This window comes from Megalops cyprinoides, chromosome 24 (genome assembly GCF_013368585.1).
Source record: "Megalops cyprinoides isolate fMegCyp1 chromosome 24, fMegCyp1.pri, whole genome shotgun sequence".
Lineage (NCBI taxonomy): Eukaryota > Metazoa > Chordata > Actinopteri > Elopiformes > Megalopidae > Megalops > Megalops cyprinoides.
In genome coordinates this window covers 14,636,368-14,914,528 of record NC_050606.1, presented here as the reverse complement: position 1 = coordinate 14,914,528, position 278,161 = coordinate 14,636,368, and the positions used below count along the sequence as shown (strand labels likewise).

At 43.6% G+C, this 278,161-nt stretch overlaps 7 protein-coding genes across 8 annotated transcripts; 6 read left to right on the top strand and 1 right to left on the bottom strand.

Moving 5' to 3' along the window:
* Positions 1–8,195: 8,195 nt before the first annotated feature.
* LOC118771559 (toll-like receptor 13) lies at positions 8,196–11,197 on the top strand. Its single transcript, XM_036519566.1, has 3 exons — positions 8,196–8,218; positions 8,725–8,872; positions 9,560–11,197. Exons 1-3 carry the CDS (start codon positions 8,196–8,198, stop codon positions 11,195–11,197), a joined length of 1,809 nt encoding a protein of 602 aa, XP_036375459.1.
* A 4,997-nt stretch (positions 11,198–16,194) lies between these two features.
* LOC118771557 (toll-like receptor 13) lies at positions 16,195–17,742 on the top strand. Its single transcript, XM_036519565.1, has one exon. The coding sequence runs from the start codon at positions 16,195–16,197 to the stop codon at positions 17,740–17,742; it is 1,548 nt and encodes a 515-aa protein (XP_036375458.1).
* Positions 17,743–23,648: 5,906 nt separating this feature from the next.
* On the top strand, positions 23,649–25,250 carry LOC118771322 (toll-like receptor 13). Its single transcript, XM_036519282.1, has one exon. The coding sequence runs from the start codon at positions 23,655–23,657 to the stop codon at positions 25,200–25,202; it is 1,548 nt and encodes a 515-aa protein (XP_036375175.1). The 5' UTR covers positions 23,649–23,654; the 3' UTR covers positions 25,203–25,250.
* Positions 25,251–27,065: 1,815 nt separating this feature from the next.
* On the top strand, positions 27,066–36,814 carry znf622 (zinc finger protein 622). 2 transcript variants are annotated; one of them, XM_036519128.1, is made up of 7 exons: positions 27,066–27,185; positions 28,638–29,199; positions 31,098–31,379; positions 33,778–33,940; positions 35,020–35,135; positions 35,374–35,517; positions 36,255–36,814. In XM_036519128.1, the coding sequence occupies exons 2-7, from the start codon at positions 28,647–28,649 to the stop codon at positions 36,386–36,388; spliced, it is 1,392 nt and encodes a 463-aa protein (XP_036375021.1). In that variant the 5' UTR covers positions 27,066–27,185; positions 28,638–28,646; the 3' UTR covers positions 36,389–36,814. The 2 variants fall into 2 exon arrangements, with proteins under 2 accessions (XP_036375021.1, XP_036375022.1); XM_036519129.1 differs by having other exon boundaries at positions 28,598–29,199.
* A 4,172-nt stretch (positions 36,815–40,986) lies between these two features.
* Positions 40,987–49,648, top strand: march11 (membrane-associated ring finger (C3HC4) 11). The gene is made up of 4 exons (XM_036519130.1): positions 40,987–41,354; positions 45,780–45,935; positions 48,217–48,409; positions 49,317–49,648. Exons 1-4 carry the CDS (start codon positions 40,995–40,997, stop codon positions 49,646–49,648), a joined length of 1,041 nt encoding a protein of 346 aa, XP_036375023.1. The 5' UTR covers positions 40,987–40,994.
* Positions 49,649–54,465: 4,817 nt separating this feature from the next.
* On the bottom strand, positions 54,466–170,758 carry myo10 (myosin X). The gene is given in 42 exon segments (XM_036518817.1): positions 54,466–55,626; positions 56,188–56,379; positions 56,873–57,331; positions 58,201–58,321; positions 58,943–59,079; positions 60,102–60,309; positions 61,959–62,256; positions 63,035–63,158; positions 64,037–64,194; positions 64,964–65,155; positions 65,877–66,019; positions 66,795–66,850; positions 67,090–67,183; positions 69,415–69,510; positions 70,370–70,613; positions 72,508–72,628; positions 73,136–73,427; positions 73,429–73,997; positions 74,456–74,495; positions 75,720–75,938; positions 77,263–77,369; positions 79,898–80,012; positions 80,444–80,568; positions 93,447–93,527; positions 94,343–94,451; positions 94,812–94,894; positions 95,043–95,111; positions 96,389–96,481; positions 96,572–96,638; positions 98,072–98,172; positions 99,111–99,257; positions 100,365–100,483; positions 101,219–101,348; positions 102,171–102,274; positions 102,751–102,835; positions 103,074–103,087; positions 103,676–103,800; positions 104,173–104,307; positions 114,400–114,587; positions 129,004–129,162; positions 144,724–144,822; positions 170,380–170,758. Coding segments are annotated over 42 exon segments (6,150 nt in total). The 5' UTR covers positions 170,401–170,758; the 3' UTR covers positions 54,466–55,515.
* Positions 170,759–186,321: 15,563 nt separating this feature from the next.
* Positions 186,322–233,355, top strand: basp1 (brain abundant, membrane attached signal protein 1). The gene is made up of 2 exons (XM_036519298.1): positions 186,322–186,511; positions 231,414–233,355. The coding sequence occupies exon 2, from the start codon at positions 231,425–231,427 to the stop codon at positions 232,124–232,126; it is 702 nt and encodes a 233-aa protein (XP_036375191.1). The 5' UTR covers positions 186,322–186,511; positions 231,414–231,424; the 3' UTR covers positions 232,127–233,355.
* Positions 233,356–278,161: the final 44,806 nt, after the last annotated feature.

Sequence of the window (278,161 nt, the reverse complement as noted above, 5' to 3'; positions counted from 1 at the left end):
TAAATATAGCAGTTCATTGTCTCTTTGCTACTATTTTATTGTTGATTTATTAAATATGTTTGAATAAAAAAATTATAAGTTACTCCTTAATATTATAAGCAGGCCCTTGAAATGAACTATAAAAGGGTAATGGTCTGTGCTGAAGGTCATAGGTCAAGGATTTAGCATATTATGACACCCAGGTGGTCTACAGAAGATGATTATTGATAAAGTAATGTTGATCAATAGCAGAATGCTTGCATGGATAATTCTGTTTTATATCTCAATGTGTTAAATGTGGTACTTGCACCTTAACAAACTGATACACATAACCTATGCACTTGATTGAAAAAAAAAAACATTAATTAGCTCTGACATCTTAGAGAGTATTCTACCTGTAGCATATAATCTTGATGACATCATCAAATGACACACCACACTCTGCAATATACACTACACCCTAATGGCTATTAGGATATTTTATTTGCTGTAAAAATGGATATTTGACAAAAAAAAGCATTAGTAATATGGTAAAAAAAACAACATACTTGTCAATGTTTCTGTCTTTGTCATGACGTTCATAGTGAGTGCTATTAGTGGAATATAAGTGGCAGGGTGTGTATGTTTGTGTGTGTGTGTGTGTGTGTTGGGAGGGGGGATTGCAGTACTGTGCTTCATCTTCCTTGTGTTTTAAAAACAAGTGAAAAATTAAAAAGTACTGTATCAGTAAATCTGGTGATTCTGCACATAAAATCCGTAGCATCAAACTCAAAAAACAAAACTTCAATGGATACAAAAATGCTTTATCACATTTGTTGACATTTACTTTGAGTCTTCACAGCTTGGGCTTTTTTTAATCAGTTACGACAATAGGTAGCACCTGGTTTCTCCGTGCGTTCAGCAGTGCTGGCAGACGGCTCAGAGAAATGCCAGGGCATACTTTAAAATCTAACTTCAGGCAGCCATAGTGAGAGAGGTTCACTTGACAAACTCCCTATTAGGGTTGTTCTCTGACAGAAGGAAAAAAAGGCAGGATAATTGTGTAGATGGACATACTCACCATTTATAAATCCAAAAGAGTTACCTGCTCTGTCTGTGCTCGGGCACTCTGTGTAATTCCACACTCAGAGTTTCAGTTTCTCATTCCTTATAAATGTTTCCGAGCTCATAGTCATAGATAAATGCTAAGCAGTAACAGTTACTTGGGAATAGCCTAGCCGAACAGTGTCATCACTGAGGCGCATATAAGGGGCAAATATGACCCTTGGTACTATTCCCTTTCTGCTGTATTCCATTTGTAAACTTTGCGTGTCCGTATTTGCAACACACTCATAGAGACAAGCGCCCAGTAAAGACAGTGCACAACATCAAGGTGGTGAAAACATGTTGGAATGTATCACATAAAAAAATCCAAAACATGTAGAAGGAATGTATGGTCACAGCCAGATGTGGTTTAAAAAGTGACACTTTGGCATTCTGGCTGCTTGTATGTTGTGGAACTTTGCTGTGGTAACTCACCTCAGCAGTTTTGGGAGGATGAGAAACTGCCACCTTTAAGGACCTCTCAGGACATCAGTTCAATCCAGCCATTGAGTGTGGTCAGTTAACTCACTTTCACACAGGAGTCATCACAACATTTTTCACGTCTACCACCACATATTAACCAGCAGAACAGGAAGTGAACAAGGGGAACTACACATAAGGAAGCAGCAGTCATAGATACAGAATATAGCTTTCTGGGAGCACATCCAGGGTGACTTGGATGTGGTGTTGCAACGGAGTATTTTGTTTGCTTAAGATCAGGTCAGCGTGTTAACTTTTTGAAAGAAAGCACCAGCACAGTGTATCAGAAGCCAGGAAAATGAATTCTTCCGGACTGAACACATATAGAGGCCCTCATGTTGCATCATGGGTATATTTGCAGAAGTCACAACTGGAAAAGCATAGAAACGGTGACTTTCAAGACCAAGACACAATGCAGAGAGTCAGAAAAAACAGTGATATGCGCTAGTGAAGTATGAATTGGTCAAATAATACGCTAAACAACTGTTAGGACTACATATTTGTGGATTCAAGAACAATTCTGATCCTAATTATAGTTCACGTTCTAATTAAGATCAAATAAACCTATAGCTTTTCATTACTTTATCAGCAAAGTGCTTGATAATATTTCTTTTAATCATTTGCATGTATTTTTTTACGTTCAAATTGCTTGAGCTATTCAGTAAGACTGTCATAAAATGAATGCATACTGTTTTCATAAATGTTTTTGCATGTGCATAATGTATTGTCCCATCAAAATCAGAATTCTAATTTTAAAGAGTTATCACACTTGGCTTTGTGATTCATGACATCTGAACATGGTGCATGTTATTGTTAAAACTATCTCCACATTTTTCACATTCTTTACATATGTTACCATTTTTCACTCCTCGTCAAGCTAGTTGCTCCTACTTTTAAACATGCCTTACTTTGCAAATGTTGGATATCTCTTACTGTGTAGAAGACCCCTCTTTTGAAAGCACTGTACATTGTTTGTTCTCACTGATATATTTTATTTTATACAGTGTTAAAGTTACCCTCATAATTGGGATTTTGTGTAAGGGTAGAATTTATTGAGCTGTGTCTTTTTTTTTTCAAATTATGGCACTATCTACAGTTAAGAAAATGCATCTTAACACGTCCTTGTGAGTCAGTGATGAAAGCCATAAATGAATATTGCTGTATGTTAATTTTGATTAAAGAATCAATATTTTAATATCTCTTTCTCTGTGTATTTTTCCCCACTGGGATTAGTGGATACATAAAAGCCAGACAAATTTGTGATTTAATATTATCTGCTGTGTGACCATTTTTAGCATTTTATGTTTTAAATGTGTTGGAACCCATCAATACAATTGCGGCAACTGAAGTAAAGTGCCTTTCAGAAGAATACACAAAGTCATCTGGAAATCAAACACTTCAGAGTCTATTACTTTGACTACTAAACCACTACTATATACTGCATATGACTATATGCTATGATAACTGTGCTAAGAAGCATGAGACAATGTGAGAGACAAACTCAAATCATATCGAACAGAAGACATGCACAAGTTTAACTAAACTCAAATTTGGACCATCTTTTACCTCGGCAGACCATAGGTAGGTGAACATTGCCACAAAAGGGGGTCACGTTGTCAGAGGGGGTGTGTCAACAGAAGCAACGAAACTCACAAGGGAGATGGCTGCAGCTGACGCTCCCTCCATGGGCGGGACCCTAGCGGTTGAGTCCCTGAACAGGCACGCTGCACTGCATTTCTGTATTCAGCATAGCAGCAATAAGAGAAGGGCAGATTCCAGAGGAGAGGCGGCGGGTCCCAAATCCAAGGCATGTGCCCTGCTTTCTGTAGAGCCCATCAATGGAGGAACCACCGGAGAGCCCTAACCCAGGAGAAGTCATTGCATAATTGTCATCTGGGTGCCAACCTCAAGGTTTGTTCTGTTTTCTTTTTTCCATTTCATCCTCATTCTTAAATAATGTTTTCTCCCATGTTTCTCTGGTTGGTTTTACCAGTCTTGTTTCCTCGTCTCTGTTTCAGTCATGGGAAAAATAAAGACAGACAATTAACTTTCATGACACTCTTTTCTGGTTTTTCTCATGGGTCCTGCTCATGAGGCCAACACACACAAGCATACACAATGCATCGGTAAATTTTCAGGAACCAGCAATGCACCCAAACCCAGGAGAAGTCACCGGACATTTGTCGCCTGGGTGGACTTCAGAGTATCTTCCTTTTGCTTTTTTCAATTTTTAAAATTTGCACATTGTTAAAATCCTATTTTTGGCATGTTTCGCTTGTTGAGGTTACCAATTTCGTCATCCTGGTTTAAGCTGTGGGTAAAGTAAATACAGCTGATGAGCATTCATGACACTTTCTCTTTTCTGCCCGTTCTTGTGGGCCCTTCTCATGTCAGCTGGAGGAGTAAAAATTGGAGCAGGAGGGGGAAGAGAAGTTGTAGTTAGCGAGTGAGGCAGGGCACAGAGGGATCATTGGGTGCACCTGTATGTCATTACTGATTAATGATTAGCATTTGTGGTGAAGGATAGAGAAGTGGCAGTGAACCAGCATATGGACATTCTTTTTTGTTGGGGTTTTCTTTTTTATTCTGTGGGGCAGATAGGCCCGTTAGTGTGGCACGGGCTGATGCTACACCGCCTCCCCTTATTTTACTTGTGGCTGTGTGTGGAGTCCCCTGGTTCTGTCCCTTGCCATGCCAGTAGTGTGGTAGGAAGCAGGGGGCATTGCACCGGTGTGGAGAAGCTTAGAGGCTTTAAACGCTGTGTGCTCTGGATTGCAGTGCAGAGTGGCTTTATGTGCTTAGCAGTTCCAGAGTATGTGCTGGTGGAACCCGCTTAGTGTTGGTGCATGCAGTATGTATCGTGAAGAGAGCGCACATTCTTTCAGAGGGCTGGACGGGATGGCAACGGGGCTTCTGGGGGGTTAGACAAATAGAGAGAAGGCGGAGTTAGCAACACAGAGTCCTGTCTCTCAGTGTTTTTTATTAATGGAATTGTCAATAAAGATGTTTATTGACAATTCCTGTTTTCTATTCACGTTGTCTGTGTTCTGTACCTGGTTAGAGTGTGGGGAGCTGAGTGGTGCTCTCCCCTGACACAGAATCATCCTGAATTTACAGAGCCTCAGATGTCCTATATGCAGAATCACAACCTTAAGGGTGGAGTCCCCCTGGTTGGGGTGGTACCCCTAGTTGGGCAAAGGTGACTTAATGATCCCCTGGTTTATGTGTATGCCGTGAATCCTCAACAGTTCTCTGGGGAAGAGGGTACAGTGGAGTATTGGAATGGCAAACTTGCATTGAGGCTATGCTTAGGGAGCAAGGACTGACTAAAGAGCAGTTAATCGACTTCATCCTCGGTGCACTAAAACAATGGTTGTCAAACTGGGGAGTGTGCCACTGTGGAGCTGTACGTGCCTTTGTAGTAGTAGCTAGCTACTACAACTAGCTAACCCTAACCCTAATAATTACTACAACTTTACATCAACCACCGGTGTGTTGGTTAGATAGCGGCACTAGCCTACCTGTGTCTAGCTAATTTGCTTGCTATGTACTGTAGTAGTTTCTACGTACTGCAGCCAGCCAAACCTGTACCAATGACAGCACAGCATAAGACGGTAGAGTGAAGGAGTGAAAGTAATCAGGACATGCCACACATGTTTTACTCTGAAAAAATGAACATGTTGGATTGGGATTGGCTTAATAATGACAATGTACTAGAGGGACAGGCCAGATGCAAGGCATTATTGTTCAAGGAACTACAGTGAAACACTGTCATCCTCTTGTGGCCAACATTGGAAGAAGTGTGTTGTCAGTCTGAGCTAACCTTTCAGGAGGTGCACTGGGAGGAGCTGGTGTGGCAGCTGTTGGTACTCCAAGGTTGTGATGACAAAGTTGGGGCCCAGTTCATGGGGCACCTTGCCGCAGAGAAGATAGAAGGTGCATTTCAACGGCAGTTTTACTGGTTGATGTTCAGCACATTAATGTGTACAGTGTGTTGTGCTGCAAGCACACAGAGACATAACCGCCAACTACCCCAATCCCCACGCCCACTCTGACGCACACATACGCACACATACTTCAGGCAATGCATAAGTAACTTTCCTATATACCTGAAACAAATATTGTAGAGGTTATTTTACTAATTGCACCTTTGCACGACATATCATGTACAGTATCTTTCAAAATCCTTTTCATAGATACTCTTGAGACAGAAGTGTGAAACAGCACTTCCTCCAGTAGTTTTTTTTTTTTTTGATTAAAAGGAAACCACATACTGGTCTGTGCAAGACCTTTCATAAACAACGGCAGAGCCAAAGAATACTCCCTTCAGAGGAGACTGAAAGACTTCTCTGTTGAAAATACAGACCAGTCCAACTTACAAGCCTGCACCTGAAGGTGATTTTTATATGTTAATCTTTATCAATGATGAGGGTCAATCAAAACAGCTGTTATGTTAAATATTTTACTTAATTCTGTAGAAGGGGCATTTCTAGCTATTGAAAAGATCAGGGGCTAAGTGAAGTTTGCCTATTGCTTGTCTTTGTTGTTGAAGAGAGATCGGCATCAGTAGGTCAGGGAGGTTATATCTGCCTTTATAATAAATAAATATTATCACACCTTTGTGTGACACTGCAATTAAAAATCTGCTCTGTTACACAGTGTGTCTGTTGCTTTGCTATAAACACGTCCTTTTTTAGGGCAAAAATATTTGGGAGTTGGCTTAAAATATTTGGGGGATAGCCCCGAATGATCGGACCTAAGAACACCAGCGTTCTGTAGAAACACTGGTAAGATAGTATCTGCATACCATTCAGTGCTGGCTTTTTTCATCAAGGAGGATTTCTAATGATGACTGATCATTTAATTTACATTCTGTTGAGTGACAGATCTCTTACTTATCTCTTACTGATGTCCATATTAGAAGGATTCTGTAGGAAGAAAGGTGTTTAAGAGCATTTGTATTCGGTGTAATTTTCTACATTTTGACTCATGTTACCTGTGGGTTGTATAGTTGTTTTATTTTCTATATTCTGAACTTATACCTGAGATAAACAAATACATTTTGGATTCATAATTGTGAAAACAACAATATTGGTAAGCACTAATGCAGAAAAAAGCAGAATGAAAAACCAGCGTTCTAAATATATATCACAAACAAAGAAGCTGCATTGAAGGTGGGTGACTTACTACATTGTCAACCAAACAGGAAAAGATAATAATTCTATTCAGGCAATGTTAACACAAGATTCATCAGCAATGTTTCATCAGTCTCGAACTGTAATAGGGATTCCTTTATTTCAGCTCTGTGTTTTGTACATTAATTGAAAGTTCATTTAACGTCCCTACAGCTGTGCACCATCACACTTACAGTTTAGAGCCCTCAATTTACTGTTTCATTTGGCTTTCTCTACATACACACAGGATTTAGCGTGGCACGTAAGGACTGCTCTTGGCTATCACAACCTTGTAACAAAAACACTTGTTAACACAACTAGCTTTGTTTGGCCTATTTTTTGGTATGGCAATCTGACTATACTGCTGATAGTGGCACTGTGTAATGTAGACCCTGCAGCACAATCACTACAGCCACAATGACACAGCAACTGGTCCAGCAACAAAATCCCTTTGAAAATCAAAGATTATCAACTGATATTCAAATAGAAATTACAGAAATGACAATAGACCCCAGCTAATTTAAGAGCAACAATAATGAAAACAGAAAATGGCATTGTTTTGAACTGATAAATGAAACTTCAGATAATCCAGAATTCTGCATGAATGTAAGTTTCTGTCTTGTCTTTTTAAGATATTTGATTCCTTTCGGGGTCATGCTCACCTGCTTGCAGCTGAAAACACGGGCCACACTTGAGACACACTGTGCCTGTAATGCTGGACAACAATAAAAATCAGTCACAACTGAGTCAAGTCGTACCTGAAATGGGGAAACGACATAGAAATGGGGAAACACAATCTGCATCACACATGGCTAAGATGTATTGCTCTGATGTGCTAAGAATGTGAAACTGAGAACAAAGAGTAGACAAGAACAATGATCATATACAGAAATGAATTGTGAGCTGCTTGAATGAGCACTTGAATTTCCAGACATGTAATATTCTGAGACTGGCAATCTGATTTGCTGCACAATAATGGGAACATGAGGGCATCTTACATATGAGGTGATCTTATATATGGTCTGAGAATACAAAGGGAAACAGAAGGAAATACCAGACAGAAGGAAAAAATGTAAACAAGTGCAGAGGAGCCAGAATGGCACCCAGGGGAAACTTAGATGATGCGGACAGCCAGAGTAAATGAGAAAATATGGTGTAAATCCAAAACATGGGTATGACATGAGAGTAACACAGATGGCCAGAGAACATTAAATATGCTCCACCCTCAAAGAAATTGTGAGCTCCTCAGGTCCTGGCTAATGTATGTATAAAATATGAGCATAAGGAACAATGGTCACGGTAATGTTATAATTGTCATTAATTTAGTGTATATTAAGTAGTTTGCATACAAGATTCATATGTGTGTGATGACTGCAATGAAAAGGACACATCTGTCGCACTACTTTAAATTTTCATTAGACTCCATTTGCCTTCTGCTGAAGTAGAAATAACCCCTGACTGTACTGAAATATCTAGGCCATGTCTTCAAAGAGAAAGACCCAGTAACATGAATGAAATCTGTTTTTGGGATATGTGCATAGTTGTGGAGGCAGAGGTACCAACGGATGAATAAAAGTCCTAAGACTGAAAAAGACGTACATGATAAATTTCTAAAAGATAAATAACTGCTTAGATAGCTGCTTTGTGAAAATGCATTTTTTAATTCTGATCCTTACAGGAGGGGACTGCAGACAAGCCCAGCTTCGCTCGGTCCGATGAAAAGGAAAAGAAGCAAAATGGCTCATCAACAGTGCTCTCTCACCTTCCTACTGCTCTACAGTGCAGCTGTCTGCTGGGGTTATGGAATGGAAGGCTGCACCCACAACTTATTTGACAAAGACTATATCTGGTGCTCCAGGAGAGACATCAAAAACCTATCATCTGTCGTGACAAGGATCCCTCGAAATGCTACACAAATTAACTTTTCAAGGAACCATATAAGCACCATTCCTGCTGATGTGTTCAGAAAATTCTGGAGGCTCAAAGAGCTAAGCCTCCAACGGAACAGAATCACTTCCCTGGGAAGGGGTCAATTCAACGGCCTTGGAGAGCTGAAGGAACTTAATATTTCCAGCAATATTCTGTCAGATATCAACCCAGAGGCATTCCAAGGACTGTCTAAACTGGAGGAACTCCATTTGTATGACAACCACCTTGTGGAGATTCCTGCTGACTTTTTCAAGTTCCTTCCTCAGATCAGAACTGTTGTTCTGTCACAAAATAAACTAACAGCTCTAAATGGTAGCCTCTACAGCAGCAAAACCCTGAGTCAACTGGACGTGGCATCCAACAGGATCTCCTACTTAAATCTTCATGGTTTTCCTGCCCTTGTTTCCCTCGACCTCTCCAACAACACTCTCCTGCACCTATCAACAAAGGGTCCTACCTTCATCCCATCACTTACAGAACTACTGGTCTCAGGAATTGGACCTGAGTTTCTTGCTGGGCTTCCAGAAGTTTCCCTGCGTGCCCTCCGCACAGTGTCATTCTCTGTCTCTGTCCAAACTTCACCTAACATTACTGTGTGCAGTCTGCTGGCGGGAATGCCTAACATTCAGGATGTGATGATTGATCTGGGTGGATCTGGGTTTCCAAGAAATGCTTCAGTCCTGATAGCGTGTCGCATACCAAAGTTCCTTTACCTCAGAAATGCATCCCTTGGAGATATGAGTAGATTAAGACTGGTGCAGGACCTGAGCCAAACTACCCGGCTTACTCTGGACAGATGCAGACTGCGCACCATTTCTGAAACAACGTTTCAAGGATTTCAGAACCTTGTATATTTGAGTATTCAGGACACTGGAGATTTGGATATTCATGCTTATGCTTTTTCCACCCTCAAGAAGCTAAAGACACTTAGTCTAAACAGTGTTGGAGTCAGGAAACCAAACCCAGACTGGTTCCAAAATCACCAGAATCTAGGCGTACTGCTCATGATGAAAAATCAGATGACTGAGCTTACCACCAATGCATTTGCTCCGCTGAGAAAACTGACAAAACTTTCACTGCGCTATAACTTCATCCAAGTTATCATCAATGAACCCTTCTGCAACCTCACCTTGCTTACAATATTAGATCTCAGCATGAACATAATCTCCCACATAGAGAAGGGATCTTTCGAATGCCTGGTAAACCTTAGAGAATTGAATTTAGGGGGAAATCATATCTCAAAAGTGAACCCAGACACATTTCTGGGCCTGGGACGTCTACGTACCCTAACATTGTACAATAATCACCTTCACTTCCAGAAAGGGGACTCTCCCTTCACTGGACTACGATCACTGAAAAAGGTAAATTTGAGTTACCAGGGTCCAGTAACAGTTGGAATGGGTTATTTAGGATCCACATTGTTTAATGGTTTGACAAACCTAGACAGCTTGAACCTGGGGTTTGTTAGTTTAACTACTTTTGACCCAGACGTATTTGCCCCTGTGGCTAAATTAAAGATGCTATACATTAGCAATATTGAAATGACGAACACCAACTTGACTGCTCTCTTCCGACATCTTGCATCACTTGAGGACCTGTATTTGATGCAGTGTGACCTTGATGTCCTGCCTGCCACCCTCTTGCCTCCACAAAACTCTTTGAAATACTTGAAGATTCAGAACAACCACATCCACACCTTGGAAAAGTCCTTGCATGACAACCTGCCTATGCTTGAGTATCTCGACGTTACAGGTAACCCTCTGTCCTGCAGCTGCGAGAATACCTGGTTCAAAAATTGGTCAGTTAACAGTTTAGTGGAAGTGCCATATCTCTATGATCTCCGCTGCAACAATGACCCAAAGGCACCTCATCTTTGGCAGTTTGATGACAAGGCTTGTGGATATGACGTAGTCTGCTTCAACTACTTTGTGTCCACTGCAGTGGTGGACGTTTTATTCCTTTTGCTGGGCCTCACCTGGCATAAACACGCGTCTTCAATTCGCTATCTAATCCTGCTTCTTCGATCTCGCGTCGGTGGGAGGAAGAAGGGTAGGAAGGAGGACTTCACCTACGATGCGTTCATCTCCTACAGCTCTCGTGATGACCCCTGGGTGATGGGGGAGCTGGTCCCCCGCATGGAAGGGCCCAATGGGCAGGGCTTCAGGCTGTGCCTGCACCACCGTGACTTCCGGCTGGGGGCGGCCATCTTAGAGAACATTGAGGCGGCCATCTACAGCTCACGCCGCACCCTGTGTGTGGTCAGCAGGGACTTCCTACGCAGTGAGTGGTGCGCCCTGGAGTTCCAGCTGGCCAGCCTGAGGCTCCTGTGTGACCGCAGCGACGTCCTGCTCCTGGTCTTCCTCGAGAAGATCCCCGACCACTGCCTGTCCCCTTACACCCGGCTCCGGAGGATGGTGCGCAAGAACACCTACCTGCTGTGGCCAGAGAACGCCTCAGACCAGGAAGCCTTCTGGGTCCGACTCCAGGACGCCCTGAGAGAGGGAATGGTAGAGGAGGAAGTAAATGACGAGTTTGCCAGGCTCCTTGGCTAGGACTGACTGACTAAATGCAAATTACACCGCTGCGAAACAGAAGCAATCACACTTCAATACTTCAATGCAAAAAGGGTGTGACCAAGGGTTATGCTGTCACTGAACTGTCTGTATCCAAAAATTGTCAGAAGTATGTATATAGATGTATACTGCTTAAGTTCAAATTCAGTTTAACTCAAATGCAGTTTGGTCTCTGAATTGGAACACATGAATGTGTACAGTGTGTTCCACAGAGTGTTGTGCTGCAAGCACACACAAACATAGTTGCCATCTACCACAATCCCCACACCCACTCTGACACACACACACACACACACACACCTCACGCAATGCATAATTAACTTTCCTATATACCTGAAACAAATATTGTAGAGGTTATTTTACTAATTGCACCTTTGCGCGACATATCATGTACAGTATCTTTCAAAATCCTTTTCATAGATACTCTTGAGACAGAAGTGTGAAACAGCACTTCCTCCAGTAGTTTTTTTTTTTTTTTTTTGATTAAAAGGAAACCACATACTGGTCTGTGCAAGATAGACTAGTGTCTCATGAACAATGGCAGATCCGAAGAATACTCCCTTCAGAGGACACTGAGTGACTCGAAAATACAGACCAGTCCAACTTACAAGCCTAGACCTGAAGGTGATTTTTATATGTTAATCTTTTTCAATGATGAGGGTCAATCAAAACAGCTGTTGTGTTAAACATTTTATTTAATTCTGTAGCACCATTGCTAAGATAGTATCTGCATACCATTCAGTGCTGGCTTTTTTCATCAGGGAGGATTTCTAATGATGACTGATAATTTAATTTAGATTAATTTACTTATCTCTTACTGATGTCCATATTAGAAGGATTCTGTAGGAAGAAAGGTGTTTAAGAGCATTTGTATTTAGTGTAATTTTCTACATTTTGACAGATACTACCTGTGGGTTATGCAGTAGATTTATTTTTTATATTCTGAACTCAAACCTGAGATAAACAAATACATAATTCATAATTGTGAAAATACAATATTAAAAAGCGCTAATGCAGAAAAAAGCAGAATGAAAAACCAGTGTTTTAAATATATATTGCAAAGGAAGAAGCTGCATCGCAGGGTGGGTGACTTGCTATGTTGTCAACCAAACAGGAAAAGAGAATACATCTATTCAGGCAGTGCTAACACATGATTCATCAGCAATGTTTCATCAGTCTCCAACTGTTATAGGGATTCCTTTCTTTCAAATATGCCTTTTGTACCTTAATTGAAAAACTGCCTCATTATGTAAAATCTCTGTGTAGTGTTCTCTATGAATAGGAAAGGAGCATTCATGTTACAGACGAGTGTAATGATCATGGGTCTACCTAAGGTCAAGCTTCACTCCAGTTGTAAAGCAATATTCTTGTGAAAGGCTACTATGGTGCTTAGAGCCCAACCACACCATCCCTGTTCCAATACAGAACTGAAATGATGGACAGCAGTGTGGGTGTTGTGGTACGGAGCAGAAGTCATAACTGAAAGGGTAGCTGGTTTGATTCCCTGCTTGGGTACTGCTGCTGTACATTTGGGCAAGGTACTTCACCCACAATCGCCTCAGTAAATGTCTAGTATAACGTCTAATGTATAAATGGATGAAATTGTAAGTCGCTCTGGATAAAAGCATCTGCTAGATGACAATAATGTAATGTAATGTCATGTAATTGAAAGTTCCCTTAAAGTCACTGTGACTGTGCACCATCACACAATTACAGTCGAGTCCCCTGTGTACCGTCTCATGTGCTTCTCTCCACATACACACCGGATTTAGTGTGGTATGTGAGGACTGGACCTGACCACCACCACTGTAATGATAGTAATAAAAAAATCTGTTCACACAGTTACCTTTGTTTGGTTACTGTTGATATGGCAAAATGACTATACTACTGTTAATGGCACTGTACAATGTAAATCCTGCAGCACAATCCCGACAGCCACAATGACACAGCAACAAGTCCAGCACTTGATGCCATGTCTTAGTTTTGCTCTGTTCCAGGAAGGACTTCACAGTGGCAAAGCTTGCTAATTTTGAAATCTACTCATTTGTCCTTCAGTAATAATCCTCCCAGCCACTGTCACTGTTAACAGGATACCCAGATTGTTAATTCTCATTAAAACCATTTAGAACTAAAATTCAAGCAGAAACGACAGGCCTTAGTAAAGACAAAAAACCTTACAGTTGATTAAAAAAAAGGAAAAATAATGTTGAATAATCTGAGATCATCCAGAATTGTGCATGAATGTCTCAGCTTCTCTCCTGACACTTTTTAAAAGAAATTTGTTTTCTTAATCATGCCCACCTGCTTGTAGACTTGCCAAGAAGCGTTGGCCCTGTTTACACTTGGTTTTAAAATGTGTCATGGGTGACTGCATCACAAGTGGACAGCAGAGACACATCACCGTTTACACCTGTGTCTCATGTGTCTCCAGGGTGTCCAGCTGACCACTTGTGTTCAGATGTCGTTATTACGTTATTACATCAGACAAGCGCCAGATTTGTTTAGCATGGGCTAGCTAAGAAAACAAAAATGTTTCAAGAACTAATATGCATGTATGGGCCATTCCAATTGTTGAGATTGGCAGGACAAAGTCATTTGCGACTTGCAAAAGAGTGCAGGACAAGAGGAAAAAGGAAGAATGTTAGAAAAACAGTGGCTTTTGCTGCTGCTGTGATAGCCACAGGACCCCGAAGAGTGAACTGCATTGATGACATATTTTCCTGTTACGTCCTTGTCGGGGACACATCAGGACACATTAGCGTTTACACTACAAAAGATACTGTATGTGGTCAAATGCGTCCCAGACCACCTCGGCAAGTGGTTTGAGTGATCGGATCACAACGTGTCTTGGTGGTCGTTTACACTTATATTTAGCGCTGTCCACTTGTGTTCTGATCCCCCAAACACATTTTAAAACCACGTGTAAACAGGGTCATTTAATCTGTTAAGTCGGGCAACCCTAAAAACTGGACACGACTGAGACAAGCTGTACCTGAAATGGCGATAAAACATATAAATGAGGAAGCACGATATGCATCACACTCTGTCTTAGATCTGTTGCCCTAAAGAGCTAAAAAAAATGGGAGAATGGGAGGATGCGATAAGCAAATGTGGAAATGAAATGTGAGCAGAATGGAAACCAGGAAGGAAAATAGAAAATAAACAGAAAATAGAAAATATGACATAGACCCAAAACATCGGGCATGACACAGATTTCCTGAAAACATTAAATGTGCTCTATAACTCAAAGAAATTGTGAGCTCCTCAGGCCCTGGCTGCTGTATGCATAAAACATGAGCATGAGGAACAATGGCAATGGTAATGTTATAATTGCGCATAACATGTTAAGAAGTCACATACTTTTTTATTCTACGTGTTAATGATGATGGCAATGAAAATGATACAATTCTCTTAATAGTTTAAAATATTGGTTGGATTTTATTCACCATTACATATTAGAAATAACCCCCCATTACACTGACATGTCCAGGTTTTCCTTGTAAAGAATTAGGCGCAACTAATTGCATGAATGAAATCTTCTGCTGGCATGTCTGCAAATTTGTGGAGGCACAGATCCCATTGAATGATTGCATTTCCTAAAACTGTGAAAAAGTCGTATGCTATACATTGGAAAAAGAAACATAGCTACTCAGAATGTGTTTCTGAAAACAAGCCTTGTGATTGTTGATTTCTCATCCTTACAGGAGGGGACTGCAGACAGGCTCAGATTAACCCCATCGTATGATCAACCCTGTTGTATGAAAATGAAGAGAAAAAAAATTGCATGTCCACTAAATACCCTCACCTTCCTACTGCTCTACAGTGCAGCTGTCTGCTGGGGTTATGGAATGGAAGGCTGCACCCGCAACTACTATGACAGAGATAAATTTTGGTGCTCCAGGAGAGACATCAAAAACTTATCACCTGTTGTTAGAAGGATCCCTCGAAATGCTACCCGAATTAACCTTTCCAGGAACCATATAAGCACCATTCCTGCTGATGTGTTCAGAAAATTCTGGAGGCTCAAAGTGCTGATCCTCCAACGGAACAGAATCACTTCCCTGGGAAGGGGTCAATTCAACGGCCTTGGAGAGCTGAATGAACTTAATATTTCCAGCAATATTCTGTCAGATATCAACCCAGAGGCATTCCAAGGACTGACTAAACTGCAGAAACTCCATTTGTATGACAACCACCTTGCTGAGATTCCTGCTGACTTTTTCAAGTTCCTTCCTCAGATCAGAACTGTTGTTCTGTCACAAAATAAACTAACAGCTCTAAATGGTAGCCTCTACAGCAGCAAAACCCTGAGTCAACTGGATGTGGCATCCAACAGGATCTCCTACTTAAATCTTCATGGTTTTCCTGCCCTTGTTTCCCTCAACCTCTCACACAACCCTCTCCTGCACATATCAACAAAGGGTCCTACCTTCATCCCATCACTTACAGAACTACTGGTCTCAGGAATTGGACCTGAGTTTCTTGCTGGGCTTCCAGAAGTTTCCCTGTCTGCCCTCCGCACAGTGTCATTCTCTGTCTCTGTCCAGACTTCACCTAACATTACTGTGTGCAGTCTGCTGGCGGGAATGCCCAACATTCAGAAAGTAACGATTGATCTGGGTGGATCTGGGTTTCCAGGAAATGCTTCAGTCCTGATAGGGTGTCGCGCACCGAAGTTCCTTTACCTCAGAAATGCATCCCTTGGAGATATGAGTAGATTAAGACTGGTGCAGGACCTGAGCCAAACTGCCCGGCTTACTCTGGACAGATGCAGACTGCGCACCATTTCTGAAACAACGTTTCAAGGACTTCAGAACCTTGTATATTTGAGTATTAAGGACATTGGAGATTTGGATATTGATGCTTATACTTTTTCCACCCTCAAGAAGCTAAAGATACTCAATCTAAAGAGTGTTGGAGTCAGGAAACCAAACCCAGACTGGTTCCGAAATCACCAGAATCTAGGCGTACTGCTCATGCTGAAAAATCAGATGACTGAGCTTACCACCAATGCATTTGCTGCGCTGAGAAAACTGACAAAACTTTCACTGCGCTATAACTTCATCCAAGTTATCGCCAATAAACCCTTTTGCAACCTCACCTTGCTTAAAATATTAGATCTCAGCATGAACATAATCTCCCACATAGAGAAGGGATCTTTTGAATGCCTGGTAAATATTAGAGAATTGAATTTAGGGGGAAATCATATCTCAAAAGTGAACCCAGACACATTTCTGGGCCTGGGACGTCTACGTACCCTAACATTGTACAATAATCACCTTCACTTCCAGAAAGGGGACTCTCCCTTCACTGGACTACGATCACTGAAAAAGCTAAATTTGTGTTACCAGGGTCCAGTAACAGTTGGAATGGGTTATTTAGGATCCACATTGTTTAATGGTTTGACAAACCTAGTCAGCTTGAACCTGGGGTTTGTTAGTTTAACTACTTTTGACCCAGACGTATTTGCCCCTGTGGCTAAATTAAAGATGCTATACATTAGCAATATTGAAATGACGAACAACAACTTGACTGCTCTCTTCCGACATCTTGCATCACTTGAGGACCTGTATTTGATGCAGTGTGACCTTGATGTCCTGCCTGCCACCCTCTTGCCTCCACAAAACTCTTTGAAATACTTGAAGATTCAGAGCAACCACATCCACACCTTGGAAAAGTCCTTGCATGACAACCTGCCTATGCTTGAGTATCTCGACGTTACAGGTAACCCTCTGTCTTGCAGCTGCGAGAATGCCTGGTTCAAAAATTGGTCAGTTAACAGTTTAGTGGAAGTGCCATATCTCTATGATCTCCGCTGCAACAATGACCCAAAGGCACCTCATCTTTGGCAGTTTGATGACAAGGCTTGTGGATATGACGTAGTCTGCTTCAACTACTTTGTGTCCACTGCAGTGGTGGACGTTTTATTCCTTTTGCTGGGCCTCACCTGGCATAAACACGCGTCTTCAATTCGCTATCTAATCCTGCTTCTTCGATCCCGCGTCGGTGGGAGGAAGAAGGGTAGGAAGGAGGACTTCACCTACGATGCGTTCATCTCCTACAGCTCTCGTGATGACCCCTGGGTGATGGGGGAGCTGGTCCCCCGCATGGAAGGGCCCAATGGGCAGGGCTTCAGGCTGTGCCTGCACCACCGTGACTTCCGGCTGGGGGCGGCCATCTTAGAGAACATTGAGGCGGCCATCTACAGCTCACGCCGCACCCTGTGTGTGGTCAGCAGGGACTTCCTACGCAGTGAGTGGTGTGCCCTGGAGTTCCAGCTGGCCAGCCTGAGGCTCCTGTGTGACCGCAGCGACGTCCTGCTACTGGTCTTCCTCGAGAAGATCCCCGACCACTGCCTGTCCCCTTACACCCGGCTCCGAAGGATGGTGCGCAAGAACACCTACCTGCTGTGGCCGGAGAACGCCTCAGACCAGGAAGCCTTCTGGGTCCGACTCCAGGACGCCCTGAGAGAGGGAATGGTAGAGGAGGAAGAAAATGATGAGTTTGCCAGGCTCCTTGGCTAGGACTGACTGACTAAATGCAAACTACACCGCTGCAAAACAGAAGCGATCACACTTCAATACTTCAATGCGAAAAGAGTGTGACCAAAGGTTATGCTGTCACTGAGCTGTCTGTATCCAAAAATTGTCAGAAGATGTATACTGCTTAAGTTCAAATTCAGTTTAACTCAAATGCAGTTTGGTCTCTGAATTGGAAAATTGTTAGTCTGCAGGTCTGAAAAATTATGTAACAAATATGTGCAAACAACAAAGCCATCTGCTCTCTCTGTGTGTTTAGTAATGTGTGTCCTTCCTCTCAGAGTTTCAGGTTCTCATTCCTCATGTATGTTTCCAAACTCATGTTCATACATAAAAGCTTAGCAATATTGTGGGAATACCCTAGGTGAAGTTATGAATGATGCTGTGATTATTGAGGTGCACATGAGGGATACAAGTAAGTCTTGGTACATTTCCCTTTGTGTTGTACTTCATTTGTAAATTGTGTTTGTCATAAAGACAAGTGCCCAGTAAAGACAAAATGCACAATCAATAAAATAAAATAAATAAAAAAAAAAAAACATAGAATATGTCACAGCCAGATGTGGTTTTAAAAATTACACTTTGAGATTGTCACTGCTTGCAACTGCATGTATTGCCTGTGGAAATTCACCTCCGTTTTATTGGAAGAACGATCAACTTCAACATTTATTGCTCTCAGGACATCAGTTCAAATCTAACTTTGCCTCATGTCTCCAGAACACCACAATACCGCAAACTGATCTCAAACTTTACTTTCTGTTACCAAGGAAAAAACAAAGGGAAACTAACCATGGGGAAGTAGAAGTCATAGAGAAAGAAGGTAGCTTTCTGATGGCCCATCCAAGTTGACTTAGAGAGGGAGTATCTTGCTTAAGGTCAGGTCGATATGATAACTTTTTGAAAAGAAAAAAAAAAAAAAAGCACCAGCACAGTGTACAGTCAGAACCCAGGATAATGAATTCATTCAGACTAAACACATATAGAGGTTCTCATGTTGCATCATGGGTATATTTGCAGAAGTTAAAACTTGAAAAGCATAGAAATTGTCACTTTCAAAGCCCAAGACACAATGCAGAGAGTCAGAAAAGAAAGTGATGTGTGCTATTGAAGTATGAACTGGTCAGATCTTATCAAAGCTAAACAACTGTCAGGACTACATATTTGGGGATTCATGAATAGCTGTGATCCCAATTATAGTTCCTGTTATAATTAAGATCAATTAAACATTTAACTTTTCATTCATCAGCAAAATGATTGATAGCGTTTATTTAAAACTTTTGCATGCATTTTCAAAATGCAAATCAGTTGAGGTATTCAGTAAACCTGTCATAATATCAACACTTACTGTTATTTCAATTATTTGTGCATGTGCATAATGAACAATCCCATCATAATCAGAACACAAATTTTTAAGTTATCACACTTGGGTTTAAGATTCATGACACTTGAACATGGTGTGTCATTATCAAAACAGTATCTGCATTTTTCACATTCTTTACATGTACTGTATTACCATTCTTTTTCACTCCTCATTAAGCTGGTTGCTCCTGCTTTTAAACATGCCTTGTGCTGCAAATATTGTATGTTGCTTACTGCACGGAATGCCCTTCTTTTGAAAGCACTGGACCCTGTTGGTTCTCACTCATGTGCTTTATTTTACACTGTGTTAAAAGTCCTCACAAGTGGGATTTACATACGGGTAGAATTTGTTGAGTTGTGTGTTTTTTTTACTCATGGTATCTACACATTGGAAAATGCATTTAATTCATCCTTTTGCATCTCTTGTATAAACCATACATGGATATTGTTGTATGTGAATTTTGATTAAAGTATCAGTGTTTTACTACTTCTTACTGTGTTAATTTCTCCCACGGTCAGTGGATGCACACAATAAAAGCCTAACAGATGTATATTTTGGACATCACTTGCTGTGTGGGCATTTTTACAGTTTTACATCTTAGATATGCTCTAATCGATTTACAATACTGGAGTGAATGAAATAAAGTGCCTGCCTGAAGATTTCAAGGACAATGTCATATCTAGAAGTTTAACCCTTCACAGTCCATTACTTAAACTGTTAAACACCATATGAGCTCGTATGACCGTATGTTTCAAACTATCTAAAGAAGCAGGAGACAAGGTGAGAGACGAACTCAAATGTTATCAAACCAGATGTCCTCAGAAGAGATGCACAAGTTTATCCTAACCTCGGATTAGGATAATCCTTTACCCCTGCAGACCACAGGTAGATGCATGTTTCCTAAAAAATGGATAATGTTTTTCCAGGCGGGACGTGTCAAAAGAACCCCCAAAACTGACGAGCTGTGTGATGCGGCACCGGGAGCAGGGCCACACCAACAGCAAAAATGAGGAAGACACGCACGACCGATGCTTCCTCTATGGGCGGGACAATAGCAGTTTGATCCCCAATCGGGTACTGTACACGGCATTTCTGCATTCAGCATAGCAGCAGTAAGAGGACAGCAGATTCCGGGGGAGAGGCAGCAGGTCCCAGGCTCAAAGCCAAGGCGTGTGCCCTGCTTCCTGTAGAGCGCATTGATGGAGGAACCAGTGGTGTGCCCAAACCCAGGAGAAGTCATTGCATAATTGTCATTTGGGTGTCAACCTCAAGGTTTGTTCTGTTTTCTGTTTTCCATTTCCTCCTCATTCTTAAAATACACACACACACACACACACACCCACAACAATGCATAGTTAACTTTTCAATATGCCTGAAACAAATGTTGTAAATGTTATTTTATTAATTAAAATGTACACCTTATACCTTGATAAGACATATCATATTCAGTATCATTCAAGGTCCTTTTTAATAGATAGTCTTAACACATAACTCTGAATCAGTTTCAAAAAAGGAAATGATCCCATTACAATTTAAATGAGCACAGAGCTACAGCCTCTCTCACGTGGTATGTTGCTTTTTGATTAAAGGGAAACCACAAAATGTGGTGCAAGATAAAGCAGTGTCTAGTGAACAGCAGCAGAACAGAGGAACTGTCCATTCGGAGGAGACTGAAGAACTTCTCTACTGAAAATACAGATCAGTCCAACCTGCAAGCCTGGAACTGAAGGTGATTTTTATGTATTCTATTTTGGAGATGAGGGTGAATCTCTTCTGGTGTTTAAAGTGTGGTAAACATTTTACCGAACCTTGCAGAAACATAGCTGAGATAGCATTTGCATACCATTCAGTGCTGACTTTTTTCTCATGTAGTGACGTAGGTTCTGTTGAACGGCAGAACTCTCACTTCATGTCTTAGCACATTTGAATGACTCTGTAGAAACAACAGTGTTTAAGAGTGCTTGTGTTCACTGTAATTTCCAACATTTTGACTAAAATTACCCAGGGGTCATGGAGATGTTTCATTGTTTATATACTGAGCTGAAATCTGAGGAAAAGCACATCTTGGATTCAGGATTTTTAAAATGACAATATTAGTAAACACTAATGCAGAAAAAAGCAGAATGAAAAACCAGCGTTCTAAATATATATCACAAACAAAGAAGCTGCATCGAAGGGTGGGTGACTTACTACATTGTCAACCAAACAGGAAAAGAAAATAATTTTATTCAGGCAATGCTAACACAAGATTCACCAGCAAAGCGTCATCAGTCTCCAAATGTAATAGAGATTCCTTTATTTCAGCTCTGTGTTTTGTACAATAATAGAAAGTTCATTTAACGTCCCTACAGCTGTGCACCATCACACTTACAGTTTAGAGCCCTCTGTGTACTGTTTCATTTGGCTTTCTCCGGGATTTAGCGTGGCACGTAAGGACTGCACTTGGCTATCACCGCCTTGTAACAAAAACACTTGTTAACACAACTAGCTTTGTTTGGCCTATTTTTTGGAATGGCAACCTGACTATACTACTGATAGTGGCACTGTGTAATGTAGACTGGCAATCTGATTTGCTGCACAATAATGGGAACATGAGGGCATCTTACATATGAGGTGATCTTATATATGGTCTGAGAATACAAAGGGAAACAGAAGGAAATACCAGACAGAAGGAAAAAATGTAAACAAGTGCAGAGGAGCCAGAATGGCACCCAGGGGACACTAAGATGATGCGGACAGCCAGAGTAAATGAGAAAATATGGTGTAAATCCAAAACATGGGTATGACATGAGAGTAACACAGATGGCCAGAGAACATTAAATATGCTCCACCCTCAAAGAAATTGTGAGCTCCTCAGGTCCTGGCTAATGTATGTAAAAAATATGAGCATAAGGAACAATGGTAACAGTAATGTTATCATTTTCATTTAGTGTATGTTAAGTAGTTTGCACACAAGATTTGTATGTGTGTGATGACTACAATGAAAAGGACACATTTATCAGACTACTTCAAAATTTCTTTGAATTTAATTTGTTTTCTGCTAAACTGGAAATAACTCCTGACTAAACTGAAATATCTAGGCCGTGTGTTCAAAGAGACAGACCCAGTAACATGAATGAAATCTGTTTCCGGGATGTGTGCATAGTTATGGAGGCAGAGGTACCAACAGATGAATGAAATTCCTAAAACGGAAAAAGACGTACATGATACATTTCTAAAAGATAAATAACTGCTTAGATAGCTGCTTTGTGAAAATGCATTTTTTAATTCTGATCCTTACAGGAGGGGACTGCAGACAAGCCCAGCTTCACTCGGTCCGATGAAAAGGAAAAGAAGCAAAATGGCTCATCAACAGTGCTCTCTCACCTTCCTACTGCTCTACAGTGCAGCTGTCTGCTGGGGTTATGGAATGGAAGGCTGCACCCGCAACTTATTTGACAAAGACTATATCTGGTGCTCCAGGAGAGACATCAGAAACCTATCATCTGTTGTGACAAGGATACCTCGAAATGCTACCCAAATTAACCTTTCCAGGAACCATATAAGCACCATTCCTGCTGATGTGTTCAGAAAATTCTGGAGGCTCAAAGAGCTAAGCCTCCAACGGAACAGAATCACTTCCCTGGGAAGGGGTCAATTCAACGGCCTTGGAGAGCTGAAGGATCTTAATATTTCCAGCAATATTCTGTCAGATATCAACCCAGAGGCATTCCAAGGACTGACTAAACTGCAGAAACTCCATTTGTATGACAACCACCTTGCTGAGATTCCTGCTGACTTTTTCAAGTTCCTTCCTCAGATCAGAACTGTTGTTCTGTCACGAAATAAACTCACAGCTCTAAATGGTAGCCTCTACAGCAGCAAAACCCTGCGTCAACTGGATGTGGCATCCAACAGGATCTCCTACTTAAATCTCCATGGTTTTCCCGCCCTTGTTTCCCTCGACCTCTCCAACAACCCTCTCCTGCACCTATCGACAAAGGGTCCTACCTTCATCCCATCACTTACAGAACTACTGGTCTCAGGAATTGGACCTGAGTTCCTTGCTGCGCTTCCAGAAGTTTCCCTGCGTGCCCTCCGCACAGTGTCATTCTCTGTCTCTGTCCAGACTTCACCTAACATTACTGTGTGCAGTCTGCTGGTGGGAATGCCCAACGTTCAGAAAGTAACGATTGATCTGGGTGGATCTGGGTTTCCAGGAAATGCTTCAGTCCTGATAGGGTGTCGCACACCAAAGTTCCTTTACCTCAGAAATGCATCCCTTGGAGATATGAGTAGATTAAGACTGGTGCAGGACCTGAGCCAAACTACCCGGCTTACTCTGGACAGATGCAGACTGCGCACCATTTCTGAAACAACGTTTCAAGGACTTCAGAACCTTGTATATTTGAGTATTCAGGACACTGGAGATTTGGATATTCATGCTTATGCTTTTTCCACCCTCAAGAAGCTAAAGACACTCACTGTAAACAGTGTTGGAGTTAGGAAACCAAACCCAGACTGGTTCCAAAATCACCAGAATCTAGGCGTACTGCTCATGCTGAAAAATCAGATGACTGAGCTTACCACCAATGCATTTGCTCCACTGAGAAAACTGACAAAACTTTCAGTGCGCTATAACTTCATCCAAGTTATCGCCAATAAACCCTTTTGTAACCTTACCTTGCTTAACATACTAGATCTCAGCATGAACATAATCTCCCACATAGAGAAGGGATCTTTCGAATGCCTGGTAAATCTTAAAGAATTGAATCTAGGGGGAAATCATATCTCAAAAGTGAACCCAGACACATTTCTAGGACTGGGACATCTGAAGACCCTGACATTATACAACAATTACCTTCACTTCCAGAAAGGGGACTCTCCCTTCACTGGACTACGATCACTGAAAATGCTTAATTTGTGTTACCAGGGTCCTGTCAGAGTTGGAATGGGTTACTTAGGGCCCACTTTGTTTAATGGTTTGACAAATTTACAAAACCTGAGCCTGGGATATGTTTCTGCAACTACTTTTGACCCAGATGTATTTGCCCCTGTGGCTAAATTAAAGTTGCTATATATTGCCAATATTGAAATGACGAACAACAACTTGACTGCTCTCTTCCGACATCTTGCATCACTTGAGGACCTGTATTTGATGCAGTGTGACCTTGATGTCCTGCCTGCCACCCTCTTGCCTCCACAAAACTCTTTGAAATACTTGAAGATTCAGAGCAACCACTTCCACACCTTGGAAAAGTCCTTGCATGACAACCTGCCTATGCTTGAGTATCTCGACGTTACAGGTAACCCTCTGTCTTGCAGCTGCGAGAATGCCTGGTTCAAAAATTGGTCAGTTAACAGTTTAGTGGAAGTGCCATATCTCTATGATCTCCGCTGCAACAATGACCCAAAGGCACCTCATCTTTGGCAGTTTGATGACAAGGCTTGTGGATATGACGTAGTCTGCTTCAACTACTTTGTGTCCACTGCAGTGGTGGACGTTTTATTCCTTTTGCTGGGCCTCACCTGGCATAAACATGCGTCTTCAATTTGCTATCTAATCCTGCTTCTTCGATCCCGCGTCGGTGGGAGGAAGAAGGGTAGGAAGGAGGACTTCACCTACGATGCGTTCATCTCCTACAGCTCTCGTGATGACCCCTGGGTGATGGGGGAGCTGGTCCCCCGCATGGAAGGGCCCAATGGGCAGGGCTTCAGGCTGTGCCTGCACCACCGTGACTTCCGGCTGGGGGCGGCCATCTTAGAGAACATTGAGGCAGCCATCTACAGCTCACGCCGCACTCTGTGTGTGGTCAGCAGGGACTTCCTACGCAGTGAGTGGTGCGCCCTGGAGTTCCAGCTGGCCAGCCTGAGGCTCCTGTGTGACCGCAGCGACGTCCTGCTCCTGGTCTTCCTCGAGAAGATCCCCGACCACTGCCTGTCCCCTTACACCCGGCTCCGGAGGATGGTGCGCAAGAACACCTACCTGCTGTGGCCGGAGAACGCCCCAGACCAGGAAGCCTTCTGGGTCCGACTCCAGGATGCCCTGAGAGAGGGAAGGGTAGAGGAGGAAGAAAATGATGAGTTCGCCAGGCTCCTTGGCTAGGACTGACTGACTAAATGCAAACTACACCGCTACAAAACAGAAGCAATCACTCTCAGTTGTAGAATGTTTCAATGCAAACAGAGTGTCACCAAAGGGCGTGCTGTACTGTCTCTCTGAGGAAAGTGAACAGATCCCTTCTACTCAAGCTCAGATTCAAATGAACTGAAATGCAATTTGTTGTCAGCACTAAATTGGAAAATTGTAAATCTGGAAGTCTGTAAAATTCTGCAAAAATATGTGAAGCAAGAAAATATAATCGCTTAATTTTGTTCTCCAAATTTAAGGACAAACTGCTTTGTGCTCAGTGTGAATGCAAGTCAAAATCAAAAGTAAAATTAAACATTAAATAAATTATTCTTTACTGATCCTTTGTCAATCCAGCGTGCGTTTGTTCACTTTGTCCCTCGTCTAAAGTTTTGAAGTATATATGATTAATATGTTGTATTCCCAAAAAACTATTTTCAGGAAATATTAATAATAATTGTCATGACCAAATAGGTCGGAAGGAGCAATAACAAAACAGCAGTTCAATGAAGCTAGAATTGTTTGAATGGCAGCAAGTGGACAAAAATACAGACAACTGGAGTACTGCACATTAGGATTATACTACACACATGATGAACAGTTGCAAGGAAACCAGTATGGTTCAAATTCAGAAAGTAATTAGTGACAGTTACTGATAGTCTACTGCTGAACCTAAACCCACTGAAAAGTTATAGCCTGTAAATTTTCTCATTTGTGAACCAAAATTCAGAACAGCATTAATCTTTGATCAGTTTTTCCTGACATAGTTTGTGTGCAATCAAAATACATTTTGATCGTTGAATTTGTAGAATTTGTATAGATTTGTAGAAATAGCCTAAATGTAAACAGATACTTTTCAAGTTGATCACAGATCGAGTTTTAAAAGGAAAAAAATCCTGCCATCCATCTTCTGTAATACATGGGGACATTTAGAAGGGTTTCGCCATTTTAAATGTCCAATCCTCTTCCGTTATCGTTATGTCCTCTGTAGTCAGTATATGAAGTACGACCTGTAAGTAATTATGCATTTTTATGCATTTTGACCAAAACTGCGCGTGGACATGGCCATCTACTGGTAAACAGGAAAATTACAAGTTTTTTTTTTAAACCAATTTTTTAACCAAGTTTAACATGCTTTGCCGCTCTTCTTTAACAAACATGGCCTACATTTTGTTACGTTTATTTTATCTGTGGATCCTCTCAGTCTTCGTCAAGTAAATTCTCACCACACAACCTGACTTACTCTCAGAAGAAGCATTCGGTTTAAATGAAATGTTCGGCGCATTTACAGTAAACCAAAAAGGTGCTGAAAGGTGTTTTGAACAGTCATTACATTATTAGTAGTAGTACTAGTAGTAATAATGAGTGTCTTAAAATTCGACATGTATGTCACCCATACAAAGAAATGGAAAAGGAATGACGTACACTTAGCATTGTTATTGTATCACCGTATCATTAAATTGCATACAACTGTAAATTATATATTCAACTATTCGAGAAACTGCTATAGAACTAATTGCATTTACTACGCCGACGAGGCCTGTAGTGATATTGCGCTCTTTTCCAACCAACACTTTTTAGCCAGTGGGAGCTTCAGCATTTAAGAGAAGACTGAAGAAATTAAGGACTACGGCGTCTGTAATTTAGCATATTTCATACACAGAATACACCGAAAATGCTTAGTTATATCTGCTACAATCAACGGTTTACAAAGGAGGAGATAAATATAATAAAATAATGTTTCGCTACCATGTACATCATCCAAATCGTTGGGTGGCAGTGTTGCAGAGTGTAGCGCATTTGGGTGCTAGCTCTCCGTTGTACAGGTCAAAGTTCGGCAGGAAGACGCGGTGGCTAGCGACTAACGCGTGTTAGAAAGCTAGCTAACTAGCTAAAGTAAAAGGTGGTGGTGTCAGTTTCATCATTACATTGCCTGATATTTCGGAGGATTTAACTTTGGTGAGAAACATCGTGATCTGAGTGTGAACAATTTCATACAAATGTTACGTCGCTGGTTAAATTATTCGCTGAGTGTATTGGCTAGCTAGCTGGACTTGATCTTGCTGGCTAGCACCTCTTCAGTATTTGGTGTGTGTAGCTGCGCAGTTAGTCAGTGAAACCTACTGCCTTTGGCCTAGCTAGCAAGCACTCACCTCAGTCACATTACGTAGTTAGACTGCCGTTAGCTCAGCCAGCTTGAAATTAATGTACGATAACTCAACTACAAGTTGTTTCTGTTTGCCAGCTACTTACTACTGAAATTGGTAGCTAGGAAATATGGAATCCTTTCGCAAACAAACCAAAAGTCACTTGGCTAACTACAGCTGTATTCTGCCAACGAATGGCACAGGGCAAAAATGAACATAGCTGTCAAATGAGAAACATCGACAGTTTAGCAGCTGAACAGCTGAAGGAAAACCAGGCTGTTTGAATGTAGCATTTGTTTACCAGTGTGTTTCGTCACAAACGTATGGCTAGCTAGCTAGCCAACGACTGAAAGGTAAATGGCGAACTACAATAGTGCATACATAGTTTCCCTGTCCCAGCATAGAAAGAAATCAGAAAGGAACAGACTTACCAATAAAATAATAATAATAATAATAATAATAAACTCCCGTCGACTCTACTCGTACTGTCCGTGGAATAATAGTGATGGAGGTCAGTCAACAGTGTATTTGGTAGCGTGTGCTGGTGTGGAGTAGTTTCTGCCTAAAGGATTTATTTTGTATACATGTTTCAATAAGTGGAATACATTATTTGGAAATATATTTATTGCCATTAATGAATTAGTAACGTGTACGTGTGCAAATGATAAAATGATAAAACGTTATAAATTTTATTTTTGATGCCATATTTTGGGCTTTGAATGGGTAGGCCCTGTCCACACAGACAAGCTGAAACAAATTGTAGTATGCCGGTGAAATCTGACACAGGCATGATTTTCTCAGGACCCGACTATTTCCAGACCACAGTGCATATTTTCATTGTGATTCAGACTTTCATTCATTTTATTACATTTGCTAGTGAGTAATGTAAGCCCAAAACCATATTTTATTCTATTGCTCATTCTCAGCAATAGGGGGGAGATGCAGCTTGCAAGCATAAAAAGTGGCTCTGTAGAGTGCTGGCTTGTGGGCCATATCATGGCTGGGCTCAGTTTTTGTCAACTATTTTAAACTGATGGGAATTTCAGAGCTTGTTAAGTTCTAAGTAAGCGGGGGTGTTAAGTAAGTTAGACCAGGTAAGACAACAAAGTAGGTGAGCTAGTCTTACTTTTGATATATTTTAAGTGATTGATTGTTTACAGGCTGTGAGGCATACATAATAAGCACTTTAGTAAATGCATAACTAGCGTCTGTCTGCATTTCCAACTGCATCGGACCTGACCTCATGACCCTCCTTCTGTCCTAGCTGGCAAACATGTCCTACACCTGCATCAGCTGCCGGGTGGCCTTCGCCGACAGCGAGGTGCAGCGCGCCCACTACAAGACGGACTGGCACCGCTACAACCTGAAGCGCAAGGTGGCCGACATGCCGCCCGTGACGGCGGAGAACTTCCAGGAGCGGGTGCTGGCGCAGCGGGCGGCGGCCGAGGAGCAGCCGCGGGGCGGGGCGGCGTGGTGCGCCACCTGTGCCAAGAGGTTCTCCAGCGGCAACGCCTACCAGAACCACCTGCAGTCCCACAGGCACCAGGAGGCGGAGAAGCGGTCCCTGCTGGCCGCCCAGCGCAAGGTGGAGCGGATGAACGAGAAGAACCTGGAGAAGGGCCTGGAGGCCGAGCGGATGGACAACAACGCCAGGAACGAGGCCCTCCAGCAGGCCCTGCGGGAGCAGCAGAGGGCAGCCCCGGCCCAGGCCCCGCCCCCGGAGGGACAGGGAAGGCCCCGCCCGGAGAAGCCCCCCAGGCTGCAGTGGTTTGAGGAACAGGCCAGGAAGATCAGAGAGTCTGAGGAGGATGCGGGCGCCGAGGAAGGTATGCTCATGTCCACCTTATGGTCTCAGAATTTCAATTCCGCTCTTTCCTGAAGCTTTCATTCGAGTGTCTCACAGTGTTTGAGGCTTAAGATGCTTTTGTCACATGCTTCTGTTTAAGAGGCCTATCGTGAAGTGCACCCAGGTCTGTCGAAGTCACCTGGACCCAGAATTCCCCCTTGAATATTTTTGCAGAGGATCACACGTCAGGGAATTTTTAACGATCTGCGCTTGTTCGACCATGGACTGCTCTCGCCAGCTGTAATGTCAGTGTTTTCAAAGGTTGTGTCTGTGCATGTATGACATCATGCCATTTATAATCAAAACTTCTAATTTGGTTGCATGCAACTCTCAGTACAATGCCAGAAACTTCTCTGCATTGAACTGGTGGAGACCTGAAATCTTTGAACGATGTGGCCATTTGTTCTTTCCATTTCCAAATGTAGCATTTCCTTGGGGCACATTCTTGAGGGCAGAGTTGAATCTGTGTAAATGCTCACATTGATTTGCGCATCACCTTCTTCTCACCAGCAGTCATATGTCATGCTTTGCATGCTCCACTCATTCACTCCATTAGCCATTTGGCTAATTATTATTACGCCTGGGTGGAGTGGGCATTCAGAAATGATGGAAAAGCTTGAGCCTCCATCTGTTGGCCAAACGGGTGCTCGAGTGCTCTGAGTGGATAGTTTCCTCTGGGAGATAACTGGGTTTTTGTGCTTTTCTCTACATCTGTGTCTGCTGCCATGGACTGTGCACCCAGGGTTGCCTGGCCGACGCTTGGAGCGAAAACTGAAAGACCCAATATGTATGCAGAGTGATGTCGGCTCTCTTGCCAAGTGTTATCAGAACAAATGAAAAGAATTGTTGCCTCCGCCCTCTCCGGACATTTGCTTACGTGATTGGTTTATTTTACATCCACAACACACGGCATTGGTTGAGGAAGTCATAAGGCAGAAGAAAGAAATATGTGGATGTATTAAGTGTTTTAACAGGAAAAAAAAATAAGGGAAGGTCAGGAATAGGTACGGGAAGGAAGTTATTTTACTTCAGGTTATAGAATTCTCTTAAATACGAATGTTGAAAGTTTTTCACAGTCTTAGCCTTTTTTAGAATGTGCCTGACAAAGTTTTTACCTTGATCAGTTTTGATTAAAGAATTACTTGACAGCCTCCGCCCAAGTTGATTCATTGGTCTGATTAATCAACTGATCACTTCAGCACTAATGTGTATAAATTCCTTTAAATCCTGTCATAAACTAATTTGAAAGGGAGAACAGTTCACGGGACTGGTTTATTTAGGCTACAGGGCACACGCTTAAAGGAGGAAATAAATAAATCTTCTTTGACTCCCTGTCATGAATTCACAGAATTAAAATGAGACAGTACAACCAACTAAAACAAAGAACAAAGACACCCAGTGGATAAAACAAATCTGAAGGCTTTTCATGTATTTCTTCTTCTTTGGTATGCGGATATGTTTTTTTCTGTCTAACACACACACAATATTGTACCCCAACTCAATATGTTTAAATTAGGTTTGCTGGTTAGATGAGTCAGACCACATTGTGGTTATTTCTGTAGGAACCCCCAAAATGGCCTAACTGTAAGTACTGCATAAGTATAGACTATGTTATATTATTCTTATCCTGTTCCCTCCTCTGTCTTGTATGTCTTCTTTTTAGGTAAAAGTTTTTTTTTTTTTCTTTTCTTAAACTCATAAGTTCCTGGTACTCAGAATGGTAGAGAGACATGTACCCTCCTGAGTGCTGCTCTGATCTGACTCCCCCAGGGGAACTAGACAGCTGAGTAGATGCTAGATAGACCAGAGCTGGTGCACTGCGGCATCCGCGTAGGTCTTAATGGCTGCCCGCTCTCTGCCTCTTTCTCCCTCCAACAGAGGAGTGGGAGGACATGGATGATGACGAAGAAGGTGAGGAAGAGGAAGAGGAGGAGGATGATGACACGGAGGAAGCAATGGAGGGGGAGAAGGAGGGGGCGTCAGCAAGTGGCTCGTCCACAGAATTGCCCCCGGGGGCTATCCTGGTCACAGACTGCCTCTTCTGCGCGCACCACTCGCGGTCCCTCCTCAAAAACCTGGCCCACATGACCAAGGCCCACAGCTTCTTCATCCCCGATGTGGAGTACCTGGTAGACCTGAAGGGGCTCATCAGGTACCTGGGTGAGTTGGCGTCTTCTGCATACGAGACCTTGGCTGGTTCCAGACCACAACCCTGCTCCCTACTCCAAAAGCAGGGTAACACCTCACATTTGCACATACACCTGTGTAATTACACGTTAGCTACTTCAAGAGGTAGTTGCTCTAACTGCATTGTAGCTGATATGGAGTTTAATATGGAATTTGTCATTAAGGAAATTAAACTGAGTTCCATAAAGCTACGATGTAGTTGCACAGCTGTTCACATAATATGAACTGGAATATAAAGTTGTACCCCAAACGGTTACTGATGTCTGATCAGTGCACAGTCCATCATGCGGGCTGCACACTATCTGATGACTGACACCAGATCAGTCACAGATTACGGAAAGGTTCGGGATGCAGCCATGTGTGTGATCTTCGCTGTTGGTCCTTATCATTGCCATAACCATGACAACGTCATCGTTGGCAATGCATTGAAATGACAAATGCAAGTGACAGTGAGGAAATTTTCCAAAGTGGAAGATGTGACTTTCGCAAGTAGTTTAACACTCAGAACAGATTTGTGGCAGTTTGGCTTATTGTGTGAAAATTTAATTGATATCATACACAATTGTAATCAGCTGTAACAAACAAACAAGCATTATTTTGGACACTCTCCAAATCACGTCACACTTTCCCATTGCAGAAAAATGTGTTGGGAGTTTCACTTTTCAGCTATCTCGGTTGGATATGCGGTAACTTATGCATTGTTGCCATAATGAAACTCAGATATGCCAGAAAGTGCGATACAATCATCCTTTCCTTTGGGTGGCATGAGGAGGAGCACTCTTTCTAAAGGGAGGATGCCGGTGGATTGAATATCAGAGTGTCAGAAATGCATCTCTCCTTTCTCATTCTCTGATCCATACCCAAAAGGCAAGCGTATAAATTGGTGCTGGGTAACTGCTGCTGTTTTTACAAGTAGCCACCTTTCCCCGCTTTATGCGGCAAACTGACCTCTGCTCCTGGTTTTATTTTTTGTATTCTGCCCCCGGTGTAAACACTTTACGAAGCACTTTATGAAAACGAGGTACTAGCTTGTAACTTCTCTGGCCAACCATTGAAACCTGGTCATGCAGCGTTTCTAATATTGTCGACTCCTTATGGTTTTCTTGCTTGGGTTGTACTCTACCTCACTTGTAATTTTAATTGTGGACTTCTTTGTATTTTTACCTTATTTGCTGTAATCATGAAAAGCTAAGATGCAAAGCATGTGCTACGTATGTTACCTTGGCAGTGGCATCGGTTGATATCATCCAGGAGTGTTATCTGAAAGCTTAGTCTAAGAATGTAGTATTGCAGAGGTGAACATTGCTGAAGCAAAAACATCATGTGCCGTGACACTCTTTACAGAAACTTAACATCCCCAACGTAAGTCCCATGAGCATTTTTAGAAGTACATGCTGACTTTATCTTGCATTTCATTTCTGACTTAGCTGCAGAACAAATCCGGGGACAGCAAAGGTTACATGCTTAACATTGAAACTGTTCCCAGGTCAGTTACCTTACATTATCTAAAGTTTGTGTACAGCAGTTTGTGTGCCTCACCTAAACTAAAATGAGTTTGAATTTTCTTCTTTTCTTCTTGTAAGTCTTGTAAGTTTCTTGTTGAAGTTGTCAGCAGTTTATGTAGTCATTTGTTTCTTTTCCTCTTTTCCTTCTCATATTGATGGGAAAGCTTTAAATATGTTCCAGTGTCTGATTGCATAAGTAGCCCCAATGGTCAAGTCAGAAAATTTTGAATGAGGTATTTGCATAACAGCACTGGGGACAAAAAGTGCAAATGAGCAAAAACACCTTGCTGTAGGTGTTATTTTACTCATTTGATATGAATCCCTACAGAAATAGCCTACCCGTTACTTTGTCAGTCCACAGAAAAATGAAAATGTGAAAATTGGATGTGAACTTAAGTGTTTGCAACATCTGGAAGGGAAAAATAATGCACGGCATTGCTTAGGCAGGTACTGTTATTTTTTTCCTTCCTGAATTTTTCACCCGGTCTTGTCAGCCAGCTTCTTTTACGAAACATCACGAGTTAATTCATAACCATTTTAATGCTTGTGTCTTGAAAGTTCAACAACCTGTTTTGTATTTGTGCTTTCACATTTCGTCTGTGTTTTGGGTTCTCTCTCATTGAACTGCGGGGTGTGCAGGGATACGCTGCCCATGATAGCTGGCTGGTTAGCAGTCCCATCTCCATTCCTTTTCCCCTCTACAGGATCAACACACATGTCAAAATGCTGTCCTACGCTTTCTTCTTTCTTCCCGCATTGTGTTTTTGGCAATATTCTGTGAGGTATGAGAACCAAAATCCATCCTCGTTAAGAGAGGCGGAGAGCCGGCGCTGAATCCATGCCCTTTGACCCCCCCCCCTCCCTAGGTGAGAAGGTGGGCGTGGGGAAGGTGTGTCTGTGGTGCAACGAGAAAGGCAGGTCCTTCTACTCCACCGAGGCGGTGCAGGCCCACATGAACGACAAGAGCCACTGCAAGCTCTTCACAGACGGAGACGCCGCGCTGGAGTTCGCCGACTTCTACGACTTCAGGTGAAGCGCCATGCCGTTATACAAAGAATCACAAAATAGAGCTCCAAATGAATGGGCACAATTGATTTATTGCCTCTTGCTTAAATGAAAACTGCCCTTAGCTAAATGCTGTGAAACATTGAACAGATGGTGATTCAGCATCCGGTGTTTTAATGCTGTCCAAAAAAAATGAAAATGACATGAAACAGTAAATAATATGATCTACAATAATTCTTTCACTGTCACTGCAAATTAATAATGCAGTATGATGTACCGTACCATGCTGCAGTCAGTGTCCTTAAGTAAAACCTGTAATTAAATAATAATTTCACTTGTTTTTTTATTGTCGAAAGCATCTTTCTTTTTCATGTCATGCTGACTGGCATATAGGTGCTTAGCAGCACAACTTTTATTTCTTGAGTAAGATCATGTGAGCGAAAGAGTAAAATGATTTAATTATTCTTACGAGTATTTAACAGCACTAGACCTGAAATGATACTGTTGGTGTTTTGTTCATTATATGCAGTTTATTCTGATATCAGTATTTCATATAAGTGCAGGACACCATATTATATTTAATGTTTATTGTGTTGCAGTTTATTATTTAGATGCCTTTATCCAGGGCCACTGACAATGCATGCAGATATTTTAATAAATAATAATGTCAAACAAAATCTAAAATTAGCAAAAGGTTTCAGGTACTTCAAGAAAGCATTAATACGATAAAATAGGCAATTTTATATGCAAGAAATTTTTGGTATGAACAAGTCAATGAATAGTAATAGCAAGCGAGAGAAATCATTTGGTCAGTGTAGGCTTCTTTTCGTCAAACACTGATGCCTTCTTGTTCCTTTCAAAGGAGACTGGCATTTAGTCTTGGCTTGATTACAGCTTAGATGTAGCTTTTCAATGGTGCCAAAGGACTAGTAATCATGCCTGTGCTTTTAGATAGATTTTGAGAAGATGGCAGCTGAAAGGGTTCCAGTAATAAGCAGTGATTGCTTCATGGATTGGGGTTAAATTTTACAGGGTAGTTATGTTCAGTTACAAGTCTCAGATGTGGTTTTCTCAAATGGCGTGGTTATTGGGGTGTTTCACAGGAGTAGCTACCCAGACCAGAAGGAGGGGGAGGATGCAGAGATGAAGGACGGCGACTTGCCGGATGAGAAGAATCTGGAGTACGATGACGAGACGATGGAACTCACCCTGCCCTCAGGTGACCTTTCAGCCACAGGCGGCGCCCCCTTCCGGCTCGATGCTCAAACCTGAGAAAAGAAAAATGGCGTTTAAGACTACAGCAGCCAATCGGTGTTTGCCATTTGCCATTTTCCGTTGCGTCGTGCCCTCACCGCTGTCCACACTTCATGCTTGTTACTGCTTCCTACAGCAGGCTGCAAGTGTCGGCCATGTCTGTCACGCCTGGTCATGTGTCTCAACCGCTGCTTGTGTCACAGGAGCGAAGATCGGCCATCGGTCCCTGATGCGGTACTATAAGCAACGATTCGGAGCCCCAAAAACCGTGGCTTTGGCCCACAACAGGAATGCCGTGGGGCGGGTCCTTAGGCAGTACAGAGCCCTGGGCTGGGGCGGAGACGCAGGTGCGACACGGCCCTTCCCACCACACAAAGTAGAGAGCATGGGGCCACCACATTTTCACCTTACTCCCTTAGAAAGTCTGTTTTTAGGAATATTCACTTGACTTCATAAGGAGCAAGCTCCTTGCTAAACTACTTGATTGGTGTACGCACATAAATTTCAGGTGAATATAAAGCAGGTATTTTCATTTCGGTACTAGATTGGCTTGAAGTCTGTAAAAGTCTTCTCAGCATTTTCAATTCAGTAGTTCGAAACAATCCTGCAGGAAAGGAACTAAAGTAATATCTGTACACGAGAGTACAGATGGCAGAACAAAACGTGACCCAGAACAATACCTTACATTCAGACCATATTAATTATTTAAATGAATAAATGACACTGAATGCAACCCAATAGCCTTTAAAATTGGATGTCTGTTGCAGTGACTGCCTGTCACTGTATTTTGAACTATTCATTAGATTTTCTTATTGAAAGATGCACTATATGAAGCAAATCATACTGAATGGTTGCATTTGAAGGCATCCACAAAGGTCCTTGCCCACAGCAATGCCTGTGGTATTAACTGATTGACAGCCAATTTCTTTGGACTCAAAGCTAGCTCTCCAGAATTCTCCTCAGGAGCACCCAGTGTTGTTAATTCTGTAGTCAGAAATGCCCAACCTTGTCACAGAGCTGAATTTCAATGATTCATGACAGTAACCTCTGCGCTCCCCCCTCCACCCCACCCTCCCTTCTCCAGGCAAAGACTCTGCGTTCCAGCGCCAGAAGGACATGCAGTACGTTCAGAGGATGAAGTCCAAATGGATGCTGAAGATGGGAGTCCACAACAACGCTACCAAACAGATGCACTTCAGGGCCCAAGTCATCTTCTGATCTGGCCGTGCACTTCTCTGGCGCCCCCATGTGGCAGCCCACTGCACAACCACCTGTCATTTCTGCAGTTGTTGGACAGAGGTGCCTTTCACATGGCTGACTTCACAGCCATAACCGGACAGCTTTTCTTAAATTATGCTCTCTGTGAATGTCTGGAATTTATCTACTTAACTTCTGCAGATTTCCTGCATTCCCTTAACTATTCTCTCAAGAACAGATAAGAAGCTGAATTACGCCGTGCTGCTAAATCCTTTTAAAGACCCTTAGGAATTCAGATTCTTAAGGACAGTTTTGTATTGTTCTATACACATTAAATTTATCAGAGAGAAAATTATTGCATTTTTAGAGGATTGCATAATTAATGGAAAGCTATTGCGGGGTGTTGTAATTAATTCAGCAGCATTGTAATAAATAACCATAATGTGAGAATGCAGATTGTTTCATATCTTCATACTGTATGTGAATGCAGTCAGCAAAGATCTGAACGGCTTCTGCATGTCTAATATTACTTCAGATAGGATAACTGCTTTCGGACGTTTGTAGAGTGTTGTCTCAGGTGGGTGAACAGCTGTCCTAACCTCTTCCCTTATCCCATATTCCCCTTCAGGCAGAACAGGAACTAAATCCAGCTTTTCCATAATGGGACAAGCAATCAATGTCTGGATGCATTTAGTCCACTCTCTTTTGACAGGGCGCCCCACCATGTCCTTGTGCGTATTGAGTGGAAAGCCCACCAACGAGGATAATTCAATGCTGCTCTAGTGACCAGAGACATTTTAGGTCTGCTGTAACAGTGATGAAGTGTTGAATACCACACAGATACTCCCTACCCACATCCTGTTTGAAATGAGACCTGTGCAGGTTTTTTCGCGATGGTAAAGCATGACGTGTCGGAATAACAATACATACGTGCAAAAATGCAGTTACTGTTTTCTATTATATTAATATTTTATCTAGGTTAATAGCAGAGTGATTAAACAAAGAAAGAAATTAAAGAAAGTTAAGACATATTTACATAAAAGCCCTCCCCCTGTAATCTGGGTATTGATGAATGAATCTGCCCTGAGGTCTGAGCGTGGTTGTCACCAGAATTAAAGGGCTTTTTTCATCAGGGTTCGCCCTGATAAATCCGAGGGCGTGATTGATCGGGAGTAATGGGGCGAGCAGCATCACCCGCATCCAGGCAAGGACTGGGACAGATGAGTCTTGCGCCTGGCCCCTGGCCGAAACAAATAAGTAATTAAAAAAAAAACGCAAACAATAAATAAATAACACTACGGCTCCCAGACTTGTGCATGGCCTTGCCCTCTCACTATGCGGGGATTAATTCATCGAGGGTGGGGGTTGTGCTGCCCGTTTCCCTGGCGGAGAGCTGTCACTGATGGACGTTCTGCCACCGAGACGTCCGGCAGCGGCAGGGTAATGAATGAGTCAGTCCGTTCGGTTATGGCCCCTCCGTCTTTGGCAGCGCATCCCGCCCCCCCGGCAGATCAATGTGCCCGCGAGCATGGGCTCGGCATCCAGCCCACGGGGCGCGCTGCACCAGGGAACGTGGGCAGGGGGAAGCGATGCAGACGGCCGGGGGAAATGGGACTGACCGATTCCTACTGAGGCCGGAGGTGGCGGCTGCACCCATAACTCTTTGATTTGTTATACACTCAAATTAGAGTGGGTGTAAATTTCTCTTGAGATTTTCCAGAGCATGCTCGGTTCGGTGTAGGTCATCCTAGTTGATCCTTGCTCCCCAAACCAAGGCATTCGGCTGTAAATGATAATAAAGCAGCTTGTCATTAAAGGATCACAGTTTGATTTGGCAGAACCGATTTTGGTGTGCCCCCTCTTTCTTTTGATTTAGATCAATGCAGCTGATTCTCCCTCTAGACAAGTGGCAAGAAGCTTTTGCGTAGGCAAGCACCACTTTCACTGATACCTGTTGTGTTGCCCCAGTGAACTTTGTCCCTAATGCCGAGTGCTTGAATCACTCGAATCTTTGTTTTTAAGAATGTAGTGAGGTCCGCAAGACAAAATTATGAAAGCTGTAAAATGAATTATTTAAAATATTAATATTCCTTCCTGGCAATGTTACGTTTGTGCTGTAAATGTACAGTATACATTATACAATAAGTGCATGTGATTGCATATTATAGTGGCAATAATATCTTCTTCAGCACACTTGGACAAATGCTTCATTCCTCATTACTTACACTAATGCACTCTAAAAATGGGCAAAAACGTAGCATCTTTAAACATTGCTATTACATGCTTCTTTTAATTTGGCCTTGTGAAGGTAAGATCAAGAGCTGGTAGTTGGTATGCACGTTGGGGGTCAGAGCAGTGCGCTGCAGCAGCACCGAAACCTGTTATTAGTGTGCCAGGCTTGTTTACATTAATTACAGCATGCCACCAGCCACCCAATTACACGCATCGCTTGCGATCGGCCAGAAAAACGGGACAAAGATTCCCCCTTTCCCCCGTTTTCACTATCCCGCTGTTTTCAAGCCTGGTATTGATCCCTCTTTGTAGGTAATGATTTGACATGAGTAGTAATTTACTTTGTTGCATTAGTGAGCATTATAGCTGTTCTGCTGGAAGTAGCACACACCATCGAGAGGACAAAGCCATTGTAGGCCTCCTATCTCCTACAGACAAACAGCACTTTGTGGCTTATCAACAGGAGACCCGGTTTGCCTAAATATATCAGGCAGACATGCTAAATACGTATTCCCCATTCAACTAATGCAATAAGCCGGACCGTTTACTAAGGCCCTGATTTATACATATGCCATAGAAAATAAATAGTAACTATGTTGTCGAGTACTTTCAATGTAAAGAGTTAAACATTGTTCCAATACATTTTAATTAACTAAAATCATAATAATCAGAATTGATGGCTGTTGTGAAAATGCAGACAGAGGAGGTTACACTTTGTTGCCGTCGGAATGATCTGTCTTTTAGACCACTTCCCAAAGCTGAAGAGGTTCTACCTCTGGTTAGGGCTCCAACACCAGCGCCGGTGAGAAGGAGCCGGCTCGGAGAGTGAAGGCACGGCATCAGTAGAGGTCTGGATCCTCAGGCCAGAAATAATATGATGTCATCCGGCTGTTCGTAAGTGTTCCATCCTGATTATGACAGGAAATGGCTGCTTTCCACAGCGGGCTTATGAGGCCCTTGTGGTGCCCTGCGCCTGTGGCTTTTTTCACTAGCAACTTCTCAAGAGGAGGGAAGCTGTGGAGTTCTGCTGAGAATTTAATCAGTGGAAGGGCCAATCCATCATCCATCTGAAGAACGATAATGATTTTTTTTTCCTCACTTGTCTGGGATCAGAAGTTAGTGGGCAACTGGTGTGGACTAAATAATGAGTTTATACCCAAACAAATAACTCAGGTAATGGTGGTGCATAGGTTTTGCGATAGATACTACAAGCGTGTCTTCCAAAATAGAAGCAGAAGTATTTAAATGACCGGTTAATTGCAGGAGCCTACATTACAGTGAGTATTTACACATAAGACTAGATGAAAAAAATGTGATTTAATGCTTGTTGCTTTGAGTGTCATCCCCTACGTGAGTCACCAGCAAAGGGGGCACACGATATATATCTAATTAGGAACACATACACGCGTCATCTCATCTAACTGTAACCTTACTAGTTAAATTGCGTCTCATCTCCAACTATGTTTATGAGAGGCTGCATTTAACATTTGTGTATAAATGACCAAGATTGCTCTCTTTTATATGCCATAAGGTATGCTATTCATTTATCTGCTACAAATGTTTCGATTTATGTTTATATTGAAATTATAATTATTAATATACAGTTACACATCGCTAGAATTAAATAGATAATTTTAATTATGTCTTTTTAAATGAGCATCACGGGTTGAGAACAAAAGGGTTAAAATACTTTACAGCGAGATGCTTTTAAAACGTTTGTGGACAACACGAGCGCGCAGTGTCATACTCACCGACCTGCTGTACGGTGTCACTGGGTCAGTCGTTGGACCACTGAAACCATCAGGAAGCGAAAAGCGAGGAGAAGGAGCGTCTCGGTAACCGCGCATTATCACATTCATTTTCTTCCACAGCACGCATGGATGGCTTCTGCAGAATTTACCTATGGCAAGCCCAGTATGAGATCAAACCGGCTCAATCTGCTGTCATTCCCTTATCGTTTAGCGGGCTCGCTTGTGGCAGCCGTGCAGACGGGGCTCGGCGCATTTTCATGTGTGACAGACTCGTGTGCTTGTGCCTGGAAAGTTTATCTTGCGTTTATTAAATTCTGTTTCCTTGGTAACGCGACCCAGGTGAGGAGACTCGCGTTCCAAACGGTGTCGGTTTTCCTGCAAGCCCTCCATTGCTCGCGGTCTGTTTGGATATGAACCTGCCAAGAGAGCAGCCGTTAAATCACAAGACCGGCGACACATGGGAGAGTCGGTTTTCGTCCAACTTTGCCAAACTGCTTTAACGTCATTTGTTGCACTTGGGCGCATCGCACGATTTGGGTTTCACCGTCGTCGACTGATATTTCATAATATGTCGAGGTTTTTCTCGTAGAGCGTTTATCCTGTGCATTTTTATTTATTTTATTTTTGTTCTTTTCGTTTATAAAATGAACGTAGAAGGAGAGGCGGGTCCGGTTTGCAGGGGTACAGAGGGCGAGCCACGGGGAGGCGCTACAGTAATTCACACCAACGCAGACCACAAACCAAACGATTTGGAAGGACATCATCATCACACCGGGGGCATCCAACGGGATGGGGGAGTTTCAGGTGGCGACTGTTTGAATGTAAATCCCATAGAGGGACACAGCGGATACAGTGCCGATTCAAATGGCGAAACGTACTGTTCGCCGAGTCCGGAGAAGGACGGAGACAGTCCCGGGAAGACAGAGACGTTACACTCGGACTGCAGCAGCGAGAACTGCAGCCCCACTCCAAGCTGTCGGATTTGCTTCCAAGGAGCCGAGCAGGTAGCGTGCTGTTTTCCAATCCTAAATTTGTGGCAACCTGCCTTGTCCTCTTCACGCATTTCACCTTGCACCGAAGAAGGGCACAGCTCACCCTGTGCTTGAGCTTCAGCACCGTAGACAGCGCACTGTAACTATCCATCTAGCAGACCAGTTAGACTGCAGCGAATGGGCTTTACCTGTGTGCTAGTTAGAAAACTTGTTAACCTTTCCAAGTTTGAGAACTTTCTTGTCGCTAATATTTGTTTACAAAGCATATTAATGACTGCATTGTTTTGTGTGAGTGGATCTGGAAGTGTTTGTATTTTTACACTGATATTTGCGTTGAGAATTAAAGCAAATTCCTACCTATGCAAAACTAGTTAGCTAGACTAGTTTACTAATTTGTACAATGTTAGCTAAAGCTACCTAGCAAATTAGCTACAGTTAACTCCTTTATCATAACTCCTACAGCATAAATTAGCTCGCAGCTTTGAGATTATGAGACGGAATCATGGCAAAATCCCCAATTTAGCTAGCAACCGTTAGCTATTCTCTAATTTTAGCATTAGATATAAGTCCCAAAACTTAAATCGCACTGTAACGTATTAGCTAACGTTAGCTAGCTTACAGTACACAGCAGAGCCAAAGTAAATTCGTTGCCAAACAGCAGACGCATTGAATCATGGAGGTTAATTAATTTGGCTAAATAAATCTAGCTAGATAATGTGAATACAGTTCAAAACACAACTAGCACATAATAGACTGATTGTAAACTAGTCTAGCTAAAGTTACTTTTTTTTCCAGCTGCACAGCTGCCAGTCCAAGTAGTCATTCATCAACAAATAGTAACCTCAGTTCAGGTAGTTCAACTTGACGAGCTGTCTCTTTCCCTGACATTACTGGGCACCTATATTATGCATAATAATTAGTTATCTTATTCCAGTCTTGTTTCTTGACTATTTACATAATTACAGCAGAATGCCAATATAAGATGATTAGCACAGAATAAATCGCTGTCAAATGAATAAACGTAAATGCAGTGTTAATGGACTGATGCACGCGCGCACACGCACACGTACAAACGCATCCAGCAATACTGTTAAGAGCACAGAATGCCAAAATTGCACAAAGCTGGTGATTAGTCCACCACCATTTGACCATTTTCATCACAACAAGATAACTTTGGAATTGGTGAAATGAAAAGCGTTAAATTGCTTCCAGTCATAGTTTCGGTCAAATATTAGTAAACAGCAACCCGCTTCCCCACACTCAGCACTTGTATGCATGCAATATTAAGATCTTGTTATGACCTGTGGTACATGAAGCTTTAAGTTGTGAAGGCCTTCTTAACCAAGGCCCATAATTGTCAATGTGTTGTGTGGTAGTAACTGGGGATGACGTCCACAGAATGGGCAAAATAGCAAGATATAGGTTATAGCTAACTCGTTGTCATACTGTATACAATGTGAAAGTTCCTCTAGGTCTTTTTTTCTTTGAATCAAGGCTCATAAAAATGTTAAACACCACGACTTAAACCCCCTAATCCCTTGCCCCATCCCTCTACACACACACACACACACACCAGATGTCTTGCAATGCTTAAAGATAATTCTATACCTTCGCCTCCTCCAGAGATATTCCATATTGTCACACTGTCTTCTGTCTCGGTTTCTAAAAACAGGCAATATATTCACACCATGTCAGCAAAGGCTGGCTTTGCTATGTGGAGCTGCAGCTTAGCATGCAGATGGAAGGGGGGCGGGGTGGGGGGGTGCAGATAGGATGCGCGCTCGTCCGAGAGGACGCAGATGTCAACAAAATGTTGGTAACTGCAGGGAAGAGGCTTGCGTCGGCAGTGGAAGAGCCGTCTAGAGGAGGGAGAGGGGATGCCACCGATGACAGAATGCACTCGCCGTCTCCGAGTGGTCTGGAGACCGTAATGGATGCTCGGTCATTAGTGAGCTCGCCGCTCCATCAATTCCAGCGGCGCTCTTCCGCTTCCTGCTACTAATGCATGTTTGCTAAAGCTGCACCTCTCTGCGCCTCTCTCCGTTCCAAGGCATTTGCTGATGCCTCAATGGAATCTGATACACTTCCTGTACTCTGTGACATTATGTCATGCGGGAGGCCTGCCAGCACAGGCTCAAAGCCAGAAAAGTTTCACTGCAACAAAAGGGCGAAGTGGTGCAGAACCCCAGAGGCACAGCGCAGTGTGGCACAGTGGCTGGGGACTTTTTTTAATCATGGCACTTAACCCGAGTTGCTTCAGTAAATGTCCAGCTGAGTAGGTGGGTAGTTAGTTGAATTCTAAGCTGCAGACATTGCTCAGGGTGGGTGTGCCTTCTGAGAAAATGAGCAGTTTCCAAGCTTTTTGTTCATTTTGACATTTTTACTTGGGTTGTGTTCCCTGAGTCACTAGTTTTCTCACAACTGATTTTTTTTTTTTTTGGTGGCCAGGTAGTAAAGTTGGAAGAAACACAATTATGAAAGCCCAACATGATCAGCAGGCCTTGCATAGTAAAACGGCCCAGGCTGTGCCTGGCCTTTGGATATAACAACTAACTGCAAGCTCTATTTACACATGCAATAAAAATTTAATACAAACACTCGCTGAGGAAGGGCTGGTCCCCTGTACACTATCTTGGCCGTTCAGGACTCCCCAATGATATGCATCCGTTGCACAAAGTGAAAACTCTGTCCTAACTGTACAATAATAGCGTTGTTTTGCCATTTGTCCCACAATTAGAAATTCAGACTGTGTCTGTAAAACTACAGCAGATTTTAAATACAGGCTACAAAAATACTACTATTGACACACTAACATGTTTGATGTAAGATTCATATTCAGTTCAGTCCAATATGGTGGCTCGGTTCAGGCTTGTCAATTTCTTATAATGGATGAGACCGATCTGGAAATTCTATATCTATGATGCACCTCACATTATCCACCCATGTTCATTAACAGAGAGATGGTGTGGAGTACTGAGAATCTCGAAACCCACGAGAGCAATATGACACGATGAAAAATGAGGCCATTGACCACTGTGTTTAATATGGTAATAACAAGCCGCTTATAGCGGATCTCATGAAAAGATAGATCATTAACTGTTGTCAATGACACTTCCCTCATAAATGAAAAAAACACAAACAGATATGGAATTAGGATGGATTGTTAGAGATTCTTTCATTTTTTATCGTTAACATACTAAATCATTTCTGCCTGAAGGGAGCAGTACCAGGAAGCACACATATATTTTCCGATAGAGCAGGAACACCAGTGTGTTAAGTGCAGGAGTAATGTATTTCTCGAGGTCAGTGTTAAACGCGCGTATCCTTCGGTTTGAGCTCTGGCTTTCTATCTCATTAGCATTGGCTCCGGTTGACAGGTCAGCCATACTAAACAAAAATTGGATCCTTGGCTTTCCCTGCAAGCTCCTCTTTATAGCCTCTAGCGGTCTGGATTAAAGGCCTACCGCCTTTGTTAGGGAGCTGTGTTCTCAGCCCAGAGTGGCTGTTACCCAATAGTATTGTTATAATATCATTCATTTCCTTTAGCTAACACCCTTACGCTTACACATTATATGTTTAGATGATAAACTGGATATTTTCTGAAGTGATTCAGGTTGGTAATCTACCTTTTCTTCAATAATAATAATAATAATAATACAATTAATAATAATTAATAATACACCTTTCTGGTTACAATTCAAGTTCTTTAATCCATGTCACACTATTGCCCATGTGTAATCCCCAAAAGATTTTTGGTTTGGTTTTTACACAGGTTCTTGCCTAATCTTACACAGATCATTTTTAATGCATTTCCCCAAGCCTGTGAATGTCAGTATGGTTATCTCACAGGTCCTTGCCCAGTCTGATGAAGTCTGTTTTTAGTCAGGTACTTGCAGCACATCCTTTTCTCATTCTTATGAAAGTCATGAATGTTGGAGCGTTGACTAATTGCCTCATATCCTACTTGTGTTATACAGTAGACTGGTGAGATCAATTTGCCAAACAAGAATCCAAACCAGAAACATTTTGCAAAAGAAGCAGAGAGTGGTCCAATGGTCAATGCTTGAAGAGAAGGAGCACTTCAAGACAGTCAATGCTATCGTTGTTCTCCTCCTCCATCGTTTTCTCATTGGCATTTCCATTCAAGCTAGAGAGACCTACACACAAACTCAGATATGTCTATCCGTTGCATCAGCCTCCTGGCTTTGAATGTAAGTGAAAACAGAACATGTGAAGCATATACTGTATGTTGTAGAACAGTAGTTAAGAATCACAGTGGAGTATTTCAACATCCCTCATGACACCTTGACGCAGCTGCAGCTTGATGAGTCTGGATGGAAGGAAACACCTTTCAGACCATCTTCCAGTTTGAGTCTTTGGCCAATCCCAGGTGAGCTGGATCACGAGAGTGCTCTGAATAGCTGTCTTGCCCCCCAGGGTGACCTGCTGAACCCCTGCCGCTGTGACGGCTCAGTGCGCTACACCCACCAGCAGTGCCTCCTGAAATGGATCAGCGAGAGGGGCTCCTGGACCTGCGAGCTCTGCTGCTACCGCTTCCATGTCATCGCCATCAAGATGAAGAGGCCGTGGCAGGTAACACCACACCCCCACTCACCCCCCCCCTACAGCCTCCTGCTGTGGTACATTACCACCACTTTCCAAATGAACTGGCAAATTGCTTTCCTCATCAGTGAAGGACTTGATGATCATCAGAAAACCACTGCTTGGCACTCAATAACGTGTGCCATATAATATGTCTGATATATCAGACTCACTGAAGAAAGAAGGCAGGTAAATTTATGTAGTGATGGTGACACAGAAGGTCAGTGATAGGCAGAAACCTATGGGCACAATGAGCCAACTAACTGGACAACATAATGAATCCAAGCACATTATCAGGGAGACTTTGGTGTGATTAGAACAACAAAAAGCCAGGCTTCTGCTTGCTTTTCACACAGTCATAAATTGCTATATGTGAGGAGCCTTCCAACAGAGCAAGCTCTCACGCCATAAAGAAGTCATTAACACACCATGGTAGACTGATCCCCCAGAGAACCTCCTCCCTGGTTATCTTCAAACAGTCATCCTGATGAGGGAAGGAGAGTAGAACATTATAGACATTTACTGTGCACACATTTCATAAAATGGAGCTTACAATACACAATTATCCTGAAACGATATTACCCCAAGAAATAATGCTGATGAGAAAACAAAAACATAACATGATTGAACCTATGATGATTGAAGTCTATGCCCCTTGTTTAAAAAAATCTTTTATTGGTAGATTGTAAAGAAACTGTAAACTTACTTCTGGAAATGTTTTTTATTTTGGGTCATAATTAACAACCACATAGCATCATGACTCAGTTGTTACTTTTGACTTGTTTGAGTTCTGTTCTGTATGAGCTCAATGCTTTTAGCACAAAGACCACAAAATTGCATAAAAATGTTAATAGGCAGGTGGGCAGTCCTTCAAGGCCTAATTCTGGCACCTCTGATGTAAAGGGTATGCACATAAAGGGTACCTCTTTCAGCTGGCACGTCAAAGCCTTGGTCTTGGCAGCTAAGCCTGCTGCTTCAGTTGCTTTCAGCTAATGCAAGGCTAATTAGTCAATGTGATCAAAATGTGCAGTTGTCACATATATCTGTGAAATTACACAGCCGTTATTTTGTCATTTAGCTTATTTACCTTTAATCTGATCTTGTCTTCAAAGAAGAATGCATTGTCTTCAGGGCTGGGATAATGAACCAACCCTAATCAGAGGGTAAATTTAATTGTAGCACACAGTTTGCTTCATCTAATTAGCCTTACAGTCACATAACAGCTTCAGTATGAGTCATACTGTATGAAATGGTTCACATCGTGAATGTTACAAGAGCACAACTTCAATAAAATGAAAGCATAGTTTGCACAGAGTGTACAGAAACAAGCACACTGTTTCTAGTGTCACGCTGTTATGTGAATGCTGCAGGAGTGTTAGATTGTTTACTGAAAAGCAAACCGCTTATTTCGTATGGTCCTGTCTGGTACAGAGCCAAACCCTGTCCAATTTGTGATATTTGTCTCCCACTGCTTATTTTCGTGTGGCAGAAAAAGGATAGAGGCCCAGTGGATATTCTTCTCTTCGCAGGTGTTTGTGGGTGTTCGGACGGGGAGGGGTGGGGAGAATGTGTTAGGCAAATGGAGAAGAGAGCTAAAAAGGTCGGAAGTCAGCTGCTAGCTGGAGCTCAGTGATTCTCGGTGAGGGTGTAAAGTGGTACGCAGGTGAATTAGACTGATCACAGTATTGTCATGGTGTAACTCTTATTAAATATTCTTATCTCAGTCTAACCTCTTACTGAGGACTGATGTGAATAATCTGATCTCATGCTTCCAGTGTAGTCGTGTGGGAATTAGCATGGTTTCTATGTTGTATCAGCGCTGGTCAGTGTTTGTGGGGCTGATACTTGTCAGTTCTTGTTCAGTCTTCATGTGGTTAGATATGTATGAATTGGTTCTAAATAGACTATTACTATATCAGAGTGTTGTCTCGTAATGACTCTTGAATGGGGCTGCTCAAAGCGTCATTTCGGTGTAGCTGAAGTACTTGTTGGCTTAGTGTAACTCCATGTCTAATCTCCACATTGTTTCAGTATGTTCTTATTTTTACCTTAGGGTATCTCAGTTTCATTCCAGTGTTACCTCAGTGCTACTTCTAAGTTAATTTTAAACAGAGATGCTACCACTGTCTCGGTGGAACTTATCTCAGTATCATTGCAGTGTACTCTAGGGTGGGTGGAACTTATCTTGGTGTTGTCTCAGTGCAGTCCACGGTGGTTGAGCTCATCTGAGTGCAGCCTATCTTACCAGGGCTGTCCCCTCTTTCTCTTCCAGTGGCAGGCCATCACCATCACACTGGTGGAGAAGGTGCAGATCATTGCTGTCTTCTTGGGCTCCCTCTTCTTGGTGGCCAGTGTGAGCTGGCTGCTATGGTCAGCCTTCAGCCCGGACGCAGTATGGCAGCGCAGGGACACCCTCTTTCAAATCTGCTATGGCATGTACGGCTTCATGGACCTGGTGTGCATCGGTGAGACACCAGATGTTAATTAGAGTGGTGGTTTGTGAGCATGAAATTTGGATATAAAAACTCACATCTTTAAATGACTAATTATCCTCAGCTTGCTCTCAAATATGTCAGTTTGAATAGGGATCACCCATTCTGTAGCTAAGTTGCTACTTTATTGCATCCAATACAATAACTTTACCCTTGCATACTTTTCTTAATATAATTTGGATTAGAACAAAGAAATTGTGTCACACTAAATCATTTAAATTACAAAAGATTAGAAACTGATCTCAAATTATTCCTTTTTATTATAAGCCAAATGTTCATGTGAAGGTTGCGGAGGTTATCCCACTGCACATAGAAGTAATTAAATGAAAAGGTTTCAGCTGCAGGTGGGTGATCCCTATTTAAATTGGCACACTTAGTAGTCACGTAAAACAATCCAAAACAGCTTCTGGGTAATTAGCAGGCCAGTTTTTACCCTCCTCTATTTCAAGCTGACTGCTACCAGTCTAGTGCCATTATCTTTTTGTGTAACATTTCAGGTACATGTCTTCTTTGATAATGTTTTTTGTTCTTACCCACATAGACAGTAATGGTTACTTCATCTGATAAGTGAAATATAGTTGTATTGTAACTGTAGACAAGTGCTTCTTTTTCATACGTCCTAAAAAAGTGATTTAAAGTTAAGTACAAGCTGCTTTGTGCTTTTATCAAAATGTCCCCTTAAATGTCAGGGGACCTCTTGGGTTCATGGTCATGTTAGCCACCTTGATTGCTTAGCTTATATAATGAATAGTTAAAATGATGGAAGATACAAGTTATACACAGCTGTCCAGGATCATGGTTGCCCATGATTTAGTCACTGTGAGTCACTGTCTTTATACTTTGAGAGGGTCTGGAACTGAAACCCCATGATGTACCGCAGGTCTGATCTGCCATGAGGGGGCGGCGGTGCACAAGGTGTTCAAGCGCTGGCGGGCGGTCAACCTACACTGGGACGTGCAGAACTACGACAAGGCCGCCGACGTGGAGGAGAGCGCCAGCAGCGGGGACACGTCGACCGGCCGGACTCTCTGGCTGCCTCTGGCCAGCCTTCGGCCCAGCGGGCCCCTGCACCCCACCCAGCTCAGCCCCCGGCCCTCGCGCTGCCACGAGGGCTGCTCCCTCCTGTGCCTCTGCGCCCAGCTGGCCACCCGCCGAGACCCCGGAGAGCACAGTGCCTCAGGGGAGGTGGTCATCCGGGTCACCTCCGTATAGCCCGCGTCTACTGTGATGGACTCCCATCAGCCCCTGCTGGGTGACAGAGGGCATGGAGGACAGGGTGGGAAAGGGCGGGGTGGGAAAGGGGGGGTGGGCCCAGATGCCAGGCCGAGGAGCGCTGGAATCTCTGGTGTCAGAGAGGCCTGGCGGTTATGTAGCATTTCGGGTGGTGTCTGGACATGATGATGGGTGAATGGGTTCAGAAGTGAATGTTTTTTTTTTTACTGAAGCACTTTTTATATTGCTGTTGAATGTAAGACTTTTTGTTGACCAACAAACACACACTGAATGTCATTAACATTGTGATAAATGAGGAGCAGTGGGTTTCCATTTCCTAAAAGGGTTGCTTTGACTGGTAGAGAAGGCAAGGAAGTGTTACTATCATCGATAGAGCAGAGCTCCATTCTGTCAATGATGTGTGATACCCTCCTCTGTAATTCCCTTGGTGCTTCAGAGAGCGTAAGGCACTGCAACACACAGACCGCAGGACGTCACTGTTTGAAAGAGCCTGGAAGTATTCCACCACATACAGCATCGGGTATCTCAAAGCCGGGAAGAGAGTGTGACAAACTGCATCATACGCCAATTCAGTCTACTACAAGTCTTTTTGCTGTGGAAGCACCCAGGAAATGTCAGAAATGAATTTGTTAAAAAAAAAATTAAATAAATAAAATGACAAGCTATGCCAGAAATTACTATTGCCTAAAATGTGAGTTTTTGAAGCTGTTGTTGGAATTGAACATGTTTTGGTAGACTGTTTTTTAATCTCATATTTTCGAGAGACTGGAGGTCACTGAAATTTACATTTACATACGTTTATATTTTGTGATAACAGAAAAAGGTAATGCATGGTTAAATTTGTTGATCGATGTCATTGACAAAGCACCAAAACAGCCCCTCAGCTCCTACCTGTGCATTACTCCATATGTCCCCGGCTATGCAAATTCCTGACTTTAGCACCCCTACAATTTAAAAATAACAATATCAAGTAGTTTTGACACATCATTTCTCTCTCCTGTGTCATACTTTATTTTAAGGGGCTTAGTTACTTGCTGTGAGCATGCATTTAACAAATATATTACTACAGTATTTATTAAGAAGTATGACTTTTTTAATGACCACATAGCAAGAGCAATGTAAACAGGTAACAAGATTTCCACTTTGGTTGATAATACACAGTACCACTATGGTCAGGAAATGACCACAATTTCTTTGACTGTCAATACTGATGGTTAAACCCCATCTCAATGCAAATGAACACCTCCACACATGTTAAAAATAATGTTGAATTATTTCTCATTCAATAATGTTGAATTATTTCTCATTCTTAAACTGGATGTTTCTTGCATGTTTACTGCTTGCAGTCAAGTACTAATATATTAATTATTAGGTATATAGTTCTCTTTCAATATCCTCTGAAAATAGTCTTTTATCTTACATTCATTTCTCCCTTCCCATTTTTTTCAGGTGTGGTGCTAAAGAATTCTCTCAAGCTCTTTGTAACATTATACTACCATGGAGATGATAATTCAATTCTCCCCCATCACCTTTCTCTAACAGAAGTGTATCCGACCAGACGCCCACACTGATATACGCTAATTACAAATTGTATTTCACTGATGAGAATTTAAAAGGTGTTAATCCATGTGCAAGTTGCGCAGTGTCATTGTAGTGTTAATTTAGATTAAATGTCTCATCTGGAACTACAAACACAAAATGGGTAAGGTTTCTGGGCTTCTGTTCCCAGATAAAGGTTTCTTAATTTCAGTAATTAAGTATGGATGAAATGGAATAGATCCATTCCCTCAGAAAGTAATGAGATAAAGCAATGAGAAATTGGGTTTTCTAAGTCAACATACTTCAAATGGACATCGTTTGATGGTATCTTCGACGGGGCTCTGAATCTATGTTGAAACATGAGGACTTCCGCACGTGTCTCTCTCAATGAGATTGATGAGTGTGGAATTGAAGCCGTTTTCCTTTTGTTTCTCTTTGACCCTGCCAGCAACTGAGCGAAAGCTTCACTGAAGAGTACATGACTTTTGGGCCACAGTCCATCTGGTTGTATAGTTGCCTCTCCAGAGCAAGGTGAGCAATTAAACTCAGACCAAACAGCTGTTGTCAATTTCTCTGTATAAGGCACTATTTCATATTAGTTGTATTGAAGAAAACATTGCAAGGATACAAGTTACTTCTCTGTATTTTATTGCCCCCCCGAGTATATCAAGAACATACATTTACACAATATTATTGTAAAAAAATCATTTTGTTAAAGAAATCTGAGGAATGAAAAGATATACACCTTTTGGCCCTTCAAGACCACCGTGACCCCTAAAACCCCCATCCTCTCATAAACACATTCAAAATATCAAGTCTCTCAGCACTACAACACTGACAGCCAAATGGCAAGCCCCCGTTGAGATGGGGGAAGCCTTTCCGACCCTCTCCCATCCCCCTGACCTTTAGAAAAATCAATAAGCAAGGCAGGTGTGAGATTTCGGGCTGGTTTTGAGTTTGGTTTCACTCCAAACCAGATCTACATTTGCTGTCTATAAACACGTGGCTGTCCATGAGGAATGGGGGAAGGACTCTGTTGTCTGTATATTCCCACTTGATAAAATAAAGAGCAAAACAACACGCTCCTTCTGTCTATCTTTTTATAACACTTAGAGGCAGGCAATCGCCAAGGAGTTGAATGTGCTTCAAGAATCTCATGGAAAAAAAGGAGCACAAATGATTTATTTCTCGAGAGGACCACTTCGAAGAAACACCTGTGCATAAAATACAGTTCGCCCGACTGGCCGATCTGAACCAGACTGACAGCACAATGAGCTTTCAAGCCCTTTCGCTGAAAATGGCGCCCACCCCATAAAAGTAAAATACGACTGTTTGCGGTATTTTTCACGTGGACATTAACTTGCGTCTCTTTTAGAGACCTTGCGTTTGATTGATTCATTCGGAGGTCCTATCAATAATGGACAGGACAGTTTGACCATATTGGCGTGAGTGAGGGAAAAGGCCCAGAGAGAGTATTTCGGGAAGCGCGGAGGGCTTAAAATGAGAGGGCTCGGCAGTCATGCAGAGTGAACTGGTGAGAAAGCTTCCCCTCAGTAATTTAACTGTCAGATATATTTCATCTGAGAAAAGAAATCTTGCCGGCTGCATCATGACTGCAATTTTGATTTGAAAAGAAAAAAGAAAAAGATCCAGAATGACTGCTACTGCTCCTCTATCTCACACAAATATGAACATGAATGGCAGATGAGACGTTCACAGTCAAAGCTTCACGTTGAATCATAGGCTCTGTTGGATTTTGCAAGTTTACTGCACATTTTTAAATGTTTTAAGATCCTTCAGTCACTGCATTTGACCTCGGTTCTGCTGTAGTGGATGCTGGGGCCATTTTTTTTTTTTTTTGCTCAGGTCAAATTGTGGTCAAGGAAATGCAATCACTGTTTATAACCTGCAGGAAGAAAAGCAGAAAGCAAGAGATTTTTTCCTTCCTGAGAGATGTTTTCCTTTCAAAACAAATGATATTAAAATGCAGATATATGGGGGAGGGGATGGTGACAATTATTTCTGTTTTAATCAAACTGAGATGGCTTGTTTAATTTTCTACAGTTTACTGCTAAATGGCACTGCTAATCCACCAAGATCACTGCAACATAGTCCTCTGTCACTGAATATGTTTAATTCAAAATTTAATTCCTCACAAGGTTTCTCATGAGTCTAGACTTTGCTGTCTCAATAAATGAACTTATGCATAGAAAATAACAGTACTAACATTTAAAATGTCAAAGCAAAACCATGGCAATTATGTGCCACAATTCCAAATGGCTTTTGCTGGCATGAATCAATCACCCAAATCTAGTGATCCCGCTTCATTACTAAAGTAAATAAGACATATCATAGGGTGGTGCTAGGTGCTAATTTGCCAATCAAAGAAGAAAGAGCTCACTCTATAGGACATAAAGTGGTGCATGAGGTTTCTATTCACAAACGATGAGCTTCCTCTGATTGGTCTAAACTCCCTAAGTGCCATATCAGGACCAATAATAGAAGAATGCATGTTGTGCAAAGCAGTAGAGAAGAGCTGGACTTGTTTTTTGCCTTTTACTTATTTTTAAGGATAAGTATTTTCACTTTTTAAAAAAAATTGAATTATAGGTATTTATAGGTATTTACCACAGGATGGTATTATCTAACTACAGTAATGTCGTTCTTGGGGGATTTTGTTTCTTAAAAATTTTCATCATTTGGCTGCTTTAACAGACTTCTGGATTTAACTTAAATTCCTCTGGAAACAATACCCTGGGAATTTATTTCAGGCTCTCAGTGCAGGAAATGTGTCAGAGTTTTGCTAAGTTAGTGTTTCTCTTATATTTCTATCCCAAGACAATTTCATCAGCACAGCCCACTTAATGTCCTGTTCTGGTAGGAGTGTGAAAACACATGTCTGATTAGACCTCTTCATTCCGGTCCTCTTGAGATCCTGTTGCGAGTGGAGGAGAAAAACACCCTTTACAACATTCTCAACAGCTTCCCGTCATCCACTTATGTATTTGCATTGTATTTCCAACAGGCAATAACACAAACACACCACTCAGATAAATACATCTTTAATGGCTTACTAGTGACATGTTTTAATGTCTAACACAGCTAATACAAATTATAAAAAGAACCACCATCATCATTTACAATATATTGCTGATGTTATTTCTTCAGTAAGTGTTTGAAATTGTGTAGAGAATAAAAACAGTATGTCGCCAAAGTCAAATATTGCCTTGCATCAACAGTCCTGAAAAAAAGGGAAGGCTAGAATTTCTGTCTAAAAAATGTACAGCCATTTGATAATATAAAACATTGCACATTACCATATTTGAAATCAAACAGGATGAGCGAGTACATGTGTACATTTTATACAAAAAAAGGCACAATTTCGGCAACCTCTGGGTGGAAGGCCGCCTGCGGACTTCCAGCGAAATGATGCAAACCGGGGCACAGCTAAGGAGCCGCTGCAAAGTAACAGCTACGTTGTGAGGACGTTACATCTTAGCTAGTGAGAGAAAACCGAGGAGCACTTTGCTGAGGGAATGAAACAGACAGCTCAGAATGTTGCTTGCTTTGAATTTTGGAAAAAAGTTTCTCTTTTCACGCTACTAAGACAGAAGTGCTTGCTGTCAACGTTTGGGCTTTATCAAAATAAGGCACGTTTGGAGCGGTTCTCTCACGAGCAGTGGTCTGTTCGTGTCCCTCACACGCTTAAGTAAAGCTTCTTGAATGTAACAAACATTGTTTTGTTATTCGGTCGTTTCTGTATCTGTTGCTTGTGTCATGACTTGAAATCGGATCGGCTGCTGTCGAAATGTGTAGTGCGCATCGTGGCCGAGATAATGGCCTCTTCGGAGTGTGGCACCCCTGAGCTTTCAGGAGAGGAGGAAACTGCTCTGATTAAAGGCTTCATCAATCTTAGGAACGCAACTTCCTTAACATAAGCACGAGTGAGCCACAAGAACACTTGGCAGTTACAATCCGCCCTCCCCCCCACTGTGCTTCTAATACGATCGTAAAGGCATGAAATACTAAAGGTTAACTGTCACCCTCGTCTTTCCCAACATGTTTCCCCACGTTGCTTTCGAGCAGCGCTCAAAAGCCGGGGAGAGCTCATTAAAAAGCATTCTTGTCTTTCTCTTTTGTTTTTTGCGAGTCGGCTGCGGACGTCAGAAGAAGTAGGTCTCTGATTGGCTGTCCGGAGAGGACCTGAGGCAGGCTGGCTGGGGGGGGAGGAGATCTCAGGCGAGGCTGCAGCGTGGGTGCGGTTCTGCTCCACGGAGGTCAGAGGTCAAAGGTCAAAGGCGGCCCTTTCAGCGGCTGCTGCACTGGCTGCCGTGGCTGCTGACGGAGTGGGAGGTGCTGTAGCGCTTCTTGACGATCATGCTGATGTAGGCTTTCATGAGCTTGGCAATGTCCACCACCTATGGACACAGCAGGAGAACATGTAGTCATTTCCTTTGACAAACAACAAATTCAAACATCTTCAGCTTCCCTGGTTATCATGCATTTGCCAAAGGTTGTCATTAGAAGGTGGAGCGTTATGGCAGCACTGATTAATCACTGAAGGTCGTGTTTGGATATATAGTCAAATTACCTGTGCTTCCAGGTCTAAGTCAATAGCTTATTCACAAATACCTACAGTTACAAAGAATTTCCTATTTCCTATCCTTCATAGCTTTTGCTAAAGAAAAATGCCTACAGTAAGTTCATCTTTGTATGATTCATTAACTGCTCATTGTGATGTATTAACAGTGAATTGCTTTCTGATTCATTTCACGTGACAAACCTACCAAATGACTGTAGGGTTACAAAAATTCATGCACACATGGTTTTCTCACATGAATATGGTGTACACCTGAAAACTCAAAAAATCTTGCATGTGAGTGTAAAATGTAAGGCTGACACCTTACATCCTCAGCTTAATGTTGCTGCAAAGCTTGAAGAGTGCTATGCGTCGTCTCAGGACTGGGAGGGGCACCTACCAAGCTGGTGTCGAAGAGCAGCTCCCGGCCCTCCACTGCGATCTTGTAAGCATTGGGCAGTGGTGCCCCGAAGGACAGAATGTGCTCGTAGGGGAAGACCTCGAGGGGGCGGGGCTCCCCGCGCTTATACAGAGAGATGGCCTCTGCACTAACCCCTAACCAGAGCTCCTGGGGGAAGGTGCCATCCTTACACTGCAAAGAAGAGGACCATACACATTAGTCGCCCAACAGGAAAGATACCTACAGCCAGCCTTCCTTTGCCAGGCTTTTGCTTATTTTTCACTCTGCAAAATACTACAGTGTTCCAGTATTGATTGAATGCTCTGTCTATGGTGTTGTACTTTGCTTTATTTCAAAATGAACAAAAGCCAAGACAAAAGCTGCCTGCTGAAATATTGTTGAACAGATTCAGGTGGAACCACAAAGGAGAAACAAGGCAAAGAGATGCTGTACATCAAGAGAGAAGAGTACATGGACAGAGAGAGTAAGAGAGGCATAAAGAGAGAACAAGGAGGTGGTGGTGAACAAGGAGATGGTGATGGTGCAGGAGGTGGTGAAAAGGAGAGAGACTCACCGAAAAAGAGGAGATGTGAGACACAGAGGCAGGAAGACAGATGCAGTGATGGGAAGGACAAGAGGTAGAGAAGGAGGGATGAGAACTGAGGACAGGCCTGGGGACACTCACCTCCACGTTGAAGAGGGTGGAGCCGTACCCGGGCCACTCCTTCACCAGGGCCATGTACTTGACCATGGCCTGCTCCTGGGTCATGGACTGCAGCCTCTTCCACTTATCCAGCAGGCTGGCGCGGACGGCGGCGATCTCCTCTCGCATCCAGGCCTCCAGCATGTTCTCCTCCTCCAGCCGCTGCCGGCTGACCGAGCCGCTGCGGAAGCTTCGGCGCAGGGTGCCCTCCAGGAAGCTGGAGCGCTTCCGGTCCCCCCGCTCGGGCCCCGTGGGCGAAAACGTCCGGGCCGACTGGCTGATGCGGGCCCGCAGCCGCCCCATGGGGAACACCTGGCCCATCTCGGGCACGGCTGCCTGGGGGCTGTAGTCTCCCAGCAGGTACTGGAGGCGCAGGGCGCTCAGGAATTGGAGAGTCTCTTCGGGGGCGGGGTACTGGCCACGGATCACTGCCTCGTGGGCCTGTGGTGGGATTGGGGGGGAATTGGAAGGGTCGTTCATTAGCAAGTGTTATTTTCAGGTTGTAGCTAAAAATATTTCACTGGACCTGGTTCCGATGATGACCACACAGCATTCCAAACTGACTAAACCTGAATCCCCTCAAATATTCACCACTCCTACATGACACTTTGTCCTTGTTTTACAGACAAATGGGAAAGTAGGTATCTGGTAGTAAACTGCCAATCAGTGCCAACTTTCACACAAACAGGGGAATAGAGCAGGATCCTCATACTCCTTAATTACAGAAATACACAGTACTATAATAAAAACGGGGGAAAAAAGTCTATGGAAACAAATTCCCCTAATCAACACCAGCAAAGTGTGAAACGGCACTTATTGAGAAGTGTTGCTGGATTCAGCAGAGTGCAAATGCAATTGCATCACAGCGTCAGCCCTGCAGATCCGTAAGGACTCTTGTTAGAACCTTTATTTTTAAAATGTGACACAAGCAGCGCTCAGCCACTACTGTTGCGTCTCACTGCGTGGATATCAAACAACTGAAGGAAGTGAGATGTTTTTCTGGTGCCGAAGTGGAAGCAGGCTGATGAGGGATCACTAATATTGCATGACTAGAATGATCCTGTCCATTAGGAGCAATGAGCAGATGTTAGAGCCGTGTGACCACATTAGGAAGGACTGGGTCAGAATCAAATCTGTAAGTCCATATCTGCAGAGCAGTCCAGGTGATTCTAGAACATCTGTTCCGAACCTACCATCTGTGGTTATGCCTGGACACCGTGGGTTCATATAGTGATGTTTTTAAGCCAATTCTTGACTTCTATATTTCTGGGCAGAAAACAGAGCATTCTGGGTTCACCTTTGGCTCTTACCTGCTCAAACATAAAGGCAAATTCCACGCTGTCCTTAGGCACATTGTCAGTGTCCAGGAAGCAGTAGAGTTTGAAATAGAATTTCCATCCTGTATTGTGCTCCTCTTGGCTAGCTGAGAGCCTACAAAATAAGTAAATAAGCAGGTGGTGAAGAGCACAAACACACTTACACTTACAAACACACAATGGCATGATGAAGTGGAGTGGCCTGTCTACTAAAGCTAAGAGAAAATCTGATTGTTGCCTCAGCTTTGCCATTGTAGAAAGATAAGGATGGGATTTTGGAATGCTTGTCTGAATGACACACACCGATATTCAACATGAATGAAAAAAACTGTGTCTATGTGAAAAGCTGAGAAAAATATCTCTCTGACGTGTAACCACCTGAGTCTTAGTCCTTATTCTATGCATTTTTATTATTTCTAAAGCGGTATTATAAGAATCCCATTGGCACATACCAATAGTTGTTATAAACAGCAGATTCATACAAATAGTCGCTCACATGAGCTTACTGTAGCTTAGCCTGGAGATGTGGATCTTTATAAGTAAACTAGACCACTGTCAGTGAGTATTTTAAGTGGAGCGCAGTGCATTTATTCCTACATTTCCCCAATTCATATTTTGCCATTCTGAAAAGGAGTTATAAAACATGGAATCATCCAGTTGTTGAGGGGCGGATCACCAATGGATGGGTGAATGGGGTCAGGTGAACAGGTTGCGGACAGGATTCAGCCACACTCACTTCTCAAACTTGGCCAGGACGTCGGCCACCACAGTCCGGCTCTCGATGGCTTTGTCGACGCTGTCGTTGTGCTCGAACAGGGCGAACATGTTACGGCTGTCCTCCATGGCTAACCCCCGGATCAGCTTCTCCACCACCTGCAAGGGCGGAGCCAGATGCTTACTGCTTCTCACAGGCAGCGAAAATATGAGACATCCAGACAGTTACAAGATCAGCGGGTCAGAATGTGTTATACCCAAGGTAAGAAGCACCACACAGATTATCCATTTCATAAAAATTCCACCCCTGGGCAGTACAGATTCAAACAACACAAAGAGATACAGAGTCACTTTATCTCTTCTATCTAGAATTTCTTTAAAATCCACACATGAATGTACAAAAAATGAATGTACATGCATAAAAAATGTCAAGCACCCTCTACATTCATCAAAGTAGAATATAGCCATGACCTCTCGCTCTACTGTTTTACAATGAGCGAGGGCTCTTATCATTCTTCAGAGTCTTCAGAAGAGGGGCACCGCGCCAGGCGGGAGAAACTTAAATGAGATCAACGCTTCCATTAATCTGGGGAACAACAGCAATGATGCAGCTTCCCCCTGCTAATGTGAAAAGGAACCTCGATTTCTCTGAGTGGAAGTGGACGGGCCAGACAATTACGGCATTATGCACACATCTGATTCAGTGATGTCTCCCCCCGTCCATCTGTCATACACGCTGCGATCTGCAGGGAATCCGATATTTCCATTAAGAGGACTGTGTGCTCCATTCGGGTTGGAAGAGGCTCCTGCGATCCTCCACCCCCCCCCCCCCCCCCCCCCAACAGGGGACGGGGTGGGTGGACAAGACACACCCTCAGCTGAGCAGCAGGAAATGAATGGAAGAAACAGCTCTAAGCCTAGAGTGTCACATTCTGTTTTATAAGACGCGTGGGTAGGGGGAAACAGGTTTGACATGTGACCTTTTGAATAACAAGTCACGCCGGAAAGGGGAATGACATCCCCTCTCTCTAAAGGCAAAGAGAGACAGAAGGCTGGGTCCCCGAGAAGCGTAAAAAAAAACAGAAAGCGCAATGACAAATGGCCTAATTGCCGAAGCGCGAGCTCGCGGCGGTGATTAATCGTGTCTTTACGGCGAGCCACATGTCATGCCTGGCGCTCACCTCTCCCGCGGTGGTGTGGGAGTTGATGGTGATCTTGCAGGAGCCGCCGCCGTGGCAGTGCACCGTGGTGGTCATCTCCTGCCGGCCGATGATGGCGCGGATCTCCTCCTGGGACGGAACGAACTCCCGTGTCTTGGTCTTCTTCAGGGACTCGTGGGCGAAGGCGGCGTACTTCTCCATCTCTGTGCTGGGGAAGAGCTCCCGGGTCCTGAGGAAGAAGGACCGGAAACATCAGTCACCCCACAAATACGCTGTGAGCTGGAGCTTTTTAGTTGTGCTATGACAAGTTAAGGTAGATAATAATGACTAAAAGGTCTACCATGGAGTAGAAGGGTGTTCTATGGTCAGAAGGAGCATATGGTTCAGTGATGACCATATTCTGTGATACAAATCATCCTTAAATCAACATTGACTCCTGTTGTCTGACTGTAGGTTGGGCCTCAAAGAAACAGCACAACAAAAAAGACACCTCCAAATCCATCAAATGCTATAAGGTTCACAGTAGCTGAAGACGATGAAGAACAATACAGCTTTCAGCACATTTAGCTGTCATATTTCACTAGGATATGAAAGCTTCTTTTTCCTTTCAAAGACTTTTGTTGGATTAAGGTCCATTGGGTGGCAACAGAAACATTGAGAGCAGGTGAATATACAGCAAGCTTTGAATCTACAAATGCCACAAGTGCAGTGTGGATCAGACCTATCTGAATAACTGAATGCTGACCTGAACTTGACAACAAACATTATAACATTAAATATACTGATAATAAATAATGAAAATATGAGAGTAAGGTGTTTCTCAAACTTAGTTTGTTCATTTGTGCTTTTGAAACTAATTAGTAATACAGATGGGTATTGGACCTCAGATTAATTACTTGTTCATTTAATTAAATTTTCTATGCCCTATAATGATAAATTGATTCAACAACTAATTAATCTTGATATAATTGAATATAAATCTGTAGAATTAATTGCTTTAAAAGGCAAAATGAGCTCAAATAAGTTTAAAAACTTTGTTTATCTTTGTTCATACAAACCTCCAACAGCACATATTTTGTTATAAGGGTTACATGTACATAACTGTCAAGCGATGTCAATACTAAACCAGTAATTAATTATCTGCTCAAACAAAACAAATCAATCAAGCGCTCAGTTGAATGAAAAACATTAGGTCTCCAGAAATAGGGTTGAGCTACACTTTGCTGGAGACACAGAAGACTTGATCAATTTTCCCACTGAAAATGCATAATATTATTCCATTGCAGCTCTAAAATTATGTCAACACACATATAGCCACATATACACCATCTTATATTACCATCACAATATTATTGTGATGGTAATTATTCTTCTTTATAGTGGGAATGTGTTTAAATGTTATTCTCATGTGTGCACATACAAAATTTATGATCAAGATGTTGATAAGGGCCATACTCCATTTGCAAGATAAGACAACTCTGTAAACAGTTGTGAGTCAAAGTCCTGACAGAAAATTTCTCTCTCTCTAAATAAACTTGTACATCTGCGGTGACCTAGAAGACCTAGCGGTTGCCTACACATCTAAAATGCAATTACAGAAGAGAGTTGATTCTCACATTCTGAAGTAATTATCACTCCCAGGAAGCAATACATTAATCACAGATATTCAAAAAAACCTACCCTGGTGTTACTCACTCTTGAAATGGTGTGGTATTGAGGATAACACAGTGGTAACTGCACCACAATCCAACAAACCAATTTCAAAATTTGGAATCAAATAAAGAGAAATGTTTTTTATGGATGCTTTTGTGCATATACTCCCTTTCGAACACTTGGGCGAAACCCTGCCCCCAACTTCTAAGCCACGCCCACCCTCACCTCTTAAGGTGGAACTTGAGGTACTTGAGGATGCTGCGGGACGGGGTAAAGGTGCAGCTCATGCAGGCCAGGATCTGCCAGGTGCGCAGGTTGCCCGGGCTGCCCAGCTGTGGCGCCCGCGTCGTCTGCTTGACCAGCTGGCAGTAGAGCTCGTCGCGCAGGGGCCGCAGGTCCTGCCCCGTCTGCAGGATGCCCTGGATTATGGGCACGGGGTCGGCCACGCCCTCCAGGTGCTGCAGCGAGTTGAAGACTTTGAGGGCCTCGTCCTGGAGAGTGGTGTAGCCCTTGTCCTTCAGCACTGGGAAGGGGCGGGGGGGTGACAGAGTTAGTGAGGTAAACAGGTTTAGCTTTTTTCTGGGTTTAAACATTGTGTGAAATATAGACCTGTTCTTTGTAATGGCATGATAAAAATATTTCAATGCCTTGGAATGTAGTCGATTTCACACCCCACTGGGAATGTTTGTGAAGCAACAGGTGCTACAATTAATATTAAAAGAACTATCCAAACTGATCATGCTGGTAGATGGAGACTAATTTTTGCAAATTAGAGTGCCACGTTCCTGAGCAATGGGACATCTGTAAGATTTTATCATGTGCTCAAATGCTCACAGTAAAAATGGTAAAATACAAATCCTTTAAAGCTAAATGTATAGTGAGAAATAAATCTGGCCACTTCATAAGGGAGGCTATCCTTTCTACCCATCTGTGACATTAAACTTAATCTAATAGAGCAAATAATTGTAGCTTAACAGCTATGTGTTGTGTATATAGATATACACAGGGCTGGTCCTCGCATTTCTGGTATCCTAGGCATTGGATCAGCGGCTAGGGGTAATTTAACTGAAGACCTGCAAAATGCTAGGCCCTGTGTGTCATTGGTTATTTTTTTTTCCTGTCAATCACTCAACTACCCACTGTGAAGCAGAACAACCACACCCACACACACACATGCACACAGGCACACACACACACACACACACACACGCACACACACACACACAGTACATTAACGATGGAAACACTTGCTTTTGATTTTACATACACCCTCCCCCAGCCCATAAAAAGGCGTCCCTTACAGCTGAGGTGGATGTCTCCATAGGGCAGGGGGAGCAGGGGTGAGTGCAAGGGATGGTGACTGTAGCGCAGGATGGGGTTCCTCTTGTAGATCTGCTCCACCACCTCGCCATTCAGGCAGTTCTCCTGCGGCACGGGACGCAACAGCACAGGCGTTACGCCAACGGCCGGAGAGAGCGACCAATCTCCCCCAAGCCCCCCAAGGAGCAGCAGCCTGACTCACGTTTTCCCGCCAAGCGAGAACCTGCGCCCTGCTTACGGGATGAAGAGCAGACGCCGCCCACCGGTCAAGGAGGCAACATGTCATTTTTGACAGGGCCTCTTGTTTTGTCTGGAATGCTTATTTATTTATTTCTTTAATTGGATTCATTTATTTCTTTACAGGGACTGAGTCATCACTGTTGGCTGTGAGCGGATGCGGGGGAGACGCAGATGACAGATGCCAGAAATGAGGCCTGTTAGCTTTTGACCCCCCCCCCCTCCAATAACACTCGGCTGTCACACAAGAGCTGCAGACACCATCATTTCCTGGACCTGATGTACGCTGGAGGCTGCTGGGAAATCTGCCTGCCACCGCATTTAACCTCATTTGCGTGAATGACAGGGAACTACATCAAAGGTCTCGCTGCCAAAAAAAAAAAAGATGCAACGCGTACAGAAATAAACTTAATTGCGAAGTCGAAAACATACTCACACCATTTGCTTCCTGATAGAAAGGTGGATAAGACATTGCACTCACACAAAGGACAACGATAACCAGCGCCCCAGAACATCAGGTTCCATTACAATCTTATGAAATAAGGTTAAAAAAGATAAGAAAATGAAAATGCCCTGCAGTGCACGGCTCTCCTGATCGGAGGGAACGTTTGCATCTCAAACAGCTTTGAGTCACAAAACAAATCAAGGTGAGCTTCAAACGCGGTTTTCAAAGCTTTTGAGTGAGAAGGCCTAGAGCTCTGACAGAAGCCCAGCCATGGCCTGTGGAGGGCGGTGAGCCAACACACCTTAATGTCCTGTATGAGCTGCTGGGTGGGCGTGTCAATAGGGGCCTTGGTGTCGATGACATTCTGAATGGCACTGGACCAGCGCGTGGCCTCATTGAGAAGCTTTGTGTAGAGGCGGTAACAGTGCTTCCGACCGTACACTATCACGTTCCAGTAGCCTGAGAGCGAGAGAGAGAGAGAGAAAGGGAAGGAGAATGACAGAGAGACACAGAGAGAGAGGGAGAGAGAAAAAGAGTGAGTTACTCTTTGGGTAATCTCAGCAGCCCGGATAACAAATGAATAATGTCATCTGCCACGACTGTTCCTTCCTCCCGCTGTGATGCAATGCAGCGTATAGCGGGAGAAACAATACCATAGAAATAAAAATCAATTTAATGAAAAAAAGGATGACAATTTGTCATGCCATTCGGTGAGACGGAGCTCCGGATGACCAGAGCGTGGCACGAACTTGCACTTGCGGTCTCAAAGTTGATAACACCGAACGATTTCCTTTCCGCAGCTGGATGACAAACGCAAGCACCCGCAGTCTCTTTTCGGACGCAAACTGCATTCGTGCTCTGAGCTGATTGGTTTTCACATCAGCAGGGAACTTATGTTACGTTCACACAAGGATCTAAGTCTCAGCATGTGATCTCTTTGGCTGTCCAAAAAGTTGATGCCTAATTTCTTTCAAAAAAAAATTAATTAAAAAAAATATTTTTGTCTTCTTTGAATAATCTAAAATATAAGATTTGATTTCTTTTTTGATCACTGCATAATTTTACTTGTTTTATTTAATAGTTTTGATGTCTTTACTATTATTCTAAAATGTGGAAAATGATGAAACTAAAGAAAAAGTAGGTGTGTCCAAACTTTTGACTGGTACTGTATGTGTGAGCAGTCAAGTGGATAGGGGTGAAAACGCATTGGAAGTGCAGGGATCCCGACCTGTCTCCTTGAAGACCTTCTCGTCGGGTGGCACCACGGAGCAGAGGCTGTTGAGCACCAGCGTGCCCAGCTTGAGGGCATTCCTCTCTGAGCTCTTGTAGTAGTCCAGGGAGTTGTGGGTGAGCAGGAACCAGCGTTTCTTCAGTTTCAAGGAGGCCCTGCTGCTGTTCTTCATCTCCTTGTGAAGCCATCCTAAGGGCAGGATGCGCACATGCCACGGGGTTTGGAGAAAACAAAAGGGGACTTGGCATAAACTCAAGCGGGAAGAGAAAACCCCTGTAAATACAGGCTTAAGGCCTTGAGCCAACAGCTCAGTGAGCGTTTAAGTCATTTCAAAAGCAATTTTGAAAACCTGACACAACACAGTAGTGTCTAAAACACCTCAACGAGAGGACATACTATCTATCAACAAACGGGTAATTATACAACAGGTGCCCAGAACATTCCGAGCCATTTGAAATTACTTGCGAGCCAAGAAAACTGCCTAACTGAGAGAATACTCTGAGGAATTCAAGTCCACCTTTGAGAAACGGGGCAACAAAGTTCAATACCAGACCATTCAGCTTTTGTGTCTCATTTCAAATTGTCAAAGCTGAAGTTACAACAGCTCAAAGCTTCACTACATTTGTTGTACTGAATGAAAACATCATATAACTAATAATGTGAATGTTTGATTAAAAAATCTTCAGTTTTCACCACTGTATACTGAATAAAATAATTATATAAGCTAGCTACAAGCTTCACCTTAGAGGTGAACAACTGGACTTGACCCCTGCTTTAACAAATGTGCCAGTACGTTATTTACCAGTAGTGTACAACTGAGAACTCTTGGTGCTTTTCATAATCTTTGGTCAGATCAGTGGTCAGAACTTTTGCCCTGACGCCCTGGTGTGTGCGTGGGGAGGGGCCTCACCTCGGACGATGAACTCCTGTCCCTCGACGCGCGTGTCGCCTTTGGAGCGCTGCAGCAGGGTGATCCAGTGGTGCATCTCCTCGGGCGTGTCCGCATTGCAGTGCAGCACGCGGTTGGCCGTGATGATCACGAACGAGTTGGGCCTGGCAGGTGGGAAAGCAGACACCAGACAGCTGAACGTTCAGGAAAGGAAGGAGGCGTCCCTGCAGCGAAAGCACTCCTGCGAGAATTGCGCCTGAATCGCCTTCTGTGCTCTAACGCTGGTCTGATCTGGTAGCGCGCTGTAAAGTTCACCTCAGTGGAAAGAATATACAGTACACACTAAGCAGCTGGTGGGTGTGTCCCGTTGTGTCTTGACCTGCTAGCACCCTTCACTCTTATGTACTGTAACCTGGAAGAGGAGGGGTCAGGAAACGAGGGTAGTGACTCGGAGTTTTGCAACAGGGCAGGCTGTTTACTTCAGTAACATACAGAGCAGAACTGAGACTGAGGCTGGAACAAGTTAATTGACTTTTTCCCTGAATCAAGAAGGCTTCCTGCCCCATAAAACACATTATATGTGAAATGTAAATGGAGCTCTAACAAAAATACATTTTTTTACTGTGGATTAGATTGTCAATAATGTGAGGAATGTTGAAATGGCACACTGGTGACATCCGAGTCATAAAAATGTTTTGTCCCATAAGAATGCTAATGTTTCGTAATGTTTGCTACTAACATTTCCACTCCACATTCTTTCAAATTCACTCTAAAGCTTCTGGATTTTCAGGTTCGGATAAAATATAACTTATGGAAATAGAAACCAAATAAGACTGGGAGTTCACCTGTTACTGCATGTAAGAGGAGCTGTATGTTTTCAGCTGAAAGGGTAACAACCCCTGGATCTGGGTGCACTGCAAGCCGCTCGGTGTTTCTTACCTCTCAGGGTTGTCGGAGGCGCACACAGAATCGATCATCCCGACGTCGAGGGTCCCCTGCGCAGGAAACAGACGGTGTCCTCATTAGCACACACGACCACCGACAGTGCGCACATTTCACCAATCAGCGAGGGGGCATCAGTTCAATTAACTACAGAATAGGTCACCAGATTTCACGTTGTGACCGTAAACCGCGGCAAGAAGATGGGCGTTGGCACAGAGGCCGGCAGGTTCACCGGGGAGGGGCCGGACCCCTTGCAGCTGCATGGAATTAGGCCCCGCCCCCCGTTACTCACCACTGCATTCTGGGGGTTGGCCTGCTCGTCGTGCATCTCGCGGATCTCCTGCTCGGTGGAGCTGTGGACCTGGCTCAGGACGCTGAACCACTGGCTATACGGAGAAGAGAAGGAGGGAGAGGGGGGGGGGGGGCGAGGGTGTCAGGCAACTCGGCTCTCTTTAATGAAAAAAAAGAGGAAAAATAGCGCGTGGCGAGCCGGTCTCTCGACTGCTGCCATATGGCGTGTGTTTGCTCCTCGCAAGCGCGTGCCTGTCCTGCCGGGGGGCCGAGAACAAGCGGGTCTGCTGCCGGTGACAGATGACAGGGCGGAAGGCGCGAGAGACCAGGCTCGCGGAGAGAGAGAGAGAGAGCGGAAAATGCAAAATGGTGCATATTTTTTTAACACATATACACCAGAAATGGCTGCCTCCCATCTTGAAGCCCATTCGTCACCAGCAAAAGCCCAGACAGAAACAGACAGAAGCAAGAGAGTGAGAGAGAGAAAAAATGGGTCTGTCATAAAATAACAAGCTGCTTTGATAGTACTATCTACACATAGATGCCTATTCCATCTCCCAATACTCCGAAGTGATGCAATTCCTCTGGCTTATTACTTTCAATTTACACTCTGCTCTACCTATGCGCTGCCTTCCAAATGCGATGGTGTCACTGCATGAGGCCTTTCTGTGTTATTGCCTCAGCTAACAGCATCACAGCAGTACGCCACTGTTATTACTGGGGATTGTTTAGCTTGGAGACTGTGATAATTTATCCAGTTGGAACAAACATGCTGGGGAAATTTAGGGAACAAAGTGAAATTTGGGACCAAAGTGACAACGACCCTGCTGTGGCCGCCATCACCACAGTTTGTCAGCCACAGTTTCCTCTCCTTTTGCTCATTATAGATACCTAGATAATGAACAACATACTTCACCATGGATGGATCAATATCCATTCAGACAAAACTGCCTGAGACTATCGTTCAGTTGTGTTTACACAACGTGTGTAAATTGGTTGTATCTTTTCAGCATAAATCTTTGCCATCTGTATGATAGCAAAAGCACGGGACATCTTAAATATCAGCTTCAGTCATAAATGATAAAGCTTATTCATTTATTTATTGATGGCAAACACAGACACACACGCAATGGCAATTCCTCTCTGTCAGGACGCTCCTCACTTCCTCGCGCAAGCGGGAGACTGAGGGGGGAGAGGAAAAATGAATAACCCTGGAAGCTGCCGCCTGCCCTGGCGAACCCAAACACCGGTTTGTGTTTCTGTTGTCAACACTGGCGACGCTGTTCTTGAGTCTGTTGTCACTGAATACACCCCGTCAACCTGAGTGGGACTGTCTATGCAGCGTTCTGATTTCCTGGAACCACTAACCCTCGAACAGTAAAGGGAACCTGAGAGGTCACGGCACAGAATCCAAATGGTAGTTTTCACACTTGCAACAACCAATAAACCATAATCGAGTTTGGTTGCATGCAACAACCAAAAACCAACATCAAGTTTGGTTGCACGCCACTGGGCTAAGGTTATACCCTTGAACTCAGGCTGATTAATGGATATCCAGTGCCGAGATGTACTGAATATGAAGTATGGAGCAATTCTGTAAAATGCTACTCGATCCGTCATCCCTATGACAGCACTTTTGCTCAGTAATGCAAATATTGTTTTTTTTTGTGGCACTGTTTTTCTCACGGCAACAAGAATGACAAATAACCGGGATCAGTGTCACGACTGGCGCCCGTTCCTTGCAAGGGTTTTGATTTCCTGCTACAAAATCGAAAGCTGCTTGATATTTTTCGCTCTGTTGTCTTGACAGGGTGTCACCCGAATCCCTGAGAATTGCATCGGAGATGGAGAGGGGACGTAACTGAATCAGGCTGTGTGTTAAGCACATTGAAAGGTGTTATTAGACAGAGGAGTGTGGGTTGGTACATCTTGCCGAGTTTATGGCAGGGTGTTGACATACAGGGACAGAGGATGACAGGACTGTTGGCGCTATGCACTAGTGACAAGCACTAAGACATACCCCAATGCACACGCACACACACACACACACACATACATGCACAGTAGCATATATTCACATTCACAACAGTAGCATAGTGTCTAGTTTCCCCAAGATAAGACTGCTAATTGGCTGACTGTAAATGTGATCCCTTTAGCTCTCATGCACATTTAAATAAACTGGCAAAAGGCAAACACTTTGGGGTTAAATGAGACATGACAAAAAATGTGGCCACCAAACACACTCTCCCACACATCAGCCACTGTCTTTCATTGAACAACTGCCCCTTCCCGTCCAGGATTCGGCGTGGAGACTCGAGGGACTTGCCTGGCATCTTCAGCAGACTCGGCAATCAGGTGGTAGGTGCGATCCGGCATAACAATGTCGATCCCGTTCTCCTTCCCCGTGTTGTCCACGATCTCTCTGGAAGGAGTGAGCACACAGGGCCGGGGTTAGCTCTACCGCCTCATGCAGGCCCTTGCTGAGGCAGTGGGGACCTGAGCACGTAGGCCCAGTGACTCCCGCGTGACTATACCTCTGGAGTCCCGCCACCCCCCATGAGTCCTGTTTGTTTGATGTTGGGAGCACCCCTGCCTTCTCTGTGGATGGCTGTGATTGCTATCTAAAACCTGTTGACTAAACACAAGATATACCAGGCCTGTGATACTGACTCCTTCCACAGGGGCTTCCAGGAACCCACACGGCCACTGTTGCAATTTCTACAAATAGTAGCCCAAACCCTAAATAGGGGTCAGCCAGTGGAAGGACCTCTTTTCAACCTGCTGAATTACGTGCCGAATGAAAGGTCTGCTGGGGCAGACGACCACCCTTTTTAGGGCTCTCTGACTGATACCGTGGCTGATAAAAAGAGGGCCCCTTTAAGAAAGATGCAATGGTGCATGTCAAAGCATGAATGGGAAATCAGCTGGACATCAAAGCCTGAAGGAGCAGAGGGACTTCCTGTTGCTCTGATATTGACTGGCTGGGTTTAAATTTTCCACTGTTTCCCATCTGTGCCAGCAACAGAGCTTGTTTCAGTCAATTCTGTGTCTGGAATTTAAAATATCATGGCTGGTGACCAACTTGGCAATGCAGTTTAAGGCCATTTTTTAGGGGCTTGGACAAAAAAGCAACAGCATTCAAAACTACATCTATTAAAAGCACGACGATGCTCTAAGCTCAGGACCTGATAGTGCAGCCACGTTTGACATTAAGTGCGCCTCGCAATCAGACCGTGAAGCGTTTAGCGCGAAGCACGCAGCACCCCCTCCTGGTGGCTTACTTGGCGGCATGCATGTCCAGCGTGCCCTTGAGCTTCTCCTCGCTGTCGTTCTCGAAGTACATGAGCTTGCTCTGCCGCAGCACGAACCAGCGGCGCTTCCAGTTGCGACGGGACAACGTGGAGGAGCCGCCCCCTTTCTTGTGCAGCCAGCCCTGCTTGAGGGCCTCCTGCTTGGCGCGGAACCACAGGAAGGTCTCGTCCTTCAGCACGCACCAGCGCTGCTTCCAGGTGTTCATCAGTCCCCCTGTGGGGGGGAATGGGGGGGGGGGGGGGCAAGAGACGTGATGGGGAAGGATATGGGGGAGGGAGGGGTAGAGGGTGGGGAGAAGAGATGGAGAGGAATGCAGGGGAGGAAGGGGTAGAGGGCAAAGAAAAGAGAGGGAGATGGGGAGGAATATGGGGAGGAAGGGGTAAAACGCATAGAAAATAGTGGGAGATGGAGAGGGATGTGGGGGAGGAAGGGGCAGAGTGTGGAGAACAGAGACGGAGAAGGGGAGGAATGTGGGGGAGACGGGGTAGAGGGTCAGGCAAAGAGGCGGAGTTGGGGAGGGATATGGAGCGGTGGAAGAGCAACAGAGGAATGGTAGTGGGAGGGGGGTGGAAAAAAAGGGGAGAGTAGGCGAGAAAGGCAGGACGATGGGAAACAAAAGGTGAGAAAGGAGAGGTAGGAGAGGCAGGGACCAAAGGAAGAAAGCAGAAGGGAGGTGGGTGGGAGGAAAAGAGTAAGAGCAGAGGGAGAGGACAGGATGGAGAAAGAGAGGGAGAGAGAGAGAGAGAGAGAGAGGGAGAGAGAGAGAGAGAGAGAGAGAGAGAGAGAGAGAGGAAGAGCACATAAGGCAGAGACAAGAGTAGGCGGAGAGATGGCATTTTGAAAAGAGACAGATAAGGGTGAAAAGAGTTAGAAAGCCAAACAGAAGGGGAGAGGGAGGAGAGAGAGAGAGAGAGAGAAGAACAGGGAGATTGAGAAGGAGAGTGGAGGAAGAGAAAAAGAGAGCCAGGGGAGATGGATGGTGAGGTGGGGAGATGTTAAAATGAAGTAACACGAAACATAGGGAGACAGAAACAAAGGGATAAGGAGGAGAGAGGAAGAGATGGGCAGGGCACACAGGGAGAGGGAGAGATAAAAAGATGAGAAAAAGGAAGAGCCATCTATGCCAAGCACAACCCTTCATGGGAGGAGGCGATGACAGGGAAAATCAATACAGACAATCCACAGGATTGATAGGGATTTTCTGGAAGTAGCTACTCATAACATAACAAGGGAGACACTTCATTTCATGTGCTCACTAGATACCCTTAACGCAAATCAAATTCATATCAAATACCTTGTTTGTACCCTTTCTCGGAGTGAGTTATTTACCAGAAAGGTTAAATGTAGTAATGTTAAATTTTTTTTCTGTTTTTTGGAATATTTTGCTTGATGTTCCCACAGGTCCAGGTTCCAGGCAATCTTGCTTCACTGCTAAGCCACATGGTTGTACTGACAGCGTAACTGATAACAGATGAGTGAACAGCAGGTTTACCCCCTCTGGCTTTCTTTAAATCCTCAACACCATGATAACGAATCTGACTGAGCTTATTTGGCGTATCACACTGTACAACCCCCCCGCCTCCATTCTCCCAAATGCAGTCAGCATTAGCTCTGCATCACTGTGCACTGTTTTTACAGTGGCTGTAGTGCCACCTAGTGGTTGAGTGCTTGGTCCCTGAGTTTGCTCGCTTTTCTAATGTACGAACAGGCAGCATTTCTCGCAGGAGCCTGGATCGCAGGCTGCTCCTGTGCTTTGCTTGCAATTCGGGCAAAAATAACCCGGCTTTGGGAGCAGCGTCTGGCAGCCGTGCTCTCGCCAAAGCCTGCTGCTAAAGAGAATTTCGTATGCACTCTCACGCCCCGCCGCCAGCTCTGAAACGCTTCGGCCTCCAAAAACGCTGCGGCCCTTTCTCTGTTAAAGCTTCAGCATGCAAAGAATTAATCATCTTTGCTGAATTAGTGACTAACTTTCAGATGACTGGAAACAAGATATAAAAAAAACAACACAATGAAGAGGTACTGACACATTCGCTGTGACTAATATATTAGGAATCCCCCCCTCAAAATAAGCCTTTGGCCTGGGTCAGTGTTGCCAAGGTGATGTTACCTTTGATGTGCAGGAAGCTGTGGAAGTAGGGCAGGGTGACGCAGCTGTAGACCGAGTCCCGCCGGTAGGACAGCTCGTCGTCAGTGTCAAACCTGTCAAAGTCGTCCTCGCTGTCCTCGAACTGTGGAGAGGCGGCGGAGAAGCGCAGATCAGAGTGGTTGCTGGATTACCAAATCCCTCCCATTTTGCTTTGGGCACAAGCCATACAGTAATTGAAGGCCCAAAAAGAAACCACTGCCCAGTAGTGAATTTGACAGAAATTCAGAAAAAGGCCACAGGCTATAAATGGGAGCCATATGTCTTGCTCTTTTTCCTCTGTAATTTCCCTTCTTAACCTTATTCTTGACCAAAAAAAAAGAGCTGAAGTAAAATGATTTAGTACACTGCAATTCCCTTGTATTGGCAGTGGTGCAAAACTAAGATGGCCAAATTCTCATGTGTATTGAAGTTTTGTGAAAATGCCAAAAGTTGCTCTTAAGAGAGTTAGGCTGCTACTGGAGTTTTCAGAAAACTTCTGAGAGTTTCTTCATCATAATTACTCTTTGGTAGAATTTGGTAGAACAGTAGACCTCAGATACCATGCTGATCCTGTATGATAAAATGAGCAATAAATCAGAGCAGCACTCACTGAGGACTGTGCTCCCTCTGAGCTGAAGCGGTAGGCTCCAGAGCTGTTGTAGGTGCCCACCGAGCAGCGGTAGTCAGGTGACCACTGTCCACTGCGGGGGTTGGAGAGGGCCAGGCTCCCTGCAGAGACAATGGCGCCTTCATCGTAGTCATCTTGGTCGTAGTCCGAGTCCTCGTCAGGCGGGATTAGGTCCACGGCGTCCCCGTCCTGGGCGTCGGGGCCCTGCAGTCGGCAGTAGGCGGAGTCGGCGCTGGAGGAGGCGCTGTGGTAGGCCTGAGGGACGGGCGGGGCCGGGGGGGGGAGGGGGCGGGGCCACGCCGTCGTTGACGTAAGGGTCCTCCTCGGACGAGTCGTCGCTGGTGCGGATGCCGCTGGTGCGCTGGCCGTCCGAGTGGCCGTGCTCGCTGGGGTTGGGTGAGTCCTTGAAGGCCTCGTCGTCGGCCCCGAAGCCCTCGTCCACCTCCTCCTCGTCTTCCCGCCCGCCGCCCGGGCCGCGGGTCGGGCTGAAGCCCGGCTTCTCGGCGGCCGTGCCCAGCGAGCTCTCGATGTGGCGGACGCACTCGTCGATCTCGTCGAAGTTGAGCGACTCCAGGAACTCCTGTGCGGCGCGGCAGGCCTCGTCTTCCAGCCGCCGGAGCTCCTCGTCCCGCAGGCGCTCCAGCCGGAGCAGAGAGGCCTCCGTCAGCGACAGCTCCTGCTGCTCCTTCTGCCGCTGCAGCTCCTGGATCTCCCGCTCCAGCCGCAGGATCTCTTCCACCTGCGTGGTGTCCGGTGGGCGCGGCTCCCGCTCCTCCGCCTCCGTCTCCACCTCTGCCTCCTGTGCGCGGGCGGCCAGCTCCTCCAACCGCCGGGCCTCTTCCTCCTGCACACAGGAACATACCAACTGTCAAGTGGCAATGCACCATGGGATACTTGGGGGTATACTATAGAGATTCAGCCCCTCAAGCACTGAACCTGGACCTGGATTCACCCTAAGACTGGTGGGTAGGCTGATCCTGGATCAGTTATGGAGGCATTGTTTAGTACAACATCTTACATATTTAAAAGAAACTGGTCAGCAAATATGATGTGGGGATAGGATAAGCATGTACATAAGCATACTGCTGCAAATCAGGACACATCATTAACAGCAAATACTCATTCAGTGTAACACCCTTTCCTTACATCTGAACACTCTGCATTGAACATTGCTCAAATACTGCACATATAGTGGCTAGCATTTAAAACCGTGTGGGGTTGTCCATTTAAAACATGGATTACACAAGTGTGCCAACTGCCGTTTGTCCACAGACTAGTAGATGTCTGAATGAAAGCGCTCACCTCGCGAGCGAGACGCTCCACCTCCATCTTCTGCCTCTCCCTGAAAAACAGAAAAGCACAGTCTGGTTAACCTCCCGACACTGGTCTGAAAGGCCTGAAAGACACCGCTGAAGTGGCGCGGTTAAAGGCTGTGATGAGGAGCCAAGCACATGTGACCGGCTGGGCACTGCAAACTCTGCGGTCGACCGTCAGGTCAGACGGCGGTTCCTGCCACACCGTCTCCACCTCCCCCAGCAGGGTAGGGGTAAATTTGAAAATCACAGTCGTGCTCATCGTGGTACCACATTAGTTTCACACTAATTTTCTTCTGAAAATTAAGAACCACATGAAATTGGTCTTCAATGCCTATAAACCTTTAAAACAGACACCATACAACTACATCAAGGGATTTAAGTTCATAGGTATGACAGTTATCAAAGACAAATGAAGGCTACAAAATGTTTTACAGGTTTAATGACTTAAATCTATTCATCTTAATCTATTTGTTTTATAATTTTATACTTATAATTTTTGCATTTCTGTATTTGCAGTAATGAGAAATCCATAATGAAGGTTTATTTAATCCAATTATGCCTATGAAATCTATTCTTGGATACAAACATTATTCAGTTTGATTCAGAAAGCTTGTCCTTTCATTCAAGAATGCCAGTTAATGCAGCTGGAAAACAGCTTACTGTGTACATAAAAATTTGTGTTTAGCAGACATGAATCATTTGTTGAACTTGCTTTGCTTCCAGGTCATGTACTAAACATTTCTTCAACCAGCACAACCTCTGAGGAAGCTCAGTAAAAGGGCAAGGCACATGTGCGCAATGAATCCTGAGACCACAATTCACACTTGCCAGTCTAAACCTAAGAGACCAACACCACTGCCTCCTGAAGGGGGCGCTGGAGAACACTTTCGATGCAGAGCTGATGGAGACCAGGAAACGATCCTTTTGTTTGTCACATGTTAATTAAGTCAGTTATGGCTGTTATGAACAGTTACTTAAAGGTTTTTGCAACTATTTTGTGAACATAGGTAGGTTCTGATTCCCTGGCACTCTTTTAAAGGATGTCACAGCGTGGTATTGGGATTTAGTCATATTCTAGTGACAACAAAAAATTCATCAACATTCAGTGTCTGGATTAGGTCATATACTATGACCGTAGCAGAGACAGCCCTTGCACTGCCACAATGTGAAAAGCTAATGTAAAAGTATGACCCTGGGTTTCATGTACAGGTTAATCATGCGCGATGACACAGTGAGGAATGACACCACACCTCTCTTCCTCCTCCGCCCTCATGCGCCGCTCTTCCTCCTCCCTCCTCCTCCTCTCCTCCAGCAGCTGGCAGTACGCCCGGCGGGCCAGCCGGCCCCTCAGAAGCTTCTGGAAGGTGAGTGCCGCCCAGCGCAGATGCAGGAACCTCCGCCTCCAGTAGAAAGCCCGATAGTTCTTCTGGATGACCACAATGCACTGCAGCAGCCTCCTGTACTGCTTCCTGTTGGGGGGAGCAAGGACAGGGCATTAAAAAATCATCTTAAGGGAGAAAAAAGAAACCACTCAACCAAATAGGGCTGAACAGCAGTGCAGTACCTTGTAGGATTGGTAGAACTGACAAACTCAAATTCAGGATAACCAGGACATGTAATACAGTCTGCTTCCATCCTTTTTATAGCTTTACTTAACAGACAGGTTGACATTCATCAAACCGTTAGTGGGAAGAGAAAGTATGAAATACAGTGAAGCAGTTTTAATATAGATTTCGGTTTTAACAAGTTTAACGTCAATTACGTTAACGTCAATTACGAAATAACGTTTTGATGTCAATCAATAAACGGCTCCATTGTTAATACACTTTTATTTCAGTAATTATCTTTACTGGTAATAGCTGAAATGATTGTTGTTCCGACCACTGACGAAGCTCACAAGGCAAGCCAGACAAGCCAGACATAACAAGCACTCCTGCATTCACTCCTCTTCACTCTGTCTCTCTCTCTCTCTCTCTCTCTCTCTCTCTCTCCTCTTTGTTTCCCCGACCTGTTCAACAGTCCACAATCACACAGCCCACTTTATTAAATCAGAATCACGTCACAGCCTATGCCCACATGAGAAAGCTCTCTCCCTCTCCGCGCTCAGAGAATAGAGGCAGCCAGTTTGGGCCGACAGCTCCAATTTGAAACAATGCGATGATTTCAAACAGGGCTCTGAATGGCCACCACTTCACAGGATTTGCTCCATCTATCGGTAATTCACAAATACTATTGTCTCTCGGGGTCATTACTTCAACGGCCCACAAAGCATTCCAGTAACATTTTCTCTCACAAGCCAAAAGCACTCTGTAACCCAAGGCTTTCTCTTTCAAATTGCCCCAGAACAAAAACACCCTTCAACAAAGCCTTACTATATAAGACAGCCCTTCCCTTTATGGCGCGAGTGCTATGATTTGGACTGGGTAAGGTCTTATTCTGGGTCTGACTGATGTGAACGCTGGTAATTTAAAAAAAGGGGTTTTCAGGGTCTCGTTGAACTGAGCTTACTGTCAAATGCTACAATGAGGTGTTCAGAGGAAGTCAGTGACACATGCCACAGTGGGTCAAATGCAAGCACTAAGTAGAGGAACTGCTCAACAGAAGCAAGGCTAAGTGGGATGCAACCAGCAGGGGGCGCCGCCTAATAAGCGCTACATTTTAAGCTATGGTGAAAGGGGAATCGGAAGGCCACGAGAGCCTCGCGGAGCAAGACATTGGCCACCCAAACCAAGGCTGGCTACAAAGCCTCTGGTGACACCTTGTCTGACTCACGGCATAGAAGGAGGAGCTTACCGTGCCACGTAGCCCATGACGTGCGCCTGAATGACCATGGCGGCGCGGAGGACCTCCACCTCCCTCTGCTTCTCCAGCTTGTGCTCCAGAGACTCCCGCAGGAACACCTGAGAGAGAGAGAGGGAGAGAGAGAGAGCGATCAGAGACCAGGTGGGCTGTGTGCACTACACCTACTCTACAAGCCACTACACCTACTCTACAAGCCTCATTACTGCCACATGGGACTTCTGACATCACGAAGACATGATTAAAAACCAGGCGCTTAAACATCACTATGAAGGCAGGTGCATAGGTCTGGAAAAAATGGGTAAGAACTTCCCTCGCTGTCCCTTAAACTCACAATTCCATTAAACCATACATATTAAAACAGACATTCTTAATGTTTCATAATCAGTCTAATTCACTAATAGTGCAAGATGCAGAGAAGTATACAAGTAAATTGGTTGAATAATAGGATTTCTAACCTTATGTTTTAATGGACAGTGTACAGGTTTCTTTCTCCAAATCCTAAGACCTTCAGCCATTGCAACATCCTGTACCAAGCTAACTGAGCAGACAGCACTTCTGCAAGCATTTAAATCATAAAATCAAAATGTACAAAAAAAAAAACAGGCTGTCAGAAGGTAACACCTCACAAACTAAGGCCACTGGGTGGATTTATAGACTTTGAAAGGGCCTTCCCTTTATTACAAAGAGACTTCTCTGTGACAAAACAACCACGGAGAAACTAATGAGCTTCTCTTTCTTTTCGCTACCAGGCATGCCACCGAAATACCCGGGGGATTTGCTGTAGCATGGCATTTAAAAGGCCGCTTTCTCAATTAACTCAGTCCAGGCATTGTGGGGGTCCTCCCCTCAGCTCATTTCGCTGGAACCCAGCTGTTTGTCATTGATAGCGACGCTGGATCTCGGCGTTGGCCGGGGTTAATCCGATTTGGAGCTGTGCGCGGCAAGACGGAAGACTATTTCTGATCAGGGAGTAAATGATAAATGTCACAGTGTCTCGGGGGGTGCTCAAAAGCCAATCTCACTTCCCCCTGTCTGAATCCAGTGGACGACAACCGATGGTTATTACAGGTAGGCAAAACATCAGTCTCCCTCTGGTCAAGGATAACACTGCTTGTGTAATCGTGCTATTCTGTTATAGTCAAAGTAGACCCATATATTTCACACAAAACCGAGAGCATAAAACCTATAAAACTATGAATATATTGTCTCTGTTTTTTCAAGCAGAAATGACATCCTTTGAACTGTAGATGCATACTCTATCAATATGACAACCCACACTTATGAAAAAACAATGAATGACAAAACAGCTGCAATGTTACATGTTATGAATGTCACAAAAATAAAATACTGTGGTAAAAATTCCAAACCACACTTTTTATATAAACAAAACTGCCTAAGAATGTGAAGACTATGAGGAAATCATTTTGGCAAACTTTTCTTTTTTTAGTTTCATTCGGTGTGGCTGGTGGTCGCTGAAATTAAGTAAAAATAATCAATGACAAAAAATGACTTTTGCTAAAATTTGTAACTCATGGCTACCAGCAAGGTCAAAGATTGTTGAAGTAAGTCAGGGCCTGAGTTGAACGCACTAAATAACCAGCTCATAGTTTACATTTAATGCCTTCCACAAAACACAAACATGTACCCATCTCTGTAAACCCAATGCCCTCTATAGTGCTGATCTCCCAGAGTGGGCTTCATTGTTCTCCACCTTCCAAGATGCCCCAAGAGCTTTTTAATGTCACCTCATAACTTCTTTCAAATTACGTTCACCCCATAAAACCACACAGACAACGGCCTGCAACACGCGCTCCATTGAAAATAATCTGAGCAAATGTCCAGATAAATCTTTCTCTAGGAGGGTGCGGGACGCGGGAGTCATGCGTTACCCTCCGGCGGTCTGAAAGGAGCGCGATTGATTTAATCCGCGGGTCTCCCTCCCGAGCTGCTGTCACCTCCAGCTGGGCCGCGCTGGGTTGCCAGGGCGACATCTGTCAATTCTCATTGGAAATTACTGAGACGTGACCCCTTTTCCGTAACCCCAGGTTTCTTTTTTTTTTACACTTGTTAAAATAAAGAAGACACACAAAGGTGTTGGGGGGAGGCAGGATCACACCCGATACAATCACAGTGACATCACACTGGCTGTTACAGCACAAACGCCATTGTGCTGGGGCTAATATTATTTGTGGCTGAAACAGATTGCAGACAGAGACCGCCTCAGGCAATGAGACCGTAACTAACACTGGTGTCCACAAATAATTGTGCCCCCCCTGAGAAATACAAAATCTTCCTAATTCACTCGCATTACAATGATTAGGCTGATATGCCAAATTAAGGCTGGCAGGCAACAAAGTGGTCATAAACGCAGTAATGACAGTGAGTAATGGAATCCCATTTGTGTAGCTGTCGCTGGGAGAAAGTTCACTGGGTGGATATTTGATTCTGTGCATTTGTGAGCAAAAAAAAAAAAAATTTAAAAGCACATGCAGGGAAGTCTTTGGTGCTGTGCACAGCTGTCCCCATGGCAACATCCCCACAGGTGATGTTCTCGTATAGTAGCTACGTTGCCACAACGTTGCAGTAATGTAACTGTGGCGTTATGGGTTAGTTTCTCCTCCCTCACCTTGGTCTTCCCCAGCTGCCACTCGGCGCTGCTGCTGTCGTAGAGGCTGAGCAGCCCGGTACACTTCCCCCTGGGGTCGTCCGGCAGGGACAGGTCCCGCATCAGAACCTTGTACCTGGGGGGAGAGGGTTTGGGGAGGACAGGATGAAGGCCGATGCTCCCAGCGGAAAGCACGCCGACTCTCACACCCCCGCGGTGGTGGCATAAGGCTCGACATATGTTGAAATGAGAGCATTAGCATTTGTGCACTGAGCTAAATCAGTAGCATAGATATAGTATCAGTAGATTTCGCATCCCCATTGAAAACATCACTCTGCAAATGGTCTTCTAAAGCTATACCAAAAGCCAATCTGGTTATGTTATAGAACATGTCGCAAAATATAGCACTTCCTCTCATTCTAGAGGGTCAGTGAACTACTGCTCTGTCTCTGTATGCTCATTAAGGACAATCTGTTGGATGGGCCAGTTAATGCAAATCAAATGTAATGCTGAAACAATGTAGGCATCCTATCTATGTGCCTTTTCACCCCTGGGTGCCGGACTCACCTGGCACAGAAATCCTGGAAGGGCCTCCTGACGGGGAAACCGGCCCGGCGGATCCGCACCGTCTCCAGCATGCCGGAATACCTGAGCTGGTTCAGAACCACCGTCTGGTCAAAGTGATCAGGCATCTGGAAGGGGGGAAAGGGGCAACAATCTCAAGCCATGAAGAGAGACGAATCACTCCCAGCACAGAGCAACAATCACTTCCACCATTACAGCATCTGCTTACTGGAGTTTTCAGGCAAAAGCATCATTACCATTCACTGATCTAGACACATACTGGTGCACACAGACAATATGTACTCATAGAGAGCATATTAAGATAGAATTTTTAGTTTACATCAGAAAGACATACTGTAAAATGGAAGCACTTTGTTTAAATATTACATAGTCATGGATCCACCTGCCTTAGTTCTAAACTAGGGGCCTCCTCTGTTCAATCAAACACTCATTGACCACATTAATTTTAAGTAACATATTAAATGCACTGATAATGCTGGGAAAGAAATGTGAAAAAGGAAATGAACAGCTGAATTAAAGTTGATTAAAGATTCTGCCTTTTAGGAGAGGATTTCCTCCGCAACAGGGTAATGAAAAACTGTTTTAAAACAGAAGGCATCTAACATTCACCTACAGAACAGAAAACGTCAAACACGGACTCAAGTTAACAATGTTTTGACGTCAATGTGCCCCTCCTTTGAAAGTGGCATCCAGACAGTTCGGGCCAAAAATTTTAAACACTCCAGAAATTTCTGCCATTGGAGATTTCATCCCATTCTCTAGGGGTATAAAGACATTCCTCTGTATCACGGCAGGGGAAATTAAAGCACGCAACAAAGACAAAGGCAAAATGAGACCAGCAGAACCACTCGAGAGCCGCTTTCAAAAGACCCCATTCTTTTCCCCTTTCACTGGGGGTGACCCCCACTCCTGAACTTGGTGGGCGTCCTTCAAGGGCCGAGCCCCGCTTTTCTCTCCCCCCCGGTTAATTTCTCCCCGTTTTAAAGGTCACTTCTCCCTGAGTCCCTTCCACATGTTGCCCTGCGGAGATAAAGTCAACATATGCACAGATGACGGGGACACTCCTCAAAGGGGGCCTTCAAAGCAGAGCAGAGCAGTGAGGAAATTTCCATAATTGTCATTTGCATTACGGCCGACACCGACCCGCACCACCCCCTACCCCCCCACCCTACCCCTTCCCCTCCACAAAGCAACATGTCACAGAGCAGCCTTTTTGAAAAGGTTGTAAGCCTCTCTGCTTCTTTTATTCATATTTTGACTCAGTTATCTGATCGTTCTGGAAAACGACAAAAGGAATTTGGGGGGGCATATGAAAGAAGGAGGAAAGGGGGACTTTTGTCTGGGGGGGGGGGGGGGGACTTCACCCCCCAACAGAAAGTCATCTCCTGCTGTCTTTCCCTGTCTCCTGCATCCTCACTTTCAAAGCCAGGGTGCACGTTCTGAACCAACCTACTAGGAGGAGAGTTTTCTTGTCCTCTCCTCTCTCCTCACCCACAAAGGGTTTTATTATCCCCAGAAAGTGAATTTGGATGATTGTCGTCATTTCCACACTATGAAAAACTCCTCCTTCTTGCCCGGTTGAATCAGAGCTCTCTTCAAGTGCAGACAATGTCCTTGTCTTTTTACCAAGCAGCTGCGACAATTACGGCACTCTGACATTTTAACTTGTTTGGCATGAATAGCTGTTATTCTCCCCCCAAATCTTTCAGAAATTAATGACTGAAATCTGCAGGTATAAATCCAGCAAACCCTCATTCATTGTGAACATGCATAATTCATAAACGTGTTAACGTGTTTTTTTTTTCACTGCAGTGAGAGCTAACCTTGATGCGCACTGCTTTTAAAAGTTTCTGCTGACTACACTCAGACAGGAAAGTGGAGTGCACTCTTCCCTCTGATGGTGTCTCACTCATTCCACTGCACAAAACACTAAGAGATAATAAAAAAAAAAAACTCTACAGGTAAATCGAACCATCAAATCAGATCTTGCAGTACTACCCCAAGAAGGTCCACTTCTTGGACCAACCAAACTGAACATTCACACAATAGCTTGTCCAGAGCCCTAATAAACTGAGACGGCACTTCTTAAAATACATCCATGCAAGCAAAACCGTACGTCAGTTGCAATCGCCACAACGCACAAAAAAAGTTTTGCACCTGCAAACCCACACCCCGTGTCTTGCAGTGCAACCAAGTTCCATAAAGCACTTAGCCTTGTTGTGAGCTCTTCCTGGGGGGACCGTAAAAACGCTACCCAGCAGCGCTGGCTCATCCTACCGTGAGGGGAGTGCCGTGTCGCGGTCCCTCCTTGCTGTTAGTGTCTGGGGGGGTCCATGTGCAGCCAGTGAGAGAGAGAGCAGCGCTGAGCGCCTGTGTCCAGCCAGAGCCACACTGACTGAACAATGCCCCCGGCCTGCCCGCTTTATGCGCGAGCCGTTGCCATGGCGCCGCGTCCCCATGCTGGGGCTAATTTGTGCAGGCCACTTGTAGGCCTGTCAGGGAGAAGGGGTGGGGGGGGCTGACTGGCCCCACATGCAGGCAGAGAGGTGAACTGCAGAATGGGAGAACCCGCAGCTGTTTTTATTTAAAACTCAGATTCCAAGGAGAGGAGCTCCAAGAGGAGTCAGAGGCTTGTGTTCCGTGTGACTCAGTTTTAAATGTACAAGAATGTAAGACACAAGACCTGATGACATAGACCTGTACACAGTGACTATGGAAAGCACAATCCATAAAAAGGAACTGTGTGTTCACTATTAATTATGTGTTAAATGAAAATAAATTTCTTTTGTACGTATTGGTCCAATAAAAAGTAATCAAGTGCTATGTAACACTATTATGGATGACTGCAGTAGCTGACTTATTTTTTTCATTGGCCACTGATGTCTGTAACAGCTACAGCACTATGTGGGGCTAAAGTGGATTCTGTGAACTAGTTAAATTTCAGTATAATGCATTTGTCAAAACAGAATGATTTTGATCATTCGTGCAGCACTGGTGGGGGCAGAGATTTAGAGAGTTCACCTGATTACACTGGAAAAAATGAATGAGAGTACCACTATTTCCTAGCACTGAAATGTTTGCTTCACAGACTCATGATACAAAAAATGAATGTACTGATTCAGCAGTGTGCTTGCATAAACAGAGCCTACCAAATATTCAACTTTAAACACCAATCGTTTTCTTTGTCGGTTCCTTGAACCAGCCTGCCAACAGCAATGTCGTGACAGCGGCAAAGGCATTCTTACAATCCTAGTTCTTATTCATATCGATTTGGTTACGCAAAAAGTCATAACACTGCCCGGAGGAATCAGGCGTTCAGTTGCACGGAAGCACTGAGGTCGTCATAGCTCGCCGTGTCCGTTAAAATTGAGAGGATCTGAACCCTCCTCTGCCCCCGGCGCATTGATTAGTGCGGGGTGAGAGGGTGTCACCGCGACCATGGGCTTGTGCCGCTGCAGGACGCCGTCGATAAGAATACCTAGGGGCGGGTCTGCACTTAAAAGAGGCGCTGTCTGGTCTGGCTGACGTCAAATATGATCACTTCATCCAGGATGAATCACATTATATAAACTCATATAACAGACTTATAACTGCTAACTCTAACACACGCAATAGGCAAGTCAGCTATGAATCAAACCCCTCTTTTTCCGTCTAAGAATACAAAATGTACTAAATTTCACATTTCAGTCCATCAGACAACAAGCCTTTGTATATAATTCAGTCTTGAAAACCAGACCTTTATTTTGAAGATTCTTTCATTCCTGTTACTGTATATTAGCAACTGTGACATAATGAGTATGTGAATGAGACAATGAACCAGAATGTACACTTTCAGCAAGTGTTTCCTGCAGAGCATCCGCTTTGTGATCAAATTTAAGTCAGCCCTTATTGATGAGAGAAACCAGAGCCAGAATCTTTAAGTATTGAGGACTTCCAAGTTCCAGCTGATTGTGTTGGAAAATGAGGCCAGAGTGGATTGTAAAACTTTGCTCATCTTTGCTCATCCACCATTGCACATGGTAAGATGCTCTCTCGATGCTAGACTCATTTCAGTCAAACGAGGGTAGGAACAGAAGTCAATGAGACAGCGCAAGGCAAATAAGGCTTATGGGGACATGGTGTGGGCGGTCAATTCAAACAGACCCACCGGCTGTCCCGTCAACAGAGGCTAGCCAACCAGGGCAGGAGCCAACACAGATGGAGACCACATAACGCTGGACCTGTCAATATATTGACAGGGAAAAGGGCAGACTCTTCCCCAAGGCAAACCCAAAAAAACTGGCAGGGAGGTGAGTGAGGCGGCAGCTGGCTGCCAGGGGTTCTGCCCTATGATGAACGCTATGTGTTGCACCACATGGATCTGAGGACCAGGGCAGGGCATATGACCAAAGGGTTGCTGGTTCAATTCCCCACTGGGGCACTGCTGTGGTACCCTTGGGCAAGATATTAACCCAGAATTGCCTCAATAAATATCCAGCTGTATAAATAGCATGTAAATTGCCCTGACTAAGAGAGTCTACGAGATAATGTAATCTAATGGTTAAACTCATGCTTAAATATTATTGACAGGCAACACAACAACCACTCGTACAAGTACCTGGTAAGTACTGCACATCTAGAAGAGTTAGAGTTCGCAAACACCACTTTTTTGTTGTTTGTTGGATTAAAAGGGTTCATTTACACACAGATTTCCATCCAGGTGGTAGTATTTTCATGTCATTTGGTAGACATAATGAGAGTGTATAAGACAGAAGTAGGGAAGTATAGCTATTTTTATGCTGACGAGATGTGTCTTTGACTCCTATTGCTTCTATTGGTGAATCTGTCTGTAGGATACAATCTGGGTCAATGGAGATGCCTTGTTCTTGGAAATGCCCCCCCCAACACACACACACACTCCCCATCACTCCCACACACTCCATCCTCAGGGTGACACACCTCCTCTCCAAAGTTCAAAAGAGCACATAACATGTCCCCCCCCACACAATTTACAGCCATTGAGCACAATCACCTCCCCCTAATTAGGAATCAATCAGCGTTCCCAGCTCGTACCGCCGCCCTCCATAAAAACTGCGTTCGACAGCCCTTACGGCCCAGCTGTCGTCCCCACGGAGACAGCCTGTTAGCCCCCATTCGGATCTGTTGGGGGGGGGGGGGGGCGTGTAAATCAGTGGCACGCGTCTCAAACACAGCCTGAACAAAGCAGGGCAGTTAAATAGCCACCACCTGCAGCACGGTCTGCCACAAGCCTCCTCACACTCGCACACTCGCGCACACACATGCACGCTCAGCACTGTCACTGGTTAGAGACAAAGGGACCCATCCTTGCCTTCGTATGGTCAGCTTCGCCCTGCCTTTATTTCCTTTGTCCTCTACCGTGTCTGACTTTGTGCGGATGGCAGATAGAGAAGCAAACAAAGCCAGTACGCGACTGGATGTCTTCGATATTCCCTTTGTCCCCCCAATGCAATCTGCCCCCATTTTCTTGCTCTTTTAGCGCGAAGTTGCACGGCCTTTGATTTCAGCAGCGGGTGCAGCTCGCTGTTTATTTCCTTCAGGAGACGGTCTCTTTTTAGCATGCCCGGCTCACTTCAAAGACACGTCGAATCCTTGAGAAAATAAGGAAACGAGAGCACTGCCGCCGGCCTCGGCTTTTCTTCGTTTCGCTGGGATTTTAATCAGATGGAAACCTGAAGCCTTGATAATACACACAAGATGACAAGAGTACATCATGGGGGAACAGAAATGCCTGAACCAAAGGCAGAGGGACCAATAATCACACGTTCACAGCTCCCACAGACAGCCTGAAGAACAACTCCTCATGCTGTAACAATCGGGCTGTCCCTGCAACGTGTTAAAGACCAAAAGTCCCGTCAACCATAATGAAAGTCTTATATAACAGCACTTGGATGCTCCACATCTACCGGCCTTCATAAAAAAATAAACATGCTCAAATATGCGTGCAAACATTAAAAGAATGTATGTATGAACATATGTCAAAATGTGTCTGATCTTTTAAATATGTATGTCAAATAATACTTATATGGAGCTATATGTAATTATACACAACAATTCTGCAATGTATATTAAAATCATACAATTACATATACTAATATGGCAATAATATATGTTGGTTAGTCTATGACAACACAATACATGACTTATGACTTTGTACTGATATTAATCTATTGATATTGATTTTCACAGTAGCACAGTATAACCTGCATAACCACCATTGTGTTGGTAGTGAAATCTACATTAATTTGAACAGTATTTATATATTTATCTGTTCTTGTGTTTCAGAATTCAAATACAGCGCATAGCTTTACAGACTTATTGGCAAATTATGACTCAAAAATACTCTCGCTTATACTAACTCATCTAAAGAGAATGAAACAAATTCTCTTTACTCAAACCATGTACATCCCCTACACATATCAATATTACAGTGAAAAATGTGCTTTTGTAATTTGGACACATGAGAACCTGATGTTGTAGAACCCCTTATTAAATCAAAGGAGTTTCTATCTTGATTCCCATCCACTATGGCCCCTAAGATTGCATATTTTTGACCTTTGCTTTCAACTGGATGGCCATTTCAAACATTTATCTGTATACCTTATACCTATACTTCAAAACTATGAATGCAGAAAAAAAAAAACATGAGCAGCAAGACTTATACTCATGTTTTCTGGATCCTGATTGGATCTCCTCAGCATGGTCATCCTGACACCCTGTTGAGATCAGAGCACAGAAAGTGACCGGCACAAGATGGCGCATCATTGTTTCCAATAATCTCCATGACAACTGACTGGACCTGCAAAAAGCATGCTGGGGTTCCTTTAGTGACTACGAAACCCCCCCCCCCTTATCCCCTCAACCCCCAAGACCATCCACACTTATACTGTAGGACTGGGCATGTATACACACACACACACACACACACACACACACACTTCATTTAAGTATAGTCCCTAACAGCATTTTTACACAAGTGCAATCAGAAAAAAAAGAAATATTCAAAAGACAGCCCAATATGAGAGGAAACCTGCTGAACCGTCAGGGGAAGATATTACAACAGAAAGCAGGAGGCATGGAAAGCTCGGCTGCCAGCACAATCTCTTGTGCACACAAATTACTACTTCCGCCGTTCATGTTTTTTTTCCTTTGCTGTGGTGGTAATTTTGCAGGGTGGGGGCTAGCTTTTGGACAACGCCATGGGAATCCAGCCATGCTTTCATCACAGCCAATATTTGATATGTGTAAATTAGCCCAGCCCAGAATGTTTCCCTCTTCAGTGGCTTGTTGCTAGGTAACCAGAGGTCAGACATCATCCAAAGGCCGGACTATTCCCATTCTTGGCTGAAATTGCCGGGAGCGCAAAGGGGAGGGGTAGTGTTTGGGTTTATTATTGGGTTAATTCGGCTGGTGGGGAGGCTGGGTTCCTTCCTCCACGGTGGAGTTGAGAATCCACGGGTCTGATAATTAAACTATTGCTATTGACATTGGGAGATGTCCGCTTGGGGGTTTGCTAAATCTACTGACCTCGCAGCAACAGCCCTGCACCTCTCACATGTCCAAAAATCCCAGCCCATACACAGTTGTAAAAGAAGTATAAATGACAAGGGATATTTTTTAGCTTTTAAATATGTGTAAAAGATATGTCCTATGTTAGATATGTATCAATGTTTGCTACTGATTTATGTAACTGCATGCATAGAAAGTGAAATACGCATAAAATCAAAAAAAGTCTGGAAACCAAGGAAGAATATGTAACAAGCTTCAGCAATTTTGTGCACCTAGAAAAAGACTGTAGACATCCAGAGTCACCAAAATGAAATCCCCCCAACAACTGCTTGTTTTGGAGCGCGCTCTCATTCTCTCTGATGATTTGCTGTTCCCAACCCCGGCAGAAAGGCATAACTAGGACAATGCTCAGGTCATCAGAATGCTGTTCTTTTTTTCACCCAATTTAAATTTATGTTTGATTTACTGTTGCAGTCAGATGTCAACAATAATTCAAGCATCATTGTAAATTGTCCAAAAAACTGACATTTTTAAAAAGTTAAACTGTTCACTGCTCATGGTGCAACAGTTGCTTAAATGACGTAATGGCATGCCTTTCAACTTCCCCAGATGTTCTTATCTGGTCTTAAGATGATAGCAACACTGAAGAGCTCTGGTTATGTAAAATATAGAGTCTGAGTCCAGGCCATGGCTCATAATATGATACCTCACCATGATGTTGCAAGGAGAGCCAACGGACACCACATAAGAGCTACTCTGCAGTTATGACTGGGGATTGAAACTGTCACCACTGTCTGTCCGTTCCTACAGGGGCCCCAGCTTATATTGAGAAAGCATGAGCTTAGTCTCCTTTGTATTTAACTCTCCAAACATTCCACAGCTATGAAAAATGAGGATGCAAAACAATCCACCTCCCATAGACTGAACTTGAATTACAACTGAAGAGCAACCCAACATTTCTTGCGCGTGTTACAGATAATTTGCAATGACGCAAAGCATTACTCTTCTTTCCCGCATGCTGTAGGCCATTGTCAACACTTAAGGAGGATAAATAACCAGGTGAAACTGGATAGTCCTGAATGCCTGCTCTGGCCTCTCCTGTCCCCTCTGTCACCGGGCTGCCAGGCGCAGGTCCGAACACGCAAACCCCCCCCTCGGAGAGGAAGAGGTGCGGTGCGCGCCGGGAAGGGCCGCGGTCTCCCACACTCTCCGGGCGTGGAGCGTTCCCTCAACCGCAGCCAACTTAAAGCAACTCCCCAGCTTTCTGTTTCCTCTGAAACAAAGCCCCGCCACCAAGCCCAGCTTTAAAGCGGGGCCAGTGCGCTCCAAACGGGCCGTGTTTTGAATACAGAGCCCGCCGGGTCCACACAGGTCACCGCCGCCGCTGAGCCAAACTTTAAAAGTCGCAGCTGAAATCTCTCTGTGAAACGCTGTTGCTTCTCTTTAAAGTAACTTGAGGAAAAGGGACTGGGCAAAACCCTAAAACAAATCTCTACAAAACAGATTTTTGATATTGACAAAAAATGTTCTGCATGATTTGTATTTCACAGTGCAGCTTTATAAACTACTGTACCAGCAAAAAAGTCACAAAGGCAGGCAGGCACTTGAAAGAGTACAGTCAAAGTAAGAAGAGCAACAGACCCCTGTGTGTAATACTGCAGAGAAGTGACTGATTCCCGTTAGGTTGAAAGATGAAGCCCACAGTTTCAAAAGTGAAAACAGAACCTGAACAAATACATCATGCAAACCTAAACGCGTAGTACGACACAAAGGTCCACTACTGATGTGCGCATATGAAAAACGGCCTTTACCCTCTTGTGATAGTTCAGGCTATAAAATAGAGAGGTCCTACCTGCTTCTTCCAGAGCTGGCCTGTGTTTCCAGTTTGAGCGCGTGCAGTGTGTCTAAGCTCTTCTCTCTTGTCTGCCTATCTCATGTTTCAAGTCATCAGTGTGATCTCACACTGGCTCCACCGGTCTAATTCATACCAGCTCCTGCTCAAGAGTAGTCATGCTTGGAGACGCCTGGCTCGTTCAGATCCAGGGGGAGTGGAAGCACATGTGTGTGTGTGTGCGCGTATGTGCATGTATGCATGTGTGTGTGACAGTGTGTGTGTATGTGTGTGCATGTGTGTGTCTGTACGTGTCCCTGCACATGCATGTGAATGTACGTGTGTGTGTGTGTGTGTGTGTATCCATGGGACATATCCTGCTTGTTTGTCCTGAGGGGTAATGATTGCAAGTGTAAGTGCAATATAATGGAATAACTGGAAAGACTCAGAAAAACACTCCAGTATGTAAATGCTTTAACCAAAAGTCGTTCCTGGCTGAAGTCTACATCAACCATTATTTCTCTGCATTAATATTTTGATTAGGGGATTCAGACTTTGTCAGACCTTGTTATAAAGAGGCAGAGCCCTGGGTCAAAAGGGTAGGTGGGAAAAAAGGCTTGCATTTCAAATGCAGCGCTGTGGGATTGTGGGTAAAGCCCCTCCTGTCAGAGGATGTTAGCTGATGTGAGGCCCTCACTCCGCGGAACCTTCTTGGAGAGAGTCCAGGCGCTTGAACTGCAGTGTTTTGGTCCATCTGGTTTTACATGTGTATCTGATTTGTGTCTCACAACTGCAGTAAATAAGAGTCCAACGTTCCACATGCTTACAAAGCAGTGCCATTGCCAGTCTGACTGAACAGTGAGCCGTCTGTTTCATTCGACTGGCCTGAACGGTGTAAAACAGACACACAGAATAACAGAGGAAATTCTCATGTCGCGGTAACACAGGTCTCCAAACTAATAGCCATTGGATCACGCTAGCAATAGATTATGACATTTCAATAAAGTTTTTGCCATGTTGCAGCTATTGTCTGTGTCTATAATACTTTGAAAATCCCATTTTAAATTCACTGTTTGGCCACACAAACTCCAAGCCCCTGCAATTTAGAAACCATTAGAGTGAAACGTTGCTTGAGGATGCCAGCTCAGCAAAGGTTATTACTGGGAGCGTGTGTGCAGGCAGAATCTGAGGAAAGAAGGGGAGGTGCCGTTTAGACAGCTAGCAATCCGGGCCCAGACTGTGTTGTCTGAGCGCCATGTCAGAATCATTTCAAACATGTAAATTACAGGGTCCCGTGCAGACTTCAGTGCGCCTCTGCTCTTGCTAAGTCTTCCAGATAATAGATTTCAGATCACACTGACAGCACCGTCACCTGCCACTGTACAAACAAGGTGGGATTCAATGCATGGAGGGGCATGACATGCGACCTTCTCCAGACTGAGACGTGAAGCGTAAGTCTGTTTTCTGTATATTTTTAAGGAGCACTTCTAGAAAAAAAGAAAACTTAAATGTGTCTGAGCTCTTCCTCTTCAGTGCAGGATGAAATAAACACACAAAACTGATTAAAGGACACAAATATGTTACAGTGTTCCATAACTGCATGTCATACAAGCTGCTCCATTTGGAGTGATAATACTTCACAGCGCCCTCTATTGATCTGAAGTGGAACTGTCCAAAACTACAGATTAATATTGACACACAATCGAGGCAAAATACACTATCAGACTATCACATTCAGCCTCCCTCAATGGAACAGACGCTAGTCCAAAGAGGTATGAGACCTACAAAATTACATCTCTCACCTACAATTCTCCCTCAAGCCTCACAGCATCCACATCCACCTCTAGGCAGAGTAATTCCAGACAGATTGATGTGCCCTGTACCGTATAAGTCCCTGCAGACTTGCTTGAAGAGCATTACTGTGTATTGCACGGATGTATGCTCCAGAGAGGTTTCCGACCTGCACTGTCACAGCCAATTAAACACCCTATTCTGTTACACCATAGGTCCCACTGTGTTTTCACATTTGGGGTAAACATTTACACAAGTCAGGCCAAAGAATACACTTCACTCATTAGAAAGGAAGAACAAGAGGAGATAAACTACTTCCAAACACATTATTTAGACATTAAGGTATTTCAGAAATTATCCAATTGCACTGCTGTAGTTCTCAGCAACATCTAAAGGGGAGACACCTCAGGTATAGCTGAGAGGCCACTGAGATTTCATATGGCCAATTTCAACATAGAGGGCTCTACACAAATGAAAATCTGACACATGGTATGTGTTGAGGAATGGAGAATGTTTGCAATGTACCAGCTATCCCTGCCTTAAGAAGCAACAATTTGGAACAGATTGGAAGGTGATGAGAGAACTGGGGTTGTGATGAGGGTTGCAAACGTGAAATAAATGCAGCACTGCTGCTATACCCCTGAGCAATGTAGTTAAATTGAATTGCTTAAGTAATACCCAGCTGTATAAACGGGTTACATATTGTGCAAGCGTTCCCTGTCTGCTAAACAGACAGCAAAAGTAATGTAGCATTTACAGTCTTGTTTATATGATGAAACAATGTAGTACTCTCGGTCATCTGATTTTGGCATTGACTATACAATGAATCTTGAGCAATAAAGGTAGTTCACAACAGCGATGACTCTAAATTTGACTCTCGCTCATTCAATCCTACCAACAAATTACTAGGTCATTTCAATAAATCTGTCCATGCCATGCTGTCAAGCTGAGCTGAGCCTAACATTTGAAATTCAAAGAAATTCAAACCCAATTTACATTCTTACAGCTTAATGCAATTTCTTACACATTCACAGCAAGAGCTCACATGAACCATCTAACTATACGATTGGCTTGCTAAGTGAGGCATGCTGAGTCTGGCATCTTCAAAATCTGATTTTGTACCTTTGAACCAACATGGCACCGATTTGAGCAAAACCTACTTATTTTCTGTGCTCTTGACCTCAGTTTTGGTCTTACATCTTCAAGGACTGAGCAACAAGACTGAATAGAAAAACAGTTAATCTGTGTTGGTTCAATATTGCATGAAAGGTCTTGCCTTTGTCATTGTTTCTGTCTGATTCACTACTACATCCTACCACTAGGGGTCATCGAAGGGGTAAGGGTCTGCAATCCCAGACAGCACGTAAAAATTGCTCGTAAAAACTTCTAATGTAAACTAGCGGAAAATTGACTTTGATCAAACCATTCTTGACAGGTCACACCTCTACTGCCATTCCACATTCTGCTCACAGATAAAGAATGTTTTCTGTAAATTTTTATCAGACAAAGAATATTTCTTGTAGAAAAATCAAACGTTAGTGGTAGAAGGAAAAAAAAAGATTGTATTTTCTGACTATATATCAAAGGCCCGGTGTTGTTTGGCAGAGAATGCAATAAAACAGACATAAAATTTCCCCACATTTCAGAATCCTGCCTCATGTCTTCATCACACCCTTCAACTTCAAGAGCCCTGAAGTGCCCCATGTACACTGCAGGAGATGGGAGAGAGGCACCAGATGGAGGAAGGATTTTTTTAGTAGAAGGGCTTCCTTTTGGTTTGAAAGATGGAACTGATAATTGAATTGGAGCGAAGCAGAGCTGAGGCCAAGGACTTACCTTGTCAGTGTTGGGCTTGATGCAGCGCACAAAATATGGATTGGCTGTGCTGAGGGTGGCCATCAGGGAGTGCAAAGAATTCTGGGAGGAAAGTATGAGTTGCTGGATGTAGATTAAAAAAGTTTTGACATAAAGGCAACAAGCTCAGAAACTTTCAACTTTTTTGCACTAAATGTTGTTTTGCATTCTGCTCCTGGTGGGAGCCAACCAGGATAAGATAAAAAAAACAGTAATGTGAAAGTGCTGTTATCATTCCCAGTATGCTAGTGCTGATATTTTCTACTGCTTTGATAAGTTAGATTAGAGTTTTAAAAAAGCATACACTATACTGAATCATATTTGAGCTCAGGGTTTTACATCCTTCCTAACTGGTTTATCAGCAATTTATCACTTGGTATGAGTGTTTACTTGGCTGACTGATTCAACTGATTTCAACATCTCCACATACAGTTATGCATGTACTGTCATGAAGCAGGCGGAAACAGTGCTCGGCTTTGGATATGAGAGTTGTAGGTACATATCCCTGAGAGACACCACCGTTTATCCTTTACCAGGACACATCACAATTTCACAGTTGATGCAATAAAATTCCATCTATAAAAATGTTTCTCATAAAGTGTTAGTGTTATTATAACATTTTTGTGTGCTATTCCAGTATATATAACATTGAGCACAACTTCTGTAAAAACAAGACACCTACTATCTTTTCAAACAAGAGCTCTAAAAATAAAATTTACATTGAACTAGTTTGCAGCTTTGTCTTTCTATACGCAAGCAGACTGATGGTGCCAGGATTTTTGATAAATATCTCCTGCTAGGGGCATAAGGAAATATGGGTGGGTTGCAGGAGAGCCCACTGCAGTGCATTGTGGGCCACGGCAGTTCTTATCTCTCACCTTAAACTGGGAGCTGACGGTGGGCTTTCTGTGCTTGGAGCCGCACTTGAGGGTGTCCTGGTTATTGCGGCTGGAGACGTGCTCGAACATGTCATAGACAAAGTCCAACCTGTCACGCACAGAAGAGAAACACTCAATACTGACAGCTCAATACACACACAAACGCCTGCAAGCACGTACACACACACTCACACTCATTTGCGTTTGAATACAAAGCAGCACCCGCAGGTGTGTGGCAACTCCAAGTTCAAGCTGCAGTGAAATGGTCCTGTCCCCCTTTCTGAATGCAACCCATTGTGTTCACCTGAGCAGAAAGTCTGGCACACAGACGCAACTTACCTCATATCAACTCTTTATCTCTATCCCCAATCGCACCGGCAGCAGCAGTGACAACAATGCCATGACAGGTTCCAAGAACGACTGTTCTGAAACGGTTTATATCATTCTGCAGTAAGGGGAGTGCACATACCTGCTCTCTCGCAGCAGGTTGAGTACGTCATCCCGAAAGGTGTCGCGGTTCTTTTCCAGGATGCCCCTCACGTCGTACACCACCTGCGGGGGCAGACCACAAGGGGGCGATGAAGAGAGCGTGGACGGTGAGGACACCCGCAATTTGGTACTATTCTCAGGATGGGATTGGATTACTAAAGAGAATGAGAGCGGCGCATGTAGCCCAATACCATCGTGGGAGGAAACATACCTCCCCGGCGTAGTGCTTCACCCCAAAGAAGTGGACGGCAACACGTGGTTTCACATAGAAGGAGTTTTTCTGCAGCCAAACACATGCGGGAAATACACGAAACAAACATCAAATCAGCGACAGTGTTCTACCCAAAAGCTCCAAAGCACTGCGCAGTATTTCATAGCTGCCTCTTTACCATTCTCACAAAACCACATTTATGTGAAATACCGTGCTGCATTGGCATGTTATTATTTTCCTTCATCTGCTAAAAGGTCATTCTACAGATTAAATTTTTAAGTGACTAATTTAGAAACCTTTTCATCACAATTAACATCAGCACTACCAATTATACTTCATTCCAAGCCAATTAATTTGTCTGATGGGCTGAAACACAGTAACGTATTGGTTGAGTGAGTGGGTGGTAGTGGGAGGGGGTAGAAGGGTTCACTGCTATGCAGTACATCAAAACCAATAGTATTTTGCATTTTAAAGTATTTTCCATTTCAAAGAGCAAATTTAATTCCAAAACACAATTTTTAGCAATAGCAGAAATGTCTGTGTCAGCACCATAACATTGTGTGTAATATAACATGATAGTCATAACATTGTTTGTGAAATGAAACATTCAACACCAAGAATGCAGACATCGTGCCAGGCTATCACTTATGCTTGTTTTGTCCAGTACCCAGTAATATAGGCCCTTTGGAAGATGCTTGCTATTTGAGAAGTGTGCTCCACGACTTTGAAACAGTATTCCCATTAAAACTGCAAAAAAAAAATTCTTGCCATTTCTGGTGACTGAAGTCATATCGCTTCTCCACGTGCCTCGAGCAATTTTGCATTCTCATATTTCATAATCCTCGACTGTGGAGTTCGGGCAGGCGATAAATTGAACAAGCTGAAAACAATTATGCTAGTAGTAATGCAATATTTATGAGCACTTCTGTGTATTTTACATTAAAATACTACTCAGCGATTCTTTAAATTCACCGATGACCTCAGAAAGTTAATAGGAACAAGCTGTGTAATAGGAACAGAGTCTCCTCAAGCCAAGAACTGGAACACAGGAAAGAGCCAGCATTCTAAACTGGGAAGCGGTCCTCTTAATAACATATGCTAGAATCATTAACGTAAGGTCAGGACACAATGCAGTTAGACCCTTTTAAAATTCCATGCAGTGAAAGGAATCACCCATATCGTTCCTGATGTTTAAAAAATGAAGTAACGCTCTGGTCGTGCCATCTCGCAACAATAACAGCAGCATACACTGTGCCAGTTTGACTATATTTTGAGCAATCATTTTTTAAGGCCAAACAGGTGTGAGACATGATGTAGGTAACCTATGGTGATGGTACATGACTTACCGAGTGCTGACCATGGAGCTTCTCCAACAAAGTGCTGTCAGTGGCTTTGGGAAAGTGGCTCTCCTCATTAATTAGTGCCAGGATTCCAAGTTTCTGCGGATAAGCAGGAACAGAGCATATCACAGACATCCTGGAGTCGCTTTGTGGCACGGGGATATCTTGCCCCCAGAAAAGAAAGGTTACCTTTTCGATTAGATCCAAGCATTCACCATTATCCATCCAGTTGATGTCCTCCCAGACCAGCCCTTCCCTATAAGCAAAAACCACATCAGTGTTCAGACAGCAGTGGCTAAAGATAGAATCACGATGTCATGTAAAATCCCCAGACCTTTTGCGTTGGGTCCACAATTACAGCTTGAATCCAATGCCCACAGACAGCCTTAGCATTAAATAATATTAAACTCCTCTTTACACTACAATGAGTCATTACTTGTCTGCTTAGCAGATACTCTTATATAGGAGATGTATGTATCTTACATATAATCCATTTATATACCTGGATATTTACTGAAAGAGATTAACAGCCTTGCTCAGGGCACCACGGCACTGTCTTGTGTAGGATTCAAACCCTATAGGCCTCTGATACTGTCAGTCTCGTATAGGAAGCTTTTGTACCACAACTTGTCCTGTTTGAATGCAGTCTACAGAAAATACAGATGCACCCTGCCCTTTTCACATTCACAATGGAGGTGACAGAACAGCTGAACATACAGCCTGGTGAGACAGTGACTTGATTCCACAGAATCTACAACACATGGCAAGTAGTTTTACTACTTGAACACATAAAAGTGGAAATATAGAGTTTACTGTAACGGGGGTGACACTATGCAGGGTCATCCACATGATCCTGTTCTCCATACAGTTTACATACTTGCACCAATAGCACCCAGTAAGACACTGACTCCAGGTGAGAGTTAAACTTATCCCAGGTACGATGCTGGGTAGAATTAAACCGCTACACCTACAGGGACAGCACACTCTGGAGCCAGTTATGCTGCTTTCTATGGCATGCATCCAAGGCTTAATTGCGATTCCTTCAGACCGCTCGCCAGAGGGAACGAGTCCCCGTTCCCACTTTATGTCATTAACATTCAGAAATGCCACCTCCACGCCAGTCCGATGTGTCCCCGGGAGCTTCATCCAGGCCGGCCCCCCTAACCGGCCGCACAAATCAGGCGCTGTGATGGCTCATTCCCTTCCGCCTTTTATCTCCCGTAATTAAAACGGACCTTTACGGGATCGCACCCCGTGCCCCCCCCCCCCCCCCCCCCACCCATCAGAAAGGCCCATGAGTGAGAGAGCGGGTGCGAGGGCGGCTCATTTGCATGCCAGGGAACGCTCGTTAATCACGCCGGCGGTAAACGGCGACGCGCCCGCTGGTCTCTGAGGTTTGATGGATTGCCCGCACAGCGAGGGCATCGCAACGGTTAATGAAGAGCGATCTGCTGTTATCACACCAGGTAAATTCGGAGACTTCATTATTCACGGCAAATGATACCCGGCACAAACTTCCCCGCCCCCCACCCCCACCCAACCCCCTTTTTTGTCTGTGGTTAATTGTGCCTCTTTGTAAGCAGCTCCCAGACTCCAATACACACGAGAATGGTAACGATAATTTTGACAGGTTGAGTGTTGGATTGAATACAGTGCCAGACAGCACTGTGTAGTGTAAGTGCTACGTACTTGTTGTACTCGAGCTGCTCCAGTGAGAATATGTGCTTGTTGAAGTACTCCTGAAGTTTCTCATTTGCATAGTTGATGTTGAACTGTTCAAATCGGTTGACCTGCGGGCAAATGGATTAAAGTGAGAGGAGCTTATGGCCACCCCATGAAAAAAGATCCATACATTAATGACTATCATTTACAAGGCCAGATCAAAAGGCCTGTGGCCTCACCAAGGTAGCTATGTTCTTGAGATAGACTGACATAGTTTGTCAGAAATCACAGCACATAACATTATACACTGACATTTTCATCTTTATCTAGGATAGCCGTTGAGAATTTTCCACATTTTAAGCCTAATGTGGAAATTAAAAATTGTGCAGAGATTAAATTCCTGCTAAGGAAAAAGGAACCCACACTCCTTATTCTTAGCCAATGTTATCTATTTATTCAACTAAAATCTCAGTTACATGGAAGGATTTTTCAAAGGAAACAGTGACTGTGTACTTGGCGGGGGCAGTAATAATTGCTCACACTGAGGGGATAGTCAAGCTTGAGCTTTGCTGAAATAAATATACTGAAGTCAAAGGAGATTATGTTGAAAAACAGTGTTTCTGGAATAACACATGGGTGAGGCTGGAAACTTTTGATCCCTGTGTAACATGTACTGTAACTAACTGAAAGCAGAGACGATTATATCTAGGAAAAGTACTTGGTTGGATTCATCAAGCATGATACCATTAGACCACCACATGTAGACCACCTACATGGCTGATTAATTCTTGATGTCCAACAAAACACCATCCCTGGTTTCATTAAAAAGGAAGGTATATTAACACATGCTTAGATTAGAGAAAAAGACTGAGTTGGTTATTAGTATATATAACAGATAAGATGTAGCTTATGTTGAGCTGAAGTCAACTTTTTAGTTCCATTTTATACTGAACTCAGGAGACGGCATTTCATATACCAGGGAAAAGTGATAATGTGATGTATGTATTTTCTTCCCAAAAGGACCTGACTGTTGGCATATTCACATCCCCGGCTTTATCCAACCTACCTCAAAGTTCTCAAACCCAAATATGTCCAGGATCCCGATGGACTTGAAGTCCTCCTTTCCTCGTATCCTGTTGTTGAGCTTCCGGATGATCCAGGTGAAGCACTGGGAGTAAAGTGCCATGGCCATAGAGTCTCTGGAGTCCACCGCCTGTGAGGGGGAAAAATCACTTTGCTAATACCCTTTAACCATTACCCAGAAAATGGTTAACACACATCATTGCAATGTATGTATTCTTTTGTTTTTCGGTGGGTTTAACCGAGCTTCTTGTTTCATCTGTTTACTAAGTTGTGCCTCCTTTTTTGGTGGCCGGATATCCCAACACTGTACCATCCAGGAACTGAACCCACGACCTCCTTGTCACTGGAGCCTCGCCCCCACCTCTCCAAACCCATTTAACATCATTTTCTGGACATTGTGTTTAGATGGGGCAGGCTTCAGGGTTTCATCTGTTTGATAAACAACAGGCTGGGGGAGCAGGCTTCCACTTCCATAGAGGATACATGCTGTTACCCTGACACGGCTGAGTGTGCTTTGGAGCGGAGCTCTGGGCCTCCTCCACTATAAACAAGGCCGACTGGATTACATTCAGCAATGCGCCAAGGACGTTTGAAGTGGAGGGACTTTGGGTAACCTGGCCATGCATATGAGATTATTCCAGCTCATTTTAATCCCTTCAAACTGACTCCGAGGAGTCAGTTCAGGGACTTCAAAGGCTACATAAACAGGAACCGTATTAAATTAAATAAGGGAAATGGTAAATGTTTATTTTTTTCTCAGCTGTATTTCAAAACGCCATTCAAGAAGGACCGGCACATGGGACAAAAGGTCATCTGACCACACGATCTGTCCTCACATCCTCCAAACAATTTAGTGGCCTAGCAGTGGCCGTTGTCTGAAGTGTGTTCATAGTGTGTAAAAATAAATTTGCAGTACAGCACCCTACCAGCAACCCTCAGCTCTGGAGTCCTGAGCCCTCTCCCATTGCCTTGTGTAGATTCTGTGGCCACCACTTCTTCCATTCAGTTCCACTACATTACATTATATTATTGGCATTTAGGAGAGCAACTTACACAGGTTACAGTTTTCACATTTTACCCAGTTATACAGCTGGAAATTTACTGAGGCTATTCTTGGGTGGGTACCTTGCCCAAGGGTACAGCAGCAGTGCCCCAGGGGGGAATCGAACCAGCAACCTTTTGGTTACCAGCCCTGCTCCTTGCCAGTATGCTACACTGCCCCCCCCTTCCCCCTTACCTGCTCTACAGTGAGTGGGGTGCTGATCTCCTCCCCCCTGAGAATCATGGATCTGTGGGTCAGCACCTCGGCCAGCTGTGCAGAGTCCAGCCCCAGCAACTCCGACGCCCTGCTTAGAGCTGCATCACACAGAGTGGTGACATCATCATCCCGAGACCACACATCCAAGAGCATGTCATCTGAAGGGCTGCTTTCTCAAGCAATAACTTTACAATGACACCAATGCTTCCTGCATTAGGTTCCTCAGTACACCAGTTCTGGGGAAATATTCATTTCTGTCACAGCTGTTTTCGACTTCATCTCTACCTTCTGCGTGACCTACCTCATAGACAGCCTCCCAACATTCATAATTCAAAATTCAAGTAAAATAAATACAAAATTCATATGCATTACTTTTTCTTGCTATTAGTTCTTTTACTGAACGGGAAAAAAACTGAACTGCATCTCAATAGCTCAATGCATTGTCAAAACACAGCACCTGTGAAAACTGCACTGCCTCTTTAAAAAACAAAACAGTGACAGCTTCCTAGAAAACTTAACATTAACATTTCTTAACAAACAGTGGGGGGAGGGGGTTGATCCAGTCAAGGCAAGGCCCATATACTACACTAAATCAGAGGCAGTGAAGATTCCTCTTGACCAGCATGGCGATAGCAACGACCTTAGGAAGGAAGAAGCTCTTCTGCATCAACGCCCCCTGTCATCGACCTCTCCCCTTCTCCACTTCCCCCCTCAGCAGCCTGGCCAGATTGCACCCCCCCCCTTCCCCCACTTCCTGTCTCCCTTTCCCAGCGTGGATGCCCTCTGGTGGTGGCGGTGTTGGGGAGGGGGCTGTGTAGGGGACCCGGACTGACCTGACTTGGACGAGACCTGCGCCCCGCCGGCGGTGATGAACTCGATGTTCCCGGCGTGCAGGATCCCCGCCAGCAGCCGCAGGATCTCCCGGATGCCCTCCTCGCTGAACTGCGTGATCCGCATGGCGGTCTGGGGAGGGGGCCAGATCACACAACCGCCCGTGAGAAACCCCGCTTAAGGAAGGGGGGGGGTATGTATGGTTCAAGTTGTAGCCCTCTCTACGACCTTCGCTTCTATCACTTAGGATATCAGCAACTCATATACATTACAATACGCTATTGGCATTTAGCAGACTTACATAGGTTACAATTTTTTTACGTTACCCATTTATACAGCTGGATATTTGTTGAGGCAGTTCTGGGTTATCTGCAGCCGTTTCTTTCAGTTTAGGCTTATGGGTTAAGTCTTGAGGTGATGTGCCTTATTCCACTTGTATAAAATCCTTGGCAAACCCTGGACAGTTCAACTAACTGTCATTGTATTACATTACTGGCATTTATGCTCTTATCCAGAGCAACCTACATAGATTATGGTTTTTACATGTTATCTGTTTATACAGCCGAATCTTTACTAAGGCAATTTTGGGTTAAGTGCCTCACCCAAGGGCACAAGAGCAGTGTCCCAGGGGTGAACTGAACCAGCAGCCTTTTGGTTACAGGTCCTCTATGCTACACTGCTGTCCTGAATGGCCAATCATGCATATCAATCCACCAATAACAACTGACTGGTGACGCATATGGAGTCCACATGTCTGGGAAGCCCAGAGGTTCTGCCAGCAGCGGTTTCTTTCAGACAAGAGCTTCCTCTCAGATTTTAAGCACTGATTCCAACAACCAGCCAGCAATGCCAAACATCCTCTCCTTATTAAGTGAACCAGCATCACATCCCAAAGTCTAATGCCATGAACTACAGGAGCACAAAGAAGCAAAGGCCGTGGACAGAAGGTCTCACCAGAACTTCCTGAAAAGTGTCTTTGTCATTGATTGTCTTGTCCGCCACGCATCCGGACTGCTTCAGGTAATAGTAGGTGTCCGGTTTGGACAAACCAAAGGCCTCTGCAAAATGGAAAAGGGAAATCGTGCTGCAGATGGTGCTTGAAGACTGGAAGGGCTGTGTGAATTTCTCTCAACGGAGATAATAAAATTCATAAGAAGTGCTTTTTTGGGTCTCTCCAAAGCAGTGCTGGAGTTCAGCTGCATCACAGCCTGTTCAGCTGCACAAACACACTAATACTGTTATCTCTTATTAGACCAATTTAAGTAAAAGAAATGCTTCAGGGTACAACAGCAGCATTCCAAATCTGTGACTAGAACTCAAAACCTGTTTGTATGGAGCACAATTCCCTCAGGTCATTGCCTCACTTTAACCCACGACTACATAAATGCTAGGTACTGTCAAAACCCAGTTTCACGTCCCTACACTTCAGGTCACACAGCACTGATCTTTACATTACCCCTCCCCGACCCGAAAGTGCTAATCCACTCAGAGGAGTAACGCTGCCCTCCTCCGCCGACCAACAACAGTCACTCACCCCTCTGCTCTGGGTCACACCCAGCCAGCAGAGCGTAGAATATGTGAAAGTTTCTCTCTCCAGGGTTCTGCCTCACGACCCGGTTCTGTCCAAAGAGAGGAGACACGTCTGAACACAAACCCTCACAGCATTCTAATAACAAAGCCCTATACAACCTCAGAGGAAGCATTCTCAGACAACCCACACACTCATGCTTCCTAAAGTGCCATAAAAATTGTAAAATGGTTATACATTCATCACTATAATGCACGATTTGTAAGTATAATTTACTCTTCTGCCCTTGTGTGGTAGTGATGGCCATAACAAAAGAAAAAAAAGCTCACCTTCTCTAGTAAATCTTTGCCGGAAAGTCACAGTTAAGGCAAATGACAGAAACAGGATTGCATATTTCAAAGGGAGACAGAAAAAGGAAGGAGGAGAGACCTCTCTTCCCATGGACTCACAACACCGGTGTAAGCCTGGTTATCAGGGCTTCATTTGGCAGCGTGAGAGAGAGCGATAGCAGACATCAGGATGTCATCCTGTCTCCAGATTTGGCATTCCCCAACAGGACCTTATAAATGTGTATGTCTAATCCCTCTGCTACACAAAGGATGCTGGAGTAATACAGCCGTGGCCTTCCAGGCACAGGCGGTATTACTGAGGAAAGCACTGGAGGAAAGACGCCTTTTCACACTCTGAGTGATAAAACAGAGTGAGGTGAATGCCAATATATGCCCGAGACTTGAAAGCTGCCCTCGTCATCACCCTGACGGGTCAAAAAATATATATTTTTGTGCTTGTGTGTATGTGTGTGTGTGTGTATGTCTGTCCGTGTGTATCTAACATTGAATGTTTCAAAAATGACATTCTGGTGATTTTCTTCTATATATGTATGATACTGTGTTACTTTGACATAAAGGGACGTGTCTTCAGAAAAGGATACAGTCCACAATTTTACCCCCCTGGATGTTCCCCTTTTGGCAGAAGTTGAGCTGCACGAACTTCCCGAAGCGGCTGGAGTTGTTGTTGTAGACGGTTTTGGCATTTCCGAAGGCCTCCATGATCGGACTGTCGGGAACGAGAGGGAGCGTTGAGTTTCAAGAGGAAACAAACAGGCTCCCGCATCGCGGGCCACTCCCCATCGCGGGTCAAACGAGGCGCTTGCCTTAAGAAAGCAGGGACAGAGAAACCAGCCCTCTTCCTGCCGACACTGAGGACATGCGTAACCTCGTTTGTGAGAACCAGACAGCCAGCCTCGCTGTGTGCAGACACTGATATTCACCTCAGACGATGGGATGGGTTGTTAGTGCAGCCACTGAGTTCAAGGGGAGGGGGGTTAAAGGAGGTCATAAAGGCAGCCAAATGTCAAAAGAAGCTCAGAGGCCTCTTGTGTCTCCCTTGGTTACTGTCACCGCGGCGGCCGCTGACGGACGGACCCACCTGCTCTCCAGCAGGGCCTGCTCCACGTGGGACGTCCCCTCTTTGGATGAGGTCTCCAGGGAGTGCTGGCTCATGGCCGACAGGAACTTGAGGATCAGCTTGGTGCTCTCCGTCTTTCCAGCCCCACTTTCACCACTAAGGAGGGAGAAGAGTTAATGAATAACACTCAATGCCTACAGGCAGGAATTCAGGTGTTCAATCCAAAGCAAGGCTGGAGTTACGACTCTTTACAACTACTCCAACATTACGTTTCACACGTGACAATATCGGAACAGTAGTCTTCAGATGTCTTGGGTTGCTGAGTGACTGGAATTGAGAAAAGAAGGGAAAAGTTCATACACGATCTGTTACAGAAGGCTGGGGGTTTAAAACCTGGCCGTGTTGTATTCGAGACTTTGAAAGTCATCGCGGGCTATTCTGCGGGAAAATAAAACTCATGGAAAGTGTTTATTTTAGTTGGATGCTCTGTGAATTCATAATTTTCTACAATGAAAATGAAATGAATTCAAGTCTCCAGTGAAATACATGAGTTAAACATAGCTGTAACACAAGCCACTGGTCATTCTTCAGAGAAAAGGCCAGATTCCGTCTGTAGGTCCTGGGGTTATGACCATGTGGTGGACTGCTGTTCCCTCAAAGGGGGGCTGATACTAAGCTGCCTGTAAGCTTGTTAGGGTTGGACAAAGCTTCCATTTTAACATATTGTGCATGTTAGCAAAAAGGAAAACTGCTTAAAATGAGATATCTTTATTTTTTAAAGGTGCAAAACAAACTCCAGCCATAATTCAGACTAAATCCATGAGCAAATACTGATTTAGCTTTAGCCTTCATCAGCAGACAGAATTGATTCCAGTGACCTAAAATGCCTGTAATAAAGTGTTCTGCATAACCGTCCTAGTCTATACCTCTCCTAGGTCACATACTGATATGATAATGATGCCAGAATTCATCTGGATATAATGTTCCTGACTTTGTCTAGTTATAACAAGTGCCTTTATAACAATTCTAAATAAGACATCTGTTTGGTTTGTGCTTTACCCAAAGTGACATGGAGTTCGAATAATAAAATTAACAGATTTAGGAACACAGTGGTGTATCAATAGAGGTGTACCAAAGAATCAGTATTACAGTAGTCATAACTAATGATGGCACTTAGAACCTAAATTTGTTTATGTGATGTGATGTTGATGTTGTGATGTTGAGAAATATTTCAAGTGAATGAGAACTGGATCTCAATTAACTTGAGGATGCAGTAAAAATTAGGTGTGAATATGACACGCTTACTGTAGGTGAGCTAACACTTCACAGGTACATGAATAAATAGCATATTACAGCATCCCGCAAGAAGCCAGAAGCATATCAGTGCAAGTTTAGTTCATACCGAGATGTCACTGACAGACAGATCAGTTGCAGTTATAAACGATAATAACAACTTATATTTCACACTTATCTGCTGAAATATTACGGTCATCCCTGCCCTTTACCTCTCAGGACAACCTTGAAGGTAATGAAAGTGCTGCCTGTGACTGGGCTCAAGAAATGCCAATGTCTGTGAATGCATTACCAAAACAAGACACTAGGGGGCAGATGCTCCTCTGAAAAACCCAGGCCACCGCAGGAGGAGCAATGTGACATTTGAGCTGAGAAAGACTACATTCCATCCAAATACACTCAGACAATTAAATTTACAAGCGCTGTGCATTGTTTCTCTTGTCCACATGTTTTCATCATTAACACCACACACCTCGCACATTCCTCTGTTACACATTCAGCCTGTGCTGATGACAACACCGTACAAGTCCATAAGGTCAGTTTAGCACATAAGAGGAATGTTTCACTTCTCACTCTAAAGCTGAGGGTCTACTGGTGTAATCAGCACCTTGGTTATTCAAGTGCAATGTGTTCAGAGCTTCCTCACTGGTATTTGAACCTGCAGCCTTCTGTTACCAGCCCAGTGCCCTAACCCTGACAGAGTCATGTGTTCATATCAGGGTAAAACGACACAGGGGGCATTGGACAACAATCTGCACAGGCCAACTTCCTCAGTGTGGAGTCTCAGGGGGTGTCAATGCGATCCCCCTACATTGTGGGCGCTGACCTCACCCCAGAGGAAAGGCTCCGATTTCGCACGCGGGGGGCGGGTGAGAAGTGAATCGCAAATAAACGGGGCCTGCTTTTGAACTCCTTCAGCTGAGCAAGAGGGCACCCACAACAGGCGGACGCCTGCAGGCGCCGACGATTAGATCAGCAGAGGCGAACGCGGCCTGGCTCCGCAGGAAAGTTCGCTCTCTCGAAAACCTCGCAGAAGGCACCGAAAATAAACATGGGGGCCTGGCCCGCTCCAAATAACCAAAAGTGGGTCATAGCTGTCCCATCCCTCACTCTCAACCCCCGTAAAAAAAAAAAAAAAATCTCCAGGCCAGATGGGCCCAGCTAGACCGCTGCCGCACAGGAATGCCGTCTATGAAAATATTTACATTGAGAGCTGGAGCGGAGGTGGCAGAGGAGGGGTTGGGTGTGCGTGGGGGAGGTGGTGGGGGCAAAAAAATCAAAATCCCCCCCCATTCACATACAAACATCTCAGTACCCATCTGTCACGGGCACTGAAGGGTCAGGCCTCCCAAACTGTGAGGTCATAAACCCAATTTTAGAATAGCCAATAGCTATGACAAAACGCAGACCCCTCTGAGATGGGATTACAGTCCCGGATCTGTACGCATCTCTCCCTCAAGATGAGCGAAGGGCGGGACGGACCTTTTACATTACGGGAGCCCACTGCGGGACAGCTTAACGCCGACTCCTGTTACACAGTTTATGCTGTTCCTTTTATGACTTGGCCGTAAACCTGCCAAGGTTTTAACAGGAAAATTTCGAGTGAAGACGTCCAAACGCTGCAGACCTTATTACGCCTCCTTTATTTAGTAATAAGCCCCTAAAAACACTTTTGGAAGCGTAATACGACAGACACGTATGAAGGAAGAATGCTGCCTTTGTGGCACACTTTGGAATAATTAAATCCCAACAATTGCGAGCTATTAATATGCCTGGAACCCCCTTGAACAAGTAAGCTTTTCTGTGGAAGAAGGCTGGCCCCGCTCCTAAAAAACGCCCTGCCAAGATGCGCCGTAAAGGCCAGGCAGCTTTGAAAAGCCGCCATTTCCCTCTCGGGTTTGCCAAACGCGAAAAATCACACAGGGCCACAACGACTTGGAAAAAGGGATTAGCCCGCTTCTGGAGAACATCAGGAATCAATGTGTATGAAATATGACAGATCAGTTTGCTGGACATTTGCAAATTCTGCCATTCACAAAACACGATGAGTGACGGTGTCCACAAACATGGTGAAATCTTCAAACATACACTACATGCAACGTTCTGTCATGACACACACCCTTATTCAGGGGGCCATAAAAAGCAAACACTGAAAAATTATTCATTTTAACAGAAAGATATCCACTGAGGTATGTGCCATCTTTCACGCATCTTTAAAACACACACTTTGTATTAGTTCTTCAGAGGTCCCGCTTTACACTTTAGGGTTGAGTACCTGAAAGCAACAGTGGAGCTGCACTTTAGATTCAAGCCTGCAGCCTCCACATTTGCTGACTGCTTTGCCATCCAGTTCAATATTTTGACAATACTTCACTTGTGCCCCACTGATGGTTGATGGTTCGCACTGACTGCACAGCAGGACCTCCTCACCCAAACGGCATCACTAAAAGACTCCAATTTGATCTTGTGCTCTAAAGCTGTCATAATCTTACTCCCAAATCTCCATGACTGATTCGAGAGTGAAGACTTCTGGGAGTACGATGGAAGCTTGTGCTGTGCACAACACTAAATACATTTACATTTATTTATTTAGCAGACGCTTTTATCCAAAGCGACTTACAAAAGTGCATACAGTAGGTACAGCGACAGTACGGGGACAGGATGTGTACAGTTCCACAATGAGACAGTTCTCAGCTGAGAGCAAGGTCTGTTTGAGGACGCAGTACTATCAGATTTTTACAATTACAGCCTAAAGGGCAACTAGTACGATATACTTTCGAACGGCAAACTTCAACAACTTCAAAACGGCACAATGAGCGTCAGGGTTAAGGCGGCAACAAGAGACAAAATTTAAAAGCACAATTTAAAAAGCACAGCAATTTTTGAAAAGCACAGCAATTTACAGCACTGATGGGCGGGGGGGGGGGGGGGGGGCAGCAATTGTGTGCTGGGTCAGTCCAGGTAGAGTCTGAAGAGGTGCGTCTTCAGGCCCCGTCTGAAGGACTGGGGTGAAGGAGCTGTCCGTAGCGAGACCGGGAGTTCGTTCCACCACTGGGGAGCGATGTAGGCGAAACGCCGATGTCTGGCAGAACGAGCACCTCCTGCCTTGACCATGCAGGGAGCAAGGCGTCCAGTTGCTGCTGAGCGTAGGGGTCGGGCTGGTGTGTAGGGCTGGATGAGTTCTTGGAGGTAGGCAGGGGCTGTCCTGTTGACTGCAGAGAAGGCGAGGGTCAGGGTCTTGAATCTGATCCTGGCAGCAACAGGAAGCCAGTGGAGGGATTTCAGCAGGGGAGTAACATGGGAGAATTTGGGGAGGTTGAAGATCAGTCGGGCAGCTGCATTCTGGATGAGCTGGAGAGGGTGGGTGGTGCATGCTGGGAGGCCTGCAAGGAGAGCGTTGCAGTAGTCCAGTCGTGATGTGCACACAGTGATGTGCCAAAGGGTGGGGTGGGGTGGGGGGTCATGCCTGGCACTTTCCCTGGCCGTATCATCAGCCAATTAAGTGCCCACACCAGCTGGGATTGGTTCTGATGAAGCCTGCGGGTGAGCTGGCATTGGGCCATCTCTTTTGTTTCCCCCTAGAAACACTACCGGTGACTTAAAGGTCTGGACAGTGACCAAGGGGGCTTTTTTATTGCAGGAAGGAGGAAGACGAACAGAGAAATGAGGCTGAGAACAATCAGGTTTAATCACGCCCGCCCCGCAGGGACGCAGTAGACGGGAGGGGTCTCTGCTGGTGAACCCAGCAGGGCTGGGCTGAAGCAGGTAGACATTACTGCCTGTCAGCACAGAAAGAGCCAGTGCTGCAAACTCCACCACCCCGCCATCCTCCAGTTTACAATACAACAAGCGGACCAGTTGGACCCCTGACTCAGCACAAAAAAAAAACCTGCAGGTTCTCTCTCGCTCCAGACTAGACAAGGTTATTGCGGCTGCCTGCATGTGTGCGAGCTCCGGCTGACCTCCTTGACCCGACATGCCGGTCGCAATAAAGGTTGTTAGGCAGGAGAGCGCTCGACCGCTGTCTGTGCTCTAGAGCAGGGTCTAGACCGCTGTGCTGCCTGAGCTCTCACTGAGAAAACCAACACTCACCTCCCCCCCTCAGCCCGGACACACAAACAAGCGCCTGTGACGAGCTGTCACGGGGGCGATGTTGTCTAGCACGTTGCTCGAACAGCATTCTTCACACATTCAGTTTCAAAGGCTTTGTTGTTTATGGTTACTATTTTTGGCTCTGAATCGGTTATTAACGCAGCCCTGAAACTGGGGAACACTGCAGCTCCAGTTGTGCACTTCTGTAGAAACCTATCCAGTTAGGAAATGTTTGCATTTGAGTCAAAGCACTACTGGTATTGTCCACCTATTATGAACCTGAATTTGGATTTACAATCCTCAATTTGCAATGTAAGGCCACCAACGAAAAAAAAAAAAACTTTTCCTTCTGCAGACAGACATGCTACTCAAACACTGGACTCACACTGCAAGCAATGAACAAGCATACATGCATTACACTTTCTTTAAATGTTAAGTTAAATTTAAGTAACTCCCACAGGAACGTATAACCATTCTAGGCACACCCTGTTCTAGCCTCACAGGAAATAAACCCAGCCGACGGAATTAACCATAATGTGTGACACAAAATGAAGCAAAGCCTTTGAACAGAAGATTGACGGCACCTTAGCTGAACTGGAAAATGCGATGTGGCATTTATGTCCACATGGTTCTGATTTGACCCAATAACTCCTGCTCTTTCCAGCTCCTGTGCCTGACCACCGGTCCAGGCTGGTTCTCATTAGCTAAAACCCCACAGCGGTTCCCCGTGTCCACTTGAAGAGCTGGTCCCCTTTTATTTCTCTTTACTTGGATGCAGGCGGTCAGGAGAGGCAACGCACTGTGCTCACACGGCCCAGGCAGGGCAGATATGGTAACAGATCGTGATCTGTGTCCAAGTTTGCTGGGGGCCCTGGAGCCAGCAGTGCAACTGGAACAACAAAACCAAACAATACCATCCCAATTAAATGAAAGCCAGAACGAGTAGTCAGTATCAGCTCATAGACTCAGTCTGAATTATGGCTAGAGGCTTTTGAGGAGTACCCAAAATGTGTGTGTGTGTGTACGCTTTTAAATGAGCGTAATTGGCTTAATTTACAGTTTTACTGTTACAAGGGGTCACAATCCAGGCTCTGGGCAGCAAACCCACCCTGTTGTTTTCACCAGTTAAATTGTAAAAACTCAATTAGTCATGGTGCAGGCCACTATGAAAGCAATATATCAGTCCTCATTAGCGGCAGAATAAAAGAACAAGATGTTACTTCTGATGGAAGGATAATAGCAAATAACATATCTGCAGTGCATGTCCAAACTTCTCTGCAACTTTTTCTCATATTTACAAAACTCTGGATGCCCCCCAAACTCTTAATCACAGGCAAAATTTGACAACTAAGTCCTGCAAACAAACAAAAAACCGAATTCAAGTCAGATAGATAAATGCAGGTAGACATCCAACAGTCATCTGCAAAATCACATTTCTTTGAAATACACAATTTTTTCATTAATTGCAGTGCACTAAGGCAATATGGGGAAAACACATATGAAGAAAATGAGTTAAAATGAGCAAATTGGCTTTGTGTACATATAAACACATCGTTATGCAATCATGGGAGATGTGAGGTTTATGTTCTTTCTGAGACCTGCATGTCATTTGGGAATTTGCAGCTGTTTTCCTTTGAAACAGACACAACAGAAGCAGAAAACACAAAAGCCATTGTCTCCTCCTCATAATGAGCCTACATGAGTCTGCTGCTTTAGGTCACAAATGGGTGGAGCAGACAGTTCATAGCACAGGGCACCTGGGGGGGAGGGGTGCTTCTTGGCTCTTGTCAATCAATGAACCACAGTGAACCTCAAACAACCAATCAATAGATGGTGGGGGTGGGCCATGGGTATCTGCATGAAAAGGAACCAGGAGATCAGATTTCAATTCAAATGTCATGCACATGTTCAAGGCCTTCATACTGTAAGGTTAGGAGAGGCCACAGGGAGACTTCCAGCCTAGAGGCCACAGGAATAAGTGATGACTATTCAAAGACTTCCCATAATCCCCCTGAGTGAGCCACTCCGCAATAATTACCTCTCTGCATTTCTGTTGGGCCTATCAATTATTAACACCTTTACACTTCACCCACGCAAGGAAAACTATTGGGAGAAGTACACCCACTGGCTATGAAATATGTATATGACAGATGGGCTTCAAAAAGGAGACTCTTAAGGCATTAATCAAGTGCTCATCATCTGGATATTCATTATTAACTGTCCAAGTGAAGGGTTTAATGTATGAAAAATAAAGCAATACAGTATAATCTGGAGCCTGTTAGATATCTGTGGGAAATTTCCTGCCTCTTCAGTAAAAATGCAGAAACTGATCCAACACACAGCCTCTGGCTCTTGGGCTCAGTCAAAGACATTGACAGGAGAATAGGAGGTAGGTCCCTTTCCACAGTACCTCCCAGCCAGAAATAATGAGGGTTTGTGTGTGCATGCATGTATTAGACTGTGTGAAAGAGTGTGTGTGAGTGTTTGTGTGTCTGTGTGTGTGACTACCTGTTTTGTACATTGCAAAATGACAAGCTTTGACATTCACATAAGAAGCTTTCTGGAAACACCGGATTGGAGGACATCCACGTAATCATTCTGTGCTGCGTCAACATTATTCACCATATGTATGTGTGGTAAGTGAAGTCTAAGAGCTGTTACTGCATGTTTACTGGGGAACTTTTGCACCCTAACCAATGTCTTGACACCCACAGCCAGTTTGTATCAACTTGTCTTGTCATTGGAGAATAATGATTCATTATTCCTCATACGTGTGTATTCTTTTCCCCCACAATGAAACACCTCAGGCTATCACTACATTAAGAAGTTAATATTTAAATCCACATTCAGTAAGGAGAGCGGGTCCCATTTTCTCAAGACCATGGAAAATCACGCACCTTGTGTGTATCGGCTGCTCTATAGTGAGTCCAGGCTGGATGGAGAGGTCCGGTCTTTGGGTTGGACCTGGGAAGCAGGTCACAAGACTTTGTACATGTGTAGCACAGATGCCACATCAGCGTCTGAGCTCCACGGAGAATGGGCCCATTGTTTTTTTTCCCTCTTTGTTGGCATCCATTTGTTTGTTTTCATTTCATGTTTGCCATATTCTGCACTTCAAGGAATCTGGTCCTCCGTTTCCTCCGTCTCGCCTCAGAAACAATTGTGCTATTTATCTTCTAAGAAGGAGGAGAGTTTGATGCAATGATGCGGGGACTCCCTGTTTTTAGTCAGCAATTGAAAAAGCGTGGAAAGAATGTTCACCACAGAATTGAAAATCCATGAAAATGACCACTGAAGAATGGTAGGAGTAGTGACTTTTAGTATCTTGCAGAAATGTTAAGGATAGTCAGTAAACTGACCATTACAATAACCTACTTATTATTTATTAAAACTTATGCGCAAACCCACGTTTCTATTCTACTTCATTCACCTGAGCAGCCCAAGAGTGCACATGTGTCTCTCATTACTTACAATCCACCACTGCCAGCCTCTGTGTGATGAAGATTGCTTCCTTAAGCGGCTGTCAAAAGGGGCAAGACACTAAGACTGCATAATTACCAATGTGCTGCAGCAATTATGTCTTAAACAGCATGCAGCTATTTGCCTTGAGGTCAGCCTTGGTCTATGGGAGGTTGCAGGTGACCTTTGCTGAGATGAAGGACCCGGAGAATGCCCTTGACCTGCTGTACAGACATCTTAAACCAATACTTTCTATCTGCCATGAATGTGAACTGTGTGGCCAAAAATTCCCTATCTGTAACCAGCAGGAAGGACACTAGCATCCGCTCTCCCTGCTGAATGGGGAGTTGAATATTATCACCGAATGTAAAAATAACCTGAGATGTTTGATTTGGAGGTTTGCACTAATACCACAGCACTTGGAGAGCACTGTGTTTCGCAAACCACAGTCTCAGAGGAAGGGCAAAGAGGGTTGAACTTAAGGACACAGAGATAAACAGAACGTGGAGGACCTCAAGATAGTGGGCAGCAGTGGTTTGAGAGTTTGCACTGACTCAAACTGAGAAACTGCTGGAGGTCCAATCAGATCAGCCAGTGTTGATGGCGAAGGAACAAAACACGTAAACTTTCTAAATTCCAGCTTAGTCAATGATGATGGCAATGGAGAGTATGACAAAGATGCACACATCAAACGAAAATGAGGATATTGTCCATGACAAAGGCTCTTTGAGGCTATCCGGATTCATTTAGTAACACACTTCCATTTTTTTCTCAGGCCGACTCAATCCTCTCTAAGTCTATAATTAGGGGCTGTACTTTGAAGGCATGGCAACCATTACAAGTCCACGTCAATGACTACAATTACTGTCAGTTGAACACAAGCACCCAGTTCAGTGCTGTTGGTGCTGAATAACAGCCAGGGTCTGTAAGGTCTGCAGAGTGTTTGATATTTTATTATAGGCTGTAAACTATGCAAAAGTATTGCTGAAAATTTAGTTTGCTCTTAGTCACTGTATTCTTAAAGCCCTTATGTGTAACAGTTACGTTAGATAGATGTTAGATACTATTGATCATGCAAGGGGGGATCACTTAAGTCCCTGGTGATCTAATCTTTAATCTTTTCTTTATTTACAGTCAGTTCCTTAAGTACAAAACAGATAAATCCATAACATGTTTACTTCCCTCTGCCCCACACAAAATGATCCATGATGCCATAATGTAATGACTGTCTGATCTGCTCCATTTCTACTGGTTCATTTACAATGGCAAGTCCTTTGCTACAAGCTCAAATACCACAGTCTTATCTGCACTGTAAATCTCCCACTTAGATATATTGATCTGGAGGTCAGCGCCCCACCCAGCACTGCCTTGGTGAACCAGCAGGGCGGCACCCTCTTCCCTCACCTGATCAGAACGCACTGGTTCTCCTGCCTTTTCCACAGGGATCGGTAGCACTCGTTGGCCACGGCAAAGATGTGCGGAGCGATCTCCCCCAGGAAGTGCCTGCTGTAGAGCTCCACGGTTGACCGGTCGTACAGGTGGGGGATTGGCTGGTAGGGGTTCACTGCTGCCAGGATGGAGCCGATATACGTCTGCGGGAGCCAAGCACAAGCAGAAACCCTTCAGTGTTATGATACTTTTTTTTTACCAGTGATATCTTTACTACATCACAGTATAAAGGACCAAAGGAGAGGAGGTCAATCAGAATCACATTCATCTTTTTGGCAGTTGCTAGGAACCAGTGGAGCACAGGCTTCGGTTAACAGGTGATATGAAACCTGACCACACTCCACCTTGATTAACTGAAGAAGACACTATTTTGAGAAAGCAATGTTAACGTACAAGGAAAGTGCTATCTTCCCGACAGATTTAGTGATGAACTACTGATAATTACTAGTGTGCATATCTTGATAATGTGCATATCTTACATTCTATATAAACATTAATGCACAATTAATCTGGTCAAACTGAATAACAGATTATTTTATGGTATAATAATCATTGTAAGCTGCTTTTACAAAGAAGGAACCAGTTCTTATGGTGGGTCACAGGAAGCACATTACTCAAGGTGTGTTGTGGACTTGGAAGCAACACAGACACTTGGCCTGCAATATTGCACATTTCCTTTTTTGAGAACGGGTTACATTGTCTTATGTGAGCCCAACTGTCTGGCCCTGACGTGCTCTATATTAGACTTGGAAATGTTCTAAACACTACCACTGGCAGAAGATGAAATGAGCCCTCTGGTGCTGTTTAAGTTTGGTGTTCTGCTCTTGTTTTTTCTTAACAGCTAACCAAAAATAGCTGCCCATATTCAGAGCATGAATCACTCGCACACTGGTGGTGTGTAAAAAAGTACCCTCCTGCCTGTCAAAACAGGCCACATCACAAGGGATGCCATTTGCCGTAATGAAAAGAGAGCCTTGTCGTTCTTCCCCCCAGCCCCATTAAAGACCAAGCATGAAGGTTAAAAGACACCAACGGTAACTACCCGCATTTCTGCCATAAAAAATACAAATGAGTGCCATGCACTGAGAAGATAGCCCCATGCGTCACACAACTTCGGTTTCAAATGTTTGCAGATGAGCCTGATGTTGTAAAACCAGAATGAATCACGAGTCGAGTCCGGCTACACCGTCTGCACATGAGAATGGAATGAACGATACTGCAGCTGATAAAGAATCAAAGCTCTTCTGATGGACGGACCAATGGAAAGATGCGAAGAATCGTTTCCCTTTAGAAGATTGATATAACACGCAGAAGCACATGAACATTCAAACAGGCATAACACAAGGACAACAACCATTGAAGCGTGGCTTTTCCTTAGGAGTCTTTGTCTGCCACAGAAAGTTATGCAGTTTGGGTTATGGAGTTACGGAGAGTTATCGAGGCCTCACCCCGAATGCTCCCTCTCTACTGATTGAGACCTGAGGCTCAGAGGAATGACTGTCTATGTCATGCCAGTAAGTAAATTGCTGCATTGTTTCCAAAAATGTCCTCAAGCCACTCCTCACCATATAGAGCAGCAATTAAGGGTTTGTCAGGGTCAGCATTCTAAAAGCAAGCCGTTATTCGATGACTACAAGAAAATCCTTCCATCTTCAGCATTTTTCTTCTTTCCAAGAAACAAGCAGCTCCATATCAGGCAAGCAGATCCAATGTCTGACTGTTTAAAACATCTACTGTGAACAATTAACAGTTTTTCAATGTTTGACAATTGTACATGCCAATTTGCTTCTGCCCTCTCTAAAATTCAAAACAAGGCCCTCTTTTATACTTCACAACCTTCTGCAATGCCGAGAAACTCTTCTGGCTGGAGAGCTCTTGGCATGTTCTGCGGTTATGGTGCAGTGACTAAGAGATAATGAATGGCCTTTGAAGCAGCTCTGATGCTTCTTAAAACAAACTACATCCATATTTCACTGAATTTGGCTGGCTTTCACAGGCAAACGGACCCTGCATTTCTGCCCTCCTAAGCCTTTCTGCTGCATAAGTCTCCTTTTGCTCTTGACTCATGTCACCTGACCACAAAGGCTTCAGTCCATTTTTTGCCCTTCCTCTGCTGAATTTAATATGCAGATATGTGTGTGTGTCATGCCAGGGCATATCTTGACCTTTCCATTTACTCGCTTGCAAAGAGGACGGGCTGCTTAGCTTTCCTGTAATCTTCAACAAACAGTCTTCCGTAAGGTCAAGGCAACTGATTGAGTTCAGCACTGTCATTAAACTCGGTGCAATTTGGTAGCTGAAAAGTACATGCTTTTTACAACACTCTCCATAAATCAAAAGCAAACTGGATACCAACATAAGCCTCTTTTGGCCCCATTCCCAATCGCTCTGTACAAAACCCTTGGATTCATTCAGCTGAAGTTCAAAATTCCAATAGCCCCTTCTTTGCTCTGTACACCTTTCAGAGTAACCTCATTACATTGGGCTGGCAGTGTTGCTCATGACCAGTGGGTTAACAGTTTGATTCTCACATGCAATGGTATCTTGTATAGTAGAAAAACACTTGAGTTGCTTAACCTGTTCTATATAGAATGAGGACAGGATAATGGCAATAGTGAAGGAGGGCATTACTGGCATTTAAATCTGGATGAGCATGAATTAGGTGTAGGGACTATTATCATATATTGAGTGCTTCAACCACAAATACAAGCCTCAAGGCAATGGAGAAAGAGGAGGAAGTCTCACCTGAGGTGACAGGGGTGATAGAACCACAATTACCCCTAACTCTGGCATGAAGCCTACCTGCTAATGAGTGCTTTCTTGATCCTGCTTTGCATTGCTGTGACCAACATGATTAACCCTGAATGACATTTCAGGTGGTCTCCATGATGAGAAGCAAACAAAGAACTTCTAATATTGCTTGTGACATAGAGTATACCTATAGTTTAAAATGGAAGAAAACACATCTTATTTATGATCTATGATTTTTGTAAAATGCAGATTTGTATGTGTTGATGGGACATTAATGCTTCGCCATTCAGATGAGATTAGAAGGAGTCATCTTGGAATAGTGTGCTATTCTGGGATTGCTACATAGATGCTGATAGAGGTCCACTTAATGCACTCTCGACTCAAGTTCACTGCTGCTGGCTGAGACAGCGGCGGAGAGGGGATTTGTGTCACACCTCCTGGTAGGGCTTTTGTTTTTCACAGAATGCCACAGCAGTAGCAAATAGCCACAGACAAAGAGGCCTGCAGTGTGTGACCTCGCCCTTGTGGTTGCTCTGCTCAACCCTCCTGGGGGACAAAAAGCGTCGATCCGTGTGGGCGCGCGACATACCAAAGACCAGGAAACAAACCAGGAAACAATCCATCATCGATTTTTGCCGGAGCTGTAGCTTGATGAAGTTGCTCTATCATATTTCCCATACTATTATATTTCAGGCGATCCAAGAGCAGCCATCCAAACTCAATGCACCTAGAGTTATTTTAAAGAGCTGCACTGCCATTGGTCACAAACTCCCTAGGGAACACTTTTGCCTGTATTTTCCTGCTTATGATGGGTGGTGCGAAAAAAGAGCTGTCCTTATTGGGTTGATTTGGCACTGGCCTTGTGATTTTGTACTGGAAATAGCACCACTGAACACTCTACTGAGCTGTACTTCTGAAGTACTCATGAGCAGAAGTGCTAGTCTCAAATGTTTGTTCTCCCATAGTGAACAATGACTTCCTGCTTTCTGCTCCACTTCTTAAGTTACTAATGTATCTGTCCCTTTCCAGAAACACCAGGAGACAGCTGTTTGTGGGTGTTGGGCACGTACAGTAATGGGTTAGTGTCATGTGATGGAGTGAGGGTGCTTTACTGCCATACTGTACTTGCTTTTTGGCTTTTTATTGAGCCCAAATGCATTCTGGGCCGTGAACATGATGGAATGCATTAGACAGGAGCTTGGAAAACATTCCAGGCCATCCCCTGGAGCTACTCGCTCGAGTGGAGACTCAGGTTTCTCGCAGCCACTTCATCTCCCTGTCGAACCCGTAGCCAAGGGGGTCAGACAGCAGGAAGACAAAGGGCCGTGCATAACATCCACGACTTTCAATAACCAACTGTTTCTCCCCTCGCTGAATGGAATAAAACTTTAAACTTGATATCAAAAGATACAATAAACGACCTCATGTTTCCAAACCACATGCAGGCATACATTAACCCAAAGCCCGTTTTCCTCTGTGATCACATCTAAAAGGTATTTCCTATTTGATTCAGATCTAGAGGAGACTCTTATGGATTGTATTCTTGACTAAACAAAGCACAAAATTCATTTCAGCTGATTCCAGATTTGGTGCCAAGAGGTTTTAACAGAGACAAACTCATCAAGCCTGTGTAAACATCAGACTGGTTATAGGATTGTTTGCACTTTTAACACACTAGACTTGATTGTTGAGGCTAATTTTTATTCAATCACATTCCTTTGAGGGCTAATTTCAATAGTAGCACCAGATTGCTGCAAGAAATAGTGTTGGTGGACTAGCAGGGGGCACTGTTCTCTCCAGAACAAATAGACACTCATTCCCATGTGTGGATGGGGACACTGTGAAGTAGGGGATGTGCTTTTGAAACACTTTTCATTATACACATATCGTAAAGAGTAGGAGTGATACATTGACCTTAATACTGGCTTAATTAGGATGTTAATAATGATCCATCTGACTCCATCCATCTGATCATCACCGAGTCTATTATTACATTAAACATACAGTTATTGTATAACACATGTAGAGAGATATCTGGCATAAAATGGTGTGCTATGTTAATGTGATGATAAGCATCACACAGGCAGGTACTACAATAAAGAATTTTGAGATTATTTGATGAAAGCTATGAATATAAGAAATGATCACTATCTTTATAATGACACTCATTTTTGGTTTTATGTTTCATTTTTAAGTAACTGAAGTGCTGCTGACAGATACCCAGCAATGTCTTCAGGGAAATGAAAAGAACACATTTCAGAAATGTGTGCAAAGAGGAATCCTTTGGGAAAGGGCTGCCTGCCATCAAGGTCACAAGTACCATAAAACAATGAAGTCTGGGGGCACAACATAAAAAAGACAAGGTCGTGTTGGAGGACTGTGTTGAGATCTTCAGGCTGCTGTATTGTCTGTCTCCTGGGGGTCTGAGAGGGAGAGGGGAGCTTCTTTTCTTAACAACAACTCCTCCTTCCCATAAATTACCCAGGGGTGCAGACATACACGCTCAGAGGTTGGCCCCGACCTGGGCCGGATGAACAGATAACCACCTGGACATGGACAAGAGCCATCACACGGGACCGGGGCAAAAAATAGCAGAGCACGCAAGCTAACCAAAAAAACAGATGTTCCCTTTGCCTGCGTCTGATCTCCAGCAATATCCTTCCCCTGGCCACATGGCAAAGGTGACCCAGTGAAATCCCATGAGCAGCAGGACCGTTCAAACTCACTCCCTGAGTTTTTGTCCTTTTCTCCTTGCAAACGGGGAACCTCATCTCATGAGTGGGTGCAGTGAACGCTACTGACGGGGGCCTCCTAAAAACTTGACCTAATTTTTCAGTTTGACCACCATTCTAGGGAGGGGGCGGTGGTGGGGGTGGGGGGTGGGGGGGCAGCTATGCAATTTCCCTCCCCACAAGACAGAAAGCATTTAGTTTTCACTCTTTTTCTGTGTGTAACTTTACTGTATTGTGCCCCACACACAGAGGATCACAGGCTTTGCTGTGATGGGGGCTTTTCCGCCGGCTGAAAATAACCCTCCTCGTCGAGCGCGCCGTCAGCTTTTGTTCGAAGGCGAGCAGGTGTGAGCCATTATGCTCACGCCGGGCCCAATTAGTGCCGTCGGGGGGGGGGCTGTGGAATGCAACCTGGTGATTGATCTGTGCTGGCCATTCAGAGGGGCCTCTGCATGCTCGGCGCCCTGAAACAGAGGGCCACGGGCATCCCCGGGACGTTTCTCACCTTCGCCTCCGGCAAATCCTGTGGACAGGAAAATCGATCTTCTGACAATGACAGCATCGGGCACACCAATCCACCATCCTTACAACCATTCTCATAGGAGGATTCTGCTGTCAGAGCTAATGGACAACAATTCGACAGCCAAAGGCTGGGGGGAGCTGGTTGAAATAAGAGCTGACGGCCCACGGTGTTTGTGCAAGCAGTCCCATACCCAGCATGCTTCTGTTCCAGCTGCTGTCGCCATCTCAGTGTCTCATCACTTAGCGGGCCCAGGATGGGCCTCCAGCAGCTTTGAAGCCACCAGCTAAACATTTGATCTCTATCGCTGCCTGCTTGCGTGGCGCTGAGTATTTGAATGGCAGTTGAAACGACGCAGCATTTACATACTGAGCGACGCCACAAGTCCGCCTGGCAAGGAAGAGCAGAGCTCACGGCACACTGGAAAAATGTCAGGACAAACTGCTGGGAGGGAAATTCATACGCAGAGAAAGGAACATAAAAAAATTAACTGTGGAGTGCACAGCACTGAACATAAATGTAACAGCCCTAACACTCTTTTGGCCATTTGTCACAAAAAGTACATGCCTCATCAGCAAGCTTGTAAGCTTGAAACAGGGGAGCTGAGAAACGTACCTCTAACCTACCTGTGGTGCTGGATGTGGTTTTTAATGATATGGAGATTAACAACATTAAATAAGGATCACTCCTCTGGAGCCAAGGTCCTTTAAAACCTGATTGCATCTAATGTAGTATAGTATTACCTTTGTGTACTTCTCATTAATTTTGTAGCTCCAGGAGAAACACAAGGTTAAACTGAACATTTTTGATTATGAGACAGTGACTGGAGGCTAGCCTTAACTTTATCCCTGTATTTTCATAATCTTAACAATTAAAACTGGGAGAATTTGAGGATTACAAAGATAATGCCACCTCATTAGGCACAATTAAACATAAGGGAAACAATTGAAGAGGAATTCAGTTTGGTTGTCTTGTGTTAGTCACACAAAAATCTAAAAAAAAAAATGTTCAGGACAATTAGCAAGGTAAGCGTTCAGCCTCTCCTGTTTCAGTCTCAGCTGTTAGTCTTCTGAGGATCTTCAAGTCACCACATCCTGTTTACAGTGGCTCCCGATGAACAAACACGCACAGCAGTGCACACAACTTTATCCCTGTAATTATCATAATTCTAGAATTAATTCAATGCCATTCGCCTCCTCACTTGTCAGCCAATTTTCCACCCCCACAAAGATAAAGCTGGTTTAAAATATCTAAACTGAGAGCTCCAGAAAACAAAAGAAATAATAAAACAGACCCTTTCCTATCTGCTTTCCAAGCCTCTCTCACCACCAAAATGTATTTACCACTGTTTAACTTTGACATGTCTGGTAGGAAGTGTTTTTAAAAACACTCTCCCTGAGTATAAATTAATTTCAAGACTGTACAAGAGTTATCTTTTGAACGGAGAATATTCTACACAGATGAAGTATATCACTTGTCAGTTTCATGAAATGCCTTTCCAGACATGGGTCAAGACCTTAGCATAAATAAATGTGTCCCTATTAGAGGCCCTAGGAGCTAATTACAAATTACAGCCCACTCTCTCTGCTGGATTGCTGATGCAGGTTTACAGGGATCCTCGCCATGTGACAGGATAATTAGCCACAGCTCTGGCGCAGTGCAATCTGGCCACGGGTGCAGTTAGCACCGCTCCACCTCACAGAGGATCCTGCCAGTCTCAAGGGCCAATGGGTAACAGCCAGGAAGGAGGGGGTGGGAGAATGCTGCTTTAAACACCCGCCTTGCCCCCCGTCCCTCTTTCCCACACGCCAAATGTAATAAATCAGCCTGGGTTGAAATGAAAGCCAGGTGCCAGAAGACCTCTACAGGTTATCCCGGGCTCATTTTGGACTCAGCGCTGCAACCTACCAGGGACTGCCAGAGCAAAACAGGGGGGAGGGACAAAGCAGATCTGCAAGCCGTGCATAAAGTTGCTGTCAGACACCTTGGGCCAGACAGACCTGCACCTGACAGATGTATATCCTCTTAAGAGGGCCATATCTCTAAAGGGGGGGGGGGGGGGGGTCTGATTTGTTGCCCCCCTCACCTGTTCGCCCAGTCTGACTTCAGAGAATCTGGACTCCATCCAGTGGTAAATCTCTACATCTCTGAAAGTGCCCGGCAGTTGTGATGCAGCATGATGAGTGAACACGTAGGCTTTCTTTATTTTCCCTAATGCTGTGTTAAAGAGGGGGTGGTGCTCTAACAGTCTGGCTCTACAAGCAAGTGAAAATGCCCTACTCACAGCACACAGCACTCTCTATAACAGACATGAATCTGGGACTTAAAAGCAGTGAAGGAACACTGTTTTGAGGTATCTTACTGCCTCTAAACTGCATGACATGAAACTGCCTGTAACCTCCTCTGCGTATTTGAGCAACATCTCACGTGACATCCTAGTGTACTTGCATGTTAACTCCATTGTGTTCGGACATGTTCGGATTTCTCTTCATGACAAATAACTTTTCCCCCCGAAGATTTTGGAGAGTCATAACGCATGACATAGAAGACTAAACATCCCTCTCGACCCCAGTTCTGTTAAATTCATTTCCATCTTAATGTTTGTAATCCTGAACATCTGGCACAAAGCAGATAAGACTGAAGTGCTTTCTCTGGCACTTGCCTCTGCAGCAGGTATTTAGTCAAACTCCAGGAGGTTTCTGCATTACTGCAAGGAGGCACAGTACCTTATCCAATGTTCATCGGCCTCAAACCTCACCTGGAGGGATGAGGCTTCCAATATTCTGTTCAATTCCTTAACACAGTACAACTCTTGCACAGAAATTCACAGAGGCTAAGGGGGTGTACAACATATCCTGAAACACAAATATATTTCTGTCTGGTTTATGAAGGGCCGTCAGCGTAGGCTGCGGTGGCAGAGTGGCGTGTTTGTGTGGATGGTGGGTATCTGTGGCTTCAGCTGCGGCAGGCCGAGCCTCTTAACTCGGCTGTGGGGCTTGAAAACAGAGGCCCTGGGGAGGTATGGGAAATGACTGATGCTCCTCGCTGAGGGGAGCGGTCAGGCTTGTTACAGTATCTCTACCCCCGGGATTTACGAGCCTCTGTTGAGGGGTCCGCAAGGGGGGATATGAAAGACAAACATTTGGACAGGAAACGCGAGGCCGAGTGACTCGCCACGTCACGTGCGAGCTGCCGACGGGCCCTCTCCTCCTCTGAGGGAAAATGCGCGCGGGACGCAGAGCAGAGGGAGTGCAATTCAATCAGGGGATGAAGGCAATTACACTCACCATCCCCTGTTCCCGCGCGCCCACAGAAAACATGGTTCTGTGGGGCACGAGATGCGGAGATGGTTGACATTCTGTAAACGCAAACAGCTGGAACGCGAAACGAGGCCCTGGACTCGCACACCCTCTCTGTTTCCTGCGAGCGTTCATCACGAGGGAAGAAGAAGAAGAAGGGGGAGGAAAAAATGCGACGATGAAAAACAAAAACAAATGCGCTAACAAAGCCGAAGGCACGAAAAAACCGAGGCGGGCAGAGAGGCGCATTCAGAAAGCACCCGTTTTCTCTGAGCCGCCAGAGAGAGTGTATTGATGTGGGGAGAGCAGCAATGGGAAGTGTCTGTTTGTGGGGTAAGGACCCGAAAGCACAGATGGCTCCAATCAAGGGCTAAGCGAGTGGCTACATTCTCAATTTAACTCCAGAAGGGAAAAAAAAAAAACACATGGGCTCATTTCCTTCGGTCTCCCAGGACTCTTGGCCCTGACGACCAGGAATGGCAGCAGAAAGGCTGGGCAGCTCTCTGCAGGAATGTGGCGTGATGCTGACAGACACAGGGCTCTGGGCCCCACTGAACTTAACACACAGGCTAGAGAGCTTATAGCGCCCAGTCCCAAACAGTAGAGAGATACACAGAAAGACAGGCTAAACTGCTCTTTGTGTGTGCCTCTCCAAGTCCATTTGCCACATTGTACAACCAGTTTAGCTGAAAACTGAGAGTAGCAGTTACCTAGGTTATTTGTAATACTGTGCTCAACAACTGTTCTGTTTTTTTTTTAAAAAAAAAGCAGACAGTGTGGTCTAGCGGTTAGGGAACAGGATTTCTAGCCAAAGCATTGCAGGTTTTTATGCTAGTTGGAGTATGCATGACTTTATGACTTTTATTCCCTTGTGAGGTCTTTAACCACCTGTATTTGCTTTACTGACCTACTGCAAAAAATATCCAGCTGCATAAAATGGTAGTAATTCATATGTAAGCTATGTAAGCTGCCATTGCTAAAATTGTCCATTCAGCAAATATCTAATTTCTCATTTAAAAATCATCACTGCATCAACCCTTGCCGGTAAGACTAATAGAGTGCCACCTCCATTCCACTTACAGCTTAGTGTTTTGTTTGTCCATTAAATCACATATTCCACATATGAAATACTGACTGGTCAACATAAGCTGCACTTACATCCGTCACAGCTCACTACAAAGATGGTGCCAGTATCCCGGTATAATTAAAGACTTTTGGAATTATTTTGAGCAAGCTCTTTTACCAGTGCAAAGGAAAAACTCTCTCCAGCAACTATCACAGCTTCCATTTTACTTTCTTGTTGAACAAACAAACATTTCATGCCCTGTATTTTTCCTGCAAAACAAACTGAACAAAGAGGATATTCTACCAGTGTCTATGATGGTATTAAGAGCAGTAACCTTTGACAAATGGCATCTTGTTTACGTAATCATGTTTGATAGCTCCCGTATGGCAGCAATTATCCAATCTATTTGTCAGGTTAGCCACTGTTGTCCTGTCTCTTTTTTTTTGGGAACACAGATGTGGTAAAGGGCAATATAAATATGAAAAAGAGAAGATACACTTATTATGATACAAAAGGAAAACTGACTAATTTCATTTTGTCTGCCCAGACACAAGGTCCATTAAAATTAGATTTTGCTGAGGGTTGACTGAGTGGTCAAAAGCATGTAATTCGATATGCTTAAAATGGAATGCTCTGTCAGGGGATCGTGGCAGCACGGTGTTTGGCAAATTTGCAATGTCACATTCAGAAATTTTTGCAGGGATGGGACAAAATGGATTCAAGTGGATGGGTCCACACCTTGGACAGCTGTGCAAAGCTGAAAGGAGAGCATATCTACTCACTCCTGGCTTCCTGCTTCCTATGACTTTAAATGCAGCATCAAAAGGTCATTCAGATGAAAAGCGTAACACAGTCCAAAGAAAATCCACAGAGATTTTGTTTATTATCTTCTTAGCTGCCAAACAAAAATGTAACCAAGTGAATTTTAATGCACGCACCACTTCAGAAGATGAGAGCAGGTTAGCAACTGTTATGTGAATAATATCCAGCAGAAACAAATGAGTCCCTTTTCCTCTATCAGTTGCCATGTCTGAGCTGTGACAATAAACAAGATGTTCACGCAATATTGAATAGATCAACAGAACAGTCATTTTCCAGCAGTTTGTGTACTTTTCATTACAGGTCAAACCAGGTGAGCAGAAGACCCATCCAAACAATGACAATCTAAGATGTAATCCAGTCTGGCGAGGAACTGAAAACTAGACAGCTAAGGCACTGCCCTTAGAACCAAAATGTTTGAATCTCAGTGCACACTGCTGTTGTGCCTTTGCTGTAAACAGCTTCAGTAAATATCCACCTGTACAGATGATAAGCTATGACAACCACCCTTTATTAACAATGCCTGCTGAGTAAATTGAAAAGATCGACATTCTCCTTGTGGATCAGGAGTGACACCACATGGACAAAGGCAGGTGCTTTTAAGCCCCTATGGCCAGTGCAGTTGCTTCCGAACTGGGAGACCTTAGATGCCCCTTTAGCTTTCCTCCAGACCCTGGTCACCCCACTGGCCAGGCCAGCGCCGTTAGGAAACCAGCTGCCTGGTCCCCAACATTCCGAAAAAGAGAACCCCACCAAGAAAGCAAGGCTCTGGTTCCGCTGCCTTATGCAGTGTATTGCTCTTGGCTTTTAAACAATGACCGCTTTGAGGAGCAGGCGCAAAACCACTGGCGGGATTAGGAGAAGAATTTGTGCGAAAATAAGAAGGTCTAAATCTGAGCTTGTCTGCTGTTCTGGGGTTGGGGAAGGGAAAAGGGAGAATGGGGGATGGGAGGGGGGAGGTGAAAACCGCTGTGCTTTTCCCCTTTCATCACCCAGCCAACTCCCCACTTGTGGGAACGGTAGCTCACATCCCCCCACTGAGCACCGGACGCTCTCCAGCGCCTTGTCTGTTTGTACATCTCGGCCTTGCTCAGGAAAGCGAGGGCGAACAGGGAGAAATGGTGGAGCCACCCTTGTGCACAGCATCCATAACCATGGCATGGTGCGTCTCTGCCATGGACCAGCTGGCCGCACCTCTGACTCACATGCACAAGCAAGCAGCCACGAGCACTTAAAAGCAAAGTCCTTCAACATCAAGGCGAGCCTCTCTTTCAGACTGTCCGCCCTGTCGTCTGACTGAAGCAACACAACAAACCACATGGCTTATCCTTATTCTCAATAACCCCTTTGTGCACAGAGAACAGCTTTCTGCTGGTATAGTTGAAAGTTCTGTTTGACAAAGATTAATGATAAAAGGATTGGGATTTTGCTTGCAGGGCAGCCCGTGTGATGTCTTTACTTGCAACCAAAGCGCTCTTAACGTAAGAAAAGCCAGAGAAATTAACTCCTGAGATCCAGTGTAATCGTCTTTGCAGGGACAAGCCAGCTCTCAGCAAAGAGGGAATTAGCACACTAGGGCATCGATTCACAAAGTTGTGTTGCATTTATCAAAGGAAACATTTGATTAAATTTGGAAAGAGCTTCAACAACAGCTTGGAACTGCATTTAACCAAAACAAGCCAAGGGATGAAGCCTTTCCATTGTAGCAGGTCCAGCTCTAAGTTCCAGCTTCTCTTCCATCCAAAACCAAGTTCCATTACACTTCAGTGAATGTATCAACCCTCATCAAGTCTGCTCACTACATGCGCAGTCAATAATTCTGGTTGGACTGAAGATTTATCTGAAGGCCTCCGATTCCCTAGGTCCTCAAATATTGGTTGATAATGCGCTTGTGTCTTGCTTACAAATTTAAATTTTGATTCATGGTGAAATTGAGAGAGGAGTTAGCAGTCCATTTCCTAACACCAGCTAAACCATTTTTTTCAATTAGTACAAACATTTCACACACCTTCAACCCACACCTCTCAGCTGGGTTTGCCATTCCTTCCCCTCACTATATCCATCCAGCACTACCCTCTTCTATAATGGCTATCCTAGCTTTGTCCGACCAGCCAACAATCACCTTCAATGCACTCCAAGCCAGACATCTATTACAGTTCCAGACATCTACCTCCTGTACATTTGCAATGAAAATTCTACTGAAACTGGAATTAGACCCCCGCCAGATGAAGTGAAGTACATTTCAGTGGTTCAGACATCAAAGTATGCTTATTAAGCCTTCAAAGAAGTACAGGGGAGATCGTGAGGTTCACTGACATACACATAAAGAAAGCATCATGCAGAGTGCACTTTGAGGACGTGAGGAATGGAGACTACTTGGAGGCAGAGACAAACAGCCTCTTTAAGCTCCAGACAGAGGGATTTACTCTCTCTAAACTTCCTCATTCCCGGTCCTGTCTCCAAGTGAACTCTGCCTGATACACAGAGTTCAGATCTTACCCTTATCTCACTGGCTTGACAGGCCTGAAGACTTGCATAATTTTTGAAGCACCACTTTGACCCTGTGGATGATCATTTACAAACAGTATGTGCCTTCAGGGGCATCCTTGGTATGCTTAGCAGCTCAGGTCATGATGGCCTGCACAATTGCTGACTACCATTTAATTCTCCCAATCTTTAATAACCCTGTTCTTCCTTTTGAGGGAAACTTAGGGATATTCTCTGACAAGAAGTTTGTTATTTTAGCATTAGGTACTGCATATGTGAGTCTAATTGGGACCTGAAGCTAGTATGTTCTTTTGAAAAAAGTTTCAGAGTATTTCAATATTAAAACCAGGGCAATTGTTTATTTGGCTTCACCAAGCACATGTACAAACCAAACGGCCCCTGCGATGAATTTGTGTATGTTCACTTCATCCACATAAGTACTATCCCTGAGTTTCATCCAACCTAGGAGCTATTTTGAGTAGGAGAACAGAATGTGAGGGGGGATATTAGGTAGGTACCACAGCATTTCCCTAAGATGTCACCAAAAGTATGGGGAGACATTACAGCTAAAATCTGTGTATGAACTACTTCCACAGATACTCCAGTCTGGAAAAGGAGAAAGTAAACAGACTGTTACAAGGCAGCTGCAAAAATTATTAGTTTCTATACTCAAACAGGTCTCTCAACATGTAGACGTTTGAAAGTCTATAAACTCAATAAAGCACATCCATTTGTCAGATGCAGTAAATCATTGCTTTTGATGTTTGTCTCCAGAACGCCCTGTAACAGCCTGAGGTGTGCGTGGTCTCTTTCTTCCATTTGGAGAGGTGTGTGGGAATGGCGGTCTGCCGCTGTTGATGCGTCACGCCGTAGGGGAAAACTCACGTAGATGTTCTTCTGCTGGTAGCGGAGGAACAGGTTGTGCATGATGGCTCCGTCGTGGAGGTCTCCCAGCCCAGCCATGTCCTCCACACCGACGCTGCTACTGGGGTGCATGGCCTGCACCTTCTGCCTCGTCAGGGCGTTCTGCTTGTAGGTGTACACCTGTCGAGCAAAAACAAGGACATTACTACAGAGAGCCTCACACCTAAGGAGCTGGTTTCAGCCATTCTTTTTCAGCAGCCATTGTTCTCTGTACCCTGCAGCCACAGTCACAAAAAACACACGCTCACAAGTGATTAGAGGCCAAGAAGGCAGTCAAGACCCATAATATGCCGTTATGCTGAAAACAGCACACAAAAGCAACCTTTTTGAAAAGGCGTCAGTACAAAATATGTTCAACTACAAACATAATGTTTCAACACAACATATGAGACTGGAAAAAGCTTGCACGGTAGGAAGAAGTATGTCTACATGCTTGCAAAACATTTAAGAACAGTTACATAAGGTAAGGCAGGAGGATAACAAGTTGGACATGGTTCAGGGCCTGGAAATTCCCGAAACAAGTTGACATTCTTACAAAACCTTGAGAATAACTCACTCTCCTTCAAAATTTAAGACGGGATTCATTATAATCAGCAGCAACAGTCTGACACAATTAGGCAATATTGAGTATCTTAGCTAGGCTAACTAATGGCATTATAAGGCATATCTAATGCTAAGTTCCATTGCACATTATTCTAGACAGATGATATGCTTTCACAAGTCTTTACAAATTCCACATGTGGTGTGTAATAAGGATCCAGTCGGCCTTAAAAGCAATTAAAACATATCTCTCACTAACACACACTCTGAACACTGGCTGATGGATAATGGTTTCTATGGATACGAACACACCCATCTGTGTGGGATCAGGGTAATGCTGCAAAGTACAAGTTGAAGCAGTGGAAGAGGGAGGATTTATGGAATGAAGATCTTCCTAAGTCAGCTCTTGCTCCTGTTTCCTCTGAAAACATATTACATGGTAAAACTCCAGCGCAAAAGTAAAATGAGGTGCTACATCCTTAATGCAGAGGCGTAGGTCACTATGACAGAGGTGCTGCTCTTTTCAGCACTGTTGGATGCCCTGTTTCGGGTTAGAGGCACAATGCATGGAACTCTGCCACCAAAATGAAACGGGACATTGCACATCGGTCAGCTCAGTTTAAACCAGCCAGAACTCATCCACCGTCCACACCCCCCGAATCATCTTTTTTTTTGGGACAGTTTTGCTTCCATGTGTTCTGAGCTGCATGTCTATATTTGCAAAGGGGCTGGGAAAGTGAGATGCGGAGCGGGACGCAATCGTGTGCCTCGCTGTGCTCCGACGGGGGATCCACCGCCGTCCAAACGGCAAAGCAACCCGGCAATTATGGTCAGAGCGCAAGCCCAACATGGAAAGTTACAGAGTCACTGGCAGATGCATCGGGTACAGAGACAGATAAACCCTGCACACTCCCACGGAGAGAGGCCTGGGAGAGAGAGAGCAAAGAGGGGGAGGGAGTGCGGAGGGGGGCGCTGTTAGACAAATACCGTCATTTTACGCTACCCATCAATTCACACTGCCCGACAAACTGCACACGTTCTGGTCAGGCAGGGCAACACACACTCAGTCCAAGTAAAGCACCACATTACCATATTACATTCGATATTTAGTAGCTCTGTTAGTGTTGCTATTTCTTATCCTTATTTCAGTCCACTGCAGTTTTGAGACCTGGACCTGTAGCCAAACTTTCAGTTGTGTAACCTAGTGTATTTTAAGCCTTTATGAATGCAAGCATTTGCTAACAAAACTGTAACGTTAAAAAAATGTTTGTGACAGCAGCAAAAGTTGAATAAAGCAGCAAAAAAATAAAGCAGGTTTTAGCATAATGCCTTGGAAAGAGCAACTCTACAAAAGGTGTGAGAGGAGGGACGTCCTACAACACAAAAGGACCAGAGGGATTGGTCTGCTCAGGAGATGCCCAAAGCTCAATTTACACCAGTCATCACTGTGCCACCACTCTGTGGGAGGTCTCTGAAGGCATTCAAAGACTTCCTAGGAGACCTCTGGGCTATCTGATCCAACTTCATTAGATCAAAGTGGAGCTGAAAGAGATCTGCTTTCTGCTCTCTGCTTGACGTCTGCATGACCGAGCGCATGGGTGCTTGTTTGTCAGATATGTCCAAACCAACCCCACACTTTTGCTTTTAGTCTTGAAAATGTTTGTGGTGCTGCAGATGGCTTGAAAATCACTTGTATTTGATTGTTAGTGGCTTTTGAATGAATCTGCACGACCCCCTTCTCTGGGACTAATTTAGCTCCTTCCAGCATTTTCGTCTCGTATTCCAGTGTAGCCCTGGAAGCATCAAATAGCCTAAATCCTAAAATAATGTGAAGTCGTTAAGCGGCCTCCTTTCGTCTCCTGCCAATACGTAAAACACATCCATCGTTAAAGTATAATCTTGGAACTGTCGTCTTTGTTCAATGGCGCAACGTTCCAGGAGATTCATATCGCAGACATTTCATCACCACGTACGACAGCCGAAGTGCAAAACTGGCAACCCAAAACGCTTGCGCTTTGCAGCAGCTCCATTACAAAAAAAAACATTTGAGATCCATACTGTAGTTTATATGTGACCTAAGATATGAGCCATTACATTGATTTATGCCCTAAGAGGGCTCTGACCGCAGACTGACAAAAAACGGAATGTCAGACGCGTTAAGCCAGCATTAGGCCATTGATGACCGCGCATACCAGGGTTTTACACATGAGCAGGGCTTTCCGAACCATCAAAAAAGACATTTTCTCTAGCTAATCTATTTCACACAGCCTTACTTGGTATATCGGGACTGCCTAAGCATCAGAAGAAAAGCCTTCGGACAAGCTTGAGTGAAACAATAAAGTTATGGTCTACGGTGAAATATAATGCAAGAAAACTGATGAAAATTCAAAAGTTCAATTCATACTCCACCATCTGCTTCAGCCACTGGCCAACACCATACATTTCCAAAAGCATTCCAAGACCAGAAAATGTCAAGTTAACGATCACACTCAAATTACATAAACATGACAGTGTTAAAACTGTAACTGTAAGGTGAGCTATTCTTTTCTGGTATGAGGGGGGGTTGAGTGTGACAGAACAGAATTAATTTAAAAAAAGGTACTTAACACCTCAGCCAGCGACCATCCCCCTAACACCACCCTTCCAGGGGAGAAGTGCTACATGACGGCTGAGGTGTGAGGTGTTAAGCCTGCTTTTAGACTGACCTGTGTTTAAACCTGTCAGAGGCGACTTATCTGGGTCATAAATTTTGGGCCCTCACTGCAGGGCCTCCTGTTGGTCACTCATTCACCACCCCCGTCACGCCGGAGGAAGAAGACGAGATAAAAACAAGTGGGGGTGCGGGGACACTGACACCAGCACCGTAAAGGCAGAGGTGGGGGCCCCTTCAAAGAAACATCACCCCCACCTTTCTGACATGCTTTCATTTGCCAATATTTTACTCTCTACCTTTCAGACGCTGAAAAACTGGGGAACAGACAGTTTGTCAGACGGTTAATCACATGCTATTTGACCTCAGATTTTGCTCAGGAATGACAAAGAAACCTCAAACACCCTGGAGGCAAACAGTATCAGTCTTGTGCACACACAAAAAAACATGCTATTTGACTTTATTATACTTATGTCATATCAATTGGATAAGAGCTGAAATGTCATATACCTCTCTGTATTTGAAACATACTGTTGTGCGCAGAATCAAAATGCCAGGGACAGAGAGACCTGAACTGTTAGATACAAAGCAAACACACTCCACCACATAACAGTAAGATGGCTAATGCCATTGCACTGTTCCTCCAGGCTAGAAGAGCTCTGTAATTCAGAAACACTGAAAATACTTTTTTCCAGTAAGAGACTGAAGACCTTGAAGAAGTTTGTGAACAGCTCACAGGAGTCTGTGGTATGTTGATTTCAAATTTCAACAAGGGCAAACAGCACGAAACTTCATCACACAGTTCTGATGTCCGACTGTTGTCAATTAAATGTGAAATAAACACCCCAGTGATGCTGGCTTTCTACGGCACCTCGTGTGGGCGGGGAACCCCAGCCAAGGGCAGAATTTAAGCTCACATCTGTGACTCTGTAGTGTCAAAACCTCCTCCGAGGAAGTCCTTTGTTGAAAAGATGCCTTCATGAGCCTGAACGGCGGGGGTCTGTGGGGTGCATGTTATATTCCGGGTCGGAGAGGGGAACGCAGCTTTGACCCCCGGCCGCGGTCAGGCCCGGGTGACATTTTCAGCTCGAGCCCAATGAAAGCATGTCACTGTTGAGAAAGTCAATCGCATGTGACCCTTCTTCACAGACTCTCTCTTTTCGGCCGAGTCCCATTCCTGGCATTCCAGGGCGTGCTTCTCATGCGTCCTCGGTGGACGCGGCATTGCCCGCTCTTCCACCGAGCAATGGCGTGAGGGTGAAGGATGGGAGTCGCAGAGTGTTCGGCCTCAACGTCCTTCTGTTTACTGACAACAAGCCCGCACGAGCCACTGTCGCTGGAAATAGTGGCAGTCACATTTTAGCAGCAATTACATTCTCAAGGCACGCACACACACACACACACACACACACCCACACACACACACACACAAACACACTCATTGTGCCACTTTCCTTTTGTGCCTACTGTCACAAAAAGCCTAAACACTGGGATCGAAATATACTTCTCTGCCCTTGACAGTATTGGTGTTTCCATCATGGCAGGATGCAAATAACACGATGCCGGAAAGCAGACGCCCAGACACAACAGGACCAACTCCAATCTGTGCCCTTTCCTTATTATGGAACATATACCGCATGTTTAGGTTAGATAACAGCACAGACATTGGTCTAGATAAATTGGTCTAGACTGAGGGTGCATTTCCCTCTCTGTCGGAAACAGGAGCTTTGGTTCTGTGATCGTTCACACACAAGGACACAGTCTGAGGGCACAGTCCAGACATGGGTCTGGCTGGGTGAGTGTCCAGTCCCTGTGAAATCCAGAAATATCAGTCACTGTGTCACTGTTTCACCCTGTCTCACCAGTCTGCTCTGTGATACCCCTTGCATTATAAGCACTGCATCCTAACTTACAGGACACCTAAGTCTGTTTTGTGAATGACACAGTATCTCACATTCCTGTTGTCCTTCAAAAGAATATATACCTGGACCCAAATACACTTGAAGTGTATGTTCAGTTTTCTGGGAACATGTGTGGGTGGACATACCAAGTTTCCACCAAGTCCTTACAAGGCTAGTCTATAAATGTTTGAAGCTTCTAACCTCAATCCCCGGGATTCTTACAGAGGAACCTTAGCTGCCCTTTCACTTGTTCTGTAAGTTAATGTATTGTTCCATCCACACTCTCACTATAACTCTCCCTTTTCATGGAATTACTTTCATACCACTTTCATATGTGCTTGTGCTTTTAACTGGAGCAGTTCAGATAAAGCAGGATACAGTGCTCAAGGAGTAACACACCAGGGCCTACACTGGAATTTAAACGTAGAGCAGTGCTGGCCATGAGTCTGCCATCACTGATCTTTACTGCTTCCACAAGCCGATGCAATTCATCTAGTTGACAATGGGCCAGGCAACCTAACTGGTGTCCAGAGGATTGCAGGCTCCAATCCATAAAAGGGTATTGCATTCGTACCTCAAGCAAGCACTGTACTTGGCCTGAAACACTCAGCCTGCATCCAGCTATACGGTAATGGATATTGTGGAAGAACGTTAACGATGGCTGTTGGTTTCATCTAAGCTGAATTATAATGGGGAAAATGTAATTGCAGTGAAAATTTTACAAATAATAATAATAATTATGCCCTTTCATATGTTATCATATGAGCCCCAGGGCCCCTCCAGCTGGCCTGCTGGCAATCCATTCGCTCAGAGTGTTTACAGTCAGGATAGCGTGCAAGATGTGCATCAGGACAGCGCCTCCTCTTATCTCTAATTGGCTGACGGAACATCTCCTGAATGTTCTGAATGTCCCGCATTGAGGGAGCGGTCCAAACCAAATTATGACTGTCCGCTCCCTTGCCGCGCACCGGGCCACTGTGCATTGCTTGCACACAGGAGGAATGAGAGCTAAGTGGTGCTTATTCATAGATAAATCAGACCTCTTGGGTCTCCCGGTGTCTTTATGTGGTGGGAGTCATGACTGAAGGACACAGAGGGATACTCATCGAGCATTTACCTTTCAGTCAATGTTTAGCACATGTATCTAACTGGGCATAAAAACTGATTCTGAGTTTCCTGGAGAAAGAGTCAATTAGCAAATTAAAATGAACCCCAGTGAAAGTATTTACTTGAAAATACCAAGCAAACTCTAAACTGATGGCCTTTACCAGGATTCATCCAATCAAACACTTTCTCTAGTTTTTATTTCTTTATATGCCTTATCCTTGGTGACATTCACACGAACAATAAAGGTTGCTCTTGCAGCTCATGGGAGCTTTTTTTTTTAGGAGTTGGGTAATCTGTAACTGCCACCAGCAATGGGGGAGGCTGCTGGTGCAGTGTTACATTGTCCTAACCCTAATGAAAATCCCATGATAAATTGGCCTAAACTCTATTTAATCAGACAATATATTAACCTGTCCACTAGTGTATTTGCCTGACCTTTCTTCTGGGTGTTTCACCTATTTCTCATATAACACATAAAACAGCATGACACTTCACAGCTTTTAGTGTTGTGTTGGTGCACAGTGCGACAGTAATGTGCACCTCTAAATTTGCATGACAAAAGCATGATCTTTCTTTCACTCTATAAAGAAAACGTGCATGCTGCATGGAGAATGAACAACTCAATTCAGTACAGTACAATTTAGTATTTAAAGGCCTACAAGGCAAACTTGTAAGAATATTCATTGCTTTCCCATTACTTTCTTTAGAACACTTTGAAGTACTGGCACTGAACTTCAAGGATGAAGATATATACCATTCATGCTACCCAGATAAAAGGGGATGACTTCATTAGAAGTGACTTCTGTGGCACTATAAAGGAAGCCAGGAAGGACACCACCTGAGCAGGAAACTACCTGAGGTCTGCACACACAGATGTCACTTTACAAATGGAACAGGGTAGAAATGAGAAGCACGTCGATCAGACCACGGTTGATGGTGCGGCCTACCACTGGCTCCTGATCGCGACCGCTGATATGCACGGCATTAGGCTTACAGGAGAAATTGCATCTCGCTGGTCTGCAGCGGTTAATCTGTGTATGTACTATGAACTTTCCATAGGAAAGAAGGATTTTGTTGGTCTCGATTTACACAACACCCACATGGAACTGCAATAGTGTGTGACATAAATACCAGCACGATATATAGGCAATACCTTTGGACCTGTGTCCGTAAATGTAATGAGCATTTAATTAAATCTTCTTCACCCTTAGAACACACATGCACAGGTAAATCTAGACAGTGCTCCAGCGAAGCTGTAAGTGAATTAGAAGCTTTATAAGCTGCTTCTCACTGCTTGGTTATTTCAAAGGTTCAATAAACCTGCCTGACAAAGACCATATGAATATCACAAAGATGTAGTCAGTTGGGTGCATTTTGAATGTTCAATCTGCTCCCCACTGAGTAATTAATCATTTATTACATATTTGCTGAGTAGCAACCTTGCTTAGCTCATGGTTTCTCAGCTGGACAGCAGACAAGTTCATTCATAATTTTTCTTGAGGATACAACCACAGCTGTGTCTAGGATGCCCCATCCAGGATTCAAACTTGTTGCCTCCCAGCTGAAAATAAATTTTTCACGTAGCTATCCAGCCTCTCTGCCAAAATCGCAGACAAATCAAAATTAGCCAGAAGACGAAGGGTTAAAGGGTTTGATGAACTTAAAGGTATCTAACACAAAGTGACTGCAGAAACACCGTGGCTGAGCGCTAAGGGTTACCTGATGAAAGAACCGCACGCTTGCCAAGAACCTTGAAAGGGCCTGGCGGAATCAGAGGCATTCCGCTCGTAACAGGCTCCTGCTAAACATCGGCAGCCTGAACTGCCAACTGCATCCCTCCCACTGAATGACATCTGCAGCACCGGGCATGAGAAACACACACACACACACACACACACACACACACACACACACATACACACACACAGCTAACTGCCGGATGCTGGAGCGTGCACTTCTCAAATCAGACACGTCGGAAAAACCAACATGCTGTGCCACTTTCAAAGTCCTCTGTCAGCCATTTACTGTGATTATCCTTGATGCCACTGACGTGACTGTATTATTTTGTAAAAAATTCTATCCAGTGACATAACTGTATTATTAGTAAAAATGTATTATATTGCTATTTTCTTGCACGTCCATTCATAATAATGAATAATCTTGTATACACTTTTTGAACTGTATTTTAACACATGGACAGCATTAAAGCTTGCTTCATATGAGAAAATAAACCCCAGGTGCTTGGTACTACATGCGACAGAACATTACATTGTTTAGCGTGGCACTTTATTTTACACTACATTATTTGCCTGGTTATTACCACATGCCACACACTTAATAATAATCTAAATATACAGGGGAATATTTTAAGAAACATGGAACGCATGACTAATTACTTGGTAACATCAGTGAAGTTACTCATGTATTTAGGCGGAAACTACTTGGCAAGAACTGGCATTTATCTCAATTCCTATGAATGTAGTGAGTAACTATGTGGTAAGATCATCAGCAAAATGCTATTAATTCTAGATCAGATCATTATGAACTACACAAATAACTTCCATGAAACTAATCGTAGCTTTAGTGATTGCATATTGGTTTTTCATGGTAATTACTAGGAATGTATCTTGGCAACTGCTATGTAATCTCAATGGACCTGGACTGTAAAATAGTGACAACTGGTTACTATGCATTAACTATCAATTTACTTTTTGTGACCACCTGTAAGCTTGTATGTGAGCTTTAACCCGATACCATGCTTACTGTTTTCAAACAATAGCCACGTAAATTACCTTTGCTACAATGTTCCGGTGTAAGTACATTAACATGCAGACAAACAGCTCTTATTATACACCAGAGCTCCCGTCCATGTTCATCTGAATGCTGGGCTAGCTCTGCAGGGGCCGAGCGCAGATCAATAGCTGTGTGTTGTGTTTGTACGCTGGACCTCATCCACGTCCGTGTCTTATGCCAGCACAATACAAAGCGCACCCTATCTGAATTCTGATGAAACGGGCCCTCCTCAGCTACCCACTCTGTGACCGTCCGTCACGTTTTCCCCTCCTGGCAGCCAACAGAGAGGTGCTGAAGACCACGAGGGGGGCGAGCTTCACGATCACACGCTGTTAGCCGTGACAGACATGTCCCGTTTGACTCCTGGCAGTGATGTGAGCTGTCAAAAGAGGGAAGGTGCTAGTTTTCTTCTCACTACATGAGATCAAAGGCTTCCAGATCAAAGGCTACCCGGGCCTTGCCCAAAAAAGAAAGAAGGCGCAGTATTTTACTCAAAAATGGTAATTCAACATGAATATCAAATTATACAAGCATTTCAGACTCACAGGAATGTTTTCTTCACTGGATGTATCAAAAACACAGAGCCAGCGGTCTTCAGTAAAAATGATCCATAAATGCTTGAGTCATGCATCCAAAAACTTTCCCTGGGTTTAAAGGAAAAAAACTTATGTGTCTTTTAATGTCTTTTTTTGAAGGCAGTCCTACCAGTGAAGAGCTCCTGTAGTGTATGTTCTTTTCCTTTTTTCTGCACTCTCCCATCAGACAGACATGACCAAGAGGAAAAAAAAAACTTTTAAAAGCTGCCTGTGACAAAAAGCAGCCATCTCACTGCTAAACTGTTTACTTGAGCATCTCATAATTTTGCGCTGTTTACAGATGTGGTCTTAGATGTCTCATCATTCAGATTCAAAATGAGGGGGGAAATGTGTGAGAGACGACAATGTGGTGTGTTAGCAATTTTTCATCACCTCAGAGTTAAAACAAACTGCTCTTTACTGGGAGAGGGCAGAGAGTAAGTGAGAGAGAAATGACACAGGTGTGGGGTGCTGTTGACCAGATGAGAGATCTGCCTGTCATATCGTGTTAACAACCTGTGTTTAATAGGGTGTCATGCACTGGCAAATACTCATATCTCAAGACTTGGGATACACAGAGTGAAAATCTCAGAAATGAGCAACCCCATGCTATGAAACTTCATCTACGCATAAGAAATTACTGAAAATATACATATGAATACACAAAAATGTTTTCATTTTCCTTTTTGTGGCTTGGGTTTATTTTATTTTATTTTTTTTCTAAAACATGTTTCTGTTACTCTACTTGAGAAAATAACAAAATCCTTCAGAGATTTGAGAGAGAAAAAAAACTGTACTGGTTTCTCTGTACTTGCTTCAAGTTACATTTTTAAGCCATAAATTGTTTAACTACAGACATTATTTTCAGTTCGATTTACACTCATGCCATTTCCCTTGTTTGAACAGGTTGCTTTTTTAGAACAAAACCCTGCATGACCCATTGCCTGCTCTGAACCACACTAAGATCCCCTACCCCCTCCTCAAAAACTCTCAGTTATCACCTCTGACTCCAGTGAAATATTAAGCAAAGAAAAAATAACTCATTTCTGTTTCCTTTCCTATGAACCCCTACAGGTGCTCCATATGCATATAAGTCTGTAAAACCTGGACAACAGAACTAGGGATTTTCAGTTTTAATACTCATTGAAAAGAGTAACACTATTACAGTTACCATTCATATTTCTCTGAGCCAGCATGGCACATTTTTCAGTCCCTGATTGGCTGAGCAATTTTACTTTTTGTTTTACGTGCCACTGAAGCGTGCCACAACTGTACCCTGACTCTCAACTCATTTTCTAGCACAGTTTACATTGTTTCCCCCTGAAGAGTCTAGCATCCTCCTCCGTGCTCCTGACATTACATTACATCACATTATTGGCATTATGCAGAGCGACATACACATGGTTTCAGTACCTTGGCCAAGGGTACAACAGCAGTGGCCCAGCGGGGAATCACACTGGCAACCTTTTGGTTATGAGTCCTGCTCCTTACCACTATGCTATACTGCCTCCCACTCTCTTCCCGGCTTGACCGGGCTGCCCAACAGCCTCCACATTTTTGCTTAGGTCAGGGCTTTGCCCTCCCATGTCAGACAGGGCAGGCCAGCACACTCGGCCTGGTTCAACAGCCTGCAAAATACGATTAGGCTCCGCTTGGCCCTAATTAGTTTTCTAATTAGCCAAACGATATCCGCTGGGATGCGGCAGATAAGGAGCACGCCGAACCGCTGAGACACAACAAAGACATCGGGCCGGGGATTTAAACGAGGGAACAGATGCCAGAAGACTTAACCTCTTTCTTTTTTCGAGGGAGCACTAAAAAGGCAACCCGAGCAAGCCTGAACTGACACAGGCCCTGACCATAATTACAAGGCCATGGAGAAGGGAGTTCCGCTTTCTTTCCTGCTATTATGGAGCCAGGAGTTACAGAATGAAAGTTAGCGTTTCTCTGAAGCTCACTGGAGCCATAGCCATGCCACATACCTGCAAAGCACATACTATTTAGCTACTGAAGTCTGCAGTGGATCCAAACCAGAACAGATTTACATACCCTCCTGTCTCCAAATGTGTGGATATGTAAATATTTTTTACAAAAGCCTCCAATTCATCCAGCTTTCTATTTGGAAATGTGTTAAGTACAGATATGAGTTATAATCAGTGTCCTAAAGATGCTAAATCACATAGATAACGCCACTTCTCAGTCCTCCTCCTTCTTTTCAGCTCTGAAACACCTGTGCGTCATTGAGTTACAGGTTTTCTTTCCTCGCATTGTCCAGAAATTCCTGCCTGTTCAATCTCCATTCATATGAAACAGTCGCCTCTGTCAGGGGGCCTGAAACCCAATCATGGGGGGGGGGGGGGTTTCAAAGAACCGACACCCTCCATTCTCTCTGATCCCCCTTGCCCCCTGACACACTCCGACTGTCCCCATGGTGACGATGAACCCCCCCCCGAGCCACCCTCGCCTCGAAAAACACCCACCACCTCTCTGCTCGAAGGGTGGCTCAGTACCGTGGGCTTATTGGGCACGCTGGGTGAATGGCAGCCACACAAAGGACAACATCTGGTACACGGTGAGGTTTTTTCGGCAGGGATCGGCACGCCGCTCGGTGAACAGGTGTCGCTGGCGTCATCTTACACGGACACCGCGGACAAGAGGCTTGCTGGGAGATTGAGGGTTGTGGGCAGGAAGGGGAGGGGGGGGTTTAGGTGTTCATATCTGCTGGAGTGCCCCTCCTCCAGTCTGGAAAGGAGGCCCTCCCACCAATAAGATTAATACCTGCCCTCTCACTTATCTGATTACAGGCTCTAAGCAGTCAATCAGCTCGGCCCCCCTTACACAGACATCGCTTGCTGATGGAACCACCACATACTGAAAATAGTGCTGGGTTTTGAGAGCAGGGGGTCGAAGAACCCATCTGTACAGTACTCAGGCCCAGAGGGAGTTGCCTGTCCTCTGTGTTCTCAGTTCAGGTGAGCCAGCTGAAAACCTCAGGAAATGCCTCATTTAAATTTCATGTAAACATCTCCTCCCGTGCCATTGACCACGGCAGAATTGAAAGCGGTTAAAGGGATTGGGTCTGAGGCAATGAAGCGCTGCCTTTAGCGCCTTCTCTGCGCAGATGAACCTAATCCTGCTATACAACATGTCCAGGTTGCATAACGCTGGCCTGGCAACATAAGGCAACAGGAGGTTGAGGTGGAGGGGCTGGCTGAGCATGTACAACCTTAATCTTCCAGGCCAGGCCGGGCCATAAGCAGATCACAGCGGTGAAGCACTACTCCCCAGAGTCCAATTTGCCCAGGACTGGAAGAGCAGCCATAGGGAAAAGGTTCACCAAATTGGGAGCACAAGCCGGGAAAAACACCCTTTGGCATAGATTCAAGTTTTATAGGAAATGCAACAGGTTTGGGTTTTTCTATATCCAAATGGAAATGAGTCAGCTGTTGGCCATGATGTCATCTTTACAGCAAAAATCACTGGTACCTACAGTGAGACACATGCTGTTATACAGAATATGTTGTTTTTAGTACCCCAGCCGGAATTGGTTTGTTTTTACAAAGGGTTTGAGCACAGCGTTTGAATCATCCGCTTGTTCAAAGGTGCAGAACTTAATCAGAAAGTACTTTTGATAGTTAACGCACTTACAAAATTGAAAGCCGATTTTGAATTGTTTCGGAGCTGTTCCAGAATCATCCTAACATTGCCTCTACAGACACAGAAAGTTGCTCAACAGCAGACAAAAGCGAATTTCAAACCAGCCACATGGCTTGATGTTGAGATTACATGGTAGACAACAACCACTTACAGTCTATAACCACCGGTACGCCGCCCTTGCACTTAAATGGCCATTTTGGTCAGCTAACAGAGGTGCAGCAGTGCGTCAGTACACATCCCTCTCTGTAAACTTTATGTAGAACAGGGATCAGCTGGGGAACAGCACGTCACTCAATTACATCAGCCATGTTCTCTCCCTCTTCCTCAGAGACAAGCAGGCGTAAAAAAGCCCTTGGTCTTTGCAAGTGCCTGGTCACATGGCTACATTGCTAAATTGTCCCTGGAAGTGATAATACTGACACATATTCGCTTCCTATTCCATAAGGCTTTTAAACTGCATTCAGGGAAATTCTTTAAAAGATTGACAGTTCACTTGACACTGTTCATTTTTAGTATGTTTAATCAGAGCTTGAGACCGGTTTTGACTTAATTAAAATTGTCAACGGGATTTCAAACAGGCAAGCTGTTAAAATAGATGGACAAATGGAAAACACTGTCACACCTTATAGAATGCCTCCACAACCACAGAAGCCCCTGCCATGTGACTGACTTTATCCCTTTTTCTCTGCTGTGAATACAAGGAGTGTTTATGCTAACATTTAATCACCTACAACACCATTTAATTTGAAAAAAAAAACTTGGCTATAAAAGCTACTCCATCCTTTTGCTGATTCAGTGAAAAACAAAATGCGGTGCAAAAACTGGCTTAGTCAGTGACCTGTGCTTTGGTCAAGAACATTAAGAAAAACAACAAAAAATTCCCTGTTAGTGCTTTGAACTTAATTCTTACTGAAAACCTTAAACTCTTGGCTGAGAAGGGGTTTGGATGGGTGAGTGTCCCTGATTTAACAGATTAAAGTATACATGTATACAGGAGCAACAACAGCAGTTGAAGACATTGAAATGTGTGTAAACCCACCCGAAGTGTGTGAAAGCAAACTCTAAGGTAATTGTTTAGTTGGATGTGTGAAACATTGTCCCTTTACTCAGTTTATAAATATTGGGAGTGTCCAACCAGCCACTTTCCCTGGGGTCTATTTTATTATGAAACTGCTCTATGTGCCTTTAAAGAGTCCGAGCCATTCTACAGCAACCAGAAATGGACACAAAGCCACCACGCAGATGACAACTAAACTCCAAACTAGGCTAATTCACTCAACGGTGTGAGTAATTAATCACATCCTTACAGACCACTCTAAAAATATTTGTTATTCACTGCACTGCAGATGCTTTTAATATCATAAAATCCGCTTTACCTTACACCATTAAAATGACTACAAAAAAGAATGTGGTTTCATTTGTGCAATCAAAGAATGTCTGTCATTCCATTCTGTTGTCCATTTAATACATTCCACCATAAGTAGACAATATTGTCACTAGAAATGAGTACATGAGTCATTGCTGTTGCTGTTTCTTTGCATCTGGAGTTCAATGCAAGTGAAGTCAGCTTGCACAAAAGCTAAACAACAGGCTATTTAGTGCTAACATTTCTAAAATTGTGGTTTTCTGGTTCGAATTTCTAATGTACCTCATCATTTCAGTGAAGTCATTCTAAAAACATAAACACAAATGTCAAGAAACAGCTTGGCCTCTCATTCAACATCATATTTTTAAAAGCAAAATATTTTTCCTGAGCTTGAAATTAGAGGAAAGAAATGTGGAACATATTATGACAAAATGTAACGCCTTCCACAATTTGCTGCTGAAAATGAAGGCCAAGCCTCTTTGGACTTTGATTGAGTTGCTCCTGTATTTTGCCAGCTTCTGACTCTTCTTGATGTATAGTATAGAGCCAGGGAGGGAATCACATCAGGAGATCTTTGTCACAAGCTCTGATGCGGATTGCCTGATCACACACATCCACTTAAGGGTTCCTGCTCTTCCTGCATAATGCATTATAACCATTGGTAATAAGGCGATATAGGAGGTCAAGCCTTCAGTGCTAAAACCACCGGGTAGAGACAACAATGAACTGGACTTCAACTCCATAACAGATTATGAAAAGATGGCCAAAAATGTTTCATGTCACCTGGACTTAGGATCAGTGCTTTTTGTGATTTGATGTACTTCACGAAAAAAGCAGTCTAGTCAATATTTAAATTTGTTTTTAAAATCTTTTTTCTTGTTAAATACAGTGCCATCCTGCAATCGTATGTTTTATGAGACAGATTCATGATGTGACAATGACAAAGAAGAGCAAAAACAGGTGTAACATGCATAAAATAAGTGTATTAAGATAGGCCTTGTCATTGGGTGGGTCTTACCACAAACACTTCAATACTTCTGCGTATTACCACATACACCCTACACAGCTTCAGGGAAAGGTGTGTGGCCTTACCTGTCCGTAGTCAGTAGTGAACACGACCACACCCCCTGAGCAGGATGACACGGTGCTGGGGAGATACTGGTCATCTTCTCGCAACCAAACACGGTCCCCCTGTCACAGAAGAGCACACAGTTAAATGGTACTGACACATGCTACAAACAACTGAGCTATCTCTGTAACCTCAGTTTTGGTTCATTATGACAGCCTGATTCATAACTTTGCAATGTGCTTTCTCCCTGGAACATGGAAAAAAAAAAATGATTGCACAATCCTTGCTACAGAGCAATAATGGCAAAATATATCTGTGATGGATTTCTTCCCTTATTTATTTATTTTGTTCATCAAAATGATGGCGTACAGAGATATCATAGACGTATGCTGAAACAGAGCATGGTCTGGTGTTTATTTTAAACAGTATGAGAACCGCTTCATTCCAGATGTGTTTCAACACTTCAGATCCATATTGACGGACGTGTGACCAGAAAGCATTTTCTGGATTTGCGCTTTGCTCCGCTGAGCTTTTGAACTCTCTCGCACGGTTCAGGAATTGCAAAAAGAAGGCCGCAGCACTGACCTACTGAGACATCTCAATGCAAAGCGGGCCTCTTTGGAGAAGTGGGTCAAATCTGACAGGAAAGGGGAAACGTATTGTGGGTTTTACTTTGCAGGAGTACACCAGTGGCCTTGCTTTTTATCACACTCTGGAGATGTGTAACTTTGACAGGGGGGCGATCATTTTCAAAACTGACACATAACTGGCGTGAGAAATCCCACAGGGTGCAGATAAGAGATTTAAGCCTCTGTGTCACGAGGGCGGTAGAGAGGGCCCCGACAGGGGGGGCAGTGGCATGTCCATCGGCGAGCGATACATCTCGGTATCTTTGTCCAAACATTCTGTTGCCTTTGGCTGAAGTGATGTGTGGCAGTAATCTGGCCGTCCCTGAAGAGAGCTCTTTCTGGAGTCCGGCGAAAAAAAAAGGCAGCCCTCCTCGACAAAAAAATAAATTCCAGGCAAACGTTACCCAAATAGCCCGGCCCCTCCGGTTGGAGGGCCCTTAAACACATAACCACATGGCGCCCCAGTACTCCGCCTCATTAGCGTGACAGATCCGGCTAATGGGAAAAGCGTACGGAGGGAGCCAGGTTGTTGTTGTTTGAAGGAGCGGATTGCCTGGGGGCTCGGGGACCTCTGAACTCGGTAAAGCGGCGACCTCTGACCCCAGGGGCCAGGTCTCTGCCGACTCAGCCGATTCCAACCGATGGAACACCTGACCGATTGAAAAGGGGAGCTTTGGAAGGGGACCCTCCCTAATTGAGGCCCACGATGTCAGCAAGCACATCAATGGAGAATGGCATGTTGTTCTACACAGGCTCTCCACAATAAAAGGACTGTTAAAATAATCAGGGTATGACTCAGGGAGAGATCAATACTAGCAAAACAGAAAGTATATAAAGGTGTTTATCTTTCAAAGTACAAGGTACACCCATCCTCAGAACTTGTAGCTCTACAGAATTCTAACGAGTTCACATGAGCACCTCAACCTTGATTCAGTCTAAACAAACAATTCACTTTGCTCTAAGTTTTCAGTATTTACTTTATGAAATATTTTCAAAGCTTAACGATTTTTATTTATCTTAAATTCTTCAAAGAGAAGAACAAAGTGTACCGATGGTTGATGTACCCTCATATCTACACACATAGGAAGATTAAAAGGCTGTTTGACTAAATTCATTATTCATAACAAAAACAACCAGGCAGAAAACCATTTAAAATCATAAATAACTTCCTCACACCTGCTTTATGAAACAGTTGAGCACTAAGATCTGATCATGGACTGTCTGTTTCTATACAGCCTGCAGATCCAAAAGAAGTCCTGAACTGACACGTTATTCCACAGGTTTCTCTCAGATCAGCTTTGGAGTGCACCTCTCTCTGTTTTGAATTTGCACTGTTGGAGTTTCAGTCTTAGAGAGGAGTCCCACATAAATCAGCATCTCTCTTCCCCGCCAAAAGCTCCAGAATAAAAACTCATCTTCCAAAGAAAAACATCCAGGTACAATGGCCAAAAACATGTGCAAGGAGAAAAAAATTAGCATGGTGGTAAGGGAGTTGGAAATGAACTGAAAAGCTGAGCAAGGCACTTAACTTGAATGCCTCACTGCATGATGGGATAGCATGCAAATTTCAGGCTAAAGGAGCCACTCTGGATCAGGTTGTCTTCGATTCAAAGAAATAAAATCACTGTCTCATACAAAAAAAGGCTAATCAAAAGCCAACCCCAAACCAGACATGAACACCATTAACTCTGAAAATAGAAGGAGCTGCTTTGCTGATTTTAATGACTTGCTTTTCCAAAAGTCAGCATGGCTCTGATTCACGGTTCACCGCAGCCATGCTCTTTGGAGTGCACGCTAGCGCAAAGCACGCAGGGCCAAGCACGTCTAAGGCAATCTCACAGGTGGGAGATGACATCTTCCGCCAGTCAGCTCCAGTTTCAGCCTCCCTAATCTGACTGACGTACTGCCAGGTATGGAGTAAAACAACCTTTTCCAGTCTCAAAAGGCTGATTTAATTAAACAGCCGTCATGGCGCATCCCTGACAGAACCTGACGTTAATATTCTGATTAGCTTCTCGTGCACTGTTGAAGGGTTTATGGAGTGGGTTGAGTAATCCATGTGTGCAAGTCACAGCTCTGTGGTGTAGGAGGGTATGATTAATGCAATCAATCAAACTGACTTAAATTTCTCTAACTGAAGAAACTGAATTGTAACATAGCAATACATCTTGCAGATAAACAAACTGTACTTTTAAGTACATTAAGATGAGACAACAGGTAGCTAAGAGTCGATGAAAATTCCCTGCATATGATAACGACAGTGCTCAGGAAATGGCTTTGAATGCTTGGTTTAATAAGACAAGTATTACATTTGGATGTCAATCCCTAAAACACAAGCCTTCAGACTGGCAGAGCATTGTGTCCTGCAGGTAAGCCTGGACTTTTAGCCTTGGCTGCACTCTAACAAGTGCCCCTAACTGGGCTGCTACACTGGAGGTGAGCTTGCCTTCTGGCCAAAAGAGCAGGCCCACAGAGACGCCTGCAGTCTTGTGCTGTGAAGCCGGGCAGCTTTCTGGCAGGTCCTGGGTCAGTCAGCACTGACGCCCCCTGCACCTCTGGCAGCTGAGCCCATGTCTGTTTGTTCGGAGGCGTGCAGCGTTAAACGGTAGCCTTTGTGCGCCCCAATCAAAGCGTATTAGCAGGCTTTTTTTCTGCGGAGCGGTCGTGTGTCGACGTGTCCCAACTCCCCCCCCAACCACCACCACCACGCGGCACCCCTTCAGACGTGCAAGGCCTTATTGTTCCTCTCTAATCCACCCCGGCCCCTGAGCCCGCCCCCCCAACTCTGCACCCAGGCGGCTTACTCAAACAGGGCCTGTCCCGGATAGAGGGGGGCAGGGGGGAGAGGGGCGATGGGGGCCGACGCTGGCACCCGCGGGGGGCCCGCCCGCTAGCCGCCAGCTGTCGTGGCCCCGCGGCGCGCCGAGTCAGATCGGATTGCGTCCCTGCTCGTCAGGGGTGATGCTTTTTATCTCCCCCTGCCCCGTTAGCCCCAGAGGATGGGGGTGGGGGGTGGGAGGGGGGGCGGCTTCCTTCTGAACTGATCTCCTCGTGCCTTTTCATGGCAAAGTGAAGGCCAGGTGCGGGAAGGCAGGTGTTCTCCAGCTAGTCAGGTGACCGACCCTCTCCCTCTCCCTCTAACCCTCCCTCTCTCTTTCCCTCCAGGCTGACTCTGTCCCTGATGGTCTGTTTCTGATTTACAGATGATGTACAGCGCGTCTCACGTGAGCCACAGTGTCTTTATATGGAGGTCATGAAAATGGCCGGCCGGTCCTTACAGAAATTCGCATTTCCTCTCGTGACAGCAGAGGACGTGCGTAGCGGCCCCTCAGCACAGCTGGCGCTCAATGGCCGTGAGGGCTCAGAGACTTGGAGATGAACCAGCTGAGGGTCGCTGAAGTAACAGGGCTGGCGCTGGTGGCAGCTACAGTCTGTGTGGCCTCTGCCAGCGCAGTGGGAGTGAGCGTTAAGGCTGGGAGCATGGAGGGAACTTTTACAGACATCATTAACTCTGAGACCAAGGGAACCTGGGGATAACTGGAAAAAAAGAGGCGGGGCCTATATGTGACAGCACCCTGCTCTATAGAGCAGCAGTATCGAAAACCCCTAATTTAAATGTGAATCGACCGCTTAAGCTTGTAAGACACACTTTGTTTTGTTTTATGAGAATTTAAAAGCGTTTGGGGTGGATTCACCTAGATTATGCCTTGTAAGGGCCACATACTCCGATATGTGCTCAGTGTGTCAAAGTGAACACTTCCCCTGGGGTTAATCTTGGATTTCTGCCTTGAATACACATTTCACTTCTAGGCATGAGAGTATTTGCAATACAAATTGCAAAATTCAGGCCACAGATACAGTTCAGGACCTAAATAACATTCAGACAATCAAACAATAATATGAATGCATGTTTCAAAAACATGCTTTACAAGTTTGTCGCTTCATGTTTTAGTTGTCAAGAGATCCCACCCTCCCTTTTCTTTGAACCTACAATCATGATGATTAAATATAGCTCTGGGTTATATCCTGACAGGCCTCTCATTGACCAATCATCTCCCACCTCCTCTTCTTGCCACATCATACGTTCCTTGTGGCCAGCCATGGAGAACAGATCCCCACCAACACGCCAGTACAAGACAGTCAGTCAAGTTGTCTCTTTCACCCAAAAGTAGTGTTGGAATAAAAAGATCCCTGCTCCCTTTTAACCCTTTGCTATAACTTTTAAATGAAGGGGAATGGAATTTTCCAGCAGAAAGGAATAATTAGGGTCAAAGTTCATCTGTTCCTCAGGGGGCCTCACATAAATGGTTGGGACCAATATTTTGTACTGCAATTTGAAGCAGGTGTGCTGTGGCCTGCCAAATTTGATTTGATGTAAGAACAGACAGCGGCCTACAGCTAATTGCTTGTTGTGGTGATAGTGTTTGGAGCCTTGTGGTTTGGACCTTTGTTAGAATGATTTAAGACCATATATAAGCGGGTCATATAAGTCTGGGTCATGTGACTACCCTTGCAATGGGGGATTCCTCTTCAATACTGACACCAGCAGAGAACCCTTCACACCCTAACTACAAGTGCACAAGGGCATCAGGTTATAGAAGCAGTTTACTACAGGCAAATTTGTACAGCTGAACTGAATTCAAACAGATGAACACGTGCTGACTTTGCTTACTTATTAAGCCATGGGTTTTACCTTTTGTCTGTCCAACGTGTGCATCCTATCCATATTTTTATGGATTTATTTTAATTGTCATTGAATTAAACTAAATTCTATGTAAAAGCACCTGTATCACAATCCAACAAGAAAAGTGCCCAAGCTGCACAAAGTTAATTGGTCATATGCTGTGCTGTGGCCAACAAAAGAGGTCTGCTGGTTTCAGGTGGGTTTAATCATTAACATGAGTGGGATAAGCGAGTAACGCCTGTTTTCACACAGCAACCAGATTAAACACAATTAGCTAGACGTGAAGGACACGACTGACAATGAGTTTTCCTATCGCATGCTAACATAAGAATATTCCTGATCTGTGCGAATATGACTTGATCCTTGTAGCTTACAGTATGTATTCATGCTGAAGTACAAGCTAAGTACAAAAAAACATCCGAGGACCACAGAAAGCATGCCTATTTTCACTTACGGGATCTGGGTAGCAATTACTGCCACCACTCCCATCTTTACTCATGGGCTCTCTCTCTCATATTGGTTGCAAAGCTAGTAATTTATCCTGGAGAAGTTCTGTCCTACGAAAGAGGCAGACGTCTCGCATTCAGAAGCAGGCTTTTCTTTTCTTTTTTTGGTAAATACCCATAAGCTTGCTCCAGAGGGGGAAACTACATGTGCACCTCCCCCCCAGCGGGCCGAGTTTGCACAAGTCCGGACCCCGACCTACAGCTGTTTCCAGCCATCTCATTCCAAGAATTCTTATGTTTTTAACAAGCAGCAAAAAATGTCACCTCTTGAGGCAAGCATCACTGAGGTCAAAGCGGCACTGAGGCCCTGCAGAATTGTGGATATTGCGATAATGTCCAGTGGAAAGAAAACACGGCAATAGTGCTGGGCAGTTGGTACAACAGGTGGTGGGGCAAGGTGCAGTATTTGAATTGCTGGAGGAAGTCCAGCAGCTGTTTATTGACCTTGAATCTCTGCCAGCTCGTGACAACACAGTCCCATCAACTGCCGTTCCCAGGGGAAGGGCATATGCATTTTAAAGCTCGCGCCATTGAGGATGGCGGCAATATGGGATACCGTGAACGAGGGGGGCGCTACCTCGTTCTTTGTCCAGCAGGGTCACAAAAGCTATGAGCACAGAAGTTCTGTTCTCTCTACAAACACAAATTACATGTTACTTTTCCCTGGGAGCACTAAGATGGACTGAAGTGTTGGGACATAAATGCAGCTTAAGATGAATTTCAATGTTTTTTTAAGCCTCTCCCAGACACCAGGGCTGCTCTCCAGTTTCTACACTGTCAATGGTCCCAGAGCAAGACGACTAAACCCCATGACTGGATGTAGCTCCAACAGTATCGGCAATCTTATACACGATACATGTGTACATTGTAAAAAAGCGTTCCCATGCGCCTTTAGCTTGATAACTGTAACAGGTGCAAGCAGCTGTGCTAATTTAGTGTTGCCATATCTGTACTTATCACTGACTCCATTAATCTACATCTGCCATCAGCAGACTATTCAAACACTCCTAAGAGGGGAGGCTCTGCTCCTTATAGCACCTGTCTTGCCGTTTTGCTTTTAGCTACTTGTGACTAGGGACTATTTTACGAAGGGCTTACAGTGTTTACAGAAATAATAGATTCTGTTTTTTTTCCTCTGTATTATGTTTGGTCAACTTGAAGCTGGTTCTCATGTTGACTCTCATTGTCAGTGTGTTTTATGCACACACACATGCCCGTGTGTGTAGACACACACACACACACACACACACACACACACACACACGTGCATGCCATACCAAAAATACCTTCTCATAAAACTCTGTACGCTGAGACACCTACCCATTACCTCAAAAACCCAGTCTGAAACATTAATCATAATCAGTAAATGATCTGTAGCGCACTGCATATCCATTCACATTTCATAGGTGGAAGATTAGGGGCATTGCACTCCTCCTGTGGGACTATTCCTGTGGGCCTAGCATCAATGTGGCGTAGCGGTAAGGCGCAAGGCTAGCAATCTGATGGTTACTGGTACAATTCCCAGGTGGGCCACTGTTTTCATACCCTTGGGCAAGGTACTTAACCTGAAATGGCTCAGTAAATACCTAGCTGTATAAATGGATAACATGTAGCAGTTGTAAGCCATGTAAGTCCCTCTGGATACGAGTGTCTGTTGAGTGAAGTGAATGACAACAGTTCTTTCCATGGTTCATTTTCCTAGTGCCCACAAAATACCTCTCTTCAAAACAGACTTTACCATGGAATTCTTACAGAATCACAGAGATTCTGTCATGGTAAAATTAACCTCCAGTTCTCTGGTTACACCAAGCTTCCTGTTCTCTGCCCCCATTTCAGATTTCAGATACTGTCCATACTTCTCAGGCAGAGAGCTTCTGGCTGGAACGCTATTCTAATCGGGAATAAAGGATCAGTTCTGAGTTAATCACGACACTCAGACACACACATCACTCAAAAGAAACAGCTTTGTGCCATGGACATGAATGTGCACGGTCTAATTCTCACTTAATTTGGCATGAAACATTCCAGCAAACAACGTCCAGCTTTGTCCAACTTCAGTCATGAGGCACTGAGAACCTGGACTCCCTTTATGTTTTAAGATGCCTGGTTTCATGGCCGGACTTCCGATCCGTCACGGGAGATCGCTGTACTCCACTGGCTTATTTTTGGCCCTTTGAACTGAGCAGAGGATGCGCAACTGTATTTGATCCGACAGCTTTTCCTGTGATCTTTTCGAGATGCTCATTTTCACAAGCTATGTCAAAGAGCAGCAACTTGAGATGAGAGACCTGCTGTTACCTACGAAAAGGAAAGCACCCCTTTACTAATAACACCAACAACAAAATTTTTTCAACCAACTTTCTCTTTTTTTATCGTGCGAGACAAACTTTTACAAATATAATGCTACACTAGTTTACACTATAAGTCATCTGGAGAAACTTTCCAAGTGCCAACATGTCACTTCAATAGGTTAATTATGATTTTGGAAATGCAAACTGCAAATGTTCTGTGATTTAGACTGTAATATAAGCTAACAGGCTAGGAGGTTCACACAAAGACCATGTTAACATAGCATGTTCACACATTTCAAACAAAAATTTGAACTTTTCAGTATTAAATGAAAGCGTGTGTGTGTAATTTCATCTGGATAATTCCCAGAGCGAGGGGGTTCGCCGAGCCATACACCAGAGAAAGGCCCACGATGCCCTCAACACAGGCCAGCCCCGTGGCGACGATGACGCACAGACATCGCGGCTTTATAAATCTGTCGCTTCCATCGCGGTTCGGACAGGCTGTCCCTGTTAATGCCGTCGACAACGACGCTCCCGAGACAGGAAGCCACTGATGCATGTCGGCGGCGTGATACTGCCCTGCAAACAGACCTTGGGCTGTCTGAGGCCCTGACAGCGGCTCTAAGTAGACAAAGGGACGGACGTTACACAGGGCCGCAGTAAAGCTGGGGCACAGAGGAAGTCTGTGGAAATGTATACACTTGGTGCACTGGGGAAGGGGCAAAGGTCACGACAGAGCTCAGTATCAGCGAAAAGCGAGGCCACCACTGCTTCTCATATGGAGCGGTCAAAAAAGCAGACTGACTCACCCAGACCTGCATGTTTATTCACAGCAGAAAAAAACTGAGTTTTCAGTTTGAGGAAAAGATGCAAAAAAAAAAACATCTCCTGTCAAGACACATTTATTTTGAAAAGGTCTACAGCATTTCCAAGAAAACACAGTCAATCAAGTAATCCTAATCTGTTTGAGTTCTCTCCTCACGCTACCTAAGTGATGACGGATTGTTATTTCCATTGCTTACTTATGGTTTTACTTTCCTGCAGTATCCACATAACATTGGCACAAACTAATACTTTTAAGCTTCTCGAATCAAACCAAAGTGCTTCATCATATTTCACAAGAAGCGAAAATGGGGCACTCACTATCAGTTGTGAATCTAAATTGCCCGGCTACTGTGGCAGTTTAGAAGGGTAACACTTTCCGCCTCGTAACATGCAGTCTGTCTTTGCGCCAATGCCCTTCCACACTGCTGTGAACACAGCGCTGAACACGCCCATTGTATGAGAGCCTCCACACCTGCATGCGCAGGTAAACAAGAGGTGACCACTTCAATGTGGAACGGTTGCCTTAACGCCACTACCATCTCCCAGAGCACAAAGGTATCATAGCAGTTCCCTTTCAACAGCTATCTCACACCGCCACGACACCATACTGCCACCAGTTAATCATAATGATTGACTCAAACTGAATTTGCTATGAGTGTACAGATAATGGAGGACAGAACTGATTTACAGCTTTCTAAATGGCCCTGGACATGGGAACATGGGGAAGATGAAACACTAAATGCTGATATGCAACAGAATGTGTTACAATAGTCTTACTGTTAAAATTTGCTTTCCCAAAACCATTCTGCTATACTTAGCGAATAGACTTAGTTATGTCTACGCAGGCATTTTAAGACATCCAGCTCCATTTTAAATCTTCAGGAGCTGATGGGTGCATAAAGATAAATCCCTCGCAGATGACACTGGAGGATTGCGTCCCCTTGTTAGAAAATCAGCACCGCGTTCTGAGCCGGTCCCATCGGCCCTGAGGTTTCGTGGTCGGGATATATTTAGAGATTAAGCAGCACTGAAGAGAGGCCAACGCTAGCGAGACCACCTGTTTATTTTGGAACCCGGCAGCACAGAAACACACAACGAGTGAAGCCGGTGCTTTGAGGAACCCGCCCATGGGGTTCACGCGAGGCGAAAGCGCTTGCGGCCAAGAGCAGCGGGGGCATTAAGGAGCACAGTACACTCGCTTTCGTCCGGGAGTGCTCGGCACACTTCCTGTCTGTTTAGAGGTTGCAAAAACGCCCTCACCTCTGGGGTCGCTTCATACTAATTGCCACTCTCTGGAGGGAGGGATCGTCCTGACGCGTATCCAAGCATCAGCTGTCCGGTTGACCAAAGTGGCCTCTGCAAACCGCAGAAATGCACACAGAGATCGGCGATCACTGAGCTCTGAATGTGTGTACAAAACAAACAAGAACCAAACAGGCGCTGCTTAGAGGCTGAAACTATTTAGTTGGCCTCTCCACGCTCTAGTGGCAAAAAGTCATTACCGTAGGAGCTGATTAGTTTGTCAGTAGGTCAGTGAGTGATGGACACTTCCTTTGGTTGCTGCCAAAAGGCTTATTATTTCTGAACTTGTGATTTGCCATTTATTTTACTTCATGAATTCCATGGGTAAACCACCAAACTCATCCAGCAGAGTAGAGACAAACCTGAGGACGTCGTAAACAGATGTCATAGACATCAGTAAAATGACATCTTCAGAGTTTGGGTCCAACGGCTTTACACTAAACACCTGTCAACAGCATTGTCGGGGAGGGGCGGGCGAGCAAGAGAGGGCTCTTCCTCTTTGCACAGGGCCCTGCTGACAGCCTCATTGTGAAAGGAGCACGGGCAGCTCCTAAACTAAACAACGCTGGATGCAGCTGTTGATGAGCGCATCCTTGCCTTTTCATCACGCGGTCATTTAGCTTTAGCGGCCTCCGCATCCTGTCCGTGGTGCTTAACTGTTTGGCACTGGCAATATCTGTAAGGACTGCCTAAGTTCCCTGTAATACGAGTCCCAGCAGAAGCCCTAATTAATACAGTATCGACTGAGTCTCGTGACACCTGCAACACTCCAGGCATCAGAGGGTACATTCCTTCATTCTCATGGTAGTATTACATTGCTGGGAAAAAAAAAACAGGGTTAAATGGGTGATGTTGCGTTACTTGTTTCACTGGAGTGCAGCTGCAGAGTGTATCAGGGGAAGCTGGGGGAGAGGAGCTGGAACGTTCCGTTGTGGGAACGGATGGTGGAAGAAGGGAAACATAGGGAAATCAACGACTGGGGAATCACAGCAGCCGTTCCCGTCAAACCCGCTGTGCAAAACAAGGAGACAAGAATTTATCAAATCGCTCGCTCTCAAATGACATAACAAATCAAACCACCCGCATTTGTCGCTTGGGTTCCAGTGCGACTTGGTGTGAAGAACAGCGGTGATGGACCTGGGCTCAAAACCAGAAGGTTACAAGTCTGAACCCCACGCAGCTGTAGTTTGAGTTAGAAATCTAACATGAATTGTATCAGTAAATACCCCAGCTGTACAAACAGACAATGTCAAATGAAGGCTATGTGCACCTTGGGTAAAGGAAACTGTCCAGAAAACAATGAAAGCTGTAATGACCACCTAAAAGTTCAAGTCCAGACAGCGAGGACAGTAGTCTTACAAAAGAAGCTTCACAGTTTGCTGATTGCTGATGACATAACATGACAACTTTCTGTGATCACTGTAGTCTTTGATCATTGCACTTTGTGAATGTCATCTGATTAATTCTATCTGTCCCATGACGCAATGTTTTAATGCTGATAACCAGACAGAGAGAGCTGTCAGACCATGTCCGTGTCTGGACAGGCGTTACTGGCAAGCAGGGATGGGTAGCTGGTGGTCATTATCGCCTTGGCTAAGTGTTTGCTTTCACAGGCCCTGCCAGGAGTGTGCTCTCCGCACCTCTTTGCCATCAACGTCATGGCCCCTCAATCCCTCTCCCTCTGCGCTGTACGTGGGCATGTTTAATGTTTAATGAAAGCGGCCCGCCTTCCCGACAGTGTCTCACATTTCTCACCTCGGTCTCGCCTCGCCTCTGTGCCAACTCTCTGCTCACTTTCACCTGCGTGACAGAAAAGCCAGCAAGCATGCACCTCCGACTTGCACTGACAGGTGAACCACTCCCGTCGCCTAGAGTGAGCTCCGTCAGGACCGACCGGTCCCGGGGACGTCACGGCGCGCCCTTCCCGAAAATAACGTTATGACTAAAAGTCAGTTTAGCGTGGTGAGGTGCGGACCCCTCACCTCCTGGCAAGATGACTCATCCCCCCCCCCCCCCCAATTCCCTTCTGGTGACTTGATGCTGGCGGAGGGTTGACAGCAGGTAATCTGAGCTTCTCGTTCACCCCCTGCCAAATTCAGACCGCTTGAGAAACAAGCCTGCCTGTGCAGGTAGGAAGAAAGCACGCTTACTGAGGACTCGGCCTTCGCAATATAGAGTGTTTACAGTCAGCTCTAGCTCCCACCTCTCATTCTGTCACTTCTGCATGTGATTACTTTTCTGTGCCATTATGTCACTGTGTCAATCCCCTGCGTACTTGGTCCCATGAGAGCAAAGTATTCATAGAACCATTCATCCCCGTGTGTGTCTTTCTCTGTTTGCAATGCCCAACAATGCACCAGCATCATGGGATTGCATGTGCAAACTAGGTCAACATTTGCTTTTTATTGCCAGAGTGTTTGAGATGCAAAGGGGCAGGCGCACACCCTTAGAGGGCTCAGATGTGGTCTTTTATTGTCGGCAACAGAGAAGCTCATTTCGATTCAGTAGGTAGACCAATCGCTCAGACTGGATGCAGTAACAGTGTTTTGGCTCAACAAACGTAGTTTGCCCTCTGTTGAACAATGTCAAATAAATGTGCAGTTAGACAAACACGTTTCCTAATAAAGCAGGAAGGAAACAACCTCCATGATGGCCTTGCCAAATAGAAACACCCTCCCTGGGCTTGGTTTTCACAGAGACCAGCCCTAGATGCTTTTTAACAGTTTATCTCTCTCTCCCAGTGGTGTAGCCAGCCCCTGGACACGAAAGACAGACTGTGAGATTAAGGTGATAAAGTCAATGTGATGTGCTGCATTGGAAAATCTTACCAGAATCATGTATTTAAAGAGATTCTGCTGTCTGCTGCACACTTCAAAATGTCCAAAGTCCAATATCAGTGTAATGTCATGAGGCTGGTTTCCCCTTTTCTTCTCACCAGAAAAGTCTATTCTTTCTACAAAGAGACATGTCCTGGACAGATGGCTGACAGAAAAAAAGAGACCCACTGTTCTGTTTTTCAGATGGAAATATGATCAAACCTGGAATCAACATTAGTATCATTACCACACCACAAACCCCTCCAATGTCCACTAAAGTATAAAGTAACACTTTCAGAGCAACGATAATGAACCTCTCTGCTGAATGTAATTTCAGCAGGGGCAAGTGCAAATAAAATAAGGAGCAAACAACTTATCAACTTCCATGTTCTGCTGAATAAAACATCAGGATTCCCTTCCTGTGCTCCCAAAGAGGTTGAAAGAGCTCTTTCAAATATCTCTTTGAAACAAATATGGCTTTGAAGTAGGAAAACAACTACCAAAAAAAAACTCCAGGTTTACTTTTTGGTTTAGCCCTTTTGTATAATTACCACTGACTTGCCCATCCCTAGTTAGGTTACTATTATGGTTTTCAGTTGTACCAACTAGTCACATTGAAAAGGGGGTGCTTTCCAAGATTTTTTTTTGATTTGTTAACTAATAACTCTATTTGCCACAACTGTAGGCGGTAATTTCAGACCATACTTTTTCAGCATATTCCCTCGAGTCACACAAATTTGGTGGTGAAAAGGGATTGGGTTTCGTTCAAATGCAAAGGGCTTTTATTCATGGTCACATGCCAGCACCATGTTTCTGAGAGGCTTAGAGGGAATCAACAAAGGCGGCTTGTTGCACCTATTGAGTTCAGCTGAAGCCCCATCCCTAGTCTATGGTGATTCCAACACTATATTTTGGCAGCAAGTGAAGGGGGTAGTATCCTTCCCTCCTTCGCCGATTAATTTCTGGGGCTCCTGCAATATAAAGGCTTTACCACTAGATATTGAAAATTCCAGAAAGGTAGTCACACCCAGTTGAACATAGCCTGCTCAGGTTTTGCTGCATGAAAAACACGTGAAAACAATGAAACTGATGTTGATTCAGGGATAACTGCAATATTTTTAACATTTAAATGATATGGATCTTACTCCCTGAACAATGGAACATTAATACAGAAACATCCAACCAGTTCACGAGAAAAAAATAATTATTTACAGTTAATATAAAAGCAGTGGCAATCTTCCATGTTATAACTCAGTTTGACTGGAAGGAGGAAGACTAGGAGCGTAGCATTCGCATCTATCACCACATCAACCCAAAACATATATCCACTTGCTCTATAATTTCACTTTATTCAGCCACACCTTTTCATAATCTATTATTAAGTGTGTCTGGACGAGGAACTGTAACTATTACTGTATAGCAAATGTCACTTCCTTTAGCTCTTGGCTCTTGATCCTTGAATCAGTGGCTTCTAATCAAAGAAGTCAGTCAAATGTATAGGAAACAGGACGGGTTCATGCGTGCTGCAGCCCGATCTTTTTCTGCACATGCAAGAGGGAGGCCTCTAATGAATGGCCCTCTGTGCTTCCCACTGTTTGAGGCTACTGTCACACAGCTAAGCAGTAACAGATAGGACGGGCCATCTCAAGGGAGCATTCATGGCTTGTGCCAAGGAACCACAGACCACCCCCAACCCACCAACACCACTCCACACACACCGCGCGCGCACACACACACACACACACACACTCCTACAAGCACATGCGCCAAACCCGAAGGACAGTCAGTTTAGCCATGGTGCGATGCCACCCTCCGCCTGATGGGGCTTCTGCCAAGGGCATATGTGACCCACATCATGCCACCCCCCGAAAATGGGAACCGCCTCAAGTCAGGGCTTGGCTGCTGAGAAACGCCTCCCTCAGTTCCCTTATCGGTCTCATCTCCCTTCTTTAATGCATCTCTCCTTCCCCTTCCCCTTCCTCTTCCTCTACAGATCAGCGCCTGTCTATGTTTACACTTTTCCAAAAATGGCCAGTTACCAGGGGATTGAAGCCACATCCCAGTGCACTGCGACAAAGCTTTGCTTTTAGCACATCCTACATTAGGTTCTGTATATTTATTATAGATTTATATCTATCTCTGTGTACGCCTGCAGCTGTTTCTCTGTCTGTCAGCCTGCTGGCTGACAAGGAAGGCCCACAAATACATGCCTTCTTGAGGACAGCTCTCTTTGCTGAACATGGCGAGGATATCACAGGGTTAGACCACGCAGTTCCTGGAGACCACTCTCAACATATGCCAGCCCCAGTGATCTCAGTGTTTCCAGGCATTTCCACCTATTTCTTTTTCTCCTTTTCTTACAAGCAACACATAACAGCAACATGTGGTAAATTTGACAAAGTATAAAATAAACCTCAAGGGGTAAGAATTTATAACAATGCTGCTGGTGAAATAAACATCCGCTTAAAGTTTTCATATTTGACCTAAAAAGGTTTCTCTAAAACTGGCGAAAAAAAAACTCTAGGGAAACCCATTCTTGAGAAAAGACACAATAGATTAGGTCAAAGCTGGACAGAGCTTCAAAAAAAATCACAGGATGTGTTTATGTCAAGAGTATTCCACTTTTTAACCCAACCCTGTCCCCACCTGCATATCTGAAGACCCAACAGCTTTGCTGCTGCTGCCATTCTCTTTAAATTATCACCACACCTCAGAACAGGGTGGTGACTCCTTTCGATGTTTGAATAGGAAACTGGCCTTGCTGCCTATTACAGAACATTAGTCCCATCAGGATAGTGACGTCTGCAATTGTTCCCCATAAAATATCCTTCTACCAGCCCTTCGCTGAATACTCTGTGATATTATCTGAAATGAGTATGCATTCTGATACTATCCTTAGTGACACAGCTGTACAGCTAAGACCTCCACAAACTTGTACTAGGATGTCATTCCAGTGTTGTCGGTTGTTCCTTTACTGCTATAGTCTATTTTTAATTTTGTAGGGGAACATTAAAACATTTTCATATTCTTCATACAAATGATGCTTACACTGAAATCACAAATGTAGCTGGGACAAAGGATTGCCTGTCTCAAACACCTCAGCATTTGTTTGTTCAGTCAATATAACTGAAGCCAAGGGAGTTGGGTCCAATGTTATTTTTTAATTTAATTTAGTTACATTACAAATGTAAGGTTCACATTAATTATAAAAGTAGACATGTTCTTGGGAAACTCTCCTTAATTGTCAGTAAATGTCATTACACGGCCACATGGTGTAAGGAATGTTCTTGGCGGGAGCTGCTCAAATCAGCAGTTTTATAAACGTTTGAGAAGTGGAGGGGTTTCAAGTGTTCATAGGGATTTACAGTCTATGGCATATGTTTTTAAATAAAATAGCTGGGGAATAAAACGATGAAAAAAAAACTTTCACAAGGATCTGCTGACACTGTTACAGTCCCATGGAAATTACAGAGCAATGGAAAATGCCGTCAGATCAATGGAATGGTCTGCAGCCAAAGACAAGTATTCACCATCACTTGCCCCTGGGTTGAGTTTATATAAAGACACAACATGAATGCATTCATTCGCAACAATTTATTCCCACAACTGGAGAAGTAGAAAAAGTTCCCTTGTTTTTAATTTATTTTTTGTGGAAAGAAAACTCCTGAAGCTTCCGAAAGTCACAGAAGTTATAAATCAAGAATATGTCATTTTTGTTAGCCTCTCATAGATTTTGGGTTATTTTATAGATTTAGAGAATGACTACTCAGATGGGTTGAAAATTACTTTCTGTCACAGTTGAGACCTTTTTAACTGATATGTGGAGAGAAATAAAATATCTATTGCAGCAAAATCAGGATTACTCACAATATATATGAATTCATCAAATATCGATTAATTATCATTTTCCTAGTGCCCTAGCTATGAACCCTAACATGCAGCAAACATTGCTGAGAAAAAGCTGATTTCTAGCAACAGGTACTATTGTGACTGGCTGAAGCTAAAAAAGAATAGTTACCACCGTAAACACTTTGGCAGGAGTAAGAAATTCAATTCCATTACAAGCCCCCAGGGCTTTTTTTTCAAGCACTATGCTTAATGCTTTGAATTAAGATGCAACCATAATTATAGGATTGTACAGCACTGAGGCACTGGAACTTCTCAGGCAGTAAGACCGGACGGCCCCTTCATGACACAGAGCAATGACCTCTGAAAGGCAGCTGCCCCTGTGCACAGGCTGTTTGGATCAGAACGTGTGGCCTCTCCTTTGTTCTTGCTGCCGTCTGCTTGGGCCCGTTGAGAAGTCAATTCCTGCTTGCAAAGGGATGACGAAACTCCCCTCTCTCACCCCCCACCCCACCCCCCTCCTTTCCCCTGCTGCCCATTTTCGGTGGCTACCTGACCTACTTTTCGAATTGTGTTTGTTCTCCATGCCGGCTGCCCCGGACATGGAAGCCATGTTCTGCCCAGCTGTGGCAACACAGTGGGCAGGGTGGAGTGGGAGGTTGGGGGGGAGGGGGAGGGTGGTGTAGGACTGGAAGGGGGTGGGGGGGGGCAGGGGGACGGAGGTGGGCTAGTAGGCTGAAACATAAACACCAGCTTCCCTCTCTGTTTCTCCTCCAGGGCGAACAACAGACGCCGTTGTTGTGCAGGAGTCACTGTAAACAGAGCATCGAATTGTGACGGTCTCTCTGCGAGGCATTGTGATATGCTCCCAGGTCCGGTTTCCTCCCGCACACACTTCTGTTTGTCAGCTTTCTGTCAGCTCATAGCCTGTGGTCAAAGCTGCGGTTCACTCACCCAGGAAAATGTCCAACAACGTTAGCACGCAGACTGGTGCCATTTTCTGTTGATTGGCTTTCTGTCACTAGCGGCCTTATAATGAATATCCGTGACCCGAGTGGAAATAACTCATTCAATGACCCCAGGATAACACTAAACATTATATGAATATTATTTTTAACTTATTATTATTATTATTATTATTATTATTATTAGGATTATAAAAAAGCTTGTTAACACATGATCTTGGCAGCAGCTATAGTTTGTAAAATGCGCTATATTAAATACACTTTGTTGTTGTTGATGAAACTCCTGTCAGTATTTTAAAAGTCAAATTTTTGAAAAATTATGGAAAACAGCCCTCCAAACTGGAAAGACCAATGTCCAACATCAGCCCCTGGGTCACAAACATTAACCCTTAACTAGTACTTGGCCACTGGCCCTATTTAAATCAATCTGGACGGAGAGGTAGTCACATGCTGTCTGTCATATCATCTGATGTCACAATGTGCTTCTTTTAGAACTGAAACATCTCTGATTACATTGTTCCATGCTTTGCATAATTTCATTTATTTTAGTACGTTAAAACGATTCTATCTTTATTTGCCTGGCCAGTCACTCATATCATGTGTCATTACAATTCAATTTTCTTGATTCTGAAATACAAATAATGCAATTTTCTCCACACTGTACCCCCTAAAAGATATTTTGTTGTGGAAAAGCTGATGCAAAGATAATAATATCAACCTCCCTATCTTCCACAGACGGGTCCAATAGAAACACAAAGAGTTTGTGAAAACAGAAGAGTGCTCCATGCTGAGGAAGTACTCGGATGAATCGACACAGATAGTCCCGGTATTTACTTTCAGTAAACAGCATCTTCAGTCTCTTCACCCTTTAAACCTGTTTACCACTTGGACACTGTCTCTCATTGGCTTATTTGTATTTAATTTCCTTCTTTGGCAGAAACCCCTTATGTAGGCTTGGTGTCTGTCATGCCTTACATGCTACACACTGTCCATTTATACAGCTGGACACTTAGTGAAGTAATTCTGGTTAATCTCCTCATGGGTACAACAAAATGCACCACCTAGGACTCAATGAGCCACCTCCTGAGAGCAAGCCAAATTCCCCCACAGTAGGCTATCCAACCTCCAGAACAGGGGTAGACCATCCCCTGTGCCACGTTAAAGCAGCACAAAGCAACCAGGTGGAACATCTGTGAAACAAGGACTTTGGGAAAATGGCCCCTGTGGTCCCTCCAATGATGTCCCCATCATCATTCAGCTGGAGGCAGGATGTGCGGGCTTTTTGGGCCAGGCACAATCCCTCTACTCTCCAGGGCTGATCTTTCCTTGATTGCACACTGCAACTCTGCAAACTGCAACCGCTGTGCGGCTTAAATACGTCACACTTAAGTGCTACCTTCGCTTGGGGACTTTGTCATTTGATTCCAGACTTCTGTGCTCCACAAAGAATAAAATTCTTTTATCGCTACGCAGCTCCCAAACTCATTTCTTAGAAGTGGTCTTCTCTGAAGAGCCAGACCAACCAGGCTGCTGTTCCATCTGGGCTGCTAATACTTTTCATTGTACAACACATAATGCGCAATGGTATTGCATTTCTGTTTTCCTGGTTAAGTGGATCACATGCAAATACCAAACATACCAATCCGGTAGAACTGTTGTTTTCAGACAGAGAATTAATAACTACACGATTGTTAAGTTATTAACTGCTTGTTAACTGATCACTTACGGAACAAATAAAAGCAAACCACTTCTCTTAGTTTCGTCTGTTTTGCATTTCAAATGTCTCTCGGGAGTCAGTTCCCAGTTCAATATCCTGCATAATGTTCCACATTATGTGATTCATACACACAGCATCACTGCTTTACCACTGCAAAGTGACAATGCAAATCCAGCCCATAATGTGACTGTGATCGCAGGTAGCAACACTAGAGTGCTGCATTTGCTAGCACTCCCATTTACAGCCTGTATTTCACTCAGTTTCATTTACTCTGTTGCATTATTGATCAGCTTATTCATGGTAACTTTCAGCCTTAACAAAACTAGGATTAAACTATAGCCCGTCGGGCATTCCACTTATGGTTGCGTAGTGTGGCTGAGGGAAACGGCTTGAAAGCTTCACGCATGGGGGGTGCATAGTCTGTCGCTTCAATGTTTTGTTGAAGAGACATGTTCAATTGCCATTAATTATCTTAGTGAGGTCTCTGCCTGGACACACTGTTTTCAGTAACTTTAGTGTTCGCAAAGTACAACAGTAGCCATCGCTACTGAAAACCTCAGAGCAGACACCAGCATACTAACTACCCTGGTTTCACAGAGAAGACAATTCAAGGCCTTCACTGGCACAATCCTAGCAGACATGTGTATTGTCCAAATTGCTCTGGGTTTTTTTTAATGAATGTTCAACATCAAAAAGATTTTTAATGGGCACCTTTTAAATGACCCTCTAATGACAGCTGTTGAATCATTAAGCAGCTAAAAGGCTTTTAGTGGACGATGTCCAATGCCTCTTAGAGTAATGGGACAGTAAGAAAGGGAGGGGGACATTAGTGCAAATGGATATTCATTTTTGCCCCATCCAGCAGCAGGCCTTGGAGCTGTGTCTGTGTTTGTATGTGAGCACGTGTGTGTGTATGTGTGTGTATGTGTCTGTATGTGAGAGAGTGATAGAAAGAGGGAGCAAAGGTGTGTGAATATGCTTTTGTGCATGTGTGTGAGAGAGACAGCAAGTGCGTGAGTATATATGTGTATTTGTGTGGGAGAGACAGAGAGTGAGTGTATGTGTAGTGTGTGTGCTTCTGCGTGTGTAAGTGTGTGTGTGTGTGTGTGTCTTTGTGAGTGGCAGAGAGAGAGACAAAACGCATAGGTGTTAGAGAGAAAAAGACTGAAAGACGGTGAGCGTGTGTGAGTGTAGGTGCGCACACTTGCATCTGCATGTCCAGCAGAGCAAGCTTGCCCATGAGGATGCCATCCGTCACTGACACTGACAGTCACCCCCTTGTGAGCACTGACAGGATTCGCCCTCCAGAGCGTCCCTGCTGTCTGCAGCAGCTCACTATTGTCTGTAATGAGCGGACGTCACTTACACCTCCCTGAGGGCTGGGGGTTAGAGGTGATTAAGGAGACTACGCTGTCATTATGCCTCTTGGTGAATTTCATTTATTCTGCCCTCCAGGCATTTGTTTTGTGTTACAAGGAAACGGCCCCACCCACTCAGTTAAATACAACACTTAACTGCAACAGGCAGATCCACCACAAAACCCTTCAATTTCTGGTGCGCATACTAATCTCAAGCTGAACTTGTGTCCGTCTTGTGTGAGTCTAACACTGAACAGTGCGACACAGGCAGGCAACAGCAAACCCTTGTTTAAATACTAGGTCAACATCAAGCATGTTAACATGAATTACGCACATTGCGCTACATTCACATAGATAAATGCCGTTTTTTCCCAGTTCACATGACCATATGCTTTGACCCATTTAGGTCAGTGGTGAATTCAGTCTCGCACATGTGGAAATAAGTATCAGCATGCCGACAGTTGAAAATCTTGCAGAAAAGGTAAGGAATTTTGAGAGCAAAAGGACAGGAAGTGAGCGATTTAAATGCTGGAGGAAAAGACGGCGTTCCGAGCGGGCTTATTTCGAGGTTCCCTAGCAGGCGCCTGTAGTTCATTTACACCAGCGGTCACGTTCCTGAGGTTACGGGCCATGTTCACGTTAAAACCTGGATGAAGCATTTTTTGCTCTGCTCCAATTTACACCTTGCTGTGGCTATCAGTAACATGCCACAGCAAGGTGTAATTTTGTTTCCTCTACCATCCCACTCACTGTTCAGTAAGTACACCCTTCAGTTGTTACACAGCAGATGACACAGTCATGCTAACAGCCGAAACCAAATTTACCAAAATATGCACTGAGATTTTTCCTTTTTCCATATTTAGCACTTTTATCTCAAACTTAGTGTTGCAAGACATCGTTATATCACTGCTCCAAACTACCAGTTTTATTTTCGTCTTGGGAACAACGTGAGAAGCGTCATCAAAGAAAATGATGTTTGTCAGAGTAGGATTAACCTAAAAACATGAAGATAAGGCTCAAACAAGTTCAAACGCAGCATACAAGTTTTCAGGATTTTCAGTCTTAATTTAAAAGTACTGGCTGGTCTTAGAAGAGTGGGTGGGTAAATTACAGTATGTAAATGATAACAGGTTTATCAGCGCACTGAAGAAATGCAGAATGGAGTACCTTTATTCTGTCAGAGACTATGTCTATAGACTTTTCACTGAGGGGCACCCAACCCAAAATGCATTTCCTATTGCTCTGAGGTGTGAGCCTCTGCTTCTCTGAACTGGCTTTGCAAGGAATGAAATGAAACAAGGAATGAATAAAGGAGGAATATAGCAATACAAGAAATGAATAAAACTCACAGAGGATACTGTCCAATTCTTACAGGAAGAAAATAATTTGGCTTTGTTTTACCTTAAAAGGAATTATAGACTGTTAATTTGAAAAAAAAAAAAAATGAGAGCCTTACTTAATGAGCATTTGAACTGCCCTTAAAGTCTGCACAAATATGACATACAGCCCCGGAAATATAATTTTTTTAAGGAGTGCAATTCTCACATTTCACATCTCACACAGTAACACACATAACAATATCAGGAACTGATTAACCGCACAATGTAGTTTGCGTGCCTGTTTGAAGTACTATTTTTTCCAAAGCTCTGGAGTATTTTCTGCAGTGAAAGGCGTCTTCTGAATTTGTTCAGCATGCTTCTTCTCATTTCACAGAAACTGCATTTCACTGACGCTAGCATAGCCAAACAGTGCAATAAACAGGCCTCTGTTACTTTACGACAACCCAGCTCCTTTAACCTCGTTAAAAGCTTTAATCCAAACTGAATTTGAACCCCCGTCTTTTGTGGGGACTCAATGAATAAGATTATTAGGGTATTACGTTTTATGCCCCTAATGAGAAATGCAGCCATCACGCATTTCACACGGTTGTCAGACTGGCAGTGGCAGTGGTCTATGAGCGTAGCCGTCACTCGGGGGTTGCCAGATACACAAAAAGGCTGGCTCCATCAGTGAGCCAAAAATCCCCCGTTTTGGCATCTTTCCCTACATTCTGTAAAAAAGTTGCATGTATGTGTGTGACTGTGCGTGTATGTGTGTGTGTGTGTGTGTATATGCGTGCATACGTGTGTGTGTGTGTGTGTGTGGTGGGGTGGAGGGGGGTCAGTGTGAGTAACTAAGAATAGTGTTCTCATAAATCAGTTTTAGAATTGTGTTGGTTAAAGATATTTATTAAATTGACCAAAACAACTGAGGCTTTAAAATGCTAAATCACACTTTCCAAATGTTTTGGATGTTTTTGCATCATCCCCCAGTCTAAGTCCCTTCTCAATTCTATGATCCACCTCAATCAAACATTCTCCACAGCCTCCCATAATGGACTCCCATAATTTTCCCCACAAACAGGGGGTTTTCCCTCTGAATGGTAACACTGTGTGCACTTCGGTGCACACATTCAGACAGGGGAAACCACTCCACAACACTACAAAGTATCCCAAACAAAATGCAAACACTGCACTTTGGTAGCTGCAAGGATTCCTTCCACAAGTGTTTATTTCCTGCCATGAGCTTCGGCTATGAAGTAAATATTTGCAGCATGAGAGGACAATCCCCTAAAAACATGTTTGTTTTTTTCTTGAAAAAGTAGGTGGGGGAGTTACACAATAACAGACGCTACTGAAGACAATCCTGCAGACAGCCACAAAGGTAAGTGGAGGGCTTTTTCATGCAACAGTCTTGTTATGTATATTTTCTGTATTTGTATTATATAAATGCTACACAGATGCTGGCCACATGCACTGATCTGTAGCTCATCTGGAAGGCTAATCCTTTTCACTGAGCCAACTACATCAGGGTATCCAGGTACTAAAAATATCAGTGAATCTGTAGAGATCATTGAATGAGAAAAAAAAAAAAAAACTAGCAGAGTCTTGCCAAGTAGTGCAGTCAAGGTACAAGCTCTCCTGTGGGCGGGGATAAAAAGATGCCGTGCTATTTTGAAGAACCAATGAAAATCCACAGTGCTGCAATTTGAATAAATACAGCCCGTTCCGCAACAACCTGTGTAACCCTGCAGTATAAACACAAGGTAGGGAACTATCCATGCAGCAGCAAGAGGAATACGTCATATATGCCAATAATAAATGGCAATTATGTAATGCAATATAAGCAATGGATTCCAGGTAAATGATCCATTGCTTTCTGCAGTAATGGACTACCTTACCTAAGACTTACCACAGTCTTCTCTTGCAAACTCAATGTTTAAGTTCAAGACTGGATGCGACAGGGGTTTAAGACCATTGGTCTTTTAACTTCAAAACAACGTCTTAACATTTGTGAAGGAGAGTTCACTTCCTCATCAAGTGGCCTTTTCCTTAAAGACCAACTCATTGTTTTGAAAGAGAGATTAGCAGCAGAACCGAGGGAGGGGGGAGATATCTGAGACTATTGTTCGAGCCCTTGCAGTTTTGGCAGAGGGACTTGTCAGCTGTTCAGTTTTATAGCTTCTGGGTATTGTGAGAGGCATTTCAAGTTCCACTAGACTCCTACAGTTATTTGCAGCCAGTTATGAGAACTCTTTTCGCGTTTTCACTTCTGTGTAATAGTTATTTCACTAAACTGCCAGGGGGTATATGCATGTTTTTTTAATGATGGTTTTTCATCCACTCCCACGACAGACAGGTAAAATATAATGATTCTTTCGCAACGGCCTTTCTCATGGTATTTGTTGAGGCGGAGAGCTTCAACTGAGGTGCAGTTCAGGTGTGACGCATAAGTCTGCACTTTCTCGCCTGTCTGTTAGTAATATTGGTAGAATGACGACTGACGCATAGCCACCGCAGTTTCGAAAGTCAATGCCAGTCATAGTATCGGAAAAGGTGCGTTCGAGCCTTATGCACCAGATTCAAGTTCCTTAATGCATTGATGAGACGAGTCGCTACAAATGCTCTTCCAGGACCAGAAATATATCTTCTTTGCTCGAACCTACGAACGGTTTCACTGTACATCACTGCACACATTGCAGCAATTTCAGAAAACTAAAACAGGCAAATCGCAGATCTTACTGACGCTCCAGAAAGTCAAAACATTGTTAACTTTAGAGCTCCTTCCTCCAGCAGGATTTCGTCAAAGAGGAGACATGGTTACAAGATTTTGTTCAATGATGAAATAACTCGTATTATTCATTTTATTATTATTGTTGTTGTTTTGCTCTGATGTTATTTGTAAACAAGTGAAAAAAATCACACCTCGCGATGCACGTAAATGCAAATTGTTTCAAAAGTAGCCTATACATCTATGCCTCTATTAATAGCTCTTGAAGGAAACGTGGAAAAAAAACCTTTAACTCTAAGGAAATACCAAAACCCCAGAGTTCCACTGGGCAGTCTTCCAGAAGAGCCCGCACCGGTGTGTTTCACCGGCTCAACTCACTACAGATTCTGCTCTGATTCCAACTGCTTTACTTCCGTCTCATTCATCGATCATAATAAAGCACTAAATAAACAGAGGAACGATTCATAACAAACGCATAAAACAATACTGAACTAAAAGCATTGTTAAGACTGCGGACAAAGCACGTGTAAAACTGCACACTTAGAGCTAAATAAGTCTGTGCTGTTAACATTTATTTATTAGACAAATTAATTCGGACTAAAACGAAATTGCATTTCACTTTCATGTTAAGCAAAACAAGTTTAAAACACTTCTAAACACTGATAAATGGCGCACGTTTCGCTAACTCACCTCTGTAAAGAAATTATCCATGTTCCTTCCTTAATTAATCCAAAGGGATTACAGTATGTACGATTTCCAGCCGAACCATGTGTTAATGATATGCACAACTAAGGCATCGGTGAAGGGTTTTGATCAATTCTCAGTCCGTTTCAGATATTCCCGTTCCAGAATTCTTCGGGGATAGCAGGGAGAAAAAAAATCACACTTATCCACAGAACTGCCTTTGTTTCGTAGATTACTGAACTAAAAAAATACCATGTGACATTTCATTCATTCAGAGATAGGTATCCTTTTACGCAAATAGAAAAATACAACGTATGGCGCCGGAACACTTTAAACGGCGACCAGACGTGGTGCGCTAGGGCACTTTGTCTCTCTGTTCAATACACAGATGTAAATACTCGGATATTGTCAAGTAAGCAAACTGTGTAGGCTGAAGTTTCGTGTGACTTCAGTGTGTCCCGTAGCTCCACCCAGCACGCTTTGACTGTTAAAGTAATCCACTGGATAGCCTCGCTGACTCCGCCTGCTGTTTCAAACAAATGTTGAACATAGCCAGCGGTTGTAACAGTCTAGCGACGCAAGGCTTTTATTATACCTTATCTTAAAAGAATGATCGCAATAATTACTAAACAATACGCGTGTTAAATGCAAGACAGAAGTTGGTGCTCTAACTCATTGTCTTTGGTCATGCCGTAAGTTACAAAGGTACTGGTCCAGTGTGCTATAGGAAATAGAAAAAAAAATATTGAGTTTGAAAGTGGAGATGGACCCAGTGTCCCTCATCCTGGGCCTCCCAAGCAGATATGTAACATCAATAAGAGATTGTACTGTATTCTTACTTATGCTGCGAGGAAGAACATTTTATTGCAGTGGATTAATGAAAAAGCACCAACTGTTAAAGGCTGGCAGAGAGTGCTGTTTGATTTAGTGCCATTAGAGTACCTTATATGTATAATACATTCAAAAACAGACCAATTAAAAAAAAAAAAAATTTGGAACCCTATATGAACTATGTAGAGCCTGGTGTCTCTGCCATCATGCTGCAGGGATTTCCTTGAACGTTCTTATTGCACATTATCATTGTAACCTCTTGTGTTGTGTGTATGAATCTGAGCTGGTGTTGTGTGTTTTTTGGTTTGTTTGGTTGTTTTTATTGTTTAGTCTTTTGTACTTTTTTTCTGTGAATTTCATAATGTATCCATCTTCTACTTGTTGTAAAAGTGAAAACTAATTAATATATTGTAAAAAAAAAAATAATAAATAAAATAAAACAAAACCCCTCATCCTAGTCTAGCAACATATTACAATGAATTCCTGGATTCAATCACCATTGTCAAGCCATTTTAGGGGAAAAAGTTGTAAATTGTAATATGCCACATTATTCTGGGAAGTTTTTTATTCAGTGAACAACATTTAATCTTTGTATGACTTGATTATGTCATTCTATTGAATTAAAACAAGGACAGGCAATGTATGATGTATAATCACATCATTTCACATAAATAAAACATTTCACCCAAAAAAAAACAATACACATGTGGAGCACACATTCAACAGTATAGAAACTAACACTACAATTAACCATGCATGATTGTATATTGTTTATTCAGCTTTTAATAATAATAATAATAATAACTGTTAAACTCAATTTAACATAAGCCTGCACTTTGTGTATACTGAGGTAGTCTAAATCTGCTAGACTGTACACTAATGTTGTTAAAATAACAATACATTTAAATATAAATGGGGATTTCTTTCATCAAGACTATTTAGACAGCTAGTACAATTACATGCAGTGAACCAAACTCCAACTCTACCTTGCAAACAAGTCAAAATGAAAGTGCGTCCCAACTGCGTAACTCTAAACCATTCACTCTTTGATATGATTTTACAAGCAATAAATGCAAGGCAAGAGGAAAGGCCGAACTGTTTAGTTTCCTCCTGAATGCAAAACAAAAGAAAATACAAACGATGCTAAGCGCTTAAGGCTTAAGGCTCAATGTTGTTTTAATGCTGATAACCTGTGGGCAGTGAATGTTTGGAATCCGTGCAAGGTCAGCTTTAGCACAAGAAAAAACAAGCCCGCCATGTGGGTCAGAAGGACAATCGTGCAGTTGTGGCCTGTTTAGTCCAAAGACAGGGTCATGAAATCAGCGCCGCCCTTGCAACTTCAAGTTGTCGTCTATCAAATAAGGTTGGTTCGTCGGCCGTATCGAATGAACAATTTTCTATCCCGCTATAGAATTCTAAACGTGAACTTTACTATGTGTGTTCTCCACATAAAACACTGTTAATATGTAAAATGCATTGTTTTTTTTCTTTCGCATATAGCAATTACCATTGATTATTATTGTGTATTCATTCTCTGGTGTGGAACGTCTTGAAATGGGGAAAAAAATGTGTGTTTTATTGTGTATATGGATTTGGTAATATGAGAAAACAAGACAATTTGTTTCCTGTATTTTAAGACACAGGATAGAAATACTTATTTTATGAACTTTTTTGGTTAATTAAATCATTTCTGCAGTGCAGTTCTCCAGCATATGATTGCAGTTCTCACCATTGTTTATTGACCTACTGTATCAGTTGTAATCTGATGTAATGTACTGTTCTGAAGGGCTCTGTCACGGATGCTCTCAGGGGGATCATGAGCAAACAGGCAGAAAAATGGACCGTGGTGACCCCACTCATAGTCCATTCGTGAGCCTCAAGGCTACTGTAAGGTTGCAAACAAGCATTGTGCTACCCACGCCTGGGATCAGCTTCAGTATGTGGCAACCCCTTGTCACCATCACAGCTTTGTTATCCACATAAGAAGGTAAGACAGATTAACAATGAGAATGGGCCATCTAGGGTCATCATTTCACTTTGGGTCTGGAGTGCATCGAGCAATGTGCCGAGCCTGGTCTTGAACAAGCCCAGTCTTGACCCTCCTCTGTTAGCGGTCACTGTTGCTCTGACCTGACCATGGGCAGACGTGGCACTGTGGTGCCAGCTCAGTCACCCTGAATCGTTCAGGAAGTCAATCTGGCGTTTAGCCAGTGTATGATCAGCTTGCAAGTGGTGACAGATGCCATATGTCTCTTCCTGCTTACATGCATTTATGCTCAGTGCTATTTGTGAGAGAGGAGTGAATTGGGGATCAGGGTAGAATGCACTGGATCAGGCATGATTCTCTTTCCTGATGCTTTCAGTCTATTGAGAATAGATTAGAGTAGAATATGAAGAACACTTGCTCTGCCGTTTCCTTCTGCAGTAATGATACATCCTGAATACAGGCATGTTGTTTATTATTAACTATCAGTGAAGATACTTTATTCTGTTTTTGGACAAGACTTATTCCTTTCTTATATTGCACATGAAGCACTACAGGGTACATCTGCAAAGTTTGAAGAGGATTGCATTCAGTAGCTACTGAAGCATTGATTGTTATTACTGCATGAATACTACTTATATATTGTACAGGAAAATTTACATGCAGTAGCTTATACATTACATATGTGTATGTAGTAGGATATCTAACTAAAGTCATTCAGATTGAGTATTTCACACAAAGGCCCACAGCCCACTTGGATATCAAACCCGCAATCCTCTGGCCAGAGCCACAGCTTCCTAACCACAATGCCACACCACTATTCATTCACAAGAGCGAGGAGGGTGTCTCCTAAATAATGCAAGCAGCGCAAGCCAAGACAAAACCATAGGCAACAAAGGGAAGGTTTCAGTAACAAAGGCTAGATTTTTTTTTACAGGGGGAAATCAATTTAAATTTCTTTGACATGAGATCACATTTTACCGTGTTACCTCTGTCATATTTTAGCAGGTTTAGCTGTCCAAGAGAACCTATATACAGCTGTTTACATTGTATTACATTTGTTATAGCAGACACCACTATCCAGGGAAATATGAGTTGTTAGCATTCTCCACATTCCCATGTATGTGGTTAAATATTTACCGGGGCACTCTGGGATACCTGTCTTGTCCCAGGGTGCTGCAGCATGCCGTGTGTTCTTCCCCCCTTTCCGTGAGAGGTGCTACCTGGTCAGCGTTGTGCTCGCAACCTTTGACCCCTCCCTCATGCTGTCCCGGAGGCCAAACCCCGTGCATTCCTGTAACAATGGTCTTGGGGCTGCCTCCCAGTAGACCAAAGCATTTCAGAGTGGGAATGAGGACAAACTCCCTTTCACTTCCCTTTAAACGGCTCACTTCCATGTGGGAAAGGCACTCGGCGTCGCCCCTTTGGTCGTGAACGCACATCCTGCTTTTAGCTCTTGAATAAATAAATAAACAATAATCTGTTGCTTTGGATGTCCCCCTCCCCTCCCCTCCCGGGCCTCGCCCCATCGGCTTCCTTTTATCACAATGCATCCAATCTGCCGCATCAAGCAATCAATCGACCGCATTGGTTTTCCAAGTGAATTGGAAGGGAATCGGACTCCATAAAGCAGCGAAGAGCATCTGCGCACAGGGGTTTTTTGGCACCTGGCTGCAGAGAATAAATGAGGCTGATTTAGGAGTTTGTTCTGGATGAGGCTTACACCATAACTCCTGCATTTTTTCACATACTTTGTGGGTTTAATTCAAACAAAATCTGAATCAAGAACAGCTGTACAGGACTGGACTGCCCTGTTACTGAAATAAGTAATTAAGTGAGGAAGTTGCCCTTTCTCTCATCAGCAGGGTCACATTCTTATACATTAAGATCTCTACATTACTGCAGTCAGGGACAGCTGCCAGCCTGGACTACAGTTTTATACTTAGAATATCAGGCCACTGAGAAGGACCCCTTAAACCGCCTTCTCATTAAATTTCTAATATCAATGCACACTGATATTCCCTCAACTTAATTAGATATGCCATACCCTCTTTGGTTCAAATGAACTCCTCGAGCTGTAATTACATGCATTCCAGAATGGAAATTTAATATGGTCAACATCCGTGGTTAAGTCAATATCCGTGGCTGGGCTTGATTCCCACATCAGGCACTGCTGTTATTCTCTTGAGAACAGCACTTCACCTGAATTGCTTCAGTAAATACCCAGGTGTATAAAATAGCATACAAGAAAAAATAACAATCCTCAGTACGTATTCTTATTGGAAACCTACTGAAATGGAGTATGAAAGGTAATGTAATTGGTCGGTGCTGCGGACCAATGCGATAACTATTTTGTCCACCTCTCTCACGTGTCTTGTGGAGAGTGTATAGCGTGAGGGGGTATAGCTGTGCTTGTAAATGTTTGAAAATATGAAATAAAAACAGCAACCTGTCAGAACGGAGCCCTCGGGAGGTGGAGCCTCAGAGTCGGAGAAAGGATTCCAGACGGGGGCCCCCCCTAAATGTCAGTTGTCAGACTTCAACAGTAGAAAAGGAGCTCCCCTGGACGGGGCTGCACTAGCAGTCTGTAATACAATAATCCCCAGTCGGCCACCTCCTGTAGATTACCTCCAAAATCTGACAGGGCATATGGTGCAGTAGCCAACCATTTCTGTAGGGAGGCAGGGATAAAGATTCTAATAAAGAGCCAATGCATAGAAACTTCGGCACGATAGAGGCACGTGGAGTGCAAGGAATGAGTTCAAGTGCTTGACTTGAGCAGAAAATAAACAACATCTGGTCAACCTGGGACGAAGAGGGAGACGTGCTTAGCTACTTTAATACTACTGAAATATTTGGGTCAGTAAATATTACAGGATGTTCTTTTTAACTGTATACTGTGTATACCTTTGCCATGCCATTATGCATGCTAACAAATTTGAATTGAAACTAATGTGGTTATTTCAATTTAATTATGTTTGCAGCAAATGAAAAGCAATGCCCCACTTACTCCTATTGGCCAGGTGTATTAAAGAAAAGAAACAATACACCAAAACCATTTCGAAACAAGCAGTGGTTAAGTGCGTTTTACTGTTATATCGTACCAAGCTCCCGAGGAAGTGATTTAATATCTGTTTTCCTATATGTTCATAACAATGTGTAGTGGCCTTGGCTCCAGCACAATGCTGGAGCTTCAGTTTGGGAGATCAGTTCAGAGCTATTGTATTGAATATATGTATGATATATGATATGATACATGTGCTGTATTCTAGTAAAGATGAAAGAAAACACTTATTAATTGATACTTAATTCTCAAGGGCAGGAATTCCAGCAATGTTTATATACCTGGCATCTAAAACCTGGGCTTAATTGATCACGAACCAAATTTGCTTTGACGTTCTTGCTCTCCAATTAAAAGACTTGAAGTTGCAGCCCACTGTGATCCAATCTTCCCCCGTTCTGGAGAGCGTCCAAAATCTGTGGCAACAAACTTTCATTTGGCTGTGAATGCCTGTTTTTGTCCTTCACTGCCAGAAAATTGAGTCAGTCCAGCAGCTGCCAGTCTGTCAGAGCTGACGGGTATGAACACAGCCAGCTCCTGGTTTGGGTAAGGCCTGTTTGCTTTGGACCATCTCTCAGTAAGTGACTGATAAGCAGTAGAGAGCGCAACTGAACTTCCCGATAGAGCAGGGCAACTCAACACCAGTCCCTCATAGACACAGCCAACTCTCCTTACACCAGAAACACTCTCAGAACAAGGAGCAGAAACTGATTCAGCAAGAGCAACAATATGACATGGGTAAGGAGTACTGGGGACACTGCTGCTTGGACACTGCTGCTGTACCCTTGGGCAAGGTACTTAATCCACAATTGCCTCAGTAGACATCCAACTGTATAAACAGATAACATTGTAAAAAACTAACTGATGTATGTTGTTCTGGATAAGAGCGTCTGCTAAATGCCAGTAATGAAACGTATTGTAATGGCTTGATAAAACAGGTGCTTGAGCTGATTGCAGATGTGTAGCTCTGTGGTCCAGGTTCAACAGCCCTGTCATGGACTAGTAAAGGTGTAGTGTGATTTATATTTCCTCAGCATGGCTGACCCCTTCCTGAGGTGCCGGCGGGGGTGTGTGTGTGTGGGGGGTGGGGGGGGGGGGGGGGGGGGGGTCGCGGGGGCACGACAGTCTATTTTGTACAGAAGTCGGCAAACTGGGCCAAGTCTGCAGTCTCTTCGCAAACAGGAAGAGGAAAGCAAACATTTCCCTTGGTCCTTTGGGCTTCACCGAAGATTGAGGATAAGGACTGGCCTTTCCGCTCCCCGCATTTCTGAAGTCTGTATCCGTGATTGTTGTAAAGCCTCCTGAAAAAACTTCCTCCTCTCTGAGTCTCAGACAGTAAGAAGAAAGTTAGTCGGTCTATAATAAGAACAAATCGTGAAGACCCTCCCTACAGTTCCTGATTTGCTTTGTTGCCTTTTTTAGCGCGTTTACAGGAATTAGAAAGGATGTAATTAGCCGATGAAAAAAGATCCCTGCCTTATTAGCAATGAGAATATATAGGCCTGAAGTGAGCCGAAAGCATCTGGCCATCAACATGTTAGTGCTGACAGAATGCAGAATTTACAAACGTTATGAAACGCCTCATAAATGCTCAAACGGGATGGATCCAAGGCATTTTGTGTAATAACAAATTCTTAAATGTTACACAACAACGTAAAGAACGGGTAAAGAATAGCCACGGGGGGAGGACGATGTGGCAGATTTGACACAGGCAGTTGTGCGAAATACGATCTCCTTCCTGCCTGGCTGAGCTGAAATCGCCGCGGCAACATGACTGACAAGTCGGCTCCCCCGATGTGCTCTTTCTGCCCGACAGCCCGGTCTGTGATTAAGGCCGGTGCGGTCGTGGCGTGCAGGGGAGGGCAGGGGGAGGGGCGGGGCGCTGACATCATTGAGGCTGCAGCTCTGCGTGTGGGAGGGATCTGCGAAACGGACCACTAGGGTCCGTGTTTGTGGAAAGCCACCCACGGTCTCCCACGACCGCTGCAGATGCCAGGCTCCACAGCAGCCTGCTCAGGGTCATCCTCACCACCACCCGCCTGTGCTACAGAGCCGTGAGAGACCCGACGCACTGCAGCAGACAGCTACGTGCTAGAATAACCTGTACCCATACGCAGAGGAGCTGCCCAACACTTCTCTCATTAACAAGCCAAAAAGGAACCAAAGGGTAAAAGAAACCAACCATTCATTTTAAAAATTCAAACCAAAGACAAAGAAACCAGCCTACACCGACAGCAGGGACAAAAACAAGCCTTCCCTCCTGCTCTGCAGCCACACCTGTATTTAATCAGACTTCAATTAGTCAGGTGTGGCTTGTTACCCAATAGGCTGGCTCCTCAAACAAATCAAAACTGGTGCGCACAATCAACAAATTATTGACACCAATTGACAATGATTGACAATTAACATTTAATATCTAGATTCAAGTGAGAGGTGGTGAAGGCTCTCCTTCACACCATACACTTCAAATGCATACAAAAACTTGTATTTGTAGCACTACAAAACCCAGACGTTTGATGGTTTTGTTATGGTTGCTTTTTTTTCTCACCATTATACATAATGAGCTATACAGGTTATAGAGGAAGAGCTCTGGCCAGATCCTCATCAAAATGGGTCCTACATAACGAGTGATTGACGGTCTGATGCCTTCCTGTGAGGGTCTGATTTCTTATCCTCTGCAGGTAAAGGTGCTGCACAGGTCCAGTAATAGAGGAAGGAGACAAAGAAGAAGACAAACAAGAAAATGATTAAGATGAGGAGGAGAATGACATAAGTAAGAAGGGGAGGGGAAAGGAAAGGAGGAAGTTGAAAGAAGGTGTTCAAAAAGAGTCAAAAGCCTGAAACCCCAATGGTTTACATGGCTTTCTCCTTCTACCTCTAAACACAGCCATGTTACGTTTATACTCCATTGGAGGGATAAAAGAGATTGGCCCTCAGAGCTAAAAGCTATTTAATTATTTAGCTGAAATGCAGCTTCATAAACACCACTCTTTTACCCATTAGGTCGATCAAGAAAAGATTAGAGGGCACATTTCCTGGTATGCATGGTCCCAGATGGTGTGCTGTATGTCCATAAATCTAAACAGATGTTTCTTCTTTCCCAAGGCAAGTGCAGACCTTGACATGCAAAAGGTGTCAACAGCAATGTGTAAATCTGATATATTAATATTCTGTACAACTGAGGACAAATTGTTTTAAAGGGGAGTGAGCATCAATAGTGCAATTTCTTCCCGAGTAAAATGAGTATATGAGTAATATGACATGTTAAAATATGCCATCAAACTTCTAATATATAGTTTAATGCATGTTAACATATACTACAAATAATAATGATGAAAATAATATACAAGCGTAAAACCTACAACCAGTTTCACCTGTCATTTTTGCACATATTCTACAATAAAAATGGCTGTAAAATGGCATGTTGCAAACTATATTTTACAGAACCTATAAACAACTGAAGTACACATAAGTGATAGATTTTGTAGTATCTGCAATATATTTTCATGTACTAAATTCCTAAAGTGTGGTTTGATGTCATGTTTTACTGTATATTGATTGATATTACTGTTTTGGTAAGGAACAGCCCTCTTCACAGTCTGTATAAATCTCTAATAACATACACAAACACACACACATACACACAGTCAACTGCTACAAAGTCATCTGTTCTCTGTGTAACATATGCACGTGTACAAAATTACTGGCGCAGATTCTCCAGTCACATGCTATGCAAAGGGTAAAGGTGACTCATCAGTATAACAGACATTGACTCACGTATACGTGCATCCAGAGAGCAGCTTCCTTTCCGCTGGAGTGGTAGCTTGTGGCTTGCCATGAGATGCATAATGCATTACACACTGACAGACATTATCAGGGAAAGGAAAGACGTGGAAAAAAAGGGAAGCGGCAGGCCTGAGTGGCGTGCTGTGAGCAGAACTAGGCTGGGAAAGGTCACCGTGGCGATATATTCAGAATCAGCCAATCCATTCCAAGGAAATGCACCCAAAGATAAATTATATTCAACGCTTTGTGTGCGTGACTTGGTGCGTGTTAAAGCTGCGGTCTCGCACGTCTTGTTTATTGTTCTGTTTCCTCCTGACTGGCTCTGAAGGCTTCAAGATCTCTCAACTTCCAAGTTGTGTCTTTAAATGGGCATACTCAGTGCCCATACCCTCAGCAATAAGTCTCTGGAATTACTCCTTGCTGTGACTTCTGACCTTCCGTCGCATGCAAAGGGGATACCAGCTCGTCCTGTAGACTTGCTGCTGTCATACAGCAGTCAGATGTACTATCCCTGATGGGGAACAGTCTAAAAAAGTTCCATCAGGAGGCATTCAGGGCGATAACTTTGTCAGAGGGAGGCAGAAATGCCAGTACCATACTTTAAGACACACCTCTGTGGTTGAGCAAGGAGGCGATGACTTAGATGAAAATCTCTGGCCAAAGCATTCCTCCAGAAATCCAGAATATTAGTGACAGTGCTTATGGTGGGGGTGGGGGTGGGGATGGGGGTTGGGGGGTGGGGGGGGGGGGGTGGAATGGCAGTGGTCTGATTTACATCATCATGTGAGTTCATTAAACAAGGGGGTCTGTGGGTGCTTTAAGCCGTGGCCACTTCCTGTTAAGGAGGTCCGGAATGTGAGGCATTCATACAAGTGTTGCAATTCATTACGCCAATGAAGAGCTCCCCGGATTCCCAAAAGGCTCCATCATAGATCCCTGTGACTGAGTTCCAGGACAGAAGAGGATTACAACCTGAAAAGGACAGAACAATGATTACCAAATAGTGGAAAAAGTGTCTTTGGTTATTAGCTGCACCTCTCCAGTAAAAATGTTTCCCTTGCGTGGCAATGGCTTGTGCAACATTGGAAGATATTCATTTTGCCAAACCACTCAAAAGGGGAATGACTGTGCATACGACCACTTCAACAAATATGTGAAAATGCAGCCGATGAGGGAATTATAAGCTTTGTTTGTGTTGCAATACACTCTGAACAAAGTCTGATTCTGAGTACTCCACCCCATCCCTGCACCCTTGTGCACGGTTTATGGAACTTTCATTGGAATGATGATAGAAACTGTTGCCTTTGCAATTCATCGTGGGTTCCTTAGAATTGCTTCCGTGCTGGCTACTCTTTTCAGAACCACAGATCTCTGATCAGGGAGCAATGACCTATGGGAGAAACCGATAGTCTGCTCACATGTTGAGCACTGATCAGAGATCAGTGTGGCTGCGGAATACAGGGTGCATAGAGGCAGTCTGCAGCGCAATCCTGGATTTCATACACGTGCGTATCGGCCAAGAGATTCACTCCTCTCGTTCACTGCAGGTCTCTTAGGACACAAGCCGCACTTCCTCCAATGCAACCTTCGAAATGAGGGTTCTGGAATCTGGAGTGATAACATATGGGTATCCCAGCAACAAGCAACATTAAAACTAAATACTCATAACAAAGACATAAAAAAGAAAACTTCAGCACATTGTGTTTCCAGTGTTTTTGAGCTGAAATCCACTGCAACACAATATTGCCAAACCAATAACAAGGACAAAATCATAGCTCCTGGTCCATTTCTAGTTTGATATCCTTCCACTGAATATGACAAATGAGTGAGGTTGACCCTTCCAAAAGTATTGAATGTTTGCATATTAAATACTAAATGTAAAGAATGCATTTAAGGAAATTTAAGGAAAAACATAAGCATTTTTTTCTAATGCATATAATTGTGGGTATATTTTACAATACATTTTAAAATGATATACATGGCAAAAACATTCAACAATAAATTGATAAAGTTATCCATGTGAAGGTGCCAATAATTTGAGATATTTGAAAAAACCATGCCAGGCGTTCTGCATATGAAATACACTGGTAATAAATTCACATTTTGCGTTTTTGTTATTCTCTCATGAGGGGGCTGTGCACTCCCTTTTCTGAGAACAGGGAACCATTCTTTATAAGAAATCAAACACAGGCATTGGCAAGACACACAGTCATAAAAAGTGTGTCCAATTGTGAATAGAGGCTGAAAGTATACATGCCTTACACACAGACACACACCCCACAGACACTTGCCAAAGTGACCATCTCAGAGGTGTGACCTCTGACAGATTCCATTCTCTGGAATCCACAGGGCCATAAGCATTTCTCTGTCGACTGAATTTGGGTCACATCTGCCAATGACCTGCATGAATTATGCTACTGTCCTGTATAAGACCCTTGAATCCTAAATGAAAGGCCTCTGGTCTGAGCAGACAGCATTTTATTAAGTTATCCAGCTCTCTTTATGTCTGAAAACCAAAAACAGTATTTAACCTGTACATACTCCAGCTAACTTCTAGCTCAGTTCTTTGTTACTGAAAGAGTGTTTAGACCCTGAACTGCTCTAAAAGAGGTGATTCTATGAAACAGCAAAGCTGCTCAAGCCAAACACAGATGGCCAAATGAAGTCAAGCCTCATGGGTAAATAGCATTCCCGTAACAAGCAGATCTAATTGTGAACAGACTCTAAAAGTCTACTTTCCCCTTGACTGGACAGCTGGTGATAGGAGAGCTTAGAAAGACAGCAACTGGTCAGGATTTCATGCCAGGTCTGAGGAAAACTCTTTGAAGCATTTTCATTGCATTTAAATAATTTTTAATTTATGAGTAAAATGCACAACTAAGACATGAAACAGGGGTGCACGCTCTAGAAGTGGCCTTACAATATTAATGGTAACAGTAATGAATCCACACAACCAGAGATGCTCTATCAACATGGGATGAGTCATTCAGGAAGGTGTTCAAGATACAGAAAATAACAGCTTTGAACTCTAGGAAGAGCAAAATGCTTTGAACAGATTTTCATATCAATGTTAAATCTTACTTTCATTTTTTCAACAAAGACCGTTTTTTACTACTGTGAATTATTTCAATGTCATGATATATGTCAATATGATAATAAGGGTCAATGTTAACCATGGCAGTTGAAAAGCTCCAATGTTAGGATTATGCGCCATCTAGGGGACATATGGAAAACAGCCAGATGACTATTTATCTGTGTATGAGGCTGCTATTGTGACTTTTTAATGAACTGTCAATCTTGATTCCAATATGCTTTACTGAATATAGGCTATTGCCACTCACTTGCACTTGAGACTAAAAAATAATTAAATGTTGTTGATCATCATCATCAACATTGTAAACATCATTTGCACGATTACTACTACCTGTGTAGTTTTTCCATTAAAATTCCTTTGTGAAGGTGAATTCATAATTCTTCAATGCTGTTGTCTATATTCTCAGTAACACATATTTCTATGCATATTGATCATCACAATATCTGTTTTCTACTACAGTGTCTACTCTCTAGGAAGCGTGCACACTGGAATTGGGTTTTCCAATCAGTCAGTCAATCAACTGACCAATTATCTGTATGTAATATATAAGACAACAAATTGTTATGCAGCCAAAACACATGAAAGGATAACAGTGGGATTAATGAAGAAAGTTATAAAAGCGACTGTATTGTACTGTAAATTACTGTACATACATCAACATCTCCCCCATGTCCCACTGTTTATAAGCATACACACACACACACAACCACATGCACAGTAACCAACTCATGCCCACGAATATGATGTCAATAAATAACATAAGCTTAATAACATGACAATACAGGCCAGTTCAACTGGATGACTAGTTCAATTCAATTATCGTGGATCTGGACCGATAATAGCAGCCACTGCAGCTGCTCAAAGGACCGGGCTGTAGCACTCCTGTCACCTGAAATATCACTCTTACCAACAGAGGCTGCTGTAGAGGCATCTCAGTCTGACTCGTCTCACATTCGCACAGATTTTCATGATTTCATGGAGACATTACTGCCTTTTTCTTTGGACGCTCTGAACAATACAGTCTCACTTGAGGGACATATCCAGTGCTTTCTTCAAACATGTTTTTGTTAAAAAGAATAGTCTCACTGCTTCATTTTTTTTTTCTATTGTGTCATCTGAATTTGATGATGATAAGACCTGATTTATTCCTGGTGAGATCAACAAAGACCAAACCTCAGAATGCAGATCACGGCTACGGCAGAAAGGAGTCGATGCGACAAACCCGTCAGTTCATGACCATCTGCCATCTCTATTCCACAGAACCTTAAGGCTGACGGAATATCACTGACAACAATCTTTAATATCCCCGTGTAAGCATCTGCTGGGCTTTCACACCAAGCAGGGCAATTAGCACTGACAAAACAGCAAATATACACAATGGCCTTGGTGAATGTTTGTTTGACATCTGTCTTTGCAAAAGGAATGTTTGATCACATTTCACATTGAGCATACCTTCATAAGGTCTTCATTATGCAGACAAAATACATTTGTGAGTACTGCATGGGTAAATTATGAGGGATCTATGAGCAAACGTACTGCTTTATGATGGCAAACGTGTTATCTACATATTATATACAAAATGAAACATTGCAGCTGAATGCAGGTGGTATATCACTTGATATCATTTGTTATAAAGCACACCATCTTAGTAGTACTGCTTTATAAAGCGGTTATGGCATGATTCAATGTGTGCTTTATGGAGGTTTTATGACGTAGTGCTTAATATAACATGGAACTGAATGCCGTTGATTCTTGCAAGGTCTTCTGTCGAGCTACAGTGGCAAGTCATGCACGACGCCCGCTAATCAGATCGGTGGTGCCATGCAAATTCTCCGTTTCCTGCTTCCTGCATGCATGCCCAGCCATCTGTCCTTCTGCGTTTGTAACAATGTGACTCGACAGCCCCCCCCCGGTTACTTTTAGAGCCTGCCATCAGCTGCTCTGCACATGGGGACAAACTTGGCCTGGGAATATATGCACTTGACAGATGCCTTCTTGAGAGCCTGAGGCTAGAGTGCACGAATGTGGCTCTTTCTCCAAGACGAAAACGTACACGTCAGCATCAATAAGGCAGAATTAATCTGCGGTGAGCCAATGCTTCACCAGCCACAATTCAATTAACGGTATCAATCACAAATCCGCCTCTGCCTTTTTTTGGATTGATTACTTTTGCCTAGAGTGGACATGTTTAATATACGTTCACTTTTATATCCAAACCCCCCGTCCAACTTTTAACACATTCTTACACAGCAATAACCTCAACTTCTTGGAAATATTTTCTTCTAAAAACAAGTTTTGATATCGTTACAAACTGGAGCTATTCAGTGGGATCACAGGTCCCCATGGATCACAGACCCAGACTCAGAATCCAGAGTGTCAGTCAGGGTTTCAGTGACCAGACAATCCCGTTGCTGTTACACTGTCCAGCACAGCACCATAAATTGTCTGCCTAAGAACTCCACAGGGAAATGACACAGGGCTAATAACCCCCATGAGCCTAAAATACTGAAACACACACACACACACACACGCACACGCACACACACACACACACACACGCAGCCTCCTTCATTTTTCTCTGGCAAAGACAGGTTTGTGAGCGCCCAATCAGAATTCAGAGCACGTGGGCGAAATATAACAACTACAGTAGTGCAAGTCTGTGGGCAGGGGGCGCGCGGAGCCAATGTTTTAAAGACGGTTATAGAATGACAACATCTTGGACGAATACTTGTTATAAATTGAGTCATTTGCAAATATCAAGCAGCCATTAATGGTAGATTTATGCCACGTTTACATCATAAACATTTAAACATTTATACTAACATAAATAACTGCATGCGGTTTTCAGAAACCCATTCTGTTCAGACACCCAGACTTACAGCATGTACGGTGTATATGGACTGTGCTATACGGTTACATATGTTACCGGTAATAACTGTAAGTATCGCTGACCTAAATGATAATTGGGTTATGAAATTATGATTAATTGACATAAATTTGTTCGACACTGCGACTTAATATATTACTTCCTGACCATTGGCCTCATTCGAAAAAAAATGTTGAACAGAGATTTTGGCGGTTGGAGTTCAAATCAACCATTTTTGACAAATTCCATTGATTTGGAAGAAAAAAAAAACATGGCGCTGGCTTCACACCAGCATTTCGGTAAGATCCGCGGTGCTAGAGCGCCCTCCTGGTCTCAACCGCGCTCTACACCCTTGAGTAGGGTACGAACTGCCCCCCAGCTCGACAGTGTGCGCGCGTGTGAAATGCAGGGAGAACCGCGCAGAACACTACCCAAATAGGCACAGCCACCGAGCGCACAGACAGAGCCGCTGAAAAAAAAAGCACTTGAGCAGGGAGAACTTCACTGCGAAGACCGGTAAGAGTCACTTATATGTTTGTTACATTTTGTTCATTCTTTTCCATTTTTCAAAAAAGCAGATTTTTAAATAGTTGGGTTCTCTGTCTGCTGCTTTCCTTTAATCACCTATGCATTTGGAGAGCCGAGGCGCAATTTGGATATATTGGGTGTCCTCGGTAGTGAAGGGGCATAATTCATATATAATTTGCATACAAAGACATTTTTGTTAAATGTGGCAATAAATACAATAAATGTTGTATTTATTTCATTTACATCAGAAAAATATGTTGCAATCCTACATCCTTTAAATGAAATCTATTGATTAAATGTTTGAAGAAATTTGGTATGTGCTCTTTTCCTCACGTTGTCTTTCGCTATAACTTAATATTGTTTTTATTCGACACACAGATACATTGATATGATCATTATCATGGGTTCACATACACGAAAAAACGCTTATTCTGAAAGCAGTCAATTAGACTGTTCGCTTTGATATCAAAAGTTGGCTGTTTTATCGGAAATAAAGGAGAATGTCTACATTTTACGAAGAATACGAGAGTAATTTATGCTTAAAACCATACCTGTTAATTAGAAATCGTAATGCTTTAAAAATAAGATTTTTACACCACACCCCTTTGTGTCTGGGGGTGTGACATCTGGCTGCGCTTCGCATCGCTGACAGACCATAGTATCTTACAGCATTTCGCCTTTTATAAGAAAACGTAGCCAATTCCGTTTTGTATGGGCCAACCTCAATACAAATACGAAGGAATTGTGTCATGGCATGAAATTAATTATGCATACATTTTCCGGAGGCTTGCCTGGAAAATGGTACGTTTTTGGTTGTGTGACATACAGAGAAGGAGGCTGTACTGTACCGCTGCGATTCGCATCATTAAAAATGTGAACGTGATCTATGCCATGTCATAAATGTCAATTGCTGTAAATAGCGTGAGTCGGTGCACACAGATAGATTCGAAAAAGTTGTGTGCACCGGCGTTGACTGCTGAACTATCCCACCATTCTGTCTGGAGAATGAATGAATACCCCCTAGTAAATTGTCGGGGTTCTTTGTTTCTCCGAAGCACATGCGCATTGGATGTAGGGTGTGGATGGGCGATTGATTTTCTTTCTCACCTATCAATTGATTGTCGCTTCATTTACGAGGCAGCGAGACGACGGTCCTTAAGCATCAGCGTTGCAATTCGCCGTTAAACATTTTTCCCATCCTTGCCTTAGCTACACTCAGGCTGTAAATATTTTATGGGTTTTAATTAAAGATGCTGCAGGATGTGTCTCCTGTATTTATTTTTTCCATCATGGAGTAATGTGAAAAAGGCAATTTTCCCCCCTCACGTATCTCCATTTGTAGCACGTTCGTTTGTCAGTAGAACAGGAAGCGGGTCACGCAGTTCTCACATTATAGCAATGCAAATTGCTTGCTCGCTACTGTCATCACCCGCTTTACCGACTGAACATCTACACACACACACACACTCGAAATGAAGTGGTATTGCTCACCATTTGCAGAATTTTACTCACTGAACGCGAGGCACTCCTAACAAACGAGACAGTGCGAGAGAGAAGCAGCAAAAGACGCAAAGACGTCACAGTTTTACTTAATACTAATTCATTGTTTTATTCAATGGATTCATACTGAATTCTGTATCTCCGCTTACATCAGATGTGTCCGCGGTCTTCACCTGCAGACGACAAAAAATGTGTGCATGCATGGATGACACACAGATACCAACATGGATATAAAGGAATAGCAACAGAATAGTAGATTTCGTAATTATTACTAGCCGAGCCGTTGACTCAGCCTGTTATTTTTTTCCAAAGGTTGCTGAAGCATGAAGGCGACTGCCTGGCTTCGATCATGCCCGTATTACAATTAATCTCAGTTTAGAAAAAAATGCCAGATCAGTGAGTCACTGTGGCTGCGGGCTCCTTCGTCCGTTTGTGTGACTGCCCGTTAGATTTTCCTGTTTAGGTGGTACCCATTTCAAAAAGGAAAATGAATTAAAATGTTTGATATTCCTTTTAATTACCTTTTATTTTGCATGTGACGAAAATGGCTGCCAATCAGTACTGAGCACGGGTGGTAGAATATGTAATCGTTGGTATTGTGCCACAGGATTGAGGAACATGCTACATGTCTGAGTCACACATTTCTTATGGGGTGCTTCAGCTGATTTTGAGTATTCTGTGCTTGAGGTGTGGGATTCAAATATTAGATTTGAATGTGTATTCATGCTGGCAAACCTGTTATAAGACTGTAATTTACTATGGGATCTTTGCATGATTTGGGAGCAACTCTTTGTCTGAAATTTAATGTGCACAGAAGCAAGTATTGGTGGAACCATGAGTGCATGTCATCATATTTACCTGCTGCCGTTGGGATGGAGATGTGCCATTACTTTCGAGCACGACTCTGACGTAGGCGTACGTATGTTAGACGGTCCATGACATCATGTCCTGGAGTCTTCATCAGGGCTTCTCTTTCTTCCTTTCTGGGGATGGCCTTTTGGCATGCTGCGATGAAAATCTGCTGCCAGACATTATGAGTTTTGTGGCTGGGAATTTCTGCGTGTGCACGCCATGTCAGACCTTTCCCATCGCACAGGTCAAAACAGCATTAAAATGTAACAAATTCATGATCTTAATCTCTGGTCCTGAGGGGGCTGAGTTTGAAATTACCCAGACGAGATGAGCATAATTATTGTGCCTAATAATAACCAAAGAATGATAATCAGCTTGACAGTGTTATGTTGCTGAGGCATCCATGTTATGCTTCTATCCTCAAACACATAACGACTGTTTGTATTGTAGGCTGTAGCTCCTTTGTTGCTGTGTACTGTGTGTAGGTTAAAAGTTGGCACGTCTCTTGTGAATTTAGTCTAGCACTGCCAAGAAGTGTCAGTGGTGGAAATTGCAATATCAACACAGAACAGTGTTTCATTATGCGTACGAAGGATGAGCAGAGGAAGAACAAAATGGACATCATCTGTCGGAAGTATATGCAGTACACTTCGGGAATATCCAATAATGGGTGTCTACTGGGTCTTAAAAGTAGAGGTTGTTTGGGCATGGGGAAGGACACGCATACCACAGGTCTGCATGCGGGGCGGAGAGAAAGGCCTGATCTGCATACGGAATCCGTGCTTAGGGGGGTACGGACAGGAGGCAGCAGGCGTGAGCGCACGCTCACCATGAACCCTGTGGAGAACTCAGCCTCCGAGACATTTGCGCTTCTCTCGCAAAACCACCACGCAAACTGCGCAGGAATCTTGGGTGTTCTGTGTTGCTGTCCCTGAAGAATAACAACCAGCTTCCCACTCAGTGCGATGCGAATCTCTTTGCAGTGACTCATTATTTATACAGAAAAAAAAGAAAGAGGTTGATATAGCACTTGGGGGTGAGTGGCAGGGTTCGATTATTTGAATGTTTGATGTTATGTGCCATAAGGCTGTTTATCTGAATATCAAAATATTCAAAATACATGTCCCTGTTACCTATGGCATGATATACATTAGTGAGTGTGAGAGAAAGGTCTTTCATGTGGGTGTGTCAACTCTATTATGTATGTTCATGTGTGGAGGACAGTGGGACCAAGAACTCATTGAGCTTACAGCTAGAGAACGTTGTGTCCTGGGACAAGCGTGGTTTTTATGAGGGCCTTATGTTCCTTTCCCTCTATCTACCATTATTGCCTCCTCAATGGGAGCACATACTGAAAGCCTTCTGTAAGCAAACACAGCTATGCTTGAAAGATAACACAAAATGACCGCCACAGTTTAGTGCAGTAATGAGTCTTCTGAGGAAGTGTTCAATCAAGTCAACCAGTCGTGTTAGATAAATGCATACTTAAAGCCATAATAATTTTTGATCATAGCAAGTGGTGCAAAGGACCAGTTTCATAATCATCCAGAAACACTAGCAAGGATATTAGTCCCCCCAGGTAAGGTCTGTGCCTGAGATACTGTGTAGAAAGGAGGCTCAGTCCGGATTGCGAAGCGCCTTACTGAAGATCCTCCCCTTTTCTGTTCTGAGAGTGGCGCTCCTGCTTCTCAACATGGAGTGTGCTGGGAGGAAGGAGGGAGCGGGGACGGGGGTGTCACCCTCAAATCTCGACTCTGGCATCATTACCCAACAAAAGCAGCGAGCGTCGTGGGCACAGGAGCCGCCTCTGTAGTTTCGGATGAGTCCCAGTTCTGTCACTTCCCATCCAGCGGATGGGCGCCGGGTCTGGGGGAGGCTCCAGCAGGAGTTTTGCCCGCACTCCGCTGTATATGCTCAGGGTGGGTGTTGAGTCACAGGAGGCCCTGTTATCCGGAAGGGTGTTGGCGGCAGTTGTGGTGGCTGTGGTGTTTTTATCAGTGTGCGCACTGGCTCGCCGGCTGGTTCGGCGGAGGATTTCGGGGAGGGGCGGGGTGGGTGGGGAGGAGGGATCAGGCCGACCCAGCTCCGACGCTGAAACAGCCTTGACCGCGGGGCACCGGCTTTCTTTTTTTTTTTTCAGCTCGGCCCACGCCAGCCCGGATTGGCGCGTCCGCGTCTGACGGGACAGCCCTCCTCCCTCGCCACTGCCCGCTCACCCAGACAGAAAAGGGGACACGAGTCTGGGCACTGATGTGTCGGACCGAGTCAGTCTGACTGAGGTGGCTGCGTCTGGCTGACGCTGGGGGAGTCTGGGAGGGAGACGGCTGGCAGCTGAAGGTGGGAGACTGGAAGATAGGATTCTGCCGGGGCGGGGACGGGGCGGGGGTGGGGGGCGGTTAAGGGGGGCCGGCCGGTCTGCAGAGATATCGATTGATACCGGAGATATGGCCCCTGTCGCTCGCCTGTCAACCCAAACAAAGCCTGCCATTTCATTCCGGATTGATCCCTGGCTGATGTGTGAATCCTTCGCAGTCTCCAGAATAATTCTGTAGGCGGAAAAGGGGTAGGACTACGTGCTGGGAGGAAGACACACACTGCAGAAACAGAATATATTAGCCTCGACTCTATACAGCACACCTGGGATGGATCGTAGGTTTTCTATAAAGCAGAGCTTTGTCTCCTCTCTGTCCTGTACACAGCATATGTGAAATGAAACAGCAGAGCAGCTTGACTCATTATCCAAGCTATTTTAGCTGTACCAATGCCAGGCTTTGTTTGACCTATTTGCATTAGTGTGTCTTTTGAGAGCCATACGCTGCCCAGACACCCAGCCTACTTTACACCGTCTGTGTTTGCAGGACTCTTCTGTTGCAGTCTCACATTATATTTCCCCGGACAGGGAAAGATAATGTTCTCTCCAAGGCCACGGCTGGATGATTGATTAGGTTGCTATCTCAGTAGTATCATGGTATTCCAACATGACCTCCTTTTCCTTGCAGGGATTTAATCGGAATTGCATCTGTAAGCAGTAAAGCCCCTTTTCTTGCTTTTCTTGTTTTCCCTGTCAAACATGCTGATTACATTTATTGCTACATATTATATAATATTATATAATCTTTTAATGCACGCTAAGATTTGTGTTTGTAACAACAGAGGTATTCACATCTGGCATCGGTTTATTTACAGAGTTCAAGAAGCTAGATTAAATTATGTCATAAAATACTCTAAATTCAAGCCCTGAGCCATCAATGGAAACAGCAACCTTAAAAGAATCTTTGCTTTTCACTCTGAAAGAAAAATAACTTGATATTTTTTATAGTTAGGGAGAGAGAGGATACCATATAATTTTAAAATGATTTTTAAAAAATAAATTAAAATAAAAAAGATTTAAATAATTTTAAAATAAAAATCTCAAAATGGGTACAATTCATAGACCAATACGTTAGCACTGTTATGACTTCTCTTATTAAGACAAAACTTTCAAAGTCAGTTCTGCCATTTTTTTTCCTTTTTCATAAGCAGACAACTCCTCCATTTTCTTGCTCATGGCTTCACATCTAATAAAAGTTGTTGAAAAATCCCATATATAGCAGTGGTTTTTTGGTTCCTCCCTGAAGCATTACAATTTTTCAGTTGTGAAGTATTGTCACAACAGTCAAGTTTTGTATAAAGACAGGTCCTTTGTCTGTCCCCTGTAATGTGACTTGATGTGACAGGCCCCTGCTTTGCTGAGTAATGAAGGCACAGGCCTTTGTTTCTCCTTTTCTCTGCTCCTGCTCCCCAAAATGCGAACATGAATGGAGACTGATACTTCAGAAAGTGGCAAAGAGCCCAAGCTCGCAATTCACTTCTCTTTATAATTACAGTCAGGAGGAGAAAAAAAAACAGAGAAGAAGAAAGAGGAAAGATAATTATAGGGCGTCAAAGCCATAAAGGGCACAGGGAGAGGATTTGCCTTGCCTTTTAAAGCTAACAGCCTTCTCAGGAACATTATGTATTCTGGAGCAACGGAGTGACGAACAGGATTTATAAGTGGCAATGGCTGATGGGTAACATTTGTGGAAGAGATGTGAGCCATGAGAAACCCTCTGATTGCGGATATCTGTCACAGATTAAGGACCCGAGTGGCGTGAACGTGGAGTGATTCACTGATTACGGCATTTCTGAATCAGTGGAGACTTTTATTTTGAAGTCAAGGTAAGGCAGGTTGGCCTAACTGAGTAAGACATTTAAGTAGTTTACTGTACCGCCCTTTTTCAATTTATCACATTCAGCTGTAGCTCTGTGGCATCAGCAAACACAGGTCAGTGTCAAACATATACTGCGTCTCTGTTACATTATCTTGAGATGCAGTTAGCTTGGAAGGGTGTCAGACAATAGAAATGAAACCAAGCCCTGTCCACATCAAGCACTGTGGCAAGAACTGCTTGCATTCACCACAATCTCGCCTACCATTGGTCGTAAATGGACGTCGTTAATGGTTGTAAAAGTCCACCTTGATATGGGCAAGAAGAAATGAGCCTGACCTGCATGTGTGGTTTGTTAAGAACTATAACCTGACCAGGTCATCACTGTTTACAAGACTTTATTTGCTGAACATGGCTTGATAGAGGGCAACTTCTAATGCGCTGAATTTTTAAACATTCTATCTTTAATTTATACGGATGTGCATTTACCGGGGAAATTGAGGTGAAAGTGCACTGCTCAGGGGTGCAATAGCAGTGTCTCACTTAGAATTAAAAATCACATCCCTGAAGTCCAGAGTCCAGCACCTTCAGCATTATGCTAACAGATCATAATGTTGCCCGGTCCAATTCACAATTAAACCATACATTTTCAGTAAGGCCCTTTTGATACATATCTAGTCTTGCTCTGAAGTCTGAAGGAACCAGGCACATTTAACTTTTGTGTAATACTGGCAGCAGTCATTGTCCTGCACCCTGCCCGAAATATCCAGATCCATGCTGTGTCTCCTTTGGTTCGAGTGCGTCATCGAGGGAGTTTTCTCTGGCCTTTGGTAATTGATTGGTGGGACTGCAAAGTGGAGGCTTCTGATGGTCTCCAAGTGTTAGAGGAAATTGGGCATTGCCAGCCCACTGAGCCCAACTGGCCCTGTATCAGCAGTTTCATAAATCGCTGATTGTAGCGTAAAGAGCACAGTTTTTTGCGTTATTGCATTATTGGTGCCCACATGAATGCATGTGATTGGTTTTCGCTGTCAGGGGGTGAAATGCACACAGTACTAAAGAATTAGTTTACTATTACATTTTAGCTGCATATTATGTTGCAAGTAACGTAATGCTTATCTTTATACATGTACATATTTTAATATATATATCAAAATATACTAAACACAAAAGTTAAGCATATTATCTAATGCCACTTCTTATATACATTTGTACAGAGGACTGAGCCTTTGCCTTCTCAGTGCTACAGGTCATGAGGTCATGATATATTTGCACAAAGCATGCAATTGTACAAAAACCTCAAATACCACACACTAATGCATATTCTATATGTGAGAGTAACTTATCGTAAAATCAAGACACAGTGTGCTTGCAATATACTTCTGCAGAGGCTGGCTCTGCGTAGCCCATTATAATGTGGCGAGTAAGATTAGCATTTTCCTTTCAGCGGATGGGCGATCCTGGCCTCGTAGTCATGCCGCTGGATTGATTGGAGTGGACAAACATTCATTTTGGGGCATTCACTCTTCACCGAAAAGCGGCCTCGCTGTAGACAGAACAAGCTCCTGGGCGCGCTCAGCGCCCTGGCGTGCAGGCCAGTAGTTTTGCTCACTTCCTCTGTCTGCAGACGCATTTTTGATCTGCGTACATGAAACCAGAGGTTCGTGTCCTCTCTGGCTTGAAGGAATCAGTCTGCCACCCCCTCTACGGAAAAGAGTCCCATACCACGCGCATCGTAACCGTTTGATAGCCCTCCGGCGCTTTAGCTGTGCTCAGCAAGTTGAATCTGCTTCAACACAAGTAGTCCGGTATGTTTCTGGAGCACATTTCTATGTAGGTCATTGGCAAACCGGGTTTATTCTGCGCTCGACCTCTGAATATCCTGGAAGCAACATTTTCCTTTGACTTAGCATTTGAGTGGTTTGTGGATTATTCATACATTTTATTCATTTCCCCACAATTTTCCTAAGTCAGTGCTGAGATTCCACTATGATGATGTATCTGAGTGCAACCAAGGTGTGAGCTCACAGGTGATGATCATGTGCCTGCTCTTGAAAACACTCGTTGCAGCTTGCTGGGTTTCTGCTGTACTGGGAGAGTCAGATGAGACATTTTAATACATGTGAAAAAAAGGTTGTGGGTTCTATGACAGCCTGTGAAATATCCCCTTGTGAAACAGGTTTACTTCTACCTCTTGTGCTGTCATGGCATTACTAGCATTAGCTTGTGAGCCTTCAGCTTCAGTGCTGCTGCGGTAGGTGACTTACTTGGACCACGGCGAAAATACTGCTCTCTGGCATCGTTGCGCTGTTGTCTAAGTTAGCAGCATGCTTGACATTGCTATTCTAATGTATCATTATGAGATCAGTATGGTTACATTAGCAGTCTGACACATCTCAAGACTGCTGCAACGTCTATGACTGACTTAGCATTAGGTTCAGAAGCATTAGATAAGCTGTAAGTGTAAGACAAACAAACTATTGGCTTAACAAAACCCATTGGTCAGACTCAACTTCTTACAAAATTGGTGAAGGAACACAGTTAGCTGTGGGTGTATGCCTGTGGAACTGAAGTGCAGGGCAAAAGGATATTGTTGGTAATGGTTTTATTTGGATGAACTCTGACTGAATGGAGTTTCAGGAACTGGATCTACTGGATCTACTACAAAAGAGTCCAGAACCACTCACTTACAGCTGAAAGCGGCCATGACGCAATAGGAGCTCCATCCAAATGCAGCTGAAAGGTCAAAATGTCCATGGCTGGCTGCACCCTGAGCAACCTCACTTGCAAAAAGTCAGCCAAAACTCATTGGTAGCTTTGTGGATTCAAATGTAAATGCACCGTGTTTCTCATTTAAAACTAGGCTATATCAGGTTGCTCTAAACTTTGATGTTCTCATTAGAGAAAGTATTCAGAAAATAACGAACAAAATAAACCTGAACAGTACGGTGTTGTTTGATTTAGATCCAGCGTAGTTACTCAGAGATAGAGAGTAAAGTTTTTGACTCCAGATTCCAAGACCTCAGTGTTTCATCTAATATATTCCCCTGTCTGCATCTACAGACTAGGTCTCAGATTAATTTTTCATTTATAAATATAGGTGTTCTTGCAACAACTATAAAGCATTCCGACATTTGTAAAATTGCGCCGATGTACACAGCCCAGTTTCCACTTAAAATGTGCACTGAAACTGCTCTCACTGCAAAATGTCATTTACTTTTGAGAGGCTGTTGGGATTAATGATCTCTTAAAACCCAATATTGCTCTTACAGAGCCGGAGATATGAAGCTCCATTCGATCATTTACAAGCCAGTGTAAAAAATGCAACCCATTCAGCAGCCAGGCTGTCATCTTTAAAAGGGTGTCCTATGATTATTATAAGACAGAGTGCCTATCTCGGCTTCACAATACTTAATTTATCACATACAAATGACCTTTTAGTAATGATTTACCTTAAACACCCCTCAAAAGAAAGAAATACTTGAGAAAATGGAATAATATACTATAAATACATTAAATATACAAGTACATCATTAGGTAGGTATTAGATGTTTTATTATGCACGTTACGGAATGTATTCTACAAATATTTACAAAATGGCAAATATGAACTCAGCAATGAGTGGTATATTATGCAGCATATATTTACATATGATACATTTACATTTAAAGGATTTTTCCCTGCAATTTAGCTTTAATGTTGCAGCTTATATTGAGGCATATTACATTTTCACTCGGATGCTCGCAGCAGCAAGTGACAAACAGCTTACAACTGCTGGTTTACTGTCGTCTCTCTCCATGAGGCACAGCTGAGAGAGACGTTAAGATGGAGCTCGTGACGAGCGTGGCGGCACAAGCCGAAGGCCTTCCTCCCTCCGCTGCGAGCTCCATCTTGTTTTCCGCGGCTGGCATCGCCGACGCTCGGAGGGGCTGGCTGGCATCCACGTCGGAGGAGTGATGCCGAGAAATCTGCGGTAGCCTAGCAACGCGAGCGAGCGAGGGAGGGAGGGAGGGAGGGCAGCCAGCGACGAGGACGCTGTCGAGGTCGATCGCCGTTTCTCCGGCCCGGACGGACGCGTCTCCTATTGCGGTCACTGTGCCGATGTTGAGGGGGGAAGGTGGATTCGACCGGTTTGTTCACATTGCCCAGCGTGCTCCACATTAAGTGTGACTGAACCTGCCACACTGGAAGTGAAGGGTAATACAGTTGAAATTGATGGAACACAGAAGTCTTTTCCAAATGCTGTGAGGACATTTAACAGACCCAGCCTCACTCTAATTCAGGACTGAATATGTGAGATCGACCAAAGGCAATCAAATATCAAGTGTAAATTTAGGTTCTAAGGCTGTTTCAGTCCACTCTGACAGTTTGGCCTGCATGTACAAAAACCTTCAGTGTTGCCTTTGATGATTCAGAGTTGAATGAAATGAACAATGGTAGGCTGGTAATGCTGGTAAAGAATTGCCCTTTGTTAGATATGCAACAGAAACGACCACAGTAAGACCAAATCACTTTGCTGGAGGGTTGAATCTTCCTCTTAAATAATGACAACACATGGCCTGTAATAAACCCCCTATACAGTGTCCTAGCTGTTTCAATGTCAGAGCATGTGCAGTGAGCAGTAATGACACTGAATAAAAATTAAAGATGATTGACTCATTGGTGAAAATGTCAGCTCTATTCCACAAATCATAATAGGGGTTCAAAATACACACCTGTTTCTACCCAAACTCTAACTCTCACACTTGTGGTTATGTTTAAGGAAGATATCTGTTAGCTGCTGATATTGCTCTCATTGCCAACTCTGATCCATTATGCCCCTCTCCAGTGTTTTCGACTGTGTCAATCCCTTCACCTTTCATTAGCTATAGCAAAGGAGAGGCATTCATTATCACTCCATATGAAGTGACACGCTGCACGATCTATATGCACTGAGAGTCATTAAGCCACGCACTGGGGACAGCAGGGGAAAAGATACATTTGTCTGGAGGATTACAGCAGGGAGGGTTTTTGACAGCTTATGACTTCATAACCTCGCGGTCCGCACCGCCGCCTTTCACACCCCCCCCTCTGCCCCACCCCACCCCGCGCATTTGAAGCGCGTCAGTGTTTCCGTGGAGACGGCTGCACGCGGCCGATATCTGCTTGCCCGTGTTTGTTTTGAGCAGCTCTGGAAGGAGCCCCAAACTGAAGCCGCCGCCTTTTGTTTTCGGTTGTGCTTAGCCGTGGAGATTGCCCCTAGCCCGAGTGGTGCAATGCATTTCGTTTAATTATGCTGACGGCAGAATGGGGGGGTGGGGAGGGGTGCCTTGGGGATACATACTCTGCCGCCCGCGTTATGCAGAAGAGCAAACACTGGCGAACAGTGTTTCTGCCGCAGCCACGGATGATTGAAAGGTTTTTATTATGCTTTGAGCGGTGGCCAAAGATTGCCTAATGCGCAAAGATATCAAACTCTATGACTTTACATTGAAAGCACTGTCCCTAAACATTTTGTCACCGGAACTCATTGCCACCAGCCGGGCAATGCCTTGAGTTGTGTTCATGACCTCTGAGACATAAGGTTATTAAAACATGAGGATTCCGTTGTGACAGAGAGTCAAAATGTCAGCATCCTGCTTATAGTTAAGTGTACTTTTTCCATTCACTTTAGTCCATTCAGACTGTGTTTATCTGGGAGCCTATGATGGAATGCAGCACGCTGCTGGGAGCTTGAGGTTTGGGACGAATGCTGGGCATCATTTTAGACATGCTTTGCAGCGCTTCTAACGGATGGAAATGATATTCCTTTGTCGGGGTTTGAAGGCGGCGTCCACGCACCGCATGCAAACGTCCCGTTCGGTATTCCGAGGCCCATGCAAAAGAGAGCCTTCCGCGAGCCTCATAAATAAACCCTCGCGGCGTGTCCTCATAGGGGCCGCGCTATTTTTACACGCTGGCGAGTGGCATGGGAATTCGGCTCCTCGGTGTTGCGGCCTGGATGCTCTCTCGTGCTCGGCTCTCGGCCGGACGAGAAAACGCGCGGCTCGTTTCCTGCCCCAGCGGGGGGGGTGGGGGCGGAGGAGAGGTAAACAGACGGCAGGGTGCACGCGTGCAGTGCGGGGTGTTGCTCCAGTAAACGGCTGCGGGTCCAGAAAGCGGTCCGGTGTGTGGCTATTTTTTTAGTTCCCTCCACCTGAAAACATATCATGACCTCATGACCTCAAGTGCTGTGAAGGCAAAGCCCCAGTTCCCCTTCTTGTCCAAATCAGAAAAAGAAGACATTTAGCTGCATGGAACCTTCTAGACATCGCTGCACTTTCTCAGCTAGAGAATCAGAGACCCAAAGGAGACATTGTCTGAAGAAGAACAAGACGGGCTAACATACACTGTAGGTCGATACTCATCCTTGTAGAACTGTGATATAATGTGTGTGTGTGTATGTGTGTGTGTGCGATGACCGGGAGGCATATGACTCTGCAGGGCCCAGTCACTTGATTTTTTTTCTTGCCTCCATCTTGCGCAACTGAAGCTCTTTGCACAACTGTTGACCTGACAGTGGTGTGAAACATTGTCACTTTACACGTAGCACGCTGGGCAAAACCCAACATGAGGCGTCAGCAGCACAGCCGGGTCTTGATTGGGACTTGACCTGGGCTGAATTACGGTCAGAAGAAGAGGCCTCTCAAAGGAAAGCACTGGCTCAGATCCCAGTGGAGAGGGACATTCTGTTAAATTCAAAAATAGGAAGATAGCTCCCTGATAAACAATGACAAAGAAAAGAAAAATGACTAATAATTCCTGTTTTATTTTCACTGAATCATTTCCACCTAGAGAAAAACTGGAGCTGTGCCAGGCAGCTAAGAATTGACTGCGTTCGGGTTCTTGGACAAAGACACCTCCTGAGGACACAGGTTTATGGAAATGAATGGGAATAATTTAGACATCCTCACAAAAAACTGTTCTTTTAGCTGTTTCATGCGTTTGTCATGTTGTGTAAGGAGCGGGCTAGATTTTATTTAACTACTGACCTTACTGCTAAACATTATTTTATGAAGCAATTTTCATGAATCTTCATCAAGATCACTAAAGCTCAATGGACCACTGCTTGAATTACAAAATATATGGTAATGTGTTGTTCCTTGAGAAAGTAATCTAGTATAATAATATGAAAATATTAGGCAAAAAGAGGGCATACACAATACAATACCCTTCCAAGTACACTGCCTGTCTAAAATCTTAGTTCTTGCCACTTTACACATACATACATACATACATACATTTATTAGAAATAATTTCAATTACAAAGATTTTATATGTTTTTGCACATGACGATTTTTTAATGGATGTCCATGATTACTCGAGCTTTTTAATGAGGTCATCACTGACATGGTTTGCATGGAGAGTGTCATCAGTAGCCCCTCTGAGGCACACTGGAGGATGCCCCGGCTCATTAAAGGCGGTTAGAAATTCAGTAATCTCATCTTCCTGTCCTGTGGTGAGTTTGCTCTACAGCTCCAACTGATGCTGTTGTTCGGGTTTTACACCGTCTGGAGGTTTACCAAGCTCGTCCTAACGCTTGTGTCATCTCCCAGCTGCACAGAGGGACATGTCAAGAAGCCGTTAAAAAAAAAAAAAGATTTGGCCTTTGTTGTAACAGAAGGGGAAGGGAGTGGGTAAATAAATATTTGACTTAAGCAGCATGCTGTCTATTCAGCCACGACTGAGCAAACGCCTGCAGCCTCGGGAGACGGCTGCTCCGATCGCTCCGCCCAAAGTGATAGGCATCCATTTTGTGAGGTTTTATGGCTGCCGAGATCTGGGTCTTTTTTTTCCAAGGTTTTTTTTTCACCGTGGGCATACTGCCTGTAAGCTTTCTCTCCCCCAACTCCAGCGACCTGCCTCCATCGCGCATCGATTAATTAATAATAACCCCCAGATGTAATCGGCGAGAGAGACAGAAAACCGGTGCTTGATATGCGTGGGAGCGTTGTCAATAATTCACCATCTGTTTAAGTTGTCTGGATGGGCGCATTTAGGACGCGCAAGCATGCTTGCAAGGAGACGGAGTTCGTTTCTACCTTTAGATGTCAGCTGTTCTCCTGAGAGAATCTGAGCCACTCTCTGTAAAGGCACTGGACCTGCTGTCTTGGTATAAAGGGTCCTGGGTCTTCTCTGGTGTCGTAGTTTTCTCTTGAAAATTGCTACCCGTTGCAGAGTTGCGGCCTCTGATGGATGTCTTCTCTCTTGTGGGCGGTGATTGCTGGAAGATTATCATGGCAAAGAGAGCCCGCACGACATAAGCACTCCACCCCCCCCACCTCCCCCCCACAAACTGAACCTTACAGCACACCATTAATCAGGACCGATTGGCCTGAGATGTCAGATGATTAAATGCTGCCTTGACTGAAGATGTAAAAAGGACACAGCGTTCGGCTCTTGGTGGTAGAGCCTCCCTCTCAAAGAGGATAAAATGCCAGATAGGTGGGCAGAAGGCCTTGCACTGGTGACCTGGGCCATCATGACGGACAGCGCCATGAATGGCTATCTCTGATTCAGGTAAATGCGTGGTGTTCTTCTAATGTCACTGCAACATTACACCAACAGCAGTTACTTTACGCCACAGTGTCACACCATAAATTACATTTTACATTATTGTCATTTAGCAGAAGCTCTTATCCAGAATGGCTTACGTAGAGTACATTTTTTTAATCATTTATACAGCTGGATATTTACCGAGGCAATTCTGGATTAAGTACCTTGACCAAGGGCACCACAGCAATACCCTAGCTGGGAGTCAAACCAGCAACCTTTTGGTTACAAGCCCTGCTCCTTACCACTGTGCTAGGCAATGGCGATTGATGCCACAACAAAAATGTTGTGAGAGTATCTTGTGTTGCCTAATTAGGTATGGTCAGTGTTTTCTCTTAGGTGTATAGCCTCTTAAAATATCAGTACGAAGGAGTCTCTATCACAACCTCATCTCCTATCAGTCAGCTCTGAAAATGAACTAAATTAGACTCCATTCAGCCACGAGTGCACCGGGGGTAATATGCACAGTAAACTCTTTACCACAGTTCTGACATTGCCTATTACCAGCAGGCAAGATAAAGGGATTAGCGATCAATACAGAGTGGATGGATTACGTGATCGCAGCCTCCTAGCTAGTCATATAGGCATGCACTGAATGTGCATCTGCTATCCACTGTTGTCTCAAGTGGACACTTTGACATGCTCTTCAGTTTTTTCCCCAAAGAATACAAAAATCATCCTAATGAATTTAAAATGTATGATCCAAAATTTTAAGAATATTCAGATAATGACTAAAATGTAAAGCGCATACTTTCAAACATATGCCAATTATTGACATTTTTAACTGAATTTTTTGTATTGCATAGGCAAAGGTTCAAAAACATATATAACATATATAACATATGCATATGCTGTGGAATCTATTGTAAGGTACATGTAGTATCAGATATGATAAGATATATATCTGTATTCTACAATATATGCAAACAATTGCATATAGGGACATTAAAGTAAAACAGATTAATGTATTACATGTGCAATATCTTTGGGCACATATTTAAACACATTCCTTATATTTTGGACAACTGTATATCAATATCTATTGCTTATTCATACAGATGCTCATCTGCAGTCCCTTGCCACCCCAACCTCCTACTAAATAAAGGCTTACAAATATTTCTTTTGTTCTAGATCTTTTTTTCAATCAGTGGCCTAATGAGGTGCTATTCCCTCACTTTCTATCCTGTGTGTCTGTTGGCGTGAAGAAGACATCACTAAAGTGTCCATTTTAGGACAGTTATCTTCCCTTCTCCCTACTTCAAAGCTACATCTTACATGACTCCCTCCCTCCCTGAAGCTCTGCCTACGTCAAAGCTCCTCTTGCAAAACTACAGTTGTCAAAACTGCCACTTGTGAAACTACATCCTTAAAAGCACGTCTTGCAAAACTGCATTCTTTAAAACTCATCCTATTTTGCTTATTTAGTGTATCTGTTTTTTTACACTGTTTTATTGGTTGGAATTGATATCATTTAACTTAGTTTGCTAAGACAGACTCGCTATTAGAATCAGATTAGGTTAATTACATCATAGATACTCTATTTACTGACCAGACTAGACTGCCCATGTGCTTAATGTGAAAAACTCCTATCTCTGCCATTTCTGAAGTAAGAGGTGTTCAGTGTTATTACTGCCACATTATGTTTATTCATGAGGGGGGTGTGACCACAGAATGAACTGGTATGACAGTACTCATAAAACAGGAAGCTAATGTCACCAACTGGATTCTGCTAGACACCGAAGTACACCAGAGCTGACGAATGGTAAGCACAGCTGGCAATCTCTCAGTTTAATGGTCACTAATTTCTTCTTTCTTAACAATAATTGTCTCTATGAATAAAATGTTGTATGTATAGGATCGGTCAGACCTGGATTTGTATGCTTAAACTCTCCAGAACATATTTCTAGCCCTGAAACGTACCTGAATGGTTTTCAGTAAGCACTCTCCGGAGACTCTTTGTATTGTGTGCATGAGAACGCCTTGCACTCGCTGCTTTTGCTGTTTCCTCTATATCACAATGACATTTCATTTACTGTCTACACTAGGGTTTTAAGGACCTGGGCTTTCTGATAAAAAAAGCCCATTAAATGAGTTAATAACACAGGACAGAAACAATAGATCTGGACACATTCTAGAAGTGTAGATGAAAATGAAATACTCACATAGAGCTTCAGGGGATTTTGAAGTTGCTAGGCCCTGTATAGGCCTTTCCACGTTTAGCAGTGTGACATGAGTGAAGCCACTGGGGCTGCCTGACATCATTAGATTTATCGCCCCATCTCACTGCTGAATGGAAACCTGAAAAAATGAAAAAAAACTAACAGTTTTATATGCTCTTAGAGGAGCTCTTTGAGATTGATTTTGTTGTCTGTAGCATTTGTGTTTCTTTACTCTGGGATCCTTTCTGTGGATGCCGTTGTGAATGAGAAGAAAATACGCTTACCATCCCTGATGGTCCTTCAGATCGTGCTCCCAGTCCTCTCTCAACATGCACTGTGCATGGTTTTACACGGCAGAGCCATGGATTTAAAGCGCTCATGCAAGGGAGAAGTCATTTATGCCCCCAGCAAGAAAGAAGAAACATATCTGTTCTTCAAGGTCCTGGAGGAGCATGAATTCTGACCCTGGGCACTCCACCATTCACCCTTGGAGCAAAAGGACAGAGATGCATTTCCAGGTGTGAATATGCCCTGAGACCAACGCTCGCAGGAACCCGATAGATCAGGTTTGATGCATTATTCTGGCATTTATGTCTCCCAGTACAGCAGGGCTATGTCTGGAGTGTGCAGCAGAAGCAGATCTAAGCAAAATCAGAATCTACATGCATTGCCTTTGCTCATGATGGTGTGGTGGCCTTGGTCTGGTATGATTCCCTATTAGCACCTACAGAAAAAGCAATTGGGAAATGACTGTGCTAATGTCCTATTGTTCTTTTCGTGGTGCCTCATTAAAAATGATCTAATGCGTTTTCACATGACAAGTCATATTCCAAAGGGAGATGGCACAGTTCTGCATTGTTCTGCAACATCTACATGCATCATAGATAGCTGCCAGCTTTTGCATTCAGTTAATGTAGAATTTGATATCCTAACATTTGATGTGTGGTGTCATTTCTACACATACACATACACACACACACACACACACATATATATATATATGTATATATACTTATATATATATAGAGAGAGAGAGAGAGAGAAAGCGGGGGACAGTGGAGAGGTGATATTAGTACATTTATTAATACATCATGAGTATTTAATAGTAGTATTTATAGTGTTACATAGCATTAGTGTTATACAGTCTGTGCTTTATATTTTAAGTATATTCATATGATTTTGATGACATTGTCATACAGTATATGACATTTTCATAACAGGCAGAATGAAGACAATGTCTATGTGGAATGTTTTCATACGGGTGAAAGACTCTCGCTTTGTTTTTCTTACATCTCCTTCTCAGTGACTTCCAATAATAACACAAAGCTCTCTCGCTCTCTGGATTTACTGGCATATTTGGGGTTTACAGGATTTTGTTTTGTTCGGTCCCTTTGCTGTGAGTCCAGGAAAATGTTGTTCAGTTATGGTTTTGGCATCCCATTCTATGCCAGTATCAAGGGCCCCCATTTTATTGTCCATGATGGCAGCTTCTTTGTGCGTCCGGGGGCATGCTGGAGTGTGCAAATCGGATTGCTTCTCTCTCCCGATGCTCACGGAGCAGGTCAAAGTCTAGAAGTTTTAGTTCCCACCTCCCTGAGACGACTGCTGCCTGTGATTTTGGCTGCTGCCTAGCGAAGGAGCCATTTGGGATGCGTTCCTGGAAACAGCTGATGCTCATGTGGTGTTTTTAAACAGAGCACTGAGGCTTGTGGGAAACGAGGAAAAAAGCTACATCGGAAACACAAGCAAGAAAAAAAAAAACGGAACAAGACCTGATGCGCAGCGGAACAGATGGAGACTCATATTCACGACTGAGACGTTATGTTGAATAAAAATGTTGAACGCATGACAGTCGGTGACGTTGTTGTGATACAGTAGTGAAGCGATGGTGGAGGGGGAGCCGAGGGCCTGGGTTTTGGCAAGTGCGGAGGGCCAGGCTTGGTGGAGCGTGCGACTCGGCAGACTCCTCAGAGGACTGCAGGGTGGGCCATGCGCTTGTCTAATGAAATCAGCTGTGCTTCAGAGATAATTCAATGAAATTACTCAAACAGAGAGACAGAGAGAGAGAGAAAGAGAAAGAGAGGGAGAGAGTGAGAGAGAGAGATAGAGAGAGAGAGAACGAGGGGCACATTGTGGGACCTCAGGTGCTGGCTAGTTTGTGCTGATTAAGTTTCTGGGTATCAGCACAGTGTTTCCCCTCAGACCTCTCCATGCTGCTGCCATTCCCTTCAACCTGAGAGGAAGTGCAGAGATGCCAGAGAGGGATGCCAGCCAAGCTCTGTCTGATCTCTGTCGTGTTTGATGAAGGTTTGAATTGGGTAAACCCCCTTATGCCCAACACTGGCCCAGCACCTTAAGGCTTTGGCTAGCTTCTACCCTTATGTTTTGGGTCATTTTTGAATGCAGGTATCAGATTCAGCTGCTTGTTATTCATTTCCAAAGAACCGAGTTGGACAAATTAGGGTATTCAAATTCAGGCAAATGTCTGTGGCACACTGACCAGCGTGGTCCCAGCAGCAGGTCACAGGAAGTGCCCACGCACAGCGGCCCCGGTGCCGGCAGCTTCCAAGAACGACGGTGTGGAGGTCCCGCCCCACCCGAGCTGGAGTGACTCACCATGCAAATGATTGCACCGCCATTGATTTGAATGTTCTCGCTTGCCGTGGGTTGATCATTAATTCCCTTATGTAAACATCGCGCAAGGTTTCCGTATGAAGTTTGGGGGTGATGCTTCGCAGAATGGAACATTTATCAGATGCCACCCGGACACAGCAAGGCATTGAGCCTGGCTCAGTGGGAAAATAGCCCCAGGGGAAGCGTTTGGTTAGATGTGCCGAGCATTTGTAAATAAACCTTGCAAGGGCCGTTGACCCATGTCCAAACAAAGACTTTCTCTATGCCTCATTTTCACATATTTATCGATTTCTCCATGTAATGTGCACGCTAAGTGATAGGGGTATCCACTGATCATGTTTCAGACAAAGGTCTTTGGGTCCCTCGAGATATGCATCTTTATTTATACGCCTAGTAATGTCTAGTAAAAGCATAAGCTTGCACCTTCGTCAGTGCAGCGTCAGTGCAGCACCTTTTTTGCTTAGTCTCATTTACATTCTCTCTGTCTGATTCTTGGGAGGAAAGATGACTTACAGCATGTAAAATGCAGGCATGACCAGGGACTGCAGGGAATTCATTGCGCAACAGAAGAGTCCGATGGGAACGCAATTTGTGACTGTTGGGGGAACTGCTGGTCTTCCAGAAAGCTTGGACTGCGTGATAGAGCTCACGATAGTCTTTTTTATTTTTATTTTATTTATTTTTTTTTTGGATGTGTATGCATTTTAAGATGGGAAAAGCAGAGCAAACATACCCGGACCTCTAAATCTGAGATGTCTGTTTGCTTCAGCACTGGATTGTCGCTGGGTTCTGGGGGGCCCTCTTGTGCTGCCTGCCGGCCTCTGATGTTCCCGTCATTCATCACTTTTAAGCCGGTTCGTGTGTCGGCGCTTTACCGGCCAACGGAAACATTTTTCCCAAACGCAGTCTTGGCGCCGCTTGTGGTGGGTGAAAAATGCCATTTTAAGACAACCATTTTGGAGCTGGATTTTCACAAAGCGTTAATCAAAGGGATGCAGATAAGCCTTTGTCTTCCTTCTGTACTGTACATGTAGGATGTGTGCTGCACAGGCTAGAAGAGAAAAAGGTAGAAGTAGCTATTATACATATATATACAGTGGATGTTTGTATATACAGTATAGAGACATTATACACTACATATGATTCACAAACATCATAGCAATGTTGTGCAATTGTTGCAAGTCTTTCACTGCTTAGGCTTGGACTTCTTGTTCTAGCAGTCTGGTTGGTCAGATGGTCAGAGGGAGTTTTTGCCAGCTCAACGCCCCCTAGAGGCTCCTGCGGGCGCCTGCCTTCATGTCAGTAAACCTCCTGCCATTGGGTAGCTGCAGTCCCATGATAGCCGGGCCATCTGTTGCAGCCGTAGCATGTAATGCATGTGCGCTGTGTCTTAGTGCAGCTTGGGGTCTGCAGGCACCGCGACTGTCACCTAACCAGACCCCCTCGGATTTAAGAAAAGCATTCGAGCCGCGGAGCAGGCCTAATAAGGAGCAGGCATGGTTAATATTCCGACTTCAAACAATCTCCATCTCTGCATTGCAGAGCCTTCATCCCGTGCCAAGCCATCAATAGCCCAGCTACAGAGAAGAACATTACAGCTTAAGCAGTAGCAGCTTCACAGCCTGTCCCACTGCCACTAATTGGCTGCCTGCAGTGGCCTTGCTGTCTCTGGGGACGAGTGTGTGTTCCTCTACATTTATTGGGGGGGATGACTGAGGGGGGAGAGTTTCGGGTCGGGGGGCAGGAGATAGGAGACTGTGTCACATGGCTGTAGGAAGCCTGCCGGTTTAAGCAGCGGCTGCAGTCTCCCACAGGGTGTATGGCTTTAAGTGAAAACTCTCCCTGCTTTCTGCAATGTTTGGATTATGCTTCGAAGGGCCCCTTTTGTTTTCTTTATGGTAACCTCCCGGCCAAATGATTATACGTTCGCAAAATAGAAAGCCTAGGCATGTCGGGGCAGGGGGTGGGGGGGTGTTCTTTCTCAGAAAGAACGTCCCGGGCAATTCATTAACAAACTGTTGGAAAAATATTTGACCTGACGTGGCAGCGGCCGGCCATGGGAAGCCAGACACTGGGAGATTTCACTGAGGCTGGCCCAGGACGATGCGATCCGCGGGGCGGAAGACGGCGCTAAGCAACTGAGGCCCGCGGGGGCTGTGATTTGGAGAGACTGGAGGAGGCGCGCGGGGCCGGCAGAGCCGTGTCCTCTCTTGCCCTCATCCCTGCCCGTCGCTGCCCCCCGTCCCTCCAATGAAAAGCTTTCGCAAACAAAATGAAAAGGACCCGCTGCAGCAGGTCCATCCTATAGATGCTGACGCATGGCAGGCAGCTACGTTGCCACAGACTGATTAAGTGAGCGTGGAGCTTGAGCATCGGGAGTGGACCTAGCGGAGTCTAACATGTCTCAAACTCAAACTTGCCGTTCCGCCCTTGCACGATTCTCGCATTATCGCTGTGCCACGTCGCCCGCCCGTTTTGCTGTTCCCACACCCCCTTCTGTCTTTACCTTGGGGACGGCATGCCAACGGTGGCATTTTTTTCCCAGATGCATTCTGCGCATTCCAAGCCTGGATTTTGCGTACTTGCCAGTCTGTTTTTCCATCCCCCGATGTACCATGCATTGCACAAAGACGACGGGGAGGGGCTTTCTCCCACCCCCCGTCCCATCATTTCACAGAGAGAGGGCCTTTCGTGCTCTAGCATGTAGAAGATGGAGGGGATTATGAACAGGGTCCAGCAGCACTGCTATCTGTGACAGTCAATTCCAGCTTCTTTGAAAGGACATATCTCGGAGCGGGATGTCATTAGCTGCCTATCTGTGCCCTTTGCTTTTAACTTCAATCCGAGAATGGACCCATTGCGCGGCAGTCTTTTCTCCCCCATGACATAATCCGCAGTGAATGGAGGGAAAAGGAAACTGCAGAAATATTCAGTGTGACATTTGCACAGATGAACCCGCTGCATGCTGGGAAATACTGACCACGAAAAAACCCTGCTCATGGTCAGGTCCTGTAGTCTTCCCTACTCTGATCAGTGAGCGTGCTCTCTTGGTAATGGCTGATTAGGCCTGAACTGCAGCCGTGTGGAACCTTCCAGCTTGCCTGGCATCAGGAACCAGTTTGCTGCTTGAACTCAGAATCTGAGAATAAAATAAAACCTGTCTCAGCCGTACCTCGGGATGGATCCAGAAGCTTATATTATTCTCATCTCCAAATGAAAAGAGGAAAAAAGGGTTCATTATAATTCACAGACTGTTTTCAGTTTTCATTGAGAGCCTCTCAGAAGGGTCTCACAATCTCTTGATGAAGTACGACATGAAATCATCTCTCAGGTATCTCACATCGCACTCATCACACTGCGTTAACAACTCAGTGACAAAAGGCAAACAAGAAAGTCATTTTGATTGGTTCCATGAGAAATGTTGGAACTCGACAAGCAAATACAAGACAACCATTTTAAGGGCTTTTTTAAATGGACACTGTAGATTCTATATGTGCTTAGTACATCTAATATATAACAGGTTCACTTTCATGTGAGTTTAAACTAAACTTTCAAGATAAGCTTGACCAATTCAAGAAGCAAAATCTTATCAGTCAAACCCAGTGTAGGTGGTCAGTTCGACACACTGTACGTACAAAGGCTGCTTGGCATACACTTGGTATGTCCAAACAAACACTCTCCCTTGGGTTGAAGACTTTTTCCAGAAATCCTGTGACAAATGTCAAACTCATTATGGTTAGAGAAACACTTTGTCAGCAGAAGAACAGCTTTCCCTTCCCCTCCGTGTCCTTTAATACCCCGATTGTCATGCTTTTAAAATATTATGACCATATCTGAGCAAACGAGTTTTTATTTATAAACTTTCCCCTATTCCGTCTTCATCTTGGCACACTCCGCTTCCTCCCTCTTATACAGATATTCATACACAAAGAACAAAAGACAGTGAGAGAAAAAAAAAACTGTTTAAAGGGGAACGCCACTGAAAAATCAATCATCTGATATGTTTTTTCAGCTGCTAAAACAGTTGAGTCATATTCAGACCATGCTTCATTTCTACAAATGAAACTGGTATTCCAGAACTAGAGCACATCCTCACTGTGTGTATGTTACACATAGACAGCTGTGTACATTCAGTGACTTTCAACTGAATTGGATGGCTCGTGCCAGGTGCCTTGATGTAAAGGCAACAAGCCCATCCACATAATGTGAAAGACCAGTGGATCTGATTCGGGTTACCTGGTTTAATGTCTCATAGTAAAGGAGGGAAGTAGAGAAGTAAGCCATTTTGAATGCAAAACACAAATTAACACGTTTTGGATTTTGAATGATGCAGTTGCCCTTTAAAATACTACGTCCTGTTCTTTGGGCGGTTATCATTTGAGGCTCTTTTGTTTGGATTGATGTCGTATGGCTGCGGCGCAGAAGGGGCCAGAGTGGACGAATGTGTGTGGTGACATGTGTCACGGGAGGCGGTAATGTCCGTGTTGACCGCGGGGCTCCGTGACAGGACGCGGGCGAGTGATGGCTGCATCCGGCCGTCGTGGCTCGGCAGTGGGCCCCTCGACGATCGCGGTTACTTCTCAGCCGCTCTGTCTCCCGGCGACCCACATTTCCCCCTCCCTACACAAACGCGCCACAGCAGTGCCAGTGTATTCTGCACAGCTCACATGCTTTGCGCATGAGTTGTGCCGTTTAGCTGCCATGGCTGACTCAGTCACATTGTACGAACGGAGCTGCTGGAGATGGCTGAAGTTGGTTAGCACTGGGCCTGTAATGAAAGCGCCACTGATCTGGGATCTGCTATTTCGTAGCTCCTTGTAATACCCTGGCAGCCCTGATAATAATTTCCATCCGTTTTCTTAGCCACACAAAGCAGAGTTCAAAAATTAATTACCAGCCTCTGGAACTGAGCAGGAACTATGATGGCAGGCGTCCACAGTAAATTTGTGTGCCTTTGTATTATTAATAACAGGAAGATGCACACTCACGGGAGAGAGATGAAACTGTTGAATACAGCTTGCATTGAACCATAACAGTTCAGCTAAACCAGGTTTGAGCTGTGAATGAGAGAAATTTTCCTCCTTATCAACATGTTAGAGATGTCTCACACATGCACACAGAGGCTCATATATGTGCATGACATAGTGGTTGTTAGTGCACAGTGCTCACACGGTAAAATCAAGTACAGCACTGCAAAGATGGTGCCACTGATGTACAAACGAACACCAGGCTTTAAATTTTTTTTTTTTGACGGCTCAAAAACTTTCCACTGGACTTTCACACGAGTGCTTTTCTCTGAATCTGTATTCCAGTGTAAATGAATCTGACAGCTCAGAGCTTTCCCCGCAGCACGGCCTTATTTGCATAGTGCTTACACTTCCTCTCTATGATTTGTAGTTCCGTATAAATCACCTTAATATATCTGAGAATTATTAAGCACAGAGTCTGCAAATGGCGTATTTTCATACTTGTGTAACACCTGAAGCATGAAGCTGTAAAAGGAAGTCTGTTCAGCATCTCGGATCTTTTTTTAATTTCAACAGGTAGCAATTAACATGAGGTATTAGGTACGGAGAAAACATTTCACTTCTGGTACATGGAGCATCTCTGTATGCTCTGTCTCCTCCTATGCAGTGCACACTTCTAGCTTTTCAATAGTGTAGTCCAAACAAGGTAAATCCAGCAACCAATCAAAATACTTATCTGCATTTCCAGATGTGATTGGAGGGCTGTAATTTAACACAGCCTGCATTTGTCAACACTAATAAAAGAAATCATTTAGGATTAACCAACTTCATTAGCTGCAGATGCTGAACGGGACCTGAAATCAATATCCCCTCGAGTGTTTTCAATGTTGTGGGTTATTCCAAGTGCTTTTTGAACCTCTCTGGTAAAATCGATACAGTAAGCGCAGGACTATTGAAAACTGTTCTCGTCCTTACGTGATAATGACTGCATTCCTCTTACAGGTGATCATACTGTGCTTTCATTGTTTTTCTCCCAGAGCTTCTCATTGGATACCATGTTTACACAGATCATAAGAGATTAGAAGTTACACATTACCTCGAGAGGTGTAGAAGTGTTTGCATAAAATTTATGATTGAAGTCTGTAATCTAATCACGTGATCCTCAAAGTGGGTCTGGTCAATGATACAGCCATGGTTGGACTTGCAAAATCTACTGTAATCTGCTATAAAGTTATGTTTACCTAGAGTCAGCTAGTAACAGCACGAACAGTACACTAGTCCTTCAATAACTTACTGTCAAAGGTACAGATATGTGCTAAGCAAAGAGAAAGACTGAATCTAGGTGAATTTCAAAAACAAGGTGTCGAAAAATGTTCAGTATCTGTGTATCTGTAAACGGTTCCAGAATCTAATTACGTTCAGTGAACTGCTGAAGGAACACGCCTGTTCTTCTCTAATCTAATGGCTCGATATCGCACGTGCAGCCTCGACACTGTCGACACACGGGCTGGATATTGAATTAAAAGGGCCCCGGAGCTTTGCCGCACCGGGAGAGTGAAACGCGAGCGAGAACCCGGACCCAGAGCCTTCTCCTGGAATCTGGAGGGAAACAGAAGGACTCCACAGGTGGGGAGGGATGGAAACAAACAGGTTGTCCTGGGGAATACACTTGGCACGTCGATTTAGAGGCGGGGAGGAGCACCTGGAGGCTCGCGCGGAGTCTAATTAGTACCCAAGGTGCACTGGGGCGTGCGAGGACCTGGCCCCTCTCTGCTGTTGCTGTGGCAGGCAGGCAGAGGAAGATTTTAGGCGCTGTGAATAGAGGACTGTTTTCTAATGCGCAGCACCTGGGGCGGTTCTCTCGGCAGGTTACCACACAATTACCATTTAACGCGAATGCATACCCAGGACTTTTCTCTTCAGGAAAAAAATGTCGGTGTGTATTTGTAAATGAACCCCAGGGAAGGCCTTCATTTGGACGATTGAAGCACGCACTACATCAGTGGCCCCTTAATGAGGCTGATTTATAAATGCCCTGTGCAGCCAACCAAGCACTTTCCCTGGGTTTTATTTTATTTGGAATATGCTCCCCCCAGGTGCTATGTAAAATGGATCTTTTTCCCGCTCTGTAAACAGAGCAGATTGAAAGTGCAGGTGCTTTCCAGGAGCCCTTCAGATGAGCTGCCATTTGCAACACACAACAGCTGTCTCACATCCCCTGCTTCTGGACCCCAAACCCGCGCACACTGTGTAAGCCTCCTCTCATGGGAGGATCACCTTGAAAACCTGGGAACCTGATTTTCCTGGTGATGAAGCAGAGGACAGGTTAGCAGAAAGCCTGCCTCTGTGATGTCATCCGAATGACCATCATGCTAGACCAGGGCCGTGGCCTTGTGAGTTACGCCATGTTCCCCTCTCTGCCTCGGAGCTGTGCGGCTCCACCCCAGGTGCGCCCCAGGTGCAGTAGCTTGAGTACGAATGCAGCGGCAGCCTCATCTGCACTTCGCACGGGCGTCCTGCATTGTCATTCGCAGGGAAGCTCTGTGCAGTGACAGAGGGTGATTTTCTCACTGCTGGAAACTACAAACATCAGTCAGTCTGCAGACACGGGAGGTTGTCAGCCATGGAGCACATTCAAATAATTGACCGCCAGAGGCACTTGTGCACCAGTGAAGGTGTTCCCAGATATCTGTAGAGATCTGTATAAACACAAAAGGCAAAAAAACTGCCATTCTTCTGAATGGAATTGTACTGTAGCCACATTTTTGATGCTGCTAACTGCATAACACAATGAATTGTCAATTGGCTAGCTGGTTGCTGCACCAATTAAAATGGGCATGTGCAAAAAATCATGTCTATGAGAATCCTGGCCAAAAGTCTTGGCTTGGTTGAAATTAGACTAACTGTTAGGTACTCTTGTTCGTCTAATTCTCAGCCTGCGACTATTTATGGCCCCTGTTTAATGTAAGCATATGTTCAATACACATTGGACTTTCCTACTTTCTTGGTTTCTTCATAATCTTGGAGAACGGTGCAAAAAAATGGAAAATTTAAGTTACAAATGGTAACACATTTCAATACATAAATCAAAGCTAACTGAATGGTGCACAGCTTTGCTTGCATTGAGAATAAACTTCAAGGTCATTGCCCCCGGAGCCCCCCAGAAACTGCCATCAAGTCTTGGTGGGTCAGGGACCTTTGCTCCTTTCCCCGGTTTATTGTTTATGTTGTTTCTCATGGGACTGGGGCTGGAGAAAAGCCATGCACATGTCTGTTTTGGAGGGAGACGTTGGACAGCGGTGTCCTTGCTCTAACTCGCCACAGCACCCTTCCTCTTACACTCTCACTGGGTTTGTTGTCAAATGCCTTAAAGGGGTGATTAAATTTGGTGGTTTTACACGTGTTGTTATTCAATTAAGATGAGCTTAATCCACATTATGATGAATGTACTGACCCAAGGCCCGTATCTCGTGCTATTACCTGTACAAATTGTACCCCTGAATAGGGTGGTTTGATATCTGGAATGAGCCAGGCACCACCGTAGAGCAAATGCGATGCCAAGAATCCCGATCTTGTGATAGTACCTTTCGCAGATGTCTATCACCTGGTCCCAGAACAACGATGCCTGTTATTTTCAGACTTAATTTCAATCTTTACCATTGCCAAGGGAACAATAAAGCCATTCTGGGTTGATCAGCAGCACACTCCCCTAATAATAAAGGGCTGGGTCTGGTTATTCACCTCTTATCTTGCTTTATCGGATTGGCCACAGCTCTGTACCGCAGGTCTCTCGCATTGAATGCCATCGCTGTGACATCGACCGAGCAGACTATTGATATTCTTCGCACAGTGCGCAAAGCAGCAATCTGCAGGCACTGCCTTGCTTGGAGTCTTGCTTTGTTAGGTGCCTGGTGTGGCCGTGACCTAACGCTGTTCCTGAATTGGGCCTCTGTATTTTATTGACTTTTTCCCAGGGACTTGAAATGAGTCTCCGACTGCGTAAAAATATCATGAACAGTTAAAGAATTTGCTTTCTTTTTTTTTTGTTCAGAAAAGGGACTCTTTTTGGAGCCCCTTTGTTCTCAGGTTACATATCAAACTAGTGCAAACAAAATGGCAGCATGTTCTGGGAATACATGGCCACCTGGGTGCGGTCCCTCATGTTGGTGAGAAGGGTTCAGCATAACCTTGGAACCAATTCCGTGCCGCTGCTGAGCTGGGGTGTTCCGATCGCAGCGGACCACAGGAGCCAGATTTTTGGTTAATTAGAAACGAGCCGGGATGGTGGGGGGGGAGCCAAAGCCAGAGATGCTGTCTGAAGCATCTCCTCCGCCAGGGGCCGTCATTGTCACCTTGTTAACGCGGCTAAATGCTACGCCGGAATAATGAAGTGTCGATAGCACGCACACATCTAGAAGTGGTGGCTCTCAGCGAGCAGTAGAGTGTCACAACATTTCACAACGTGCCGCTGTTCATGTCACGTTCCTTTTGTGCTGGATGCGGATCACCCTTGCTGTTTCCCTGGCCTGTTTCAGTGTGGCTGCCAGCCGACTAGCCGTTTTTCTCGGCGAGTGCCATTTTGCCTGCCTTTTCCGCGTCAATTAAAGCTGGGCTCTTGGATGCGCCATTTCTCTACTATTCCTCCCCTCCAGAGAGATCCTCACTACCCGCCAGTCGGTCTCAGGCATCCTGGGTAACGTGTCAGGCTCTCTGCAAAATAACCACATTGTTATGAGAACATTGAACATTGGGTGGGTTCCAGCCTCAACTTAGTGGAAATCTACCATCAGCCATGGGGATTGGGTTTTCAGTTTTCTCTGATTAGCATGTTGGAAGACATATCTGGTATTTATCAAACAGTTAGGCATAGCTGAAATAAACATGGTCAAGTAGTGATTTAGGTGCACCCACTGCAGCCTGTGTAATTTCAGAGCTAGCAAGGCTGAGCACGGGTCCATCTGTTTTTAAAATGCAGCTCAGTGATAATAAAGAATAGCTGTGGGAACTGGGAATGTGAGTGTGTTTTAATAACCAGCCCACAATCCTCTGATCAATAGATTTGAGAAGTGAGATGACATTCCCCAGACCCCTTAGCAAAGTGCTACTTTTAATTCTCCAGGAGTTTGCAGTGTTTTTATTTGTGAATAATGAGCATTGCCCATATTGATTGCAATCTTAGACCAAGAAGCTGCCACAACCGTTGGATCCAGGACCAGGCTGCTTTAAAGAGAACAGCCAGGATCTGTTACAGTGTTAAAAATACAAATACAATATGTAAAATATTCCACATATAGTATGAAAGAATCCATCTATAACCATGTTCATACATATGACAGGATGCATGCAAAGTCAAACACGCAATGTAAAATCTACTACTACATGCATATAAGTGCATACAGTACACTGAAGGGGAAAATAACATAGATGTACATTGTGTACATAAAATTATGCATTCCTCATATTTATGAATTCATAATTTATCATACATTACAAAGGATGAAAGGATGACGCATTAGTTTCAATGATAAGGGGACATGTTTCAGGGTATAGGCTGATAATATTCAGTACTGGCTCAGATGCCTGAAAGAGGCCTGTTTCTGTGGCCACCATGTATAAAATGAAATATCTTTTCTTGGCTTTCCAGTTACTGTGATGAGCTGAATTCTTTGTGTAAACAGGGAAAAGGTCTGTGTGTCTTTGTGGGAGGCTGAAATGGCATTATATGTGACGCGATCATCAACTCATGATCATCACTCATCATCCACCACATGTCATGCACAGAGATCAGCTGAACTACTCTCAGGGAACCTCTCATGTTACACCCCCTCTCTGAACTGGTATTAGGAAGTGACACTCTGAAGGTGGAATCTGGATTGGTCTACCCTCTGGCCATAAAGGTCACCTGTAGTTGTTCTGTGAAAAATATCAGTAGCTCACCCGTCAATTATTACTTAATGTCTACATCTGTTGGGAACACGAAACTAACTTTATGTGATACAGGAAAAAACCCTAAGTGTTGGAATATGCACCTTGGGGAAAGTGATCATTTTGGATATGAATCATACACTTGTCCACTCGGCCTTTCAAAGTGAATAATCATATGCTTGGTGTGTCCAACTAAACACTTTCCTTATGGTTTATTTTTTTAAGCCTTGAAACATTGTGTGTAATTGAATTAATTTCATTTGTCTTTATAGGACTGAAAACGATGACCTCAAGAAGGAGTAGAAAAGTCTTTTTTTGAAAAACTTTGCATGTAAAGTTTCATTTTAAAAAGAAAAAAAAGAAAATCACAGTCCTTGATTAAGCCAGTCTTGATTGGATTGAAGAGGGTCATGTGACACAGCTGGGGCTAAAACTGCCAAGCCGCACGCGGCTCTGATGTAAAGGCGGTATTAGAGCAGCCATCGGGATATCCTGTCAGGCATGCTGTGCCCCTGCTGGCAGTCGAGAGCCCGTATTTCCATAAATCACCCTGTTAACGAGGAATATATAAGGCAGCTGTTTCGCTGGCCCCAGCCTGCGATCGGTTGCCTGAGCTCAACAGCTGTTTTCCTGCGGGAAATGACTGTGACTGAGGTAGAGACGGAAACAAGCGCCGGTCCACAGATGCCACACTCATCAGTCAGGTTTCTGACAACTTCCTGCTCACTTGTGATACAGGTGGACAGGTTCATTATTTTTCTTCTTTCAAGATGGAATATTTGCAATGGAGCACAGCTTTTTGAAACCCGAGGGGCATTTCTGATGTTGAATGCAGAGCTGATAAACAGGAGAGCAAGCTCAGTCTTGAAATAGCAATCTTTTGAGTGAATTTTCGTTGTATGAAGCTTTTATTGGCTTCTCAGGCAGTCAGACATCAGACACAGAGTATGAACATAGAACTGTTTTTAGCAGCACTGGAGCTGAGTATGTAATGCACTTTGACCTATGATCTTCCTTGGCCAGCCTGTAGGTTGACTTCCACTATATTTAGAAAGCCAGAAGTAACAGGGCCTGCAAAGAACAAAAATGTATTTTCAGATGGCTACAAAATATTACATATTAAAATAATGCATGTATTCCATATAATACATTTCATATTTAAGTTATTACAACTTTCATGTGTTTTGGTGTATAGTGGAAAACATATTACACAATTTTAAGCTATATGGTATATCATACAATTTACACAGACCATTCTATATATGCAAATCATGATTTATTTTATACAAAAATGCAGATTTATTTTACATATAAATATACATTACAGTATACAGTACACATTGGTGTGTATTCAATTTTGTATTCCTCACATTTCTATTTCTTTACCATTAATAAAAAATATGAACATTGGTAGTGTATGGTAGATTTGAAAACAAAATAAGGAAAAAAAATGATAATCCATTCAAAATATAATTGATGAATCGTGACTTCACAAATACCATTCCTCACGCTTATCTCTGTATTCCTCTACCACTGTGGCAGCTCACGCAGGTATCCCCCGCCTGACTTTCGGCGTGCCAACGCCAACGTGGAAAGGTAGCCCAATTAAACGGACGTGTCCGCATATTGCCGCGCTCTCTCCGCAATGAAGCTGCCGGCATCTCTGCGGCTCCAAATTGATCCAGATACGTCTCCATTAAGCGCGGCTCCGCTCCTCTCTCGCAGGGCTGCCTTGACACTTTGGCACTACTTTGATTTCGCTTCTGGCAGACTCCCTCGTCAGATAAGACAGCGCGAGCGGTGATCAGACAGCCGCGGTGGCAGGCTGCCAGTTGCTGTAGGGGCCATTCGATATTCAAAGATGCTGCGCTGTCACGTAGTAATCCACATCCCCGAAGTTTCACTTCTCCTGAATTGTTTCAGCATGGTAATGCAACCCAGGGTATCTGCTTATTTGCAGACATATGCTCTTTCAAATTGGCAGATATTTTAGTAGGTGATGTATATCAGTAAATAGTAGTAGGAGTAGAAATTGCAACAGTAGCAGCAGTAACATGTTGTTATTATTATTATTATTATTATCATTATATAATACTAAAAATGTATTTACATGCTAACTAACCTAACTAACCTAACGTAACACAGGCTTGCATTTTAAGCCATAGTTAACCTTGATATGTTCAGCCAGCATTATAATTAGAGTATTTACTGTTGACATGTGTAGTATATATTGTGGTGCGTAAATATCATACATGTTTGATAGTTTGCGGTCCTTGGAATTACCTAAGATCCAAATTCTATATGATGTCCCACTGAATGTTGAAACATATTTGCAGTATAGTATATAAGTGAGTGAGGTGGGTGTAAATTCTTTCAGCACATTGAGAATGATAAAGGATCATAATTAATATCCTTTGAGGATTCCATTAGCTGGCGTGACTAATATGCCAATTACCATTGACGTGTGCATCTGTGTTGTTCTAATTTGCCTGCGCTGGTTGTGAACATTAAGTTTGCATGGGTGCCAAGGAGGCTGACGGCTGGCTTAAACCAAATAAATATGGCTTAGCGGCTGATGGTCGGGTCTCGGAAACAACTTGATGAAAGGCGCTGGGCTGTTTCTCTGGAGGCAGATTGGCCGTAATAAGATTTGAAATGATGTTTCTCGACGCGGCCCTGATCCAGTCAAAGGGACGTAATGGAAGGCGAAACGTCGGGCTGACAGAGAGACGGAGACGGAGAGCGGAGCCAGAACGTTGTACGTGGGTTTTGTTTGATATTCGTTTTCATGTCCAGGCTTTTTGCAGAGGTGATCTCTCTCTCAATTGATATCGATTGAAACCCAAGAAGAGCTGACAGACCTGTAAGTTAAATACTTAGCAGAGGTGGAAGACCATCGAAATAGTTTTTTTTTTTCTCCAAACAGAAAATCGAACTGGTTCAGTGGCCTACTGAACTCGAGGTGTCTCTCTTCTCTCCAGAGGGTAGTGGGGTCAGCTGCAGTTGGCTGTCTCTGTGGTATACAGCATTACAGCAATGGCCAGGGTAACGTGCTGCTGTCCTACTGGAGCTTAGGTCCAGGCTCAGACATCTTCTCCTCTTTAAAAGGCACCTAGGGTTGTATGAGAAAGCAACCCAGGGAAAGTGTTCTGTTGGACATGGTATCCATTTAGAAGTCATTGAGGGTCATTGTTTTATTGTGTGCTCAGTGCATCCAAAAGGACACATACCCTGGGGTTGAAACATTACTGAAACAACTGAATTTATAAATCCAATTGCACATACATGCACAAGGGTTGTATGGTCACATTTTGATCATTATACAGAGAATACATCCTGTAAATGGTGCTCCGAAAAAAGTCATATAAAATACTGTTTCGTCAACTAAAAAGTGTCCTGTGTTTGGAAATAAAATGCAAATCTTTATCCTGTTAAACAGTTGCTGATGCGTCTTCAGCAGACTTTAATTACACCTGGTACTTAACTAATCTGCTCTGAAAGTCTGGCCTGGTTGTGTCAGACAGCGCAGAGAGGCGTGAGAAGCCTTTCCCTGTCTCAGAAAGAACTGTGTCTCCATTTGCCTGCAACCATCTTCTGTCTGGCTCTTCGTTTTGTGACATTCTCCCTTTGGTATTGTCTGCAGTATTGTCACATCCTGGAGTGTGGAGTGAAGAAAGATATCAAGTGGCATCAGCAATTAACGTAGTGCCCACCTGACTGCCAAAGTGTGAGGTCATCTTAAATAAATGCCGGGGCAGGGAAATAACTTTGTATTGAATATGTGCTTTCTGAGGCATTTTGCCCCTTATCGTTCAGAGCCAGACACGTTTATAATGAAGGACATTGCTGCTAAACTGTTGTCTTTCTAAACACGCACACAACCACAGCCGACTTGAATCTCACTGCGTGCACCTCTCTACAGTTGTAAAGCTTGGAAAGAGACTCATTTTCAATGCCGTCCAAATGGACGGGCTTTCAGCACAAAATGTCAGTGGTTCCCGACGGACTCGGTGCAGCCTCCCCCTCCCCCGTGCGTTTTCCCTGGCTTACTTCAGTTATTGCTTGCTGCTCGTAACCGCTGCTCTGTTCTGAACAATGCTGCGTTCTGCACAGAAACCCACTGATGGAGGGGGGAAAAATCGAAAGCTCAAGCTCAGTAGGGACTTGTTTCTTGGTCGCTTTTCTGTCGAATGCTCCCTTTCGCTTCTCAAACCGTCAGCTCTCTGCTGGCTAAGGTAAACGTGGCTGCTTTGCTCTGTCTCTCTCTCTCTCTCTCTCTGTTTCCCCCTCTCCCTCTTCTCTCCCTCTCACTCTATCTCTCCCCCCTCCCTCTCCATCTCTCTCTCCCCCCACTCTCTCTCTGCCTCTCCCTCTCTCTGGCTCCAGTTTGATCAATAGCCATTTCCAGTTGAGGATTTTCGCGGTGCCCGCTCGGGTTGGGCATTGATCCGCGAAACCACTGATGAATCGCGAACACACAGCTTGCCCTGACCAGACAAGCAGTTTGCGCGGCCTGGGCGCGCGGTAAGCGTAATTGCCTGGCCTTTTGTCTTTGCCGGCTGAATGCTCGAAGGTCAATTTGGACATCTGCGGAAGCAATAGGGTCACTGAAACACACGGTCATCTGACTCTCTTGGCGGGTGTGGAAGCACTGGGGCACTAGGGACTCAGTGGCATTAGATATTGCTATCGAGCACTGATTCCAGATCAGTTCGAGTTTCTACACACAGATTAGCTGTTTTGGTGAATTGGGATTGGTAGAGCTTCTCCTGAGTGCAGTGAAACAGTGGGCAGCTTTACGCTCGTGCAAAATAAATGTGAATTCACATTCTCATTTCTTTTTAATGGCACTTCAGCTGTTTAATATTAGGCATTCATAAAGTACCAGTTGTGCGGTGAGTGTTTTATTCAACTTTCTGAATTAATAAAATAAATGGAACAGCAAGTTGAAGCTAATAACCCTCACATTACTTTTGAATGTGAAAGGTTTACATACGACAGAATGGCAAAGGAATTATATGAATACAGAAACATATTTGAGATGGCAAGCTTTTTATGTTATGTATGCTAGTTGAAACATATATTTTGAATATCACATCAGAACAATGAACAACCCTTTCTGTGCTTGACCAGGCAAGCATTATAGGCTGAATTCTAAGTCAATGTCTCAACCATTGCTACTGGCGACAAGTTCCCATAATCCTTTTCCTCCTCCACTGCCACTGCCACTGTTGCAGCAGAAAAGTTGAAAGCTTTTTGCAAGCGTGCCAAATTTTCTGCTCCATTTTTTCAGTCTCCAAGCTAGCTTTAGCTCACATCCCTGTGTCTATGTGGAAAAAAAAAACAGAACTCCACCATCCTCACATTGGCTTTTGCCACTTTTTGTCTGGTTTTGATATTCGTTTCGTTTCTTGTTGTTTGGCGTGCATGTAAGAAAGAAGCTTGAACTTCTCGAAATATGAGCATTAAGCTGCTATTATTTGCTGATTAGACACATTATTACTGGCATCCTGGCTGCAGTGTTGAAACTTCACACATTTTAAAAAAACATGATATTGTTTACTACGAGCTCCGTATCGCTTCGGGTGCTGAGCTTGCATTTCTAATAGATATGCATCAGATGGAACTTTCATTTTGCCTTACACAGGGCTGCATGGGCCAATCGACTCTGGTGTTTGTGCAAGCTGCAGACAGTCTGCAGTAAAACCACCTGCATCATCAGGAAGCGCCTGTTGGGCTGCCAATGCGTTGCCGTGGCGACGGCAGCCCATCGGAACCGGGGGGAAAAATCCAGTGCGTTTTCCCCATCGGCCATCCTTTTATTTAGTTTGGGTTTTTCATTTCAGTCCAAGACATGGACTTGTACATCCCTTGGTCAGCATTTTTAGGACACCAAAGAGTGCTTTATCAGGTACCCCTATCATGTTCGCATGCGACAAGCAATAAAAAATCACCAAATATCTGCCGAAGTACGCGTATGATTCCTTCCCCAGATGTAGCGTTTTCAAGCCTGTCCAACACATTTCTGAGAAACGGGCCCCTGAGTCCAGACGTTTATGGAATTTTTTCACTGACACAAAATTTCTTCTCCCACTGTGCCTTTCTGAACTATCCATCTTACTTTCACCCCTTTCACTTCAAATTTGTTAACTCTCCATTTGGGATGTAGGAGTCACTGGGCCATTCCCAGATTTTCTCTGTAAGTGGTCAGCATTACTTTGTTTCCAGAGCCTCATTATGGCCTGAAAGTCAATGGGGACATGAAGTCACATTACACTGTGCTCTTGGCCTCAACCTCTGTTTGATTTTACATAAAGCCACTGTAAGTGCAATGCTTGAATTCCTCTGTAAGATGAAAATGATGATAAAACAGTCTTCAGAATATTTTGGTGGGTTCTAATTTCAGAAGTGGAATGGCTTGGCAATGTGTTTGGTTGGGTGGGCCAAGCTTTTACATAGTTTCACAATGACAGATGACTAGGTGTGTGCTTGGTATGTTCAACCAATCACTGTTACTCAGGTTAATTTTTTTACATTTACATTGAACAATATCAAATATAGTTCAATAACATACAGTTATATATAACTCATAAGTTTAAAATGCAACATAATAGTTCTGCATGCAGAACTACAATATTACAGAAAAACCTGTGTGCTCTTGAAGCTTCTAGAACTGTCTGTAGATATTATTTTATTGTTCTGGTTTCTTAAAGGTTGTTTTACTGTTACATGTTATTAAAATTACCCAAGCTTCACCTGAATGCTTATGTCTCTAAAATGCCATCTTCATTATTCAGCTTTTCCCATTCCATTGGAAAAAATGCTTGTATGACTTGGATAGTTCCCTCATCGTTATTCATTTTTTCTTGTTTTGAGATATGCATATCAATTCCTCTTTTTTATGGCTGGGGCTTTATGAGTCTATAAAACTGGCTCCACGATAGCTTTGAGATATGAATGAGCCAGTGTTGGCCTGGCAGATTTTCATTACTAATCCGTTATTTGCCTTGGCTTGATAATGAGGGAAATGGGTCCTCTATTCCCTACCACATTACATCCGCCTCTGTTGTATTCCACAAGTGTTCCGTAGGTAATGGAAATGCCAGGGCCGCTCTTTTGTGCCACTGTCACAATATATAAAACTGGACTGCATTGTTGTTGTGATGTGCCATCAGAAGGTCGCATTTGGCAGGAGAAAGCATACTTATAAATGCAACCTCAAGAGGTTCCTTACATACAGGAAGCACATTCAGAAGTGACAGACACTCTACCATTTTGTTTACATTCTAGTTTACAAGTGTGCAGGTTTAGTGTACACGGTTTATTATTGCTGAACACAAATATGCTTGCCTACTCTTGCTTATTGGCCAGACAAGTGAAAACCATGCTCTAAACTGAAATAATGCATGTACTATGGGTGACGAATCAAAAGCAGTGGGTGATTGACCAGCTCATTTATTAGGCATTCCACTTTACAGAAGGTACAGGTGAACAACAATCGCCTGTTACTTGGTATACTTTGGTGACAATTTTCAGACTGGTAGAACAAGGTAGGCCTGATACAGCAAGGTAAGCTAGGCTACAAGTGACCCTGCTGATTTCCTTATGAAAATTTCACTCAAAGGTTAACATGCAAAGTAGCAAAAAACACCGAGGGGGGTGAGTGAATGAACATTTTTACATGGCTGACTCCACTCTGATCTCATTAGCCATCCCATTGGCTTGATGGGATTTTAGCTGTCATCGGCTCCCTAATGAGATTATACTTGTGCCCCACAGTTTTGGTACAGTAGCTCAGGAAGAGGAGACATGCGACCGATGGCAAAGTTGGAGATGGAGGGAGGTCTGTGTATTAGGTCCCGCATGCCACGCTGACAGGCACTTCTGAAAAAAAAACAGGAGGGATGGAGGCCAGAGAACAACTTTGCCGGGCTGGCCCTCAGGCAGGGAATTCATTAGGCGGAGAAATGCAGGCTGGACTGTTTGGACCGTCATAGGGAGCTGACTAATATGAGCCAGAAGTTTCTTTTGGGTTCTGTAATAACACGGGTTACCTGAATATTAATGTAATCACTGTGTACTTACAGTGTAATTAGAGGCAGATTAGCTGAGCAGACCTACCGCAGTGGGCCATGTGCTCACTGTGCCACGTCTCCACGTCGCGGCTTGGATTTCTCTGTCTAAGAGAGGCAGAGCTGCGTGGAACTAAAGCCCTGGGAGGAAACAAGGGTGCTGCTTGCCCCGAGGTCATGTTGTTCTCCTCCTTGGGAGTCTCTGTGGACAGTGGGATCTTCGCTTGGCCTCCCTCCACTGGGGCAGATGGACAAAGCAACAGGATGCATTTTATCAAGAGTCACGGTAATCCAGCTCTGGAGCGTGGTGGCTTTTTCCACTGCTGGCTTAGCATGACATCTCCATGGTCAGCTTTGGGCCTCTGTGTCTTATTTTAGAGCAATTTTTTAAACCTTTTTTAACATTTAACCCTATGACTGGGTGGCAGTGCTCGGTGGTAGTAAGGACCTGGGCTTGCAACCCAAATGTTGCCAGTTAGATTCCCCGGTAAGCATGCTTGTCATTTAATGACCAAATTGCCTCAGTAAATATCCACTTTTATTAATTAATAATGGATAAAAATTGTAAACTATATATATTGCTCAGGATCAGAGCACCAGCAGAGCAGGGTAACATAAAGTAATGTTGTATAACTCTGAGGATTATCAGAACTGTAGTCCTTTCCTCCAACCAGTGATGATATAGAAGCAAGAGTGAGAAAGCTATGAGTACCATCTCAATAAACCACGGATATACACGTACTTCAGAACTGAACTCTATTCAGCAAGGTCACTACAGTGCACTACTTCAACAAAAGGCTTGTATCATTCCACTGTAGCACAAGTGCTGATGATAAATTTATTTCATGAAGGACTTGTCTTCCATTGTAAATCCATACCTACAATGTCTGTTCAGGCACCTAAATACTTCACATGGGTCATGATTTTGAATTCTACCCAGCAACCCCAGTACCGTCTCTCTCTATTTCTCAACAACACTTAATGAGCTAGAGCTAAAACTGGAAAAGACCATGCTCACTTCTTTGCAAGTAGCGTCATTCCTTTGCTATTCCTGTATGCTTCATGGAAGCAAACAGACTAAGTACTAAGTGGGAAAATCTTGGAGTGAAAGCATTCAGGGATTGCAATGTCCGTTACATGTGGTGAACCTCTCATAGTTGTCCTGTTCCTTCTCTGTCTTTACCCATGATGCATCACTTCCACCAGTCGTCTGGATTTAAAATGACATTAATTGATTTGCCTTAGCTGGCCTGGAACCAAGGTCCACTTTTATAAAGTGAGTTAGGACGTAAGGCTTCACGGATTTGTTGAGTAGGTCAAATAAATTGCTCCATATATTCCTTGAGAAAATCAATATGAAGAAGACCAGACATATGTTTGTATTGTGGGCTTACACAGTAGTCATTTATAGTAATTTATATAGGAAATGTGACTATAGCTTTTTATTTAATTTACTGAAGAACCAGCTGAATTGATGCATAAGATGTAAAAATGAAATCTATGCAAATCACTGGATAAGCACATCTGTCATGCAAACACTAATTATAATTAAAATGAGCAATAATGGTGAAACTCCCCACCCTCCTCTTATCTATTTTTTATTTTTTACAGTACTGAGTTGGAAAATATAAGAAAAAAAGGTTTAAATTATGTTCATTGCATATATAAAAATACAGATGTGTTCTCAGAAATGTATACCTTTATATTATACTTTATAGTTAAGGTAATAATCAACAACCTATGAAAAATGTTTTACTCGACTTTACAATTAAAGAAGGCTGAACCAAGAAGAAAACTTTTTTTTTTTTTAATGTGAAGTCCTAACCGCACAATACAACATTTTCAGCTCTTGTCTTGTAATGAAAAATGGGAAAAAAATGACACTGATGAAAAATGGCTCAAATCGCTCAAAAAATAGATTCCTTTTTTGTCAACAGGAAACAGATTTGGAAAGTCAATAGCATGAATTACAGGGCTTATACTTAGAAAGGGCCCTATTTGTTGCACTGGGTAGATGCCCGGGGCCTACGTTTGAACACACTTTGTGGCTGAACAATGTCGAAGACCAAGCCAATATTTTACAGTGATTTCATTATAAAGGAATCTGGATCATTTGCTGCGTTCGAGATGGCTGCTATTGTAAGGGTAAAATGAGACTTTTCCATTGGCGTCGTACCATTCCTGCAGATCCGTCGGATATGGTCATGACCCAGACGTACAATGCAAAGCCATTAAACAGGCAGGCACTGTGGGCTTGGAGTGCAAACAAACACATTGAAAGCCTTGTGCTTCGGGGCAAAATTGTTATGCCCAATGATCCCCACATAACCTTTGGAATCTGTGCAAAAAAATGCAAATCCTCCTTTAAACATGAGTTTCTTGAGTGTTTCTATTATGCAGCATAAACATGCAGCATAAACATGCTTTACATCATAAGTAATGCACACTTTTTTGTAGGTGTGTGGTATTATGATGGGGATGCTCTATGACCTGTGTTTAGACCCTGTGTTTCATGCCACCATAAATGAGGAGGCATTGTGCCCATAGGTTGTCTGACACTTCCAGGCCAGTTGAGCATTACTGACAATAGCAGTGAAAGTGTCTCCCACTGCAGGAGGCTGTGAAGCTGTTTTGAAGGTTGACATATCAGACAAACTCACTCCTATACCCATCACATATTTTAATTATCAGTAATAGTATTGGAGTAAAACTCCAGGGATATGACAGCCAGTTTCAAGAAATGGATAATTGACAAAAAAAAAATAAGCACTACAATGTGATTTCCAAGGACTTTCCCTTAAAATGAAATAATTACATGTCTTGCAGCAGACCATAGTTAGTTTTGAGTAATTTGTGAGTGATGAACAGGTTATGAAGTGCAACAAAGATAAATACAATCCTGTTTGACTGGAAATCACTATTACTGTTAGGTGGCAACTGCTCTAAAGTAAAATCTCAAGGATCATTCTTCTTCTGGAGATCATTTCATTTCAAGTGACCTTTTGATGTATTCATCATGTATAAAACATGATCTCTTAGCAAATAATTTTACACTACACTGTTTCAGCTTAGGTCCAGGCTTTGTTCTGATTATGATGACAGGTTAACAACCATCTCCACGGTGCATTGCTGTGGAATGCCGCCAAGGATAAAAACAACCTGCGCTGTGGGTCCAAGTGACAGATGCGTTGACAGCAAGGGTCAGCTCATAAGAAGTGTCCGACAGCCGTGGGTCCATTGGGGAGTGTTTGTTATACCTCCAAGACACGTAGAGCTTGTTCATTCCACCAAACCTGCTCGCTACGTTTAATTTTAACATCCTGGACCTGCGGTGAGAAATTGACTTTAATTCAAGGCTCCTGTGTCCATTTACTGACAACAGGAAGATGAAGTATTGACCATTGTTTTTCCCCAGAAAGCCACTCTGGATGCCACTTTGAGAGCGATGTAAAATAAGGAACTTCCTGTGGCCGTTGAGAGAGACAGATGGCCGGGTGACCCATGGAGCCCGACTCAATAAAGCCGTCATGGTCCGAGAGCCAAGCGCCCGCGGGTCTGTTTCCAGCAGACAGATTGGCCAAAGCGGCACCTGTGCCGCTCCCATCTCTGCCGCACCGCGCCTCATGATCCAAACCCGCGTCCTCGGCGGTTATTCAGACTGTCCGATGGATAACTGTTTCAAACCACAAGCGGCCCGCGCGGCCCTTCTGAATACGCGTGGCCCTCGTCGCCTCGTTGCACGGGGGTTTTGGGAGCGGGAGAGGGACGCTGTCTTCGCGCACAGATCGTTGCTTACGAACAATCCGATTAGCTCTCCGCAATCATTTGCGGTGTGAATCGCCCACTTGACATCTGCGTTGCCACAGTAACAGACGTGCTGATGTCAGGCCTCTTGGCAGCTCGTTCCTGGGAGCACTCCGGTTTTTGCATACTTGATGAGGGCAGGCATCTGCATGTTTGAACTTAGCTCCTTTTCCAGTATGTCAGTTTTTTCTTTTAATTGTTTATGATAAATAATTGTTTATAATTGAAATGCGTGATGGAATACACATAGCGTAAGGGCATGTCTCCTTTCAAGTAAGTTGGTAGAGCAATTTATGATGTGCTTTGGAGTAAAGGCACTCGCACACTCATTTTCAGTTTTACAGGAAGGGATACTAACCTCAAAAGCCTAAAGAGGGAGGCTTTCTGGATACACCTATTCAATATGCTGGCACCTATGGGTATGACTTAGGGACTTGCTCTCCAGCCCTTTTTGCCTAGAAGAGGAAACATGAAACGACTAAATTTAGGTTTCATTTAACTGTGCTGAGGGCCTTTTGTTCTTTTGACAATGACTTATTCACCAGCAGGGTTCAATAGTTGAACTGCTGGAGTGAAGCAGTTTCACAATTCAGCTGAATAAACCGAGATTTGTGCGAGATGTTTATTGTTGTTGTAAATTCTACTTAGACATGTTTGGAAAGTGAATCAGACTTATTTAAACTGTAAATGGAATATGGAATATGTGGAATGGGTACCAAAATTCTGCAATAATCTACAATGCTTATACTTCCAATATCATATCAGTCAACCTCTTTAATGCACCTAAAATAAGTGAAATTATCATTTTTGAAAAACCTACTACTTTGGATGCTGTAACATGAAATTTATAAATTCAGCTTTCCCCTGTTACAGTACATTATTTTTGTTGAGGCATTGTGCCTTGGGAATGGATGCATATTTGGGTCTGAGTTTGATATTTGGGTTTGAATAAAAAAAAAAAAACTATTCTAAATCATTGTAATAAATTGAAATCAGCTTTACAATTCCTCCCTTGTGTTCTGACAGAATATTTACTACGTCTTACAAAAAAAAAAAAAAAAAGATTGTATGATTGTTTTGGGATGGCGTACTTTCATTGCTATCATCGTGACTATGGCCCACCTGTGAGAGTGGGCTGGTTATATGTATTGGCATCAGAAATATTTTTGGGTTACACCAGAATGCAGAATCACCATTTAGTTAAACCAGAGTAGTTAAACCAAAGCACAAAGTCCTCATTTTTGCTGCAAGGTGGGGGCTGCAATCTTTGAGGGCTGTTCTCTTCAGTATATGAGCAGCCAGTGCTACAGTATTGCAAATGTCTTTCCCGGTGTTGCCATAATACACCTGCTTTGGTGTCACTATTGGCAAATATTGTAGTGTGTCATAGTCAGGCATGTCACAACATATGGCTTATTTACTTCACCTGTGATGTTTGGTCGATGTGAGTTGAAATGGTTGTCATGCATTACGACCTGTGAGAATGCTTTAGTGTTAGCCTAACACTGGCTTTGTAACCCTAAGGGTGACTGCTGCCAAAACATGCAACAAAAAAGGAAAGTAAAATTAAAATTTCAGGGAATGTTGGTTTATTTGAGATCTGCAAGGAAATGTGGGCCAGTTTATGTGTTTTTATGTACATTTTTTAGCTCTGCAATGTTGGCCATTCGAAACAAGGAGTGATCATTATGTGTGCAAGGAACTAGCCTCAAATTTTTACCAAACAAATGTTAACAGATGCCACGAATAAGCACTCTGCCTAATTACTGCCCATTCATCTCTGTAATGAAAGTATTGAAACAGTCGATCCTGCCAACACATGAAAGTGTGTTATGAAGATAGCGCTTGTGGCTGACTCCAGCTATTGTAATGAATCAGAAACCACCAATTAACACCTTTCTATTTGCTTGTTTATCGAGCCTGTGGCTCAGGAGATTCGGGTTTGACTCCTGGGTCTGTCCACTCGGACCACTCAGACTTTGCCCTCCAATCTGATGTGACAGACTGATTATGCCACCCTTTTTTGGTGGTACTTCACATCAGACCTCCATTGTTACAGGGGAAAGCAGAGTATTGCTTCTAATTCTAAAGAGCAGTATCAACAATACCATCCTGAATTCAGTTCTTTTTCATTTTTGCGAACGACTGTGCCAACGCCTATCTTGTCTCCACTGCTTACTGTGTGAAGCTTATGGCCATTCTTGTTTTTCTCCTTACAGAGACCAGAAAAATGGGTGGCAAGCTGAGCAAAAAGAAGAAGGGCTACAATGTGAACGACGAGAAGGCCAAGGACAAGGACGCCAAAGCGGAAGGGGCGTCGGCGGAGGAAGGCGAGGCTCAGAAGGAGAGCAAGGAGGAGGCCCCCGCCGCAGCCGAGAACAGTGAGGCCGCCAACGAAAAGCCTGAGAAGGACGCCCAGCCCATCACCGACCAGACAGCGGCCAAGGAGGAGGGGAAGGACACCGTGGCCAAGGAGGAGCCGGAGAAGCCCGCCGCCAACGCCGAGCCAAAGGCGGAGGCACCCAAGAGCGCGGAGGCCGCCGCCCCCAAGCAAGAGGATAAGCAGCCGGCCGCCGCCCCGGCTCCCGCCCCTGCCGCTAAAGAGCCCGCCCCTGAGGCCAAAGCGCAGGCCCCTGCGCCGCCGGTGGCCGAGAGCAAATCGGAGAGCAAGGACGAGGCCGACGCCAAAAAGACTGAGGCCCCTGCCGCGGCACCAGCGGCGAAGGCCGAGGCGGCGCCGGCCGCCCCGGAACCCAAGCCCACGGAAGCGCCGGCCCCCGCCGCCGCGCCCCCAAAGGAGGCCGCCCCCGCGAAAGAGCCAGCCCCTAGTTCTACAACGGCCGCCGCCGAGAACGCGGCGCCACCCAAGGAGGCCAACGCCACAGATGCCCCAGTCCCCAGCAAGGATCAAACCGTAGCAGTTCAAGATTAATGGACAGCTTCTTTTAAAACGGAAATTAACAACAACAACAACAACAACAACAACAAAAAGAAATGAATACAAATTAAATTAAATAGCCCACCCGCATTATTATTATTATAATTATTATTATTATTTTTCTGCTGCAGTGTGTGAACTTTGATACGATTCTGTTTTACCCCTCCTTCTCCCCTCCCCCACCCGCCCGATCCCTACTCCTCCACCCATTGCCCAGATTTCCATCCATGCCCGCTGGGATTTGCCATCTCCATCTCAACTCTGTTTGAATCCTCCACCTGGAGGGCCTGGGACCGCACACCATCGTTTTTTTCCTGGACTATCTAGGCTGCAGATGTCTGAAAATGAAATGGAAAGGGTAGAATCTACTTACCAGCTGGACTTGCACTCTATCGGTTCCACCTGAACCCCGCCCCCCCCCCCAAGCTTCCCTCCCCCCTCCCCTTGCCTCCAGGGTGCTCTGTTCTCTATTCTGCCTGTTGGGTCAGCGCTGGAGTAATCCAGTTGCGATTCTTCCTCTGCGTTGCCTTCGGCTCCGGCTCTCTCAGTTTGGGTTTCTCCTCATTTCGTTCTGGCTGTCGACACCCCCCCCTCCCCAGCCCACCCCCGTTTCATTTTGCCACCCGTTTTTTTCCACAGTTCGGAGCCACCGCTTTCGGAAGTGACCGGAGCGGAGTGGCCCCACCCTTCTCCTCTTCTCCTCATCCTCTCTCTCATTTTTGATTTTTTTTGGCAATCTGACTGACATATCTTCCTACGATCGGTCTGCAAAGCTCGGCGGGTCTCAAGCTCTGGTCCCACCTGAAGTGGGGGAGTGCACTGTTTTCATAACACAAGTAAACCACCTTGCGTGAAACAGCCCCCTGCGCCCCCGCCAACTTTTCACGCTATATCACAATGTCCGTCAAAAAAAAAGCTTTCACTGTAGAGCGGCACTGGCGGTAGGCCCGCCTGCCCAGCACAATCCATGAGGGAGGTGCGGCCCACGTCAACAAACGAGCTGAGAACCACCGAACTCGCCGATCTCTCTCTCTCTCTCTCTCTCTCTCTCTCTCTCGCTCTCTCTTCATCTATCTCTCATTCTCTGTACTTCTCTAGGTATATGAATATATATCAATATATATTTCTCTCCCTTTAGGTTCCTGTTTCTTCCTTTCTTGACAACGTAAATGCATGTCCGTGGTTGGGTGCACCTGTAGTCCTGTCTTTCGGTCAAGTGGAAACGGAAAAAAAAAAAGAAAAAAATTCTGCATTCATTGCAATTAAAGTCGCTGTTCCTATCCGTGTCGCTGACACAACCACACCGCTCATTGAGATAAAAGAAAAGAAAATGTAACATGGATGCATTCAAATTATATGTACTTGTATAAATGGTGCAACAGTAATAAAATGTAAGAAATGGATTAAAAAAAGCAACACTTCTCACAGGTAACCTTCTTTGTGTTCGTGCCTCGTGGACATTTTGGAAGCAAATTATCCAGCTACGATCTTTTCCCACAATTCCCTGCAAAATTAGTTGTAGCTGTAGAGCTCTAGAGACGTCAACATGATAGAGTAGCAATTAAGGCGTTTGTGAATAAAAGAAGCTAGTGCAAGCGTATGGAGATATAACAGGGTAAGGTGTTAATAGACCTGCTGAAATACGTTTAAATCTGTGGTTTACATCCAGACCTAGGTGCGAACTAGCTTTCTCCTACTGGTGAGGCCAGATGAATGGACAGGGTTAAGATGCGAGCTGGCCTCATGTTTACGGACGCATCGCACACGCGTATAGCGAGCGGTCGAGGCTCTGTCGCCGGAGTCGCCCGGGGGAGGCTGCGGGCCTGGACGTGGGTGAGTCTTTCACAATGCATTTATTCCAGTTGCGTAAAGGCCTAGCGCATTTTCAATAGTACTCACATCAACTTTAGGGCTGGGTTTTTTTTGTGTTTTCATCTCAGCAACGCACTGACTTTAAAGCACAGCTGAGGCCTCTGTTCAAATTGTCCCTCATGTAGTATTGATGGTGAAATATGACTTTAACACACGCACACACAGATGAACATACATATGATTATATTTTCAATACACTAATTTCTATGCAATCACTTTTCAAATGTTCTTCTTATATAACTCAAGTAATCCCCTTATATGAATATCTTTGAGCTTTCTTGAAACATGTAATTGAGTAACACTGAATAGAGTGAATCTCACATCTTACCTTAATTACTGTAGCACCTATCACATAAGATATTCAGAGAATATCTTCCAGGTGCCTGCAACTGAGGTGGCACTTGTCTTGCAACAGACAAGTTTGAGATCAGTGGTTACACATTGTAGATAAACTGCAGCACCTGAGACATTGACTGTACGATGGCATTGTTGCTTCCACTACATCAGCAAGTCACACTTAATTACCACATGACACATGACACATGATTGTTAATGCAAGTTTTAGAATGCTTATTTAATTTAGTAATGGATAAAATGTATCAAAATAGTGTACACAGCAGTGCGATTCATTCCGTGCTTGGAGAATGCAGAATGTAGGTCATTTCTCTATTAAATAAGAGAAAAACATTTAAACAAAGTGCCCCTTTTACCCATTTATTTGTAATTCCGCTTTTAAGAACGAGCCACTTATAAAAATCGAAACATCCTGGATGAGCGGACAGTACTGCATGATGTCTGATTAAATGAAGCTGAGTGTAGCATTAATCAGGTTGTCGATGTTATCTACTCTATGGCTGTTCCAACTCAAGGCAGTATTATCTGCCTTATTATGTCATAGTGATTTTATCTAGTGTCGTTTATTTATGTGTGTGTAGCCCCAGTTGCACACTTGTGTTAGTATTTCACTGCACAGTACTTTAAAGGAGTGTTCCTTGTGATAAATACCTTGCATGTCTGAATGTAATGTGTGTGTGTGTGTGTCTGTGGGAGAGAGATAGAGGTGAATAGATGTGGCTATTTAAACACCAACTCCCAATTATAAATCAATGACACTGAGTCAAAATGGAGCTTGGTGCATGAGTTATTGAAATGTCGTTACTACGCCTGCAGACCATAAGGAAACCATCGATCACAACAGATTGAAGAACAACTACGAATTCACATGCTACGTAAACTCACATTTAGCATCGTGTCCGCGTGTGACAACGGGGTGAGTCATCTGATAGGACTTCGCAGTTGTTGCAGCGAAGCCTGCTTTGCTCCTGCACAACGCCACCATCCAGGAACGGATTTTTGGCGGATCACCTCGCCGCAGCGCATAAATCACACGCCATCTGGGCTCGCGCTGAAGGGATCTGACAGCTCTGCTCCCAGCGCCATGCTTGCTTTTCTCTAGGCTTCCGTGTGCCGAATCTCCCGACGGGCCCAGGGACCTCGAGTCAACCGGGCAGATCACGCGGAATTTGCAAAGCGTCTACAGCGATTCGAGGGGTTGTCGCTATCGGGACGCTGTGACACGGGATGCACGTCACACTTTACATGCTCATCAGGTTTGGCTAACCGCATTCATGGGAACCTTTATCAGTTGGGGATAGGGCCATGATCACTTACTAACCACAATTCACATGCGACTTACTACCGCACAAACGGCCACCGGGACATTGAATTTGTAGACAGTGAGAAGTCGATTGCACTCAAACGCTGATAAAGACCACGCTTGTACACCCCTCCAAATGAAAAACAACCAGTGCAAGTGCACCCAAGAGCAAAATTAAAAGCTACTTGCTATATTATTATATGGGCCATATTGCATATCTTTTTAGTTACAAAGACTGGTGGAGGTGGGGTGGAGTGGAGTTGCACTTGGCACTTGATCTGCAATGGGGCTGTTTCATGTATGTTACAGGAAGAGGATTACCCTATTGCCTCGATTGTAAGCCGTCAGAAGAGTAACAGAGAGGGAAGTAATCTAGAATTTAGGTGCTGATCCTCTGATTAGGTGCTCTGGAGCACAGGGGAATGTTCTGTAAAGGCTTGTTTGCAGGCTTTATGTTGGGTTCACATTAATCGGTTCTCAGTGCAGATCAAGACTGTGTGTGCTGGAATTAGCATTTAGTTCACCCCTGGAAAAAAAAAAGTTTTTGAAACACTGTGACACATTTCAAATAAATATTTTCATCTCATGCCTTTTGAAGGGAGCATTTAAGCCGGAGCTAAATGCCGTTCCTCTTGAGCCGGCCTCAGACTGCCAAAAGTAATGTCAAAACAGTCTTCCATAAAATGCAGTCTTTTCAAGGGCTTTAATTCTGCATTCAGAGTGAAGAGCCATCACTGACTGAAACCAGCAGACGTGCTCAAATGTTCACAGAAGAGCTTGTGATGACTGACATGCTCACACACTAACTGAGCACTCAAAACTGAACGCCATCACTCCCTGCAAGACCAAAATTTAGCCTTATACTTGTTGGATGCTAATTTCCCACGCAGAAAGCTGCCTTTTTACTGGCACATACTCTGCATAACACGTATTCTGTTATAATTGTATGATTCGTACTGACTTACTCATTTCAACATGGTTGGACATGTTAGCTTTTGCCACAGTCTCAGCAAAGGAATCATGACATCTTATGGTTTAAAATTCTGATTTTGGTTTTTGATTGACGCTTGCATTCTGTGGCGCAGAAGTTGTTTTATTACATTTACATTTCATTACTTTCGTTATTTATTAAATTCCCCAATCCTCAATAGCTATGTAACATTTTAAGTATAGTATTCACACTAGCTGAACTCCTTGCCTGGTATCCTTGGCTCTGTATTCAGCTACAAACCCCAATAGGATCCACATTAATCCAACTCACTATGGGAAGGCAGCGTGTCCTAGATTCCCAACATGCTGTGAATACAAGTGGTCTCTGTGCTGCGCCCTCAGAAAGCCATCATTAGGTCTGATGATCAAGCAGGTGAAGATCAAGAGGGCAGCCCATTTCCACAAAAAAGGCAACAGCTGTCCATCGGCATTGAGACGGGGTCAGAGGTCGGGTCCTGAATGCACAGGAGCTTCCATTGTCGTTCACAGCTATAATCTTCACAAACACTTATTTATATTTATTATGGTGGCAACTTTCACTGGTTCGGAAGGTTCTCACCTTCCAAAAAAAAAAACATAAGGTATCCTTCAATGACATGTGTGCCAAGAGGCTTGGGGTTTAGGGGTCGCCAACCCCTCTCTTTCCATGTCCCACATCACAGTCACCCAGAGTAAGCCCTGGTATCTTCTTGCCATTTCGGGCTTTGCTCCTTGCTCTTGAATAGCTGATTCCCTAAGGATTCTCAGGCTCCCTTGTTGTGGAATATGATTAAAGCCTATTCATCCCTAGGTAGATTAAAGGTGAAAGAGGGAGTGTATTTGATCTGCTCTGCATTCATTCACGCTATTGTGGGATTCTCTCCTTTCGTTTTGATGTTTTCTTGTGACTCTTTAAACTTAGAATGCCCAGAGAGGTAGAATAAGAACCATCCCCATCTGCCTCCGTTGACTCGTCAGCTTAGGGCAGCTTGAGCATGTTCTTCTGTTACTTCTGAATAAGCATTCTGTAGAATCTTTAGAGCCAGGAGACTTGGCTTCAGCACATTCCATCATTAAACAGAGCAGTGCAGGGGGAGATGAGATACACACAGGCAAAACAAGTCGATCACAGAAAACCACACAGCACCCCCCCACTAGAGCCTCATTAAGGCTTAAGGCTTGCTAAGCGGATTAGTGTTGACGAAGTGCCACTCATAAGGTTAGCGAGTGCCAGCACAGGAGGTCTTGCTCATATTGTAAACCTCAGGGAGTGAGGGTGATCAGTTGTTGGAGATGGGATATGCATGCTACTTTATGACAAAGCATTGAAGGTGATTGGCATGGTATTTCTCTAGTCCCCTGCATAGCCAAAACAGAGGTGAGTCAGGCTCTACTCACTTGTGCAGAATGGGGGTTTGCAGACATAAGATCGCCTTTTAAAGGCATCAGCCTTTTTTCAGATACTGTCTGATTGTCTACAGAGTAATGCAGAGCTTAGCTCCAACATTCCAAAATGGGGAGAGATGAAGTTGCTTTGAAACAGCCTTTTCTACTATACCATATGAAAATAAACATGGTCACAAGCAATCAATGTCTTTAGTGTAAAAAGGTGAGGGGATATTCAGGTCCACAAAAACCAGGGCTGTGGGTTCAAATTCTCACTGAGACATTAGATATCCCAGCTTACAGAAGGAATCTTATAATTATCAACTAATTATAATGACACACTAGCAGATTTATTGTGTAATTCTGCTGCGTATCTTTCAGTAAAATTATTTCTCCATCATCTGAATACGATGGTGACATTTTATTTGAGCAACAGGTATGAAAACCAGGACCATGGTGAGTTGCCCCACCCCCTTGCATGCAGGCTGTGTCCAAAATGGCTTTTTCACACATTTGCCCTCAGCACTTCCTCTCTGAATGGTGCCAGAATCGCTGTGTCACCCATCTGAGGGTGTCGCAATCCAGAATAAGGAACTTAAACTTACTCTCCACTACCCCATTTGACCGACATGCATGCATATCACATTCCTCTGATGATTTCTTTTGTCTGATATCCCATGGTCACCCTTATGTATTTTCCCTCCTAGAGAAGTAACAGCACATTGAATGCCTAGCTTGCTATAACTGGCAAAATGAAATGCATTAAATTACTCTGATCCCTGGATTACAATCACAATACTGTGAGTAAGGAAGGATTGGCTACCTACTGGCTACCTATCAATAGGGAAGGTGAAGAAATGAGAGAACGTCATTAATGATGTTCCATTCAGCTGAAGCAGTGCTGAAAAAATACCAGCCCTTCCTTTTAAAAACCAAGTCTACCACAGCAGGCAAAGAATTTCACCATATAAGCAAATGTCTTTCACCATCACAGAAAGTGTGGTTTCATCAGGCTGACAGACTTTAGTGCATTCCTAATTTAGTAGTGACCAGAAATTGTGAAAATTAAAGTAATCTGATTCACCACCATATCTACGCTTGAGGTTTGCAAGAGGCGACTTTCAAGTTTTAAAACACATTTATACCCATCACTTTGGTCTTAAGCCCTGGTTTGAAGAGCACAGTCATTGCTTCTCAACCCCTTCCCCTCAGTTACAGACTCTCACTATCACCTCTCTTATTCATTTGGATTGGAACACAGCTGTTGAGAGCATTTTCCTGCTTGGTGACTGAAATGATCTGTATGGATCATGTCATTACAATGTACAGGGACAGATCTTTTGCCTGTTGAGCACAAAGAGGATGGGTTATTGGGATTAAAACATTGAGCACATACAGTATCAATCACAAAACAAGCCTGGGACTTTAAGAAAGGCGGCTGTGGTTTGCATGCAGCGCATGCCAAAGGGACTAACTTCATGTCAGGGATGCATGATGAGGCAAAATGAAATACAAGTCTGCAAGAACAGGTAAGGTGATGGATAAGACTCATTCTGGCCTCACTCTAACTAGAATCTCAGGGACACCCTCGGGCTGTTAGGGCACCTTCCACACATGATATCACCATAACAGTAGATGGATGGTTTGGACACTAGCTAGCCGTGTAACTGCAGATACTACAGGTTTCTCTAGACTGACATACTGGATTCGGTTTTCTGAATCCAGTATGTCAGTCCACCCAAGCTCATCGGATAGCAGAGAAAATGTCCACATTCTTTTTGAACATTCCTTTTGGATTTGGCTTCGCTGATTTTCTTCACTCACATGCATGCGTCAACTGCTTCCAAAATGAGCACCATTTAAGATGGCCATATTTTCCATGGGATGAAAGGGAGGCTGGATGATGGTTGTCCTGATGGAAGGTTATAGGACCTATTCTCCCATGAACTACCCGTGCTGACATAATCCATTCTTTCACAGTTTCACACATTGTGTCACACGCAGTACTGTAGGCTGGATTGGCTGACTGGGTTACTAAGGAGGTCGGGTTCAATTCCCCGCAGCTCTTAGCAACAGTCTCCATGGTTCCTTGCCCCTAGCAACCCTTTGGTGTCTGGAAGCATTGCAACAATAATTCTTTTATAAAATAAAAAAAGAACTGGATGCTCCATACTCTGTACCAGCAGGGGGGAAATTGAGGGAGAATTGCTTTAAATGAAGGCAGCACAGGCAATCAATACAGACCAAACTATCTTTCCCTCTCCCAGAGAGAAAACAATAATCATAAATCTCACTTTTCATCACTTACCACTGATTTACATCTGTTATTCACTATGTTTCACTGCCTTATCTGTTGTAGGTTTAAACTTGCAGCAAAATAGAATTAGGGTCAGATGAACTGTTATGCCTGATTAAGGGAAATTATGTGAGGAGAAAAAAATCCATATTTTTATATCTGTTTTAGAAATACACAGCTGGTTGAAATAACCTTTAGTCAATGTTGGCTGTGCGTTACAAACCGATATAGCACTGTTATGCACCCATGTCATCCCTGTTTGCACATTTTATCATCATGTAATTTGCCAAAGATCCTTTGGTAAGAATCCACAAGTTTATGTTACAGTGTATTCATTGAGAAACATGACCCTCAAGTCTGAGAGTTTTGTTGTGCTTCATTATAGCATGACTGTGATCTCATTCTTGGGCAACAATAAAAGGGAACCAGAAAATGCTGAATCTCAATTGAGGCTGTAGCACAAGTTTCACAGTAAGTGAAACGCCCAAGTGGTGTGCTGTCCTAACCCGTAATATACCACAAAGGCATTCTGATCAAAACAGAATGTGTATATAATGTCCAAGTCTGGATGCGGACGTGGCAAATATCAGTGAACCACGGAGTTTCACCTCCTCCTGTAGTTCTGCTCATTGAGCAAGGACAATCATCAGCAATCAAAGCTGTGGTAGGAACGATGTGATAGTGATTTGAGGAAGATACATAATTTAAGTAATTTTTGTATCAATATTTGTATATGCAGTAAAACAGGAAACTGAAAACATGATCAATGATTACTATAATGCATGTCAGAATATATGACCATGGCTATGAATTCCAATGCTTCTCAATATTTCCTCAATGCCTTTGTGCAACCTGGTGCTGTGTTTTGGCCTTTACACTTCTAAACAGAATGTTATCTTTCACACCACAGGTCACATCTGAGTCTCAAATTTAGAGCTGAAATCAGACAGACCAGTGAGGGATCACACAGAATGGCTGTTTCACTCAGTACAGTATTGACTAAAACAGCTTTCATTTTCCCCACTAGGATACTAATTCTTTGTAGCTTTTATTGTCTCTTGTCAGCGTGTTTTCATCATGTAAGTGCCCTCTCTGGTGTATGAAGCCTTAGTGAATTGGGGAGGCGGGGGTAAATGTTGATACATCTGCTCCATTTTGGCCCGGTGCGCACGCAACACGGCTTTTACAGGAGACGCAGGAAGCTGTGACCTTCGCTCGGTTGGCGGGCTTCAAAACAATGTGCCCCCCCCCCAACCCCCCACCTTGTGTCTGTTGAAACAATCAGCAAGAGGAAGACAGAGAGAGAGAGAGACAGGAATGAAGATATATTATGATTTTTAAAAAGCAGCGGGAGGAACAGCTTACGGTCCTCCTCCCTCCTTCATTTCTTTCCGAGAGCCACACCGCCCGTAAGGTAACGACTGCCTCGGTGACCTGCTTTGAAGCGCGTGCTCAGAGCCGTGAGTGCGGGGGTTCTTTGAAGGTGCCCCGCCACCTGGCTCGCCACGTTCGTGTCGCAGCGCCGAGCTGCACTGCTGCCGCCCGGCGTTGCGAGAGACTGGTGATGAGGCCATAGAGGTGAACGGCACCTCAAATCCGCCTTTCGTCTGTGGTTGGTGGGAGATGCGGCCCTTGTTAGCAAATGTGTGAGCATCGCAGCGCTTTCTGTCTCTCACTGTCTTTCTGCATCTCACTGTCCGCTCTCCCCTTTGATCTGAGTCACCGCATTCTTCCCTGTACTGTTCAGAGCGGACTGTTTAAATCTCTAAGAGGAAAAAAAAAAATTCAATTGCTTAATTTACTATTATAATTAAATATATGTCTCATTTCTACTTTGAAGACTTTCTAAGAAGAAAAGCCGGTAAAGATTAGGACATTAACTCTGGGGAAGTGCTTGGTTGGCCTCAAAGAGTGTATGTCGCATCGAGGGCCCTTATGTGGCTGATTTATGAACACAAATTCAACTCAAACCATTTCCCTGGGTTTTATTATGCCAACGCTGCAGCGATCAACCCCAGTTGCCTTTTTAGGATGACAGTAATTGCGGTGCGTGGTGCCTTGATGCCCCCCTTAACCACCCCTCACCCCGCCCCTCACCCATGCAGGAAAAGCCAAGCCTCACTATCTCGCCCACCACCTCGCCCCCCTCTCCCTCTCCCTCGGCTCAGCTGGGAGACGGATGCCGCAGCGGCGAGGTCGGCTCTCTGCCTCTCGGGGCCCGCGAGCGAGAGGGGGAACACTTTGAAGAGCCTCTCATGAGCAACGCGAAAAAAAAATATAATTGTCATCCAAGCTCTGAGTGCACTGAGCAAGGTTGTGATGCACAACTGCGAGGAGAGGAAAGATGAGAGGGAGAGGGAAAAGGGGGGAGAGAGAGTGGGAGAGGAAGAGAGGGAGATCAAACCGTCTGCTTGTTCTCTGACTCTCCCTCTCAGTTAAAAAAAAAAAATGTGGCAACAAACGGACTCAACAAAGCAGTCGCTGCTGTGCGCACAATAAATCTCCATGCATTTACATTCTGCAGGGCTCTTAAGTTATGGCTGTTGTGCCACAGCTCAGTTTCCTGGTGTCTTTCAAACAAATACAAGCCAGGCCTCTTTGACTCTGTGGCTGTGCTCCATGGTGACACATTGTTACCATACCACTGGTCACGTGATCATAAGATATGCAATGTGCAGAAATGCCAGACTGTAGCTGAAATGTTTTAGTGTAGCAGTCTTCACTATAAGGGATCTTTTTCCTGTCCATTTTCTGTTCAAGGGCCCCCCTCTTGAATACGTGATAAGGTCACTGCGCTGACAGAAGTGGTCTAATCCCTTTGATCTTCCTGCTCTAGTCTCACACCTTTGGAGCAGGTGCCACTTGAAAGTGCCACTTTCCCTTTGACCATTTGGTGTCTGTAAGCCACCAGGCCAGCCTGCATTTATCTTCTGCAGGATGTCTTTGGACATGTGCTTGTGATATCCGGTAAAACATGACAAAAATCATACACAGAATAACTGCAGTATCCTCTCATATAAGACTGAATTAAATGATCTGAAAACACTACCTTAAAATTTTGATTCCTCAGGTACAGAAGATTGTGCTTGGAACAGAACGTGTATGCCACTTTCAGAACTACCACAAAGAGCAGAGCAAAGTACAATATTACTAGAATACTGCAGAAGCACACTGTGGTGGGCTGTAAAGGAGAGCCCACATAAATCTGTCCCTTTAATAAGGTCGCAATTGTTTATATAAAATATACAGAGATATAAACAGATACTACACAAGCCTGATATTTACCCTGCATAAGGACATCCACAGTCCAAGCAAATGGGTATTACATAAAATGTAAAAGCCTTATGTCGTCCTGAATGTGCCACACTGCCTGATAATAATGCTTGATCTCTCTTCTACCTTGAGGACACTGACAAATGTCCACTCCTTACTTAGAAAAATTCCATGAATTGTTTATCTTGAAACATTGCCGAGATTAAGTCCTGTGAGGATGCAAAGTAAGAAAAAAACGTGTCCGAGAAAAAACAGACGACAAATGTAATTTTCTAGGGCTACTCGTTCCCTGGACTGTAAATCAACCCCTTGGCTCCTTTAAGTAATTAAGGATTTCATTTGGTGAGGGCATGCATCATAACCTGCAGACAAGCCACTTGAAATCACATATCCGCACACTGTTGGATGTCAGATGGCTTTCAGCACCTATACGTTAGAGAAAGCTGAAACAAATGTTCCTGACAGAATTGAAGGGGAAAGGCCATGTTTTCTAATTGAAACTTTAACAGAAAATAAAACCTCCCAAACAGAGTGTAAAACACCATGAATGCTTGATTGTTGGCTGATTGATTGGTTGGCTGCCCCTGTTCCCTGTCATATCTGCATGAATGGTGTTGGCTCAAATTACATTTACATTTACATTTATTTATTTAGCAGACGCTTTTATCCAAAGCGACATACAAAAGTGCATACAGTATACTTACAGTACGGGGACAGGATGTGTTCAGTTCCACAATGAGACAGTAGTTCTCAGCTGAGAGCAAAGTCTGTTTGAGGATGCAGTACTAGCTAATTTATACAACTACAGGGTATAGGGCAGCTAACAAGATCTGAATTCAAAACAGCACAACGAGTGCCAAAGTAAAGACGATAACAAAAAACACACAACAATTTTTAACAGCGCTGATCCAGATGGGGAGCTGAAAGATGACAGCAGACAGGAGTTGGGAAGTGGTCGGGGGGGGCGATTGTGTGATAGGTCAGTCCAGGTAGAGTCTGAAGAGGTGTGTCTTCAGACCATATTTGGAGGATTAGAGTGATGGAGCTGTCCGTAGCGGAACAGACCTCTCCCTGCAGTACTGATAAATTTGTGATGGCGTGAATGTGCAAAGACATACTGATGTTTTTCCACAAAGCCACAATAAATATATAAACATACATCTACTTGACTGATCATTGTCATACTGGAAAGTTAGCCAAGAGTTGGTGCAGGCTGATAGGCCTAAGATAAACATGAAATGGAAAATGATGGTTATTAAAACCAGCCATGAAGTTCTGAAAGAAGGACATCATACATTTATGCTGGTTAGTCATGCATGTAGATTTACTGTTCCTTTTGCACTTAAGTTTATACAATGAGTATAAGAAATTGACAAAAAAAAACAAAACAATTTTGACCATTTCAGGAATTAATGGAAAATGTTGTTCCACAGCATTATATCACACATATAACTATTAAAACCATACAAATGAAAATATAATTTAATTACTGATTAAACTAACAATTCAGAATCGTTACACATAGCCTTATAAACTGCAAAAGCATTGAGCAGAAATTCTGTGGAGTTTTGTAATGGCTGCACTCTCAACACTCAATACAACACAGTCTAAACACACTAAAACACTCTAGTTAGCCAAGTCTTTGGCTGTAAAAGTAAATATTTGCAGATAAAAATGAATAAGGAGTGCGGGGGGGGGGGGGGGGGGCTAAAACAGTATTCAGTATCACATGATGAGTTCATCTGGTAGCGATGAGTGGAATTGTATTACAGATTAATTTCCAACTGTCAAACCGGCATCTGTTTCATATTTGCGACTCTGGACATGATCGCTTCTCAATAAACCGGCACCCATCCACTGGGGGAAGCAGAATATGGCTGTTTGCTGTTAGGAAGTGTTCATCTGCTGGTGAATTTTCTGGGGCAGTGGGGTCAGTGTAGTCGGGATGAAAAGAAGCACATCTCACATTTCTTTCATTTCTCCTAGAGTTTGCCGCTAAATAGGAACTACTGAACGTGGCATGAGTTCAACAGAGCAATTTCGGGGATACATGAACAGCTGAAGAAGTGCCAGGGGAGAGGCTTTGGTTGAAGATCCAACGAGAATCCGTCCCTGACAAGTTTCTCCTCATGTCTTTACTGCAGTATTTACATTTGCACTGTCATATTTGAAAGAAACTATTGCTTGAAGTATTACATTACATTACATTACATTACATTCATTTAGCAGATGCTCTCATCCAGAGTGACTTCCAGCACAATAGATCAGAAGTGTATCCATTCAAGTAAATGATTTATTAACTTATGAAAGTGTATAATCTAAACAATATTTGAACAGTGAAAATGTCAAAGTCAAAATCTTAGTGTGCTTAGTGTCAAAATGTACACTAAGCACATTAATACGTGTGGTATGTCACATTATAATCCATTATAATCCAATATTTGATTATATAAAATGATCATAACTCACAACTTTATGAAGCCTTATGAAGTTTCATCTGAATATGTCAGCTATAAAAAAAGTTTTGGTTAGGAATGTCTTATGCAGGCATAAAACGTATGTAAGACATCATTCCTCTGTGCCAGGTGAATATGAAGCAGCTGTTTGACATAACTGTCATGTCCATGGAGATGCTGTGTGGTCTTAAACACAGTGGTAATATATTACTCATCTTATCTGGTAATCACATTTTGAATCATTATGAATGTTTTATTAAGTGGCCATGCTGTTTTGCGGGCTGTGTTTATAAACACATCAAGTGTAATCCACAACTGAAATCCATCTAAATCAACGTGCTCTTTACACCACACCAGCAACAATAAACTTGCAGTCGATTTATTCAAGACATTGATTCAAAATCTGGAGCACCAGTTAACTGCGGAGGGCAAAAATGAGGCTTAATGGTTTAATGTGCAGCAGATAGATTCAGTCAGCAAGCAGACCTGCTTGTGCTTGGCATGCCTCCAAGAAATACTTGAGTAAAAATATGTGTAGGTCTAGAGAGTTGCTTGAAATAAACAGCAGCTTAATGTAATTTTGTGACCCGTCACGTCATGAGGCACTGACTCCAAAGCAGAAAATTGGATCATCTACTCGATCTGCGAGCACCAAATTGTATTAGTCTGTGAGGCTATCAATTTTAAGCCCGGCTATTTCAGAGGGAAAATGGGATGTCTCCAGATACAAATGTCCTTTACACAGGAAATTATTACAAAAAAATAATGAATATAGTTCCTCTCCTTCTTAAGGTTTATTGTCACTGCAAGAGGAGCTCAGCTCAAGCTCTTGTGTGTCTGGGTGACTCAGATGACCGAGCTGCTCCACCGCTATTAAAGGAACCAGAATTCAACACATAATCTTCCTTTGACTGACTGTGTCGGGCCCCGGGCGGACTCAGCGACATGTTTCCTGCCAGAGTCCAGCTGTTACCGATATCAGACCTCACCAGGACCTCATTCAACGCCCTTTGCTGTCCTCAACTTTAAACAACAGCATCATTTTTCTGTTGTTTATACAACAGTTTTCATTAATCACCATGGCCGTCAAGCTCAAAGGGCAAATTACAATGACCTTAGCAAGGGTCTGAACCTCTAGTTTAGACCACTAGACCATTGAACTATTAAAACAGGAAGAACTGTCCCACCAGATTAGAATAGATATAGACAGATAGATAAAAGGGGGAAAGAGCATAAGAAGTGACTCAAAATGGGAGAGGGAAAGAGAGAGGGGTAAAGACGGCAAGAAAAGGCAATTGGAAAAGGGAGAGAGACAAAACTATTGAGGAAGAGACTTAAAGAGGGAGAGAAAGGGAGACAGAGAAGGAAATCTCTTCTGCTCAGGCTGTGGGCAGGGCTTGTCTCGGCCGCAGCCGGTACGTTTGCGAGATAGCGCTGCTTTAATGGTCGAGTGACGGTAAGCTGGCGTGATGGGCTGTCACGCGGAGCAGCACCGGGGGGGGAGGGGAGACGCAGTGTACGTGCCCAGATCGCCTGCCCCCCGGTGCCCGCGCCGAACCAGAGAAAAGACAGGGGGGGAGGGCGGTGGTAGTTAACGGGGTGGGGATGGGGCTGATCGAAATTCAGCGCTGCATGTCAGGGAGAGACGGAACTGTGACACATCTTTCAAAAAGAATTTGGAGCCTTCGGTGCTCGCGTTTATTTTTAAATTTCCTGATTGCCCCGCAACAAAAACGCCTGCCGCCTCCCTTGAACTCCGACAGCCGACGCTTTTCAGGTAGCGGTTCAAAACCGACGCTTCTTTTCCCCAAGAGGAAACGTGACCTGTGTACACCTTGAGAGTCGCAATTAATTTGAAGTGTGTGTGCACATTAAAGTAATGTTCATGCATGGCTTATTTCCTTCAGTTAGAATTATTTTAGTTATGCTTCATACTAAACTATTTTATGAGTGGGGGGAAAAAAAGTTTACCACCAGATGGACGTTATGGCAAGATAAACATAAATGCACCCAAACACATGTGCCCGAGCACACAAATAGGCAGACGCGCACACACACTCACACACACACACACACACACACACACCAAATGTCCAGATTGCTGATCTAAAAATGTCCCTTTCTCTTTCATAGGTTTGTAGAACTGGAGGCTGATTCAGTGCAGAGTCATGTCACTGCTGAAGCAACCATGAACCCAGACACTAGGGTGAAGTGTGACGTCTCTGTACGTTTCCCAATTAGATATGCACCACCTCCTTCTTTTACATAATACATAACCCAACAGAATCAAATCACGTGCTCCTGTGCATGTGTGTGTGTGTGTGTGTATGGGCACGAGTGAGCTAGCATGCATGAATGAGTGGACATGCATGATTGCATGCGTGCATTTCTGTGACTTTGTGTGCACAGGGTCATCTGTCTTTATATTCATCAGCTTGTTAGCTGGTTCATAAACAGTATAATCACTTGATATGCTGTCAGTCTCAGATTTTTTGATGAAATATTATTTTACATACATTTAGCAGATGCTCTTATCCAGAGTGACATTCACCACAATAGAACACAAGTGTATCCATTCAAGTTAAATGAGCAACAGTGTCAGACCAGGCTAACAACGCTCCCAGACCAGTGAATGTGATCGCAACAACAAGTTAACTTGTGCAACCTGACTAGACTAAGTCTACTATGATACATCAATCACTAGAACACAGAGTCCAAAATACATCACAATACTACCCATGCTACTGGATAATGGGATCAATTGAAGCTAGCCTTCTCATATAAGCAGACACTAACCTGAATGTGGCCATGGCACATATTTGTGCCTGACCGTGTGGATTTAATTGATTTTAGTGGTGAGTCAGACCATGCAGACCCTGGTGAGCTACACTACCATCAATGAAATGCAATCCAACTCAAGCAGGATTTCTGACTACCATAGCACAGATTGGTAGGTGGGTGAGTTTGCCTCCCAAATTTAAAACAAGAATGATGTTTTCTTTTTTTTTTTAGTCACTGACAGACAAGGGGTTAAAAATAGAAAAACAGGTCAAAGCAAAGCTTCCTCTTATAGCGTGGAACTCGAATGCCTTTGTGTTTCACAGTTCATAGGAATGAAAGCCAGATAGTTTCTGTGCAGAGTTCTGCTTTTATTGTTCTCAGTATGGTGCGACTGTCAAATCCATTTCAGGACTCTGCTGGGAGCCTTTAGCTGCAACTCACGTGTTGTAATTCTGCAGAAGACACAACTTGCACATGATATTTCAGTTACAGTAACCTGCTGCATTTAATACTGGAATAAAAAAAACTGGCCTGACTTATCAGGATCATAATCATTATTTTGGCATTAGGAACCCACATGAAGTGGATGTCTTTAAAGAAACTCGTTTGGCAGACTGCAAAGAGAACAGACTCTTTTCGTATCAGAATGAGCGTGGATTGAATGTTGGACTTGTGGAAACATGCAATGGTGGAAATTATTGAAGGAGGCTCATCTCTTTTGCAAAACTGTGCCACAGTGCTTACATCAGTTCAATTGCTGTAATTAGCGATGAGGTTACCATTGTTTAAAAATGGAAACTCGAGCAAAGTCAGGATTTGACCACATGTTTAAATGACTTTATACGGTAGTCTGCTGTAAATAGTCTATGGCTTCATTCGTAATTATCAGATTTCATAACCAGAGATGGCTAGGCATAATTTAATTGACCCAATTCTTATGTGTGCAGAGCAGACGTGTTTTCCAAGATGATCCTTGTACCATGGTCCCAAATTATCTTGAACGTGACTCACTTATTCAGTTATCTCTTTATTCCCAGTCACTTTTACTGAATATGCCTCTGCTGAGCAAAACAATATGATTGCCTGCTTCTGTTTACTGTTTGGTTCTATAACAAGAAAAGATATCAGAAAAGATTGACATGCTTCTGACAATGGTATCTTATACTGCATGGTACAGGGATTCATGCTGAGATTCACGCACACACGTACACCTCCAATCTACTGTAAGTCGCCTTGGATAAAAAGTGTCTGCTAAATGAATAACGGTAACGGTAACGGTAACGGCAACATTCATGTAGAGACCTGCATTTATGCTTGAAAGCCCAGGTTCCATGTTAATTGTAGAAACAAAATGGATGTCATAGCAGAGACAATGGCCACAGTAGCAGCAATATACATGCCATTTACTTTGCTTCATACATGCAAGTCTGCCATGTGAACATCCCTTGTCAAATTAGTAGCAGTCGCATGGGGAAGGAGGGGGGGGGGGGGACTACACTGCGCAGCTTCTGCCAATGACAATGTCAGCCGAGATCCTGCATCATCGCCTTGCTTGCCTCTGCGTTGGCCATGCTCACATATCTCCCCTAGCAACAGGCTCTGCTGCTGAGGCGCCTTAGCTCCGCCCACCAACTGAGCAGCTGATGTCTCTGGCGGAAGGAAAAGCGGTCGCAAGGGAAAGGAGAAGGGGGGGGTGGGTGGGTGGTGGTGTGAGGGGGGAGTGTGGTGGGGAGAGGGGGGTGGGCGGTACAGACTGGCAGAGTGACTATGCCGTCTTCTGAGCTGTTGGGCAATTCGTTTCTTGCTTTTTGCGTCAGGGTGCTGCTGTTTTTCTGGAATGTTCATCCACATCTGTGAGCAATTGATGAAACAATAAAAATGTTTCGCTCTGAGGTCTTTTTTTTATTTTCTGGATTACTTTATTTTATCATTTATCATTATTATTTATTCCCAGCCACGAATTGTTTTTCTAAATCAGCAAAAAGAGGTCATGCTCTCTGTGACGAACTGCACAAAAATCTCTTGGAGATGGCTTTCCTGGCTGGTTTCTGAGGTTAAGTTTGAATGTTGTTTCCACGTGCTGCACAGATCTTTTACAAACACATTGAATAAAGTGGAAATGCTTTCTTAAAAAAGTATTCAACTTGGGGTGGGGGGCATTAAATTTAACTCATAATAAAAAAAGGAAAATGCAGTATTTAATTTCAGCAGGTACATTCTGTGTGCACTGTAGTCCTGTGTTTGCCTGAATCAAATTACCTATACACCTACATGAATGTTTTATTATTGCTGTTATTATTTAATAGTTATGGTAGTTCTAGTTCTTTTATTATTTTTTTTAATTAATCAATTTTTGCAAACATGTCATTTTGTACAAGCCATTTATCCAAGAAGCACGAAAATCTCTTCTGTGGGGCTTGACTAGCCATACCAGAGAATCCAAACTGCTTTGACACAGATGCACCTACAAAACCAATTCCATCTATTCCAAAATAACCCCAGTGTGACATCTGGGAATGCTTTAAACAAAATATATACCCTGTTGTACTAACAGGTGAAGAAAACCCCTTTAATGACAGTTGTGTCATCTAAACACACACCAAGGGTGCATGAGGTGTATAATTTATGCTTTTTCCCCCAGATGGAGTTAGCTCCAATTTAAACACATTAAAATATTATCTGTTGAAATGACTTCAAAGCTTCTCAAACATGTGGTTATGGTAGCAGATAAATAACACCAGGCAGTGCAGTTCTCATGAGGTAATTCACAGTTGACGCAGTGATTTGTTTAGCACCACAGGCCAGACACATATCTTAAGAATTGTGTTGCTTGGACTGGGATATACCATTCATACTATAGCTGCTTCAAAAGACCACACATTTATATACCATTAAAAAAATGATTTTTTAAAAATAAAGCATGTTGAAGCCCTTCTTCATGCCATTGCCTGCATATGGTGTAGTACCAAACTATTCATGCTACTATGCATTGAAAATGCAATGCAGATATTTTCTGCTGAGGGTGACATATTCCTGACATCAAAAGGAAATTGTTGGTGCTGCTGATCATTCATTGATCCCCGATGGAGTGTGAGGTGGATTTAATCTGAGCACACACTATCTGTACAAACAGTGTTGCATAGATAGTGTGTGTGCTCTTAACTCTCTCAAGTCACCCTTATACCTTATATATCAATAATAGGACTTTTGATACCAGTTGAAAGTTATCAGGTGTTATGAACTTCACTTCAAATGGTCATCAAGATCAATCTCTCAAACTCCTCCCATCCAAAAAAAATAAACGTCATCCCTGTTCTTACCTTAGTACCTTGAGTACCAAGGTAAGAATACAGATGAAGTTATGAATGGGATATCCTTTTACTGCTGCTTGTCCAGATGAAATTATCAGAGATTTCGATTCCGTTTGCTTGTGTCAATGTTTTATTCATTTGTGTCAGACCTCCAAGTAAAGGTGATTTAGTATGTATCAACATGTTTTTGCAACTACTCTATAGCCAACACAAAACAATCCTAAACCCATGCTAAAGAATTGTTTGAAACGATAAGCTTAAATGTAATGCTTTCAAACTGATGTTGCTTTTTTCTTTCTCTCTTTCACACACTGGTTGTGTGGATCTTGCTTTTGACTATATGTACCCCACTTTGCACCATGTCTTTGAAAGCTGTTCAGTCAACTCAGAATCATTGCTGCATCCGAGCCATGGCAGAAGCAGGAGGATATCACTTTGATGCGCGTTTGAACTTTATCCTGACCTCAGTCCCACTGTGCTGAATTATATATGACCTAAAAGCTGATCTGAAGGCTGAACTTGGTGTTTATTTATTTATTTTTTGTATTATTAAGGGATTATACTGAGGCTTTGGGCCTCGCAGAGATTACATCCTCTCTCTTTTATTGGGTGTCACACTAGTATTGTCCATATTAGGCCTACTGTGTAAAGGGATAGATATTAAAAAATGCCATAACAATGTGCAACTGGAAGAATGTGATATTCAAAGAATACTTTGAGAATACTGTCATATTTCTTCTATAGTGCTCATTAGAGTATAAGGACTCAGTGAAACAGTTCATAATCAGCCATGGATATCCAAGTGAAAGTGATATTCAAGTTTTCTCAGAAAACCAAAAACTGCTGACCCCACAAAACATTTTCCCCCAAATGTCAAAAACCTCCTCAGTTCTGCATTTCTCTGAATGGAGCTGCTCTAAAAATACAACATTTTATATATTTGGCACTCCAACAAAAATACAATTCTAAGTGATTTTTTTTCTGTTAAAAGTATACATTTTTACCTGACTTTATGTACTGCCAAAGGATGCACACTCATTCAGCTGAATCAATAAACTGCATTTATCACGAGTGCAGTCCACTCAGTGAGAACAAACCAAATTCCTTGCAATTCCTTGGATTACGTTGCGTTGGTTGAACGGGGTAAGTCGTACAGATACTGGGATTGAGTCCATTAAAACCATTCATTTTTCAGTGTGACTATGATGAACGTTCTCTCCCTGGGGTTACCCTCCAGACGCAGGGATCCCCCCAGTGGCAGACTGTATCTTATGCTCTGTCAATCGCTGCTTAATCACTCAGCCTCAGGACTCTGTGGACCTGTTCTGTGGGGGGCGGGAACCATGCCAGGCATCTTTTAATTGACCAAATGCATGCTTTTAGTTTGCACTGGAGAAGCAGATAAATGTGTACAGTTAGAGGAGGGGAAATAGCATTGTACAGATGGCTGAGGCCGATCAGGGTAGATAGATTCTGCCCTCTGGCACAGGGGTCAGGCTAGGTTGGAACAGCACAGAATTACATCACTGATGCTAAGACAGAGAAATATAATGTAAAAACAAATATTGAAATCATTTTTATTCTCACACCCTCACAAGCTATAACATTTAAAAAAAAAATCACAAGGAGTGATACTGTGCCAAAAGTGTATTAGAACCTGACCCAAATTCAGCCAGCCAAATTCATTTAGTGCTGAAATGGAAGATCATATTCTAACTGAAACTCACATTGTCATTCATTTTTGGTAAATGTAAATGAGTGTTTTGATTTTTAATTCAAGACAATTCATTTTTTCCAAAAAAGTCAGGCGCAGCTGAGCAAATAGTGCTTTGTCAGAAACTATAAATGGTATTTCTCACTTAAATGTATTGCTCAAAGTTGAGGACACATCCTGTATGAATGGTTAGATGAAATTTTGGCCTTTGTTGGGGTTGGTCAATGATATTAATGTAGCCAGTCACAAAAGACGACTTAGCATCCCACTTCTAAAGCTCATATTTCGGAAGGAGTGGTTCCATAATAAGTATGCTGTAGGATATTGCTGATCTTCAATTAACGAACTTGACCCCGCAATTAGTCAGTCATTCTGTGGGGAGAAGAAAAATAGCACAAACCTTACAGCAGCTTTCCTGTCTGTGAAAAAAAAAAAATTAGATTTTAGGGTAAAGGACCTTAGTCAGCATTTTGGTTTTCATTTTTTTGCCAGCAGATTTATCTAATACGCAAATATGTTTTCATCACCAGAATTCCATTAGTTACTCACCAAAATGAAATTTCATATGATTCTAATTTATGTACATTGTGTTTACAAGCTCATTTAGGAAAATGGATCTATTAAAAAGAAAATATGATTTTGAAAGAATGTAAAACAGAATTATTAATTCTGGTCAGTGCATCTGGTTAGTTTTTTCATGTTGCAAAAAAAGCATTTTCCAAACTTTAACATAAATATTAGCATCCATCATCCACCCATCCATCATATTTAAAATCCAGGTTTGTAAAATTACTGGCTATATAGCTATGCTGTGCTAATTCTGGAATTTTTAGAATTAGATGTAATTAGATGTAACATTAAGTAATAACTAACTAGATGTCCAACTGAGCTAGACAACATGGCTGGTTTGCTGCTAGCAAAGCTAGTGAGCAAGGGGGTGGTAGTAGTGATAGAGAGCCCTGGGCTTTTTTAAAATTCTTTTTTCAGGATTTACATCTCTGGAATATAGCCATATCTAGTTCAAATGATTTGCTGCGGGAATAACAAAACGGGATTTACAATGACCTTACAATCCATTTCTGATGTCAAAGGGGTTTTCAGTTGAAGGCACAGTCACCAGATACGAGTGTGCTTGACGACGAGGGCTTTTTGTGACATTGCTTAATACGAGTAGCCTGTTGAACCCTGTGGTGATACTCTGTTGACCAGAGGGCAGACCACATGTGTCCATCTCCGTGGCAACTCCATTTCCTCCATTATGCCCGTGACCGTGTTTGAGTAAGGCAACACTGATCTTTCCACGGTGACTGACACACATTCCGATGGAATAACAATCAGCGGCGGGCCTTTAAAGTGCGATGATGATATGCTAATGCGAGCGGTTACGTAAACATGTCGTTGACCTCTGCTTGATCTTCATGGGCAGCATGTCAAGTCAAATTAAATTGCCGAACCGTAGCCTCTTTATAAGTAGTGAACTGTGCACCCGAACACATTCGTACCCTGTTAGAAGTCTTTAGAATCCATTAAGTAGAACATCACATGAAATGGAGGCTATAAAGCAAACTGCCCCCAAGAGGAAATATTGATTGCTTCACATTGTGCCAGCTGACAGACCAGTGAGCTTAACCCATGGGTTTCGTGGGAGGTAATTGGACACAGATTGGATTTTGCAGTGGTATTGCCGCATAGGAGAAGGTGTAGGAAAGTGCAATGAGGTGGGTATGGGTCAGGCATGAGAAAACATGCAGACACAGAAAGGAGTACAGTACAAAACATACTCTCATTCTGCAGTCCAATGGCCAACAGGATTCATAATGTATTGCTTTCACAAGAAAGCAGACACTGTTTAGATACTGTAAATGAGTACACGAATGAGCCAAGCTATTTCAAATTGAGACGTGAGAAATTATAGGGCAAAGATTGGAGCCGACAGAATTCAACATTTATTTTAATCACCAGCACTTGCTTTTAAGATGTGATTGATAACAAATCACGATAACACTGTTTAATTTTGTTGTCAAGTCAGATAATTTCTGAAGAGTTCTGGATTGCTGGACCTCATCATTATTTCAGATGTGCTATCTTCAGCAGCACACAGCTGCTGATAAGACCTCCTCAGATTACCCACAATTAGGCGTGCAATGGGAAGAAAAGAGCTGTCAAAGGATTCTGCACAAAAATACAATGGGGAAAGTAATCTTGACAGCTAGTGTGATCTGAGGGATCCAGTTCAATTCAAATTCAGAATGCGAATGTATCTGCGCAGGTTTCACCTCTACTGTGGCAGGAGAAACACTGAATTTAAATTCTAGGACTTTTAAATTTAGTTCTTAACTAATTAGTGGATTGAACACTCCATTTTCTATCAAGCAGTTATTCAGTTTAACCAACCGCTAAAAGTATATCACATGATTAAAAATAAATGTTGCATCTTGACAAGCCTCCCTTTGATCTGAGCCTGTCTGTATCACAAAAGAGCCCATCTGTACCAGTATAGTTTGGATTGCAACTTTAGTCACACTGGCTTGGATTCAATCACCATTTGTCCCTAATTTTGACCATCACTTCAATGCCATTGTTCCTTTTTTATTTCGCAAAAGCAGTTTGACAAATTCACCGGCAGACACCAGAATTACTGAAAAAATGTATTAGTCTTGCAAAAAGTAACACTTACATTATACATGTATGAAGAATCATTTTGAGTTTGATTTATTAAGCTGAAATAGATGCCTTTGTGATTTGGAGCCCCAGGCTGTCTTTCTTTCAAAGCAGGAACCAAGACTACCTACTCTCATAATGATCAAATAAATCGAGTGACAAACGATTTATAGTATTTACAAGTGTTTTTTTGTGTACATGGAAAATATTGCTGTGTCTACAGGGCAGGCTTGTTTTTTGTTCCCTCTCAAGGTGTGCTGTAGCTTCTCCAGGGCCACTGTATGCTAACTTTCAGAACAAGCTCAGTCTTGTACAGTTTTCCCTCAGTTTTATGGCTGACTCTTGAGTTTAGCCGGTTCAGGTATCAATATATAACTGACTAACATTCTGTTAGCGTATGTAATTATAGTCTGACATTACAGTAAATTTCAGGGGACAAGAACAAGCATTTACTGCAGGTGCTGAACGTGTAGTAGAGGTAATAACTGACCCTGGTACACCTTCTAAGTACATCTCTGAGCAGGCAAAAATGTAATAAATATGATTTCATTAAATTGATTCTATTTTGACTATATGTGGCAGAGGTCTGAGGGGAGAAGAAATCAAATATCACTGTTAAGCACAACTACAGCTGAATTTCGATGTGGAACATTTTAAACATGATTTCTTAGGGCCTTGTGTTTATGGCTTACAAAGTGACATCAGCTGTTGCCCACATGCTAGCCCCTCATTTGTGAGAATGAACACCTGAAGCATCCGTCTCTCTGTTTTCCTCCTTCGTTTAGATTTCGCACACCGCATCAATGGCTAGCGAGCATCGGAGAACCTCGGCGTCCGTGTTCGGCGCACGGCGTCAGTGTTTTTGTCACGCTGAGCTAATTGCCCTGACACAGAGATCAGCGCGTTCCTCACAGGATGGCGTGTATGTCGCTTTAATTATGAGCGAACGGTTATGTACAGTGACAGCCTACAATGATGCAGCTCATATGGTCAAAAGGGGCCCATTATATACAGTGTCTCATTCTGTGTGTGTGTAATAACAATAAAAAAAAGCCTCGCTTCTATATTCACACAAGCTATCCATTCCTTTTAGTGGTCATTGCCTTGTGGTGTGCCTCACACAAAGCATGGCAGGCTGTTGTAGCAGTCGTCCTCTCCTCTCATGGTGAGATAATTATACGTGTTGTGCAAAAGCAGAACAAGTACCCTCAGGAAACAGGCAGCAGTGAGTCCCACAAATTGCCAGCAGGCCCAGACAGACGCGTGTTCCTTCTCTTTATTTTTACCCATCTCTTGATCATTCCGGACTTGTAAATCTGAGCGTGTGACATCTGACCCCGCGCCAGAATATTTGCCCGCGGCAATGTTAGGCAGATCTGCGCGCAGTGTGGGATCTATCCTGTCTGTCTGTCCATCCATCTGGACATCATGTCTCTCTCAGCATCAAGGCACAGGCATATGTCTGTCTCCGCGGCGCGGTATTTGATGAAGTGCTGAGACGTGCCAGGCGGATGATAGCTCAGCCCGTCGTCATGCGATGCTATGGGGGGAGGGGTTTCAGGCGCTCTCTTGTACCTCGATGAAGGGGCAAAAAAAAAAAAAACAAAACAGTCCTGTCAAGTTCCAAGTAGGTGTAATGTGACATCCCACCTGCTACAGACAACCCCCCCAGGGAACCTTCAGCCAATTCTGGAGTGTCTCTCCAAGATCTGGGCTGTGATGTCATAGACGCACCAGGGAGAGTTCCAGGTCATGAAGTTCCATCAGACTGGCCTGTGATGACCTGTCCCGGACTCAGTTCCCTCACTATTCTGTGGTATTTCAACTTGCAGTCAGCATAAAGCAAGGCCTTAGGAAATGTCAAACACATACAAGTCACAGGGTTAATTAAATACTGAACTGATCCTAAGGATTGCTCCTTATGTTAGGATATTACAGTCCCATAATTTTTAAGCTGCAGGCATCAAGCTGTCGTTTATAGAAATGTTTAATTCAGCTGCCGCATTCTGTTGACTACTCTGAGGACAGTAATTTAAAGGGTATTCAAACTTTACAAAATAATTATCAGGAGAGATGAAATTTTTTAACTGTCAAAATATGATGAGGCAGTTGCAGACTGAAGATGATCTCAATAAGCACCTGATCTACTCGAGGCACAATACATATTCATGGATTTAATTAATATTTAGCCTGAGGTATTGCAAGAGCTGATTTTAATAAATGCATAATCAGTATTTGTTGTTCAGAGTGAAATGGTAACTGCTGGCTCCTGTGAATAAATTTAAATAACACAGCAATGAAAAAAAATCTTATACATATTTATATTTTTTGAAAGCTGCTGAACAATGCCAGAGAGATTAAACTAAGGTCTAGATTCAGTCTAGCCCCAATGAGCTTTGTCCTTTGAGAAACACCTTTAAACAAATGCTTCATTTCTGGTTTGCTATGTTTTTGTCATTTCTTACACAGCACTTGTTAATTAAACTTGACATACCAGCACGTGATATTATGTAACCAACCAGAAAAAAATACTTGCTTATTAATTTATATTTCATTTCATTCTATTTTATTGTAAATTTCCTACATCAACAGTGAAAACCACATAACGATGTAATTGCCCAAATCGGAAGTATAGTTGCGCGTTTGAAATCTGTTTTTCCAAATATGCAAATGAGGTACATTGTTAAATCCATACGTGTTTATTTATTAATCAGAGCTTGTGTTGACACACAGGACTGTTTAAAATCATCTGAGGTTTAAATGAATATTTTCATTTGCTATTGCTCGACTCAGCTCAAGTGCATGGACAGACATTTCATCTTCTCTGTCCCCTGCTTCACTGTGCAAATGCAAAGGTGGCTTGTCAGCATTCCTTAGCCTGATGTGAGATGTTATAGAATTAATTATAGCGTTACGTATAAAGGAGAAAGAGAAAGGGAATAAAACGTCCATCACGTGTGGGGTATGGGCTTTCAAAGTCAATGTCTTCTCCGAGATGAATGAAAGGCAATGTCTGCAAACCTTATGTGCAGTCGGATCAAAATCAGACAACATTATGTTGCTCCTTAAATTTTAAACAGTTACCAAGCACATTCCTACCTCTCAGATTGAGTTCTGTATTTCAGATATAAACTACAAGCACTGTGTCTGCAGTATGCCATTTGGCGACGAGCTGCATATGGGATCCGGACTCATTCATTGATCATTATTATCTGGATGGGCAGAGTGCAGATAGAGAGCATAGGATACGCTATCCAGATCATATATAGATCAAAGATTATGATAAAGCATTGGTTCAGAGACACTGAGAGTTGCTTCAGTCTGGGAGCACCTGGACAAATATTTGGATGTTTGGAATGGGATGTTGAGGTTGAGGTGCAACTGTATCCCACTCAGAATGAACACATTGTTCCTGAGCCAATACTAAGCTCTGTGGAGGTCTTCAGTAAATCCCCTTCTCTATTCTAAATTATCCAAAAACATCAAGTATGGCAACTATGTTTTTATGGCTGCATTACTGCTTAAAATTGTATCCTACAACACCTGCAAATTCTATTCCTCCCAATCCATTTGGACCAACTGGGATAGGGCAAGGATCTGTCACCTTCTGTCATCTTGGATAGGACAGAAAGTAAGCATCTCAGATCTGCACATCTCCACTTAAACTCCCAGTACACTGAGAGCCATATATTTGGGGACATCCCTATTGCAGACCCAGTGGTCCCAACCCATATAGCCAAAGGAGAGAAAGGTGTTTAGGTTTCTGATCATCAAAGAGTAACATCATCCTCATCACCATCTTCATCATCATCATCTTTCAGATTACTTGTAATCTGATTGAATCATAACATCTAATAGTTTTGACTAGTAACACTGTTTACGTTATTTACAATGCTATGCCCATCATTTATGAGCTGGCAATGCAATTTTTTAGAGTGATAGGTAAATGGCATGTCAGTTAGTTCCACATCTGCAGTGGGTAGATTGTATTCCCCCTGCTTTTCTTGAGGGACAGTCTGCACTTTAACACTGTTATTTATTTATTTCTTCGTCTGAAAGGAGACAGTCAGCCGAGGATAATGCTTCAGGATATTCCTTGAAAAAGCGGAACTTTCCATGATTGCAGTTTCAGGGTTCGGATATCATATACATTTTGCATATTTAAACCCTTGGAAACATTCCAGAAATGCTTTATGCTCTTCTAGGGTGTGTGTCGGGGAGCACCTCGTGTAAAAATAAAACAGAACAACAGCAATGACAAAAAAAATGATGAATACAATGCACAAATGCACACCCACAGAGGTGCTGACCCGCGGGATACAACTAGAGGAAACAATGATAAAGGAGAATGCAAATATTTATTGACCAAGAATAGCAAGAATAAATAACTTGCCAAAAAAATGTCCTTGTATGCATCAGTGCACAACTGAACTTTGATAAAGTAGCCTTTTATAAAGGGTTAAGCCTGGGTTATGGATTTTTTTTACTGTCCTGGTTGGTTCTAAATCTGTATTTGAAGTTGCATATATTCCAGTAAGCCCTACCAGCACCACTGGTGATAGTGAGTAGAATGTAAGAATTAGCCGACAACAACCCTGTTACCAATATAACTAGAGAATTAAAAATGCAATCTAAAAATGGAAAATCATTAAATGTATACATTTATAGTATCAAATGACAGATTTCAACCTTAAGACAAAGGCTGAATCTGGCACACAACTGTATCATGGTATTAGTGAACTAAATCATGTTTCTTTTTATCTCATAATAAGAGCCTACTTCAGAATTAATCTGATTTGATCATAATGAGGGTTAATGTCATTAGAGTAGGAACATCAGCAGGCGCAGTGTACATTTATTCCACAGTGACAAATGCCAGGACGTGTGATAATTAAATAGCTATAACTTGCACGAACTACGATAATCCTAACAGAAAGTATTAATCGGATTTATGGACGCTCTGACGGAGGTGTGACCCCCGTCAGCTTCCGTGTCAGCGTAAGACCGGGTGACAGCTGAGGGATCTTGAACGGAGGATCCAGTCACGGTTAACATTGTCATCTGAGAGAGTCAGTGCGGGGGGCGGGGGCAGTGGGGGGTGTACGCCACGGCTCCCCTCCCCCTCTGCCCCTCCCCCAGTGCCTGGGCTCACCTGCCCAGCCTCTGCTGAAGCCACGGCCCCGTCCCGCCCGCGGGCACCATTGGCATTTTGGAAGTATCCCTCAGCCGACCTTGCAGTCACCTCTCTCCTTGACAAACTGTCATTTTGGGAAGAACTGCACACGTCTGAACCCCCGCCCCCTCCCCCCCAACACACCAAAACTGCAATCATCTCCACCTGCAGTCCCACCCCCCCTTTAAGAAGAAAATACTGTAGCTTGGTATCTGCTGCATTAGATCCCACAGCTACCTGTCATCTGTATCTAGTTGCGGCTAAAAAAACCATGATGTCAATACAATGCTTTCTTATCATGGTCTGAAATTCCAGTTTCATTTGACACATTTTTAGAGCCATATCCTGTTGTATGAAGAACATCTACACTGATTAGATGTGTTTCCAGTCAGTGACTATCAAATCGCCAGGGTTTGTGGCACACTGTGATTAGCTGCAGCTGTTTGCCGCCGTACTGACAGTAAAAAATGTCCTTCCCTTCTCTTTCCCTCTCTCCATGTTTTTTTTTTCCTCTTTCTACTTCCTGCCCTCAGGGCTGCTAATACTAAGGTGAAAATTGGGATGTTTGGATGAAAATAGATCGATTTGAGCGGAATTGTTGTAATTTGCTCCTCAGAGCTGTCTTGCGCAGTTCATTTCAGCCACCTGCTTCGGGTTGCCATACGCATCAGCCCCGTCTCCGGGGAGTGCGTGCGTTTCATTGGCCTGCTGCGTCGCCATGGCAACCACATTCTCCATGCTGTGGCTGCATGATTTAGGCGCCCGTTCAAAGCCCTGTGGAGATTGCACAGCCACTTACGTGAGAACCCAGGGCCCCCTTGATGTCGCTGCTTAAAAACTGCTGATGGGGGAGTGTATTTAGAGGCCAATTTTCAAGACGAGACGATGAGTTTTAATTAAAGCCGAAATTAGGAAATGGGGGGAGGGGGGGAGACAGAGAGAAAGAGAGAGAGAGAGAGAGATAGTGAGAGAGAGAGAGAGAGAGAGACAGATAGTGAGTGAGTGGGAGAGAGAGAGAGAGAGAGAGAGAGAGGTGTAAACGCTTCTATCATAATGGTTGCGTGTTTTGCATGTTTATCTTATCATAGCACATAAATAATTAATAAAGAGAGAAGGATGGAAATGCATGAGTAAAATTAATGGGAGAGAGTGTGAGACTGTGGGTGTGTGAGAAGTGTGCGTGTTGGGGGGGGCGGTGCATCTACATGCCTGCTACCATTCTGCTTGTGAAAATCTATAAATACCTTCTGAAACAGGAGATGACGTGGTAATCGCCTCATGAGCGTAATGAGATGCAACACGCTTTTAAGTGGCTGCTACTGAGGACCGAACGACCTCTTGCTTGTTCGTTTTCTCCATCACATCGCTGGCAAGAAAACGGGACTGTTCAAAGAGCCGTCCTTATTTGCACACTCTCTGAGACACATCCTTGCATTTTCAAGTATCTTGCTCTGTACAGAGTATGAGAAAAAGAGCTTTGCTGAAGCCCTCTATTAAATTACCATTGTTGGGTGAGAGTGGTGCCTACCGCTATATCACTGCAGTAAATGACATTTGTCATTACATTATATTATTGTCTTTTAGCACACACTATTATCCTGAGCAACAATTTTTTACATTTATACCCATTTACACAGCTGGGTATTTACTGCGACAATTCTGGGTTAAGTACCTTGCCCAAGGGTAGAACATCAGTGCCCTAACAGGAGCCAGCAACCTTTCTGTAATGAGTCCTGCTCCTTACCAGTATGCTACACTGCTACCCCATAGCATGTCACCAAGTTATCATCAGATAAAAATTTTTCACTCTACTGTGTATCACAGTATATGTTTGGTTATGCATCATACCAGTCACAATGAATGAACAACTCAGCTACTCTTCTTACATTGTTGAGAGAATCATTTACAACAAGAAAATGGCTAAATTTGCTCCCTGACAGCCTGCTGATATTTGTTTGCAAAAAAACTGAATACCTTCAACTGAAGGTTTGAATACCTGCAAGAGTTTTATAATAAGCATATAACAGCAGGTACAGTGAGCATTTCTGCAGCTTAGAGTGTGAAGAATGAAATTTTTTCTACCCAGAATGAACCTTTCATTGCACAGAATAGTCATTTTGGTTGACTGCCTCTTGACCCCTAGGTCTTCCAAACAGCACTGTTTTTTTTCCTTTGGACTCCTTTGCTATTCATTGCAGTCTGCCTTAGGCAAAGGCCAATGTTGCTGGGAGTAGCCACGGGTGCAGTGAATGATATGCACTCTTTCATCTTGGCAAGGCTCACTTGATCCTGCCAAGTAGCCAGGGTTTCCAGGGCATTTTTTTCGACATGGGGACAGTTTATGGCGCCTTGAATGTTTGCATTGACTAAAATCCCACTACACTATATTTTGGGATATAGTCACTAGACTACATCCCACTATATAAACATACAATCTATTGTAATATGAAGCTTATTTTTGCTACCTAGAAATTTTGCCCCCCAGACATTTTTCATTAAAATAAAGTTTTATGTAATTTATATTTTTAGAGAATGTCTTACCTACCAAGTGCTTTTAGAACACAGTAATAATATATTGAAATACATTGTTACAACAGAATACTCATCGATTTTTATACTCTGTGTTTACAATGGCAGGTGCTTTTTGACAATCAGTGAATGATGCGGCTGCAGTAATTCATTGGTTCCATTTGGCATTGTGGCACTTCAATTAACACCACACATGCTGCTATTGAACAAACACTGATTCTGAGCACCGAGGCACTGTGGCAACACCAATCACCACTCCTGCCCAGAAAGAAAAGGTGCTAATGGGTGGGGGCCGCATGCGGGTCTCTTAGAACGTCAAAACAAACAGCTTAAGAGGCGCAGGGCAAGCGCAACCAATGTATTTTTTTTTCCCTTACTCTCTCTCCCCTCCGTGGTTCTATCGGTTTCCGCGGCATCTCTCGCAAAAGTGCCGCCAAAAACGCCTTTAATATGAGAGGGAGGGTTTATATCTGCCAGTGCGCTCAGTTCAGTGAGCTTCAATCTATTTTCCATTTAGAGGAGATTCGAGCTATCCACCGTGGCCTCGGGAGCATGGTTTAGTAAAAGAGAGAGCTCTGTAGAAGCATGCTTGCCCTGCCCTGAAAATTTTGAGCTTGGGGATTGAGGGTTGTGGAATAGAGGAGAAAAAAAATGTTGCTCTGCAACAGCGATGTGCTGTGAAAATGTGAACCAGGGGCTCAACTTCCCTGCTAATATGGCGAGGCAGCTCGGATGGATTGCGCCGTTTTGGCAACTTGGCGCTTTTTTCACCTCATTTACAACCCGATAGCCTCGTTATGCCTGGTGCAGAATCGTGCTGAAACGCCAGCCCGTGGCTGAGGTGACACAGCATTAATCATTTTCTGAGTCAACGTTTCTTGGGGTTCAAGAGGTTGATTTTTGTAAAGAGGGATGATTCTGGAGCCAGATCAAAGAATGTGAAAGCTGTTCAAAGGGGAATAAGAAGAATAAAAATGCAGATATTTAGCAATTTGAACTTGTACGTAGTTCTGATCACAGTTGCACAATACTTGTATAAACAACTGTTGAGTGTATGAAGGAACTGGGCTATCATACTGATGACTTTTGTTAAACTAGCCACAATTCAATATCTATGATTGAAGTAACTCTGTATCTACTCCAATAATTTAGTGACTCTGGGAAGTTACGTCCTGTGTCTTTGTTTCCAGTCCTCTAGAGCACATAGTTGCATAGAGCATACAATTAAATTCATCCTGTAATCAGACTCAGTCAGGTGGGTTTAGTAGGTGGTCACAAGATAGTGTATGTAAGCCTGTAAAGCCTTTGTGTATTTGCATTTTCATATCTAATAGAGCTTAATTCTATCCTCCCATAAGCTTTCTATATGAGATGAACCTGTGGTAATGCTAAAGTAATGCTGTCTGTTCAGGTAGGCAGGAAAGATAGGTGGGATATCCAATCACAGCTCAGTCTCAGGGCAGAAGTGGACCCTTTTCCACACCTGCTAACTGCAGGACCCTGAGGACACAATGATGAGGTTCCTTTGGGGTGCCTTGGCAAATCCAGTCTTCTATATCTGAGAATGAAATCAACCATAGAGTTTTTGTTGATATTGCCATATCCATTGCGGTATCATTTTTGCCCAGCCACTGCATATGAGCAAATTATTCACAATTATGCAAAGTCCAATACCAGCTAAATTACATTGGTACTTGATTTGCAGACATTCTCATGCCGAGTGACATACATAGCTCACATTATACAAATCATCATTTATCCAGTCAGACATTTACTGGGGCAATTCAGGTTAAGTTCCTTGGTCAAGTGATAGGATGCAACAACAGCATTCCAACTGATGTTTGAACTTGCCACCTTCTGGTTATAAGCCCAGTTCCGCAAACACTTTGCCCTGCTACCCTGTTTATTGAATATCAATAAAACATCGTAATAAACACTGTTTCATTACAAAAGGTCAGACTCTGTTTGGGAGGAACCTGAGAGAGGAGAAAAGCATTAGCATTATCTGCAATCCCTGTGTGCGTCCTCTCATCAACCTATTACTTGGCAACAGAATCCAAAGTGACGAACACAATGTTGCAGCCATGTCATTTTTTTCCCCTAGATCCACATAAATTTGTAATAAAAACACTCTTTAATATGTAAAGCTGCTTTTGATTTTCTACACTAAAACTATCACTGAGGCAGATTTCTTTCTGATAGCTGTGGTTCTGTTATTTAGCCTATTTCCCTGTACCATAATAAAACCCATGCTTCAGACTGGAGATTACATTTACCATAACCAGCTGCTGTGAGGAAAATGTTCTGACTGAGAGGACCCCAGGCAAATGCATAAGGGTCACACAAATGAGCAGGAGGTGAATGTTTCATTTCTCTAAGACATGGCCAGACATTTATGTGAAATGATCTCTCATTGGCTAGTCCTCATCTCTCAATCATGATGAGCACTGCTGATCTGAAGGCAACTCAGCACTTGCAAGTCAACTGTCTTTGCGGATTGTGTTCCCCTCACAGGCAAACACTGCGGCTCGTTGCTGGAGGGCTCATCTCAGAGTGCTGGCTGGAACGGCTGGCGCCTCCACTGCACAGCTAGGCTGGAGGCCCTGGCCTGCTGATCTCTCGATCTTTCCATGATCAGCAACAAAAAGCCTGTCGCCCTTCATCTGGTGTGGGATTGGAGCTCTCTGCTGAACATGGCCAGGAGGGGATTTCAGGAGACACGCATCAGTTTACATGCACGGAGGTACAGAAAATAAGGAGAGTCAATGAAAGCAGCCTCCAGTCAAAGGATGGCACACTAAGAAAAGATCCAGATCCTCATGTACAACGATCACCTTCAAAGGATGGTGAAAAACACATGATGTTTAAATATGAAATCACCCTGTCCAGTATGACATTTTTGTATGGCTGGTTATACAACCAGACTGCAAATGTGTAATAATAAGGGATCCATACAATATCCAGGCCCGATTTATGTCTTCACCCTCTACATCTTGATTAACTAATTTAAGGAAATGAGCAATGTTGTCATTCTATAGATAGATATTTACATATCATAAATTATGCATTAACTCCATAGAATCTATGAATAGAACACGGCTTCATTAACTCTGCTAAACAAACATTTAATTATGGCTAATAGTATCTTATTACTGCACAATCCATAGTTTATATATTGGGACACCTCAAGAATTGGTTATAATAAATGGTTCATCCAGTGGAAGCTATTTCCAGAAAAAATACCTGCGTTTATGGTAATTATTACAAATTGATTTTTAAAAAGAGGTTGCTGGCAGGGAGAAAAAAAATGAAGATTATAATGATATCATCTAATGCATTTTCACTTTCTGGAAGCATTTGCTAGTCTACATCTCATTATCAAGAGTGATACTGCAATTTTGGAAACTTTACAGCAAATACTGTCTTCTCTTGTCCTTTATGAACAGGCCCATATTGTTAAATTTTTGTCAAGTAAGATCTGCAGTCAAAGTTATTCAAGTAATCACTCATTTGATAGTCCACTGAAACAGCATTCATTAACAATGTCAGACTTGTTTTTAAATATGGGTCATCTCATGACTCTTTACTAGTAACTTATGAATTTGATTATTTTTATCAATCATGTAATCAGTGTCAGTTATTTATCCCAGCATTGCATCCAGCCTCCTTGTAACTATTAGAACAATCACAACCTTCTAATTTCTTTTAAATTAGTCAGATAGTGAGCAAGTGGTAAACAGTTACTGAACCTCTAACTTTACAGAATGAAATTATGTGGAAATCATTGTTTGATGTTTGAAATTGTGCGTAATGCGTGATTTATGCATTTGTTGTCATGATCTTCAGTATTTACAATTAAAAATATAATGCTCACTTCCAAAGCTACCATTGTAGACATATCATGAGCTATGTAGTAACCACTTACTTTATTGTTAGTAAAGAATTCATGCTTTATTAATAAGTAGTTACATATTTATTAAATGTTTGTTATAAACAAAAAACAGGTGCTTGAAATAAAATGTGTCCCACCATTGAATGAGAGACCATGTTAATTCAGGCTTGAAAAGGGCTATGAAATAAAAGTGATTGTATTATTCTGCTTGAGTGGCAGAGACTGAGACACAAGATGCCAGGTGTTGGGGAAACTGATCCAAAAAGGGACATCGAAAATCGTGACAATGTCCCTGGCTGGGAGACCAATGACGCGCGGCCTGACCTCGACCAGCTCTCCAAGAAGACACAGAGGGCCAAAAGAAGGGGATTTTGGTTGCAGGGCAGGAGGCTCTGCCTTCCAGCTCTGACCGTTGCCACGGCGCCAGCGCCCTGGTGGTAGCACGGAAGCCAATGCGGACTGGCCTGCTGCGTGGTGACCACTGTATCATGCCGGACCACAGGGTAAAAATAGAGAGCTTAAACAGCGGCCACCCCGGTTTACGGCTGGGCTGCGTCCATGGTTACACACTGCCAGCGGGCCTATCAGAGAGAGAGCCAGAATCCCACAAGCCGTCAGGGACAGCGAACTGTGGACACAGAGAGCGAAGACGACACCTCCTTGTGTCTCCAAGCAACTGGGTCCTGTCCTCTCATCTGTCCTGCATCAGGCTGCCTTTGCTACTGCCCGAGCAAATGACATAATGGCAACAGAACAACTACTCTGTCCCATTTCATGAAAGTAAAGCCAGACATATAAGATTTGTATTGTTTGGCATAAATTTGTTTGTCTCTGTTGTAGAAGGTTTCTTTATCATGGTTTTCTGAGCAGTAAGGCTAATAGTATTTCATTCAACTGCACATTCCAAAATGAAAGACTATAAAGGAAGGCGTGGCTACTCATTAGCTATAATTGAGTCATTATGTAGAAGGCATCACAGCTAATTGACTACATTTAGAAAAAAATACACAACTGCTTTTTTAAAAAGGTCATTATCTAGATGTTCTCTGCCTACATATTTGCGCTATTCTTGCTATTACAACAAGCCATTGCTCTTCTACAAGGCATTGAATTAGTGAAGAATTATTAACATACTGTATGTGTTGACCAAAGTCAAGATACTGCTACCTGAACAGAAACTGGTATTAATGCACTCAAAACATCATCACCCCCCAGTCTGCAACTGTTTAGTACAAAATGGAATAATCTGCAGTTTTGGGGAAAATGTTCTTTTAGGCCTTTAGACGCGGCGACATCGGCACACTTGTCACATTGAATTAGTGGGGTACGAGGAGGGCTTTTCTTAGACTTTCGCTCTCAGTGTGACTCTGTCCCAGTGTTGTCCTTCCCCAGGGTACTGACTCACTGCTGTTAGCCTACGCCGGGTGGGGGAATTCTCTCATTAGAAAGCAGCCCTGTTAGCAATGGGAGCAGAGATATGTGAGAAACGGAGCCTACTTAAAACTCTCTCTCTCTCTCTCTCTCTCTCTCTCTCTCTCTCTCTCTCTCTCTCTCTTTCTGTGAGGTGAAATTGAAATCTCTGGCTTAGAGAAGGTCAAGGCAGTTAACAAACAATCCTTTCAGTGGTTTGTGAAGGCCCAGCATATTTTATTGTCTAAATGAATCCATATGCAAAGCCAATCAATATGGAAGATGACCATGCAGCATATACACAATACTGGCAGTGCATTTTTGTTATTCCAAACAAGGCTACATATATGAAATATGCCATTGAGGTATTTGGCTTATGAGTTTGATGGAGCATGTTATTATATGGTTAAACATTTTTCAATAGAATTAACTCACCTAGCATACGGAGAAAGTACAACAGACCATGATTGATCCTAGCATGACTGATTAGTCCTAAACATGGAGCCTTGGTCTGTGAGAGCATGACATTTCAACCATTTCCACCCTTGCATGAGGTCATCCTGAGAATGTGGTCACGAGGACGTGGTAAGAAGGCTTTTTGCGCACGTCAGCAAAATCCCAGTGCATGAGTAACCAGACCACATCAAAACTAACGAGACGCAGAAGACGGTGACCTGACCGCGCGTTCTACAAGCGCCTTCGTCCTGCCAAATGGGATGCGCTGTTCTCCCCGTCGTCTGGAGCACCGCGTCCGCAGATGTTCCTGTAAACCCGGAACCCTCTGCCAACCCTCCCCGCAGCCCCCACCCCACCCCTCACTCCAACACACACACACACGCACATACACAAACACACAGACACATACACAAACACACGCACACACCTATTGACTCCCCTCATGGCATGCCCAACGTGAATGATACTGAGACACGTGAATGTATTCAGAGCCAAGGTCTGACTGTGTTAACAAAAATTGTTTCGGCATTGTTTATGCAATCATTTTCTGTTTATTTCTGTGACCCCCTGGATTGGAGCCAGTCCTCACTTGTCAAAAAAAAAAAAAAAAAAACACACTGAAGGCCTTTCAAACAAGGCCTAAATTATGAGGACACTCTCAGCATGCATTAAGGAACAAACCTCTAAAAGGGCACCTCAGGTGTTTCTGGGAGAAAACTTTAAACTCAGGGAAAGCTGTTTGTTGGACATGCTATGTATTCATACGCTTGTAACCTTGTGAAGGACGGACGCTGTCTTCTTGTGTCGTTTTTTTCCTGAATTTAAAATTGTCCCATTAATTAATTTCAAGCAAAGCAACAACAGCATGGGGAAATAGTGAATATTTTCTAGAGAGGCAAATACATCTGCTCATGACATTGTGTACAGTTTTGTGTCTATTTAAATATTTCAAGTAGGAGTTTAGCTTTCCGTTTAGCTAAGCATACAGCAGTCTGACAGATTATCTCATTTCGAATGAGGAGATTGTGTGCTTGCTAATATTGTCTCTGAAAAGCTCAACTGTTTGCTTTGTTGCTTAACAGAATTAAGGGCAAAATGAGGGGGCCAAGATGTTTTGGTAAAGAAGTTCAATGTGAACAGGGGTGAAATGTTTGTCATTACAGTAACAATCCAGCTGACTAAAGCAGAATGCCGCGGAATCGCTTGGTTCCTTGCAGACCGTTTGAAAAAATGGAGAAGAAAAATCTGGCAGCAATCTTGCAAGTTAAAAGTAATAGTATCAGCAAAAAAGGACAAATCACTGCAGCTCACAAAGCCCATAGTCTTCCAACAATAAACTCCCCAGACACTTACAGTAGGAAGATGCACATTTTGGAAGGAAAGCCTACCTTATTTAAGAGCAGTGTGTGTAGGAACGGCAGCTACAGTAAGCCATTTACCATCATGAGGGGTCAGAAATGGGGTGCTTATACCCACTGATGGTATTTGCAGTAGGGTCTTGCTTGGTAACAGTCGTCAAGACTTTGTCAGGGCCCAAGGGCATTCATGGAGGAGAGAGCCAAAACAGAGAGAAGAGACCAGCCTTGTGTATCTGCCCAACACACTTAGGGCTGAAATCTGGGCCAGGAGCAATTTAGAAAGCCTTGCTGTTACCTCAAGCTTTGTCTGTTGTCTCCCCAGACTCACACTGGTAAGTGTTACTGAAGGTTAACGTATGCCATGCAAACTTTTATTGTTTAGATGTTATCTGTTTTTGGCCAAAATGAAACACATTTAAAGAGCATCTAGGACCATTATCTCAAAAAAAAGATGGCTATTTCAAAGATGGTTTATGAATGATTTTGGAACACGCAGGAACATTTTCAGACACCAACCTAGGTGTCTCTGAAGAAGCAATGAGGCAACAATTTGATTTAGTTACCTTTTTGGATTTTCAGCGAGTCTTGTCATACTTGCCATATTCCAATGGACAGGGTCCGGTGTGAAGTCCAGGACCATGTCAGAGTCTGGTTCAGGGTTCAGTTCTGGGTTCAGATCCAGACTCGGGTTTGGGTCTCAGTCACAGCCCTGTTTGGATCAGCCTTTGGTTCTGGCTTCATATCAGGGTGCATCTTGAGATCTGGGTCAGGCTTTAATTCTAGACCTGGGTGAGTGTATAGGTCCATTTCCAGTTGTGGCTTTGGACCTGGACCTGGGTTTGGTCTATCAACACAGCATCGTCTGTCCCTTCTGTGCTTCTCCGCAACCCATGCGTGAAATTCATCAACAGCGTTTGCCCTTGAAGAGAGCTGAATCACACTCTCTCTCCTTCCCTCCATCTCTCTCCCCTGTATTTTTCAAATTGACACAATAAACACTACTAACAATGCTGAATTGTGCAATCTTTGACTCCTTGAGGGCAGGTTGCTGTCTTGGGCTCTGCTGAGGAGAGCAGCTCATTTTGGATTCTGCGAGCAGAGGGTAGCTCTACAGCTGCCACCCACAGTGGGACAACTTGATCTGGTTGGCCGGAATCCAACAGGAGTCTGAGGTCTCCGGCGACTGGAGTTTAGGATGTTTGGGTGGTGCTGAGGGGAAAAGTCGATCGATTCCGAGTATTGTAGTGCACTCAGGACAGGTGGAGTCTTTCCAGAACAAGGCACTTCAGCTGCAGGCCCTTACTGTCACTGTGTTTCAATGGTTTGATATGGTCCTAATCCACCCATGTTCTACCTTAGAAATGGAAATAATAAGCTCAAGACATGTTGACAAAATGACTGTGATCATCATTGTACTGAGTTAGAGTGTGGAAGGAATATCGGTCAGAATATTAATGAATGAATTCCTCATTTTAATCTATTTGAAAGGTTTGGGCAAATTAGCTTATTTCCTTTGATTTGTTCCATACCTGAACAACAATTTATTTTCCCAATTACATTTCCTCTCTAGAAGCAATTTACATTAATTTGGTGAGGCGTAATCTGTGTTGCAATCATTCGGAAATTGAAATTAAAAGTAGTAGCAAAAAAGAAATGTCTCCCTTTTGCCCCATCTCTCCTTTCATACTTGGCATAGTTGCTTAGCAACAAAGTTCCTTTCTGTTCTCTGAATGTGAAAAGAATTCCCGTTTTTACTTGACAAGTTTCAGAATCTATAAATATAATTATGATGTGAAAATAAAATGCAAGGATCCCTATCAATTGATTCACACACTGCACTGGTGGGCCCACTTTCAGATAGCAATAACCAATAGCTTCAGGTAACATGCGTGTATATATATATCAAAGGAAAAGCCTCACAAAGAAGTTCCACACTTTAGATGTTCTGTTTCTGTAAACACATTGAATCTAAGACATGATTAATAGCTTTAAAAAAACCTCTGACCATAAGGAAACCATCATTTTTATCACTGCAGTTTTTATCTCCTTAATAAGATAGATGCATTATGTAGGAAAGAGTTAGGCACTCTAGAGTGCAAATTGAATAAAACCTTGCAGACAATTTTCAAAACCTGAAACTGGTCACGGCAAGAGGAAGGTAATTTCAATAGTTGTTCAATCGATCTTCTTTGGCAGCTGTATTCAGGAGAGGTCATGGCAGGTCAGTTGGCAACAGAGGGATAACTAAAGTCCTGCATGGTAAAGTAGCATAATTCCATACATGCACAAGGAGGTTTACCTGCAGTACTACAGGAACTATGCAGAAAAAATATTTTAGTGTACATTTCTAAAGTGTCGTTTTAGAAATGGTCTTTACTAAGTTTGAATTATAGAATCAGTGGCATGGTCACCATAGATAATGATGAAGCTGATAAATTGTAAACATTAGATTATTTTCCCTCCTTAAAGGCCACTTAAGCAGGCTGTAATATATTCTCACAGCATGTAATTACAGCAATATTTATGTTAGTACAGTGAAGTAACTGTGCATGTAATATCTTAGTGATTTTATAATGAGATGTAAGGGGAGAGGTTGACCTCAGCTGCTCTGACACCAGAGATATGATTAGAGGCCACTTTGCTCTTTGGTGGATGCTGCTTCCAGTTACATGACAAAGTTCCATTCTTCCCAATCATGCTGTAGTGGGGCAAGTGGGACCTTATGCTCAGACTCTAACCCAGACAACCAGCAGTTATTTCATAATGTGTGCCATTCATTTTATGTATATTCAAACAGTAAAGGAGAGAGAAGGTTTTATTTGTAATGACCGTTAGCTAGCAGTAGTATCTAGACCAGTTTGCCAGATGATGATGCAACTTGCCAGTTGACTTGCCTCATGATGCAATATTTACATTAAACGACAGCCAGCCAATCATGGTAGCAAGCATTATTCAGTTTCTGCTTATCTTGTGACCATAGTATCAACAACAAACTAGGATCTATCTAACAAGCAGAGTAGATAACTTTTCCTCCAGTGCACCCAGTACAGACTTTCCTATCCAGCAGTGAGAAATTGATCAACTGAGCAAACCCTTAGCAGTGGTTGTACTCTAGCACAAAATGAACAATTTTCCTAAAACTAATTAATTAAACTAAATTCCTAAAATTAAGTCATCCAACAAACTAATGATTGACAAGAAGTAGTAAACAACAGCACACACAGCTGAAATTATATTTTGAATTATGTTGTATTATGAAATCAAGAATAAAATCAGATAAATCACTCACCTAGTTTTCTGCATAATCGACACCCCTTGCAAGCTCAGTGCCACTCTCCTCATATCATGCTTCAACTTTGTACAGCCCAAGAATCATCAGATGGTATTTCTGATAACACTATGGTCTTCATTGATTAACACCTGTGTAGTTGGTTTAGTTTTTATATTCTACATAGTGCTACTTACATGTGAAATTAACATTTAGACATTTAGGTAGCTGGAGGCACGTTTTATAGCGTATGAAATATTCAAAAATACATTTTTCAGTTTCATCAAAGGGTGAAAGAAAAACAATTTGAACACTTAAAGGGTCATGTTCATACTCAAAACAGCATCTGTGCATCACCTATGTGTCCATTCTTCCTTTCTGAAAAGAGATTATGTTTACTACCATGCTTAATATTCCCCCTCAGTTTCATTACTGATGAACTCAAAGAGCAACTGTCTGTGAGTGTCTGGCAACAGATGATTTTTTTTTTAGTAGCAGCACGCTTGTGTTCTGCAACGCTTGTTTCCAACTCCCTGGAGGTTTTCCCTATATAACACACCACATGCCCACAGCATACAATAATTTTACTTACACAGGGGATTCTACCTTGCATGAATATGAGTGTGCAAGCAAAAAAAAAAATCAGACACGGTGTTTGATGCAAACTTCTTGCTGCACAGTTTGCAATGGCAAGAATTTATAGAAAGCTTGGCAAGACACCAGTGTGGTTTGGAGGCTCTCCTACTGTCTCTTGTACTTCAGTATTTTAAAACATGGTGTATTTGAGGAGAATGTTTGTATTCCCCTATTGGTCTACGCTACTAGCCATAATTTTCAGGAATTTGATCTATCTAAAATTGATTCCAGTTCTGCCAGAAAAGGAAATGTTCTATGAGACAATTAAAGCCAAAGCACTCACATGGTCGTATGTACCAAGCAGCAATCAAAACTGTGTCGTAAGGGTCATTTACTTTGTGCCTTTGTTAGGTTCTACGAAAACAATGGACTTTATTTGTGAACACTGATGGCCTGTTTCACTGTGCACTGACCCCTAGGCTCCACATATAAACCACAACAATGAGGAGAACTGCCATATTTTTAAGAACAGTTACAAGTGCCCTTGAAATCAGTGCAATCAAACCGATGCCAGGCTGAGAGTCACAGTAATCAGCAACAAATCAGAAATGGATTTTGTGCGTCAGATATGGGATTGAAAAAAGCCGCAAATGCATCAGCAGCAGTGATTACCTACAGAATGCTTTTTAAAACAAAAAAGCTGAAAAGGGTGGTAGTAATTCAAACTAAATAAGAGGAAATAAAGCACTGGCAGTGATAAAGTATTAACTTAGCTGTATGCTAATGTCCTGTAACCATTTATTTCCTGGATTCTGACAGACCAAGTTGTCAGATAGTCTGAGCCATACATAGGTGTCATTTACGCTGGGGACGCTGGGGACATGTCCCCACCACTTTTTGTTGTGGCCCATTTCGTCCCCACTACTTTGAAAATGTATGAACACGTCAACCCTGTCATTGTCCCCAGCACTTTTCAAAACAAACTGATGCCCATGGAGCCATATGGTATGTAAGTCTTCATACATACTCATTTACAATGGGGGAGATGTTCATAAATGGAGCCCCTTTTATATCAAACTAGTAAATATGAGTTATATAACCTACAAAAATTGGATTCAGAGGCCTGATATATCAGCCAAGCATATGCAGAAACTTGACTCTAAACTCCATATTTGCATAACTGACTAATTTATGAGAATTCACTCAGCATGGGATTTTTTTGTACTGTTGATTCACAGAAGAGGCAGGCCATCTGAAGAGAAATCCCTCCTTTTGTTAGCATAATGCTACCATGAGGGAGAAATAGGAGATGACATCACTAGTCACCATCCACACATGTGTGCATGTAATAAAGCTGGTGTCAATCATCTTATGCTTATCACAATTGTTTGGGTATTTATATATTTATTAGGTACAAACAAAAAATACATACAAAGAAAACAATATACACCAGCCCCAGTAAATATAGGAGTCATAAATGCAAACAAATCTATTGCTTTAATATCATTACCATCATTTTCCATATACCCTTGTTCACCCATGCCTTCTTAATTCTCCCAGTCAAATTTAATGTGTGTGTGAAATGAATTTGGATCAGCTCGAAAAGAAACATAAAAAGATCATTTTGGTCTGGTTGCCTCTCAGTGTAATTAAGTCATTTAAATTCTAAAACCATTAAGACTACATGTAATGAAATTTCTCAGCACCCAAAATGGCTGGCAAAATCTTGTTTTCTGTGTTTGCACTATTTCACCATTTCTCAAATTTGAGCTCATTTTGTCAGGTTAATATCCACTAATGATGCCTCTCGTTGTAATGTGTCCTCATTGTGTTTGAGCATTTCAATGTCTGGGTCACTCAGATTTATGTTCGTATGGCCAGCAGTCTGTCTTGGTGGTCAGTTAATTGGGTTTATGACCATAATGCTACAGGTCTAATTCTCAAGTTGGCCTCTAGCGAGCAAATAAAGACTCATTGATTTAAACATTCAACATCTTACAAGCAGCTGAATATACTTTTTTGTTGTACACTGCAAACTTAAATCATTATCATCATCATACCTGACTTGTAAACTCTGTTTGAGGTTCATAGCTCTTATGGAACTCTTTTCTGAGAAAGAGACAGCATTGGATAATCCATCCATCAGTTAACTTCATAAGGGATCATTTACTCTGTGTATTCTGAGCATGTTCAACCAAACACCAACCCTGAGTTTAAACTTTAAATACTTATTGACTTTTCCATAGGAGCTGATATTAATTTCATGCTCCATTTAGGCACATATTAAATGATGACAGCAAAGCCAAACGATCGTTTTTCATACATCCCGGGTGCCCTTTAAGAGAGGAATTACAAACAGATCATTCTATGCTCTGTTTATACATGTGTATGTTCAGAGCAACACAGTAATGTTGATTTAGTTTAGAATATCGAATCCACTGGTTCTGGTTGATTGGTTAAACCAAGGCTTGTTTGTATCTCTGCCTGCCACCCTGAAAATCCATTTTTCTATCATGTTGGCAGTTCATTTTAGCCAATTTCTAAATCACATTTTGTCAGGTAAAATCATCAAACGCCATAAATTCGCCCAATATTGGGTTACCTTGTCTACCCCCTCCTGCAGTTCTTTGCATTTGAATGTTAATATGATTGACACATTGATCCAGAGATGTGGAACACCCGTTATGCGTGTTGAGTAAAAAAAACGTTAACCCCTCTAACCCGTATTGAGCCTGTCCCCTCCGTCTGCTGCAGTGTATTGAAGTCGATCGCTTCAGTTTGCTTCAAGACGATGGCAACAGAGACAAGACAAAAATTTGTTTGGATGCACCCTGAGCCAACGGCCTGGAGTGAAGTCACATGAGACTTCCCAATGTTGTCTGCTCCATTATCCCGGGCTGCAGGTGAGAACCCAATGCACGCATGTTACAGTGCATCTGCCTCTTGCATGCCAGTGGGCCTCCGAGGACCCGCTTTCCACAGGGTTGGTGA

What these genes read in the sequence shown, in the direction of transcription:
- znf622 (XM_036519128.1), top strand. Translation starts at nt 28,647, where the DNA reads ATGTCCTACACCTGCATCAGCTGCCGGGTGGCCTTCGCCGACAGCGAG. An exon ending in GGATGCGGGCGCCGAGGAAG is followed by an intron (nt 29,200 to 31,097) that starts GTATGCTCATGT and finishes TCCCTCCAACAG; the next exon opens with AGGAGTGGGAGGACATGGAT. An exon ending in GCCGACTTCTACGACTTCAG is followed by an intron (nt 33,941 to 35,019) that starts GTGAAGCGCCAT and finishes GGTGTTTCACAG; the next exon opens with GAGTAGCTACCCAGACCAGA.
- LOC118771559 (XM_036519566.1), top strand. Translation starts at nt 8,196, where the DNA reads ATGTCTTCAAAGAGAAAGACCCA. An exon ending in TCTTCAAAGAGAAAGACCCA is followed by an intron (nt 8,219 to 8,724) that starts GTAACATGAATG and finishes CCAACGGAACAG; the next exon opens with AATCACTTCCCTGGGAAGGG. An exon ending in ATTTGTATGACAACCACCTT is followed by an intron (nt 8,873 to 9,559) that starts GTGGAGATTCCT and finishes TCCACCCTCAAG; the next exon opens with AAGCTAAAGACACTTAGTCT.
- LOC118771322 (XM_036519282.1), top strand. Translation starts at nt 23,655, where the DNA reads ATGCTGAAAAATCAGATGACTGAGCTTACCACCAATGCATTTGCTCCA.
- LOC118771557 (XM_036519565.1), top strand. Translation starts at nt 16,195, where the DNA reads ATGCTGAAAAATCAGATGACTGAGCTTACCACCAATGCATTTGCTGCG.
- march11 (XM_036519130.1), top strand. Translation starts at nt 40,995, where the DNA reads ATGAACGTAGAAGGAGAGGCGGGTCCGGTTTGCAGGGGTACAGAGGGC. An exon ending in GCTTCCAAGGAGCCGAGCAG is followed by an intron (nt 41,355 to 45,779) that starts GTAGCGTGCTGT and finishes CTTGCCCCCCAG; the next exon opens with GGTGACCTGCTGAACCCCTG. An exon ending in AGATGAAGAGGCCGTGGCAG is followed by an intron (nt 45,936 to 48,216) that starts GTAACACCACAC and finishes TTTCTCTTCCAG; the next exon opens with TGGCAGGCCATCACCATCAC.
- basp1 (XM_036519298.1), top strand. Translation starts at nt 231,425, where the DNA reads ATGGGTGGCAAGCTGAGCAAAAAGAAGAAGGGCTACAATGTGAACGAC.